We start from the raw sequence: 283,148 nt of genomic DNA on the forward strand, positions 1-283,148 counted from the left end.
ACACAGTATTTGTCTTCCTCTGACTCATTTCACTTATGCCCTCCAAGTCCATCTATGTTGCTGAAAATGGCAAATTTTCATTCTTTTTTTTATAGCTGAGTAGTATTCCATTCTGTCTATGTGTGTGTGTGTGTGTGTGTGTGTGTGTGTGTGTGTATATCACATCTTCTTTATCCAGTCATCTGTTGTTGGACACTTAGGTTGCTTCCATATCTTGGCAATTGTAAATAATGCTGTTGTGAACATTGGGGTGCACGTATCTTTTCAAATTAATGTTTTCATTTGCTTCAGGTATACATCCAGGAGTGGAATTGCTGGGTCATATGGTAATTCTATTTTCAGTTTTTCGAGGAACCTCCATACTGTTTTCCACAGTCGCTGTACCAATTCACATTCCCACCAACAGTGTAGGAGGATTCCCTTTTCTCCACAGCCTTGCCAACATTTGTTTGTGGTCTTCTTGATGATGGCCATCCTGACAGGTGTGAGGTGATACCTCACTGTGGTTTTGATTTGCATTTCCCTGATGATTAGTGATGTTGAGCATCTTTTCATGTGCCTGTTGGCCCTCTGTATATCTTCTTTGGAAAAATGTCTATTCAGTTCTTCTGCGCATTTTTTAATAGGCTTGTTTGTCTTTATGATGTTGAGTTGTATGAGCTGTTTATATATTTTGGATATTAACCCCTTACCCATCATATCATTTACAAATATTTTCTCCCATTCAGTAGGTCGTCTTTTCATTTTGTTGATGGTTTTCTTTGCTGTGCAAAAGTTTTAGATGTAATTAGGTCCCATTAGGGTTTTTTTGCCTCATTACATTCTTATCCTAAAAGATCCAAATAATCCAGATGAAGCCAAAACACCCCCTCCTCGTGTTCCCGACGCCACTTCCCTCCCCAGAGGGGAGCAGAGGTGTTAGGTGTGGAGCCTCCCCAAACTTTTTCTCTGCATTCACACACGCGTGTGCACACACAGAAACATGTCATTTTGTGAGTATTAGGTAATGCTGTTGAGATGGTACTATACTGTATCGTTGAGCATCTTGCTCTTTGTCAGGTAACAGTATGTCTTGGAGATGTCCCCCGTTATAAACACAGACCTCGGACTTCCCTGGTGGCACAGTGGTTGAGAGTCCGCCTGCCGATGCAGAGGACGCGGGTTCATGCCCTGGTCCGGGAAGATCCCACATGCCGCGGAGCGGCTGGGCCCGTGAGCCATGGCCGCTGAGCCTGCGCGTCCGGAGCCTGTGCTCCGCAACGGGAGAGGCCACAACACTGAGAGGCCCGCGTACCGCAAAAGAAACAGAAAACAAAAAACTACAGACCTCTTTCTAATGATGGTCGGCTGCTCAGATGTACTTACTCCCTACTGATGAATATTCAGGCTATTACCTATTTTCGCTATAATCAATCATTCTTGAACTGCTAGCTATTCAGAGTGGGCGAGAGAGGGGTGTGGTGGATGGTGGGTGGACCCAGCTGGCTCCTTGGGAACTGAATGCACACACACCCCTGTGTGTGGGGGGGAGTGGCAGAGGAAGTGTGTTCTACCTGTGGATGTCACTGTCCTGTCAGTCAAGGTGTTAACCCCAAGGATAAAATCCCAGGGCTTTCCGGGATGAATCCAGACGTCAGGTGGAGCCCAGGACAGAGTAGACAAAGGAGTGAAACAAAAACACAGAACAAAAACTGGTTTGGGGAGCTCTTACTCTTCATTTTGGTTGGGAGTTGTCACTTTTGTTTCACCCTCTCAGCAGACTGTGGGCCAGATTCTGGGTATCACACATGGCGTGGACCTGGGCCAGACCTTCCCTGGAACCCGCTCGATCCAGGCCAGGGGCAGGCCATGGAGATTTGTACTCGTGTCCAGAGCAGTGAGGGGAATGGACCCTGGCCGGGGTGGGTGGACAAACAGAGGCGCTGCTGGGCACAGGGAAAACTGAGGCCGGCAAGAATGGGAAGCAGTCGGGCTCTTGGGAGAAGTTTCACAAGTCGGGGTGCATGCTGGTGGCGGGGGTTCTGGTGTCATCAGGACTCCTGGAAGATTGTTTTCAAAATAATCTGCAGCAGGAGGGAAAAATACAAAAGCTCCAGAGTTGGAGAGGCTCTTGTGAGGATCTCTTGGGAGGAATTTGATTAAAGAAACAGGCTACATTTTCGATCACAGAAACGTAATTTAAATGAGTCCTTTCCCACCTCTCATTTGAAATGTCGCCCACTCATTGCCCGTTTTTGTATGACCCATGAGCTAAGAATGGCTTTACATTTTTAAACAGTTGGAAAAAAAATCAAAAAAAGAATACTTTTGTGACATGTAAAAATTCCATAAAATTCAAATTTCTGCATCCATAAGTACAGTTTTATTGGAGCAAAGCCACATTTAGTCACCTGTGAATTGTTTCTGGCGGCTTCTGAGCAACAGTGGCAGAGTTGGGTAGTTCTGTCACAGACCATATGGCCCTCCAAATCTAAAATATTTATTAGGTTTCTTTAAGAGATGTCATTTATTGGGGGCTTGTTTTTCCCCAGTTAAAGAAAAAGTCATACATGTTCATGGTAGAAAATGTGGAAATTGATTTTTTAAATCCATTGTAACACCACTGGTAAACGTTTTTTGCGGATGCATATATACGCCTCTAAGGGCCTAGCTATCTATGTATCATAAAACTAGGAAGATACTAGGCCAGTTAATTTTTGTGGTTTTGCTCTTACCTCTGAAGCAATTTGACATGTCCTAACTAATTTTCACAAACTTCACTCTGTTACCTGATTATATCATAATTTAACCTCATTAGACATTTAGGTTATTTCCAAGTTTAGAACATTAATAAAGCTACAGAGACTATCTTTCTGTGTTTCTCTGATTATCCTGAAGACAAATTCCAAGCAGCAGAATTACTGGGTCAGTGGGTTTGGGTCCATATTGCCAGGCTGTACTCCCGAAACGTCAGGCCAACGTGTGCTCCACAGGATGGGGGAGGCCCACTTCACTGTGTCTTCACCAGCATTAGGCACTATTATAACTAGAATATTTCCCGTGAGAGGTGGGAAAGGACTCATTTCCAGTTACATTTCTTTCTTTCTTTTTTTTTTAAAGATTGTTTGGATGTGGACCACTTTTAAAGTCTTTATTGAATCTGTTACAATATTGCTTCTGTTTTATGTTTTGGTTTTTTGGCTGTGAGACATGTGGGATCTTAGCTCCCCGACCAGGAATTGAACCCGCACCCCCTACACTGGAAGGCGAAGTCTTAACCACTGGACCACCAGGGAAGTCCCATTTCAGTTACATTTCTATGATCACTAATGCAGCTTACTTTTCCCCCATGTTTACTGGCCATATATATTTCTTTTTGAATTATCACTTATTTTTTGTCCATTTTTTCTATTTATTTCTGTTCTTAAAGAGAAATAAGACATGCTCTTATTAAGTGGTACAAACTATTGATACTATGTATAAAATAAACAAGCTACAAGGTTATATTGTACAGCACAGGGAATATAGCCAATATTTTATAATATCTTTAAATGGAGTATAGGCTATATAAAAATATTAAATCACTATGTTACACACCTGAAACTAATATAATATTGTAAATCAACTAAATTTCAATTTAAAAAAAGAACTATTCTTATTGATTTGAAAGTGCTCTTTGTGTGGTAAGGATATTAACTATGTGAATTAAAACTGAACGCTATAAAAGCCTAATGGAGGGACTTCCCTGGTGGCACAGTGGTGAAGAATCCACCTGCCAATGCAGGGGACACGCCTTCAAGCCCTGGTCCAGGAAGATCCCACATGCCGCGGAGCAACTAAGCCCGTACACCACAACTACTGAGCCTGCGTTCTAGAGCCTGTGAGACACAACTAATGAGCCTGCATGCCACAACTACTGAAGCCAGCAAGCTACAACTACTGACCAGCGCGCTTAGAGCCCATGCTCCACAACAAGAGAAGCTGCCGCAATTAGAAGCCCGTGCACTGCAACGAAGATCCAATGCAGCCAAAAGTAAATAAATAAATAAATAAATAATTTTTAAAAATATTTAAAAAAAAAGTCCTATTGAGGTGGCAGCTAATTGGGAGTGGGGGGAGGGGGAATTGGAGGAAGGTGGTAAAAGGTACAAACTTCCAGTTGTAAGATAAATAAGCACTAGGGATGCAATGTACAACACGATAAATTTAATTAACACTGCTCTATGTTACATATGAAAGTTAAGAGTAAATCCTAAGAGTTCTCATCACAACGGAAAAATATTTTTTTCTTTTTCTTTTCTTTTGTATCTGTGAGATGATGGATGTTCACTAAACCTATTGTGGTTCATTTCATGATGTTTGTAAGTCAAATCATTATGCTGTACACCTTAAACTTATACAGTGCTGTATGTCAATTATATCTCAATAAAACTGGAGGAAAAAGAAATATAAAAAAAAAAGTAAAGTTAATCAGGTACCCACTTTCCCAGGAAAAAAAAGAAAAAAAGTAGTAACTGTATATTTTCCGGGTCCATGGCAAATATTTTCCCCAATCTTGCCTTTGACTTTTTAAAAATAATTTTTTCAATTGAAGTATAGTCAGGACTTCCCTGGTGGTCCAGTGGTTAAGACTCCATGCTCCCAATGCAGGGGGCCCAGGTTTGATCCCTAGTCAGGAAACTAGATCCCACATGCCGCAACTAAGAGCATGCATGCCGCAAGTAAGACCTGGTGCAGCCGATAAATAAGTAAAACTTTTAAAAATAAATAAATAAATTGAAATATAGTTGATTTACAATGTTTCAGGTATACAGTAAAGTGATTAAGTTATATATATATAATATATATTTTTTTTCAAATTCTTTTCCAATATAGGTTCTTACAAGATATTGAATATAGTTCCCTGTGCTATACAGTAGGTCTTTGTTGGTCTTCTATTTCATATATAGTAGTGTGTATAGGTTAAACCCAAATTCCTAATTTATGCCCCCCGCTTCCCCTTTGGTAACCATAAGTTTGTTTTCTATGTCTGTGAGTCTATTTCTGTTTTGTAAATAAGTTCATTTGTATCATTTTTTCTTTTAATTTGTTTTTTTAATATAGTTTTTGGCTGCGTTGGGTCTTCATTGCTGTGCACAGGCTTCCTCTAGTTGCGGCAAGCGGGGGCTACTCTTCGTTGTGGTGCGCGGGCTTCTCATTGTGGTGGCTTCTCTTGTTTTGGATCATGGGCTCTAGGCGCGCGAGCTTCAGTAGCTGTGACACACGGGCTCAGTAGTGTGGGGCATGGGCTTAGCTGCTCTGCATGGGCTTAGCTGCTCCGCAACATGTGGGATCTTCCTGGACTAGGGATCAAACTCCTGTCCCCATCACTGGCAGGCAGATTCTTAACCACTGCACCACCAGGGAAGTCCCTGTATCATTTGTTAAGATTCCACATAATAAGTGATATCATGAGATATTTGTCTTTCTCTGTCTGATTTACTTCAGTTAGTATGATAATCTCTAGATCCATCCATGTTGCTGCAAATGGCATTATTTCATTCTTTTTTATGGCTGACTAGTATATATATACCACCTCTTTATCCATTCATCTGTTGATGGACATTTAGGTTGCTTCTTGGCTATTATAAATAGTGCTGTTATGAACACTGGGGTGCATATATCTTTTTGAATTATAGTTTTCTCCAGGTATATGCCCAGAAGTAGGATTGCTGGATCATATGGAAACTCTATTTTTAGTTTTTTAAGGAACCTCCATGCTGTTCTACATAGTGGCTGTATCAATTTACATTCGCACCAACAGTGTAGGAAGGTTCCTTTTCATCCTTAGACTTTTTTTTTTTGTGGTATGCGGGCCTCTCGCTGTTGTGGCCTCTCCCGTTGCGGAGCACAGGCTCCGGACACGCAGGCTCAGCAGCCATAGCTCACGGGCCCAGCCACTCCGCGGCATGTGGGATCTTCCCAGACCAGGGCATGAACCCCTGTCCCCTGCATCGGCAGGCGGACTCTCAACCACTGCGCCACCAGGGAAGCCCCATCCTTAGACTTTTAAAAGGATTCTCCACATTAAAATTGTAATAAACATTTATGTGGCCAACTCCATCCCTCCTTTCCCAATGGAGTTGGTGTTGCTTTTATGCTTACACACAAACAAGCTAATACTTTCTTGTACCTGCCTGTCCCCATCCACACCACAGCCCCATGCAGATCCCACCTGTGTGCCAGGACCAGCCTCTGCAGATCACCTGGGGCTGTTTCAGAGGGAGGTGAAGTACAGGAAGCAAGCGTGGCACTCAATCCCTATCGTCAAGTCCCCCAACCTCCTGGATGCCAAAGAGCCAGCGAGGTGACTCCCCATGCCCCCTGCCTGGCCACCTCGCCTTATGTGTAGGGGCTACAGCAGGATGCATTCTGTCCACGGTGAAGGGATGCACCCTACCTGGGTGAGCACGTAGTCCTTCTGGGTTAGGTTCCAAAGGATTTCAAAGTGATCCACATCACGGAGCTCTTCAAAGGAGGCTTTCCACCCTCCTCGGCACAGAGTCTGAGTAGGAGAAACGAGGGAAGAGGAAGCATGAGGCTGCGGGGGGTGGGGGGAGAGGGGCTCTCGCAGCTGCCTGGCACATACCAGGTGCTAAGTATTTATTGAAGAAATGACTGGTACCGTGGGGTCCGTTTGGGTGAAATAAACAGGAAGATAATAAGACTGCATGACCCTCAACCTCGAGCCAAAAGCGGGGTGCTGGGGGTACCTGATAAAGTTCCCTGGACTGTCGGTGGAATTCGGGGCTGTCGTGTTGGCCCACAGTCACCAGGATGCGGCAGGCTGGATCCACAGGCTGTGTCGGGGCTGTCTTCAGGTGCCACTGTGGGCTGTTCCTCTGAGCATCCTCCCTGGTGCAGGGAGTAAGTGTGGTCAGGACAGAGAGCAGCCTTTGCTGCACCCCTGGCCCTCCTCGCAGGCTGCAGGCCAGCTGGGGGACGAGGGGACAAGTGACTCACAGGGTTGTGAGGAGAGAGGCATTCTCAGAGGTGTGCATGACAGGCTCCAGGTCATAGATCCCACTCACCAGGAAGAAGCCTGTGAAGGTAAGGAACAGTCACAGAGCCAGGCTGCAGGTGGGGCAAGATGGGGCCAGCCCGCCTCCAGGGCCAGTGGGGCAAGGCCAGGGTAGGGGGCAGAGAAGAAGCAAAGCAGGCCCTGCTCCCCAGGCTCAAAGCCCCGAGGTCAAGCTACTCACAGCTGTTGAAATTTCAAGCAGCTGTTACAGACCCTCAGGCCCATCAGGGGAGGGTGAATGCTGCCCAGCCAGGCTCAGTCCCCGTGGAAACCTTTGAGGTTGGGCGTGACTCCATGCTTGGTCCAGTTGGCCAGGAGCATCATGGCGGCGAGGTGAGCCCCAGCTGAGTGTCCGCACAGGTAAATTCCCCTTGGGTGGGTCAGAGCAGAGAGCTGGGTTTGCATCCAGTATAACCAAAGCAACAGGCCAGTATCAAGGAGTCCCAATTTGCCTTTTGCTCCAAAGCCAGAGGGGGCAGTTGGGCTGCATCCAAGAAGCTTAGTCCACTGTCCTCCCGCTCAGTCTGACAAAAGGAAAATCTACAGCGATACCCACTGGTTGCCTGGATACTGTTTCTGGACAAACACGATGCTCTGGGTCACCTGGTCTACCATCTGGTCCAGGGTGCCTGTGCAGAGGGTAGGAGCTATGTCAGGCTCTGCCGGGGGCCCTCTCCCCTCCAAAGCCCACCAGCCCTTGCACCTGCAAGACTACCCTCATTACCTTTGGGGGCAATGTCATAGGCCACTATCACCACAGCCACTCCCTGTGCTGTCAGTGGGCTGACCATGAAGGCTGACGAGTCTTTACTGCAGAAGGAGACAAAGACATGACAACTGGAGGCCACTTGGCCACTAGGCTGCTTCTGTGTCCTGTCCACCCAGGGCACTATCGCTCTCTGACCTGGTGCAGTAAGGGAAGAAGGGAGGCTTTGTCCTTATGACATCACATGCTAGCTATGGGACCCTAGAGACTATATTTAACCTCTGAGCCTAATTTCCTTCTCTGTAAAATAGGAACAATTATGTTTTTTCTCTTAGGGTGCTGTTTTTGAGAATTGAAGGAGGTGAGACATGTAGAGAGCTTCACAAAGCAAAGGGTAAAAATGCAGTAAATGTAACATTAAGATGATATGCTTGAAGAGCAGTAGATCCTATAACAGACAACTCCTTAGTAAGATCCTAGGGAACAACAGTGTCCCTGAAGATCCCAAATTCCCCTCTGCTTATCTTAGGACGCCCCGTGGTCCCAGTTTGCCTGGGACTCTCTCTTTTTTTACCACTGAAAACCCCAGGTCCTGGGAAACCACTCACTTCTGAGCAAACAGGGATGGTTAGTCACTGTGGTTTTCCATTTGATTAGAGTAGACTGAACAGGCTTTTCATTGGGTATAGTGGATCCAATGGTGTCTCCCCAAAAAACATGTCCAAATCCTAAACCCCCATACCTGCAAATGTGACCTTATTTGGAATAGGGGCTATGCAGATATAATTCAGAATCTTGAGATGGCATCATCCCAGATTTAGGATGGGCCTTAAATCAAATGGCTGGTGACATTGTAAAAGAAAGGAGAGGAAGGATTGAAATACAGACACACAAAGACCCTGTGAAGATGAAAGTTGAGGTTGAAGTGATGCGGTCACAAGGCGAGAAAGACCTGGACACCCCAGAAGCTGCAAGAGGTAAGAACGGGTCCTCCCCAGAGCCTTCAGGGGGAGCGTGGCCCTGCCCACACCTTGATGAATTTCAGATTTCTGGCCTCCAGAACTGTGAGGTAAGACATTTCTGTTGTCGGAGCCCCCAAGTTTGTGGTAAGTTGTTGCAGCAGCCCTAGGAAATGAAGAGTCCAGGCAAAGATGAATCTCCCTTTTTCTCCATTCATCCAAATCCCCCGACTCACCTTCCGCTCTGCCAGTATCCTCCATGAAAAAACATGAGGAACGGCAAGGCTGTAGGACAAAACAAAGGGCGTGTGGGCCGAGGCAGGGCTCCCAGCTGAGATCCATGGGGGACCACTAGCCCCCGCTTACCTTCAGACACTGCCTCAGGAAAGTAGATGTCCAGTTTCTCCCCTTCGCCGTCTCCATAGGGGACATCAAGCAGGTTCCTCCCGGTGGCCTGGGCCCTCTTGGTAGCTGTCTCCAGAAATGGACAAGTCGCTGTCAGCACAACCTCAGGCAGAACCTTTTTGCCGAAAGCCCCTTTGGGTTGACCAGTTAGCTCCAGCTATCAGTGCTTCCCCAAGTCCTCATGGTAATCGGGGCTGGGGTCTGAAGCATCCCACAGGTGCATAGTTACAAAGAAATCAGACTGGCCCATCCGAGTGGGGGCCAGAACTATCTGTGACATCTGTCTCTGGTGAGCTGGCAGTTCTGATGGGCACCATCTCGACCACTACTTTATTACATGCTTATTATGTGTGTTGCACTTGGCTATGTGCTCTGGGAAGTATAAACTTTTCCAAGTATTTGGAAAAATAACCTTCTAGGAACTAAGATATAAAATCATTTGAAACAAATAGATAATAAAGCAATATGAATATATAATTGAGCACCATGATGGGAGAGGTCAGAGGGATGTGAAAATTGGCTAGGACTGGGGTCAGGAGAAAGGAGGAAGTACATTTACGTAATTTACCGTAAGTAAATTAAATACCAAAGGCAAAGGCCTAGAGGTGGGATGGGACTCTGTATGTTCATGTTGCAGTAAACAATGTCCCCTCAAGGCCCCATTTCGATCACTGAAACCCAGGAAGCTCAGCTTCCTCTATCACTGGGTGCCAGAGAGTGTAAACTGGTAATTTCTTCCAGGGGGGCAACTTGGAAATATGTATCAAAGCCCAAGAAGATCATATTCCTTGATGCATAAGTCCTTATCTATACATTTATTATAAGGAAATAATCAGAAATATTCTTAAGGACTTGTTTTAAAGATGCCCACACTAATGCTATTTATGACAGCAAAACATTGGACACAGCCCAAGTGATCTACAATAGAAAACAGGTAAAATACATTATGGTATATCCCCTTTCTCTCCTTTATTTATTTAAAATTTTTTATTTTATTTTTTTAGATTTATTTATTTATTTTTGGCTGCATTGGGTCATCATTACTGCGTGCGGGCTTTCTTTAGTTGTGGTGAGTGGGGGCTACTCTTTGTTGCCATGCACGGGCTTCTCATTACAGTGGCTTCTCTTGTTGCGGAGCACGGGCTCCAGGCGCGCAGGCTTCAGTAGTTGTGGCTTGCGGGCTCAGTGGTTGTGGCTCACGGGCTCTAGAGCACAGGCTCAGGAGTTGTGGTGCATGGGCTTAGTTGCTCCGAGGGATGTGGGATCCTCCTGGAGCAGGGCTCGAACCCATGTCCCCTGCATTAGCAGGCGGATTCTCAACCACTGCGCCACCAGGGAAGCCCCTCTCCTTTATTTTTTATCCCAGCATTCATTAATCCTTCATATATTTTTTACTTGTTTACTGTCTGTCTGTCACCCTAACTAGAACATGAGCTCTGAGAAGACAAGGGCTTTGCTTTGCACACCTCTGTACACCCAGGACCTGGTACATCATAACCACTTAAAAGAAAATTGTGTAGGGAATTCCCTGGTGGTCCAGTGGTTAGAACTCGCACTTTCACTGCCGAGGGCCTGCGTTCAATCCCTGGTCAGGGAACTAAGATCCCACAAGCCGTGTGGTGCAGCCAAAAAAGAAAAAGAAAACTGTGATGCTCTGTGGTGACCTAAATGGGAAGGAAATCCAAAAAAGAGGGGATACATGTATATGTATAGCTGATTCATTTTGCTGTACAGCAGAAACTAACACAACATTGTAAAGCAACTATACTCCAATAAAAATTAATTTTTAAAAAGAAAAGTGTGTAAAAAAAATGAAAGAAAAAGAAAATTATGTAAAGAATAAATATTTCAGTGAGTAGTGTTGGGTCAATTGAATATCTGAAGGAAGAAAAAAATAGTTTCTTGATCCCTACCTCACACCACACCAGACCAATTCCAGATGGACCACAGCTTTAAATGTGAAAGCGAAGACAATAAAGCTTTTAGAAAAGGAAATAGGAAATCCTAATGACCTTGGACTAGGCAAAGATTACACAAACAGGACCCAAAATGCATTAACCAAAAAGGAAATACTGGAGGGAGAGTATTTTGCCACGTAAAGAGCGAAAGCAGGTTACACAAATACCATACAGCACGAACACTGCAATCTTTCTGATACTGAAGATTGGTGGCAAGAGACCTTCAACTTGGGATCCCTGTCCCTGGAAGCCTCCAGATCCCCAACCTCGGTGGCCACGGTCCCCCCGCCCACCGGCCCCTTCCCAAATATACTCACCAGGGCTCCCTTGGGTTGGGTGATTCTGCAATTCCAGGAAGGGCAAACTAGGTAGACGAAGATAGTTTGCATAGATTGTGTTTATGCAAGTGTGAATAAACTGTTTAAATGGGCCGCCTCCATTTCTGCTGGACTGCTCAAGGTCAAGAGAAATAAAAATGATGGCAGATGCCAAGTTTCCCACGTGCCTAAAGCAGGGACCAGGCTGCCTCTGCAGGACAGGTGAGGTGGCTGAAAAACCGATTTTGCCATCACCAACACCCCACCCTTGAGTGAGGGAACAAGGCCGGGGGAGGCTTCTTAGGAAAGGGATGAGGCTGGCTGTGTTCTGTGGGTTCCCACTCCCTCTCCCATGGAGGGGTGGAAAGGGGCTTCCCATCTCCTAAAGCTTCAAGCGACCAACTGCTCAGAGCCTGATGTGTGACTTCTACAAGGATCAGACCCAAACAGGCTTCACCTGCCCCCAGGTGCCACGCTGGGTACAGACCACTCCACAGGACACACTTAACTGAATCAATCCATTATTAAATAGGTACGTTTTACTTGATTAGAACCATGAGATTCTGTTAAGCAAATCAAATGCATTGCATCTGCGATTATAATTTGAAGTGCTTTTTTCAGAATTCCATCACATCTTGTAAGTTGCGTTGAAAAGTTGACGGGAATTTAATCTGAGCTATCTGAGCATTAACTTAAAAAATAAATGAAATGCCATTCATTTTTCTTTTGAAGAAATAATATGTTTATATGGTTAAAAAAATATACAACAGGAATTTGCATGCAATATCCCTGCCAAGGTGACTGTTATTATTAATATGGATATGGACTCTCTCTCCGTTTAATCCAAAGGGCAGCATATGAAATACATTTCTGCCCTGCCTGTTTCACTTCATATTTCTTGGAGAGCTTTCCCAATCAGTACATAGACAGCTTCCTCGTTCTTTTCTTTTTTTTCAGAAACAGTTAACTTTCTCTTCCATCCTATGGCTGCACCTTAATTTGTTTAACCAGTAGTGACACTTTTTTTTTTTTTTTTTTTTTTTTTTGCGGTACGCGGGCCTCTCACTGTTGTGGCCTCTCCCGTTGTGGAGCACAGGCTCCGGACGCACAGGCTCAGCGGCCATGGCTCACGGGTGCAGCCGCTCCGCGGCATGTGGGATCTTCCCGGACCGGGGCACGAACCCGTGTCCCCTGCATCGGCAGGCGGACTCTCAACCACTGCGCCACCAGGGAAGCCCTGGGTTAGAAAGAATTTTTAAAATTGAAGTGTAGTTGACTTACAATATTATATTAGTTTCAGGTGTAAAACTCAGTGATTCAACGTTTTATCGATTACACTCCATTTAAAGTTATTACAAAACAATGGCTATATTTCCCTGTGCTATACAATATATCCTGTTGTTTCTCCATTTTATACATAGTATCTCTTCTAGAAATAATTTTTAAGGCTGTTTATGCTATTAAAAACAAGATTGCACATTATAAGTACAGAACACTTTCTCCTAGGAGAAAAAAAGACTATAAGAAATGATATCACAGTGTTAACAATGGGTGACAATTATTGACGGTTTTATTTTCTAAAATCCTTTTCAATCGGCAAATGCTCCTTTTGTAATCAGAAAACAATTGTTGCCTAAAAATAGCCAACCTCAGAGAGTGCAGAGCAGGGCTATTATAATGTGGTCTGTGGACAATGGGTGTCCCACACGGCTTGCTACTGGTCCATGATGAACTAAGTAAAAAGGTGGAGGTAAACATTTGGAATACATGCAGTTTGGTAGAATGGCTGTGTCTATTGAACTTAACAAGAAATTAGGGCTTTCAAACAAAAACTTGTGCATGAACGTTCACAACAGCACTTTTCACAATCACCAAAAGGTGGAAACAGCCCAAATGTCCATCAATGGATGAATGGATAAACAAAACGTGGTCCATCCATACAATGGAAAATTATTCATCCATAAAAAGGAATGAAGCACTGACTTGCTACAACATGGTTGGACCTTGGAAACATTATGCTAAGGGGAAGCCACCAGACACAAAAGACCACATCTTGTAGGATTCCATTTATACGAAACGTCCAGAATAGGAAAATCCATAGAGACAGAAAGCAGTCAGTGGTTGCCAGGGGGCTGCTTAACGGGTAGGGGCTTTCCGTCTGGGGTGATGAAAATGTGCTGGAACCAGGTAGCGGAGACGGCTGTACAACATCGTTAAGGTACTAAACGCTGCAGAATTGTACACTTTACAATGGTCAAAGTGGTACATTTTATGTTATGTGTATTTTATCACAGTAAAACAAAATTGGGGCCTGTATTTTGCGTACCTTTGTTTTCTTCCTTTGGTTTTTCTGATGGAGAGGAAAAAGCACAATCTCAGCCTTGAAAGGCAGGAGGGGACCTCAGAGAGGCTCTCAGTCGCAGGGGCTGTCAATCACGAAGCCCCACCCACCTCGCTGGTGATTGGTGCTCCTTGGGCGAGGCGTGGTTTGGGGGAATGGGAGTTTGGAACTGTGCCCCAAGCCGGGTTATACATATACCTCCTTTAGTTTCTTGTACAATGTGTTTTTACTGAGTCTTGTTACTCAAATTTAATAGCTACTGGTAGAGGAAACAGTTCTTCAAACCTCCCTCTGCCCGTGCTCACCCAGCTGTCCCCAGTTGCCCAGTCTGAGAGAGGCCAGGCCTTGGTGGAGGATAAAAGTGACCTACTCGGGCTTCCCTGGTGGCGCAGTGGTTGAGAGTCCGCCTGCCGATGCAGGGGACACGGGTTCGTGCCCCGGTCCGGGAGGATCCCACATGCCGCGGAGCGGCTGGGCCCGTGAGCCATGGCCGCTGAGCCTGCGCGTCCGGAGCCTGTTGCTCCGCAACGGGAGAGGCCACAACAGTGAGAGGCCCACTTACCGCAAAAAGAGTGACCTACTCATTGGAAGAGGGCAGTCCCCACTGCAAGTTACAGGTCGACGCTGTTAGAATGAATATAGATCAAAAGAAAAACAATTTCATTCTCCGTAGTGCAAAAAAGGAAAAGAGAGTTACCTTCCTCCCTTTTCTTAGAGCATTTATTTTTAGGAGACCTCATCAAATATCCTTTCTCTACCCCTTTGGGAATGTGTGTAAATATTTTATCTCTCTATCTCTCTATCTCTCTATCTATCTATCTATCTATCGCTGCGCGGCTTGTGGGATCTTAGTTCGCATACCAGGGACTGAACCCTGGCTCTCTGCGTGGAGTCCTAACCACTGGACTGCCAGGGAATTCCCCATATGTAAATATTTTTTAAAGCTAAAAGAGTCTCTTGCCAGTTTTACAACCTAGGAACGTTCTTCTCAACGACCTGGGAGCTCTCCCTTTGAAATATAATTATCAAGCAAGATACCCCATGGGAGAGAAGGACCCTAACTTCTGCAGGCACCTGGCTCCAAGTTGCAAAACCACCTCTTGCCTTAAGGATATGGGAATTTCTCGTCTTCCTCTGGATAAAGGCAATTTGCAAGCACAGATGGCCACCCTTATGGAATTAGGATGGACTAGGGCAGTAGATAGTGCCCTCAGGTCCTCTTGCTTGAACACAGGTATGCTGATTTTGAGAACAGGTATGCCCTAGGGATATAAGCCTGGCTGTATAAAAGGGTGAGGTTTCTTTCTGGTTTTGCAATCTCCTTACTCAATTAAAAATCATGTTTTCTTTCTCTTCTACCTCTGCGGAGAGGTTTTCTGGGTTGGCGGGGGATTCCACTGTTCATTTTTTCTGCTTTACATTCCTTCGCCATCTTCTGGGAGTTTGACTCCAAGGAGGCAATCTGCAGATCCAGAGGTCTGGGGAACTCCACCAAGAGAGGCAGCTGGTGGCACCCACCAACGCCACCTGACTGTCATCACTCCTTGTCAGCCTGCTCCCCTCTTACCTGGAAGCTCAGCTCTGGGAAGTGGTGGCTGTCCCTAGCCACATGCGCTTGGGTGAGTTGTTTAACCTCATCATGCAGGACTAGGACGGGGTGAGTGAGACACCTCAGGCACAGCATGGGGCAGGGCACCAAAGACTCAGTAATGAGGATCGCTATGGGCTGAAGGCTTGTGCCTCCCAAAAATTCATACCCTAATGCGATGGTGACTTTGGGAGGTAATTAGGTTTAGTTGAGGTCATGAGGGTGGAGCCCTTGTGATGAGATTAGTGGCCTTATAAGAAGAGGAAGAGCAAGCGTTTCTTTCTCTCTCTTTCTGCCATGTGAGGATGCAGGGGAAAGGGGTCTATCTGCAAGCCAGGAAGAGTACCCTCACCAAGGAACCAAATCACTTGGCACCTTTTTTTTTTTTTTTTTTCAATTGGCACGTTGATCTTGGACTTCTCAGCCTCCAGAACTGGGAGAAAGAGATTCCTATTGTTTAAACCACCCAGTCTATGGCATTTTGATATGGCAGCCTGAGCTGACCAATACAAAGATAACATTTAAGTGCAATATTTTTAAAAATCAAAATTAATGCCAAAAAGTCCACGATGAAAGAAATATCAACATTTCCAATAGAGACAGCCTCCAACCCTGCGCATGCATGGCTCCACCCACTCACCTGGCCCTAATGCCCCCCTGTTGTCGCACTCACCTTCTTCACCAATGAAATAGGGCAGATGCACCTGCGGCACCTCTGGGCCAGCTGGAGCATCGAAAATAGGAAGGGAGGTAGGATGTGAATGTAAAACTGTCCATAGGGCTTCTCAGGAGGGATTGCTGAAGACAGTCTCTGAGGGCAACAGCCTCAGAGTCTCTTCTAAGCCCTTGCTTCTTATGAGAGACTCCCTTTCTCTACAGGGTCAGCTCTTTTCTCCCTCAAGACAATTACAATAGACAAACAGGTTTTCTACCAGCTCATGTAGGTTTCTCTGCACACTCAAATATATATTGAGTATACAGAGACATATTTGGTGCAGAGCTAGGCACAGTAGGGGACTCTGAAGAGCCCAGGACACAGCTCCACCCCCTATCAGGACAGGGAGGGCGCTGAAATGTACTGGAATAAACCCCCACTAGCCTGTCCCTCCAGCTGGGTTATCTCAGTGTAGAGAACCACCAACCCTGGGAGCTCCAGTCAGCCTGCTGACACAAAGCTCATTTGCCAACATCCAGTTTTCCGACTTGGAGGAGAGGCTGGCTGCTCCCTCACCCACACGTCCCCCATGGAGCCCGCCTGCCCAACCCAGCTCAAAAGGTTCTAGAGACCCAGGGCTGGGATGGGAATTAACCTTGAGACTTCACTAGCTTACAGATTCCCAAGCCCTGATTTCTCTAAAGAAAAAAAAAAAGACTTCTTTGCTTTTTGTAGATAGCAACAACATCCCACATTCAGCAGCCACATTCCTTTTTTCACTCCACTTCCCTGGGCCACTGTGGCCTTAGGGCCTGGGCATAGTTGGCAGGTTGGCTGAGCAGGAGGGGAGGTGGAGCATGGTCACTGCCCCTGCCCTGCCTCCGGCAGTCCTGCAGGGAGGGCTCCGGGGCACCTGGCCCCGAGCAGATGAGGTGTCTGGACTTTGGGAACTGTCCCGAGAGGCTGGGGCTGGGAGGCCCCTCCTCCCCGCCCCGGCATCCTGAAACACTGCCACATGCTAAAGTCCACCTGAAGCAGCCACAGAGAGAGCCCCCGGTACCTTCGTTTCCTATCTGTGAGTAGGTCCTCAAGGCCTCCTCTGCTCCCAGTCGGACGACCCATCTGCTCGGGGAGTACTGATTCTCCAGCTCCTACGGAACAAAGACATGAAGTTCCATAAGACCTTTGACCTCCATGCAGACTGTGCTCCTGCCCCTCCGTGTGCCTGTATGCTCCTCTCGGCCTGGAGAAGCCCGTTCCCTGATATCTCAGGCTCTCATAGATGCCCTTAGCTTCCTTCAAGCCCCCCAGTCTCCAGCCTGGCAATCCACTCCCCACTCTCCCCCCACTAACTAATTAGGCGTTTCAGATACAACATGGCAGATGCTGCCAGATCCATGGTCTAGAGCAACGGCCATGCCTTTCACCAGCAGGACAGCTTTACAGGGAAATGAGGTCCCATAGATCTGTCCCAGTTAATGCCATCACGGGTACCACTTCCACAGTGGCTAAGACCACAGGAAGCCAGGGAGCTGGGGTGGCCACTGCAGAGAAAGTGATGTAGAGCTGATACTCCCTGAAAAGGTATGATTCTGACTGCAGGTGGGCGCAGCACAATCAGTGAAACAGAGGTGAAGAGGAAGGAATCAAAGGTCAGTTTGGAAATGCTGGCCAGCCAGATTGTTGAAACACAGAGGTGAGGCTGGGAGGCGGGGGCCGGGGGGTGAAGGGTCTTGAATGTCAAGCTAAGATGTTCAGACTTAACGCAGAAAGTAATAAGGAACCAGGTTTTGGAGAAAGGGCTCAGAGGCAAAACAACAACAACAACAAAACAGGTGAAGGCTGGACTGGGAAATTTGAAGACAGGTGGCCTCATGGAAAGGTCTTGGGCTCTGGAATCAGATGGGCTGAGTGCCATCCAAGCTCCATCACTTGCAGGCTCTTTTACCCTGGGCAACTTACTGACAGTCAGTTCCCTCATCTGTATAATGGGCAAAACAATAGTACGTTACTTCATTCACATGACTTATAGCTTTCAGCCTTGTGAGGCTGTATACCTCGTGAGGCTGAAAGCTATAAGGCATGTAAATGAAGTCAAGCTAGCCACTCAAATGTGGGTTTCCCCCTCTTCCCATTGAACAGGGTTCTTGGCCAGGGGTCTTTGGATCTGTACAATCTATGCCCGTCAGATGTCTGCAGTCATACCTCGCACACTCTGTGACTGCTATTCGTCATCTTTTATTATTGCTATGATTTATAATAATGATAATGCAATGGGTTTCTGAAAGTGCTCTGATATTATAGGGGTGTGTGTGTGTGTGTGTGTGTGTGTGTGTGTGTCTATGTGTGAGACAGAGAGACAGACAGACAGACAGACAGACAGAGAGAGACCGAAAAAGAGAGGTTAGGATTTCTTGGGGGCAGTATCTGTAACTGTCACCACATTCTTAGAGGCGTCCATGACCAGAGAAAGAACCACTACCTGAAATGTAGGAAAACTAGTTAGGAAATTATAACAGAATAAGCATAACAAATGCTTTGCATATGTGGTTTCTAACCCCCATAACCTTCCCTCAGTAAATACCAGCCCTCCGGTATTTACTCCTTCAGGTCTGACACATCCTCCAAACATTGCACAACCTCAGATTAAGGTCCGGAACTTCGGCCCCAACCTCATCCCGGTTTATGGGTATTGACATAGCCAGGGCTGGACTTCCCTGGCGGTCCAGTGGTTAGGAATCCGCGCTTCCACTGCAGGGGCAGGGGTTCAATCCATGATCAGGGGACTAAGATCCTGCATGCCACGCAGTGAGGCCAAAAAAAAAAAACATAGCCAGGGCTTCCATTTCCTCTACCCTTAAAATCAGGCTAGCAAAAGCCTACCTGTGGCGAGAAGTAAAATATCAATAAATCACAGTGCTAAAGCTTTCGGGAGCTGGCACACAGTAGGCTATCAACGGCGCCCACAGGAGTGGTTCTAAACTTTTTTCTCAATCCCCATCTCATCTCTGAACCACACTCCTCAGCCCCAGCCTCTCCCAGTGATCCGCCTACCTCTTTAGACATCCTCTTCCAGGGAGCCCCGCGCTTAGCACCTCCCTCCAAGTCATCCATCCCGCTGTGTACGAGCCGACAGGCGCCCGGGCCGCCTTTTTATGCCAGGAGGGCGGGGCTCTGGGGCGCCAGAGCTGAGCTGAGCTGAGCCTGGGGCGCGCGTTCCCGGTCCCTCCCACGAGGGGGCGGGCTTAGGTCAAATCTCCCGCCGGTCCCACAGCCGCACGCTGATTGGCTCCGGGCCGGCGGCGCCGGCTCTCGATTGGCCCGCGCGCCGGGGATAAAGAAGCACGGCGCGGGAACTGACGAGAGCCTGCAGGGCGGCGGCGGCGGCGGCGGCGGCGGCGGCGGCGGCGGCGGCGGCGGCGGCGGCGGCGGCGGCGGCGGCGGCGGCGGCGGCGGCGGCGGCGGCGGCGGCGGCGGCGGCGGCGGCGGCGGCGGCGGCGGGTCCTCTGAAGGCACCATGAGCTGCATCAACCTGCCCACCGTGCTGCCCGGCTCCCCCAGCAAGACCCGGGGGCAGATCCAGGTGCGAGCCGCGGGGCGGGGTCGGAGTCGTGATCGGAGCCCGGGTGTCCGTGCGCACCGGGGCCCAGTGACCTCTCCTTCTCTCCTAGGTGATTCTCGGACCCATGTTCTCAGGAAAAAGGTAATGGCCTCGCGGGACGGGGGTAGGCCGGGACCTCTTCCTCTACTTCCCTGCTTCTCCTCCAACCCCCAGGACCCCGTCCTCCTCCCATGACGCCCCACGACCCCGAGCCTGCCGCCGCTCTCAGAGCCCCGCTTCTAGAGCAGCCCCCACTGCCCGACCCCGTGCTCGCGCCCAGGATGCCTCTCCTCCGTGGGATCCTACCGGAGGAGAAGCTCCTCCCCTTCCCGTCCGGGTCGGAACCTCTTCCCCTTGGGGTCATTCAACCACCGCTCCTTCCGGGAGCTGGTCACAGCTGCTCACCGTTTAGCCCCTCACTAAAGCCCTCTCTGAAGGGTGCATCTACGGTGGCCAGGCTCTGTGCGCCCTGCAGTATCTGTGGCTTCCTTGCAGTGTATGATTGTTTCCTCAGATGGCCCAGGGGCGTAGTTACTCTTCACACTGAAGAGTCAAGCGCTGGTGCCTTTGCTTCCCTGAAGCGATAGAACCAATCCCAGTGAGCCCCCAGTAACTCCCCTGGCCCCCCTTCCTATATGGCGCTGGGGAATCACTCCAGCTCAAATCCCTTGCCCACGATGGTGAGGCTCAGGGTGGGCTCTTGGACTCAGAGACAAAGCGCTTCCCTTGTTGCACCAAAAGGTTCTGTGAAGTTAGTTCAGGCTATGTGAAGAACTGTGGGGTGAGATTACTTTGGAATGGAATCTGAACCCCTCTCCTGTGCATGTGGTCTTTGCTTTGCCCCCAACAAAATCACTCCTCCAGCCCTTCCCTGAATCACCTGAGGGCCCTTCTTTGCCTCCCTCCCCATAGAGAATGACTATCAGCCCAGGCATGCTCCTCCCTCCTGGGTCTAGACTGAACTCTCTGTGTGGGCCCTTTCTGTCCTCACTGGTCCACGCTCTGCCCTGCAGCCTTCCCATCCATTGGTGGGGCTCAGGCTGTATACCCCTAGAAGGCGGTAGGGAGCCCGACTTGTGCTGATGGGGTCTTCCTCGCCCACACTTATGCATGGGCCTTACCTTGCAGTACTGAGCTGATGAGACGGGTCCGTCGCTTCCAGATTGCCCAGTACAAGTGCCTGGTGATCAAATATGCCAAGGACACGCGTTACAGCAGCAACTTCTCCACGCATGACCGGTCAGTCCCTGCCCCTTCTGTCCTGTCCCCACACCTTTTGTGAGAAGCCCAGTGGCTGTCAGAACTCTTTAGAGAGGATGGTTAATAATGCTGATGCCGGGCAACGAACCGTTCAAATCTGCAAACTTTCCAGGTTGCTTGGCAAGGTACCCTAGAACTTGGCCTTTCTTGGGGCTCTAGCCCAGTGGTTCCTAGCAGGACGTGATTCTGCCCACTAGCGTCTATTTGCAATGTCTGGAGACGTTTTTTAGTTTTCACAACAGGAGGAGGTAAGGGCATGATGGCAACTAGTGGGTAAAGGGCAGGGATGCCGCTACATCCTACAATGCACAGACAGCCCCATAACAAAGAATGATCCAGCCCCAAATGTCAGTAATGTCTGGCCAAGGTTGAGAAACCCTGCTCTTGACCTATGTGGATGTTGCAGACTGGTTTTGCTGGCCTGCAGGCTGAATTTTATTTAAGTTTTTAGTTGGCTTGTCCTTGCTGACTCCCTGTCTCGTGGCCTTTGTGCATCCCCCTTTTATGTTTATCTGCCTGTGTCCTGTGGACATTTCAGCCTGCAGCCTGAGGTTGGGAGGTTAAATTTAGTACCACGCCTGCCATTCCGTACATTTAGGGCCTGATGGTTTGGAGGCTAAGACACTTTTCTCGTCTTCCAGATTCATCCACCTGAGCCCCCAGCATCAAGGCTGTGCTGTGTGTGGCTTCAGGGTGGGAGTGCGGCGGGCTCTGAAGCTGGGCAGGTGGGTGAGGCGGAGAGGGCCCAGGACTTGGAGTTAAGTTAAACGTTGAGTGACGTTTCCTGGACATGTTGCCTGATGCAGGTCATTTACGTCTCCAAGTTTGCTTTCTCATCCCTAAAACATAGGTGTCCGCTGCTCAGGACGCAAGAAGTGTCGGGGAAGACAGTGAAAGCAGTGGAGAAGATTAGAAGTGCAGCTTCTGGGTCTGTCAGATGGGGGTGGAATCCAGGCTCTGCCCCAGTGTCACAAATCCTCTCTAATCTGGGCTGTAGAGGCCCAGACGAGCTGCAGCAGAGGCCTAGCGCTTGGCAGTGTGACAATGCTCCAGAGACGCTGCTCTTGCTGAAGCTGGAACTGGCTTACTGCGTTGCCTGCAGGATCAAAGCAAGATAATCACTAAGTAGTTGTAAAGTTTTACATAAATATATAGCTGCAAAACTGCAGAGCCGTCAGGAAACTCCTAGCTCCTTGGAAGGGTAGTTCAGAGGAGCAGGCAAAAATGGAAACAGAAGAAAATAACATTGCAGAAAAACAGAAACTAGAAGACAAAGAACAGCATTCCTCTTCCAAAAGGCCTGGCTGTGGGGCAGGGTGGGGTCCACCGCGTCGTCATTTATTTAATGCACTGGAACACTCCCACACGCGGCCTTTCACTTTCAGACTCTGCTGGGTAGGAACCTCCCCTCAGGACACACGAGGCAGCAGTATGAATGCAGATCTGAATCCTGACTCTGCCAGTTAATAGCTCTATGATCTCTGAGAAATCCTTTAATCAGCCAGAGGAGTCAAAAGGAGGGAATTCTAGGTCACTGCACTGCTGGTTGGTGTTCGTGGCTTATCTCTGCTGGGGCACGGGGCGCCTAGTCTTAGATTCTGGTGCTAATGGTCTGCCCGGGGCCATGGTAGGACTTCCATGGGCCCTGGGGACTTTCTGCCTTCATGGGCCCCTTCCTCTATAAAGAAAAAAATAAAAAATATAATTTATGACTGCATTGATATAAAGACAAAGATAATCCAGACTGAGTTACATTTATTCTGATTTTTAGAAGAAATTAAAATGTTTCATTCGTCCCCAAAGCATCATGGGCCCCAGGCACTGTACCTGATGAAGTAACCCTGTCTGCACCCCACCCCACTACACACACACACACACACACACACACACACACACAGCAGAGCAGAGAAGAGCTTTGCATCTGGGTTGAGCTTTACATTGGGCATTGCTAATTTCCAGTCCAAAGCGTGAAGTGAAATAGCTCTTGCTGAATAACTGGTTTTCCAAACAAAGGCCTTTACTGTTCTCCCCAGATGCCTTCCCACAGGTGCTAATTTCTCAAAGCTCTGGGCAGACATCTCAGCCTGCTCTGCAGGTAGGGGTTGCTCATGAGACCATTTCCCTGGCCCCTCATTCTGGTTCCTGGTCTCCTCTAGCTCCCTTCTCTTGCTCACACTCTGGCTTTCTGTCCCCAGGAACACCATGGAGGCCCTGCCAGCCTGCGTGCTCCGGGATGTGGCCCAGGAGGCCCTGGGCGTGGCTGTTATAGGCATCGACGAAGGGCAGTTTGTAAGTTGACTTGTCCTGATAGCACTCTTTCTGTGAACTCAACTGTCCCCCTTTTTCCTCTGCTAATTTGGAGGTTATTGGTTCAATTTCTGATATTTTTATAAGGTAAACATTGTTAACTTGCTTTAACTAGTGTCTGAATACCCTTTGAATTCCCTTCACTGCTTTCTGTGTTACTGTTATATAGAATTTATTGTACCTTAAAAAAAAAAAAATTTACAGGACTTCCCTGGTAGCACAGTGGTTAAGAATCCTCCTGCCAATTCAGGGGGCACGGGTTCAAGCCCTGGTCCAGGAAGATCCCACATGCCATGGAGCAACTAAGCCCACGAGCCACAACTACTGAAGCCCGTGCGCCTAGAGCCCGTGCTCCTCAACAAGAGAAGCCACCGCAATGAGAAGCCCACGCACCGCAACGAAGAGTAGCCCCTGCTCGCCGCAACTTGAGAAAGCCTGCGCGCAGCAACGAAGACCCAACGCAGCCAAACATAAATAAATAAATTTTTTTTAAAAAAGAGGCAACATTGAGCTAAACAGAACCAAACCCTCCCTATACACCAGTGTTGAGAAATCAAATTTTTTGTTTACTGTAAAAATAATTTTTTATATATATAGTTTATTTATTTACTTATTTATGTTTGGCTGCATTGGGTCTTCGTTGCTGCGCGCGGGCTTTCTCTAGTTGCGGCGAGCAGGGGCTACTCTTCGTTGCGGTGCGTGGGCTTCTCATTGCGGTGGCTTCTCTTGTTGCGGAGCACGGGCTCTAGGCGCACGGGCTTCAGTAGTTGTGGATTGTGGGCTCAGTAGTTGTGGCTCCCGGGCTCTAGAGTGCAGGCTCAGTAGTTGTGGCACACGGGCTTTGTGGAATCTTCCCGGACCAGGGCTTGAACCCGTGTCCCCTGCACTGGCAGGTGGATTCTTAATCACTGCACCACCAGGGAAGTCCGCTTCTTTTTTTTGATTTATTTTTTGGCTGTGTTAGGTCTTTGTTGTTGCGCGGGCTTTCTCTGGTTGCAGAGAGCAGGGGCTACCCTTCATTGTGGTGTGCGGGCTTCTCAATGCAGTGTCTTCTTTTGTTGTGGAGCATGGGCTCTAGAGCGCAGGCTCAGTAGTTGTGGAGCATGGGCTTAGCTGCTCTGCAGCATGAGGGATCTTCCCGGACCAGGGATCGGACCCGTGTCCCCTGCATTGGCAGGCGGATTCTTAACCACTGTGCCACCAGGGAAGTCCCTGCCCCACAGTTCTGTTCCCTGTTTCTATGGCTACTTCCTCCCTGGCCAGCAAGTCAAACTCGAGTTCCCATAACTAGTGTTTATTAAACCTACTGCAGAAACATCACCAATCTTCTGTTCTGCCCTCGCCCCTGTGGGTCTTGCTCTGCAAGAAGTTCTGGGGCCCAGAGGTGGCTGCCTCGGTTGCCTCTCAACATGGGACCTGACAAAAGGACTGCCTCTTCCTCCCTTCATCCTTCCCTTGGAGAGGGGTACCTCTGAAGACCCCACGCTATAAGCTAAGGGTGCCGTGGTAGGTGGGCAGCTGGATCCTGGGCATGCCAGCCTCACAGTGTCACTCCGAGTGTTGGTCTTACCTCTGTTTCTTTTTAATTTTTTTTTGTCTGTGCTGGGTCTTCGTTGCAGCGTGCGGGATCTTTAGTTGCAGCGTGTGGGATCCAGTTCCCTGACCAGGGATTGAACCCGGGCCCTCAGCAGTGAGAGCGTGGAGACCACTGGGACCACCAGGGAAGTCCCTAGGAGAGGTCTGGTTTTGTCTTGACCATCACAGTCACAGAATGGCCTTGCCGGAAGTTCGTATTTATAGATCGGGCTCATATCACTGTTGTGACCATTTTTTCTTCATCAGCAAATACCTATCCTTATGAACGTACCATGTCTTGCATGAGCTGGCCCCTTGGGTGTGGCACTTACAGGCTGTGACAGGCGTGTGTGCGGACATCCTGGCTATCGTCCGGTGTATTGGGGTTTATCTACTAAGTAGAATCACTGGTCAAGGGACCGATCTCATTCATTCAGTAAGTGTTTTCTGAGCTTGTGCCGTGTGGCAGCGATGTTCTAGGTGTTGGGGATACAGCCAGGGTCTCGCCCTTGCACTTACATTCTAGTTGGGGGAGAGAAATATGTAAAAGGTGGCGGCAACCGGGGGAGAAAGGCACTGTGAGGGGGTAGAGCTAAGGTGGGGATGATGCTTTATGAGGACGGTCAGAAAGGGGCCGAAAGGAAAGTGGGGTGAAGGTTCCCAGTCAGGAGTATGCTTTTGGGCATATCTCAGGAGCAGCCAGGAGGCCAGGGGCTTTGGCCAGGTCAGTGGGAAAGACTTTGGCGTTAACCCTGGGAGAGCCTGGAAGCCACCCAGGGCGTCTCCTCTGCTGGAGGAGCATGGACAGCGGGGGGGGGTGGGGGGGGGTGGGGGGGGGGGGAGAGGCATCTGGGTCTTTGCAGAAATCCCCGGCGGTGGAGGGCAGGGTGGTGGCGGCTGCATACACACATCCTGTTCCAACTGCGTTTCTCTTTTGTTACTCCGGTGGCTGACATCATTTTCCCTGTGTTTCTACTTTTGTAAATTGCCTCCTTCTCTTGGTTGATCTTTCCTCTACAGGACATGATGTAATCGGTGCCAGTTTGTCACATGCTGTAAATATTTCTTCCCTGTTTATTTGCCTCTGGATTTGGTCTGTGCATCTCATTTAGTCTCTACCATTCATGGTGGAACGGTTGAATGTTTCAGTGTCACATCCTTCGTTCCTGTCCTCTGTGGCCTTTGCGCCTTCAACACCAGCCTGGCTGCCGGGAAGCCGGGCCTCCACCGGGGCAGGGCCGGGGTGCTTCCCTCGTGCATCATGAGGGCGCCACCTCTCGGCAAGATAAGGACGAGGGTGAAACTACTTCTTGGCTTCCTGATCTCCCCTTTCGGTCCTCTCCCCTCATCAAACCTTGTTCAGGAAGTGGCTCACGGCAGGTCAGCCCAGGTGCTGGATCGGCAGGTGAACCAAATGGGTAGACTTGTCACCATCAAGAAACCCCCTGTTACTTTTCTTCCTGGATCCCGTGTGGCAATCATTTTTGTCTACCAAGAAAACCCTACGTTTACTAGGTCCTCTGAAGTTCCGCTTTGAATGTAACCTGTATTAGAGTCTATGGCTGCTGTGACATGTACCACAGACTGGGCGGTTTAAACCACAGACATTTACTTCCCACAGCTCTGGAGGCTGGGAGCCCAAGGCCAAGGTGTGGGCAGGGTGGGTTCCCCCTGAGGCCGTGAGGGAGAATCTGTTCCAGTCCTGTCCCCTTGGCGTGCAGGTGGCCATCTGCTCCCTGTGTCTGTCCCTCTCTGTGTCCAAATTTCCCCTTTTTACAAGGACACCAGTCATACTGGAGTGTGACCCTACTGACCTACTTTATAATTGGATACCTCTGCAAAGATCCTCTCTCCAAATAAGGTTCTGAGCTATTGGGGGTGAGGGTTTCTACGTATGGATTTGGGGGGTGGGAAGGGACACAATTCAACCCATAACATAACCTAAAAAATTTAATGGCAATAAAAACAAACGTCAGTAATGTGGTTGGTTACCAGTGGGCATTCTGGGATGTTGCAGACAGCTCTGACCTTACCTTTGATCATTCAGGAACCCCAGCTGGGGGCCCAGGGTTCAGTGTTTGGGTGGGGGCGGGGTGGCATGTGAACAGGGGACAAAGTTTAAGTGGAAGAATTGAAGTCTCTGATGGTGGGCATCGCTGCAGCGGGCAAGGCGGAGGACCCTGAGAGGTCCCCAAACCCTGGTGTGGAAGGACCCACATCTGATGAGGCCTTGACAGGGAGAGTGAGACGCAGGGGGTGCTCATCCCAGGGCGGTTTTGCCCCCAGCCCCTACCCGGGGGATATCTGGCAATGTCTGGAAACCATTTTGTTTGTGACAATGGGGGTAGGGTGGAGGGCACTGGCTGACAGCTCCTTGCAGGCTGGGGGCTGCATTTCTGTGACCTGTGATGAGTCCTTTAGAGAAGAAGAGGGGCCTCACCTGGAGCCAGGCTGGAGCCTCTGGGTGGGAGGTGCTGTTTCCGTAGCTCAGGCTCGGCAGCCCTGCAGAGGCCGTCAGATCTGGCTTCGGTGAATCCCGCTGGAACTGATCCAGGTTTTCTAACCCCTCTCCTGGACCTCGTCTTGCTGAGCCCTCAGGTCTTGGTAACTTTGCACCTACATGAGCGGCTTGGAGAGAGACCCTTTGACCAAACACAGGAACTCCCCACTTCACCCAACCCAAAGACCAATCTAGACAGCTGATTGACCAGTGAAAGTTCACCAAAGAATTTAAGTAGCAGCCTTGCCCTGGGCCACTTGAAATTTGATTTACCAAGTAAGTGACCTTTCTGCAGGCCCTGTATTTAGAAGGGTGTGCCGTGCCATCCTGCTCTAAGTGGCCAGTGGAACCCTCACCCCTTCTCAAGGCCTCACACGGGCACATTATGTTTTTCAAAAAAGGCAAACACACAGAGCCTGCCTCTCAGGCAAATAGCATATGTCATAAATTATTCGAGGGTCCTTAATCCCTAAACACCACCAAGGGCCTTCCTTGCCTTTTCTTGGGCTCAGAAACGTGAAGTCATTGCCAAGGTCACAGCTAATGGGTCCAACCAAGACCACGGTTCAAGCCCAAGGCAGCCTCTGGTCTGGGCTTTTGACCACTGCAGTAGCAGACTGCCTCTCCTGGTGACTGTTCCGGGTGCTTGGCCTGGAGTGGGGCCCGGTTCTGCCATGGAAAGCGGGCAGGATGGTGGAGTGACCTGGGGCCCGGTTCTGCCATGGAAAGCGGGCAGGATGGTGGAGTGACTGGGGCCCAGTTTTGCCATGGAAAGCGGGCAGGATGGTGGAGTGACGTGGGGCCCGGTTCTGCCATGGAAAGCGGGCAGGATGGTGGAGTGACGTGGGGCCCGGTTCTGCCATGGAAAGCGGGCAGGATGGTGGAGTGACCTGGGGCCCGGTTCTGCCATGGAAAGCGGGCAGGATGGTAGAGTGACCTGGGGCCCGGTTCTGCCATGGAAAGCGGGCAGGATGGTGGAGTGACTGGGGCTGCTGCAGATGTGCAGGCAGCGTGCCGGGTGTGGGGAGCTGAGGCCACCCTATTCTCGCACTCCACGCCGATCCAGGTGGCCAGAGCTGTTGGGTCCAGCCACGTGTTCGTGGCTCCTGGAAGCTGCTGCCCAGGGCGGAAGCTCACTCCTCCTCTCACCCTTTCCAGTTCCCTGACATCGTGGAGTTCAGCGAGACCATGGCCAATGCCGGGAAGACCGTCATTGTGGCTGCACTGGATGGGACCTTCCAGAGGAAGGTAAGGCGTCTGGTCCAGGTCTTGGGATGGGACCCAGGAGGGAGGAAGGGGCCGGGGCTGTGCACAGATGGACAGCTCACCACGCCCTGGATGACCAGACTGTGCCAGAGCCCAGGCGCTCAGGCAAGCCAGACCCAGCTCCCTGGTTTGCCCCAGACTAGGCCGCCTGCTGCAGGGGCTGGTGCTCTGGGGGAAAGCAAGGTCAGGGCCTAGTTTCCTGGCTTCAGGGCTGTGAATCAGAGGGTTTCAAGGAAAAGCCCACCCGGTGAGGTAAGTGCACACCAGTCTTTCCATGGGAATACAGGCTTTCGGGACCATCCTGAACCTGGTGCCCCTGGCCGAGAGTGTGGTGAAGCTGACGGCGGTGTGCATGGAGTGCTTCCGAGAGGCCGCCTACACCAAGAGGCTGGGCGTGGAGAAAGAGGTGGCCCCTCCTGCCTTCTCCAAGGGGTGGAGGGGAGGGGGTGGTGCTGTGTCCCCGCTCAGTCCCGGCGCTTCCTGTCCCATGGCCAGGTCGAGGTGATAGGAGGAGCAGACAAGTACCACTCTGTGTGCCGCCTCTGCTACTTCAAGAAGGCCTCGGGTCAGCCTGCCGGGCTGGACAGCAAAGAGAATAAAGAGAACTGCCCAGTGCTGGGAAAGCCCGGGGAGGCCACAGGAGCCAGGAAGCTATTCGCTCCTCATCAGATCCTGCAGTGCAGCCCGGCCAACTGAGGCACAGGCCCCACACCCAGGACGGGCGCTGACCGGCCACCTGCTCCTGTGCCTGCTGCTGCCCCCTGGCGGACGCCTGCCCCCTGCGTGCTGCCCGGCCTTCTCAGAGGAGGAAGTGGGGGTGGGTGGGGGGGGGGGGTGAAGTTTCACCAGCGCCCCTTCCCCGGCCAAGGGCCACGGGCTGGTGGTCTGCACATCACACTTCCCTCCTTGCCTGCCCGCCGGCTTCCCTCAGTTCCCTTCCCAGACTACTCACAATCCACCCCAGGCCGGTGCGGGGCCACTGCTGGGGTGAGTCCCTCCCTCTCCAAGCGGTGAGGCCGGAGGGGCAAGTTCCTGTGGCATCGGCGCTCCTGGCTTCTTCCCCTTTTGTGGCTTTTGCTGTTGAGTTTCTGTTCTCACTGGGAAGGCGGAGCACCAGCACCTCTGGCTCAGCACCGAGCCTCCTCTCGTGAAAAGACTTTAGTCCCCCTGCCTGGGACGGGCTCCTGGCCCTTCTGAGGATGGCTGGACTTGTTCTCTCTTACTTCCCTTGGGGCCAAAAGCCCTTCCTGCTCTGGCGATCATTTTCTCCAGAATTACAGCTTCTTCCACGTGGGTGACACCCTGCTGGGGCTCAGATCCCAGGGGCTTGTCTTTTAAAGCAGGGGCTGTGATTTTTCTGTTGTAGTGTGTGAAATTAATAACTAATAGTAAAATTTACTGGTTGATGAAAGCGTATTTCTCTTTAACTGTCTGGGATTCCCCGGGTCTCACTGGAGACGGCTCTGACCTGATTTAGGTGTGGGGATTTCTTTTCAAATCATTTTCTAGTACTACTGATCTCTTAGCCACAACGCTTTTTAACTGAGAATGATCGTGAAGTGTGTCCTGAGAGGAATGTTTGCCTGCTCTTCTGTCTGGGCAGGTTTCAGGTCAAGATGGGTGGATGAAGGAGCCTGAGGCCCAGGTTGGAAAGATGAAGCTTTGGTCTGTGCTGCCAGGTGGGGCTGTGAGGTCAGGTTTTGTTTGTGAAACAGACACTTGACAGTTCAGGAGCCAAGAAGACCAGCTCTGCTGTGCCTCAGAAAATACGCTGTGGGCAGCTTACACGGAGGCAAGAGTGCGCCAGGTCGGGTGTGGGTGGGGTGAGCCTGGGCTGTAGGTGTGCCCCATGCAGATGGGGGTCCGGGTTCCCCACCGTCGCCCCAGCTTCTCCCTCCCCTTTGCTCGCGGTTGGTCCCAGGTTACAAAGGCGCAGTACAATGATGAGACCGTAATTCCCAAACCCTATTAGTTTTTACTCAGGATTTTGAAACTGTTGGGGCCCACTTTTGACAGCTCCCTGTCTGGGCTCAAAAGGGGAAGCCCCGAGTTGCCCTGGGAGCCCTGGCCTCCTGCCTGAGCCGGGCTTGTTCCCTGGGGCGGGCTGGGCGGTCAGGCCGGCCCCCTGTGTGTCCGGAACAGGCTGCAGAGGTGCTGAGCCCTGTCTACGGGAAGCAGAGGGCCCCTGCCCCTCCAGGGGCACGCCAGGACCCTGGCAGAGCGGCCCAGAAAAGCCATGTTGTTTACAGGCTGAGCACAGTTACTATTTTAAGATGCTGATGGGAGGGCAGCGTGAGCAATGAGACCCTGGGTCGGTGGGGGGGTGGGGGTGGCGGGGAGCTGCTAGGCACGCTGGAGGGCCAGACTGCCACAACTCTGGCCAAAATACAGGTTCCGTAAGACCTCGGCCAGAGGGTGAACCTCAGGGTGGAATTTCTCTTTCTCCTACCCCTAGACAGACGCCCCGCCCATCACAATGGAGATTATGAATGAGAAAAACATTTATTCCACCTCCAAAATTAGTCAACAGAATCCAAGGGTGCTGTGCATCTTCCCCCAAGGCTCTGCAATACATTCAGAGCAGCCTGGGGGCTGTGGGTGTGCTCCACGCCTCCCAACTAACGGTGGTGGGGTATTTACATAAAGCTGGGTGCTGTCGTCAGGCAAAGCCCCTTCCTGCGGCCAAGGGGTGGGAGCAGAGACAGTGCTGCCCGCCCGAGCCCGCTGGTGGGGGACGGCACCAGCCCTGCGCCTAGGCTGTCAGGAAGGTGACCCAGAGGCACTGGCATAGAGCCCAGATCCAAGCGAGCAGACACTTCAGCAGTGAGCACGGGCTGCCGCTCGCAGAGCAGGCAGGGGGCAGGGGGCTGGGGGCAGAACGAACCTGAGTGAGGAGGAAAGGAGCCCCAGCCCAGTACCAGCAGCAGAGCAGGGGGAAGGCCCCACAGCCTCATCTTTGGCAGAGACCCCCAGATGGCGGTGGCCACCGAGGCCTGCATGTGGCCCGGCTCCTTCAGGCTGGGGAGAAGCTAAGGCACTTGTCAAACCAGCACATCGGGCCCTTGGAGCTACTTCAGGTGGGGTTGGGGATCATTAAAAGCAATGACAAAACCCATCCAACCAAAAACCCTTCCCTAAAAAATGCCCTCGAGGAGTGGTGGGTGAAGCCCCCTGGGGCACAGGCCGAGGCTCTGAGGCCAGCAGCCAGGACGAGGAGGCAGGGGCTCTCTCTCCAGGCCGTGCGTCAGCTCCGACAGGCGCCAGGTGGATCGAGTGGGGCCGGCAGCTCTGGGCGACCAGCCTCGGGGGAGGAGTCCGGGAAGAGGGGAGGCCCCCCAGGCGCCCTCCCTCCTCCCCTTACCATCCCCGGCCACAGCTCAGTACACGGGGGGCGGCTGGTAGCCCTCTGTGGTCTCGGCGTTCTGGGTGAAGGGCGGCTGTTGGTAGCTGTCCACAGGCGCGCCTGGATAGGAGGCGTAGGCCGTGCTGGGGTCCAGAGTGGGGTCCACGTAGTTCTGGATGAAGTCGTCCACTCCGGCCTTGTAGCGCTGGTAGGCCAAGGAGGCCAGCATGCCCTGCAGAGAGCCCCGAGGTTTGGGTTCCTCAGCCCTCCACCACCCTTCACCAAAGACACCAGGACCCTGGCCCGTCCTGGTCCACTTACCCAGGAGAAGACAGAAAAGAAGCTGAAGGCGATGGCTGCCCGGGCCGAGTCGGCTCCCACCAGCACATATTCCGGCTTGGTGGCTGCCCACTGATTGGCAAGGAAGCAGAAGCTAACAAACCACATGAAGGTCCAGAGAGCTGGGGAGAAGGCCAGGAGGGCAGGGTTAGCTCCACGGAGCAGGCAGGAGGGCAGGCACCTCCTGGAGGGAGAAGCCTCCGGGGGTGTAAAGGGCACTGATGCAGAAGCCAGGGTGGGGACAAGATGCTATCCTGGGAGTCCTTGCTCCAAGTCCCACTCAGCTGTGGAGGGTTTCAGCAGATGGTGAGAAATCCTTCCGTGCCAGCCTGTCTGCTGGGAGGTCTGGGGACCTGGGGCTACTCCCACCCCTCCCAAGCCCTGCAGTCACAGCACCCTAGAGCTCTTGGGACCACTGCCGCTCCTGTTCACCCCAAGATCAAATGGAGGTGCAGCCGGCAGATACCTGAGAAGAGCAGGTCGCTGATGACCAGGTACTTGCGGTCAGTGGCGTTGCTGATCTGGGGGAAATAGACGTCGACCACCAAGAAGAAGGCCGAGGCCAGGAAGGCCAGCACCCCGATGGCGCTGCCGAAGCGGCACGCGTCCTCGTTGTGGTTGAACACGCAGTACTGCTGTCTGGACTTGTGGGTGTTGCTGTAGCCCTCACCGAAGATGCATGAGAACACGATCAAGGCGAAGACCTGAGGGGGAGGCAGGGGAAGGGCTGAGTGACTGCTACCCTCGTGGGACAAACCCCCCAGGTGGCACACAGAGTGGGGCCTCCTCTGCTCCTGCTGTCCCCTGTGCTCCAGGTCGGTGTCCCAGCCCCTCCTGAACTTGGGGAGCGAGCCCCTCCCTCTCCCTTCTCCTGGGCTATCTCCAGACACCAGTCACAAGTCACGAGGGGCATGGCCGGGGATTCCTGGACTGGGGATGGTGGGGAGTGAAGGGGATCTCCTGGGAGGGGACTGCCCGCCCAGCTGTCTGCCTGGAGGATGGGTACTGGTGGTTAGGTACTTGAAGGTTAAGGGCAATCGCCCAAACTAAAGCACTCCCACTTTCAGTGAGTTTTAAACAGGATGCGTCACAAAGTCATAAAAACCCAAGCTTGGAGTCTCACCCCCATCACCTGTCTGAGTCACCTCTACAGCACCCAGCCTCTGCCTAAACACCCAGTGATGGAGGGCTCCTCCCACCTCAGGAAAGCCATGTCTCCGAGCGGAAATAGCGTCCCCAGACCCCCACCTCCTGGAGCCCCCTCCACCTCTTCCCTGCTGGGCTCCCCAGTTTGGCCAGCTTCTTTCCTACAAGGAATTCTGGGCTCTTTGGCATCCTGGCCCCTGCCCTCCCAGGGAACCCCAGCTGGCCTCCCGCTCACAGTGGGTCCCACCCACACAGAGCACCTCAAGCTGGTCTGCCCAGCAGGCCTGTAGACACAGCTCCGCACGCAGACCCCTGGATGTACTGGGGTGGGGGTCGAGGGGGTGTACCAGCCAGAACGCTGGGAGGGGCTCCAGGCCCTTGCGAAAAGCCTCACGTCACCCGTCTCCGCCCCAAACTGAAAGGCCACCGCTCACCCCTGCCTTATGTCAGCAGACCCGGGACAGTCTGGATGCCTGGCTCCCTCTGGGACCGGCCCAGGCCTCTCCCCAGCCTGCCCTGCCTGCCTGCACAAGGCCCTCTCAATAGGCTCTGGAGCTGGCAGTCACAGGCCCCACCCCCAGCTGGAGATGAAGCTGGAACTCTGGATGCTGGGAGCACTGTGCCAGCCTGACTCCTGGCACTGCCATCCCGAAACGTGGGCATCTGCTCCTGGAGTCAGACCCCACAGTCAGGCAGAGCGGGGGTGAGAGTGTCACCAGGGCAACGCGTAGGGCTCCAGTCCCAGGCAGGGGCAGGTGTGGTGTGGGCGCCGCATGCCCAGCCCTCTGCCTGCGGGCTGGCTAACAGCTTGTTCAGCTTTGGTCTCTGGTTGTCCGAGAGCATGGGACCTCCCACCAACGCCCCACCCCCGGTAACCTGGTACTGGAGCGCTCATCCAGCTCACATGGAGGGGAACATCCCGGGGTCACCTGATCTTGGATGGGGAAGCAGACCCATGGGCTGCTCTTGAGAGACTCTATTTCAGGGCGCCAGGCTGCCCCCCAACCCCACGCACCCCACGTGGCTTCGGAAAGCCCCTTCCTGATGAATTCCCCCACGGTGGGAGTCGCGGCGTGCCGGCCACCTGTCCTGGAGCCGCCTCAAACTCCTCCCACTGCCAGCAGGGCCACGGGCCTGCTCCCCGCGGTGCCGCCCGGCCATTCCGCGCCCGGGCTGGGAGGTGGGGGGTGGCGGGACCCGGGTTCGGGGGGCGGCGGGGCCCGGGGGGTGAGGGGCTGGAGGGTCCCGGGCCCCGCTCGCCCGCCCTACGCGCGCCGCTCCCACCCCCGGGCCTCGGCCGCTACCACCTGTCGCGCTCTCAGGCTCGCAGCGGCCCCACTCCCCCGGCCTGGCGACGAAGTCGGTTCCCCGAGGCCCCGCACCCCGGCTCACCAAGCACACGGCGCGCACCACCACCTGCGGCTGCGTCAGGAAGCGCCTCAGGTCGAAGGAGCCGCCCGCCTTGGCCGCGCCGTAGGCCCCGCTCTCCATGTCGCCGTCGCAGCCGTCTCAGCCGCCGCCGACGCCGCCGCTGCCGCCGCAGCCGCGGACTGCTGAGGAGCCAGCCCGCCGCCCCGCCCCCGGCCCGGCTCCTCCCCAGGGGCGTGGCCAGCACCGCCCCAGGGACCGAGGGCAAAGTCCGCCCAAGACGAGCGGCCGCGCAGGAGCGGCAGGGTTACCCCGACATCCCGGCCTGCGCTTCCAGCGGCCGACATCCGTCCAGCGGCCGCGGACTCGTTGTCCAGTCCACCTCTCGGCCGGAGTCTCGTCCCTCTGCTCTGCTGGTCCGCAGGGCGACTGGAAAGGGCCAGAGAGTCCCCAGGAAGAGAGGGTCGCAAGGAGGGCCCGCCCCCCTGGCTCCATCCACTCTTTGCCCCTGCACTCCCGCCTCCGCCTCCAGGAAGCCCCGCCAGACGCCGTCTGGGCCCCATCTGCCCAAGACGCAGGCTCCTACGCACCTCCTCTCTTCTCCCCCATTCTACTCAAACCCCAGGCCACAGCCTGGACCCCTCCCTGCATGGCCTGTCACTCTTTCCTCCTCTCTGGAGCTAAGCCTGGGATGTGGTCGAGACCACCGCCCCTCCCAGTTTTTCCCGAGCCGGGCCCGGCCCCAGGGCCATGTAGGGCCGTGCGTAGGGCCGACTTCCAGGCTCCAAGATGGTGTGCAGACAGAAACGAAGTTCCCAGGGTGGCCGGCAGGGGGCAGAGTTTAATACCATTCTTTCCGGAAATGGTTCAGAGCGTCCAAACTGGGATGGCTCTAGGTGTGTGTGGGTGGGGAGGGGGGGCTGGTTCTCCAGGGGCCTCAGGCTGACTCGGCAGGGAGGAATTCCAGACATCATAGTTGCAGGTAAGGATTAATGAGGGGGTGCTGGCCAGGTGGGGCCCAGAGTCCTCCAGGTGAATGGGACGGTGACAGGTCAGCAGTGGAGCCAGAGGACTGGGCCACCAGGAGATGGGGTGCCACTCCAGGGAAGAGGGGAGCAGGGGTGGGGGAGGAAGCAGTGGCCCTGGGTGGGCTGGTGCCTCTGGGCCTTCACATCTACCCCACCATCTCCCCAGACCTGGATGGATGGTGACGAGCTGCTGAGCGGTGAGGAGAGGGGCCCTCACAGAGCCCCGTCCTCCTATGGACCTCTCCTTCCCCCTACAGCTCCCCCCATCCTAAATCCCTCAAACTAGCACCATGAGTATTTGATGAAGAACACCAGCGCTCCAAGAATCCAGGCTGGTGGGGCTTTTCTTCATTCTTTTCTTCATTTCATTTCTTCAAATGGTGGGTCCTTCTATAGGGGACAAGGACCAGGGCTCTCCTGGGGACTCTGCCCAGCCTGCATCTTCTGGTCACGACCTTGATGACAAAGGAGTTGAGACTTCAGGTTAAGCCAGCACACCTCCCAGCCACCCCCTCCCAAGGCCTCCAGGAATTTTATTGGTGGCAAGTGCATCAGTGCCCTGGGCAGGAGGAGGGGCGTGAGGCTTAGTCACACCACGAAATAAGGTGGGGGCACTGAATCACCTGGAGGCCAAGTACTGGCCCCTGGTCTGTATACCCCCTGTTATAGAAGGGGAAACTGAGGCTCAGAGAGCTGACATGGCTCGCCCATGAGCCTAGCCTCTGGGACAGACTTGGGAGGGAGGGGCACAGAGGTAAGACAAGGAGAGTGCCAAGGACTCCTGGACAAAGCCCACCAAAGAGGCTGGCCAGGTGTTAGTGAATTGGTCGACCAAACCCACACTGGGGTCCTAGCTCGGACTGAGACCCCCTGTCTCACCCAGGGAGGTTTGATTTGCTCAGTCAGTAACAAAATGGATGCTGAGACTGGAAGAGCACCAGCTTTCTTCAATGGCCAAAGAATGGAGAAGCGGGAACCTAGTTTGCAAATCAACTCAGACACCAAATACATAGGAGGGTTGGAGTAAAAGGGAGGGGTTTGGAATGAGTGGGAAGAATATTCATGAGTTATCCAAAAACAGGGGTGTGGTTTGGACCTGGAACTGATGCAACTCTCCTTTTCAGTTCTCATAGGGGCTTTTCTGGTTGTCATCATGGTGATCGCCAGCTGTCCTGGTGCTGGTGGGTGTGTCATTTAGCTAACGTATAGAGCGTGTAGTAAGGCTCTAGATCTATTGGAAGTCGAATCCTCCGCCATCTTGAGCCTAGTTGGTTCTAATTGGTTCTTGTTTTTTTTCTGTTTGCTGCTTCCTCCTGAAACTTAGATAAGAGTAATTGGTTTCTCTTCGAGGGAGGGACAGGGGTGTGATTCTGGGGAGACAGCTTTGGTACCAGAGGGGCGGGGAGGATGACCAGGAGACAGAAGTGTCTTAGGAACGAGGGGAGGTGAGAAGTTCGGAGGCAGAGGTGACCGCTGCCGAAGGCCAGGCAGGTGGGGCACACAGAGGCCTGCGGTGCCCAGGGTTGGACAGCACAAAGGCCGTGGTCACTTTACAAGTCAGTGAAGTAATAGCCTTAGAGAGGGGACCCCAGGAGGTCCGGCCCCTGCGTCCGGTCACCAGCTGGAAAGACTGATGGGGTTTCCATGGAGGGCAGAAGCCCCTGGCCCACCCTGGTGCCCCGGAGGCTCCATCCTCCTCAGACCAATAGGGAGTATTGGAGAGAGCCCCACCCAGAGGCAGTGGACTCCACGACAAGGCGGCTAGAGCATGGTCAGGGTCAGATAAAGCTGCCAACGTGCTCCATGGGCACCTGGCACACGGTAGGCCCTAAGTAAACTTTTGCAAGTCATGCATAAGCCATATGGCCCTTTCTTTGCCCTGGTGGTGTTACCGAACGCAAGTTCATGTGCCCAACACACTGTGAAGCCAAACAAAACAAAATGTTGGAGTTTGGAGCACAGAAAGTTTTACTGCGGGGCCATGCAAGGGGGACGGGGCAGGGGCGCTCGTGACACCCCAAATTCCGAACTCCTCGCGGGCTTTCAGCAAAACACTTTTATTGGCCAGGTGAGGGAGGGGAGCCGCAGGGTATGTGATCAATTCTCTGATTGGTTGGTGTCACAGAGGTTAACATTATCAATCCTTAGGCACCAGAAGGCCCCTGGGCTACGAACCCATGATCATCAAGTAGTTAATTTCTTCCATTGGGTCGTGGGTTTTAGCATCTGAAAAATTCAGGAAATATGCCTGAGATACTGTTATCTGGGTACTTCAGAGAGGAGCTACAGCAGAAGATATGGAGGAGGGGTCTGTCCTGGGAAAGCCCCATAGGGTCCTGCTTGGTTCCAACGGCAGCCCTGCCCTACCAAACCACCACCGGCTCTGCCAAGCCAGGGCCCCCGTTGGTCCACATAGGCCATCTGCAGTTCACTCCTCCCCCACATCCAGCACCCGTTTCCTACCTGATCTGCTTGGTCCAGCTCAGTTTCCAAGAAAAGACGGCTATGATGGAGATGAGGCAGCCAGCCAGCACGAAGGTGGGTCCCTGGGGCAGCTCTCCTGTGAAGGAGGCGGGGGACAGCTGGGCTGGACTTCCGTTAGGCCAGGCCAGGGTAGGCAGGGCTGCATCAGGGCACCCGTCCCTGCTCTTGGCACCTCCCGCTGACCTACTCAGAAGCGCCAGCTGCCCCTCTGGAAACCAAGGGGCCCTCTCACCTGGGGGCACCAGTGTAAAGGGAGTGTGCTGGACGCTGATGTTGTTTTCAGCCTGGCACCGGAACCAGTCCGATGTCTGGTTCAGTGGGAAGGAGAAGTTGGCTGGCTGCCCAGTGTTCCGAGTCTGCTGCATGTGGATATGCCCGTTCCTCCTGACCAGTCTGTAGGTGATGGGTGGGCTGCCCGAGGATGCCTGGCAGAACACCTCTACCCTGAGGCCTGACCCCCTGTCCAACAGGGTGAAGTCAGCTTGCAGCTGGGACACCGGCTCTGGCAGGGTGGGAGAGGGCGGGAGCACAGGTGTGGCTGGGAGACTTTAATGCCCTCCCCCTAGCCAGTTCCCTCAGTACACATGCCTAATGAGCCTAGTGGCCTAACTGACTGATTGCTCCTCCAGGCAGCCTTCTGGATTGCTCCCTCCGCCTCGCGTCTGAGCGTCTACCCTACTTGCAGTGTATACCATACAATTTCATACATGTATTTGGTTTTATTTTCATGTGGTATAATCTGGGTTGCCAGACTTAGCAGCTAAAAATACAGGACACCCAGTTAATTTTGAATTCAGATTAACAATGAATAAAATTTAGGCAGTCTCTTAAAGATGAGACAGTCCAAAGAGGAAGAAGGAGACCAACATTTAACAAGCACCTTAAGAAAATGCAATTCCTCAAAAAGTTAAAGAATTACCACATGACCCAGCAATTCCACTCCTAGCTATATACCAAAAGAATTGAAAACAGGGACGCTAACAGATACTTGTACACACATGTTCACAGCAGCACTATTCACAACAGCCAAAAGGTGGAAACAGCCCAGATGTCCATCAATGGATGATGGATAAACAAAATGTGGTCCATCCACATGACGGAAGAGTATTCATCCATAAAAAGGAATGAAGCACTGACACCTGCTACAACATGGATGAACCTTAAAAACATTATGCTGCGGCTTCCCTGGTGGCGCAGTGGTTGAGAATCTGCCTGCTAATGCAGGGGACACGGGTTCAAGCCCTGGTCTGGGAAGATCCCACATGCCGCAGAGCAACTAGGCCCGTGAGCCACAACTACTGAGCCTGCGCGTCTGGAGCCTGTGCTCCGCAACAAGAGAGGCCGCGATAGTGAGAGGCCCGTGCACCGCGATGAAGAGTGGCCCCCACTTGCCACAACTAGAGAAAGCCCTAACGCAGAAACAAAGACCCAACATAGCCAAATAAATAAATAAATAAAATTTAAAAACCAGAAAAACACATTATGCTGAATGAAATACATCAGACACGAAAGGCCACATATTGTATGATTCTATTCATGTGAAATACCCAGAATTTTTTTTTTTTTTTTTTGCGGTACGCGGACCTCTCACTGCTGCGGCCTCTCCCGTTGTGGAGCACAGGACCCGGACGCGCAGGCTCAGCGGCCATGGCCCACGGGCTCAGCCACTCCGCAGCATGTGGGATCCTCCCAGACCGGGGAATGAACCCGCGTCCCCAGCATCGGCAGGCGGACTCTCTGCGCCACCAGGGAAGCCCTCATACTATTTTTTTTTTTCAAACACTCCTTCATGCAAAATCTTTGAAGTTAAGTAAAGCTCTATCTAGAGTTTAATCTACTCTCCGGGGCGCCAGTTTGCAAACTGCTACCAACAATTTCGTCAACGTGACTCTGGGGCCCAACAGTCAACGGCTCTTGGGGCCAGAATCTTCCTCCCCCGCCCCCCCCCCGGGGAAATGTGGGTCCAGGCTTCAGGGTGATGACACTTTTGCTCCCTTCACTGTGGGGAAATGACCTTGACTTAACAAAAATGGAAAGAAAAAGCTGGCCCACCTTCATTTCCATTTCGATGGCCATTAATAGAAGCCTGATTTACATAAGTTCACAGACAGGAGCCACTTTCTTTTTTAGTGCCCTACAGGGTAGAGCACTCAGTTTTTATTCTAACAAGACTTGTGTGGGTCTTTCCTTTTGATTATTTAGTTTATGCATCTAGCCCACCCATAACGAGGGGTCTATCATTTAATTACAAATTCGTCATCTGTGTCTGAACATTTGAAGATAGGATGGCACACTCAGAATTTGATGAAGCGACAAGGACACCCTGGGGACCGGAAGCTGAGCCAGGCCAGGGCTGGGGTGATTGAATGGCTGTGCAGAGCCTCCCACTGTCACTAAAGAAAGAGCGAGCGGCTTAGGGCTGTGCCCAGGCTGGGCAGTGGATTGCCGTCCAGCTGGGCTTGGAGGCCCTTCAGGATCGCCCCTACCTCTCCCTAGCTTGTTTCTGTGATAACCCAGAAGCTTGGAGATTGGAGTCCCAACCCTGGAGGCCCAATTCATTAGACCTGAGCTCGGGCCCAGGGATCTGATGAGGGTTGAACAAGCAGCCCATCTGTTGAGAGTTGAATTGTGTCCTCCAAAAAGGAAGATGTATTCAAGCCTTAACCCCAGGTACTTGTGAATGGGACCTTATTTGGAAATGGGGTCCTTACAGATGGACTTCAGTAACCCATGCTGGATTAGGGTGGGCCCTAAAGAGAAGAGACAAAGACACACACACACACAGGCCATGTAAAGACAGAGGCAGTTTGGAGTGATGCTGTCACAAGCCAGGGAACGCCAAGGACTACCACAGCCCGCAGGTGAGGCTTCAGATGAAGCCTCCAGAACCAGGAGAGAATCAATTTCTGTGTGGTACTTCATTAGAGCAGCCCCAGGAAACTAGCACAGCCCCCTTACAAGTGAAGCGGGTTTCAGGAGTGAGGGGGAGGGGACAGTTATCAAGATTCCTTTGTACGCACTCGCACTCTGAATCTGTCCTTCGACCGGCCGCTCCCCAGCCCCCACCCCGAACATTGTCTTCTTTCATGGCAGCCCCACGGGAGACCCCAGGCTCCCAGGTCACCCTCATCTTCCTGCCCCACCTTTTCTAGGGCTCTGAAAGTCTCCCTTTACGTCCCACCTCCCCCTGCGCCCTCTGGAAGGCTGGTAGGCTCAGTTGGCACCAAATCCCGGAACCCTCAAGCTTTCCTCTCACATCTCACCTTCTACACCTAATGGAAACCAGCCTCCCCTCCCCCGCGCAGTGCCTGCACCAGTGGTATTTCAGGTGGCGGGGGGGTCCTCACAGCCTTCCCAACACTGGCGTGGGATGGCGAGGGCGGGCATCCTCTTGCTATTCCTGGACCACTCTCCCTCCTCCCTCCCTAAACAGCAGACTTGAACCTCATGTCTTCAGACACTGCACCCTGCCCCTCTGGGTTACAGTTACCTAGAAATGCCCACCATCCCTTGAAGATTCTTGTGCCTGGTTCCTGCTACACTCAATACTGCACTTGCCATGATTCTTGGGGATTTCAAAATACACAGAGAGAAACGTTCCAAAATCTTGGCTCTTAACACCCAATATCTCAGGCCCAACCTCTCGTTCCCATTAGTAGTAATCAGTTGTAAGGCTGCCCTTGACTTCGCCAGTTCCCAGCTGCTCAGACCAAAACCCCCCGAGTCATCTTCCACAGCTCTGTCTTTCCCATCCCATCCCATCTATCAGCAAAGGCCTTCAGAATATACCTTGACCACCTTGCCAGGCCTCCTGGCTATCACCCAATCTCTCCTCTGGATCCCGGGAACAGTCTAAAGGCTCTCTGGGATTCTACCCTTCATCCCCACCCCATCTCTTCTCAACACAGCAGCCAAAATGACCCCAGGAAGAGTAAATCAGGTCAACCCTTCTGCTGTAAACCCTCCCATTGTTATGCCCACAGGGTCCCCCCCTACTCAACACTGCCCCCCCCACCTCATCCAACACTCCCCTGCCCCTGCTTCCTGTGCTCTGGCCACGCAGGCCCTTGTCCAGGCACATCCTGCTCTACCACCTCCTTCGTGTCCTTGCTGGCGTGTCCCCTTCTCAGTGATGACTTCCCAGTAGATGGTGCCCTCCCTCCCCACCCCCAACCCATGTTCCCTTCCCCTCTTCCCTGCTTGCTGTTCTCTGGGACCTATCACGTTCTAGCACGCTGTAGAATGTGCTTATTTTTATTATCATCTGTCCCTCCGGCCCCACTAGAATGTAAGGTACGTGAGGGCAGGGATCTCTGTTTTGTTTCTGCACCCACCATCCTGGGGCCTCAAGCAGCACCTGGCACCAAAGAGATGCTCAACCAGTAATTACTGAATGATTGGATAAATGAATGAATGAATGATTTGTCAGTCGGCTCCTTAGGAGTTTAGTTAGCAGGACTTGCTGGGCAAGAGTCTGAGCAGAAGTCAGGGGCCGGAAGGGGGTGGACCGGCCCTGCCCAGGTACTTCCCGGAGACCCAGAGGCCAGGGCCCTGCGCTGTTCTCCTTTTAGCGGAAACACCATGCTGTGTTTGTTTTTAAAGCAAATAAGGAAATGATAGTTCAGCCCGTGCGGCACTCAAGTGAGGTCCACCCTTAAGTGGAATAGAGGCGGCTGCACCTGCAGCCCTGAGACCAGGGAAGTTACAGGTCCAGACGAGACCAGAGGAAGGGCAGCCGCCCTTGCAGAGATGTGGAGAGGAGGAGGTGACTGACCACCTTGACTTTAAGGGTCACAGGGTCGGAAATGGGGGCAGGGGAGAGGGCAGGAGAAGGAAGGGGAGTGGAAAGACGGAGGCGGCCAAAGCTGAGGGTAGGAGGTACAGCCACCGGGAGCCTCCCCTCTCACCGGCTCTTACACCAGGCGGCTGGTGGAGAGAGGGGCCCTGACACCTTCCTGTTGCCTCTGAGAGTCAGGCAGTTTCCCCTTTGCTGGACCTCAGGGAGCGGGGAGTCGGGGGAGCCCAGACTTCCTCATTCTCTCACTCGCCCTCCTCCTGGGCCAAGGCACCCCACCAGAATGCCCCCAGCCTGCCCTGGGGTCACACCCACCCCGAGGGGCTTCTGCTACAGATCAGGCACTCAGAGTGATTGGGGTACACCTGCCCGGGACACGCCCTCTGCCCGCCTCCGCTGGTAATACCCGCCCCCCCACCACACACAGCCCAAGGGGAAGCCAAGCACTTTCCTTGCCCCCACGTCACTGTCCCCACCGGCTGCCTGTTGTCCCGTCCACTCCCACCTCCTGCAGAGCTTTCTCTTCTCCAACCCTCTAGGGCCCTGCAGGGGTTGAGGCTGGGGTCCAGAACCTTCCAGTGGTCTAGCAGCAGATGCCACTCTCCCGCAACACCCTTCCCCCGGCCGGCCAAGGCCTCTACCCTGGGTGGGGCCTCTGACTCCAGGGTCCCCATCTGGGGGTACTCCGCCCTCCAGCATGCTGGGAAACTCACCTTTCTCCTGCTTCGCGGAGCTGCTGGTGGCTGTAAGAGAGGGGAGGGCGGTTAGGAGAGCCCAGGGTGGAGGGGAGGCCAGAGCCCACCCAGAGAGCCTCGTCCTGAGCCCAGAAGGAGGCCCAGGACTCCACAAGCAACTTCACTCACAGAAGCTCTTTGGCGCCCGGAGCATTTCGTACCATCAGCCCATTCCGCAGATGGGTAGAGTGGGCCCAGAGTGGTGACGCAATAACTAGTTGCTCTGAGACTCAAGCCTAAACCTTCCCCTCTCTGTCCTGTGCTTCCAGAGGTGTCTCCTGTGCTCCCTAGACCCCTGGACCCTGAGTCTGCCACCTCAAGGCCCTGGCAGCGGCCCCCTCCCACCATGTCCCTGGGCAGCTCACCTAGCGCAGCCAAGCAGAGCAGCCGCAGGACTCTCATGCCTCTGCCGCGTGGGACCCTCAGCCAGGAGAGCAAGAGCTCCCTCGAGCGAGGCCACCTCCACTCCAGAGCCTCTGGGTGCCCCCTGGGTGGGTGCGTGCCTGCAGCGGGGAGATAACCGGGATGCCACAGCGCCCCAGGGCTGGGCCCGGGACAGCGCCTCTCCCCACACCCCCAGGGAGTTAGGAGGGGCCAGGGGCAAAACCAGGGCTCACAGTCGCCGCCACTGCCGAGCTGTAGGACCCCAGGGTAGAAGATGTCCGTGTCCTCACCCTGGAGTCCTCACCGGGACCCCCCCACCCCAAGGTGGAGGCACTGGTAGCCAGCAAGGGGGAATTAAGCTTGCTAACCCACTGATTTTGAGATGAGAGGATTATCCCAGAGGTGGGCCTGAGGTAATCATGAGGGTCCTTCTGAAGAACTGGTGGGTTGGACCCCTCAGGGCTGGGGGCTCAGGGCAGAGAGAAGAGAGGGAGCAGGTAAGGTGGGACTAGGACCCATCCAATCCCACAGAGGCTTTTTTTTTTTTTAATGAATGAAGTGACTTTATTGAAACACTCCCTGTTTCTACACTGACACAGCTGCATATGTGTTTTTCTCCTGCTATCACAGAACGTGGAGCTTTGATTTGTACACAGGTGCCTTCCTCAGGGAGGATGTCCCACCCCCAGGGAACAATTTGCTTCCTGTGCGGGCTCTTCTCTCCTACAGAGCCTCACAGGTCAGTGGCACTCACATCCCCAGCACAGCCCGGGAACCGGCACCTGACCCAAGGCAGGCCAGTTACAGCCCTGCCCTGGGGCCCCTAGGCCCGGCTCAGGGGCACCCACTGAGGCCTGGGCGTGTTGGGAATCTGGTCTGGTGGGATGACCCTGCCCAAGCCTGGGCACAGTGTCCTGGAGCTCCCCTGAGGACTAGCTTTGTCACCTCGGTGGTCCCTTCTCCTCAGTGGGCAAGAATCAGCATCTGTCCCTTGCCACCCAGAGTCCTGACTCGTACCCCTGGGGATGTGCTCTGGGGACCCACCTACCTCTCTGCATTTGGGCAAAAGCTAATCTTCTCTTAGTTTTCCTAGCGAAATTCTCTTCCAGAAAGTCTGTTCTCACTCTGCCGGGAGGGGTGTGTGGAAGGAACTGACGACTGAAGGCAATCAGAAGGGTCCCCTCAGCTGTGGGCAATCTGTTGCCTGAAGTCACAGAAGCTCGAGGTTTTTCTTCTACGTTGTGCTCAGGGCTTCTGATTCGAGCTGAGGCAGCTCGTGAGAAGCCTCCCCCTTGTATCGGCGTGTCTGGGGAGCCAGAGTCAGAGCAGAGAATGGTGGGTGGACTCGAGGGACAATTCCCCCAGGCCTTGGTGGGACCGGGGGCATCTCTACTGCCTCACCCCGACTACCCCTCTCCAGCCATCACCTGTGTGCCCCATCAAATGAGGGCTGCTTCTCTGAGCTGTTCTGCCCTTCTTCTCCACAGGCTGCAGGTGTGACAGCACTGAGTAGGTTGCCCCAGGTGAGCCCAGGTCACCTAGATGGAGCGGAGTCAGGGTGTCCTCAAAGCTCTCCTGTCACCCACTAGACTGACATTTCGTGATTCCTGCCCACCGAGGGCCAGTCTCCTCTATGATAAATGGCCTTACCAGCACCTCCTTGCGTCACTTTCCTGGGAGGGTCCCCTGGGTGGGAATCTGTGCTGGGCTGCCTTGGCCAGAGTAGCTGGGAGCCCTCTCAGGACTGGGTGGGGAGAGTCCGGGACCCCCCCCCCAAGGTGGAGGCACTGGGGCTCCTGCGCCTGGAGAGACCCTGGCTTCACTTACTGCAATAACCCCACGGGCCTCTCCCTGCCCACGTGTGTCTTCTTTGCTGCTGGTAGACACTCAACGTTACCGGACCCCCGGGCTCTCCAAGCCCAGCCATAGGTGTGCTGGTTCCGCCTTCACTCTGGTTGTCCTCGTGGGCCCCAGAGCCCAGTCTAGAGGCCTCAGAGTCCCAGTTTCCACAGCTCAGGCCCGCCCGGCCCGTCTCTACACCATGGCTCAGGCCATTCCTCTGCCTTCACCTCCTGTCGAGTCCTCCGTCCCCCAAGGCCCCGCTAGTCGCCCACTCCACGAATCCCTCCTGCTGACTGCGATGGCTCCCCCCTGAGCCCCAGGTTGCCTCGCTGGGCCGGCACGGTCACAGGGCCATCTGGGCCCCTTCCCATCTCTCCCACTTTGCTCCTTTAGGCCAATGACCATGTTGTAATAGGGCCTCAACTGCTCTCCTAGGAAGGACACTATATAAGTAACTGCTCATTCAATCCTCACAACCACGCAGAGGAGGGCGGTGTCATCCCCAGGCTTTGGTCAAGCAAACCTAGGCCCCGAGTTTGAGTTCCTCAAGGTCCCGAAGCTCGTCCCCCTCACATCCGGTGATGCACTTGGCGGGTTCTCTGAAGGCACGTGAAGGTGATGAGAAGGACCTGGATGCCTCAGTGCTGCAGGTTCTCCCGCTTCGCACCCAACAGCCTCACCCCCGGGGGCTCATTAAACCACGTCGCTGGGCTCCACCCTTAGAGGAGGTGCGGTGGGGCCTGAGAACTGGCTTTTCTAACAAGTTCCCAGGTGATGTTGGTGCTGCTGGTCCGGGACCACACGTTGACCCTAAGCTGCTAATTAACAACATGTGTCGCCTTCTTTGGGGCCAGACTGGTTGCCCTCCCCAAGCTGAGCACGTAGCTCCCCGTGTCTCCCGCAGTCTCATCACCAGCCCCAGAACAGGGCCCGGCACTTGTTGACAGGCGGATGGGTCATGTGATGCTGGGTGAGTGAGAGAGAGGGACAGCGACAGGAGGTAGCTGAACCAGCCAAGACTGCAATGACCACGTGAAGCCCCTGGACTGAGGGCGCCGGGCCAGAGCCGCCCAGATGCCGTGTCCAGGCTGGGAATCCAGCCAGGCGCTGGCCTCCTGCTGCTGGAAGTGGAGCCTCATCAAGCACGTCCTGGGGCTTCTCCTGACCTTCCCTCCTGACGGCTCTTTAGGCCAGCAATCCTCAACCCTGGCTGCCGGTGAGGGTCACCTGGGAGCTTTAGAAAGTCCAGATGTCTGGCTGCTGGCTGCACCTGGACCAATTGCGTCAGAATCGCTGGCACAGGGCCAGCATCTGACGGGGCTTCTCAGGAGTTCTCCAAGGCTGAGAACCACAGATTGAGAACCTCTGCAGCCTCGGCACCGGAGGCTTGGGAATCTTGGATGCAGCCCTGCCTTCCTGGGCAGCGGGCTCCGCTACCTCCCGGGGCCCACACTCGGAGTGTCTCCTGATGCAGGTCAGATCTGAGCTCTGCCCCTTGCTGACTCATAACGTCTGTGGGTCTCAGTGGTCTCACACGTGAAGGAGGAATCACAGGAGGTTGTGTAGGGTGCCTGCAGTCAGAGCACAGTAAGCCCCCACTGTTTGCTCTCACTGCGGCCAGGCCTTCCCCTTCCCGCAGGTGGAGGTCTCTGGACTTTTATAATGGTACTGCCCAGGATAAACAATTCCTGAGTACTGCCAATGGATGTGTATTTATAAACTGCATTCATGGGTTACTATACTAACATATTATGCATATTATAAAACATTCAACAAAAATAGAAACTTTTAAGGATTGACATAAAAATATAAATACAAGTTCCTATGTTTTCTTCTTGATGCCCCTAGGTATATGCACCCCACCTTGGGGCACCCTGCTGGAGGGCCCACTGAGAGAGGCGGTGGTCACCTGGGGTCACGAGCGTGGGGCGAGGGGTCAGAAAGTGGGGAGCTGCACACGGGGCCCTGGGGAAGCTCCGGGCGGTGGTGGGGGTCGGTGCTACAGCTCCGAACCGCTGGGGAAGCGGCAGCTACGGGCGGGGACCCGGACACCGCGCAACCCGGCAGGATCCTCAAGGGAGGGTTCCGGCCTGGGGGCCCTGGGTCCCGGGGAGCCCGGGCACGGGAATCCGGGGCAGAAGGATCTCGGGCGCGAACCTCGGGAGTGAGGGGACTCAGGCCCCAGAGAGTCGCCGGAGCCCGGCTCCGACATCAGCCGCGACAGGTCATCCACCAGGTGCCACTTCTCCTGCACTTGCTGGGGCGGAAGAGGGGAGCGAGCAGCCGGTTTACGAGCGGCGCCTCCTCTCACCAGCTGCCGCGGGAGAAGCGGCCACCTCGCTGTAGCAGCCCCGAGGCCCCGCCCCACCAGAGTTTCCCCTCCCCGCCCCCGCTGCGGCCCCGCCCCACCAATCTCCCGCCCTATCCCTAGACCCGCCCCGCCGGGCCAGAGACCACGCCCCTCCCAATCCCGCCCCAGCCCAAGGCCACGCCCCATCAGGTCCCGCCCCAGCCTAGCCAGAGACCACGCCCCCGCCAGTTTCACCTCCTACTTCAGCCCAAGCCCACACTCCCATTAAACCGGGTCCCCAAGCCTAAAGCCACATTCCTGTTGACTGGTTCCCGGCCGGAGGCACCGGTTCCCTCCCTCCACCTTCCCCGCTTCTATCCGCGGCCTGAGGCCACACTCCCGACAGGGTCTTGCCCGGAGTCCGTGACCCCTCCCCAGTCCGGCGGACACTCACCCACACCAGTTGCTTCCGGAGCCCCCGGATGGCCCTCGCGCTGGCCTGGGACTGGGAGACGCACACGGTCAGGACAAGGCTTTGGATAGACGGGGATGCTAGGTCAGTCAGCCCCCTACTTCCTCCTTCCCCACCCCAGTCTCTTAAAAACCACCTCCCGGGGTCTTCTCTCTTCCAGGTTCCTAGACACCGCTTTCTCTCTCCTCTCCTTCCTCCCACTGGTCGCTCAGTCCCTCTCCTCTAAATGGTAGTAAGAATAACAAGCGCGGCAGGCTCATAGCGTGTCTGCACCGGGCAACGTGCTTCGCCAGTGGTCACTTAAAGTGCCCGCTTTACAGGTGAGGGCCTTCAGGGGCTGCCCAGGGGCACAGGGCAACCCCCAGGACACCTGCCCTTGGGCCCCTGGCTCCCTGCGACCTTGGGCTCTCCTTGTCTGGCCCCCAGATCCCATGAGACTGGCTGGGGGTGCCCCCTCCCTCGGCCCCTGCTGCCCTGAAAGGCACCTGAGCAGGATGAGGAGGGGGAAGCTGAAGGCGTGGGAGCCCAGGTAGTGGAGGATGCGCTGGCTAGGGGGTGGGAGCCGGAGGGCCACCAGCTCTGGGACCACCTGCCAGGGGGCTGAGTAGTTGGTGAAGAGGCCACAGTCCCAGGAGGAGCGGATGCTGGGGAGAGACCGCCAGAGGAGGGCCGGTGTCAGTGCTCGGGTGACGAGCTGCCGGCCCGGCAGCCTCAGCCCGTCTGCTCCCCTCACCTGCTGACCACATAGCCCAGGGGCACAGCGGCCAGGAGCAGGCCCAGGATGAGCACCAGCTGGAAGAAGAAGATGGAGCTGGAGGCGCAGAATGGCCGAGGGGACGCCCTGGAGTTCCTCAGCAGGGTGTACTAGGGAGCGAGCAAGGACACAGGGGCCTCAGTGCAGTGTGCAGATGGGAGGTGCCCGGCGGGGCAGCAGCAGGAGGTGAGGGCTGCTCTGCTGATGGCGCTCGAGGTGCCCACACAGGTGCGGCCCTGCTCCCTCCCAGCCCCTGAGCCCTCACCTTCTTGATGTAGAAGGTGAGGAAGACGAAGATGCTGTTAAGCAGGGGCAGCAGGGGGCAGTAGAAGAGGCCCATCCAGGTGACTGTCTGTCCCTCCACGATGTCCAGCACGTTCTTGGGCAGCAGGAACTCCTCCCGGTCCAGCCAGGCCCAGAACCGGCCCGAGAACCGCTCCACCAGCAGCCTGGGGGAGGGGAGTGCCCAGGTACCCACCACCCAGAAGTGTGTGGACCTCGTTGGTCCTGGCTGTGGACCATAACACACTCACACGGTAACAGGCATGTAGAAGTGCTCACCCCTGGCTGTGGCCACTGGCCACTCCGAGACACGCCCACTCCACCCCCGTAGTGTCCCCACGTGGCTCACCTCCTAGGCAGGCTGACAAGGAAGGTGAAGGCCACCGTGAGGAGGAAGTTGAAGATGCTGAGTTTGTACAGCTCCTCCCCCACCGAGTTCTCCCAGCACTGGTCAGAGGGGGCATCTGTCACTACCCTCGGTCCCCAACCGCCCCTCACCCACCCGTTGGGGGACTCTGTGGTCTAGGAGCCTTGCCTGGAGTCTGATATGATTGCTAAGTTAAAACCCGGGCCTGGGATAAGATTTCAGCAGACAAAGCCCACAGTCTGGGCTGCCTCTCTGCACAGCGCAGAATGTAATGTGAATGGCGCCCCCTGGAGGTGACTGCTGGGTGGGCAACTCTGCCCACAGCCTCTCACAAAGGTGAGACCCTGAGAAGGACGAGGAGATCAAAGAGGTGGGGCTTTGCAGAGGACAGGAGGGACAGGCCCTGATGGAGTCACCGGCCACCTGGTAGTCACATGCGTTGTAGCCGTAGGACTCACAGCTGGTCTTGTTTCTGCCAAAGCACAGCAAAGTCTGCCCCAGCGAGAAGGAGAACATTCCCAGGCTGGCCAGCTTCAGCACCACACACCTGGGGGTTAGGGGAGGGGGCGGGGACTGTGTCAGGGGAGGAGCCCAGGTACATGGCACATCTACTCGGGACACAGGTGTGGCTGACATCTGCATGAGCTCAAGTCTCTCCCGGGCCCAGCCCCCTCGAAACCCAGAGCCCAGCCTCCTTCCAAACTGCTCCATGCGTGGCAATATTTCCCAACGTGCGTTCCCTAGAATCTTGGTCTCCAGATGATTCACAGGAGAAAGGTTCTGTTTACATCAGTTTGGGAAACACGGCAGTCCAGCCATCCTCCCCCCACACCCAGCTTGGAGATTCACAGGCACATACGTGCTTTTATATCATAAATGCAGGTGAGCTCTCTCTTCTAAGGCCTATTAATGCCCTAGTCCGTTTACACTGTCCATATATCACAAACACGTGCATGCATACTCCTGAATAATATGTAACTGGATCACACAGGTAGGGTGGCCTAACCCCAAACGATTGCCTGCACGTTATATCAAAGTGTGGACTTTCTTTTTTTTTTTTTTTTTACTTTTTGTCCATACTTCACAGCACGTGGGATCTTAGTGCCCCGACCAGGGATCGAACCCGCGCCCTCTGCATTGGAAGCACGGAGTCTTAACCACTGGACCGCCAGGGAAATCCCATAAAGTGTGGACTTTCAAGGCTGATACACGGCCGGAGCCTGGCTGGGAACAGTGGTTCTTGTGTTGAGGAAGGCAGGGGTGGTGGGGGCTTATTTTTATCTTCCATCCTTTTGAGCATTTTGAATTTTTTTTTTTACCATGTGCACGTGCTATTACCCATTCCAAAAATAAAATTTCAAAGCAAACACAATCTACCTCGGAATGGGTAGATACGCAGAATGGGCTCCGGACAGCTTCTGTGCCAGGGAAGCCCAAGGAAAAGCAGACCCTGCCAAGTGAGGGGTGGGTGGCAGACGGAAAGAGAACCTGGGCTGGAGCTGTTGTGTGTGTGGGGTCCTGTGGGTGGGTGGGTCCAAGGCAGGACCTGAGTCCTGGGAGAGGAGACAGAGCAGAGCCTGGGGGCAGAGGACAGCTTGAGTTTGAACCTGCACCCAGAAGGCATGGGGAGCCTCCCTTGGCCAAGGCGCTTGACCCTTTCAAACCTCAGTGTCCTCATCTATCCAGTGGCAGTGAGGATGGTCCTAACTTCACAGGTCACGTGAGGGTGTCAAGGTGAGGGGTGTAAACCCTCAGGGCACATGGGAGGGAGCTGTGTTCCTAGGTAGGTAACTGTGGTACCCAACGTGCCCTGGCAAAAACAGTCACTGGCTTGCTTTGGATGGTGGGGACTGGAGAACCTTAGACCGGGGCCCGCCAGACTGTGTGTGGGAGCAGCTGCCTGCTTTCCCTTGCACGGGACTCCTGATGCCAGGTGATAACCAAGACAGGCGGCAGGACACAGCCCTTCCATGCCCTCCACACTCCGTCCCACCTGTCACCCCCCCAGGTGTCACTCACCAGATAAGGGTGAGGTTGACCTCAGTGTTGGGAGGGTAGTTTTCCAGCTGGACCAGGAAAACAAACAGCAGGGGACCCAGAAAGTTGACCAGGGCGATGACCCCAGGGGGCAGGTACTGGAGCAGCAGAAACAGGGACTCCTGTGGGGAGAAGTGGATAAGGGGGTGCCGCGGGCTGGAGGGCCCCCAGCGGCTCCCCCATCCCCTATGACCCCCTTCAGGTGTAACTCTGGTGCAGGCCCGGAATCTGGAAGCCCACGGATTATTCCCAGTGGCAGCAGGGGGTATCCACAGGTAGAGCCTGTCTGACTTGGTTATGACTTTGGGCAAATTGCTTTAACCTCTGTGAGCCTCGGTTTCCTCTTCTGCAAAGTGGAACCATCCCGTCTCCTCCCCCAGGTCTGGCCAGGATTAAATAAATGCGTGTCAGTCGCCTGGCACCTCCTTGTTGTCCTGCGAGTACTTGGTGGCCCAGAAGATAGCACTGATGGCCCCAACCACCAGGAGCCCGATGAGGATGTTGACCCGCAGGTAGGTGAGCAGGTGGCAGGCCCTCTGAGCCCGGGTCTGATGCTGCACCATCAGCAAGTGACGCCCCTCCTCCAGCTCCACCTGTCATGGGGGCAGGGGCAGGGGCACAGGTGGGTTACGGCTGGCCCAGGTGGAAGGGGAGGGGGCTGGCAAACAGCCCCAGGTCGGTGTGCGTGGGGAGAAAGGCTGCCAGGCTCTAGGCAAGGTTGGGGTGACGCTGAGGCGGGGACAGACGGGCTGGTTTTGTCCAGGGCACCCCCAGAGTACCGTGCAGGTGAGCGCTCACACCCAGACACGGCACAGCCCCCGCCTCCAGCTGGAAAACCGTGTGCGCACACACACACACACAGACACACTCCCACACTCAAGCCACACACTCATTCACTCTCAGAACTCACACTCATGCACATCCTCACACACACCTTGAACTCATTGCTGATCTCATGCTTCTTGATGGTGGCTGCCTCCTGCCCCTGGATGCAGAAGTCCCAGGAAGAGAAGACCTTGGCGCTGAGAGGTGACCTGTAGTCCTGGCCCAGGAACATCTTCTGTGGCAGCCCCTTCACCATCCTGGAGGGGGCAGAGGCCAGGGCTCAGCCTCGGCTCGGCTCTGATCTGGGATGGGAAGTCCCAGGCAGCCCTAAGTGCAGCCTTTGGCCTCGGCCTGGGTGGGGGGGGTGGGGACACAGGAGCGGTGGCCCCGCTCCTGAGGTCTGCAGCTGGGGATGCAGAGTTCCGGCCCTGGAACCTCCATTGGCAGGGACTCCCTGCCAGCTTGGGGGTACCACGCCAAGCAGGGGTGATCAGGGAAGACCCCCTGGAAAGGGGTGGAGGCAGGGGCTCTGCTCTCACCGCCGTAGAATCCCACAGAAGCAGAGGAGCAGGCAGGCCAGTGGGCTCAGTAAGTAGGCCAGGCGGATGCTGTATATTGAGCTGCTCTCAGGCCCCGCTCGGTACGCGCCGTAAAAGAGATAGGTGTTGTTGAAGGCCTGGGGATGTCAGACGATGACAAGTGAGCCAGGCTGTGTGCTAAGTGTTTTCTTGCTGTTAACACATTAGCCCTCACAGTGACCCCATCAGGTAGAGAATAAGAGTATCCCCATTTCACAGAGGCTCAGAAGGGTTGGGCAACTTGCCTAAGGACACACAGCTTGGAAGAAGAGCCAGGACTGGAACACGGGAGCCCGCACGGTAACCACCCAGTGGCTTCCAGGGATGAGGGTAGGGTGGTGCTTATCCCAGAATCCTGGACACTTTTTCCCTTCTTGTCCTTCAAACCCCGACCCCAGCTGGGCTCTGAGGGCCGTGGGCACATGTCCATGGGCCTGGGCTGTGCACAGTGGCCTCAGCCTCTCTCTGACCCCACTGCTGACCCAGCCAGCCTGTCTGTGGAGGACCGTCTCCCTAGAAGCCAACGTGCCCTTGGAGGGGTGAGGGTCCTCTTAGACTGGGGTTCCCTGAGGCTAGATCACCAGGTTCCCCAGCCTCCCTGGTCCACAGCCAGTACAGACTCACTCACCCTGCCGGTTAAAACATTCCAAAGTAGATTGTTGAACTTGGGAACACCAGTCTGGGGTTGGTGGCCACCAGGACACTGGAGGGCTGTCGAGGAGGGAGAGGGGTCCAATAGGGAAGGGTCCCCAAGGCATAGGTGAGACTCTGCCCCTCTCACTCCAAAACCTCCAATATCAGGAGGCCTGAGCAGGGTCATGAGGGCATGTCAGGAGGCCTGTTATGCAAAAGGCGAGATCGAGTAGAGCCTCATGGCTGGACCCAAGCAGGACGATGCCCAGGGTTTGGACACAGAGGGTTGGGGCTGTCCCAGTGGACCAGGCCCCACAGGGTTCAGGTGGGCTCGGGGGGCACTGTTCCCTCCGTGGGCCAGGCACTCACTGAAGTTCAGAGCAGGTCCTCTGTCAGGGGGGCGGAGCCAGGTCAGGGGCAGCAGGACGAAGCTGGTGGTCAGAAGAAGGGTCAGGAGGTTAAGCAGCAGCAGGAAGCGAAGGAAGGTGAAGTAGGACTGGATTCCGGTGCCAAAGAGGCCTGCGGGGAACAGCAGGTGGGTCCGGAGGCGCCGAGCCGTGGGCCCAGCTGATAATCTGAGGGTTGTGGGGTGTGGGTGAGCAGCCTCACAGGGACCTCAGTGTAACGGCCAGTTCTGGAGGCTGGCCTAGCAGTACCTCTAACAGCCACCAGGGGTGCCATCACCCACCAAGGTTTGAAGGGTGGCTCTGGGGGCAGAGAGGGATGTGTGAGGAAGGCGGGGTGGGTTGGTGGGGGTGGAGGGGTACAATGGCCAGGGGGATAATGCCCTCCTCTGGTTTCCAAACTAGACATTGAGACTCCAGAGAGGGGAGGCAGGAAGTGGGGATTGGGGTTCGGGTCCTACCCCCGATCTCGTAGAGAGCCCCCTCCCAGAGACCACAGCCCCGGGCCAGCCGCCGTGCTGCCTCCCCCAGGCGCCGTCCTGCAGTCTGCTGCCTGCGACGCCACTGCTGCCAGCACGAGGTCTTCACCCCCTCAGGCTCCCGCAGCTGCCTGGGACGGGGTGGTGATGGGAGGGGTCCCTGAGTCACCCAGCATGCCCACCTGGCCAGGCAGAGCAGCACCCTGGGCCAGGGAGTCTTCCCACTGCTGGTGATTTCCACCCCCCCCAACCAACAGTTGCATCCTCTCCCCACCCCCACTGCTCCTCCTCCGCTGTGTTCGGCAGGGTGTTCGGGCACCCACCGGATGAAGCGCTTGTCCACCATGGCGTAGGGCAGCACCCGCACAGGTTCCTGGGAGGAGCACAGCCGCTCCATCTCCTGCTCCCACAGCTCCTCGCCGGCCGGCTCAGGTTCTGGCTCCCCTGAGGCCTGCACCGACCACTGCCTCAGCATCTCTGTGATGGGGTTGAAGTTGGGGTTGTAACGCTTCCCCCTCCTGGGAGGGGATGCTGTTGGAGGAGATCTGGCTCAGTCTCCGGCCACATCTCAAAGCAACGTATGGCCTCAGTTTCCCCATCTGTCAGACGGGGAGAAAGGTCCAAAGGGCTCGGAAAGATGGGACGTCACAAACAAAGCCAAGGCCAGGTGTGGGCACAGTTAAGTGCGGTGGAGCCCAAGGCCCGCTCTGCCCCACCGCAACCGGTTACCAGCGGCCGCAGCCCTTCCCCATCGCCCCCTGGCAAGGGACAATTCCACGTGCCGATTCTCCCATTGGGAAGACCTCTCTGCCGCAAACCCCAGCAGTTCCCTGGATTCAGCATACTGCAACACCTCGAACCTGGACGTGTTGGGACCTCCTCTTGTCTTCTACCTGGTGGTCCAGATCCCGGGACTGGGTCCACCCCGGCCCCCCATGGAACCCAAATGGGGAAGCGTGGCTACAGCCCCGGCCGTGGGAAAGGAAGGAAGGGACCCCTCTGCCCCTCAGCAGCGGTTCTCACCCCTTCCGCGCCAGCTGCCAGCAGCTCCTCGGCCTCAGTTCTCTCTTCCACCCCCTCACGATCCCCCCTCCCCTCACTCTGCACCCAGCTCACCTGGGGACAAGGGACCTAGAGACCGTCCTCCGACTGGCTCCCGCCACTCCCGGCGGGGCTGCGAGAGAGCCGAGGGGAGGGGTCATATGACAGGAACCCCAGCACCCCTAGCCGTCGCCTCCCCGCACTCCTCTCTCCCCCGCCTCCGGCACTTCCTCCGCGCTCCACTGAGGCCCGCACTTCCTGAGGGGGCGCGGAGCGCCAGCAGGCAGGTGAGGCGCTGCGCGTGCGCGCTGGGCGGGGGTCGGGCCCTTCCTCTCCCCACGGGGGACCCGCGGCTTCTGGGCCGAAGGTCTGACCCTGCGGGGCTGCGGTCGGCTGGGCGCAGGCCCCGCCCCTTATCCGCCGGTAGCCCCGGCTCCGCTCGGCTCAGAGGGCACGACAGTGCAATAACTTAGGGGGTGGGTCCGACCGCTCAGGGCTGCTCGATTTTCAGAGGCCCTAGGCGTTATTTCTCAACTTCCCGCCTCGATCTTTGGCACTTATAGCCGAAGCGGCCCAGCGCCTGGCCTATAGGAAGCGCTCAGGAACCCGCTGCACTCATGCCCCGCCCCGGCGAGTTGTCTCGGCCCTTTCTCTCTCTTGGGACCCCCTGGGAGGCCCCGCGGTCCTGTCCTTCCAACTCCCTCTCCGCCTCCTTGAGGGCCCCCCCTCATCCCTAAAGAGCTCCAGTGTTTTTTCTGCCTCCCTGCCTGCTTCCCCTCCTGATTTTCCAGACACCCCCGCCCCCCCGCCCCGCGCCCCATGCCAGGCCCCAGGCTGGGTGCTGGTGCTGGGCACACCGTGAGCATAGAGATAGAGACGGAGCGGGAGAGGGGGGACGGACTAGTAAATGTACATGTCACTAGGAAGTGGCACATGCTCCAACAGGGTTCAGTCCCGGAAGGCTCCCCAGAGGAGGTGACTTTCAAGTTGTGCCTGGGATCATGCAAGTAAAACGCGACTGGAGCATGGGTGTGCAGGGCAGGGAGTAGTGTTGGGGGAGAGGAGGGGGCTGGGCAGAGCTAGTTCTCTAGGCTGAGGTGCCTGTACCAAGATCCATCCTGAGGCAATGACTATTTGGGCATCCTGGCTTGGCCCACCTGTCCTCCCTCCCAGGAGGGCCCTCCCCTTCCTTTCTGCCTTCCAGCTCACTTTTACCCTGCCCGCCTCTCAAGTCTTCTCCCAACCAGAAATGGCTCCCACCACTGTCCAAATCCCACCCTTTTCTCAAACCCAAGGGTGACTCTTCTCTGGCCTGCCGGGCTTTTTCGAGGTCAGGTTTCTAGGTAGAGCTCCCAGGTGGACAAGACTTACACCCTGGCCGATGACACCCTGGAGGCTGACTGACCTCTCGGCCCGTTTCCTCATCTGTGAGCTAGGGTCATCAGTGCCCCCCTCCCTGGCTTGTGGGGAATAACGGAGCAAACAGCAATGGGGACAGCCCCCAAGTGTGCCTCCCCTCTTCCCCACCTAGCACACAGGAAGTGTGCCGGAACTCTGCTGGAGAAACCACGCCCACATCGGGAGGGCGGAGATAACCCCGGGTTCTACCAGACAGTTTGGGGCTAGTTGTCGCGGGAGGCTGTGCTGGGGGAAGGGGTTACCCAATGTAGTCCTGCAACGCCCGCCGTATCCGTGTGGCTTTGCCGCATGGTGTTATTTTGATAATCGCCCTGGGAAGTGGGAGGGTCTGGAATCATTGTCTCCATTTGAAACTTGGGGAAACTGAGTCCCACAGAAATTGGCTTCATCCGGAGATTGGAACACTTCCAGACACTCGCCGCCTTCATCTTGGTCAGACCTCAGGGTGGGGTGAGAGGAGGGGTCGGAAGCTGGTGGGGAGAGGGCACGGTCGCCGAGGGCTCGACGGGGAGGGGAAGCAGGAGGAGCGGGGCGCGCCCCCTCAGCCGGGTCACGTGACTTGTCCGAGCCCAGTCGCCACGTGGGCCGGGCTGGGCGGAGCAGCACTCTGGCCCCGCCAGGCCTGATACGCTCACAGGTCGCCCCAGGGCCCTTGGCCACTCCCTCCCTCTGACCTCACGACCCCTCCCGCAGCTGGTGGAGCCCAGACACAGTTTCCGGCGGCCCTCGCGGGGGTCAGGTGAGCCGCGCGCCGGGCCCGTCCTCCCCAGCGCCTCCCAGGCCAGTGCCGGGATGCGGATGCCGGGTCGTGGGTGGGGGTCGCAGCTCCGGGGCTTGGGGACCTCGCCCTCGTCCTCCTAGCCCCATCCAATTCCCCTGCGGCCACCAGCTCCACCCCCTCCGAATTCCTTTGGGCCTCTGGGGCCACTGGGCACTGAGTTGACTCCTCGGGTTCTCTTGGATCTCCCTGAGTTCACTACCGGAGTTGACTCTCTCAGGGGTGTCCGGGCGGGGGACGTGAAGATCTCAGCTCACCCCAACAGTCAGGTGGCGGGCGTCAGGGGAGAGGGCGGTGGTGTGTGTCTCTCGGGATGGGAAAGGGTGGGGAGGCAGTGTTTGCAGGTGGGTACCACTGGTGGAAAGTGGGCGTGTGGGAGACTGGCAGATGAGGGGTCCAGGGTCTCTCGGAGTTCCTGCCTTCCCTCGGCTCAGAGGCTGGGCCGCGGCTCTGACTGGGCAGTAGCTGCTCCCAGAGGACTGGCTTCCGGCTGGGGTGGGGTTTCTGGAAACGGGCCCCACCCTGCCCCTCCCTACCTGGCTCACGGCTCAGGAATGGTGCACCCTGGGAGCTCCTGCCCGACTTGTCCCTGCCTGGGCAAGGGTGCCAGGGTGCTGGGTACCAGCTGGACAGAAGTCTTGGGCAGTGCCCAGATGCCAGTGCCCAGGTGAGCCCCCATCCTCCAGGCAGCCTCTGAGCACCTTCCATCTCCCTGCTTCTCCCTCCTGGAGAAGGGGTGTGTGTGAGAGGCCTGTAGATCTGAACCTGGGAAGGTCTGTCTTTCTAGGAAGGAATTCCAGCTCTAGGGACTGGATTGGGGGGCACACCCTCAGCCCCAGCTACTTACCATTTCAAGCGGAGTTAAGAGTCCACCTCTGACCCCTCTCTGCTGGTTTCTCCACACTGTACTCCTTGTGAGAGAGAAGGGGAGGGGGCTTGGACTCTGTGCGGCCTGGGCTCAGAGACTGGACACCCCTAAGTGAGGGCACTGTCTGGGTACAGCCCTAGCGGGACCTGCTCTGTCTGGACACCCTGGCCTCGCCTGAGGAAGCCCCTTGAGCTGAGCCAGCTTTCCTCTGTGCTGAGTTCCCTGGGGGTGAGGGTAGTGAGGAGGGGTGGACAGGGCAGACCGAGGGCTGGGCCCCATCTTGCTGGGGCAGAGCCTGCAGGACTCAGTGGGTGGTTGGGAGCCTGCTGCCCTTGCCCCACTCCCACGGGCTGAAGAGCCTGGACAAGGCCGCCCTGGTTCAGTTGTCTTGGGTGATGGCAGAGCCCGGACAAAGGCTGCCTGTTCAATGCCCAGCACCCCTCCCCCAGCCAGCTGCCCCGGCCTGCGGGAGGTGATGGAATATAGGGGAGTCTCCCAGGAGGGCTGTCAACATTGACGCGCCCAGGTTGGCGTGGAGTGACTCCTGTGGGGGGGATGCAGGGTGGGGCGCAGCCGAGGAGGCCATCCTGTCTGCTGTTCTGTCAGGCGCTGGTGAGGGTGAGGGCCCAGGCTGCTAGCTGTCTGTGGGATTTCCGGCCGGGAGGAAGTGCTGTGTGGTCACGGGCGGGCGCAGGGAAGGTCTCAACTGCTCTGACCTTTCCCACCCAGAGGGCGGCATCTCTGGGTCAGAACCCTGGGAATGGAGAACCTATCTACAGGCACCCCACCCGCTCCCCATCTCTCAGGGATGGCGTCACTGAGGAAGCCGGTGGGGAGCTGCCCAGACTCCCCTCACTTCCTTCCTCCTTCCCTCCGGAAGGAGCTCCCCCTCAATCCGTTCTGGCCTGAGGATTATTCGGGGCCACTCACTGGGCCACGCGTTTGGTGTTTGTGTGTGGATGGGGGCAGGATGGGGGCTCAGGCAGCCTGGGCTGGGAGTGGCACCCCCCATGGTCCCCAGGGAGTGGGCAGTGGAGCTGGGTGCCAGGCTAACTTTGCTGTAACGCTTTCTGTCTCATCACATGGGCAGCGGGAGGCTCCTGAGGCTGTGTCCAGGCTCTGAACTGCCCTAGGTCGGCAGACTGGCTGCGGGTGGGCCGCAGATATGTCCCGGTCGCTGGCTTTTGTCCTCAATGTCCCTGAGACCCCACAGGACCCAGAGGAGTAAGTGCTCTGAGGTGGGGCTGGGGGGCTGGGATGTATCACCCCCCGGGAGAGGTGGTCTGGACCTCAGCCCTTCGGAGGGGGTAGGCTGCTGGGGCGAGGACTGGGTCAGCCGCAGCCTGAACTCCTGCCCCTTCCCCCATTCTCACCACAGCAGCCAGGAGCCCAGCCCCTATGATGAGAGCGAAGTGCACGACTCTTTCCACCAGCTCATCCAGGAGCAGAGCCGCTGGGTGGCCGAGGAGGGGCTGGAGCTGCAGCACAGGGCGCTGGGGGCTGGAGCCCTGGGGGCCTCAGGTGAGCCCGCCTGCCCTGGCCCAGGCCGGGTGCTGGGCTGTGTGGGCCGGACACGGAGCCTCTCAACCTCTCAGGAAGCCCCTCCTAGCAGCCTGGAGCAGCGGGTGGGCAGGGGATATCTCCGGCCAGTGGTGTCTGTAGAACCTCTGGACGAGTCTTTCTTGCTGGGCAGGCAGTGACCGCCAGGCCTTGCTGGGGCCCGAGGGCGCCCCTGTCTACAGCACGGCCACACTCCGCATCTTGGCCAGCATGCCCAGTCGCACCATTGGTGAGTGGGACCCTCTGCCTTTGGACCCTGGGCTGGGCTGCGGTTTCCGGCAGGGATCTGTGTACCTCAGAGCCAGGCCTCTTCGGCTCTTACCCCACCCTGTCTGCTGCTTGGAGGCCCAGCCCAGTCCCATGCAGCCTCGCCGCGGTCTAAAAACGACTCCGGAGTCGTCACGGGGATAAAAATATGCTCTTGGGAACCCGGTGGTGCTTGAGGTCTCTTGTGAAAGAACTTTCATGGGTCCTGGGAAGGAGCGGGGGGGCAGCCCCTGCCTCTACATAAGAGGGGCACGTCCCCCCCTGACCAGCGGCCTCCACAGGCCGGAGCCGCGGCGCCATCATCTCCCAGTACTACAGCCGTACGGTGAGGCTGCGCCGCAGGGCCGGCCGGCCTCAGCTCAGAGATGTGGGCCGCTCAGCCCGGCCCAGCCTCCGCCTGTACGACCTGGAGCTGGACCCCGCGGTCCTGGAGGAGGATGGTGAGTGAGGGGGGCCCGGAGCCTCGGTGGGGAGGAGGTCAGCAGGCTGGGTCGGGGGACTGGGGTGCAGTGGGCTGTCTGAAGGCCCCCAGCGGTGAGGTCTCTTTGCAGGGGTATGGGAGTGTCTCGGTGTTCTGGCCACTGGCGTGGAGAAGTGCATGCCTTTCCAGCTGCACAGTGTTTGGCTCATGCAGGCACGCGCTCCACAGCGTCTGTTGAGCATTTGTAGTGTCGCAGACGCTGGTGTTGGCTTTGGGATGTGATGGTGGTAAGCAGACCCAGTCAGCTCTCATGCAGCTTATTGTCTGCCTTGTGAAACAGACAGGAACCAAATAAATGGATAAGTGGATGGTTGAAGCTCAGATAAGGGCAGCTGAGGAAAGGCACGCCGCAGGAGAGTGTCACGGAACCTGTCTAGCCTGGAGCGACCCAGGAAGGCTTCCTGGAGGAAGTGACACTAGAGTCAATGGGGCATGGGCAAAGGCCCTGAGGTGGGAGCCTGCCGGCTTGCCTGAGTATCTGGGAGGCCTGTGTGGCGGGGCTGGAGAACAAGGAAGAGTGGTCGTAGGAGGGGGCAGGGCCCAGCTCACAGGTTGGTCTTCAGCCAGGTGATCTCTGGCATCAGTGCCCAGGGGCTTGGGTACTTCCTGGGGCCCTGCCTGTGTTTCCTCTCCCTGTTTACCCAAGGCCTGCAGCTGGTGGGTGACGGAGCAGTGCAGGGTGGTGTGGGCTCTGAGGTCAGGATGGACATTCCAGTTTCATTGTGTAAACCACGCCAGGTGTCTGCTTTCTGGTCATTTTTTATCTGTAAAGTGGGGTTAAAACAGCACCCCCTTTCCAGGGTGGTTGTGAAGATGAAAGGAACGAGGACATAGGGGAGGGGCAGATCTCCAGGTCCCGCCCTCCCCTACTCACCCCACCAGGCCTTGGCATAGTGGGATGTGGTGGGGGGACAGTGGGGACTGCTGAGTGGGGGGTGGACGGGGCTCAGGGGCATTGGGGGGTCAGAGCAAGATGCGAGTGGGGACCCAAGAGGAGAGTTTGGTTCAAGGCAGAGGGGCCACTGGGCTGGGCCTCAGAAGATGCTGGGAGCTTGATCGTGTCCTGGGCTCCAGGGGGCAGAGGTGACAGAGCGACGGCCAGTGAGGGTGTGGGACAGGTGAGCAGCACAGGGTCCTAGCAGAGAGGAGCCTTTGGGCCCGGCAGGGCGGCAGAGGCCTGTGTTGCCGGGGAACGGCCACAGTTGTGGGAGGGAGGGAAGGATGCTGCGGGGAACCTGCAGGGCTCCCTCCTGCTCCTACAGAGAAGCAGGGTCTCCTGGTGAAGGAGCTTCAGGGCCTGACGGTGGCCCAGCGGGACCACATGCTCCGGGGGATGCCGCTGAGCCTGGCCGAGAAACGCTGCCTGCGGTCAGTGCCCCTTGGCCTCGTGCGGACCCCAGCCCCACTTCCTCGGCTGGGCGTGGTGGTTGGTGAGAAGGGCCCCGAGCCTGCGGTGGGCGGGTGGTCCCTGGGAGGGAGTGGACCAAGCCCTGATGCTGCCTCTGCCCCCAGAGAGGAGAGCCGGCCCCCGAGGGGCAAGCGGAGGGCCCGGGGGCGCCATGGGCTCCTCTCCTGCTGCAGCCGGCTGCGCGACAGCTGTATCCTGGTAGGCGCCTCTGGGCAGCTGGGGACGGGGGCACTGAGGGGGGCCACGTGTTCTCCCTCCGCGTGCCGCTCGTGGGGTCCTCTAGCCTTCAGCCTGGCTCTGGGTGTGATCGACCCCCCCTCCCCTAGCGGCTGCCCCTCCACTGCCCCTGCGCTCTAGGCCTGGCCCGGGGTCTGGTTGGGGGCCGGCTCCCCTCTCCAGCCTCGCCTGAGGGCTGTCCTGCTGCTGGCCCCACAGGCGTCGCACAACCTGGGGCTCGTGCTGCTCTCGGGGCTGCAGGCCCTGATGCCCTGGCACTATGCCCTGAAGCGGATCGGGGGCCAGTTCGGCTCCAGCGTTCTCTCCTACTTCCTCTTCCTCAAGACCCTGCTGGCCTTCAACACGCTGCTGCTGCTGCCACTGCTGGCCTTTATCGTGGCCGTGCAGGCAGCCTTTCCGCCTGCGCCCTCGGGCTCCGCGCCCGCCTTCAGGGGCCTGGAGCTTCTCACGGGCGGGGTGAGGCTTGGTGGGGGCGGGCAGGCGCCCCCTTGTCATGGCTTCCTCCAGGGATCCCCACCCCACCCCTTGCTGCGACTCCGGGAGGGGGGTGCCCTGGCAGCTCCAGGGTGGCCGCGGCCCTTTGCCCACCTCCGTGTTCTCTTCACTGCCCCTGCCCTTCCCCTTCTGCCTTTCCCCTCGCCCCGCCCCCTGGGCGCCCTCCATCTGCCTTCCAAGCCTGAGGGTGGGTCAGGTGCAGGGAGGGGGAGAGTCCCTGATGTGGCCGGGCGTCCTCTCTACAGGGCTGCTTCACCCACACCGTCATGTACTACGGCTACTATAGTAACGCGACGCTGAACCAGCCGTGTGCCTCCCCACTGGATGGCGGCCAGTGCACGCCTGAGGCGGGCGGCCTGCCCTACAACATGCCCCTGGCCTACCTCTTCACCGTGGGGGTAGCTTTCTTTATCACCTGCATCACTCTGGTGTACAGGTAATAGCCCTCCACTCTATGACCCTGGCTCTGAGCGCCATTGATCCACCCATGCATCCATCTGTCCATCCATCCGTCCATCCAGCTACCCATCCATTCATCCGTCCAGCTACCTATCCATCCACCATCACTTCATCATCCATTCATCCATCCATCATCACTCCATCCGTCCATCCATCCATCCATCAACCGTGCATCCATGGATCCTGCCTTCCTTCCATTCATCCATCCACACTTTCATCCATGCACCCATCCATTCCACAAACATTTGCTGTGCTCTGCTCAGGACGGGAAGGTAAGTGAGTTTGGTGCATGTCCTTGAGAAGCTTGCTGTCTACAGGAGAAGACAGGCCAATGAAGAGGCTGGGAAACTCCTGGTGTTATGTTGCTCCGGTGTTTTGGAGCATAGGAGAGGAAGTCAGACCAGCTCCCCAGGGCGGTGGCACTCATCCCAGAGACGGAGGTTAAATAAGGGTGGGCTGGAGAAAGGCCGGGAAAGGTGTTTTGGTTATCGGGAGAGGCAGTGCAAAGGCCCTGAGGTGAGCCTGACCCCTCTGCAGCCACGTCTGGGTGGGAGGCAGCCGGCCGTGTTGGTGGGGAGGGGAGCCTGACCCCTCTTCTAGCCACTTGTGGCTTGTGGGCACCCTGTTGGTCAGGGCTGATCTAAGAGTGGCCGGCAGTCCACACCAGGAGGCTGAGAGCTCTGGGCTAGAGGTGGGGCAGGGAGAGTGGCCGGAGGCCCATCCAGCGCTGGGAGGGCTCCCCTGAATGGGTGGTAGGTTTTGGCTGCAGGGAACATCCCATCTGTCTTCTCCCAGCCTCTGCGCCTTCCGCCCCATCTCACCCTCTGCCTGCCTCTGCTTCTCCCAGCATGTCCCGCTCTTTTGGGGAGAGCTACCGGGTAGGCAGCACTTCGGGGGTCCATGCCATCACTGTTTTCTGTTCCTGGGACTACAAAGTGACTCAGAAATGGGCCAGCCGCCTCCAGCACGACAACATCCGAACCCAGCTGAAGGTGGGCTGCCCAGGGGCCCTGGGGCCGCTGTCCCCCACCCAGTGTCCAGGGAACACCAGTCAGGGCCTGCTCCGGTGGGAGAGGGTTAGGGCTGCTCTCGGGCCCTCTCCCCGGAGTCCCCGTGTCCTCCGGCCCCCGCGGGCAGAGGCCTGCGGGGCGCCAGCTGGCACGTGTCCCAGTCCCCGGAATAGCCCTGGGGTACACGAGAGGACACTGCCCAAGGCCTCAGGGCTTGAGGGTGGCTGGCCTGGGCCTTGCGGAAGGTTCTCTGCCTGTCTGGGGTTTCCCGCTGTGGGATTCGGGTCAGGGCAGCTCACGGCTTTGACCCGGCTGATGGGCCCCCAGGGAGTGCCCTGGGGCTCCGGGTCAGCGAGGGTACGGCTGTCCACAGGCAGGACAGCTCAGGAGGCAGGGCTGGGGAGGGTGCGTGGGAGCGGCTGGGGCAGGCCTCAGCCTGCGGCCCCGTCCTGCGGTCTCCTGGTGCCTGGAGGGGCCCCAGAGCAGGGGGAGCGACGGGCCGTGGCCCCAGGGGTGGGCGGGAGGCGACCCCCGGTGCTCCCCGAGCCTCCCTGTGTGTCTGCGTGTCTCCGGGGGTCTGTGCCGCGGGTGACAGGCCCGCTGCCGCCCCCAGGAGCTGCTGGCCGAGGGGCAGCTGAGGCAGCGCCCCCGGAGGGCGTGCGGACGGCTGCAACAGGGGGCCGTGCTGGGGCTCGTTTGGCTGCTGTGTTTGGGGACCACGCTGGTGTGCGCCCTGGCCGTCTACACCTTCTCAGAGCTCGTGATCCAGGTGCGGGGAGGGCGTGGGGGTCCCCCGGAGGCTCCGGCCGTGGGGTTAGATGCCTGCTTCGTTAGACTGGGCCCCCTGGGGCCCCGCCGCCTCCGCCCGGGCCCTCCCTGGAGGCCACTTCCCTCACGAGCCTTGTTCTCATTCTTGTTCTGTCTCAACACTCTCCCTATTTTTCTGTCCTTTTGTTTTCTCGTCTTCTTTTGGTTTCTCTTTTCTTCCCCCACACCTGTGTTCCATCCCCCGTTCTCCCCCTCCCACGCCCCTTCCTGTGCGGTTTGAACACTGGGCCTGGGGCGGAGGGTGGCGTGCCTGCCACTTCCACCCCCTCCTTCCGCCCCGGGAACCCCTCCTCCGTCTCGGGCCCATCAGTGGACCTGCCTCTGTCCTTGGGGCGCTGACCTCTGGCCCTCCCCCTGCCGTAGCAGAGCCGCGTGTCTGCTGAGCGGGACGGGGCGCTGCTGGCCTTGCCCCTGGTGGTCTGCCTTCTCAACTTGGGGGCCCCCTACCTGTTCCGCGTCCTGGCCGTCCTGGAGCGGCACGACTCCCCGGTGCTAGAGGTGTACGTGGCCATCTGCAGGTGCGTGGTCGGATGGGACCGCCAGGTGGGGCTTTCTGGGGCGGGACCTCTGTCTCCCAGGCACCCCTCCCTCAGCCTGTGCACGCCCTCCCCCCTCTTTCCGCAGGAACCTCATCCTCAAGGTGGTCATCCTGGGGATTCTCTGCTACCACTGGCTGGGCCGCAGGGTGGGCACCCTGAAGGACCAGGTGAGGGCGGGCCGGGCGGTGCTGGCAGAGGCGTGGGGCTCCCTGGGCCCCTCAAGAGGGTCTGCCCTGGTCCCAGGTTGGGGGTGGACGTGGTGGCCCCTCACAGCAGCCAGCCCTCACCTCATCTTACCTGGCCCGGTCTACAAGCGTATTGGAGGCCCCCAGGTGGGCATGGGGAGCAGGGGTGGGGGGCACCAGGGCACTGGGGGCTGAGGCCGCGTCCGTTTCAGTGTTGGGAGGACTTTGTGGGCCAGGAGCTGTACCGGCTCATGGTGATGGACTTCATCTTCACGCTGCTGGACACGCTTCTGGGGGAGCTGGTGTGGAGGTGAGGCCCCAGGGGCGGGTCCCTGCGCTCACCTCCTGGGCACCTGGGCTCCCCCTGTGGAAGGGCTCCTGGCATCCTCACCTGTGTGGTGGAGGTGAGGGTCACTCAGGCGGTTCTCAGGCCTCTGAAAATCAGGACCTGACCCCAGATTGGGGCCATAAATCTCTACCCGTGACGGCTCTTCTGTAAAATATCGATAAACTGAGAAAAACATTTAGGAGACAGGATGTGACCTATTTTGAGATTGGAAAGGAAAACAGGTTTCAAAATGATGCATATGGTATAATCTGTCTCACACAAAGGAAAAAGGGGTGGGGAGGAAGAACAGAAAGTAGAGGAACGTTTTCAGATGTCCTGGCTACGAGTGCTAGCATTGTAGGTGTCGTTTCCTTCTTTTTGTGTTTTCTTTGAGAACATATGACTTTAATAAGATTTTTAAAAAGCCGTAAAACAGGGACTTCCCTGGTGGCGCAGTGGTTAAGAATCCGCCTGCCAATGCAGGGGACATGGGATTGAGCCCTGGTCCAGGAAGATCCCACATGCCGTGGAGCAACTAAGCCCGTGCATCACAACTACTGAGCCCGTGCTCTAAAGCCCACGAGCCACAACTACTGAGCCTGTGCTCTAGAGCCCACGAGCCACAACTACTGAGTCCATGTGCCAGAACTACTGAGCCTGCGCTCTAGAGCCCGTGCTTTGCAACAAGAGAAGCCACCGCAATGAGAAGCCTGTGCACTGCAATGAAGAGTAGCCCCTGCTCGCCACAACTAGAGAAAAGTCCGCGTGCAGCAACAAAGACACAACGCAGCCAAAAAAAAAAAAAAAAAAAAAAAAAGGCAGTAAAACATTTGATGCTGACGTGCACATTTATACCCGGGTGTATCCGTACATGCTTAGAAAAAGGACGGAGATGAAGCTGGCTGCAGTGTGGACCCTTCAGGGTGGGACCCCAGGCCGCCGTCTCCCCTCTGCATCACTGGGCACCCTGGTGGGGCGGGCAGGGTCTTCAGCTTGGCGTGCGGGTCGGGGTGGGGACGAGGGTCTGTCTTGGGGATTGGCCCTCCTGCGTGACCCCAGTGGTTCTTCTGCCCAGGCTCATCTCTGAGAAGAGGTCTCAGAGGAAGGGGAAGCCTGAGTTCGACATTGCGGGGAATGTTCTGGAGCTGATTTATGGGCAGACCCTGACCTGGTGAGCATCTCCCACTTGTGTCCCAGTGCCTGGCCCTTGGGGAGGCTGACCGCTTCCCCCTGGGCCACAGCAAGACCCAGCCCTGGGAATCTGGAGTGACCTGACCCTCACTTCCCCGGGGACCCAGTCGCAGCTCCCCGGGATCCCGACCCCGAGCCAGGCCCGGGTGGCCTTTCTAGGCCTGGGGAGCCACACAGGGGTCAGGACCCAGCCTCTGGGATGCAGCCCTCTCCTCTCTTCGCTCTCCTCAGGCTGGGGGTCCTCTTCTCCCCGCTGCTCCCCGCCATGCAGATCATCAAGCTGCTGTTCCTCTTCTACGTCAAGAAGGTAGAGGTGCCGCCGGGTCCCCGGGAGGGCGGCGGGGCCTGGGGAGATTGTGCAGCCAGGGTGGCCGCTGGGCCGGCAGATGCGGAGCCCTGACCCAAGTGGTGTGGGGCTGGCAGCCCAGGGCCACCCTCTGGGGTCAGTCCCACGGGCCACAGCTGACCCCCGTCCCGCCCCTGCATCGCTGCCTTTGTCAGGGTCCGTGGTCACTGCCAGGTGCCCGTGTGCACGGGCCAGGGCTTAGGGCCGGGGGGCTGGGAGTGCTCAGGACCAGGTCCTTCTCCCCGGTCCTGTGCTTCCTCCTCTGTACAACGTGGATGCTGCTCTGGGGGTGCTGCCGGAGATGATGTTTACAAAGTGTCGGGCACGGTGGAGACCTTCAGTCAGTGGAGGTGGCTTTTAGTATCAACCCTTTCACGTGCGGGTGACCTGGCCAGCCTGCCCCCCGTGAGCCTCAGTCTCCCCTCCGTAGACCAGGAGGTAGCCCCGCTGGCCCTTTCCAGCCTGTGGGCTGAGATTCTGAGTGTCTGCTTCTCTGCGGGGCTGTCCTGGGGGATCGGCTCGGGCTCCCCCTGCAAGCAGAACACCCCCAGCCCACTGCCGGCCTTGCCCCCTTCCCTCTTGGAGGCCCCACCAGGCCTGGGGGAGGGTGGGTGGCAGGGTGGTGGCAGAGCGCAACCTTTGTCCCCAGACCAGCCTGATGGCCAACTGCCAGGCGCCCCGCAGGCCCTGGAAGGCCTCCCACATGAGCACCGTCTTCATCTCGCTGCTCTGCTTCCCCTCCTTTCTGGGCGCTGCCGTCTTCCTCTGCTACGCCATCTGGCAGTGAGTGGGCCCTCGGCCTCGGGGGGGGGGGGCGGGATGGGGAGCTGCCCCCTGGGGCCGCTGTGGCCGCGGTTTGGGTGGTGTGGAGATGGCCTTTGTCCGGGCTGAGGGGTCAAGCCGCCCGCCCTCTTCCCCCAGGGTGAAGCCCTCGAGCATCTGCGGCCCCTTCCGGACCCTGGACACTATGTATGAGGCAGGCAAGGTGTGGGTGCGCCACCTGGAGAAGGCGGGCCCTGGGGTCTCCTGGCTGCCCTGGATCCACCGGTACCTGGTGGAAAGTGCCTTCCCCATCTACTTGGCATCGGCTCTGCTGCTGTGAGTGGGGGACAGGCCCGTGTGGGGGCCCTGGTCTCCCTCCCCCGGGGCTCCTGCGCGGGGGGCCCAGCCTGAGCGGCCATCTCCCGCAGGGCCGTGATCTACCTCAACATCCAGGTGGTGAAGGGCCAGCGGAAAGTCATCTGCCTCCTCAAGGAGCAGCTAAGCAACGTGAGTGCCCCTTGGGCTCCCACCTCGGGGGTGCCTGCTGGCTCACACCCGCGGTCCCTCCACACCTCCCCCCCCGCCCCCCCACCCGCCCCCCCGCCCCCGCATCCCCACTAGAGGCTGCCCAGCCTTGCCCGCAGGCTGTCCCTCCCTTCCTGCGCAGTTACTGGGCCTCCCACCACCTTGAAAAGAAGTCACTGCCCCGTAGGTCAGAGTCACTTGGGCTGGCATTTCCCCAGACAGGAATGGCCTTTCACCTGGTCCTGTCCTCCCGGGGTCTGGGCTGGCTGCTCAGGGGCACCTGTCAGTGACAGCGGGTCTCCCCTGAACACTTGGTGGGCCCTGACCTCATCCCCAGGGCCCCAACCTTGCACCCAGGGCCCTGACATCACTCTCCCCACTGCTGTTTCTTCTTTTTTCCTTTTCCTTCCCAGTGTACTTAATGCTTGAGCCCACCTTGGGGCCAGCTGGTGCCTGTGTCCCCTAGGCGGTCACATCAGGGCTGGTGGCCACCAGCCACTCTTCGTTAGAAATGACTTGGGGGTCAGCTGCTGGGTGTCAGCCGAGGCAGGACAGGGCTGGGGTGCAGCTCGCCTGTGACTCTGCTGCTGGCTAATTGGTGCAGGGACTCTGGGTCAGGTCTTCTTGGGTGGAAGGATGCCCTGGGGACAGCTCCCACTTTTTATACGGTTATAAGTAAGGCAGTACAAGGTAACCCCTCTCCTCCCCTTTCACAAACCGAGGGCAGGGCTCAGGCTGGGCATTTTGGCTGAGGTACAGCTATTGGAAGTGGGCTTTTCCCAACCGGCTCCTGCCCTACCTTGTAGAGTTTTGGGGCCTGCGGTGTCCCGTGGTGGTGGGACGCACAGCAGCGTCGGGAGGGGAATCCCAGCTCCGCCCGCCGTTCCTCTAGGAGCTGAAGGACGGTTCCCCAGGCGGCCCTTGCTGCAGGCTGTGTCCTCCCAAGGCCGAGGCTGGCCCTGGTTCTGAGTCCTTGGGGCCACACTTCTGATCTCAGCCTGCGCTCGGAACATCTTTTCCCTGGCCTGGGCAGGTGGCTTACTCAGGTGCACAGCCCTCTGTACCCACCAACTCGATGGAGAGAAAACGGGGAGGTCTCTTAAGGAGGTCCCACCTCGTAGTGTCTCAGCGCCTTCGTGGGTGAGCCAGGGTCCCCAGCGCCCAGAACGCATCCTGACCAAATTGCTGTTTTCCCTTTGTGAAGACTCCCCGTGAGGAATCCAGTCTGACCCCGGGGTTCGATGGGCCCTGAAATCCGCCTGATGTTTACTGGGTCCTAGACTTAAAGCTTTATGTGCGTTTTCACAGTCACTTGTCGAAAGAGCCCTGGGTTGGCCAATACCTGCCCCAAAGACATGTTTGTCCTAATCCCAGAAGCTGTGAATATGCCATGGTTACGTGGCATTGGGGTTGTGGGATTAGGTTCACAGATGGAATTACAGTTGCTAATCAGCTGACCTGGAGGTGGGAGATTATCCTGGATTATTCGGGTGGGCATGATGTAATCGTAAGGTCCTTAAGAAAGGAAGTGGGTGAGTCACTGTCAGAGAAAGAGGTGTGAGAAAGACTGGACTGGCCATTGCTGGCTCTGAAGGAGGCCATGAGCCCAGGGATGTGGGCAGACTCAGAAGCTGGAACAGGCAAGGATAGATTCTCCCCAGAGGCTCCAGAAGGAACCAGCCCTGCTGACTCCTTGATTTTAGCCCACTGAGACCCATTTTGGACTTCTGACCTCCAGAACTGATGTTACATTTGTGTTGTTTTAAACCACTAAGTTTCCGTAATTGATTAGGTCAACAATAGAAAACTAATAAAAGCCCCATGACACAGACATTTGTATCCCTCTTTTACAGATGGTGACCGAGGTCAGAGGGGAGGTAATTTGCCCAAGACAGACTAAGTGTCAGGGCCGGTTGTACATTGAGTCAGGCTGGGTAGGCAGCCCTCACTGTGCAACTGATCACATTTCCCTTTTCACCTTGGCCACTAGGAAGCTTAGATGCATATATGTGTGTGTGTGTGTGTGTGTGTGTGTGTGTGTGTATATGTGTGCCCACTACTTGGCTCTTGGTATTTCCTTGTCCTTGTTTGGTGCCTCTGTCCCCCTTCTTTAAACTTTTTGTGCTTGTGATGTCAGACACTCTTTGTGAGCTACCCCAAGTGCAGTCTGGAACAGGGCACTTCTGGACGGACACGTGATGGCTGTTTTCTCAGCCTTTGTGTTCTGGCATTTCTAGGAGGGGGAAGACAAAATCTTCTTAATCAACAAGCTTCAGCGTATCTATGAGAGGAAGGAGAGGAGCAGGTGAGGGGCCCTGGAGGGGAGTGTGTGGGGGAGAAGGAACGGGTGCTGCACCAGGAGGCCTCTTCCCGCCGGCGGTGGGGAGGGAAGTGGCTGCCGGCGTCCCTGGGTGGCCTGCAGCCTCTTGGGACTCCCCTACCCTCTTTCCCCACCTTTCCTCCTCAGGTGTGTGGGGCATTTGGGGGAGGAAGTAAAGTTTGCTGAGAAAGGAAAAAAAAGAAATGAAGGAACTGTGTGCAGGGGGCAAGGTGGAGCTGGGGGTCTCTCACGCCCTTTCCCTCCTCTCTGCCACCCCCGTCTTTCTTTTTTTAAATATTTATTTATTTTATTTATTTTTTGGCTGTGTCGGGTCTTAGTTGCGGCACGCGGGATCTTCGTTGAGGCATGTGGGCTCTTTTGTTGTGGAGCGTGGGTTCCAGAGTGCGTGGGCTCTGTAGTTGTGGCACGCGGGCTCTAGTTGAGGCACGCGAGCTCAGTAGTTGTGGCGCGTGGGCTTAGTTGCCCCACGGCACGTGGGATCTTAGTTCCCCATCCAGGGATCGAACCCACATCCCCTGCACTGGAAGGCGGATTCTTTACCACTGGACCACCAGGGAAGTCCCTCTGCCACCCGCGTCCTGATGGGTCGGGGGTCAGCCTGGCTGGCCTTCTCAGACCCCTGCCCCCCTTCTCCCCGTGAGGTGAACACCCCCCCCGGGCACCCCCCCCCCCCCCCCCCCACCGAATGCTGCTGCCTCAGCCCCGGCTGCCCTGGCGCAGGGCTGGGGCTGCTCCTGTGGCCGCACATCTCACCCTTCAACTGTTACCTGCGGCTGAGCCCAGGGAAGGGGAGATGAACTCAGACATCGTCCTGCTGCCTGGACAGACAGGCCACCCACGGGAATGCACACACACCCCTCCTCAACCCCTGCCCGGCCAGGTGGGCCAGCTGAGGTCTGCAGGTCGAGGCCCCTGGGGCTCCCCCGCCCCGACCCCAGGCAGCAGGAGCCCCCAGAACGAGCCATCTAACAAGATCTCCTGCCCACGCCACTCCCTCCCTTGCCAAGGCCTACCGGTGGTGAGTCCCGGCCTCGTCGGCTCCTTCCACTTCTCTCCAGAGCCTTTCAGCCCTGGGAGGCCTGGAAACAGCTCCTGAGGAAGGCTGCTGGGGATCCTCTGGCCTCGGCTGGCCAGAGGGATGACCGTGGGGCTTCTCAGCCTCCCAAGCGAGGCCTGCGCTGCCCAAGGCAACGGGGCCCCTTGCCAACTCCCCTTTCTGGCAGGGTTGGTAGAACCGAGGAGGCCGTGATGCCCCCGGCCGTATTCACAGACGACTGGGATGCCCAGTAGGACAGCGTTGGGCCTGGCAGCCCGGGAACCCTGTCACCCTCGGTTCCCATGGACCTGCAGGCACAGATGCCGCCTGGAGATGGCCCTGCTGGGACACGGGGAAGGTGACGGGAGTCTGCAGCCCGTCTGAGGCTGAAGCACCCCCGGTGGGCCCTGCCCAGGACTCTTTTTATCCTGATTAAACACATTTTGCGAAATGGGCTTGTCTTGTGGGAGTCCATGCTTATGTTCAGGCCTGCCCAGGTGCCCAGGGCTGTAGGTACAGCCCGTGGATGACCTCCAGGCCGAAGTCACGGGAACTTCGGCCTCGTGCATGTGCCGCCCCTTCAGTTTCTCCCTCTGGTTCTTCAAGGCTGCTCTCCTTGTCAGGCCAGGGCCCTGTGGCCTACCAGATGCCCGAGGGGCCTCCCCTGGTGCCGGGCTCCCCATGAAGCAGACTCTGTGTGGCTTCAGTGTTGAGCGCAGGGCGCCCTCTTCTGGCCCCGCCCCCAATGGCAGGGATGGACCGCGCTGCAGCTTCAGGCGCTGCCCTGCCAGCCTGTGCCTTGCGGGACAAGAACGGGGGTGCGTGGAGGGTGATGAAGTGATGTTCTAGTGGTTACTGGGGTGGGGGTGGAGGGAAAATATAGGGCGGGACCGGGGTGGGTCATTTGCTAGTAAGCCGTGGGGAGAGGAGCCTGCAGGCCAAAGAGCAGCCAGCGCCCCAGCCTGTGGCAGGAGCGGGGATCTGGCTGCTGTGACTGGTGGGGGGTGACCCCGGGTCCTGCCAGGCTGTGCTTGAGGAGCCTGTGGGATGCCGTGGACCAGAGGGTGCGGGGAGGAGGGGACGGAGCTGTCACAGCCCCAGTGCCCGCTGTCCACAGGAGCTGGGGCAGCGGCTGCCGTGGGAAAGAATGGGAGAGCGGCGATGGGCCCACGTTCCTCATCCCAGCGGGGAACCTGGGAGAGCAAACCTGGCCTGGGGGGGCCAGGCCAGCCCCGCAGTGAAGATGCCACTGCCATTAGCAGTGCTCCCAGCTGGGCCCACGCTAACCTCGAATGGTCCCTCTTCTGAGGACGGTCCCATGCAGGGTGCTCCTGCATTTGGCAGACGTCCAGGGGCAGACTGTCGCCTGACTTTCTCGGGCGCCCGACAGATCAGGCAGGATTCCTGGGCCCGTTGTGGCTGGTCCCAGCCAGGAGGTGCTTAAGGACCTCTACGAGTAGCTGGCCTGGGCTGTGTCTCCGGGCATGAGTGCCGCTGGGTGAGGTCGGGTGAGGACACTCACCTGGGCTCTAGGGGCCAGCACCCCCGCAGATGTCTGCCTCTGTGTGGAGAGGATGCACTTTTGGATGGATGGACATAAACTGACCACATCCAGTCTGAGCTGGCACTGCCACCAGCTATGACTGGGCCCACTTCGCCTGCCTTGCAACAACTATGAGGTCAGTCAGGACGAGCTACTGACGACAAATAGGCGAAAGGCCCGCGGGTATTTCTTGCAGAAGCCACGTGTGATGGTCATTTGGTGGCCCTGGCTATCGACTCAAGCGCCAACTGAGGTGTTGCTGTGAAGGCATCTTGTAGGTGCTCGGCACCCAGTCAGCTGGCTTTAAGGGTTTTATCCCCAGTGACATGTGTGGGCCTCATCCAATCAGTCGAAAGTCCTCAAGAGCAAGGCTGAGGTTTTCCGGAGAAGAAATTCTGCCCAGGGCTGCGGCACCACCCTACCTGGCCGTGTACAAACTCCAGGCTCGCCAGCCCTGCTACCGCTGGAGCCAGGTCTCTTTACAGGCACACCTATCGCCCATCGGAGCTGTTTCTGATACACACGTGGCCTCAAGGTCCTCCAGCTGGAATATTCCGTGGTGGATCCTGTGTGGGGCTGACCCAGCGAGCGATGGCCGTGGAGTCAGATGGGCCTGGATTTGACCCTCATCAGCTCATGGCCTCGGGCACATTCTGTAACCTCTCCCAGTCTCAGTCCTCACCTCATGGGGCTGTTGAAACAACAGACACAGTCCTACACAGTGCTTAGCACCCTGCCTGGCACATAGGAGTTTTGCTAAAAAAAAAAAAAGCAAAGAGCTAGCTGTGACTGCCAAATGAGACGCACTGAACTCTTGGAAATGGCTATTCCAATGGGTAGGCGGCCGACAGTCTCAGCCTGACAGGCTTCCTCTGACACTGCCTCTGCCCTGGCTGCTCAGTGGAACCAACTGGGGAGATGTAAAAACTCTGGGGCCTGGGCCACAATCAGAGATTCCGGTTGAATGTGTGAGATGTGCCCTGGCACTGGGATTTTAAAAACTTTCTGGATAATTCTAACACGCAGCCAGGGTGGAGAACCAGTGAAATGTCACTTAAGCCTGAGGCTTCTGCGCACTTAGGGAGCACTTGGAAATGTGCTTCTGGTTTTCAGGATGACTGGGGATCCAGGCTCCGGGGCCAGGCCTGCCACACGGTCTGCCATTCAGGGGACGGTCCCACACAAGCTAAGCTGTGAAAACTGATGTGTATAGCTAGTAAGTTAACTACATGTTTCCACCACGACTCTTACGTGGTTTCTCCTTGATCCACCCCATACGTTCTATTCCTGCAAAGCATCTTCTCGAAATGCCTTCCTGAGTGAACGCGTGCTCAGCAACTCAGCTCCTCGGATCTTGTCGTTTATGCGGTTAGAATCAGTGCTGGCCAGGACGGCTCCCTCCTGGCCTCTCCTCTCCATTCAACAGTCCCTTCTTCGCACATCAAGCTTCTACCCACTGAGCACCCTGCCTTCTTTCTTTGCCTTCTCCCACGGTATCGCCACAATGATTTTTTTAAAAAGTGCAGCTCTGAGCCTTGATTTTTCTCTTGATCCCAGACACCGAGCCTCCTTTTCACCTGCGGGTACCAGGAGCCGCCTCCACTCCAGGCCATGAGGCTGTCAGTTGGCTTACCCTGTGTTCCCCACCTGTCCCCTACTTTCCCCGGGCCTGGGAGGAAAGTGCCACCTCCTCCATGAGGCCTGCCTCAACCTGGAGGCACTGGGCTTGTTCTCCTAGGAGCAGGCACGGGGCCGGCTCCCTCCCTGTAGCGATGCTGGACTCACGGGCACTGAACGAACACTTGCAGAAGGGCTGCTCACAGCTCCGGCAGGGTCGGTGCCTCCAGGTGCGTACAAGGGTAGGGTGTCAAGTACATTCCACTGTCCACATTCTGAGTTCCATGAGTTTCGTTCTAGCCTTTTGCTTCTCCTCCGGATGGTGGCTCTTCTGCGCTTTCCTCCTCCGCTTTCTAAAGAGGCCAGTTAGAGCCGGGAGCTCGCCGTCTCGCCTGCGGGGGCCAACCCGGGTCCTATCTTCTCAATAAAACGTGGCCGAGGCGCCTAAGAGTGGAGAGAAAAAGACACTCACTCTGCTGGTCTCTGAGCGGGGGTCACAAAGGACATTTTGGCTGGTTTTCAAGAGGCTGTCTTTACAGTCCTGATGTGACAGGAGCACTGGTGCTGAACTTACTTAAGGTCATGGCAGGCGACCCAGGGGTGGACCTGAGAGCCAGACCCGAGTGTTCTGACTGCTGCCTGAACCCCGTGGGGAAGAAGGCTGCTGCTGCTTTGCCCAGTGCCGTCACTTCAACTGTGCTTGTACAAGACGCTCTGTAAAGTTAGCTAAGGCTACTTTACCGAAACGAATGTCTAGGAAAAACAAAAGACCTTTTTTTTAAAAAAAAAAAATTTATTTATTTTTGTCTGCGTTGGGTCTTTTTTGCTGCACGCAGGCTTTCTCTAGTTGCAGTGAGCGGGGGCTACTCTTTGTTGCAGTGAGCGGGCTTCTCATTGTTGTGGCTTCTCTTGTACGGGCTCTAGGTGCGCGGGCTTCAGTAGTTGTGGCGCACGGGCTTAGTTGCTCCGTGGCATGTGGGACCTTCCCGGACCAGGGCTCGAACCCGTGTCCCCTGCACTGGCGGGAGGATTCTTAACCACCGTGCCACCATGGAAGCCCCAAAAGACCTTCACTACTCTCTTCTCTCCGAATATTTCTTATGCCCAAACTGGGTCATGGGTGAGAGCGAGCAATGGTCCTCGGCTGGGGCCACGTCCCACGGCTGCCCCAGATGACACCGGTTCCCACACGGAGCGGGTGGGTCCAGGCTCTACTGCACCTCTCGAAGACTAGTAATAAGATTTCAGTGTGGACTGCAAAACCACAAAATAAATGATAAGATCACAAGTCAAGCAACCACAACTTGGAGGGTATCTGATTATATACGTGAACTCTGAGGACGGCATAAGACGACACAGGGAATTTCTTACACACAGTAGGACAACTCTCTCTCCCAACACATACAAAGTGAATTTGGATGACATCCGCCTCTGAAAAATAAAAAACACATTTATTTGAACAGCCAAGAAAAAAAATTGCAATTTATTAAGATTCAACAAAGCGTTGTACTTTTGAAAGCAACTTTCGGTGCATTTTCTTCAACAATCACATTCTATGAGGAAAAACATTAAAAGCCACAAACTTGTCTTTTAATCTCAGAGTTACAGACATCTTTAATTCAAAATAAAAGGTCCAAAGAAAAAAACCAAACCCACCCCAACAAAAAACAAAAACAGAGAGAATCTTTACTTCCATCCTCAATTTAAAAATATCAGTTTTCTACAACTCGATGCTAAATGCAGCATGGGAAGCTGTATGTCTGGGTGCACACGGGCACGCACGCACGTATATTTGGTGTACATAACGCAGGGACGTGTACATCAAATATACAGAACGCATGTAATGGCAATGAGATGCACTTACTCTGAGGAAGGTCTGTTTAGCTAAATACACTACTGAACTTGAGAAAAAAGTCTTGAACCAGTTTGTGCATAGTTCATGATCCTCTATAAAACCAGCTTTTGTTGATCTGCAATTTTGCAGGAACTGTTTTTTCTTTTCTTTTTTTTTTTGTTTTTTTTTTTGTTTTGTTTTGATAAAACCATTAAAAAGCTAATTAAAAAAAATGTAATGCACAAGTTTCCTGATCAAGCAGGCAGGGAGCACATGTTCATATATTTTTTTAAACATACTCAAGGGTATGTTACTCCATTGTCTTTCTTTCTTGCAAAACAATCAAAACATTGATCATTTTTAAAACATAAAGCAATTTTTAATATATAAAGCACTCTTCGAACATCTATTTCCTTTGAGTCCATTATTTGGTACATACGTAACTGCTACACGTTAGAGATTAGGTATCTTTCTTCTTTGTGTTTTTTTTTCCTCTTTTTTCTTTTTTTTCTTTATTTTTTGTTTGTTTTTTAATAACATCTTCAGTGCTAGGAGTTGGGTTACAAAATACATGAAATGGTGTGGAGCTGCCCCTCGGGAACCCTGGCTTTCCTGAGAGCGCATCCGCGTGTGCAAGACAGTGACCACAACTCGTCACCTGGACGAAGGGGACAGTCGACAGAGTCCACGACGGTGGCCGGAGGGGAAAACAACACTGTTCAATCCCAGAGCTCTGAAGTAGCGGATCTGCATTCTGAAAATAGGTTTCTTTACGACGGAAGTCTTTTTTTTTTTTCTTTTCTTTTTTTAAATTCCTTTTTAAAATTTTTTTATTTTAAAGTCTGAAGGAGAAAAAAAGGTCTGTAAACAGGTGGGAGCCCTCACCTCGGGCTCCTCCGAAAGCAGAGTCACAACCCACGTCCAAGTGCTTGTTTCCGTTCCTCCCGCGGAACCATCCACCCTCTACAAGTATCTATGGCCACAGTTCAACGAGAGTTGTTTTCTCTTTAACTTTATATTCCAAATGGAAAAATGGTGCAATACTCTGGTAATAATTTTCTTGCATTAGTCCACAATAAAAAGCTGCTAAAGGTAGGTATACATATTATTTCTCCAGAGATATACACTGTAATTTTTAAACGCAATAACAGAGTCCTTGAGTAAACATTTACACATGAATTGTCACCGGCCCTGTCCTATGAATTCTCTTTAATGTATAGGATTAGCTAAAGGAAGGGCAGGGACACTCAGTGCAAAGTTAGAAGCTAATAATAACAAACGTTTGACCAATGCGCCAAAAAAAAAAAGCACATACTGAATAAAAGGGAAAACCCACAGTTAAATCCCTCACACACTTAACACACACAGAAAGTGCGCACGCACACGCACGCACACACACACGTGCTTCTGTTTCAACACACACACACACATAGGCTGTGAACTTAGAAATTTTTCCTAGAGCCTGTTTCTGCGTACTGATGCCAACCTGGAAGTGTAGAATTAGACTTAGAAAGTGTTCACATTTCATTATTGGCCTGCTGGATTCAAGTATTTGCATGTTTGATATGTCTATTTTTTTTAACTTTTAAAAAATATTTTTTGGGATTAAAAAAAATGACATGAAAAAGTAATGAAACAAGGGTAATGTGCATAGGCGGCTCCGTGGGAACAGAGAACAGATCGCAGACCGCTCCTTCCGCTCGGCTCGCTGGTCTGGGCCGCCAGGACCGCGTCCCAGTGATGGACGCCAGCTCCCCCTGATTACGGGGTCCGCCTCTGGTAATGTGCATAATCGTCACAGGCTCGTTTTAAATAGGCTTTCTCGTCTCCCTCCCTCCCTCCCCACCCCCTTGATAAAATAACCCTTTCCAGCCCACAATCTGAAAAGTGCCCTTCATGATAGAACTATTCTAAGCAGCTTTTATACTTAAAAAATCAAAATGACAACACACCATACAAACATAGGACGACACAAAATAAAAAGCTGTGAGAAGCATCCTGTCATCACACATGACACTGACCCAGCGCAGCCCGCACTGTCTTGGGAACAGTTCGCAAGGACTGCGGCCAAGGTTCGTCTTCAGTACTGGACAGAGGTACTCGAAAGGGCTGCCGGGCTGCTCGGGTCAAGCGGGGTCCTCAGCGACGCCCGGACTGGAAAGGGTCAGCGTTTCTTCCTAGTGCTGATGACTGCGGTGCCCACGCGGCCTCTCCGGGCTAGATGGACTCCCCACTGAGAAGGTCGCCGGGAAGCAGAGTGTTCAGCGGGGTTGGGCTTCCGATGACCCTGCCATCGTCGCTACTGGGGGGGCCCCACAGGCTGCTGGAGTACTGGGGGACCCCACCCCACAGCAGGTCGCTGCTCCCTTTGCCTGCCAGGCACGGGGCGTTCCAGTGGCCAGTGTCGCTGCGAACCAGGCCGTGGGAGCTGCCCGAGGCGCCCAGCCGTGTCTGGCTGGTCCCAGCGCTGGGCTGCCAGCTGGAGGTGGGCGGCAGTGCTTGGCCTTGGGCTAAGAAACGGTTCACTTCTTCTTCGCCAGCGAACTCGGCCAAGATGGTAGTGTTTCCCAGAACACACCTAAAAGAGCAGGACAGCACGAAAATAAGAGCTGGTTTTTTGAAAAGATACACAGAATTGACAAACCTTTAGCTAGACTAACCAAGAAAAAAAGAAGACACAAGTAAACAAAATCAGAAATGAAAGGGGGACATGACAACTGATAACACAGAAATACACAGGATGTGCCAACAAACTGGATAATCTAGAAGAAATGTTCAAATTTCTAGAAACATACGATTTACCAAAATTGAATCATCAATAGAAAATCTGAATGGACCAGTAATGAGTAAGGAGGTTGAATCAGTAAATCAGCTCATTACCCCCAATACAGAAAAGCCCAGGACCACACAGATGGTTTCAGTGATGAATTCTACCAAACACTTAAAGGGGAATTAACATCAAATCTTCTCAAACTTTTCCAAAAAAACTCAAGAGGAGGGAACACTCCCAAACTCATTTTATAAGGCCAATATTATCCTGATACTAAAGCCAGATAAGGACACTACAAACAAACAAACAAACAAAACAAAAAACAAGAAACAAAACCCCCAAAAACACACACAAAAAAACCCACAGACCAATATAAATGAATATAGATGCAAAAATTCTCAAAAAAGTAAAGATTCTCAACAAAGTACACGCCGGTTAAGCGGGACTTATCTCTGGGATTCAGGCAGGGGTGGTGGTTCAACATATGTACGTCAATAGATGGGATACACCACATTAACAGAATGGAAGGTCAAAATCATGTGATCATCTCAACGGGCGTAGAAATAACATCTGACAAAATACCACGTCCTTTCATGAGGAAGACTCCTCAACAAATAGGGTACAGAAAGAACAGGCCTCAACATAATAAAAACCATACATATACACAAAGCTAACATCATTTTCAATGGTAAGAGGTTGAAAGCTCTTCTTCTAAGGTCAGGAGCGAGACAAGGGTGCTCACTCTCACCTCTTCTGTTTGATACAGTATTGGAAGTCTTAGCCAGAGCAATCAGGCAAGATAAAGAAACAAAAAGTATCCAAGCTGGAAGGGAAGAAATAAAATTTATTTGCAGATGACATCATCTTACATAGAGATAACCCTAAAGACTCCATCAAACATCTGTTGGAAGTAATCAAAGAATTCAGTAAAATTGCAGAATATAAAATCAACACCCAGAGAGCAGTTGCATTTCTTTCTATACACTAACAATGAAATATCTGAAAAAGAAATAAAGAAGAAATCCAATTCACAATAGCATCAAAAACAATAAAATACTTAGGAATAAATTTAACCAAGGAAGTGAAAGATCTATACCATGGAAACTACAAGACTTTGATGAAAGAAATTGAAGAAGATACAAAAGGAAAGCCATCCTGTACTCATGGATTGAAAGAATTAAAAATACTTTTAAAATACCCATACAACCTAAAGCCATCTATAGATTCAGCGCAATCCCTATCATATTCCAATGGCATTCTTCATAGAAATGTATAAACAATCCTAAAATGTGTATGGAACCACAAAAGACCCCAAATAGCCAAAGCAATCCTGAGAAAGAACAAAGCTGGACGCATCAAACTTCCTGATTTCAAACAACACTACACAGCTACAGTAATCAAAACAGTATGGTACTGGCATAAAAACAGATACATAGACCAATGGAACAGAATAGAGAGTCCAGAAATAGATCCCCACATATACAGTCAACGAATATTTGACAAGGGCACCAAGGATACTCAATGGGGAAAGGACAGTCCCTTCGATAAATGGTGTTGGGAAAACTGGACGACCACATGCAAAAAAATGAAACTGGACCCCTACCTTACACCACTCACAAAAATTAACTTGAAATGGACTAAAGACTTAAACATAAGACCTGAAACCATAAAACTCCTAGAAGCAAACATAGGGAAAAAACTCCTTGACACTGGTCTTTGCAACAAAATTTTGGATGACAGCAAAAGCACAAGCAACAAAAGAAAAAAATCAACAAGTGGGACTACATCAGACTAAAAAGCTTCTGCACAGCAAAGGAAACCATCAACAAAATGAAAACACAACCTATAAAATGGGAAAAGTATTTGCAAACTATCTATCTGATATAGAGAATATCCTGTAACTCAAATATATAGAGAACTCATATAACTCAATAACAAAAAAACCCCAAACAATCTGACTAAAAAATGGGCAAAGGAACGGAATAGACATCTTCCCGAAGAAGACATAGAAATGGCCAACAGACACATGAAAAGATGCTCAGCATCACTAATTATCAGGGAAGTGCAAGTCAAAATCACAATGAGGTATCACCTCACACTAGTTAGACCAGCTATCATTAAGAAGACAAGAAATAACAAGTGTTGGTGAGGATGTGGAGAAAAGGAAACCCTCCTACACTGCTGGTGGGAACGTAAATTGGTGTAGCCACTGTGGAAAAACTATACACGTTCCTCAAAAAATTCAGACTAGAACAACCATACAATCCAGCAAGCCCACGTCTGTGTATATATCCAAAGGAAATGAAAATAGGCTATTGAAGAGATAGATATCTGAACTCCCATGTTTACTGCAGCATTACTTAAATAGTCAAGATATGGAAACAACCTAATTGTCAACAAATCAGTGGATAAAGAAGATGTTTATACACACACACACACACACACACAGATACAAACAGACACACTGGAATATTATTCAGCCATGAGAAAGAAGGAAATCCTGCAACAACATGGATTAATCCTGAGGGTCTTATGCTAAGTGAGATAAGTCAAAGATAAATACTGCATGATATCAATCATATACGGAATCTAAAAAAGCCAAACTTGTTGAAACATTCGGGAGTAGAATGGTGGTTACCGGGGACTGTGGGTGGGAAATGGGGAGAGGTTGGTCTCAGGGTACAAATTTCCAGTTAGAAGATGAGTGAGTTCTGGGGAGCTCGTGTACGGCGCGGTGACTACAGTTAGCAATTCTGTATCCTTTACTTCAAAGTTGCTGAGACAGTAGATCTTAAATGTTCTCACCACAAAAAGGAAATAATAATCATGTACCCTGATGTGGGTGTTAGCTCACACGGTGGTAACCATATTGCAATATATAAATGTGTCAAATCAACACTACACTCTAAACTGACACGCTGTTGTATGTCAGTTACATCTCAAAACAAAAACTCAAAACAAAAAAAGCAGAACAGGGGTCATGTGAGCAGAGCAGCTGTGTGTCTTCCTGTGTTCGCCTCGTTGGCGTTCCCCCCCTTTTTTTTTTTTCAATGGGAAAAGGGCAGCTGGAGGCTTCATGTCACAGGCCACCCAGAAATGGTCCTGCAGTTTACGTTTTAGTATAGCTATTTCCAAGGCCAGATTATGACCTTTTTTCTCACTTTAGACTTCTAGCAGCTATGTTGTGTCGGTGTAGAGAGCACATTCTTAAGGAAGTGCATGAATGGACCATTAAACTTGGGCATCATTTAGGGTCAGTGCAATTTTATACCCTGGGCTAAAAATAGGAAGGATTAACTTCTAGGGCCCACACCCCAAGTGATGTCGCTGAGTAGGTCTATTCACACATCTTATCAAAAGCATCCTTTAATCAGGGGAGAGGAGTTGGCTGCCGGGACCACTACGAGGCCCAGCAGTGGGTCTGACTGTGTCGTATGCCTGGAGACATCTTCTATGGACAGAGCATCTTCTATCACCGGGCTCTACATGTGCTCTCTTGGGGGACCCTTTCCCTACTGGGTTGGGGGGAGGCCGAGCCACGGCACTTCAGCAGCAGAAGAAACCGACACGTCACAAGACACCTATTACGGGGTGAATTGTGTCCCCCCAAATTCATATGTTGAAGCCCTAAGCCCCAAGACCGCACTGTGCCTGTATTTGGAAAGAGGTCTTTAAAGAGGGAATTAAGGTAATATGAGGTCAGGGGGGTGGCCCTAATTCACTTAGACTGGTGTCCTTAGAAGGAGAGGAAGTCAGGACACAGACACACTCAGGCTGAGAGACTTGAGGACACAGGACTGGGCAGCTGAGTGCAAGCCGAGGAGAGAGGCCCCGGGGGCAGCCGACCCTGTCCACACCACATCGGACTTCCTGCCCGCCCGCGGTGCTCTGTGGCTGCGGCCCCAGGACCCACCCACAATGCCCAGCCCCCGCACCACTGGGCTGCAGCCAGGGCTGCGCAGGGCAGGGGAGGGACATACATGTGCAGGGACTTCTGGGCCTTGGCGGCTTCCTCCTTGGAGCTGTACCGGACCACGGCGTTGCCTTGGGTTAGGTTCAGGTGGAATGTGATGAGAGGCCCGTGCTGCAAGCACAGCGTCCGCAGGGTGGAGCCATCGATCTGATTAAGGAAGCAGAGGGGTGGTAACACGCGTCCTGGGGATTCTTCACTATACACGTTTATGAAATCCAGGTGCACTGTACCTTGGGAAGATGTCTGTCCTTGAAAGGGCTTACTATATGGTTATCATATTAACCTTTTGCACCTTGTAACTTACTGTGTAATTTAAAATCTTGGACATTTCAGTTATAGTTTCTGAGTTGGGCTAACAGAAGAAGGAGAAAACCCTGCTTTGGTTCCAACCCCCTCTCTCCAGAGCACATCACACAGAGCCTCGCGGCCCCCGACCCTGGGAAAAGTGAGCATAGGCCAAATCGTTCTGGAGCGGGTACAGGTGAGCAATTCTGTTTATAAGGGGACACTCTTTCAGCCTCGGAAGAGTGAAAGGTAAACAATTCACCAGCAACATGGTTAAATGACCCATGCTGCCGGCGCTGCCTTTGGGCCACGAGTGAGGCCTCAGGTCACCGACAAGGCCCTCAGGCCTGGCGATGCCCCCACCGGGTGCCTGTACCTGGGGCGTGAGGTTGCGGAGAACGAGCCAGCTGCTTGTCCTTCCTGAGGTGTCAGTACTCCAGGCAGAACCTGTGCCCAGGGAAGAACCCGGTCAACAAGGCTGCGGTGAGTCAGACAGCTCTTCCCAATGCCCTCCCGTCTCACCACACGGACGCAGCATGGGCCGAACCTGTGCTCCAAGCCTTTCCCAACCCCCGGAAACCAACCCAGAGTCACAGTCCCTGCAGACCCCCGGGACGCGGATGTGGCGGCAGAGGCTTGAGAACTGCCTGGAAGTTCTGGTCTCCTCCTCTGCCCCCCTCCCCCACAGCTTTATAACCAATGCTCTAAAATCCCACTTGCTAACAAAAATGAAGCAGACTGGCAGGGCTGGCTTCACTCTTGGCTTCTTAAATGCCCTGTGCCCCCGGCTCGTCCCCGCAGCTCAGCAGGGGCCGGAAGAAGCCTCCAGAGCTGCAACTTCGGATGGGGTGGTGCGCTCACGCTGGGAATCGAGACCCTCAGGCTCGTTGATCGGGGGCCTCTCCAAGGGCCCAGTGCGGCCCCTCAGCGGGTGCCGAGACCGCCCGCCGGGACCTCCTGGCTCCGAACAAAGCTGTGTGTGCGAGCACCCAGGGCTGATGCTGAAACACAGGCAGCGGAGCCTGGGCCCAGATAATCCCCGAGGGTCTAGGGCAACTTGGCCCCTCCTAAGCCCTCCCAGGGTCCAGGAGTCCTTACAAAGGAGCCGCAGGACAAAATGATAGGCATCTTCCCTAAAGGACAAGCGGAGCAGGCACGGACACCCCCGTCCCAGCCACCCCGTTTGGACACGAGAACGGACGCGTACCCGAGGAGTAGGAGCTGGTCCAGCCGAGGGGACTGGCTCCCCAGGTGGAGGAAGGCTTGGGATTGGTTAACCCTGGAGGTGGCCTTGTGGGTGCAGTAGTGTTTCTGGGCACCTTCCACAGTTCATGAGACAGAGAGGCTTGTGTGTGAGAGGCAGGGCCAGAGGACCACGTCGATTTAATGTCTGACAGTTTACCTGGAAAGGCAGAGAAGTGGAGCATAGGCATTCCTGAGACAGAGAAGGAAAGTCACGGCAGCGCCTAGGGAATCACACCAGGCGCTCTGGCTCCAGAGGACTGCGTGACCGGAATGAAGCACCAAGTCAAGCTCCCACACGAGGACCACAGGCATCCTCTCTCTTGAATTTCTGCCCAGAGACACAGTCTGCTGGTGTCCGGTATAGACCTTGCCAGTACTTCTGATACTTGATTTGCTAAATGTGCCAGACACGCGCTTGCCACCCAGAAAAACTGCATTTTTGTAGTTCAGTGTTAAAGCCAAACTTAACAAATTCTGCTGGGACACATCTTATCTCATAACAAACTACTCAAGGTCAAGAGCTTTTTACGCCATTTCTTTAGGTGTCAGTCCCCTGTCAAAGCAACGCCCCCTCTGACATAACCTGCCTGAGCTCACGCTGACCAGCGTCATCTTTGCGGCTTTGAGACTCGCTCCCCATGCCTATAGAAACGGGTGTGGCCCAGGGCTGAGCGGTCTGGCATCTTGGCACCTTGGCCGGGGGAAGCCTGCTTTAAGGCTCTTGGGGAGAAAAACCAAAACCAGTAATGACCACCAGCTCCAGCCCCTCCTGTGCCCGGGGCACCTGCCACGCCCGCTTCAGCGGCCCAGCGCTGCGAGGACAGCAGGCAGAGTGGTCGCTGTCACCATGCTCCTTGGGCAGCAGGGCAGCGCCCAGGCCGGCACAAGCCCCGTGTGGAGCGCCTCTGCCACCCTGGCGGCCAGGGTCGACTGCAGCTTCACAACAACAAATGCTAATCTGAGCAAAGGCGTCACTGATCAGAAAAACCAAAACGCCATAAAAAACTGCCTGAGATATGGGAAGACGGTTTTGTTTGCCCATCTCTTTAGCCAAATGATTGGGAAGCATTAAAGGCCTAATGCATCCCCTTTGTAAACATCAGAGGGAATAAACATTAGAAGGAATAGACATAATCCAGAAGCTCTTTTTCTCTCTCTTTTTAAATAAGACGCTAAAGTACATCAAAACTGCTTTCTCCCCTAGGCACTGGTATAAAAGGAATTCCTACAGCATTCTTACACGGATTTAAACAAAGGCTGGTGGAATGCAGAAACATATTTGAAGAAATTTATAGACAATAAACCCTCTTTACTTAAGTTCCACCTCTTTTTATAAACCTGTACTGTACACATTCTGTTTGTGTGTGTGTCCATTATCTCTATCCTTGTCTTAAAATTTCCAGATAACAATTCCTTTGAAGTTACTATGACAAACAATTCTCAATTCTCCTCTCAGCCTAAAAGAAATTTCTAACTTGAAAGACTCGTAAGGTCTATACTGAGAGAGGAACAACCCAGGCCCTGCACTGATCCCAGAGACGGCCGTGAAGCACGGGGCTGCTGTGGCCTCCTAGCCCCTGGTGGCCAATGCAAGTTAACAGCAGGTCCCCAGAGGTGGCCGCCTTTGCGTCTTTAAGGCTCCTCTGCCCCTGGTCTCATGGCTACGGAGGGAAGGGAGGGGAGGGGAAGGCAGCTGATGTGCCACATCCTGCCCTGGGGAGTTTACAGAATCCCCGGAGGAGCTGTCACCATTCCCACTCCACCGGGGTGGGTGGTGGGTGGGAGCAGTGGTGCCCGAGGCCCCACGGCTGCTCAGCAAAGCTCAGGCCCGCTCTCCATCACACCACATGGCCTCCCAGCTCAGGGAGGAGCAGACAGACCACCAGGAAAAGCCAGGCCATCCGTTTTGTTTGCGGAAAGAGAGAAAAGGCTACCTGCAAGTCGAGAGGCCAGGTGCGTACCTGCAATACTAGGAGCGGGCACAAGGCTGCTGAGAGAGCGACTGTAGCCGGAGGCAGCGAGCGGCCAGGCACTCGAGGAAGGCAGTGTGGCACTCTGAGATGACGGTGGGGAGGACCCTGCAGAACCAAACGCGGCACTAAGAAAGGTGAGCACGGGCCTGCGGGGTGAGCCGCTCAACTTGGGCGTGAGAGTCCTAACAGCCAAGAACCAATGTCCTCCTAGGCTGCCGTTTGAGCAAATGGTGGAAAATGAGAGCGTGATGCGGCCAAGACCATGGGGAGGAGAGGAAGACGCGGGCACACCGCCGCCTCTGGGGGCCCGGGGCCCTGGGAGAGGCCGGGGCGGGGTGCGGGAAACCAGGCAGCAGGAGGGAAGAGAACGACCACCAAGTGTTTACAACAACATGTCCAAGTTCGGAAGGATCCCATGGGTTTCCCCTTCCAAGTAAGATAAAAATAAAAACACAGGGCCAACTCCACCTTTTCACACCTCCAACAAGATCCACAGAGCTGGAAACAAAACTCCAAGCTTTCTGTTACAGATTTTGCCACAAAAAGACCAGCGCTTTTCCTGACTCAAAAGGTCTCACGTATCCCATCTCCCCCATTCGTATTTCTCTTTTGAATACGGGAATAATGAGGAGAAATGTGTGCTAGTAACTGTGTCACTGTGAGCTAGCGTGTCCCCAGAACTGCGGTTCCCTCTGTTAAGGACCCTGTTCCTGCTCCTGGGAGGGGGGCTGACGGGGTGTGGCCCCCGGAGCACCCCTGCCGGTGCTGTTTCCATGTCACCCCATCCGTTTTCTGAGGAAAGCAGGAAGCCAGGGAAGAGGGAGGATGAAGCAGTGGTGACTTGTGGTTTATAAAGCAGGATGGATCAGAGCTCTTCTGACTTGGCAAGTTACTCGGCCAGAGTGTGGAAGCTGGCCGGGGGAGGGGACAGGCGCACACAACAGTCTGGCTGTCAGGTTTACTACCGTGAACGGAATCTCACAAGGCACGGGCCCCTGACGCAGGGCCCCAGCTGGGATGGCACTGAACAACATCGGGAGTACCCTTCACTGGGACTACCAGGCGTGTGGCACCTCCCAGACTTGTGCGGTCTACAACCTGCACAGCTGTTTACAGCTGCTCTGCTGTAACTGACCTCCTTAGAATATGGCATGAGAGCACATGAACATTAAAATTTATTTGTAATCTGCAGGTCTTCAATTTTAAAAGATGTCAGCTTTACTGACAACCTAATCGTAGTTCCTGAACCCTCTGCTTCCATTTACCAACAAAATGCAATCAACCCAAGATCCCAAATTATAGACTATTTAACCCTACGTGGCATTTCTTTTATAATTAACAGTAGGATACTTAGATTTTAACAGTGTTCTAGTTTTGACATTTTTAGTTTCATAGTGGAAACTGTCCCATAAAATTCTGGTTAATTTTCCTTTTCGTATCAATTTGTCAGGAGATGGCACAGCTGCATTTTACCATTCTGGTTGATATTCACCTCATAAAGGTTAAAACTATAAATAACATCCAAACAAATACTGGGCTAATTTAAATTTTTAATATCAAATCAGAACTTAACACCAATGACAATAAATAAAAACAAAAATGCAAATAAAAACCCAACACCTAGTATACTCAGTAAAAAAAAAATTCCATTATGAAAGTACGTAAAATAAATAAGCCAACAACAAGAGGCCAGTGGCATTTCTCACTCTTTTCCTTCTAGGGCACATTTCCTCCATTTTCTTCTCTGTATTTTATTTATTTGTTTATTTTATTTTTGGCTGCGTTGGGTCTTCGTTGCTGCACGCAGGCTTTCTCTAGCTGTGGTGAGCAGGGGCTACTCTTTGTTGCGGTGCGTGGGCTTCTCATTGCGGTGGTTTCTCTCGTTGCGGAGCACGGGCTCCAGGCGCGCGGGCTTCAGTAGTTGCGGCGCGTGGGCTCAGTAGCTGTGGCTCGCGGGCTCTAGAGCGCAGGCTCAGCAGTTGTGGTGCACGGGCTTAGCTGCTCCGCGGCATGTGGGATCTTCCCGGACCAGGGCTCGAACCCGTGTCCCCTGCATTGGCAGGCGGATTCCTAACCACTGTGCCACCAGGGAAGTCCCTTCTCTGTATTTCAGATCAAGCTGGTCACTCAAAAATACGACAGGCTTTTGTGGCTGGGCCCTGAGTGAGGTCAGCCCCTGGGGCGCCTGAAGGCCCTCGAGTGTTGGGTGCGGCATGTGGGCCCTGGAGAGGGGCGGTCAGCGAGGTCTGGCCTTTGCAGTTTACTTCTGGCCCTGCGGCTGTGGTGCCTTTTGTAAATAAGTTCTACATAAAGATCCGTTCATCCCCCCCCTTCTCTCAGATAAACAAACCAGGAGGTGGGGGAGCCAGGGCTTTCCGGGGCGAGGCCTGGTCACGGGGTGGAGGAGGCGCTGTCCCAGGGCTCCAGCCCCAGGAGGTCACACAGCGCCATGTGAGGCTGCAAGGAGCTCTCTCTGTTCTACAGCTGAGGTCCCGTTTCAGCCAACATCTCTGAGGCTGAGCTTCCCTCTGCCCTGACGTTCGTCTCATCTGCTCAGCTCTGCCCTCGGAACTCCCCTGCCCCTCCAGGACGCCTGTGTCGCGTCACGGCACACGCGTGCGAAGGCGGAGGTGGCCCACAACGCCCCAGGTGCCAGGGACCACGGGCTGACCATCAGGCACCAGTTGGGAAGCTCTGCTCTGTGCCAAGCAGCCTCGACTCTTTCCAAGGTCTTCTACTGCCCTGATCGGCATGGCTCACCCACCCTCCACAACCTCGAACACGCTGACCCACCCGGCTGCCCGGCTCAACCCTGCGGCCACACGCAGGGTGCCGAGGGGCGACGGCCATGTCTCACCTCTGGCTGTGCCACCCCCCGGTCCCCACCACCTCAAACAGGCTCCACGTCCCATAGCCTCTCGTCCCCCGTGCCACTCATCTGTCCCTGACCTTGGGGTGGCCTGCAATGTCCCTGCTCTGAGATGCAGCCGCCTCGCGACACGAGGAATGCACGGCACTAAATGGGAAGGTGATCTGTGTTTATGGCGCCTTTCTACCCGAACCACAGGCACGCAGAATCCTGTCACTTGGAAGAACCATTGATAAGAACGGCCTCTCCCCCACAGGCCATATTTAGGTAGGAAAGGCCTCTCCCCCACAGGCCATATTTAGGTAGGAAACGTAAATTAATGTTTTGGGAAATATGCGAGTGGCCTTATTAGTGCTGAGCATCTCTGGTAAGCTGGCTCTTCTTTCCCATTATTAGAATTATGAGGACAAAACTCCATCAGCAACGGCACTTACAGAGCGTCTTTATTTGCAGGCCTTAAGGAAAGGCAAGTTACTGCCCTTCTCGACACTGCATTTGAGATCTCTGTTTATGTTCTGTAACCTTGCAGCTCAGCTCATCACTTGCTCTGACTGGATCCTGAAGTCTGAAGAGGGTGTGCCAGACCTTACAGCATCAGGAGCTTGTGCCAGGAAGCAAGTCCTGGGGAAAGATCTCAGGCTTTTTACCAGACTCTTTGAGGAAAGGAAAAATTGGCTGACATGGATGAGTAAAGGGTCAGTTCACTTCTAGCTCAAAGAGATTTCAAGTGGAAACCTTTTTCTTAAAAAGCTTGATGGTTAATATTGTTATAACACAATGTTTATAAAAAACGATGTGTTAATAAATCCAGCAGAGACACTGAACCCAAATCAATTTCCATTTCCCCGTAAGCACTATGTTGCATCACCCGGCAAGAGAAGGTCCCCATCGGACGTGCCTTGCACGCCCCGGCCTCACCACCCACACCCTCCCGCTGCCCTGGAGCGCCTGCACGGAGACCACTGCATGGACACGGGCGGGGCGCCCCCTCACCTCCACTCTTGAGGAGGTAGCGGTTGACATCCTGTATGGTGGTATTGATGGTAGGCCCGGTGGGGACACTTCCAGGAGTGACGTCAGGGTCATTCTCGGGATCTATATTCTGAAGTCCTTTCCAGGGAACTCCAGGATGGAACTCTGGAAAATTCCAAACAAATGAAAATCAACACGTGAGTATTAGAGCACCTTCATGTTGCTTCATGATAGCTTATGGAAATGTTTATAATCTGCTAATTAAGTTAAGAGGCACACTTTAGACTTTCTTTAGTAAATCACCAATCCTTCGGAACAAACTAGGTATTACAGCTACCACGCTGAACACTAAGATGGTGTCCAGACGGGAGGATAAAGCCCAGACATACTCTGACCGGAAGGGACACAGCGCCCCTTCGCCACTCTCCTTCCCCTCTCTCCTTCCACTGAACTGAGGGCTGCAGAAAACCCTGTGATGCCAACCACACCCACAATTTATCTGATGAATGGATTTCCAATGAAAAAGCCAAAGCTATGGGGTTAAGGCTTCCAGGATTCTGAGCTTGGATCCTGGCTTCTACTGGGCCTAATCGTTCCCACAGGCTTGGCGTGTTCTGATCGGCTGCCACAGGGAAGTGTGCACACTCTTTCTTACCTGGGGGCCAGTTGATGCTGGAGCCATTTGAGATTTTATCACTGTCAGATTTGGCACGTGACCAGCTATGGGGAACAGCTACAGGAGGACTGGCTGCTGACTCACTGCTCTGGATTAAATCGTACCGGCCATAGGAGTCGTCGATGGAGGACTTAGCTGGAGGCCCAATACTCAGACCTCCAGGGATAGCACCTGGGGGGACGACAGGGAACAAAGAGCCGAGTGAACAGGGGACCCCGAGTCCCTGTGCTGGGCGCCGGGCCTTGCCCTTCGCACAGGTGCACGAACTGTCAGACTCGGTTTGGCCAGCACCTTCTGGGGGAAGTGCCTATTTCCGTTAGCCCAAACTTGGCCTTGAAAGACAAACTCTTTAAGGACTGTTTCAGTTGTTCAAGTTGGAATTCTTGATAAATGCACACCCACACCACGGTGAAGCCCTCTGGGGACAGCCTGTGAGTCCCTGTGGCCAGCTCCTGTCCTTGTTGCTGCCTGTGTCCCTTCCCCAGTCTGCTGCCCTCACTATGGAAGGACAAACAGGCATGTGGACTCGGAGGCCTTAACCCCATCCACCCTGGGCGACTGAGCTCTCTCCTGCCAAGGGAAGTGCCCAAATAGCACGTGATGATTTTCTTGTAGAATTAACCATTAGGAAAAATTTTCTTTTTAGAATGCCTTATATCGAGAGAGAATTATACACCCTATTAAATTTCCTTTGCTGTTTATGCTACGAGGAATTTAAGAGCTAAATTTAATGCAAGTGAGATCACCTCCTATGGTTACTAGCTTCCCCCACCCCCCCCCCCGGCCGTGCCTCGCAGCTAGCGGGATCTTAGTTCCTCGACCAGGGATTGAACCCTGGCCCCAGCAGTGAAAGCGCCAAATCCTAACCACTGGACCGCCAGGGAATTTCCTGGTTGTTAGCATCTGCTGTTTCTCTTTTCTAGGCATTAGATTTTCTATTGTGTTTTATCATTTTATTGAAAAAATTTTCTTTTAGACAAAGTTTTGGTTGAAGATACAGATACATGAGTGTGCGGCCGTGACCTGTATTCTTTGTTGCTCTGGGGCATTTTCAATTACTTCTTCGTTTGTAGCTAAGGTGTGAAAGTTGAGGCTTGGAGAGGTTTGATCATTGACTACTTGGGATCTGACATACTCTGTAATGAAGTGGAATATATATGTTTAACTTACTGAGGTAACACTGGTTTCTGACATCTAAGTTTCACGGGTATGACACTGCATTTCGACTTTTGTCTACACCACAGGGTGCTCACCACCAAGAGCTTAGTTTATACCCGTTTCCACACAGTTGACCCCCTTTCCCCATTTCGCTCTCCATCCACCCCTTCCCCTCTGGTTACCACTACTCTAGTTCCCTGTATCCCTGTTTGTTGTGGTTTGGTTTGGTCTCTTGGAATATTTTCTATTCAGCTTTCAGCACTGAATTCTTAGAAGGGAAGTGCAGTACGAGTAATGAAACAAGCATAACCAGCGAGTAGGAAAGAAGTGACCAGACTCCAGGCACCTTGGCTCGGACGTACCATGCTTGCTGGGGTTCTGGTCGAGTGGAGAAGCAGCACCGGGTAAGTTATCCATTGGGTTGGGATGTGTCCACTGAGGGAGGCGTGACTGGGACTGCGACGGGTCCTTCACTGATAAACCACCAGTCATGTCCATGCTGCTGACATTCATGTTTGGGTTCAGTCCAGCTAAAAACAAAAACGCTATCAGGATACGTCTGCTCTTCCTCTAAACGTTTACTTTCTAAAGCTCTCCTAGAGAATCAAACTAAGTCTTAATTCACAGCCAAATATTTTAAATGTAACTTTTAATGCTGGAGGGAAAAAAACCCCTTTTTGCCTTTTTAGTAACACACATCTGTAGGAATTTTATTCCTAAATTAGGGGGACGATGGTAACAAATAGTCTTTGATTAAGTAAGACCAATGATTCTCTTCATTTTACTCGCTTTGGTGCCAAACGTGGTCCTGAAGCTTCTCAGTCAGAGCCCACAGAAAAACAGAACAAGTCCAAACAACTAGGAAAGTCTTTTCTGATCTCAGGGCACCTTGTGCAAACTCACCAGATCCAAACCAGTCTCTCAGAGATGTAAACGGTACCCTAAGGTCCCACCGACAGAACAAGCTGGTGGGGAGACCCCAAATCTGCCTTTAGTGAACTCACTTTACAAAAGGCTGCTCTTAAGGAGTTTATGAATTAAACATAAAACTCCCTTAAAGGACTTGAACTATTTCAAAGTGTGGGTGCTGCCGTCCGCCCTGGCTGGAATGTGAGCTGATCCTGGGTTTATTTCTTACAGCTAAAAGCAGGCATGCACTGGGGCACGTGACAAGTGCCCTCACTGTGCTGGGTTAGTGGAGAGAGATGAGGGGGACGATAGCAAAAAGGCTGAAGTAAAGAGTCCCTGATGGGACACCCTTCATGAGCTGGGCAGGCTGCTTGGCCGGACAGAATGACCAGTGCAGGTGTGACCCAGTGTTTCCAGGCCGTTTCTAACCTGCGGTTCCACACCACATGTCCTGGTACAGAGCAAAGGTACTGAACATGTTTGTTCTTAACTTTAAATCAAGAGCTTCAAACTCAAATGCCCGTATGGGCCAAGTAGGCAACACAAATGAAGGTGACGTGGGCCCGGTGGGGACAGCACCCGCCCTGCTACAGGTGCTACCCGTGCAACCAGTGAATGGAACACAGGCCCAAGGCGGCCATTTTCAAGAGAAGCCAGAAGCCACTTTTGGTTGAAAATTTCCAATTTTTAAATGTTGGCAATCTCACACACACACACACACACACACTGTGCAGACCTAACCAAACGCCCATGGGAGTCCGACACCACTGGGGGCTACCTTCACCTCCACCCACACAGACCCAATCAGGTGAGGGCACAACCGTTAGGACGGGCTTCAGACTGGCCTCCAGAGCACCCCAAGTCCCATGGCCGGGCCCCACCCTCCCCGTCTCGTTTCTTTCTGTTCCTCCCTCCACTGGCAGCCAGCCTGGCCGGCACTCGCCGACACCGACGGCCTCTTCTTCCATGCGAGGCTGGCTCTGCTCCACTGAACTCTACTCGTTTGAGGTCCATGCTTAAACCCTGCTCTGATTTTTTTTTCACTGCGCAAGGTGACCATGCACTCTCCCTTCCCTAAGCTCTGCAATAACCACATTGCACTGCCTATGAAGGCTGGTTTTCGTTTTTGTACGCCTGGTCTTCCTGGGAAGACGACAAGCTCGGGAGTCAAGACAGCATCCGGAGAAGAGGCTGCACAGGAAGGAAGGCGGACAGGACTTAGAGCTGCTGAGGAAAAGGGGTGAAAAGGGGTGAGAACCAGCCAGAGAGGCAATTTTACAAACTTTCTTAAACTTTCTTAGCTATCTATTTTTAACACATTTATTTTTAAACTTTAATGTGATTATAAAATATTATCAGAAGTATTTTTCATCAATTTTGAAGATTCAAGGCACTAATTTTTTCACTTGTAAGAAAAAACGTTTAAGGGTAAAGATTTGTGTACTACATTCTCTAAATATAGGTTAAGAGGACAGATGGATACTAGGATACTAGGAAGCTGAAGCTAAACATTTCAGGACAATAGATGGAACTGAATTTTCTTCTAAAACAACTATTGTTAAAAAAGAAGTATTTACATAAGTAGCCAACATTCTACCAAGTGCTTGCTATTACAAAGTACTTTGCCTGTTAGTTCACCAAATCTTTAGAAGAACCCTATGAGGTAAGTATTCCCACTTTACAGATGGGGAGATTGAGGCAAAGAGCTGCCAGGCAGCTTAGTCGTGGGGGCAGTGTGGTGGCCTGATTCCTAAGGCAGGTCTTAACTACTTGACTATTCTGCTTCTTCAACACAGAGGAAAGTAACGGGTGGGACAATCATGAAGGGACAGAAGAACCGTAGTTTAGCATTTGTCAGTTCTGTATTAAAGACACACCACACTGGTTACATGTCAAGGAGAGAGTGCTCATGTGATCAGAACATAGCTCTCTTCTCAGAGATGTTGGCAGTATTCCACAGAAAGGGACATCATTAGCCGAGATTCGCTGTCACTCACCTGGCCTTTGACCCTTTGGATATGTATTTCTCAGGTAACTAATTCCCTTTGCCCTGTAGCTTCAGACTCTAACAGCCAACCTGACAAGCCTGAGGCGCTTTCACCCGCTTCTGGATTCTTAGAGCAAATTACAGCTGACCCTCGAACAACGCAGGGGTCACAAATCCGGGTATAACTTTACAGCCGGTCCTCTGTACCTGCAAACTCAACCAACCGCAGGTCACGTAGCACCGTTATTTATGGGAAAAAACCCATGTGTAAGTGGACCACGCTGTTTCAGCCCGTGTTGTTCATGGGTCAACAGTATTCCCCGTACGATCACTTTCCTGACACAGCCCTTCTGACGGTCTTCAATGTCGTAACCTGTGTCCCTCCTGGCTGGCCTGTGTGACCTCGAGGGCGGCACCACATCTGCCACTGGCCTGCGGGTTTCAAGGGCTGGGCGGGCGCCCTACCGGTTGGGGGTGAGGGTGTGCGTGTTGATCTGGATGAGTACACAGTCGTGCTCTGCACTACAGGACTTGTGCGGGCAACCATGGCTTTTTAAGACGTGCCTGGTTCACGGAAATCTGCACACCCTTCCTGTTCCCAGCAGTTCAGGCTGGAGAGAGCCAGGGATGGAACAAAGTGCCGATTCAACAGTGGAGAGGAGATCATTCTGGTACTACTTTCAAAGATTTTATACTGAAAGCACTTATGGGCGCAGCAAAATTCTTGCTCTGCAAAGACAGCTGGGGTCCCTCCCTTACGAAGGAGACCTGAGACAGCCTCGCTCCGGTTTTGCCTGGAACTGCATTTCTGCCCGGCTGTTTCAGCCCCGCCAGGCGCACATGGTCGGCGTCGACCTGGACTCACCGAGAGGGTAGGGAGCGAAGGTGCTGGGTGAAGACTGCTGCTCTTTGGTCTGCAGGTCGGGGAGGCCGGGGGCCTGGGGGTGGGGGGGGAAGCTGTCCAGGGCCGATTTGCCTGCAGAGGGGTGCAGAGACAGGGGCGGCGGGGGCGGCGGCGGCTTCACGAGCAGGGCCTGGGCCAGCTGGCGCTGGTGCTGCTGGATCTGCTGCTGCAGGTTAGTGATTGTGCGCGCAACCTGCGGGCGGGGACGCGCGGTCAGCGGGTCGGGAGGGCCGCCCGGGCCGCCCTCCTCCCCAGCCCAGGTGACGCCGAGGCCTTCAAAACGGGAGGCTGAGCGAGAGAGAAGCCAGTGACAAGTAACAGGCCAGGGGAGGTGACAGCTAGCGACCCGGCTGAGCCACCCGGGGGGCGCCTACTTGCTGCTCCTGTTGTCTCATGGGTCCGGAAACGTTCCGCTGGGCCTGTAGCATCTGCTGCTGGATCTGTAAACGTTGGTACGCCTGTGGACACAGACACAAAGAGAAGCGTCCAGCAGATTGTAAGAAAGCCCCAACAAAGGGTTCCACTTCTGTACATCAGTGTAAAAAAACAAAAAAGGCAGAGATTCTCGGTCCCCTTACCATCCTATGGTTTAAGCACAGCGTGAGGTATGAAGCTATTTCAAAAGGAGACATGTCTTTCCAAAACCTTCCTAGTGCACAGACTTTACAAAGTAACTCAGTCAGTACCCCTGTTTAGTGCTGGTAATGAGGTTTGTCAGCAAATATTTTTCAGTTAATGAAGAGATCAAAATTCTTCTGCTCGATTCATACAAACTAAAAATAAAAAAGAAATGAGGGGAAAATAAAATTTTTTTTCCCCTTATAAAGATGCAAGTTGTCCAGAATGGCTCAGACCATGTGGCAGGACAGCAGTGATCGGCGGCCACAGAACAATACACGTTAAAGGGCTTGTAGCTACCAGGAGCCACGTGTGGCCTTGGTCCACAGGGAGCCTGAGGTCCAGACGTGGCCACTTCTGCCACACAGGCCCCGTCCACGAAGCCAGCGAGAACCATCGTCAGATTCTTCCCACAACGAGGCAGAAGGCCGGATCATTTGGTTCGAAAGTTGGCTGAATACTGTAAATTTTTTCTTTACAACATGGATTTTTTGGGACATTTTGGGCAAGAAGATTTATTGAAATAGAATCCAAGTAGAAGTAGAGATTATACTACTAGAAATGCCTCATTAATCTGTAAATTAGAGAGGAATAAAATACTTCACTTAAGTGAATCCTTATAGGCTCCAAAACTTAACCTTAGGATGTACTGAAATATCATTTTACCAAGTTTTCCAGAAAAAAATGTTAAAACAGTGTACATTGTTTTTAAAACAGAGCAGATTAAACATAATCCAACATTTTCTTGGTATCTTTTACACTACAGAGGTCAATAAAAATTATGTATAAATAAAGGATTCCAGAACATCAGTACGACTGATAACGAGCTCTGTCTCACGTCAGAATCCAGCCGTCCTCTGTGTTATCAAGGAGTGGAAAGCTGTTTTCCTCTGCAGTGAGGGCTCTAAACAGCATGCTTCTCAGCTGCTCCCCGCTGAGGTCGGTGGTCCCTTCCTGGCGCTGGCGGTAGCACACCGCCCAGGGGCCTTACAGCATGACTGTGAGGCAGCTTGGCTCCCTCTTCCGAGTGAAGTCCAGTCCCGGCCCGGATCCCGTGCCCAGGGCCCTGGGTACTTCACTGCACTGCGGCTTGTCCTAGGTCACCCCCACCCCACCTGGCCACTACCTGGAACCAGACACCCAGACGGTCAGACGTGTGTCTAACCAACGCTGAAGGGTCAGGACTGAGAGCCCAGGGCTCCCCCGTAAGGAAAGGCTGACAGCATGGTTTTGTCTATTGGAGGCTTTTCTCCCTTCATGACTCCTGATCATTTTCTAGGAGATGAAGCTGTTGGGCAAGACTTCTAAATAAATCAGGTGTCAACGTATTAAAGAAGGAAATAATATACCGGGCCCTTCAGGGAATATAAATTCAGGATGCACCTAGGGATACAATGCCATGGCATTTCATGGTAAAAGCAGTAAGACTGTTGAAAATTAAAAATTCAACATATGTTAAACTATAACACTTGCAAGAATTATTAGGCTACATCAGCCTTCCTCAAGAGGGATTCTGAGAAAATCAAGTCCTAATCTCTAAGGCATCTCATCTCCTGTATGTAACGAAGTAACTTCTGTCTTTTGCTTCTAGAATGGTATCTGTGTAGACCATCCTTGGAAGAATTTAGAGAACAATCATGAAATGATTTGTTGGGTTCTGTGGTTCAGATGAGAAAGGCTGGCTGAGAGCTAACAGACACCCTAACTGTCAGATCTGGAAGACTGATCACGAAAGGGCCAAAGAATCCACAAAGCTTAGTGGACACACCCTTAAGTGAAGAACTTCCTAATTCTTTTAACAGTTTACAAACTTCATGAAAGTCTCAATGACATTCCCCGATGTGAAGAAAAGCGTTCCAGCGACTGCTTTTCTTCAGTCGGCGCGTGTGTTGCTGGCACACCCCCGAGCTCACGGGGAGAAGGCTCTTCCTCTGTCCCAGAGCCCGCGCAGGTCCACCCACTCACCAGCTGCAGCTGATAGAGCTGGTTCAACATCGTCATGTGCTGAGGATTAACTGGCGAGGTTAATAGTGCAGGGTTGAGACCAATGTTTTTTGCTGCAAACTGCAAAAGCTGTGCTTGAACCTGTTAACAAAAAATGCACCATTAGACATGGATTCTCTATTCAAACATCTACTTGTCTGTGCAGTTTTTTGAGATTCAAAACTGAGTAAATAACAGTTATATTTGTCTCAGTGAACTTCAAAAGCCATTTAAAAATTTACAGACATTTTAACATTAGTAGTTTACATGCTTTTGTGGATAATATGAGAGGAAGAAAGGAAGGAAGGGAGGGAGGGAGGTAAAGGCAGATGGCAAGAAGGAGATTTCTTCCTCCAAATATTTTAGTTACGAATTAACTTTCTAGGGCTCTGGGTTACTCCCATCGGTAACTGGTTTCACGTTCTGTAGAAATGAAGCTAAGTGGGCATCGTTTAAGGGTGGGAGACAGCGAAGGCGTGGTCTCTGGGAGGAAGTTCGAGCCTCCTCAAAGGAGGCCAGGGTCTGCGTCTCACACAGGTGCCTTGGACTAGTCCCCGCAGGAGCTCAGCCGATGGCACCGCGGCCATCTGACCGGGGGGCCTTGTTCCAGGGCAGGCAGGGACCCCTTCTCAAGTTGACCGGGGGGCCTTGTTCCAGGGCAGGCAGGGACCCCTTCTCAAGTTGACACGTTCGGGAAGTGGTCTCCCCCTGCTCGTGGGACCAGCCATTCCTCTCGGGGGGCCCGGCTGCCCAGCCTCCCATGTGACACGTGCCCTGGTGTGGCCGGCCAGCCCGCCCTGACCGCAATGGTCAGCCTGCCTCCCTGCCCAACTGGCATTCACTGCTCTGAACCCTTCAGGGGCTTGGCACTGGCCAGCTCAGTGTTTTCCACGGCGTGCGCCGTACGCTTATCACAGCATTTACGCAAGATGGTTTTAGGCAGAGCACAGAAGAGTATCTTTTACAGTCGTCTAACGTGTATTAGAAAAATGTTGCTTTTTCTCTTTACGACGGATATGTTCAGTGTTAAGAGTAAATTTATCTAAATTAAGAAGGCAAGTCAACTTAAAGAAAACACATTATGTAACAGTCGTGGGAGGCACACAGATGAGTGACGTTCGGGACACACTGGCTTGCTGTGTGCGGAAGGCTGCTCTCTGTCTCCAGGACCTGTCTCTGCTCCTGCGCCTTAGCTGGGGTGGCCATGTCACTAGGCTTGGGCAGTGGGACATGAGTGGAAGTGGTATGTCTCTCGCTTTCCCTCCTGTCATTGGGCAACGGCCGAGGCAGAGCTGCTACTTTCTGCTCCGTTGCTTGGGGGCAAATTACTTGTCTGTCTCACCCGAGCATCTGTATTTCAGGGTGTCTCTGCTGTAGCAGCTTACAGTGTACCCTGTTTAATGCATTTCACTATTATTTTACCCAGATTTCAGCCATCTCAACTCAGTGCACAGATCTCTGGTCAAACAACTGTGGAGGAATAATTACTTCCAGCAAATTCTATGATTTACCATTTTAATCTATTACTGAATATTCTTTTAAGCGGTAAGGACTGTAACACTGTAATTAAAAACTCAGTCCAAAGTCAAAAATTATGGAAATGTTCTAAAAGTAAACAATATTAATATGAGAAAAAGCTGACATTATGCTTTAGAGCTATGCAAAACAATATCCTTTTCCTTGATTCTATTTGCTCTTTTGTTTTAAAACGATCTAATACTAAAGAATAAACTTAACTCAAAAGTCTGTGATACGGACACTATTTTATATTGTCACATTTAGTTTGTCACTAAAGCATTACTCAGTCCTTCACTGCTTCTAAGAATTTTCTTTTATGTCCCAAGCAATTTCACTTGCCACTTTCCTCTCCCACCAATCTAGAAGAATTCAATGGGTTCATCCGAGTAATCTTCTCAAGACCAGGACAGAAGTCCCATCCCTGGCATGTGTCACCCGGCAACAGCACTCTGCTGGGAGGAGGCCCAGCCCTGGCCTGTGGGGCGGGGGCCCTGGGGAAGCAGCTCCGGAAATGCCTCCCAGGGCAGGAGGGTGGGACGGACAGGTTAACAGGGCAGGCTGACTGGCTCTCAGTGTAGCGCAGACGCGGGTCTGACCTGAGGGGATAGAAACTGAGGCACTTGAGCACGGAGACTGGGCTGGGAGGAGCTCAGGGGCTGCACGGGCGGCTGTGGCGGCTGCTGCATGGTCCTCGCTGGGGCTGCTCCGCTGCTGCCAAACATGCCCAGGTTGCCACTCGGTGTCTGCAGGGAGGCGGAGGGCGCGTTACACAGTCTCCCGGGAGCAAGCGGGGGGCAAGGCTGCACCTGCTTCCTGCCGCTCTCAACGTGTACCAAAGGGGATGTTTAAGAAGTGCTGTCTAAACTGGGTACAGATGACAGGAGATCTGCCCGCAAAGCCTGCCTATGTCTTTAAATCACAGAAGCCGCCCACAGAGCCAGTTTTAGGTGCCCCCCAACAAGGCCGTCATCTTCCAGGAAGCTATAATTACACAGAGCCAGGCACAGGAGCAGCAGGCAAGGCTGTGTGGGCACCGTCTGTGCTGGGGTAAAGGGCATCATGTGTGGGGACCACTAACCTGGGAGAACAGGACATTTTCCAAAAGGAAATATAATTATGATTTCAACAAACCTGAAATTGAATACGTGAACAAGTCCAGGCAGTTAACTTTGTGTTAAATATAATAACTATATATTTGAGTGCTTCTTTCTACTCTCCTGACTGGGTATCTGATCCCCGGGGCCCGCCGGCCAGGCTGCTGACTTCCCGACCGCAGAAGAGCTGAAACTGGCACCGCAGCCCGGTGGGCAACAAGAGATGGCCAGGATCACGCAGATGGGGCGCCGCTGAGAACTGCTGCCGGCCACCCCAAATCTCACAGCATCGCTGGAAGAGAAGGCTCAGAGCTGTGTGATGTGAGCCTCCCCCGGGAGAAAATCAAGAAGAGCAGTTCTGTGGACGGGAAGAGCGTGACGCGCTTCCGTATCATTTCATTCCAGGGGAGAGAAGCGACACGAAGCGGCCGTCGATCAAAACCCCAGGTCCCTCCGTTCAGGGACGTCTGAGGGTGACTTTCACCTCCCCCAAGAGTGTCAAAGGCAGGGAACAGTGCCAACATCACTCTCTGAAAACCACTGAGAACCTGCAAGAGATGTCACCTCTGTTCTGGGAAAAAGGGGAGAGTATGGTGTTTTCCTGCAGATCAATGCATTTAAGGTTTCGACTGTCAGGAGAGACAGGACGGCACTGCCTGGACCTGTGAACGCATCGGGCAGGTGAAGACGGCTCTGCGGTCCATGTCATTTCACTAGCAGTACTTTAGTACCAAGGGAGTTTTAGTTACATGTAAAAATAAATATAATTTTGAAGCATTTCCTATAACATGGTTAAATTTCAAGAACTGGATTCAATTCTTGACAGCAGTACATCACTTGGAAGGAAATCCTTATAATATTTCAGCTTCCTTTACATATTCAGTTATATTTTCAAATGCAGGCATTAATTAAAAATAAGAAGGTTTGTGTGTCAAACACACTTTCTTAAAGGCAAGTGAGAGAGACCATGGTGGCCCTCTACCAACAGCCTTACCTGTCTAGAAGAATTCAAGTTTTGCATGCCCAGCCCTGAGGCAATCCCGCCCAGGGCCTGATTAGGGAGTGCACTGTTGGAAAGGGGGAGCTTCAGGCTTGGTGAAGGCAAAAATGGTGAAGTCGTGGGCTCTTCCACGAGGCCGCCATCCTGATTGGGGAAAGAAAGCGTGAGCTGTGTGCAGTGCCCGTCCGCACACAAAGCACAAGTTTCCCGGGACACAGAAAGGGATGCGGATGAACAAAGAATTAAAAGATCAAAAATGTGTGGACAGGAAAATGGAGAAATGGTCAAAAGGAAGAGAGGAAAAAGAAAAAAGAGAAACAGGATTAAGATGCTGTTTTCATTTTAACAATTATTTTACAAACACATATCAGCTTAAAATATTCTCATCACTACTGACCCTGCCTACGGGTAGGAATCAGAAGAGAGACAAACACTGTAAAAAGTCTTACTTGGAAAACACTTTACAACCATTTTCAAATAAACAGGCTCCTTTTGAGAAGTTATTAGCAAGGCTCTAGGTATACATTAGGTTGAAATCTGCTGACATTCAAATGTTTTTGACCTACAAACAGCGATTTCATATGGTTTAACCTAATAATAAGGTAAATTATAAAACAGACAAAAATCTTGTTACTATTATTTTTTTACATTTATTGGGTGCCAGGTCCTTTGTAAATTTATCTCATCTAACTTCACAACAAACCTGCAGTATTTATTGATAGACTGATTGATTGCCATGCCATGTGGCATACAGGATCTTAGTTCCCTGACCAGGGAGCAAACTTGTGCCCCCTGCAGTGGAAGTGCAGAGTTTTAACCACTGGACCACTAGGGAAGTCCCCAAACCTGCAGTATTATTTCACATTTTAAAGATACGGAAATAAGTCGGGTTCCCACAGTTAGCAAATAAAAATACAGGGTGTGGAGTTCAACTGGAATTTCAGATAAACTACTACTAATATCTGAGAATAAACATGGTCCAAAAATGATTCATTGTTGTCTGAAATTCCGATTCCTCTGGGCACAGTGGCGCCGGGCAAGGCGAGGACTCCACTGTGTGGAGTGCTGGCAGAGGACACAGCTAATCTGAGAACAGACGAACTCTCAGCTCTTCTCCTATGAGCTTGCTTTTAGTCTGTTTGTTTGCTTTAAACTTGTCCTTTCTTGCTTCCATTTTTTTTTCAAGGATGAACATTTTGATTGAGTTTAACGGGATGCTGTTTCCCCCCTCTGAGGTCACACCAATCTGGAGAGGGAGCATGACGATACTAAGGGGAATGAACTGGCGACTACACTTGTTGAAACATCTAAGGGGATTTTCCCACAGACCCCTGCATGTTCTCTGAAGTAGACCATCCAAGCAAGGGCCATGAGACATGGGTGCCCATGCCTAACCACTTCTAGGCCCTTTTTCCTGAGATTAGACATGTAATACATAATTTCCAGTGGGAAGAACTGTGCATATAAAGTAAGACCGTAAAACAGAAATTTGATGGACCCTCGTCTATTGGACAAATTGAAGCAGCCAAGCTCACCCGCTAACATGAAAATCAGTTTTCAATTTCAGTATTTTTATTCCTAGTCCCATCATATGAAATATAACACAACCTCTTTTGAGTTAAACATTCATATATATTAGAAAAATGGGTAAAAGTCACTTAAATATTACAGCCCAATAACTTTTTAATCCAACACAGTGAAAACGAAAAACACCTCTTGTTAAAAAACAAACAAAAAGCCACCTAAACTCATACCTTGTCCAGGAAGGTGGGGCGGTCCGCGGAAGACTCTTTGGAGATCGGTGGGCGGCAGCCAAGGGGCTTGGTGACCATCCCATTGTAGTCGGTCACTCCCAGTCCACGCTTGTCCACGTCCACCTTCTTTTCCAGCAGAGCGCCTGGGGCAAAGCAGACAGAAACAGCGCTTGAAACGAGATGCCTCGGGGGTCGGCTGTGAGTTCTGAGCACGGACGGGCACCAGCCTACCCCTCAGGGAAGGAGTTAAGACGCTCACCCCCAGAAAACAGGGGCCTCGGGTTAGCTCTGGCCCCTGCTCCTCGTCCCTCGCAGCCACGCCGGCCACCTCTGCCACTGTGGGGCTAGGCCCTTCCTCTCCCCTGGGACTTGTCGCCTCTTTTTCCAAAGAGGGCCCTTCCCTGGCTGCCCCGCCTCATGGCCATCGATTTCCACCTGCTGAGTCCCTACTGGCTGTAAGGACCTGTCCGAATGTCGGGGATACAGTACAATGCAAACCAGACAGTCTGTCCTTGTGCTCTTCCGATTCAGAGACTGGTGTTTGTTCCACTCCCTCTGACTCTGCGCCGCCTCGCGGCTCTAAGGAGACGGGGCTAACTCCCTCCAGCTCACACCGATTCCCTCTGTCCTGGCAGCTTATACCACCCATTTGGCATTTGCATGTGATTATAAAGTTGATCCTCATTATTTGTGAATTCCGAGCTTGTGAATTCACCTACTTGCCAAAATATACTTGTAGCCCCCAAATCAATATTATGGCGCTTTTTGGTCATTTGTGGACACGTGGGGCGGTGAAGAATTTGAGCCCCCGACACACATTCCCAGATCAGGCTCTCACAAAGCGACAGGTGTCCTTTTGTGGTGTACTTAGGGCTATCTCTGTGCTTTTTGTAGGTCATCACAGTGGTCCCCACGGTCCCCAAGCCAACGTGCTGTCTAGTGTCCTAAGCGCAAGAAGGCTGCACGGTGCCTGCTTCGTTTAGCAGCTCCTGCAGCAGCACTGCCCAGGCGGCTGAGCTCAGCTGATGAACAGGGCCGTGCAGTCGGAGCAGGGACAGAACGTCACCATCGTGTATAAGGCTGTGTGGGGGGAGCTAAAGTAATGTCTACAGTGTGAGATGAAGCTTCAGAAAAGATGGAAAGTGGCTAAATTTGTGGATTCACAAGATGATAACTTATTTAAAAAAAGCAAAGCTCACGGCATTGGTGTGAGTCAAAAAGAGAACAAAATCTATGGTCACATTATCCAGGGTCAGGAGGATGTTCAACCCTTCATAGCTAATACTTTATTATAAAGAAATATGGCACATAATTATTTGTGAGAAATACATATTAAATACGGTGTCTTTAAACAGAAACACACACAAAACAAGGTTACGTGTTGACTGGTTGACAAAAATGCTGTGGCCAGAGGCTCAGACGATCTCAACCCTGTATGTTCCCGAGGAGCAAGGGTTTAGTACTTCCTGATTCAGTGTCTGCAGGGACTTTATAGGACGTAAGTACCACGAATGATGAGAATGAGCTGTATTTTACATGTAAACATTTAACATAATTGATATTATTTTTAAAGCAATTCCACAACTAGGGTTGCTTGTTCCTTGACAGTAACTCTCGTCTCTCAGCCAGCAGGCGATGCTCCCGTGGGGCCCTGAGCAAGCCCTGCCGGGCGCGGCACGAGAACAGCTCATTCAGCACCCAATGAGGTGGGCACGTGGTCCCAGTGCCTTTCTCCAAGAGGGTCACTATCTCCCCACTCAAAATAGATGGAGATAGAAAAAATTCATCTATTTGTTGCAAAAAAAAAAAAAAAAAAAAACAAACCCAAAAACAGAAAAAGCAAACGTCATTCAATGTGGTGTTTGGCCATTTGTTCCCAGTGCCCACCAGCCCTGAGGGACCGGCCCCGTGGCAGGTGCACATCCTGCGGGTGGTCTTATCTCCCCAGTGCGTATTCAACCATTAACCCACGACTCTGAACATCAAAACTCACAAATTGGTACCTTTAAAAAAAAGTGTACTTTAGGTATGTCATCTTACTTACTCATGGCCTGGTCAAGATTCATATTATTACTCTTCAAGGCCTCTTCAGCTGGCTCTCTCTGTGGAGGGAAACAGAGTTTCCACTAGGACTGCGTGTTAACAAAAGGAAAAGCTTGTAAAGAGCTCTATCACTATTAACTCAGGGAAGTGATTGATATTAACCTAATATTGTTAGATTTTGGAACTAGAAATACTTTTCTTCCGTGTGGTTAGAGAGAAATGTCTTCTAAATAAAAAATACTTGTAATAAGAAAATGTACTGAATTGATTTTTAGAGGGAAGAACTTGTATTTAACACTTTAAACCCCAAATGTCCAGTGCCAGGAGAGTCTTATTTCTGACTCTGTGGTTTAGCAGGGTGAAACCTCTCCCAGGGCAGCTGCAGGAAGTCACGGTAAGAGTCAGATTCTAGGCTCTGCTGTAAACTACTTTTCACCAAAAAATGTAAAGACAACATAACACAAAACACGTAGGTTCATTTTGACAATTATCTCTCTGATTGAAACAGACTAGTCTCGGTGGAGGCCAAAACCAGGCTGGGCATGGTGTTGAAGCACTGCAGGGCCAGTGTGGGCCTATCACCTCACCCGTGGGGAGGCTGGGCCCCCGGCCGCGCCCGCACAGGGTCAGGGGCCTGCACCCCACGTGAAGTATGTGGTCCCCTGCTCCAGTCTGGGGCCACTCTAGACCCATCCTTTAGGGACATCTGCAGCAATCAACAGGTAAACACTCATTTGAAATAAAGATTTGGAAAGAAGACATTTGAAGGGGCTACGTGGCAGATACTGAAGGGGCTACATGGCAGATACAGGAGGCACTGCTCATGGTCTGAACTCCTGCTACTGGCTCTTAGGGACTGAAGAGACCGGGAGGCATTTTCAGAAGAAGACCCTAAGATTTCCAACTCTCCCTACACACGATATGAAACTCAGGAAGCAAATAGGTCTGGTTAGGATTCTTTATCTGGACACGAGGGTTTAGTACTTTATACCAAGTTTTCTGTTGAGATCTTGGTCAACGTACTGCATAAACGAATGAAAACTCACTTTTAATTATAAATGAAAAGAAAATATAAAACTGTATAAACCAATGAAAATTAAAAATCACACATCATTTTTTATTCTAAGAAAAGGTTCTCACACCTTTCTTGATAGAAATGATGTGGATCTTTGCTGTAGTTCAAAGCAATGATCCCTAAGTAGAAGCGCCCAGGTGAAAGGGGAATTTACGAGTTAGGTTTTGCCAACAATCTCATCCCCCAAATCTTCCTTCCGTGTTACACATGACAAAGGTGGGCAGGACACAACAGGGCCATGCAGGGCAGGACACATGGCGGGAGGAGTAAAGTAAGACGCCAGTCACCGGGAAGCCCATGTCTGTGAGTTGTTTGATCAGCCGGGTCATGATCCAGGCCTCGTCCTGCTTGCCAGATGTTTTCATGCCCTAGAACCAAGTGTAGGAAGGAGAAAGTCCATGAGCCACGCTTTAATGCATTTCTTCCAGAAATGGGAGATGCCTAAAATTCATGTTGATTTACATGTCACAGTGTCTCTCTGTTACCGCTGAGCAATGCTGTGCTCCACATCGCCCTGACAGTATTCGGCGGCTCGTGCTATGAAATGCTTCAGGGTGCTTCTGAGGTTTGGCATATGTGTGCAATTTATGGACTTAAAAAAGCAAGATAATTATTTCTTTTCTCCAGAGAATGAATTTAGTTCATCACAAATATGTACCGCTTCCATTATCAAATAATCATAATAAGTGCTCCCCTGAACATGACCCTATAATAACCATATAAAGTTTACTAAAAATTACATGGCTTTTGCCCTTTTATAAGCTTTATTCTAAAAGATGACAAAATACAGGGTGTTCATTCCAACAGAAAAGACAAGATGAAAGGGATCAAAAAAACCTATTAATTTTGTTAATTATTCATCGTTTATGGCCTGTAGGGTGGAGAAAAAAAATAAGTGGGGAAATGGCGGTGAGGGAGAGGATGAAGACAAAAGGAGGGAGTCCAGTGGAAAGGAAAGGGCAACGAGATGGAGAGGGGGCAGCAGGGCACCGTGGAAGGGCTGAGCGTCAAGATGTGACCCCTCAAGAATCTCCTGCTCTTCTGCAACGAGGGGGATCTAACAATGCGTTACTACCATACACAAAGTATTCTTCACAGTGCTTTCAAAACTGAGCCTGCCACAATCACAGGACGGAGCATGTGGGGTGACTGTAAACTAACAGGCTCACTTTCCTCAAGGAAGTGGCTTCTCTAGAGGTGATTTTAATCATTACTCTGTGGCCAGAGCCAGGTTTGCCAAGAATATACAACATTTTAACTTATCAATTTGGTGTTTCTGGTCCCATCATTAACAGGATTATTTGCCAGCCTGATTGTGAAAAGATTTAATTTGAAGTCTGCAATCATTTCTACTCTTTATGAGCAAAAAGCCGTGGTTTTAGTTTCTGGGTTCTGCTTACTGCTAATTGAATGGTTTTCAAATTGAAAAATTTCTGAACAGATAATACATTCACATGATTCAAAAGCAGAAAAAAGGGGCAAATGGAAGCATCTTCTTCCCGCCCCATGACCCGTCCGCTGAGTTCTTCTCTCCTTACTCATCCTTCCAGAGAATTTTAAATTCAACAGAGGCCATTACAAGTACGTGTGTGCCTCACACTCACACACCCATTTTCTCTTCTCTTCCCCTTGCCCCCCAAAAGCGGGGTTGTGCTATACAGATTCTCTGTATCTTGCCTTTCACTTAGCAATATATTTCATTGATCTTTTCATATCAATGTTTAGTTTCTTTAAAAAAAAACTTTAGTTTTTCATAATACGGATGTAGCATAATTTAACCAGCTACCCCATCAATGTGCACTTAAGTTACTATTTTTTTGCTGTCCCTCGACAAGTAGAAGGTCTGTGTCAAAGTGCTGACGCATCTGTAATTTTGACAGATGACGCCACACTGCCCTCCATTTGGGTTACACTAGTTTACGCTTCCACCAGCAATGTACGAGAGTGCTGGTTTTCCTACAGCTTTGCGAAGACAGCGTGTTTTGGATTTCTGCTGGGCTGAGAGATGAAAAATGGCATTTCTTCATGTTGTTTTAAAAGGTTGAATATCCTTTCACACGTTTAACAGTGACTTGTGTTCCTTTTCCATGGATCACCTGCTTACATTCTTCGCTATTTGTCTACTGGATTACCGGTGGGTTTAAAAAAAAAAAAACAAAAAACAGTTTCTAGGATCTTTCTCTATTTATCAGGAAGGTCAGTCTTCTCTATGACTTACAAATATTTTTTTCCAGTTTGTTATTTGTCTTTTGACTTGGATGATGAAATTTTCTATCAGGTATAGTTTTTATGTTTACTGAAGTTATAAGCCTTTCATTCCATGGCTTTTAGATTTTGGTCATAGTTAGAAAGGCCTCTTCCTCGCCAAGATAGTTTTTAAGATTCTCTTACATTTTTCTCTTTCATATTTGAATTTGTGATCTACTTGGAAGCTGTCTTGGTGCGCATCTGTGCTGTGGACCTCACTTGATTTCTTCTGGAGGCTGTGCATCTGGGTGCAGAGAACTGAGTCCCTGGGGAGTGCTCACACTTCCTGCTCCCAGGACCCCATTACCTCTCTTAAAAACCGAGGATCCTGGGCTTCCCTGGTGGCGCAGTGGTTGAGAGTCTGCCTGCCGAGGCAGGGGACACGGGTTCGTGCCCCGGTCCGGGAAGATCCCACATGCCGCGAAGCGGCTGGGCCTGTGAGCCATGGCCGCTGAGCCTGCGCATCCGGAGCCTGTGCTCCGCAACAGGAGAGGCCACAGCAGTGAGAGGCCCGCGTACCACAAAAAAAAAAACAAAAATAACCCGAGGATCCTAAAGAAGTTTTGTTTATATGGGTTGTATTTATTGATATTTACTGTATTAGAAATTAAAACAACTGTATTAATTTGTTTAAAGATAACCATAACAAAGCCATTATATGTTAATATAACAATGTTTTTTAATGGAAAATAATTATATTTTCTAAAACAAAAATTTTTAGTGAGAAGAGTGGCATTGTCGTACCTGACTGAACATCTCTCTACTGTCCAGCTTCACAGAAGCAGCTGGATTCACCCATCTGTCCTTGCCTTCGCTCTGCTGTGACAGCAATGGCATGTAGTCTCTGGAAAACCCCATTCTACGCTCGGCAGAGACCCGCCGAGAGGGCCTCAGGACCACCAGGGTCCTGAGAGCACTCTGAGAACCTCAGATCTCTCTGTCACTGTTACCTGGAGATACCACCTTGAAACTGAATGTTTTTAAGTACCACCACTGATTTTTAGAGTTTATTTCCTTTAGTGTCGCACACACCTTTTGGAGTCCTTTTTTGGGGGCGTTCCCCCAGGAACTGCAGGAGGAGGTGCTTTCTTGGGAAGCGGCGTTGTTCCACATGCCCCCGTCCTCGTCTTCCCACTGACCGGCACCGAGGTTCGCATCGTCCCCGCCGCTGCCCCAGCCTTCTTGCATAGATTTTGAAGCTAGAAAGAGAGGGAACACGAACGTATCAGATTCACCATTCCCAAAGCAGACAATGGTGCCCTATAACATCATTTAGGGGGAGGCAGGACAAAAGGGGTGTACATAACCTACCTTTTACTACTTTGCTTCCCTTAGACCTAAGAATTTAATTTTCCCTACTAGAAATGTAATATACATGTATATATGTACCTATTGTTTTCTTCAAACTTCAGCGATTTGTAGCCTGTGCTGTTCCAAACTCCTTTAACCAACTAGAAGTCATTTCGAAGCATGGACATTCTAACAGTAAATCCTGGAGGCTACTGAAGGTGGCAATCTCTGCATGATATGGAATGGCTGGTAAAATGCAGAGTCCTGAAAAACGTCACTATCCTCCCTGTCACGTGGTATGTCACGTGGACCAGTGCTCCCCCAACGCGACCATACCCGAGTTGCCAGGGGATCAGGAGAAATGCGGCAGGTCTGTGGTTGGGCCCAACAGTCTGCGCTTTTGACAAGCTCCCAGGAGATGCTCCCAGAATGACAGGATGGGGACAGCTGAGGCTATAGGCAGAAGGAGCTACAGGTTGAATACTGAGTTTCGATTTCAGGATATTATCTTTCTCCTTTCTTAAAATACAAAGCAATTCTTGGTATAAAAGTTACCCCAGGGCTTCCCTGGTGGCGCAATGGTTGAGAGTCCGCCTGCCGATGCAGGGGACACGGGTTTGTGCCCCGGTCCGGGAAAATCCCACATGCCGCGGAGCGGCCGTACCGCAAAAAAAAGTTACCCCAAATTTTCACTTCCTGGGGAATCTGAAGAAGGACAAAGGTCAGGTGACAGTACTGTTACTAGAGTCTGTAAGACAATGAAGACATGAGGCTTACAAGGTGGACAGGCATATAATTAGGCCTCCAAGGACAAATTATTAAAAACAAATATACTACCTCAGTGCCTGAATCTAAATACCCAGGAGCTCCCCATCCTTTAGATGTATAACAAGAAGTAATATAAATGAAATAAATAATCCAGCAGAATGGTTGGTATACAGAGCATGCTATCCAGTGTTAACAAAGTAACAAAATACTAAAACAATAAAGTTTCATTTTAAGATCTGAGACATTTAATGATGTCCAAAAAAAAAAAAAAATCAAAAAAAAAACCCCCCCGAGCTTCTGCAGCCACGTGAACAATTAATTTTAATATCAGACTTAAATCAGCAAACATATTCATGCTCTTGTCGTAAGTATCACATTGCAAAACAGCCACACGTTACAGGATTCCACTTGGTAAACATGATCTGGTCATTTGTAAGGATGTACATTTTATATGTATACTTATCATACTTTCAGATAATGGGAGGAAAACACAGCATGGTTTTTCTCTTTAAGAAAAGAAAAAAAGAGAGAAGAAGCATAAATCTGGAGAATCTAAAGCAGAATTTTGTTTACTTGAAAGCAAAGCAAGTGTCAGACTGCTGTTAAGTAATGTATGTTTCAAAACCTAATCTCAAAAAGAAAAATGGCCTGCCTTATCCACCTTGCTCAGTGAAATAGCAAGTTTAAAGAGTTTGAATGGCAGGTAGGAGAACACTGCTGAAGAAGCGTGGAGGCTACTAACCATCAAGCAGCTATGCTTTATTGCTCTGATCCTTGTATTTATTTTTTTGTAAAAAGGAGAACATGGACTTCTGTTAAAAGCTCCCTTGTGTCCTTGTATCAGACAGGGCAAATATTTCTTTACAGTTTTAGTTTAACGTTAGACTTAAAAATGAGGAAAGCGTCCTAAAACACTAATTCTTAAAATTCAATGAGAAGCATCCCTCTAAACAGACTACCCGGGTCCATCTCGAACCGGCCAACCCAGGGCAGGAAGCACGGCTCACCTGGTTTGCACAGGGCTGGGGCGGCAGCGGGGGCGCCGGCTCTTCCAAACGTCACCGCCGGCTCCGTGGGCTGGTCCCCCCATCCGCTGCCGCTGCTGGGCGGCTTGCCCCATGCTGCTGTGCCGTTATCAACCAGGGTAGAAGGGGAGGATGGCTCTCCCCAAGAGTTTTCAGCCTTTGAATGAACATTAGGCATTTCTCCCCAGCCTGACGAAACTGAAAAGGGCACCAGGGGAGAGAGAAAACAATAAAAATGGAACACAGAAAGTAAAAATGGTAATTTCAAGTTCAAAATAATTTTGAGATAATCTATCTTTAAGATGGCTTTTAGTAGAAAGCGAAAAGGAGACAATATTGAATCTAATCAGATTTGTTCAGTTTTTTTTAAAGTTGCATTTTTCTCACTCCTGACCCCTACCCAGTTAAAAGTCCATTATATTAAAAACTATTCAATTCACAGTATTTGCAACATGATAGAGTTTAAAAGAATAGTTTAAAAACTACGGTTTAAGAAGTAGCTCTTTTACTTCTGGTATTATACACAACAACCTAAAAGAAATTTCATGTTACATTAATCTCTTATAAAAAAATTTACAAGTGGCAAACATACACTGAAAATTATTTTTGCTTATCTTTTGACCAACCATCAAAGACATATATCTGGGCAAAGAAGTGAGAAGATGGCAGATCAGACATGTACAAATAAAGCAATAATAGAGAACCCAGACAATTCTCAGGTACCAGCAGTGGGCTGAGAAAGAGCTGAGGCATTCATCTTTAAAGATGGGAACAGAGTGGACGAATTATGGATAAGCGTGGTTCCAAACAAACACACTGATTTCAAGTATTTTTTGCAAGAATTTTTCAGAATTCTTCTTTCATTCCTCCACCCAGTCCTGTTGCCATAGCATCCTGATCTGGGACTGGGATGCAATGAAACTAGATAAGGGTCCCTAATGAATCCAGAAGGTTATGGCATCACTATCTACAGGCACAGAAGAGGTCACGAGACCAGGCAACAGTAAGGATCTCCCCACCTTCTTTATACTTCAGTAAGAAAAACATTTTACGTTATATATGCAAACTTCACTTTTTCCGAATCAACCCAAATTCTGATCTTTTTGCTTTTGCCCATAAGCTCACTTGACACTACTGACAGTCACAATGACAGGTCATATCACTTGTAGTCTTCATACAGATACGGTTTCTCGGAGACAGAGCTGTGAATGTTTTAAATACTAACTGAAGAATAGAAAGCATAAAATACAAGTAGCCAACCACAAATTTTAAGTTATTTGGTTAAAATATGGATAGTACCATCTCCATTATGAAATTTATTAATTTTCTGACTAGAAACAGCATGCGATCAGCTCCCATGATGCTTTACCCTAATAAAATGCAATAATATTGATTCACAATAAAAGTACATGCAACCTATGAATCATTTAAAACTACAAGCTCTATGCTGAGCAATATATTATGTAAACTATTACCAATATCAGGGAAGTTAGCCCTAACTGCTGTTGTCGGCAATTGCTAACTGTAATATTACCTATAATTACACATAAAACAATAATGCATTTTGGGAGAAGGAGTTTTACAAATCGAAGGGACAAAATTAAATTAGGAAAATTAACACAGATGACAAAAATTATGGAAGTTTGGGGAAGATAAAATAATACAGGTGTTGCTAAAGGCCAATCAGCTATAAAAATACTGATTTACTGTTAGTAATTAAATCACCTAAAATCTGTCTGTCACCCTTATACTGCCATCTCTTTGAAATACAGTACTACAAATTATTTAATTAAGTCAAAACTAAGAATAAGTGTTAAAACCCTGGTAATTATAGTTAAAGAGGTTTTAATTCCTGAGAAAGCAGCAGGAATGTCTACAGAGTATTTTTATATGGAAGGCAAACGGTCTGCAAGCGGCAGGTTCTAAAACCTTAGAAATAAATGGAAGAAGAATTGCTCACTCAGAAAAGCAAGAAAACAACATTTCCAGTTTAAGTTGATCTCTGGCAAGAAAATAATTTACGTACAAGGCCAAACTAACATACACATCAGAATGAGCGCACCGCCTGACAACCGAGAGCCTCTGGGAGAGATGCTAAAAACCCAGGCACACCAGAACGTTCTGATGCAAAGCAAATATTTTCGGTAGCTAGGAGATAATTTTAAATACATACTACTAAAATAAATACGATCTCCACTTTTAATGTTTATTGCTCAAGTGAATTTGGTATCCCTGTTGTTAATAATTTTATAGAAGTTCTTTTAAAGTTGGGCTTAATGAGGCTGAGCAAATTTCTATCCTGCATTAAAACATTGATATTAAAGTTTTAAAAGATGGTCCATGGGATACAGGAGTCATTACCCCCGCAACCTCCCCTTTTTTTTTTTTTGGCCACACAGCATGTGGGATCTTAGTTCCCTGACCAGGGATCGAACCCATGCCCCCTGCAGTGGAAGCACAGTCTTTAACCAGAGAAGTCCCAATTATCTCCCTTCTTCAACTGAACAAACACAGTGCTGGGAATAAAATAACAAGAGCAATGAGATGCTACCAGACTATGTAGCTTTCAGTCCGTTTTAAATATACAGCAAGTCCCCTACATACGAACGAGTTACGTCCCGAGAGTGCGTTCGTAAGTTCAACAAAGTTAGCCTAGGTACCCAATTAACACAATCAGCTATATAGTACTGTACTGTAATAGGTTTATAATACTTTTCACACAAATAATACATAAAAAACACAGAAAAAGAGAACATTTTTAATCTCACAGCACAGTACCTTGAAAAGTACAGTGGTACCAGTACAGCAGCTGGCATACAGTACAAGGGGCTGGCATCGAGGGAACAGGCAAGAAGCCTTACTGACTGGAGGAGGGAGAGGAGGTGGGAGGTGGTAGAGCTGAAGGGTCGTCAGCAACAGGAGGCGGAGGGCCAGCTGCACCTTCACTCACTCATCCTGGGCTCGAAGTAACGACGCTGCACGGCTGCGCTCTCTACAGCAGTGCACAGTACACAAAGCACAGCCGCTCGCAGAGGACGCACGCACGTGACAACGTACGCCACACACGTCGTTACCGAACCCAGGTCCGGCTGCTCGCCACTCAAAAGCCAATAAAGAGGCCAGGTTGGTGCAAATGAAAGTTTGCTTTATTTTGGATGCTGGCAACAAGCGGGGAGGGTGGGGAGGGTGGACGCCTGTCCAAAGGCCGACTCCCCCCTCCCCCGACAATCAGGGGGCAACAGCTTTTAGAGACAGAGGGAGGGGGCTACATGTAGAAACAATACAGTCAGCTCTGACAGGCATCTTGAAATTGGTCACCAGTGGTCTGACCAGAGTCATCTGGATTGCTTTAGGTACCGTTAATCTTCAGTTCCAGGGTCTGTTTGTTCCCATTTCCTTGAGGCCAATTCTTGGAATTGCGGCAGCTTATGTCACGGCTACAGCCTGCTCATCATGTAGATAACTTCTGCCACCTGGTGTGGGTTTCAGTATCTATAGGACAGCTCACAGGATACGGCTCAGAATACTATCTACAGCCACTGAGGAGGAAATAAAGGTCCTTGACTATGTCTACTGACTAAACTATTATTATTTGGTCTCCTCTGTTTTCCTTTGTTTCTGCATTTTCTCACTTCTCTGATTAAACTAATTCTTTGGCCGAAGTTTTTGCACAGACAAAAGGCAGGCTGAGGACATGGTGGGAGGGGGCAAGGACCCTAGGGTCCTGTTCCGTTTCAATGTGAACTAATGTAATTGGACACGTGAACGCACATTCACATCTTTGAAAGTTCGCAACTTGAAGGTTGGTATGTAGGGGACTTACTGTACATTCTTTATCTTTCTATCAGAACGGAGAAAACCAGGGTGCCCAAGTGCTGCAGGCCCAGAAGACTGGCGTGAAAATGAGCACAGAGCAGATAAGAGGCCGGGAAACAGAACCTAGAGAAAGAGAATCTTCACCCGACTCAAAGATTCTCATCCTAAGCACTACAGACAGTTAAGTTGGGAGGTGGCATTCATTCGTTATTCTGTGAAATAAGAAATCAATGCTAGCTTGTTCCATGGATGCTACTTAGAGAGTTCTACAAGTGTGACAGGCACTCCTTTTGGGGAAGAAAGGTTCAGTTAAAAAGTGACCAATTACAATTAAGTGAAGGAAAAATAAAGGACTGAAAATTTAATTGATTAGGCATTTGAGCGCTTGCTATGTGCTTGGTATTTTTAGGTACTAACTTAAGTATTAACGAGATGGGAGTTTGTTCATAATGATGGCACGTAAGCCTAATGTAAATTTATTACAATGCTTGGACGGCTACTGGCTTATGGAGGGGCAGAGCAGCAACAATTTTTCATATTTACTGCAGCAACGATTAATTTTTCACATTTGAAATCAAGATAGGTACTTAGAGTGAAACTTTACGTGGAAGAGTTTGCTCAGTCAGATGCAGAGCATCCCATAATTTTTAGAACGCCCTGTTTCTCGGGCATTTATTTGACACTTCTGTTCCAAAAACAGGGGAGTCTATCTGAGGGTTACAGATAAGGGTCCTTTTTAAAGCTGACCACGTGGTCTCAAGTTGCACAACAGCCTCTTAGGAAGAGCTGCCTTTGCCCGTCTTACTGGGTCATCACAGAGGGTAGGTATCAGAAACAGAAAAATAGGTTTTTATTTTAGTGCATGAATACCGATTTTAAATGGGCTAACTCTTTCTTATTGATATGCTGTATAGAGGGGCAAATGGCATCTTTGTCTCATTTTTCTATTCATTTTGAACTGAAGGTACCTAAAGTGAAAACCTTCATGTGTATCCGCAGGACCTGCACTGACAGGCATCTCCTCCTACTTCTTGAGCAGGACTTCTGATTCCCTGGTCCTCCTTCACGTCCAGCCCGACTTACCAAGTCCCTCAACACACAGGAAGGTATAAACAGCCTAACCAAACTGAAACCCAAGAAAAATCTCATACCCACACAAAGCACTGATTGCTCACAGCCCATTCCTCTTTCAGTAACTACTGCGTGGTGCTTAAAATAGAATTCCTCTGGCTGGAGGGGTCGGTGAGATCGATTTCTGAAGTTATGGTGTGAAAATAGTCATGCTCTAACAGCATCTTGCTGATTCACTCCATCTGCAGGTGACTCTACTTTTGAGTATCATTTTTATACCAAAGGATGATAAAAGAGCAATTGAGCTTCTAGGACAGGGCGGCTTGCAGGCAGGACAATGTCCTCCAGCTTCTGCTCTAAGGAGACTTAGAGAAACAGCACATGTGTTTTATCTACCTAGGGAGAGGATTCCCAAATCCAATTTCTTCCAAGTTTTAGTTCATCGAATGAGTGATATGCTTCTCCCATGATTAACTCACACAATCTCTGCCTTTGGTTATGTTTGTGCCAGAAAACTAAACGATAAAGCAAATATAATATCATTAGAATAAGAATACAATGCAAAGTCAAGTCCGCTTCTGGCTGGGGCCTCCTCCAACCTCATGAGACAGCTACAGGGATTACCACCGGCACAGCTGAATGCCTGGCCAAGGGTAATGAGACCCATTTCCGAGGAGCTGAGGAGAATAGGTAGATAGGTATGTAGAATACGGATTACAAAATGTTCTGGAATAGGAGCGACACTAGCAGTACTCTTCTGGTTTTCTGATTGACACGTGGCACTATGTTTCACTTCCATCCACCGTGGGAGGACACAGCCCTGGGCAAGATATCATGACCCCACCATGTCACTGGTTTCACTCAGATCAAGCCTATAATGGCCTTCATATTTGACTCTAAATTAACTGGGTAGTTATCTCTCTAACCCCTCACCCCACCACCTCCCAATCCCTCTCAAATTATCTGTACGTCTTAATGAAACCTGACAAAGTTCAGGGGTGAAAGAAGCCGTCTCTGGAGATTCTCCCTTAATCTCACTGCTAGATTCAGAGTTTACTGTGCAGATAAGTTATTCATCAAATGTTTTATTAATTAATATTCAATGTTCTCCTGTGTCTGCAAATAGATTTTTAAGTGTCCCAGGATATTTATTTCTAAGTGCACGAGATAATCGGGCTGTACTTCAGGATCTGCTTTCGCTTCCTTAGAAACGTAAGTAAGGGCTACGCTTGCAGGTCTGGCTCAGACTTACCCCAGGCCTCTGGGCAGAGCTGAGGCGGCGGCTCTGCTCCAAGCCAGCTGACACCACTTCACACCCTCCACCGCCAGTGAGACCCCGAGTCTGAGAAGGACTGGGAAGGGCAGCTTACCATCTCTGATCAAAAGGCAGGCATGGGGTATTTCTCTAGATTATTACTGTACTGTGTCCCAGCTCCAGAATGGGTTTGAACCTCCAGACCAATGACACTAGCATTCTCTCAGATTGGTATCCCCCAGTCCCCAAGCTCCTGGGTAATTCTAACAAAAGCCCTCTGGTGTTGAGAACCAGTGGTTTATCTCATAAGGAAGTGAAGACTTGGGACTTCCCTGGCAGTCCAATGGTTAACACTCTGAGCTTCCACTGCAGGGGGCACGGGTTCGATCCCTGGTCGGGGAACTAAGATCCCATATGCCGTGCCGTGCAGTGAGGCCCAAAAAAAAAACCAAAAAACAAAAGAAGACTTTGTAATAAGTAAACACAAACTAACATAATGGTCCTCAATCTTTCCTAAGAGGACGTATTTCTTCTTGCCTCTCCTTTCTTTTGAAGGTGCTTAATGTTTTTTTTCTTGAATCAAAAGCTATCAGAGAATCCTACTTAACTTTCTTCTCTTTGGGTGACATTCAATACGATATTGTAAGGTGAAGGGCACTAAAATCAGTTTAACGTTACTTGCTACAAAAACACTAGTCGAGTATGTGTGCAAATGTAACGAGAATAAACATTTTTTCTTTGCCTCTAAAGGAACACACAGCCCCCCACGTACCTGGACCGAGCAGTGGCGATCGGTTCAGCTGGGCGCTGGCCTGGTGTGTCGGGGGCGCCTCGGCCACGTTTGCGTTGGTGCTCGCGGTGGTGGTGCTGGTGCTGGTGGTGGTGCTGACCGAGGCACTGCTCTGGATGCCCGGGTTGTTTCTGTCCCACATGTTTACAGTTTTATTGTTGTAGTTGCTCGGGTCGCCCCAAGCTGAGGTACCATCATCAATTTCCATTTTGCGTCGAATAGATGGCGGGGAAGGTTCCTCCCAGCCCGTGGCCTCACTGCTGTCCTTCTGTTTGACAGGGACCGGCCCCCCAATCCACCCTGTTCCTGTCTGTTTAACGGAAGTGGCTCCTCCCCAGTTACTTGCGCTGCTGTCTTGGGGTTTGCTCGCCCAGTTCTGTTGCGGGCCAGGCTTTAAAGACTCTCCCCAGCTTGTCCCTGGATTCACCTTTGCATTTGTGCCATTGCCCCAGCCACTGGTCCCAGACCTTGGAGCCTCATTCCAACCAGACCCTGATCGATTACTGTCAGCATCCCATCCAGAGCCATTTTTTTTCCCATCCCCCAAGTGTCCAAGGACAGAAGACGAGTCTGCCCAATCTCCCCCTCCTGCACTCCAGGCTGGATTCGATTTGTGTCCATCTCCCCAGTTCTGAGCTCTGGGTTTTTGAGGCTCACCCCAGGTGGGTGACTTGTCCTCCTGATTTACGGTCCCACTCCAAGCGTGGCCACTCTTGGCCGCAGCAGCATTATTAACAGCAGTAGAGCTTATCGTGTCCCCCCAAACCCCGGGGCCATTTGGCGCTTTGCTGCTGCTATCTCCCCAACCTGTGTTTGCTGGCGCAGCAGCAGGTGGTGAGCTGACCCACCCCGATACTGAAGAGGTATTTGTACTGTTCATGATGGACCCATCGTTCTTCCCCCCTGAGTTTGAAGGCTGAGTAGCTGCACAACCCCAGGCCTCTGTCCCATTGTCATTCTTTCTCTCAGACCTTGGGGATTCTTCAAATTCCCAGGCAGTGTTTTGCTTTACTGGAGTCTGTCCCCAACCAGTATTAGACAGAACTCTTGGGTCAAGATCGTTCCTTGGCAATTGGATGTGCCCTTGGTCTAGAATCCCTTTGTCTCGCCTTCGGCCTTCTGTTCCTTCCCTCCCAGCGCTTCCTTCGTTGTGGCTGCCAGAACCGTCGCTGCTTCCTTCACTTGCTGTCGTCCCAGAAGATGCAGCTTTGGCCCAAGAGTTCGTGTGTTCGCTGCCAGGCTGCGTGGCAGGATTCTGGCTGCCGACACTAGGACTCTCCCACCCTGTTGATCCTTTCCCATTGATGTCGCTACTGGAATGCTGGTTTGGGGGCTTTCCCCAGTCCCCGTTCACCCCGTTAGAGGGGCTTCGGCTGGGGTGGCCCCAAGCTCCCGAATGGAGGTTACCGACGCCATGGTTGCCACTGCCCCGCCCCCAGGCGAGGATGCCAGGACCAGCAGGAGGTCCCGAATCCCACGCGTTCCCTCCGTTTCCCTCCTTGTGCACAGCACTGCTGGAGCCATTCTGCTTAGCACTTGACGCCGAGTTCACAGTGTCGCCATTCCCCTGATTGAACCCAGAATTGCTATTTCCTGTGGCAGGGTTACCTGGGGACAGTCCCCACACAGAACTGCTGATTCCTTCACTGCCACCCCCACTGACTTGAGAAACTGATGATCCGTTAGCACCAGGAAGGCCTTGCAGGTGGGGCGGGATGATGGCCCCCATACCAACAGCCATGCCCCAGTTTGGCAGTCCGTTTGTCTGCACTGCATTGATAGGGTTTGGTGAAGAGTTCAGGGGGTTAGTGTTATTTGGTCCATCAGTGTTAAGGTTCTGAGGTTGTACGCTGAAAGACACATTCTGAGAAGTGGACGTTTGTGGTTCTGTGCTCTCTTGCGGCAGCAAGTTTCCCCAAGCACCTAAAGTGCCCGCTGGGTTCCCATTCTGGTTGCCCATGTTTTGACCTATGGCACTGACTGGACTGCAAATACTGGAAGGGTTGCCTGTCGCCACAGTTCCTTCATGTCCAAGTACAGGCCAGGCAGCTGGGTTGGCATTGGGATTAAGGTTAAGATTAATGCCAGCATTGGAGTTGGAAGCACCCCAGCAATTCTGACTTCTCCCATCTCCGATCATGTTGTCCATCTTTCCATCCCCACCACTGAGGGAGCAGTGAGCCAGGCCGGAGCTGGAGCCCGCGGCTACGCCCCACACTCTGGCTGCATTTCCATTACCGTTTGCTCCCCCTGCCCCAAGGGCACTCTGATTACAAGGGCTTTGGACGAGTGCGCCGTTGGTGCCATTATTGCCGTTCGTCTTCTTGGTATGTCCAGTGAAGCTGCCCTGGGCACTCCCTGTAGCCATGCTACTGTTCTCTGAGCCACAGCTGGAGGTACAGTCAGTGTCTGTCGTACATTCTGAGGCAGATTCAGCCTCTGTTCCCGTGATGGAAGGCCACGCCTCCTTATCAGTCCTGTCTATTATCACCTTATCCCAGCTGCCGTTGGCTTCGCTCCTGTAAGTGGGCTGCTGTCCCCAGTGGGAACTTTCATAGTGCTCTGCCAGCCCACTGTGGCCGATTTCTGAAAAAGATGAAACAAGTTCAAAGTCAGATTCTCCTCCCACTTATCGGTGAATCAACTGTTATAACTAGTCTTTGGGGGAAGCTCTTTATTTCGAGTTTTCAATTCTGAATGACAAATACTAAAAAGTGACTTCAAGAAAAAAGTTATTTGTCTTCTAAGTAGCTCCCATTCAAAAAAGAGTTAACGCTTCTAAAATTACTTTAATTCTTACCACTACACCATGCTACTGAGAAGATTCACAATGCACATTAGCACAGGAGCAGCTCTGAAAGCATCTGTAGTAAAGAAAGTGGCTTAACTGGAAGCAGTTTGGAATCGATGCGACTACGCCACACCTGCGAATGCTCAGCTCCTGGGAGACGCTGGCGACACTGAAACGCCCATGGATGCTGAGTGCAGTCTGCAGGTCTTTTCAAGACTTCTAATGAGTCATAGTATTAGAAGTTACACAGCTCCTCTGGTAGAAAAGAACTGTAAATGTCCCGCAGAGTCATATAACAGAACCAGTATTTTGGGGGTGGGGGATGGAGGGAGAGAGGGAGAAGTGGTTTTAGAAAATGATCTCTCATGTTATCAAGGGTACAAGAGTTAGAACGACTTGATTACATTTATACTACTTTATCTGTTATTACCAGTGATTATGGTTTATCCTGGTTTCCTGTGCATTAATAAAAAATATTCTCAGCCCTATATCTGGTATCTTCTCGGATCTCTATGGATTCCTTCTACACTTGCTTTCCACTTCCTTAATTTAGTCTTTTCTTTGGAGATCCCCAGAATAACTTTATACGATATCTTCTATAGTATTTATATCTTTTCACTCTTATGATCCTTTTAAAGAAGCTACTATTTGGTATCTGTTATTTACCTCCTTTAATTTCCTAATTTTTTGAGAATTTCTAACATTGCAATCAAACTTATATTCCAACGAATTTTCCAATAGACTTCATTCGAAGTATGCATCACTCAAGACCTCACACAGTTTAGAAATCGTTGACAGAGTTTCTTTAAATAGTATGATATACAGATAATTGCAATTAAATATTTCTCTCTTTTAGAACATTTTCATTATTATGTTCTCTGCAAATTAACTTCAACAAGAAATATCTTACTCATGGACAGTAAAACTGGGTTCCCCCCGCAATCTCTTTTATAGTTTGATGGAGCTAAAAGAGGAAGTATTCAAAGAATTATCACCATCACTAGAAAGAACATACCAAAACTAACTTCAACCTTAAAAAAAAACCCCAAAACAAATGACTTTTGTTGCCTGATTTAAAACGAATGTAATGAATTTATCAGCTCCACGCTCTAACCAACTGAGCTAACTGGCCGCGACTAAAAGGAATGTAATGAATTTAGAATGATGGTCTAGGTGACTCTAAAGTAGGCAGGTAGGGACTTCCCTGGCAGTCCAGTGGTTAAGGTTCCGTGTTCCCAGTGCCGGGGGCACGGGTTCAATCCCTGGTAGGGGAACTAAGATCACATATGCTGCATAGCGTAGTCAAAAAAAAAAAAAAAAAAAAAAAATCAACTGTGTCGCTTGTAAGAGGTTTTTATTCTTCTTTTAAAAAAATGTTTGGCAGCATTGGGTCTTCGTTGCTGCGCACAGGCTTTCTCTAGTTGCGGCGAGTGTGGGCTTCTCACTGCGGTGGCTTCTCTTGCTGCAGAGCACGGGCTCTAGGCGCGTGGGCTTCAGTAGTTGTGGCGCACGGGCTTAGTTACTCCGAGGCATGTGGGATCTTCCCAGACCAGGGCTCGAACCTGTGTCCCCTGCATTGGTAGGCAGATTCTTAACCACTGCACAACCTGGGAAACCCGAGGCTTTTAGTTCTTAAGAAAATAAAGAAGTAAATATTTTTTAAAAAGTAGGCAGGTAATTCCAGGTGAAAACTACAAAGGGAAAATGAAGATAGGCAACAGAAAACTTTAAGTATCTAAATTACCATAAAACAACGAAGTTCTTTATTGCCAAATATTGATATCAGGGGTTGGCTCTGCTACCCTGGTTTATGACAATTTCCTCTGTTAGTTTTGCCTATACTATAAAAACTAGCTTATGTAATAACCAATTTAAAGAGATCAACGAGGGCTTCCCTGGTGGCCTTCAAAATAAAGAGATCAATGAGCCACTCATCATTTAACACTGAAAATAAGACCAAGTTAAAAAACAGAGATTATCCCTAAATGCTCATCGACAGATGAATGGATAAAGGTGTGGTACATATGTACAATGGAATATTACTCGGCCATAAAAAGGAACGAAATTGGGTCACTTGTAGAGACATGGATGGACCTAGAGACTGTCATATAGAGTGAAGTAAATCAGAAAGAGAAAAACAAATATCATGTATTAATGCATATATGTGGAATCTAGAAAAATGGTACAGATGAACCAGTTTCCAAGGCAGAAATACAGACACAGACGTAGAGAACAAACGTATGGACATCAAGTGGGGAAAGGTGGGATGGGATGCATTGGGAGAGTGGGACTGACATATATACACTAATATGTATAAAACAGATAACTAATGAGAACCTGCTGTATAGCACAGGGAACTCCACTTCGCTGTACAGTAGAAACTAACACAACATTGTAAAACAACTATACCCCAATTAAAAACAAACAAACAAACAAAAACCAAAGATTATCACTTTCTGTCAGCAAACCTACCACAGTTCACTCTCCCTCGGTCTTGCCTCTGCAGGGACAAGGTTTACCCAAAGGCAGGCCACCTACCTCTTGACTAGGAGAGCACTACTGCAACCTACACCCAGGAGTAGCAGGTTACCAGCCTGGCCTAGCAAGGTTTTAAATCCATAATGCTTGCCACATATTAGGCAACCAATAAATGTTTGTTGGACAAACAAAAGAATCAATGTATAGAACCAAATATGAGTTTAGCTAAAGCCACCAATTAGCTGAACAATCTGAAGCCATTTCTCACTCTACAAAGATGGCGACGGACTAACCGCCTAAGCCCTAAGGTTCTCAGCTCTAAAATCTATAGCCTAGAGTTTATATATACTACATTAAGAATCACACACAAAAATACCTAGCAACATAGTTGACACTGTCAATCTCAACTACAATATTGGAGAGAAGTTTTTTTTCTGGTAAAATATACAAAATATAATTTTCCATTTTAACCATTTTTGAGTATATAATTCAGCAGTGTTAAGTACATGCATTTTGTGAAACCATCACCACTATCCCTCATCCCAAGATGAAACACTATACCAGCAATACACCAGGGTTCCAATTTCTCCACATCCTTGCCAACACTTGTTATATTCTGATTTTTGAATAACAGCCAGCCTAATGGGTGTGAAGTGGTATCTCATTGTGGTTTTGGTCTGCTTCTCCTTAATGATTAGTAATGTTGAATATCTTTTCACATGTAAAGCATTTTTATAATCAAACTGATTTATTTCATTTAAAATGAACAATCCAAGAACTACATTGTTTGCATATAAAAAAACCATAAAACCCAATGAGTTTTCAATAAATAATGTAAAACCATTCCAAAATACGCCATCCTCCTACTCAGATGGTTTTGTTTTGGAATTTTCTACAAATATTTATAATCAAAACATAAAACTGTAAATAGTAAATATTATTTAATTTCTGACATTATGAGATGATAAAATGTAGGAGCAATGTTGTTGCTTGTGAGAAAAGTAAATGTAGATCATTACATTTTGAGCTATATAACATCCTACATAACATTTTACAAGATAAAATAATTTATAAACTTCTCGAGAGAGGGTAAGGCAAGTAATGAATTTAATACAGTAACTAGGGAATTCCCCGGCGGTCCAGCGGTCAGGACTCCACACTCTCAATGCCGAGGGCCCGGGTTCAATCCCTGTTTGGGAAACTAGGATCCCACAAGCTGTGCAGTGCAGCCAAAAAAGAAAAAAAAAAAAAATACAGTAACTAAACCTGAAAAGGGGAGATGGAAAACAAGGAGGAGAAAAATTACATGAAAAACACTGAATCAACATGCTGATAAATACCTGAATTCTCTACTTTCACGGATAGTCCTCTGCCCTTAGAGCTTTACAAGAGCAACAAAGGGCCAAGGACCAAAGGCTAACGTTGCAATTAAGGAGATAATCCTGTGAGAAAAAGGATTTTTTTCATTCACATAAATTTTAAAAATATTAGTCATTAGGTTAAAAAAAACACACACATCCATAAAGGTGTATCAAGGGTATGTAGCGTCGCCGTGCAGCCTGGGCTCTTTCTAACAAGTGTGTCTGTCTGCTGAAGGGATGGCCCCCACAGTGATCAAGTTCCACCGCTCAGTCCTTCCCTGGGGTGAAGAGGAAGAGCTCAAGGGCAGCAGAGCCAGCTCAGCACCAACGAGGCAGTGCTGGCAGGAGCCCCAGCACCCGAGCCGACAGAGGGCAGGATGAAGTCTCGCCTGTGCGTTTACACACTGGAGTCTCTAGGACACTTTCACTTACTACGACTGGATTCTCCTATGAGAATCTAGGAGAATTTCTGTCTCCCCCAGACCCATTCCTGCTTCTCTCCAGTCTCTTCTCAGTAATGCACCAAATAGTCTTTCCAAATGCACCTCCAGCAGATCATGAATGCCTACTCACACACTTCAAAAGGTTCTTAACATCAAACCTACAAGGTATCACCTCACACTGGTCAGAATGGCCATCACTGAAAAGTCTACAAATAATAAATGCTGGAGAGAAGAAAACCCTCACACACTGTTGGTGGGAATGTAAATTGGCGCAGCCACTATGGAGAACAGTACGGATGTTCCCTAAAAACAGAGTTACCATGTGATCCAGCAATACCACTCCTGGTACACCCAGACAAAACTATAATTGGAAAAGATACATGCACCCCTATGTTCATGGCAGCACTATTAGAATAGCCAAGACATGGAAGCAACCTAAGTGTCCACTGACAGAGAAAGAAGATATCATATGATATCACTTGTATGTGGAATCTAAAAAAGTTATACAAATGAACTTATTTACAAAACAGAAACAGACTCACAGACATAGAAAACAAACTTAAAGTGACCAAAGGGGACGGGGGGAGGGATAAATTAGGAGTTTGGGATTAACAGATACACACTACTATATATAAAATAGATAAACAACAGGGACCTACTGTAGAGCACAGGGAACTATATTAAACTATAATAGGGAACACTGGAGTAAGGGCAGTTCTGGGAAGGAGAGAAGAAAGGGAGATGACGGACTGAGATCCAGACATATTGAGTCTGGGGCGGTTGCAAGACCTCTGAGCGGATCCGCCCTCAGTCCTGGGAGAAGCAAGTCAGAAGCTCAGACGTTAATGTGCAGTTCATCAGCAGTCTCTCCGTGTGGACTCACGCATCCTTGCAGGTGCTTCATCCAGCTCCTCAAAAGGCCATTAGCACCACTCTTCTCCCCTCTTCACTCCCCTCCATCACCTGCTTCAGTAGCTGGATCAAGTGGGGGCTACATCCAACAAGCACTGGGGAATCTATGTGTTGTCATCCACTCAACAGGACACTTTTCTCAAAGGCGAGAATGTGTCTGCAAGTGGTGCATGCCAGGAGACCAGTGATCCTAACTCAAAGGTGAGCTAAGTGTTCTGGAACTCGGTACACATGGTGGGAAAGGAGACGAGAGAGAGAAGGCTAGAGGAGAGGAGATAAAAGAGGGAAGGAGGTGAAAGCATGAGATGAAATGCCCCCCTGGGAATTCCCTGGCAATCCAGTGGTTAGGACTCGGTGCTTTCACTGCTGTGGCCCTGTGTTTAATCCCTGGTCAGGGAGCTAAGATCACTCAAGCTGTGTGGTGTGGCAAAAAAAAAAAAAGGAAGGAAGAAAAAAAGAAATGTCCCCCAAACACCAAGGGAGTTTTACTGAACGGGTACTTACACCTGTGTTTTGGCACAGAAGGTATAAAGGACAGGGGGTCACTGCTACTAAAGGAACCTAAAGGAGAAGCTCAATTCTCACCAGTGCACGCAACAGCTCAAGTCCATTTTCAGGTGAGGACGTCTGTCCTAAGCTTGCAAAGACGGCCACCCTTATATAAGGAACTATTTGGAGGGGCTTAAAGTGAGGCTAACAAGTTAGTCTGCTATATACACTTATATGTGTTATTACCATGTAAGCCACTAAAAATATTTTTCTACTTAAAATGTTTTTAGTTGTAATGGAAACAGTGGATAAGGAAACAAAATGAAAGAGACAAATATTACGATGCCTTTCATTGTAATTAAACTTCAAGAACACCAAAATGATATACGGATTTTTCCAAGATAATACCACATTTGGGGGTGTTTATAGGGTCAAAATAAACATTAAATACATTAAAAACCGAAAAGTTAAGGCTAAATGGTAAAAATTACTCTATGCCGTGGTTCTACAATTTGATTTCCGGCCTTTGCTCCTTAGTGTTCCCAGTTCTGGTACATTAAAGAAAGCTCTAGCCCCAGGATCTTTCTTTACAGGGTCCTCTCTTCCTACAGTTTGGGGCCCCGTACAGAGCCTGTTCCTGTGTGACTCCAGCCACAGTGTCCTCCGATGACAGTTCCCTGAGACACTCACATTCTGCTGAACAAGCATGTTCAACAGCCCTACCGATGAGCTCACAAATATTGCACAGATGAACAAGACCTAGTCTCCCCTCAAAGAACTTTCTGTGCCGAGACAAGCATGATGCACAAAGGTGCCACTCTTTGCTCTAGTTTTTTATTTTCCTTCTTTCACTTTATCTTGTTTTCTCATTTTTTTCCTTCTCAAAAAGTTTTAAAATGGGAATCAACTGTGTCCTATGTACTTTAATATATATAAAAAAAAAAAATAGTTTGGGGACTTCCCTGGCAGTCCAGTGGTTAAGACTTGGAACTCTCAATGCAGAGGGTGCTGGTTTGATCCCTGCTTGGGGAACTACGATACCACATCCTGCGCATCCTGCGCAGCCAAAAAAAAAAAAAAGTCTGAACACAGAAATGCGTTTCAAAGCTGGAAAGGACGTGAAAACTAGAAAGCAGGAAGTTATGATTTTAACGCAATATTTTTGATTTTCAAATACAGACTTAAGTTGATTTGAAAATACCACTCACCGTCTTCTTAGCGCAGTGGTAAAAACCAGACAACAGAAAACGAAGAGCAGAACCTACTTCCCCAAAACACAAAGGAGTTAAACCTAAAGCCACTTCGGAAAAATTAGGCTTTCCCCACTCCCACCAGCCTTTCCCCACTCAGACTCCTTTAAAGTCTTCTGTGGGTATCTGAGGAGCACAGTTTGACTAGTTCTGTTCTGGGGAGCCCCTAAAGTCTCTCCTCTCTTGCCGCTCATCGTCATCATCACCAACACCACCGTCACATCAACAGCATTAGCACTCCCACCATCACCACCACCACCACATATTCTGACACTAGAATTTATCCCCAAAATGAAAACGTGTTACATTTTTAAGGCTATTACTCTCTTTATGTTTAAAGCACACCATTCTTCTTGGGAGAATTTATGACTTCAAAAATATTTGAATAACATGCCTTTCAGAAACCAAAGTCTCTTGACTGTGCTATCGATTCAAAAACCCATCTTTTAGTTATAGTCTAAAAGACTCTATGAAAGAAATTTGTGAAATGACTGACTTCTGGGAACAGGCATTTCGAAATGAATGAAAGCTCTAAAATAAACCAAGACTGAATTCTCTTGTAGGTTATTCTCAACTCTCCAGGATAAGCCCACAGGAACTGTTAAAGGCTAAAATCCATGCATCTGTTATGCAGCAAGTTCGAGAGAGTTTATACATAAGTCTTCCTATCCCTAAGACATCACATATTTCATAGCACTTTCAAGTTCTACGTATTTCCACACACATTAAATTAACTGAAACTTACAAATTACATCTGTTTTACAGATGGGGAAAGAGAGGCTCAGAGGCCAGATTTGGAAAAGGTGTTATATAACCAATAACCAGTAAGGACTGAAAAGAAATGCCTATCTTCAGGATAAAATTCCAGTGCTCCTTCCATTACAACATTCTATCACCAAATGTTAAATTCACTTTTTTCCTGCTGTTTGAATGGTTTACACGTTCTAAAAATAGGTGTCTCTATAAAAATGTAAGTACCACAAACAGTCTTAGGTGATTAAAAAGGATCACACGATAGCATGGTTTAAAGAAAAAAGCTTTCTTTTTTTAAATTCCGAAATGTTACCATGTAAAGATAAAATTTTCAAGAAAAAGTGTTTAACAAAGAGCTTCCTAAAGCTACAGTAAGCGAGCTTTTAATTAGGTATCAAATTAATCAGATAGGGAAGTGTGGACGAGATTTACTCAGAAGTGCGCGGGATGCTTAATTATTGCTAACACTGACAAACAGTACGTAGTCCATTCTTTCTCACCGCAGTCCTTTTAACCGAAATGACAGAATAATAAATTATAAAGTCATTCCAAATGCCTTCCATAGTTGAAAACACATGAGTGCTTCGCTTACTGATAACACACAGTCCTCGGTTTCAAGGGGCGGGATCAACGAAACCACCGTTTTCAGCTTTGGAGAACCGAAGCCACCTCCCTCTCCACTGCCTTGAGTGTGCGTAAAAATCTTGTGGAGAAAGCGCTCTGAGTCCAGAATTCCGTCACTGGACAGACTCCGAGACATCTCCTCCGTCAACTTCTATCAATGGAAGGCATTACGAAATGCAGAACCAAGTGAAAGGTTTACTGCAAACAATAATGAAAGTGTCCAAAGGAAAACGCTTATTGCCTTGTTTTTCTTCAAAACGGCAGGAAACGAGGCTGCTTCCTCCGCGGTCAGACCCTGTGAGAGGCACTGCCGAGCGGGGCGGCCGCGGGGGCGGCGGCGCGGGGCCCGGAGCAGCTCCGCGCGCAGCGGCGGGGGCGCCATCTTACGCGTCGTCTGCGCGCCCCTCGCGCCCCGCCCGAGGCCCGGGAGAAGCAGCTGCTGTCTGCTCCGTGTCGGCTCTGTTCCTGCGGCTCTGCGGGCACTGGGGGCGAAAGTACCTGCGGAGAGGGGCCGCCCACCCCCTGGAGACGCTACCTTGCGCGCCGAACGCCCGGGCGCCCGCATCTAGGGCAGCGCGGGTTCCCAGCTCCACCCTGTCGCCGCGCGCCCCGGGCCGCCGGCTGTCGTCACCGGGCGGCTCCGTGCTGGCTGCGCCCGGCGACCTGCAGGCGCCCGCGGGGCAGGAGCTGGCGTTGCCCTTCCCTTCCCGGGAGGGAGCCGATCACCCCCTCCAGCGGGAGGGGCGGGGGGAGGCATCCGCGGAGAGGACTTGAAAGCTCTGATTATCTAATTGCAGCTGACACTAAACCGATCTTCCTGCCTCTTAAAATTCGTTCAATTGTCACAACCATTTTCACTACAGGACCCAGTTACAGCAGCACCAGAGCCACTTTTCCTCTGTTTTTTGAAAGTCTGCCAAAAGAGCAAGGGCGCGTTGCCCATTGGCTGCATGCAAATAAACCGCTGCTCCTTCCTACTCCTTTGTGTTCCGTTCCTTCCTCTTTCCCGCTTTTCCTGAACACACACTAAACGTTCGGCATACCAACACTAGCTATAATTTTCTAAATGAGCCCCATATGTAAATTGGCACGTGTCCAACTTCTTTCCTGCTTCTATCTACAAAAGATCTAAGTAGCAAACACTACCGCGTATTAATCAAAGCCTCAGTTTATGAATGCACAAAGTAGCCACCAAAACAATACATTGTTCTGCCTTAAGCGCAGCGAGAAAGAGTTTTTTCTCTTTTAAAAAAGATAAAAGCTCTCAAGTGTTTCAAGCTGGAGTTATACTGCAGGTTGGCAAAAACATAGTCTGAATAGAAAATAACATTTTTCTGGAAGCTTAATAGGGTGAATCACTACACATATACGACTATATACACTTATCAGTTAACATTTTTGCCAGTTGGCTAAGTGACAAGGTCACACAGGGGTCGTGGGTCTGGAAAACGAATCGGACCTGTCTCTTGACCACACTGCCACACTGCCTCCATGCCCGGGGACGCCCACCTAGGTCCCTGTGCTGATTCCACTAGGACATGGGATGGCGTCCCAGCAATGCTTTGCATTGACAAAATCAAGCGAGCTCTTTGGAAGCGGGTTTGAGTTGGAGATTCCAGGGAAAGGACCTTAGAAGTCTCATTTTAGGTGAGAAATGGAAGTACTGGCTGTGGCATAACCAGTGCCAGCTGCCAGGACTTCCCCTTCAGTTCAGTTCCTTTCACTTTGCTCAACTAGTCACACAGAGGAGGTTTGGACACTGTCCTTTTAGGATACAATACAGGTTACACAGTATACAGTGCGTGTGAGGCTGCATGTTGCGGACGAATGGAGTATCCTACAGCTTCAAGAGGAGCTTGAGGACAGAAATACGCAAGGGGCTTCACGGAGGGTGGGTGACTGTGATTTGCAGACAGAAAGGGGCAGGGCGATCAGGTGTGTGCATGTGCTGGGAAAGGCAACACTGAGTGTGGCCTATTTGTGAAGCCATACGGAAACACTCCCAATCAGAACGGAAAGCAGGACCCGGGGACAGAAGGAAACATGCTGGCTGGACAAGGCTGGGAAGGGCACTGAGCCAGGCAGAGAGACGGAGACTGCATTAGGAACTAGGAAACCAGGACAGGTTTCCGAAGGGACCTCTGAAGCTGTGATACCAGAGACTGCTGGTGAAGAGATGAAATTGGTGTAAAACAAAGACTTTTGCTTGGGAGCCAAAAAAATCAATCATTTCTTATTTTATTAATATAAATTGATTCCATTTCTCAAGATGTTTTTATGTATAAAATGATGATTTAGTCTTCAATGTATATATTTTAAAAAGTACAAACAACTAGGAATAACTTTCTGGAGAAGGATATTATAATTACAGAGCCAGATACTTTCTTAAAGAATATTACTTTCATATAAAATTTTACTGAATCAATTTCTTGATTACTTTCTCCTTATCTAAGAAGATACCAGTAACATCTTGCACCTCTCGCATTTGGTGAGAACACTGATGCAAGACTGCCAACTAATCTTATAACAATGAGATAAGCCCAGAAAAAAGCAGGGCTGTTACACTTCTTTTTCAGTTTTTCTATATAAGCGTCTTAAATCAACACCCCAAGCTATACAGGTCTGACTATACAATCTTTGTCTCTGTTAAGATTGGTCGGAGAACCATATTTCAGTGTGGAAAGTAACCATATGTTTGACTATAAACTGGTTGCAGTCAAGCAGATGGGATTATATTCAGTGAATATATTTGATCATTTCTTTTCTTCCTAGCTTTTTGCTGAAAATCACTGACCTACATCGCCTCTACCAGGAATTTAGCAGATGAAAGTAAAGACTATTTGAAGAGACATGGCAAAGCTGTCTAAAAATATTTGTTCCAAATAAAACCACAAAGTCATGGTTTTGAGAAATTCTGCTATAAATACTTCTATGTCATGCTGGAATTATTCCCCATATAAAAAGGCAGCACATGAAGGAAAACAAATATTAATATGAATTGTGACATGTTTCTTTTAAATTCTGATGTAACACAAGAAGCCTCCTTGACTCTCTAATTACAGACCTGAATTTCACTACCATCAGCAAATACGCTTTCGATGCCAGAACCATTGCCAATTGTTAGTTAAATTACTTGAAACGTAAAGATTTAAGAAAATCAGAGATTCACGGCAGTCAAACACATGTACTTTGCTCTTCCAAAAATTTCCCTAAAACTCCAGTAAAGAAATTTTTAAAAGTGTAAATCCATGAGGTCAAGAAGATGGGAATAGGAGAGAGAGGAGATGAGAGATGCTGACATTCTGGAAGCTGGAAAGCAAATGAGCAAGTGGCGAGCTCTCCTGGGAGCCCAGAGAAAGTTATCGTTGACCTGCAGGCAAGGACACAACAAGCAGCAGGCGGCGTAGAGCCCCAGACACCGCAGGGGCCGAGCACGGGGAGACAGCAGGCAGGGTTGCCTCAGGATGCTTGAATAAGTTACTTAGAAACACCGCTCCCCATAAAATGCTATTACCTCCCTGCGCAGAAAGTGTGTGTGCAGTCATGAGATATCCTAGTAACCTGAGGGAAAAGGCTTTTATTTTGAAGTGTTCACTGCAGGGTTCTAAAGCATCTGCCTTGACAGATTTCTATGTACTGACACAGACCTTTAGTTTCTGGTGAGCAACAAACTTAGCTGAAGTAGCTAATGCCATCTGAAAGTGTATGAGGAACAATATAAATAAGTAGGGGGAACTAGAAGTAAACCTTAAAATCTAATTGAAATGAATTAAGCTATCATCTAGCTAGCTAACTTTACTAAGTGTATAGTAAACATGGATCAAAATATGTCCATTTCTATTTCTGGGCAGCAAGTTGAAAGTAGCAAACCAGTTCTCAGATAGAAAGAACGCCGGGTTCTGTGCGGTTTACCTGGCTGGGGCTTGCTGGGGTGCGGCTGTGCTCCGGCTCCAGGCAGCGGGGGAGGGCTCAGCCCTGCAGGCCCAGCACCCTGGGTGGGGCTCACGCTGGTCAGAGACCCCGTGGGCAGTGGCTGACCTCTCTTTAACAGCTGCTTCTGTTCTTGCTGGCGGAAGCGTGGAGGCACCTCGCGAGGCAGGTAACGGGATGCAGCTGGCTGCTGGCCGCCGGCAGACGCACGTTTGCCATTGCTGCTGCTGGAGGGAGTGCTGGTGGAAGTACTGGTACTGGTCCCGGCAGGTTGGAGCTGGCTTGAACAGGTCTTAGTAGGTTCTGGCACTAGAAGGAACAAAAGGAAAAGACCCCAACACTTTAGTTGTCACCTCCTTCAACCCAAACCAAAGAAAACAAAACCAAAAACTGAGAAAGAAATGACAATGGAGAGCTTTGGAATCGAACTGCACGAAAGCCCAGAGTTCCAGGCTTGAGACCCAGTTGTCCTATAAATGAACCTCGATCCTGAGCTGTAGCTCTTGGCCAGTTTCCTCATCTATAAGACAGGTGATCACGCTGGGTTAGAGCAGCAGCTCTTCAGCTTGAGCTGCAGTCACGTTAAAAGCCTGATTCCTAGGACCCGCCCGGGGAATTCACTTGGTTGGAAGGGAGGGGAGACTGCAAACCTGCATTTCTAATAAGTTCCCAGGTGAGGGTGATGCCCCGGGTCCTGGGCCCACACTTTGAGAGCCACTGCTCTAAGTCTGTACTTCTCGAATTTAAGGGATCATTAGATGTCCACGAATTTATATATATATTTGTTTTAATTCTGAAGACAATCTAAAAAAAAGTGTATATATATATATATATATATATATATATGTGTGTGTGTGTGCATTCTGGGTTATCTGAATAATTAAGGCATTTGTGGTGATGGTATCTATAGCACCACTACACTCCTCCCAGATTTATTGGAAAAGAATGCCGGTAGGCTAATTTGCAAATGATGCATTAAGTGAAAGCCAAAGCGCTACCAGAGTGTGCTGCATCAACAAAGGTAAACAGGAAGGAGGAGCAGGAGAGTCAGTGACAGCCCTGCTAGTGAGCACGCCAAATGCAAAAGGTGATCTGAGTGGTGGCCCTGAGTGAGGAATGGAGCACAGGCCTGTCAAGTGCCAAAGAATCTGAGCCTCAAGTTCATTTCCATCTTGAATTTGAAACATTAATATCCAGAATATTATGTTACCCTGTTATTTGAAAAAAAATTTTTTCGACTTAATTTATAAATGTCTTTGATTTCAGAATTGAGTAAAAGCTATGTGCAAAACGAGTTATACCTAGTTCTCTGTATATCTTGTTTGTATAAGCAGCGTTATAAAAACCTTTCCAGTCGACACTGTTTGCCTTTTATTATCCCTTGCGATCAGCCCGCATTTCTCACCTCCCGCAATGGGTTCTGCTGTCCACCCCGCAACCCCATTGTACACAGTCAGTATCCGCGAAGCCTCTGCCCACTGTTTTTCTGTCACCCTGCCTGGCAAACCCTCAATTCTGGATGAAGCCACTGTCACTGTCCACTCTCTCCACCCTGGACTCGGACTGCTAAGTCTCTCAAGAAAACAGAGCCGTGCAGTTTGGCATCACTATGAACTCCTGGGCCCTAACCTCAGGACACGCTCAGTGCTTCCTGACCAGCCTATGATTTCCTGGGTCTGCCTGGTTCCACTGCTGTCAATGACTCATACAAAGACCTTCCACTCTCCAGTGATAATGCCTTTATCTCCCATCCCCAGAAGATAAACTGGACCTTATTCTTCAAAGAAATAAAGACCAGCAGGCAAAAACCAGGTTTCTGCTCCTACAATACACATCACACTGTTCTCTGTCCCACACTTCTGTTATTCCTATCCAAGGCCAGTATTATATTTACCAATTCCAAGACTCACGTTTCTTCACATGTGAAAATCACTTGCATCGGCATGTGTCTTACCATCGACGGCACATCCCTTCCCCAGTGGCACATGAAATACTGGGGCATCTCACTGTCTATGCTGTCAGAGAGGCACCACAAGACGGCTCCCTCCACGGCTCTGGATCCCGTCTCAGGGACTTTGTGTGTCCTGGATCTTCAACTCATGACATTCTCCAGAGCAGATATAAAGGCTCAAAGTTGAAGACTGGGTCTTCGATTAATTCTTTGTTTTACAAATATTTATATTTTTTCTTCCAGGGCTTAGTAGATGGACATCGCTGAGTGTACAAGAGAAGAGAAATCCGGCCACCGAGTTCGCGTGTGGAGTGGAGGAGAGCACATTTCCAACCGGTAACCAGGCCAGGATGTGGCCACCCTGCAACCAGGCCCTCCTGGTCAGCACTTAGACATGCGCACACCTCTGCTCTCTCCAGACAGCGGCGCTCCGGCTCTTCTCGACCCACACCCCCCTCCCGACTGGCCTCCTTCTCCTCTCCTCCATCACACTTCTGGTCCAGCTTCCTCACCTGCTGTGTGCCTCTCAGCCAGGTCCTCTCACCCTCCTCTTCCTCCTTGTGGCTGAAACCCTATGCCCCCCTGAGCTTCCTCTGCTTGCCCTCTCAGTCGTCTGTATTGGCGGTGACTGCTGTGGCTGTCCTGAGCCTCTCTTCCTGGGCCTCCACGACACTGGAAGTCCTTTCTTGGATTTCCTCTGACCTCTCCAGCCGCTCTTTTCTGCTCCCCAATGACAGGCTGCTTCTTCTCCCTCTTTAAGGTTCTGCTGCAGACACTAATCCTGGGTCATCTAATCTATGCACAACGCTTCATTTATCAACCCTGTGGTCCTGGTCTGAGACCTGGATGGCTATTAGATACCTACATCGAAGTCTTACGGGCACCTCAAAGTCAACGTGTCCCAAACACTCATCGGCTTTCTCGACTCATTCTTCTTCTGAGTCTTCCCGTTGTTCCTCCGGCAAATGGCTCCAAGTCAGACACCCAGGTTCCATCCTTGATTACTCCCCCTATCTCCCCAAACCTATATCCAACCAACCACCAAACGTTGACATTTCTAGCTCCCAAATGTCTCCCCTAAGTAGCCCTCAAACTACTCCATCAATTTCCATTCCTTTTGCCATGACCAGAGCCTGTTTCTAATCCATCATCCACTGCGGCCAGCATGATCCTTCTGAGATGCAGATCGCCTCCCTGGTTTAGAAGGCTTCGGGGATTCCTAGGGCCCTTAGGATAAAGTCCAAGGTCCTAGCAGTTAGCCGTCCTAATGCCCAATTTTCCAGCCCCCTCTAACTTCACGATGCTGAACTTCCTGCTTCTGGGCCATTGTGCCCCCTCTTCTGTCTAACCACCATGTATCATCAGTCCTAAAACAACATATTTCCGCATTTCAACATCTCTCAAACTAAGATGCATCTTATAATTGATGTTGTATGTATCAGTTTAAAAGGCAATGTTTTTTTTCTAAGTGGTGCATAAAATAATGCATAAAACAATTGATCATATCTCAGATTCAATAAAACATGGTAATTCCTAGTCATTCTTTAAATATCAAATTAAATGTCACTTCCCCTCAGAACCTTCCCTGACTCTCCTAGGCCAGTTTGGGTGTTTCCCAATGCATTCAGCATTGGATATTGCTTAGATGAACATCCATTACATCTTTTGTTTTTTTTTTTTAAAGAAAGTGGTAAAACCTATTATAGGTTGATTTTTAACACTTCCTTTTTTTTTTTAATTTTTGGCCGCGTTGTGCAGCATGTGGGATCCTAGTTCCCTGACCAGGGATCTAACCCACACTCCCTGCAGTGGAAGCACAGTGTCTTAACCACTGGACTGCCAGGGAAGTCCCTATAGGTTGATTTTTAAATGTACAGGGGCCTTCAAATATATTTTTTCCTGATATTGGTCTTTAGCTAATTAAAGTAGCAGAAGTTTCCAAGTATTTACCTAAATGAGTGGAAAACTTATGTCCACACACAAAAACCTCTACAGGAATGTTTACAGCAGTTTTATTCATAATTGCCAAAAACTGGAAGCAACCAAGATGTCCTTCTATACGTGAGTGGATAAACAGACCGTGGTACATCCATACAATGGAATATTAGTGTTAAAAAGAAATGAGTTATCAATCCATAAAAAGAAATGGAGGAACATTAAATGCATTTTATTAGGTAAAAGAAGCCAGTTTGGAAAGGCTACATGCTCTATGATTCCTATAATATAACGTTCTGGAAGAGGCAGAACTACGGAGACCATAAGGCACTCAGTGGTTGAGAGGGGCTCGGGGGAGAGGGAGGGAGGGAGGGAGGGATAAGCAGGCAGAGTGCAGGAGCCTTTCAGGGCGGTGACACTGTGATACTGTGAGACTGGATACACAACATGAGGCATTTGCCAAAACCCATCAACTGTACAACACAAAGAGTGAAGGCACAGGTAAACTTTGGACTTCAGTTAATAATAATGTATCAATACTGGTTCATCCATTGTAACAAATGCACCACACCAAGGCAAGATATTAATAATAGGAGACACTGAGGGTGGGTTGGGGGTGGAGAGATGGAATATATTGGAACTCTTTATTTTCTGCCCAGTCTTTCTGTAAACCTAAAACTGCTCTAAAAAAATAAAGTCTATTAACTAAAAAGACAAAAAACGAAAAGCAGAGAAGCAAATTTGATGTCTCTTTCACTTTCCATTAGGACTTTGCGAACGAAATTGAGAGCAGAGTAGAGGTACACTTGTCTGGGAAACTTAGAACCACTAAATTTATTTAAAAACATGTAATCAGCATATCAATTCACTTAACTGCACATTTTAATGTATCTGGCCCAAAGGTTTTATTCTAGACCTTGCAGTTGCTTCTTAGGAAGCTCAGAGTCTGAATGCAATTGGTTCTTTCCTTTTACTACAAAATTCAAAAGCAGCAGCAGAAGAAAAGGAGGAAGAGGAGTAGAGGGAGGAAGGAAGCAAGAGAACCACTAGAGAGCCCTACCTGCCCTTGTTACAAAACCCTGTTTCCTTTTGTAGTAACCACCATCGGCTGGCCAGCTACTACCAGGCAAGGCGCTTCCACCCGTCCTCCTGCCTGTTCAAAGGCTGGAAACGAAGAAAACCTACCTGAACTCAAAACCTGGAGGAAACAACTGGCAAGGACTCAGAAGCAAAGAACCCACACTGAGCCTAAGAAATCACCCCGTCTTACCCTCATCCACACAGACTCCCTCGGCCCAAGTCTGCTAACCAAGATGACAGTTGCTGTCAGGACTGGTCTTCCGTGACACTGCTGTTATCTTTTCAAAAGTATCAAAGGACAAATTCAGGGCTATTTTTCTTCAAAACCTTTAGAGGAAAAGGAATTCATGATACAGAAATGAAGAAATATATGAATGTTATCAGTTACTAGTTTATTTATTTATTTATTTTTTGCGATACGCGGGCCTCTCACTGTTGTGGCCTCTCCCGTCGCGGAGCACAGGCTCCGGACGCGCAGGCTCAGCGGCCATGGCTCACGGGCCCAGCCGCTCCGCGGCATGTGGGATCTTCCCGGACCGGGGCACGAACCCGTGTCCCCTGCATCGGCAGGCGGACTCTCAACCACTGCGCCACCTGGGAAGCCCCAGTTACTAGTTTTGAAACTAAACAACCAGTTCTAAGTTATTTGATATGAAATACTCAATTTTCCTTGTGTTATCTGCCTGATGCATTATGTGTAGTCCTTTTTATATCTAAGATAGCCCGTTTTTTTTAATTTTATTTTTTTAATGCAGCAGGTTCTTATTAGTTATCTATTTTATACATATTAGTGTATATATGTTAATCCCAATCTCCCAATTCATCCCACCACCACCAGCCCCCCATCCCGCTTTCCCCCCTTGGTTTCCATACGTTTGTTTTCTGCATCTGTGTCTCTATAGGACAGCCTCATTCTGAGAGCGAAAGTACTCTAGGCCAGTCTTCCCTTTCCGCGTGAATAACTGCTGATTAAGGCAGGAGCCAGCAGGTGAACTAAGTGTTTCTTACATTTTTAAAAGGCAGGGAAAAAAACAACGAACAGTATGTCACAGAGACCATATATATATGGCCTACAAAGTCTAAAATACTTACTATCTGGCCCTTCACAGGAAAAGTATGACCAGCTCCTGGTGTAGGGACTAGAAACTTCTTGTGCTATTATATTAAGCATCAGATGTACAAATTTCTTAGGGGAAAAATCCAAGTAATGTATATGCCAAAGTCTTGTGTGAGCGTTGCTTTGTTTTAATAAATAAATAAGTATAACTAACTGTTTCCTGTCTCCTCTCCAATTGTGAGGCTCACCCTCTTTATGATTACTGAATGAAGGGTAATATGATGCTATTACTCAAGAAAACAAAGGGAACACTTTAAGTTGAAGAGATTTGATCGCTCTCTTAGAAACCCAGGTGCTCTTAATACAGCCTAGCACTGAGCTGCGAGAACCGAATGCACTCTCTGTTACCCTGTCAACACAGACTGGATGAGCTGCTCACCTCTTCTTCCCATTTGCTCTGCTGGCCCTCTGACCAGAAGCAAGAAGCAGACTTCGAATCTTTGGCCTCATTCCTCTGCCCTGGACTCTGCGGAGAGGCCATCCAGGTTCACGATTAGGACCATCAACTCTAGGCTGACACCCGAATACTGTCTGTTCTATATTGCCCCCAGCTCTAGTTCAGCCTTGACCTTCAGTTGTGTACTGGACGGTGATGCTTGGAAGCTGTCACCCTTCAAACTGAAAGTACCCAAAGGCCAAACAGGATTTCCTGGGCTGAGCCCAGGATGGTGCTGACTGTTGTAGGAAGGCACTGAAGCATAAGGTGTTTCTCACCTAAGTGAACCAACAATCAACAGGGGAAATAAAAGTTACAAGACACAGAAGCATGTGGTATAGACTGGAAGTTGGTCACTTAGCGGAAAGATAACCATGTACTGCCCAACACGGTAGCCACTAACCACATATGGCTACCGAGCACTTGATGTCTGAACTGAGATGTGCTCTAAGTACATACACACTGCATTTCAAGAGTCAGTACACAAAAATCTCATTAATTTCTATATTGATGTATTGAAGTGATAAAATTTTGAATATACTGAACTAAAAATATTAAAAGTAATCTCACCTGTTTCTTTTTAGTTTGAAAATGTTGCTACTGGAATATTTAAAGTTCCTTATGTGGCTCACATTGGTGGCCTGAATTCTATTTCTACTGAATAGCACTGGTCTAGAAACAGCACTGTCTTCCTGGAGGAGTTAGTTTGAGCTGGCTTCTCAGAAATGCGTCAAACTTAAGTAACTATCTGTTTTCGTAAAGGACCGTCAGTCGTGGCAGATCACAAGGCTTTTCGGGTGAGAGATCCCCCTACAATTCTGCACCAACTGAAGTACTAGCGCCTTATCTCACGAACAGAAAAATGTCACTAGATATTTGCAAAGTACCAAGCGAGACCAAGGGCCCAGAGTACAGAGCAAGCACAGTATTCCCAATTTACCCACACACTCACCCTCATGGTTGTATTTCTAGCTGCCTGAGATACTAGCGTCATGGCTGGTGGTCTGGGGGGGGGGGGTCACCCTGGATGCCGAGGAAAAGGAAGAGAAGCGTCACTCAGCAGAGGGACGAGGGAGAGGGAACCAAGAATTCCGACCCTGCCAAACTGCACCTCTGGCCTCTTTTACATGAGACAGTGATAAACCTTCTTTAAGCTAGTATTTTGCAGATCTTTGAAACTAGCAGGCAACTAACAATCTCAACTGAGAAATAGAGACTCTTAAAATCTGGATCTATTCTTAAAATACAGATAAATCAAATGGTCAGTTTTGACTATCCATACTCTCTTCAGATCCACATTTCTCAATCTATCGCTGCCCAAAGAACTAGGCTAGGGTATCAAAGCAATTCTGACATTCCTCTTCTCAAACAGACCCGGATCTAAGGTGATGCCTCAATGACAAAGTCTCAGAAACCAGTCGACCTGACACATCACTATTTTCACACAGTAGAACACAGTAAGGCAATGGGAATTTTAGCTTGATTCATATGGATCGTCAACAAATGATCTGTTTTATTTAGAAGAAATTAGAATAGCAGCCAGTGAATAACTACACAGCTAATAAAGAACTTCCAGCAAGCTGGACACTTTGGTTCTTTAATAAACCTTTACTTTTTAAATTTTAAATGAGAGCGACACCTGCCGGCGAAAAGGTAAGATGGTAAATCCTTATATAAGAAAGCAAGTCCTTTCAACAATTTTCTTTCCAAGAAACAATTTTCTGCTTTCAGTTAAAAATTTCAGGGGACATTGTCACACCAGGGTCCAAATAGTTTATAAATTCCTACCATTGCTTTTCCAAAACAACAGGCCACAGTATAGGCAGGAAGTTTAGACTGTCCCTTCAGGTGTCTGGGTGACTTCAGGAAGGATCTCCTTTCAAACTTTTGTATGACACCTTGCCATCTCTAGGAGACCAAGACAGAAGGCTCTGCCCTTGCTGACCCAGCCTCCTTAACTTTTATTCTACTCTGGACGACCCCGTTCTCTCTTCTGCTTCTCTAGCCATTTTACATGGCCCAAGCCCCAAAACTGCCATCTGGACGCCCCCCACCCCCCAGACCCCCTGGCCTTCCTTCCACTATGCTATTCACACCTCTGTACCATCCCAGCCTTCAGTCTGCTTTCCAGACTGCCTGAAACTGCAGGCTCAGGAAGCGACGAGTTCTGTACCCACTTCTGCTATTCCAAGCCCCTACTGCTAACGCTCCTCTTATAATCTAACGTGGTCGGCCCAAAGTCCCTTATAGCAACTGTTTCAAACTTTCCCTACCTCTTCCAAATCCTGATACCCACCCCCTTCTCTCAATCTCTGGCTGGGACTCTAGGTTCCTGAGATCGATGCTACTCACTCACTCACACACATGAAGCCTTTCTACAGCCCAGCTCCAGGTGCTGGGACCTTCCAGTGAACAAAAAAGGCAGACTCCCACCTCCTCACCCCCTCCGCTCACATCTCAGCAGGGGAAAACGACAATGAACGCGATGCATTTAAGATAAGTAGTCATCAGAAGGTGCTAAGTGCTGTGAAAAACGAGGAAAGCTGGGCAGGGTAACTAAGGGCTCAAGCTGACTTTTCTCATGTTATCTGCCTATCATTTTCACACCGCACATGTGTCAGTATCCTCATTTATCCTCTCTTTATTTACTTATTTAGGAAATACATAATCAGTGCCTATTTTGTGCCAGGCACTGGGTGTGTTGAGGAAAATAAATAGATACGGCTCCCGTTCTTGTAGTTTATAGTCTAGTAAGAGATACTATCTTAAAAATGATTCCACAAATATACAATTACAAGTTGCCACAAGCACGATAAAAGCAATAGGATAAAAGAACCCAGCTTAGGTTAGGGACTCAGAGAAAGCTCCTTTGAGGAAGTGACAGCTAAGCTGGGCCTGGAAAACTGTTGGCTGGGTGGAGCGCGTCTGCGAACTCACGCCCACCAGCTGGGACAGGGCATGGGAGGGTCTTGAAATGGGAAAGGGCTTCCGTGCTTTCAAGGTCTGAAACAAGGCTGGTGTGGCTGGAGCTTAGTGCCCAAGGGAAGAGCTGCTGGACACAAGGCTGGAGAGGCAGGCGGGGACTTTGTAAAGATTCTGGGTCCCATCACTTGGCCGACAGCTGGAAGAGCACTCGGGGCAGCCTGTGGAGGGCGGCCCCGTGGTGTTCCTGTCCCGGCTGCAGCACACTGGCGAGTCTGGAGCCTCCAGTTTCGGGCAGCAGTTCTCTGGGGATGGGCTCCTCTGATTACAAACAAACAGAGAGTCCGGGATGTTGTGACCACTGGCTCTTTAAACTCAACAAGCAGGTGACCTTGATCAAGAGCCAGGGGGTCCTGCCCGACAGCACCTTCCCGGCAGCCATGGCCCAGAGCACCAGCACCCTCCTTGTCTTGCTCTATAAACTCGGGAGGTTTGGTTCCTGCTACGAGGTACCTTGTGCTGCTTATCAGAAACTGAACAGAGCAGGGGAGGGTGGGGTGCCCAGTGTGTTGAGGTGTTTCCATCTTATTACCCAAGTCATACTACAAGACATTCTTCGTTAAAAAAAAAACTTTATTTGGAAATATTTAAGATGTACAAAAAGGCATAAAGACCAAATAGTCAACAAACTCCATGGACCCAATCTCCAGCTTAAGAAAGAAAATGTCCCCAATTCCACCAAAGGCTCTTCTCTCCCCCTCCCTGGCTTCATACTCCACCTCCCCCCAGGAGACTGTGGCCATGCGCACTTTGGGGTTTATCATTCCCATGTGCTTCTTCTCTTCAGATGCGGTGTAGTGGCTATGGGCATAGACTCATCTATTTAAATTCAGCTCTGCCACTTACTGGCTGGTGACCCTGGGTAAGTCACTTAACTCTGTCCCTCAGTGGTGCCACTTGTAAAAATGTAGGTAAGTGGAGGATGAAGTGAGGGTAACAATACCTCACTGAGAGGGTTCTTTGAGGAGCGAACATTAATATATGTAAAGAGTCGTTTAGAATAGTGTCGATCACATAGTGAGTGCATGGTAAGTGTTTATATTATGTTACGGAAAAAATGCAGTGACACTTGTTGAAGATGGTAAAGCAGAGTTGATACAGGACCATCACAACGGGACCACTGTAATGGGATTTTACAGTGTGGGAGAGAGACTGGGCTCAGCTCGGAATATAGCACGGGCACGTGGGAACTGAGAGTTAAGGAGCAGGGGGTGAGGGTGTCAGTGGGTGGAAAATACTAAGAGGAAACATCAGGGGTGAGGGGGTGTTCTGGCTAAACCAACCTAACAGGATTCTTGCTGCAGGCAGGCGGGGTGGGGGTGGTCGTCAGACATCACCTGGGCGATGGTGGAGGAGGAGGAAGGAACCTGGTTAAAGCGACCCAGTGGGGCTCTTGCTAAAACTAGATTTTTACAGGGAGGTGCAGAGATGGGCCTAAGAGAAGGTCCAGGAGCCTGAGAAAGGTTTGGTCAAACAAAGAATCTTTGTCAGTCTTAATAATCCTCTTCCTCTCAGGAGCAATGGGAGGTATTTTAGGCTGATTAAAAACAAAAACCATGGGCTTCCCTGGTGGCGCAGTGGTTGAGAGTCCGCCTGTCGATGCAGGGGACACGGGTTCGTGCCCCGGTCCGGGAAGATCCCACATGCCGCGGAGCGGCTGGGCCCGTGAGCCATGGCCGCTGGGCCTGCGCGTCCGGAGCCTGTGCTCCACAACGGGAGAGGCCACAGCAGTGAGAGGCCCGCGTATCGCAAACAAATAACAACAACAACAACAACAACAAAACCCAACTTACATCAAACGAACGGCAGATGATGAAGTGAGCAAGGGGAGAAGAGAGGCGGCGACACTCAAAGAGGCCAGGCCAGGCGACAACTTGGGACAGACAATGACCGTTGTACTCAGGGTCATCGGAGCACTAGATCTCCAGTCTGGCCCTAGACCTCTCCCGTTAATTTGGGTCTCTCATTTCCACTGTTTGAAAAGTGTGAAGCACTATACAAATGTTATTAATGAACAGCCATCCCGGCTTTTTAAAAGCCTTACAGAGCAGCAATCAAAGGTGCCTGCTCAGCGACAGGCACACCAGCGGCAGGCCCCGCAGGGGTCGGTTCACAGCTGCGAGGAGGCATGTGCGCGAGGGATCCGGCAGTGACTGGGCGCTCTGTCCGCTGCGCCAGCTCCAAGTGTAAGCACGGCCCTGGAGATGGTGGAAGTCTCTGCATGGGGTCCCGGTTCCTATCACTGTCTTGGTGGTGGGGAGAGGCAACACTGGTGGCAGCTTCCTGACGGCTGGGCTGCGGCAGTGACACTGTGCTCCTGAAGCCAGCAGTACCGGCGGGGCCTCCTGACTCTTCCCCAGGGAGCAGTTCTTCTGGAGGACCCTTTGGGGAGTCATATCTGCCTCCCAGCCTAGGGCACGCCCCCCCCCCCACTGATTTTATAAGCACCCAATTCCCTGTACTTAAACTCATTTCTGCTTAAAATAGCTAGAGTAGTTTCTATACTTTTCAATTCAGCTCTGGTTAAGAGCACAGATTTTTTTTTTTTTTTTTTTTAGCAAGTAGGACATTTAAATCTTTCATTCACCTAGACGGTATCACAGTATATGGTATGAGCTAGATATTCAACTAATGACATTTACTGTAACGGGACTTACCTACGTACACCTGGATTAGACTCTCAGAGGCTACCTCCATTAGCCTAAAGTATGCTGACAAGCAGGCATGCAATGGGTTATAGAAGTATATTTTAAAAGTAAGTTTTTATAGGTAAATGTTAACCTAAACGGACGTTTTAACCTACACATTTCAACACGTCTTATTTCTGAAATTCGGATGCTTCTACAATTGGTGTATAAATTTAACATACTTTCCTCATTCACCCTCCAACTCCATCAATAAGACATTATTAAATCAATGGTATGCCCTATAATTGGTGCTATCTTAGAACTTAAGAAACAAATGTTTTTATATGATAAAGCACAGAATTTCTCTTACGCATAAGACACCACACAATGACAAAAAAGGAAAAATATTTTAAAATCATGCATTAATTCTAGCCATTTCAGAATATATACTCCAAGATTCAGAGTTTCTTAAAAATTTAAATTTACTGAAATGTATATGTTAACTGTTTGCAAAATGTGACTATGAAAGAGAACTATTCTCCTGTGCTGAAATAATCAGTGATTCCGAGGAATATTTTCATTATTACAATTACTTCTGCAACCTCTACAGCAACAAACATTTTAGCGAGATGTTCCCTTAGAACAACAGAGATTCAAGGAGAAGACAGCTATGAGCATTGGTCCATCTGCTGTGTTTATCGCAGTCCCGGTGGGATACAAAGCGGTGGCCTTCTGTTTGTTCTGTTGATGGCTTCTGGCTGATCTGTCACCATAGCAACTTTTAGAGTCCAACTCAAATGAGCACAAATTCATTAGCTACTAACTACATTAACTTCGTGTCTGCGGCTAATGAGAAATGCTGTTCAGAGTTATTTTCTATTCTAATGGATTATAGTTACCTCTCTGAAAGGTATTAAATTAAATTAAACGCTACTCTTAATGTATCAGACTGGATAATACGTTACAGTAAAATTATTTTAATAAAGGCTACTAACAATAAGAATCATTTCATTAAAAGGTTACCTTAGGGACTTCCCTGGTGGCGCAGTGGTTAAGAATCTGCCTACCAATGCAGGGGACACAGGTTTGAGCCCTGGTCCGGGAGATCCCACATGCCACGGAGCAACTAAGCCCACGTGCCACAACTACTGAGCCTGTGCTCTAGAGACCGAGAGCCACAGCTACTGAAGCCCATGTGTTTAGAGACCGTGTTCCGCAACAAGAGAAGCCACTGCAATGAGAAGCCCGCGCACCGCAACGAAGAGTAGCCCCCACTCACCGCAACCAGAGAAAGCCTGCGCGCAGCAACGAAGACCCAACGCAGCCAAAAAATAAATAAATAAATTGGGGGGGGGGAAAAAAGGTTACCTTGTGTTGGTCCTTGGATTCTTCTACTCTAAGAAAATGTATTACTTGTCACACCGGCAAATGTTTCTAGGTTCTTTTAAACGTCGGCTAGCTGATTTAGAAAATAAAAATTGAAAATTTTGATAACAGCATATGTTAAAGCCAAGTAGCCAATACAGCATTAACGTATATTGGCTTTTCTATAACCTTGTCAATATGGACCATCAACTGAAATACTCCCCCAAAGAGGTGACACACCGGACAGACGTGAAGGGTAAAGAAAGTCCAGTGAGTGTACAGCTTCTATGTCTGACCTCTTCTCTCTACACCAGAATCATCCGGAGCTGAATAAGCTCTGGAAGCAAAGAGCAAATCCGAAATCTCATGAAACAGAGGTTTTAAGTGGGATTATGTCTCACCAGTGTTCCAGTGTTCTCCCAGGACATGTATATTGCCTTGTGCAGGAGGGCTGTGTGCGTGTGTCTTAATAAATTAATAAATTGTGGAAATGAACTTATTTACAAAACAAAAACAGACACACATAGACAACAAACTTACGGTTACCAAAGGGGAAAGGGGGTGGGGGAGGGATAAATTAGGAGTTTGGGATTAGCAGATACAAACCACTATATACTGGGCTGGCCAAAAAGTTTGTTTGGGTTTTTCTGTACCGTCTTATGGAAAAACCCAAATGTAAAATAGGTAAACAACAAGGTCCTACTGTATAGCATAGGGAACTATATTCAATATCTTGTAATAACCTACAATGCAAAATAATCTGAAAAAGAAAAAAAAATATGTATAACTGAATCATTCTGCTGTACACCTGAAACACTGTAAATCAACTACACTTCAATAAAATAAATAAATCACGGAATAGCAATAATCCTGAGATGTTTTTCCTCCCACAAAGTGCAGAATCCTACATCCTGCCAGAAGAGGGAGCCCAAGTTTCTCCAACATTTAGTCAGAGAAGGCAGCGGATCGGGGAGGGAAACTGCCCATATTGCTAATTTATTTTGAAAAGCCTCCTTACTGTTCTTAGGAAAAGGAATGTTCCACCTCTATCACACCCTGGTCTCCATCTACCACTTTCTCCTCATCTCACACCACTCTCTCCCCCTTGCTGATGGCTCCTAGGCCCTGACGGCTTTTTGTTTGTTTAGGGTCCAGCCAGCCAGCCAGCCTTTGCAAGCGCTGCTCCCTCCGTACGCGGGAGCCCTTCGCCCTCTCTCTACTCTCCTGGGCCTAGGTTCTCCTCATCCTACAGGTCTCAATTGAAGCAGCACTCAGTTGCTTTCCCTATTCCCAGCCTAGTCCAGGCTCCTGCGTTCTGTGCTCTCATTAATCAATGCTCCTCTCCTTCACGGCAGTTGGTAACGATACCTATAGCATTGTGACTGATGTTTATGTCTGTTCCCCATAAGACTCTAAGTTCCAGGAGAGTGGGAAATATATCTATTTGTTTTTTTAATAAATTTACTTATTTTTTATTTTATTTTATTTATTTTTGGCTGTGTTGGGTCTTCGTTGCTGCATGCGGGCTTTCTCTAGCTGCGGCAAGCAGGGGCTACTACTCTTCGTTGAGGTGTGCGGGTTTCTCATTGCGCGGCTTCTCCTCTTCGTTGAGGTGCGCGGGTTTCTCATTGCGGCGGCTTCTCGCGGGCTTCAGTAGTTGTGGCTCACGGGCTCCAGAGCGCAGGCTCAGTAGTTGTGGTGCACAGGCTTAGCTGCTCCGCGGCACAGTGGGATCTTCCTGGACCAGGGCTCGAACCCGTGTCCCCTGCATCGGCAGGAGGATTCTTAACCACTGCGCCACCAGCGAAGCCCCTATATTTATTTGTTAAATCTTTTTCTCCCCACAGTGAACAGCAAGCGCAAGGCCAATAGTAGGTGTTTAATAAATACCTGCTGGATCAGATGGTTAGCGCCCGGTTGGCCTCTGGGCTCTGCCCACTCTGTCAACATGAGCCACCCTCCCTACCCCCACCCATCAGCTTAGCATCTGCAGGCTGAACTGGGCAGCGGTCTCACTGCACCCGCTGCCTCCAGCTCTCTCTCCAACTGTTCAATCCACCTTCAATCTGGTGCTTTCGGTGATCTTTCTAAAACATAAATCTCATGATGTCACTCCCCCACTCAGAACTCTCCAATGACTCTCCTTTATCAGAGGGTAGACTCACACCTGATGGATGGGTTTGGGATGACTGGCGTAAGGCATCCCTCCTTGTCCTTGTCTCCACAGCTAAGCTAGGGGCCAATGGGAAGAGCGGCCCAGCTCCAGCATGCATTTATCTCACTCTCAATCAGTACTGTCCTTTCCCCCAGTTTTCTCACTTATTTTTAAAAACAGGTTGTCTTTTCTCATAGAAATATAAATATAGGATGAAAAGATGATCAAATGAATGTAACTTCAATCCTTTCAGGTAGAAGATGTGGGATAAATAAATCACAACACCCAGAACATTTTATTGCATTCACTTGCTTATATATCCATTTGCTAATACAGCCAACTCTTCCCATTACTATATCTCTTTGAGAACAGAGAACTTATCTCTGCTGTCTGATAGGTATTTATCACCTATTTACTAAATTAATTAGTGAACTAACTTGACAACTCTAGGTGATAAAATGTGACTAGTATTTAGCTAATTTATTAATGCAATCTTTAGTATGTTAAAGCTAGATGAAGTGTGATCACAATGGAAAGCGCATACTTTCTGATATAACTATCATACAAATAACTGCAGGCACAGAAAGAAAGGGAATGACTGAGGCATGCAGAAAACTACGCTGCAGTGACGAGACTCTCCGGCCGAGTCTAGGGGCCAGTTTAACATTAGAAACCAATCTGGAGTCAGAACGCAAATAACTCAGGAAGCAGTGGCAAAATATTTGAATACACATCCACAGATGGCAAAAAAGCACATAAAAGTAATGTTCAGCATCACTAGCCGTTAGGGAAATGCAAATCAAAACCACAAGGAGATTCCACATCTATTAGAAAGGCTAAAATTATGAAGACTGACTTTCCAAGTGCTGATGAGGATGCAACGCACTGTGAAATGGGACAGTCACTGTGGAAAAGTTCTGCAGTTTCTTGAAAAGTTTAACATCCATCTATCATAAGATCTGGCCATTCTACTCGCACAGATTCACCAAAGAACAATGAAAGTGTATATATATATCCATGTAGAGATTTGTACATGAATGCTCACAGGCACTTCATTCATCATTGCTAAAAGCTCAAAACAACTCAAATGTCCATGAACAGACGAATGGATAAACATGTTGTGAAAAATCCAAACAATGGAATACTACTCAGAATGGAATAAAAAGGAATGATCTCCTGATACACGCAACAACAGGGATGACTCTCACGAGTGTTATTAGGCTGAGTGAAAGCAGCCACGGGTGCACACTGTATGATTCCGTTTATGTAGTAGTCTAGAAAACCTTCTGTAGTGGCAGAAAGGAGATCAGTGTCTGCCCAGAGACTGGCGAGGGGACGGAGGGGTAGGAGAGTTGGGTTGGGAAGGGGCACAGGGTACTTTCAGGGGTGATGGATGCTGTCTCGATTTCAGGGATGGCTTCACAGGTGTGCCCATGCCAACATTTATTAAACTGTTCTCTTTAAATACATGCAGTTTATTGTATGTCAACTATAACCCAGTAAAGCGCTTACAAAAAAAAAAACAAAAAGAAGAAAGCAATCTGGGCAAACAAATGACTTCTCAGAAAGCAGACTGCCAGCTTCCTTTAGAGCTATAAACTATAATTTTATGCCTGGAGATCATGATTATGTTTAACACTTCAGTGAAGTTATGCTAAATAGAGATGTGGACTTCACCTGAGACCTATCCAGAAGATGCAGTTAAAGGGGCTTATAACAGACAACAGATAAATTATCACTGGGTTTACTTCCTTTCCTCTAAAATTTGATCAAGAAAGAATATATATATATATATATGTATTTCCTTAGGTTTTTTTTCCAATAAATTTTTATCCTTTTAAATTGTCTACATATTTAGGGGAAAAATACCACATCTTAATATACTTTCTTTCGTTCCCATGGAAAAAATATTCATGCATTTATTATATCTTCCTTCCCTAGGGATTTAATAGTAAAATTAAATAATTCCTTTAAACAGAGAGCAATGTGGTTAAAGAATGACATAGATAATACTTAAAATCCTATAAGATACCATCCCATAAAGTTCCCTCATATAACAAATCTCTTAGGAATTTCTTCCAGTCTTATTTGAAAATATCCTAAGTTACTTCTTAAAAGGAACTCACACAGTACTGGTGATACATAAGCAATATCTACGTCTCCAGTCCCTTCACATGATAGCGGAAAAAATATATAACTGACAACCAGAAGATGAGGGTTCTAGTTCTAGTTCTGCTATTAACTAGCTGTCAAAACTTGTACAGATCATTTAACCTCTTTGAATCTCATTTCCCATCTAACAGGAATTGGATAATCCCTAAGGATCCTTCAAGCTCTAAGATTTTATTAATCTTGTAGACAGGTAAATAAAATGCCATATTTTATAGAAAATATTGTGCTAAGCACGCTGACTAGATTTAGATGCTGCTTTTAAGAGTAACTCATATACTCAAAATAACATGTGCTTTGGTTATGTGGATGTGAACGTGAATACATGTAAATTCAAGGAAGCTGGCCAATTCTATGACCCAGTGTAACTCAGGAAAACACAGATCTGCTGCTTTATAAATACGAACTGCTGATTACTGTGTTGAGGCCCCTGAAGGACTGAGCAACAAAAATCAACTGCCTCAGCTAAAGAAAAGTGCCACCCAATTGGTGAAGTGCAGAAATCTGGGTTCATTTCTGTTTGTTTTTATCTATATCTGACTATGAAATTGGGAAGGCATGCTTTAAACATCAATTCTCGCTTTTTTCACTCATGTTGAGGGGAAGCTTTATAAATATATGTTTAGGGAATTCCCTGGTGGTCCAGTGGTTAAGACTCCACGCTTTCACTGCCAAGGGTGCAGGTTCAATCTCTGGTCAGAGAACTAAGATCCCACAAGCTGCACAGCATGGCCAAAAAAAAAAAAAATGTATATATATATATATATATATATATATATATATATATATATATATATAAATAAAATGAGCCTTAATAGCAGTACAGCACAGTGACCCTCTCCAAGCCTTTATCACTCAACATAAGGCTACTGAAAGAATATGCTTTCAATTGACTTACATTAACAAAAGCATATAAAAGTCTGCTTAAAATTAACAATTAGAAACTGAATGCATGCCAGGCAGAATGGCCATCATCAAAAAATCTAGAAACAATAAATGCTGGAGAGGGTGTGGAGAAAAGGGAACACTCTTGCACTGCTGGTGGGAATGTGAATTGGTACAGCCACTATGGAGAACAGTATGGAGGTTCCTTAAAAAACTACAAAGAGAACTACCATATGACCCAGCAATCCCACTACTGGGCATATACCCTGAGAAAACCATAATTCAAAAAGAGTCATGTACCAAAATGTTCATTGCAGCTCTATTTACAATAGCCAGGAGATGGAAACAACCTAAGTGTCCATCATCGGATGAATGGATAAAGAAGATGTGGCACATATATACAATGGAATATTACTCAGCCATAAAAAGAAACGAAATTGAGCTATTTGTAATGAGGTGGATGGACCCAGAGTCTGTCATACAGAGTGAAGTAAGTCAGAAAGAGAAAGACAAATACCGTACGCTAATACATATATATGGAATTTAAGAAAAAAAAATGTCATTTAGAACCTAGGGGTAAGACAGGAATAAAGACACAGACCTACTAGAGAATGGACTTGAGGATATGGGAAGAGGGAAGGGTAAGCTGTGACAAAGTGAGAGAGTGGCATGGACATATATACACTACCAAACGTAAAACAGATAGCTAGTGGGAAGCAGCCGCATAGCACAGGGAGATCAGCTTGGTGCTTTGTGACCACGTAGAGGGGTGGGATAGGGAGGGTGGGAGGGAGGGAGACGCAAGAGGGAAGAAATATGGGAACATATGTGTATGTATAACTGATTCACTTTGTTATAAAGCAGAAACTAACACACCATTGTAAAGCAATTATACTCCAATAAAGATGTAAAACAAAACAAAAAAACTGAATGCATGGAGAAGCTGAATACCTGATTGCAAAACTTATAGTCCTTTCAAGCAAGATTAGGAAACTAACTAAAATGCACAAATTTTTAAAAGTATATGACTCAAAACCATGAATCATTAATCATATGAGGTTTGAGCCATGTTGGGTCATCAAAATATTCACTTTTATACATGATATAATTAACTTTGAGCTTTTGGTATGAAAAATTATCTTTCTATTTTATGAACTTGAGAAAATCTGGCTAAAACCACTAAATTAAATTCACTTCACCTTTAGGAATATTATAGTTAATCCTAAAAAACCCCTTTAAATCCATGAAAAATCCCAGAAGACAATACGGAAAATTTAGGCTCATAAGGTCATCACATCACATGTAAAGCTATTATTTTCTCTGCCCAAATTAAGGGCAATGCCTCAAATGATGAACAGAGATTACTGATTACTGAAGCAAAACCCATTATAAAGTGTCCAACACTTAGACACTGGCTACTCCACAGCAGGGATACAATACACAAGTTAATGGTGTTTCGAAACAGGATTATATCTGATTCCTCTTCCCCCTAACTAGGAGAACATCTAGGGTGTCACTAAGGCATTGTGTTCAGCTGGCTCTTTCATTGGTCATCAATGCAAAGACAATGTTTAGAAGAATTTACTAAGGACTGTTTTGTTTCTGAATAGGCTTATACAGAGGTTTTCAAGTTGCTTAGTGCAGCTCCTTGAGAGGCAAGGGATGGGCAAGTGTTTAATTAGGGGAAGCAGCAGAGAGTCCATATAAAATGCATATTTATGTATTCAAAAAGAGATGCTTTCAAGGATGGTCAACAAAATGTTAACTGCTAAATATCTCAAGATGGAGGGATTTCACTGAACTTTAACTTCTTTTTAGACAATGAGAATATTATTACTTACATTTTTCATCACAGGAGGAAAAATAAGGAAAGGATGATTGAAACAACCCCACCGAAGACTAGAAAGCACTGAAGGAAAAGAGTTCCAGTCACAGAAACATGCTCAGATTCCTACAGTGCAGGATACTCAGGGGTACAGAAGGAGGAGGAAACTGGTGAAAGGTGAGGGTGAATCCACTATTTGCATAAAAGTCTCCAGGGCTTAACTAAGCAGAGAAAATGCAGCTCCCCCCCCCCCGACTCCCCCCACTCCCCAACATCAGGGCACAAATGCTGGCAGCACAGTGTTTCAAACAAACCGACTCGCTTGCCCGAATCTTAAAACAAAAAGAAAATGACCTTAACAAAGAAATCGCCAAGGCAGGATTTGAAAAAAGAGGTACTAAATTTAATTTTACTTGTAATTCTGTAAAGCAGAATTTCTAGCACCTGGTTTTCAGATTGCAGTAGGGGAGGAGAAGCATGCTATATATTAGATTAAGCTAATGAAAAAATTTCCAGTGAGATTCAGTTCTTCATTTGTCTCTTAAATGAAGATTCATAGTTCAAGTTCAATGGTTATAGCCAGATATAAAAAACTTTTTAAGCATAATTAATGCTATATGAAGACTCGTCTATCAAGAATGGATTAGGCTAGTTATTCTCTAGGAGAAAGCAGAAAGGTATAATATATGTATGTGTATAACATAAAGAGTTCCCTGAAAATGTTTAAAATAAATCAAAATTTAAAGAAGTTAAGTTTCAGTTATTGAGAAAATTAAGTCAAATATAATGCTAAATAGTGGAGGCACTGCTTTACTAATACCACTATTTATGCCATGTGTAATACTGCAGAGCAAGGAAGTTACTAATTGATATGGTCTAGTTACCTAATTATCAAAATAAAATCAATTCAAACTTCTACTATGTTAATTGATTCAGTGTATTATATAACCTTAGTTGTAACTGCAGCCTCTCTCTTAAGAGTATTCAACTCCTGGACTCACTCAAATTGCTATAAACTCCTTCCTCCATTCTAACAACTCAGGGCCCTGAGACTTCTGGGTGCTGCCTTGTGGTGAGAGCAGGGTTCTCCGGCTTCTTGTGGTTCTGAAGTGGGTCATCACAACTGGCCAGGAAGTCAGAGACCTGGCTCGGGAATCAGAGGCAGGACTGACCCAGCTCTGCTACTCACTAGCTCTGTGACCTTATCTAAGTTACCATACCTCTCTGAGCATCCCTTTCCCGATACAGGATTGTTTTGAGGCATGGTAGGTACTGAGATACAGTAAATGCTTGATGAATGTCTGTCGTGTGCCCTTCCCGGATGCCGTAAGTTCAGGAAGATTCTGGGCACATCAGCCCTGCTGTTCACTACCTATACAGTCTTGGGGGCATTGGGCAAACTCTCAGAGCTTCAGTTTGCTCGTGTGGACACTGCGGACAGTGCCAACAACAACTGGAGCTGACACACGTACAGGGTCTGCCTGAAAGCAGCCGCTGCTGCGGGCGCCGGTCTCAGGCCTCCTGACCGCACACACAGAGCAAGGAGCTGGGCGCGTGAGCGCAAGGCAGACTTGGCCCTGCCCTTCTGGCTGCACACAACAGAGTAGGGGAAAGACTCGAAAATGACAGAAGGTTAGAAAAGCGGACCTATTGCTCCGTGTGAGCACTCATACTATTCCTACAATGTATCTCAACGTTCAGTCAGGCCCAGCTTGTGTTATTTAACACCCACGTCCAGTTGGAAATTCAGAACCACCGCCTTGCAGGCAGCTAATTTTGACTGGAACCAGTAATAATGGACAGTCTGAGAAAAATTTAGACCTTGGTGCTGCTAATATTTATTAATGAATTACCTAGCAGCACTGTTAGATTATTTATAATTCAAAAAGCATTTTTTATTGTTCAGAAGGACGTTAATAACCATCATTATGTTCTGAGGCTAGTTATAGCTAGTACAGTCACTGACAAATTGTATACAAAGGAGCAGTATTTTAGAGAAGATAAAAGGAAAAGATGAACACCCAGTAGGGTCTGGAGTCAGCAATGAAAATACTCATCAGAACAGTAATAGAAAATAGTAACTCTGTGTAAGGTGGCAGGCAATGTAATTCATGATCACTATACAACCATAAGCAATTTGTTACTATTTCAAGAGAAAATAATTATTATGACAGTGACAACAGAACACTGCTGGTACTGAATCAGGTTGTAAAAACCTCTCAAAATGTTAAAAAAAAAAAAAGGAAATAGATGATTCAGAGCAATAATTCTGTATTTTTAAATGACAATTTTAAGAAACCATTATTTCTCATTCAAGATCATAATTTCAAAACAACCATGTACCAGGGCCCTTCTGACAAGTGTTTTGTAAATTCACACTACCACTGAGAGTGTAAGAGAGAAAAACGTCCTTTTTGAAAACTATGCTGTCTTTAAATATTCTTTTACATGAAATCCATCTCTTACCGTGGCTCTGCTGCGGAAGCTCTGCGGCCGCCTGCGCTGGGGTAAGATGCCCGGGCTCCCTCGAGGCCTGTCCTTACACTAACTCGAGGCCAAGAGCAAGCCACGTAAGTCACACTGTCGGCCTCAGTTTCTTCACTGTCAGTTAACACCTGCCCTGCTCAATCATGAAGTTCAAATGAGATAACATAAACTCCACTTTGAAAACTATAAATGTCAAACAAAAGTGGAGCCCTTCGCTGTGTCGCTGCCTGAGACACAAGCCTCTGCAGAGCATGTGTCTGTGTCTACATTTATATGTGACAGTCCAAAAGAAATAAAACTTACAATTAATCACAGGCAACCTCTAGTGAGCACCAGCTCTGTGCCAGGCACCAAGCCTTGTCCATGTGGATCTCATATAGTCGTAAGATAGCTCTATGAGGTGGGAACCATTCACCCCTTACACTCCTCATTGTAAATATGAGATACCCAAGGCTTAAAGATGTGAAGTGCCTTGCCCCAAATTAAACAGAGCTGGTCTATGCGAGTCCTGAGTGTGTGCTTCCCAGCACTGGACAGTCCCTGAACAAATCAAGTATGAAGTGCGGAAGCTCCGAGTGTGGCTTCCCTTCTGCTTGTCCTCCGGCACATCACACAGAGATGCCCAAGTTCCTGTGAGAACCACATATGTTCCCATCCACACCCATTAAGACAACCATACGCCAATTCTGGACTTGGAAAACCAAAAAGAAACCTTTCACACATTATTAAGCAAAAAGGGAAGAATATAGAAAGAATATACCTCTTTTTATTATAAACAGTCGGCAAAGAGAAATTGGAAGCTTTAAAAAAATTCAATATCCTTTGGTTGTTCTTACTCAAATTGGACCAACTTTATCAGCTTAATCCTTGATTGGTGGAAATCAAACCAAAGGAAAATTATAAAGCATTGTTTAGAAAGGTACTGTAACGTTCTTTAGGCATTTTAGATTAAGCATATGCCAATTAAATGCAGATGTAAAACCAGTTATAAATGAGGAATTTCACAGGGAATAGTAAAAAGCAGATTCAAAGGCAGGGTGAGATTCTTTGTTTTTAACCACCAATTTAAAAAAAAAAGTCATCATCATAAACTTTGGTACTGTCATAAAATGTATCCCCCCAAAATAAAGTAAACTTACCTTTGGTTTTTTGATCAGCAGCCTGAAAAAAAAAATCAGAAACTCTTTAGGAATAATGTGTAGGATGTACACATCCATATGAAAGTTTATAAGCAGACTTTAATATTGGAAACTTTAAAAACAAGTTTTTGCCCAGTTACCTTATTAAAATTTACTACTGGGAAAAATGTATAATTGTCTACATTCTATTAATTATGTGCCAATATTGATCTAAAGGCAAAAAAAAATCTATGTGGAAGCTCACTTAAGCTCTGTATTTTAATACAAACTAAAACGGATATAGTTTTAACTATAAGATGCATACCAGGCAAGAACAATACAAATGGCGTAACTTGGTACCTTAAATGCCCTAAAATTCAAGCATGGCCGTAAGATATACAGTAGGACTTTAGATTTTAATATTTACTAGTACAAGCTGTAAAAGAACACTTGCCAAAGCTGCAAAAATTATTTCTAGCTTTTCAAACAAAATCAGTTAAATGGCCCTTAGACATGGCTGCCCCGGACAGTTCAGTTTAAGTAAAATAGCACGGACATTCTTTACTACCAATGACTAAAATCAAAGTCCTTCAAAACACAGCTCTAGTATTTCTGAGTCCTTAAAAAAGACATTCTGTGGCTGTCACCCTTTATCCATATCACTAGCACTCTAGATTGAGCATAGTGAATTTTAAAAGTAATAACCGAACCTCTGTAATGCAATGGCTATAATGCGGTGAGACACGAGTGATGACAGAAACAATGAACTAGGAACTCTAGCCAAACCTTTTTCTGAGCACCTTCCTTCTTTTTCTTTTCTTCCTGCTTTTTCTTTTTCTTTTCTTCCATCAAACGTTCCTCTTTTTGTGTTTCTTGTTCTTTCTCCCTATTAAAAATAAAGTGGTATTAGTATAATGTCCATTTTAAAATTAAAAAATGAAAAAACATTAGCTGCAGAAAGTTTTAAGTCACACAGTGTTTCACACATGGTATAAAGAAGGACATTTTTGAGAAGCAGTGTTAGAAATGGACCTTCATCCGTCCCCCCATCAGCTCCACTTCTCTGTTAAGTACTAGAGCACGTGGCCCTGACTTCTTTAGCGGTGTTCATTCACTGGCCCACATCTGTTGAACACCACCAACCTTTTATCAGGCAGTGTACCAGGAATTAAGGGTACAAGATGGAGAAAGACATAGTCCCTAGAATCCAGCCCCAGACCAGCATTTCTAGAAGTGCTGTCTCAGGGACCACCATCATCAGAATCTACCTATTAAAAGTGTAGATTCCTGGATCCCACACTAGCCCAACCAAATCAGAGCCTTTGGAGGTGATTCTTATGCACACCTTTTATGTTGGCTGGACAAAACAATTGTTTTTTAAACAAAGATCCCTACACAGCATGGTGAGCTACTATAAGGGTACACTGGAACATGGCATAGAGCAACACTTGGAAGAGTGAGGTAGCCTATGAGCTACGGCTTAAATGTGGCAAAAGTGTTTGGCTGGCATGGGGTGCTGTGTCAGTTATCAATTTACTGCCTGTCAGCTCCAGATTCACCCTCCAGCACTCGCTTTGCCAATAATGGACCCGTCCCCTCAAGTACTTCTCCTTCCCTGTGAGCGCAATGCAGAGGTTTCCCAGTGAAGGGCGCTGCAGGGGCTTGCAGCAGCAAGGGGCCGTCCCACTGTCTCTGGAACCTGCAGGGTGGGGTCAGCATGTGGCTATGAGGACACCTGGTGAGGACCCCAGCCACAGACCAAGAAAGGGCAGTCTCTTAGCAACCTTGCAGCTCTGGCGTGATCTAGTGTCACCTTCCAGTGACCCTGTCAAAACAGACATTGTGCACTGCGGGCCTCCTGCTACTCGCCCCACTCCCACACCAGTCTCTGTGGCCTTCTCCCAATGATGTGGCCGCGGCCCTCCTGACGGGGATGCCACGTGCTCCGTGCCCATGGCACTGCCACTGCCACGTTTCCTTCACACCTGCACGCCTGGCCATCAACTGCAGCTCGCCACCAGGAGGGCTGCCACCAGGGCTCCCACCTCCTGTGTGCCCTCCTGTGCTCCCACCTCCTGTAGCCGGCGGCTACCGGCTTTCCCGGGCTGGAGGAGTGCTTCCTTCCTGCTGCCAGCAACTGCCCACTGGCTGACCTGGGCGAAACTGGGAGCCACTCTGCCATCCAGTGGGCTGCACCTACAGCTTCTTCAGTGAGTGGGAGCTCCAGCCTTGGGGAGGGGCCCCCTCCAATTGGCCCTTCCTCAGGTTCTCTCCCTCAGCCCTAGCTAGCTCTACAGCTGTTCTCTTACCACAGTTTAATTACTCTTTACAATAAACGTTCCCTGTTTATATCACCATGTAGTTTCTGCATCCTCACTGGGCCAGAATGACACAAGTGGGAAGGAGGGTTTAATAGACTAAAGCAGAAGGAGCAACATGCACAAAGGCCTCAGCAAACATCACTGTCCACACACCACTGCTGTTTAACTTATTAATTTTGGAGTTTGTTTTTAACCTGTAAATGTGTTTACAACTACTACATGCATAGGGAGTCTCAACCTAGTGTCAGTTTGTACGTTATTTGAATACCATCGTAATAAAAATAACTTAAATCAACAAGGTGCTGGTGATGGGGGGCACTCAGAGCTTATTCTTCCTTTAAAACAGTGGTTCTTGGCTGCTCATCAGAATCACCTGGGAAGTTTTAAAAACTCGCAATGCCAAGGCTGTATCCCTTTTCAGTGAAATCAGGGAATTGAACTCAGACATCAGCAGTTTTAAAAGCTTCCAGATGACTCCAATGTCCGACCAAGGCTGAGAAAAACAACTTTTAAAAGGAAGTCAGTACATTTCCCAAGCTTGGGAACCAGCTATTATTCATTACCTTAGATGATACCTTCCAGGAATATTTTCATGTTAAAGGATGCAGAGACACTAAGAAATCTGTGTTTAAATATTCTTACAAGGTATAGGCAAGCCCTGTGAGTGATGGGTTGTTGCTGTAATCACCATGCTACTGCCACACATCTACGGAAAAAGTGAACAAATGTTCACTAGGAATGTAGTGTCTGTCCACCGCTACTGTTATACTTTCTTAATCTACAGCATGATGAAAGCCTTAAGTTATCTTCAGATATTAAACTTAATAAAGAAGGCAAGTAGAGCTACTAAATTTAAAAAAAGGCATTCTATAGGAGATGGAATAAAAAGGATTTTTGCTTGATTGGATTACTCTGAAAGTTAAATTAATTAGAACCAGCTATTCCCCCAGGAGTACAGTTAAGGTTTTACTGTACTGGTAAAATAAAGTGCTGTAAATAAACAGCTCACGTAGCCCTGAGGTATCTTACACTTCTCCTGCCTGAGCTCATGTTCCTATGACAAAGCACGATTCAAATGTATGAACTTTAATAAAGTTTTTATCTAATATCCCCCTAACTAGCACTAATTTCTTCTACCTCTACAATTCCTGCAATTTTTCATTAATAACTTAAAAAAATCAACACTGAATCTCATTTTTTTTTTTTTTTTCTGGTATGCGGGCCTCTCACTGTTGTGGCCTCTCCCGTTCTGGAGCACAGGCTCCGGACGCGCAGGCTCAGCGGCCATGGCTCACAGGTCCAGCCGCTCCGCGGCATGTGGGATCTTCCCGGACCGGGGCACGAACCCTTGTCCCCTGCATCGGCAGGCGGACTCTCAACCACTGCGCCACCAGGGAAGCCCTGAATCTCATTTTTATTTGTAAAGTAATACATGCTCATGAGAAAATATAAACGGTACAAAAGATACGTTAACAAAAAGATTCTTCCTTCTCCAGTGTCCGCAGGCTCTCTCCTTGGAGGTAAGGAGTTTTTTAAAGAACATTCTCTATGTGAATATACGGTTGTGTATCTTTAAAAATGCTTGGATTCCTATTTCTTATCAATTTGAGACAGTAACAATTTAATTTCTATAATGATGGATACGGATTTGGTTCTTCAGACCCCTATCTTCCACCCCATCACTGCTTTGAGTTCAAACGATGAACGGCATTTGCTTTAAAAACAGTATGTTAATGTTCGCTGCAGAGCTAGGTAGGGTACGGTGAGGACATTTAACTTCTTGTGTAGCTGCTTTTTTTCTAGACTTCTTAACTGTTCTTCTTTTCCTCTTGCAATATCCTCCTTACAAAAATTGTTTTTGTTTTTTACACATCCACCCTCCTCCAGTTTAAAAACATGAGGCCTCTCCTCAACTGCATTTCCCAAACTCTGGTCCAGAGCCTCAGTCCAGCTCACTCAGTCAGGAGCACTCTGCCAGAGTTTTCTAATATCCTCTAGTTATTTTAACAAAAAGAAAATTTTGGGGCTTCCCTGGTGGCGCAGTGGTTGAGAGTCCGCCTGCCGATGCAGGGGACACGGGTTCGTGCCCCGGTCCGGGAAGATCCCACATGCCGCGGAGCGGCTGGGCCCGTGAGCCATGGCCGCTGAGCCTGCGCGTCCGGAGCCTGTGCTCCGCTGCAACGGGAGAGGCCACAACAGGGAGAGGCCCGCGTACAGCAAAAAAAAAAAAAAAAAAAAAATTTTAATTGTGGTAAAATATACATAAAATTTGCCATCTTAACCATTTTTATGCGTACAGTTCAGTAATGTTAGTCACATGGTTGTACTACCAATCTCCAGAACTCTTTTCATCTTGCAAATGTGAAACTCTGTGCCCAAGAAACAACTCCCCACTACACGCCCCCTCTCCCCAGGCCGTGGCAACCACCATTCTATTTTCTGTTTCTATTAATCTGACTAACCCTAAGTACCACATTGTGGTTTTGATTTGCAGTTCCCTAATGGTAGTGATATCAAGCATCTTTTCATATGCTTCTTGGACATTTGTGTATTTTTGGGGGCCTACTCTTTCATCGTAGTTTACATATTCCTTATTTTTAACTCTGTATCACTGTGTCATTTCTATCAATCCAGATTGATACAGTGGGAAAGGAGGAACTAACAGACTAAGCAGAAGGAACAGTGTGTGCAAACTCCTCATCACTGCCCATCCATGAATGCTGACCTAAACTTACTAATTCGGTCATCTTGTGACTTCCCTTGTTTTCCTCCTTGAATGATGCCCTCAGTTATGCTGGAATTGGCTACCTTTTTGTTTCACTGATGGTTTGGCTGAGCATAAATTCTAGGTTGAAAATCAAGTTTGAAGGCACAGTGCCCCTGTATTCTAGCATCCATACCTACTCAAGAGAAGTCTGATGTCATTTTGCTCTTTTAGTCCTTTCTAGGTGCTTTCCCCCCCCTCCAAAGCTTCTTTTCACCCCTGGGATTCTGAAATTTCATGATGATGTGCACCTTGGTATCTTTCTCCCCCATTATTTGTGCTTAGTATTTGGCTGATGCTTTCAATATAGAGACATTTCTTTCAGTTCTCTATTTTATTGAAAACATCTTCTGTTTTCTAAACAACACATATTAAGTTTCTTGGAGGGATCATCATAATTTATCTTTATGTTTTCTACTCTTTTTTGTTATTGTTCTCAGTTTTCTGAGTGCTTAACTGAACTTGATGTTCCAGTCCTTCTACTGAGCTTCTTATTCCATGATATTAAAATTTTATATAACTTTCTTATTCTCCAGTTGCTCTTTTCCCACAATACTAGGTTCTTGTTTTATGGACGCAAATCATTTTTATGCTAGCAGAGGATATTAATTAGGGTTTTTCTGAAGTTCTGCTAAATTTTCTGCATTGTTTCCTTTCTGAACAGTTCTTCCCTTAGACTCCCTTTGATGTGAGAGACTTTTCTCAATTGTCTGGTCACCTTTGGTTTGACCGTTCAGGCTTAAAAAAAACAAAACAAAAAACCAATTAGTTTTGTGTGCATGGGCTGGACTTGTTTCCTCATTGGCTTTGCTTTAGGGAGACAGGTTGGGGAGCTGGCTATTTTGCTAAAGTAGCCTCAAAGGCGAAAACATGCAGCCTTTCCCCTGATTAGCAGGGTGCTTTATTCAAAGTATTAGCTACTAGACCGTAACCACCTAGAACTGCTGAAATTTTCGATGTCATTATTCTGAATTCTGACCATAACCTCCTCTCCTTACTATTTCCACTGTACCCATTCATTATCTTTACCAAAAACTCCTATTCCTTGTCTTCCATTTTCTTCTAAGCTATTTTCATCAGTTCCTTTACTAGAGAGCCTAAACCTTAAGATCATCTCATATGTTCACTAATTCAGTCACTCAGGAACTATACAACTAGCATATGTTATTTACTGTGGTAGGCACCAGGGACAAAAAGAGGGATTGATTCATTTAACAAATATTATAGCAGAGATTACAGCAGTAACAAGGCAGAGTTCATACGCTTTTAAGGATATTCATATAAATAATGCATCAAATAAATGATCACTATTACAGCAGTGATATGTACAAAATGCAACGAGAACATAAAAGTCTGCTGGGTGATGCCCTCCTGCTTATGTTATCTTTCTATTATAGTTAAGGGGACCTTATGTCCTGCTTTTAATGAACATTGTGTGCTTCCTTCTGTACTCTGGGCTGTAAGTACCTTGGTGGCAGGACTGTCTTCTGTCTCTGTGGCACCAAGAAAAGCCTGTCATCATTCAGGACATTTCTAGTACCAACTTCTGGTCCATAATCTCAGGTGAAATTTATACTGGAAAAAAATCTTCTATATTTTCTTTTCAAGGGAAACTTTATTTTCTGAAATGACCGAGTAATATTTAATAAATTTCTATCTACCTTTTGAGGCTAGTAAGAAGATTATAAACTGTATTTTTTTTCCTATGTGGAGAAGTTGTGAGATTTACAAGTCAAGCTGTAAGGGAAATAAAGAAGAGGGATGGCCAGGTTGGGAGAATTTCACTTTTAAATTTTAATTTCAACTTAAAAAATTAAATTTAAATACATATGACTTTATATACATGTGTACATATAATCTTATATATTTTTTCCCAATATAACCTTTGCTTTTGTTTCTCATTTGCTTGGCATCCCTTACTCATTCATTCTTCTCCCTCCACAACCATCTCAAAGGTTCACTTCTCCACCTCTCTTCCAGATGACCCATGTAGCCACCTAGTTCATATCCTTCTGTGCCTCTCTCCATGCTCATGTAATTAGATGGAAACATACATACCTATATACGTTTACAAAGGATTTTATTTGATCATCGTTCTGTAACACAGGGATCATGTTATGTAAACTTCTTTGCATCTTGCTTTTCTCATTCAATATATGTCTCTCTCTCCTCATCCCCTCTCCCAACTGACAGATCTAATCCATATCCATTATTTCTAATGGCTACATAATATACCATGGTGTGAATGTTACCATATTCTATTCAGTTATTCCTCTATTCATACACATCACTTCATTTCCAGTTTATCACCATTACAAGTAACTCCAGCTTTAGTCTATCTAGCTTCTGCTAAAGAGAACAACATTGCTTTGATTAGTGATATAGCTAATGCTTCAGTAATAGTGAAAACTAGGTAAGGAGAAATCTCATTTGGGGCTCAACTTCAGGACCCAGAGCAAGTCTGAAGGGGCAAAGTGGACATAAATTACCTATACTCTGTGTGGCAAGGCATACTGTCATGGGTCCCTAGTATACTGAATTCTACTGGAAAGAAAATATTTTTAATAATCTGGATTTTCCAGATGCCTACTTCCTTTACTCTCAAATAGTTTAGCAATCACTGGATTAGGAGGCTTTGGGTGGAGAAAGAGCCACACTCGTATTTTGGAGGCAGCTAGAAGAAGGAAGGGTCGGGAGGTAGGAGACTGCCCTTAAGTGGAGCCTCTATGGGTATCAATCATCTCAGTATTCCTAGCTAACTACACCTTTTCCCAGGGAAACATGATTTGACAGCTGTAGCCACCCTAGGCCAAAGTATTCTAGGTGGAAAGTCTTCCAAATTTCCAGTCTTTTATTAGTTGATTACTCCCTTTTTGCAAATGAACGGGATTCAAAAAAGAGGGTGGGCTTGTTTTTGCCTGTGAGGTTTAGTCACCAGAAACCTAGTTTCACCTACAGGACACATCACAGCTTATGCTCTGAAGTTAGACTCCAATGTCATGTCATTAAAATATTCACTAATTCAGTGTGTATGTGTGTGTGTGTGTGCGCGCGCGCGCGCGCGTGTGTGTGTTATATGCCGTTATATACAGTTTGGCTAATTCAATTAGAATTTCCTGGCAGGGTTTATGTTAGGAAGAGCTGGTTAAGTGTTATCAGACAAAATTAAAAAGGGAAGGGGAAGGAAGAGGTATCCTGTCCAGTCGTCAAATAAATATTTAAGATTCTTAATTTTTCAACATGTGTTTGAATACCCGATACAGCCTTGTGGACAGTACAGAAAGGATAAGACATAAAATAGTCTTAGACCTTGAGGGGCATAGAATCTAATAGGAGAGTGACAGTAAAGCTTGAATTATCCTTAATACTTGATAGACTATGGAAATAAACAGAATAATGTAGTAGACAGCTTATGCTTGAGATTCAGAGTCACAGAACTAGGTTCGAAAGTAAAGGTCACTAGCATAGGAGGTCAAGAACCTGTAGGCTCAAGTATGGGCTGGACTGGGTAGAAGAACTGGACTGTCATGCAGTCATTCAGCGTGACACCAGGACGTGGGGTGGAAAAGGGCACCACAGCTCTGACAAACAGGAGCAGAGGGTGGAAGGGAGAGTTTTTATTTGAGGATTAAAGGAAAACACAGTTAGAGAGAATCTAAGGTCTCCTGATGTTCACAGCTTTGTGTAATGCCCTCCCCGTGAGTGTGGGAGGGACCTGGGACTTGCTTCTCACCGCTAGAATATGGCAAAGGTGATGGAATGCTGCTGCCTTAACTACATTTATAAGACTCCATCTGTTTAGCAGACTTGCTTTAGTCTCCCTTTCAGGTGTTGGCTTTGAAGAAACAGCTGCCATGAGTCCTACTGCTGCAAGGAAATGAATTCTCCCAACAGCCTGAGTGAGCTTGGAAGCCCACCTTTCCCCAGTCAACTCCCCCCGCACACGCCCCGCCCATGAAAACCCAGACCTGGCCTTGACTGCAGTCTGCAGTGGGTCCAGCTAACTAACCCATGCCTAGCCTCCTGACCCACAGAAACCGTGAAATAATGAATACGTATTGCTTTAAGTTTGTGGTAATTTGTCATGAAGCATAGGAAACTAATACAGGTTGTGATTTAAGACTTCCGGGGCAAGCCAAGATGGAGTAAGCCCACCACAGCCTCTCTGCCACTGATTACCACAGAAGACTGGATGAGGTACAATATAAATTCAAAAATACAAACTATGAAAAGTAAACAAAAGCAGGTGGACTAGGCAGAGGAGTCAAAACTTGGGGAGGTGACTGTATGGGGGCGAGTTTCTCACCTCCCCTCCTCTTGAAGCTGGTTTGTTGTAATTTTGACAGAAGGTTGGCCCCAGTCACAGAGCTGTGCTGTGCTGTGCTGTGCTGTGGTGGCCCAGGCAGCTGAAACTGAGAGAAGCCCATCTTCCTGAACAGAGAATTAGGAAACTGAGCTCTTGTGAGCTAGACAGTGTGGGGGACCCAGAGAGCAACTGGCTGGAGGAGACCCCCAAAGTCTGTGCATAAACTTTCACAGTTCTGGGTTCACCTTCGAGTCATGCATGTGTGGGACAGACGCAAAACAGCGAAGCAACTGCTTTGAAAACTGAACTACAACTTCAACTACTCTCCCCTCTTCTCCCCAGTCTTGGACTAACCCCGGAGTGACACACGGGTGGACCGGGCCCAAAGCAGCATAGCGTGGTGAAAGCTACGGGAACTGAACGACATTTGAACCACTGCCCACAGAAGGCGAGACAGACTTTGTGGTCTGAACCTAACTGGGTTGATTGCCTGCTAAAACAAAAACAAAACAAAATAACAGCAACAGAATCAAATGCTCTAGAGGAGTTTAATAGGACTCAAAGTCTATACAACACATTCAGAACGTCCAGGATAAAATCCAAAATTACTCTTCATATGAAGAACCAGGAATATGTGGGCAAACTGTCAGGACAAAGTACAAGGGATACCAACTCTCAGATGACCCAGGTGTTGGAATTATCAGACAAAGACTTTAAAGCAGTTATTGTAACTATGCTCCAGGAGGCAAATAAAGGTAAATGCCCTTGAAACAAATGGGAATATAGGTGTTCACAGCAGATAAACAGAAACTGTAAAAACAGAAGTGGAAATTTTATTCATTCATTCACTTATTTTTTACTTTTTGTCTGTGCTACGCAGCTTGCAGGATCCTAGTTCCTTGACCAGGGATCAAACCCCCATCCTTGGCAGTGAAAGCACAGAGTCCTAACCACTGGCCCGCCAGGGAATTCCCTCAAGTGGAAATTTTAGAACTGAAAAATAAAATATCTGAATTAAAAACTTCACTAGATGAGTGCAATGAAAGAATGAATGAGGGAAAAGTTTGTGAACTTAATTCAAGCAAAAGAAATGATCTGATCTGAAGAACAGACAGAAAAAAGACTGAGAAACATGAAGAGTCTCAGGGACCATGGGACAATACCAAAAGGTCCAACATTCATGTCATTAGGGTTCCAGGAGTAGAGGAGAAAGAGACTGGTGAAGAAAAATAAATCTGAAAAAATAATGGTGGAAAACTCCCCAAAGTTGGTGATATAAATAAATTTACAGATTCAAAAAGCTCTGTGAACTCCTAATAGGATAAACTCGAAGAAAACCCCACTCAGACATATCATATATTAAGCACAAGCAGCCAGATTGAAAAGGATACGTGCTATAGAGCTCCATTTATATGACAATCGGGAAAAAGAGAGCAATTATAGGAACGTAAAACAGACCTGTGATTGCCTGGGCCTGGGGAGGGAGGAAGATATTACTACAAAGGGGCAGAGCAAGGGAACTTTTTTGGAGGATGACAGAACTATCCTGAATCTTGATTATGATGGTGCTTATATACACCTATAAACATTACATATATATACTGTATGCATTTGTTGAAACTTAGATAAGTGTACGCTAGAGAGTGAATTGTACTGTACGTAAACTTTTTTTAAAAAGTGAATAAAAACAACAAAAATCAAAAACAAAAGCAAAAAATGATTTGTAAATGGTCACCGGGCGGGGCGGGGTGGGGGGGAAGGTGGTGGTTCTGGAGAATGTTGAATCCCTCCCTCATGCATCTTCTTCCCCCTCCATTCCTGGCCTAATGAGAGATGGGGTTTCAATTAAATGGAGGGGGGGACATGGAGTGAGTTGTGAGGGTACAGAGTTAAAGATAAAGATCTTCATTTACCACAGGACCAGTGTACCATAAGACACAGAGGGAAGATGTGGAGAAAAGGACGAGACACTGATTGGAAATACTGACTGCAGGAACCTTTATTTTAGAAGGATGGAGAAGCATCACAGAGATCTGAAGAGAGGCATGGCAACAGCAGCTGGCCTCGAGGTATTCCAAAAGAACTCTGACATTATTTTCATTTTAGCACTAATACAGACTTACTACTGTGGCTAAAACACCAAACCAGAACAAAAGCCAGCAGCACCCTTAGCAGGGAGCAGTCTGACTGACCAGACTTCTTAGCAGTCCCTCTCATCGGATAAACACACATTATGGTGCTTGCTGTCTAACCACTGACAGATATATCCACTTCCCTGTCCCACTAACGCTTCTCTACATCTTATTATCTTCTTCCATTGGCTTTTTGTCACAGAACAAATGATGTCCCTCATTTGGTAGGCTTTTCTCTGAACAATAAAGTTGATTACCTCCGTCTGTTATTTTTGCCGCTCAGCTTCCTTTACTCCTCCCTTTGGAAATTGTGCCCCAATTTCCCCCAGAGTACCAGTCCTTCTCTCACGCTAATGTTAAGGACAGTGGCTCCAGAGATGTGTCTGGCCAATCAAAAAGCACTGCATTTCCTGGGCCACGGTGATTAGATTCCGGATGACTCTGCATGTGAACATCACAGGAAGGACGCTGAACGGAAACTCAAGGCCTTAATCACAGAGGGCCTGGAAATGAAGCTGATGCCAAGGAAAAGAAGCAAAGAAATGGCGTGAGAATTAAGTCTTGGTAACGTATGTCCTTTGAGCCCAGGAACAAGTTGTTCCTGTGGCCTGGTACCTCAGTGCCTTGCCCTTGCCTGGTCCTACTAGGCCAGTCAAGATCCTCCTTGGAATGTGAATCCTGAACTGAGTGGCAAACAGCTGGAACAGATCCATCTCAGCGACAGCAGCCTCCAGATCTGTCCATTAGCACTTGCTACCTAGATTTTGCAGGCTGAGGAGCCCGGCTTCTCAGTTTTTCCTTCAATGATGTCAGCCACCTCATATCATTCCAAAGTCCCTCTTCCCCTCCCCCCTTAATTTGTACAGAGTCACTTTCTGTTGCTTGTAACCAAAGAATCCTGATAAATACAGTTTCTCAACAATCTATTTATTTAATTTAGACTTACTCAGTAAAAGTATGTGCTGACTGGATCTAGCACTATTTAATTATGATGTCTCAAAACTAATCATGTTCAGTAAACATTTTTAACCACTATAAAAACTGCTTTAGAATTACTATATCACATGTCAGTTACAAGTATAGAAGTTATAAGTACTGTTTTTCTTTTTTTTTGGCCGAGCCACACAGCCTACAGGATCTTAGTTCCCCGACCAGGGATTGAACCCGTGCCTTCCACAGTAGAAGCATGGAGTCTTAACTGCTGGACCATCAGGGAAGTCCCTAAGTACCATTTTGTGAAAACCTTTTATTTCATTTCTGAGTTTAAAGTAGCCTCAAATTAGGTCAGAAAATGACACTATACTTTTTATTGTTGCTCCATTTCCATCGTCAATTTACATAATGATACTTGAATATGTGTACTTTAAATATGCTTAAAATAACAGAAGCAAATCTCCAACCAATCTCTCAGATACAGTAGTCCTGGCTGGCACATCCTGATATGTAAGCCACAGAGTGGTTATTAATAATGATCAGGATTTCACTGTTTGCTAGAAATTTTTAAAACAGGTACGGTACTGGGTAACCAATGACAAGCATGCTTTACCCAAAAGTGTCTACTTCCAAATACTAAGGAATGTGGAGGTGGGGAACTGTGCTGGCTGTTGACTTACTGCCGCTCAGCTCCACGCTCAGCTTTTTGCCCACTCTGTGAAAACTGGGACCTTTAAACATTCTCCTTTGCCAGCTGGCACGATGTTAAGCTTTTTCAACAGAGGGTGCTAGAGAGACACAGCAGGAAAAGAGTTTTGCTCTTGGCTGACTCCTAAAGGCCCCTCCCTCCCCCACCCTGAGAACTTCCCAGCAGTCCCCCCACCCTCCCACGCTCAGTGACTTTTCTGCCATCCCTTGTGCCCTATCCAGAGGTCTGGACCTAAGCCAGGGGGGCTCTCACTGGGCACCCCATCTCAGCCCTGCGGGCAGAGGCTACTCCTTATACCGCTATGCCTGCAAAATTTAAAGCTTTCTCTACTGACGAGCAAATCCCTCATTACTCCAATCCCGTTAGAGTCGGCAATTCTTTATATTAAGCTTTTCCCTGTTCACGTGACCGTTTGGTTTCTCTCTCCTGACAGAAGAATCCTTAAATTAGAGCCTATTTCAATCCTGTCAACAAACCGGAGACTTTTTAATATTGCCACACTAATGAATAAGTAAAATTCACAGATGTGCCTAAATAACAAATAAATGACATCAAATATAAAACAAGTTAAATTTAATTAATAGCACATAGACCTGAAGTATGAAACCTGATAGGTGTGGAAAAAGACTCTATTTGCCTGGATTTGCCTAATATCACTTGCCCAGTATTTTTTGTTTGACTCAATAGTATTTCTATGCTCTAAAACTTGTGATCCATCTGGGCAAATTTAGAGAAGGTTCTCCTTCATGATTATGAAGAAGAAAGAACAAAGTCCTGGCACCATATAACCGCAGGCCAGTCACTAAAATGATGAAACAGACACCTGGGGCAGTTATCAGTGAGAGAGCTGGACTGCAGATCATTTCCAGGGTAACTTTCTGTTTAAAAATGTTGCAATTCTGGGACTTCCCTGGTGGCGCAATGGTTAAGAATCGGCCTGCCAATGCAGAGAACACGGGTTTGAGCCCTGGTCTGGGAAGATCTCACATGCCGCGGGGCAACTAAGCCCGTGTGCCACAACTACTGAGCCTGCGCTCTACAGCCTGCGAGCCACAACTACTGAGCCTGCTTGTCACAACTACTGAAGCCCGCACGCCTAGAGCCCGTGCTCTGCAACGAGAAGCCACCACAATGAGAAGCCCAAGCACCGCACGGAAGAGCAGCTCCAGCTCGCCGCAACTAGAGAAAGCCCGCGCACAGCAGCAAGACCCAGTGCAGCCAAAAATAAATAAATAAAATTTAAAAACAAAAACAAACTCTTTAAAAAAAGAAAAGAAAAAAAAAGTTAAAATTCTGTGAACTAAAAGGACTGTTAACTGTGGACTCAATTTCCGGAGCCATTAAACTAACCTGTGCTCAAAGCTGGATTCTAATTTGGGAGAGCAGGCAAGTGCACAAGACCTGGGCAGAAATAGCTTTATGACAATCTGCACAATGGAAAAGTCAAACATAAAAGGAGATGATACCACCACCATCCACCCAGTCCCCTGATCCAGAAACATCTGTGAAGCCAGGGTTTATATGAAAGGATAGTAGGAAAGAAGGTTTCAAGGGTCTGTGCTGGAGTCATGAGGTGATAAAGGCATCAGATGCCTGTCTAAACAGTTTCTACAAAGAAACCTAAGGCAGGAGATAAATTATATGACCAATTTTATTTGTGCAGAAAAAACACAGGTACTGAAAGGGACTGTTAATATTTCACATTAAAAATGTGAAATACAAAGACTCATTTCAGAAATGATTAGGAAGAAAACCTACCTGAAAAATATCAGTTATTAAAAGAATTAAATTTTCTGTTTTTTTTTTAAACATACACCAGGTTCATATGACCAAAAACAAAGAAACAAAACAACAAAGTCTAGACAGAGATCCTACGGGAACCTAATTAAGAAAAAAAGTGTTCTATAATTTGCCATGGTGCTCTTATATAATCAGGTCTAGTCCTTAGTCATTCATTCAACAAACACAAAGCAGTGAACTGTCCACTGGACCCTGACTTGTTCAGTTCTATACTTTGAATAGTAAGAAGTATTTACTAGTCACAGATTGTTGTGTCAGTACCTTAATTACTGTTTTAAATCAACAACTCTAATACTCAGAGTATGTAACTTGTATGACCTGGATGTCCAATACTATGTTCACATACTAATTTAAAAGAGCAAATGTTTCCTATTACTCTCACAAAGTCAACTCTCTGCTAGTTGCCACCATTTTGGCTTTCTGATTTCTTTAAAAAAAAAAAAAAAAAATTCAGAGTTCACCTCCTTAAAGGACTCCAATGGAACCACATCTGGTAATGGATTAGTATAAGTGCTCAGAGCTAACCCACAATCTGCCTTATAGTGAAACAATGAGCAACTTACTAAATTATGCTACTATTAGTGATTCAATTCCTCACTCTGTCCTTTATGGCTTCTTATTAAAACCATGAGAACATACACCAGTTCTACAAAGGAAGAAAAAGTTTCCCTAGCACTCAGGTCCAGAAATAAGTTTTCCAGGGGATACCTCTCCCAGGTGACATAGAGTCAGGCTCTGGACAGCTTCTTTCAGGCCCTAGAGCATGCACATAGCCAAAAGCATGATGGGAAAACTCAGGGAACTGTCAAAAACTCAGCAATTCTCTGGGGAGCCAAGGTACATGGTCCAGGTATGAAGGTTTCCGATGGTTTTGCTGAATCCAAAGATAAAACCTAGAAAATCAAACAATCCTCCATAGATAACAAGTTCAACTGAAAAATACTAGGGCAGAAAAATAGTTTGAGGTTGTAGTCTTTGGAAAAACTAATGATAGCAACAGCTATCATTTAGTAAACATTGGGCTTGCAAGGCCTCTTCAACAGACGACCCCAATGACTCCTCAAAACAACTTTGTTAAAATGGACATCACCTGCATCTTAAAAGAGGTGACTGAAGCTCAGAGGATCTCGGTGAGTTGCCCACTGTGACACAGACAGTAAGTGACTGTCTCTCAAGCACATGCTCCTTCATCATGCACAATGTATCCCTAAAGAGCACATACACTTTGTTGTACGTAGTCCAAGAGCAAGAGCCATGTGCTTCAGATTTAAGACAAGCTGATAGTAAAGCTGACCCCACTTTTTGGAAATTGAAGAGTCCAATTAAGACAATCTCTTAGATGATACATTAGTTACAGTACAGGCAGAGCCACTGTAACTAAGAGACCCCAAAATGCAATGTCCTCAAGACGTTTCTCCCCCAAGTCCGGAGGCTGGCCAGGTACCTTTGCTCCAGGAAATCATCTAGGGACCCAGTTCTTTTCATTCACTAGAGGAGGGAAAAGAAGAATTGCAGAGCAAATCATTTTCTTTTTGGTTCATGCCCTGGAAGTTCATACATTATTTCTGCTCATATCCAATTAACCAGAACTTTATTCATATGCCCATATCTAGATACAAGTACGGCTGGGGAAATCTAGGTGTGCTCATCTAAAACCTCTTCCAAAAGGAAGGAGAAAATGCATTCCTGGGGGAAAATAAACAGTTTCCAGAACTGATGGAGCGCTTCCCCATCTCTATGTGGAGATAAAAAGTAGGTAATTTCCCCAAAACAAAACAGATATACATACACAGATACAGATTTGAGTTTGTGTGTTACTTGAACAAATGATACATAAATCAAGTCCCCAACATTCAACTCTATAGAATATGAGCAAAATGATTTTGGGCAGAAACTTCTTCAAGGGATCAAGATGTCACCAGTTACTTGCTGTGGCAACAGAAAAATCCTAGTAATGCTTCTACAGAATGATTGAGCATCACAAGGTTGCCAGTAAATCTTCCAGAATGAATTTGTTATAAAAATACCAAATTTTATCTAATCTAAGATGCTTTCAAATATAAGACGCACCATTATTTCTTATGCACTAAGAAAGAAAAATGCTCCCAATTACACCATGACATACCATTACTGTCTATAAGATGCATGCCAATTTCAGAGATGTTAAAAGTGGGAAAAATGTGTTTCTTAGAACAAATGAAATACAGTATGTCCCTGAAATAACAAATCAAAGTGATTTACCTTATGAAATTCCTGGACAAAAACCAATTAAATTTTAGAAAATAAATTGTTGCTACTAGGCCATTCTTTATGATGATAATATAAATAAATATATGGAGGTCAAACATACACTTCATGAATTTAAAAAAAAAGCAACTCAATTCTATGGGAAAGTCAGACAGCTACTTTCATAACACATGAATTACAATTTGCTAAGAAGCACAGGGCAGGGGCTTCCCTGGTGGCGCAGTGGTTAAGAATCTGCCTGCCAATGCAGGGGACACGGGTTCGAGCCCTGGTCTGGGAAGATCCCACATGCCGCGGAGCAACTAAGCCCGTGCGCCACAACTACTGAGCCTGTGCTCTAGAACCCGCACACCTAGAGCCAGTGCTCCGCAACAAAAGAAGCCACCACAATGAAGCCTGTGCACTGCAACGAAGAGCAGCCCCCGCTTGCCGCAACTAGAGAAAGCCCGCACACAGCAATGAAGACCCAACACAGCCAAAAATAAATAAATTAATTTAAAAATATATATATATATAAAATAAGCACAGGGCATTGTGAGAGCACATGAGGGAGGAGGTAGTCAGGAGAGCATGGGAGGTTTCCTGTGGAGGTGAGCTAAGCTCTGAAGGATAACTAGCTGAACTGGCAGGGGAACAGCATGGATAAAAGCTCTATGGTGGAAAAGAAATATGGCACGTTTTGAGAACAGCAAGATGACTAGTGGGCCTAAAGCATGGGGACAATGAAGAAATGGCTAAAACAAGTCTGGTGGGATAAACGTGAGTTAAAGTTTTTGGTCTTATCCTCAGAGCAGTGAGAAGTTACTGAAGAATATTCAGCAAGAGAATAACAATCATATTTGTCTTTTTACGAGGTCATTCTAGCTACTACATGGAGAATGGAATATATGTGGATAAGAGTGGACAAGTGGGAACCAATGAGTAGGCTCTGCTGTCAGTCTAAGAGTTTAGAATTGGTAGTTTAGATTTGGGGAGCAGCAGAGGATTTGGGGGTGGAAAGCAGGGTTTGAAAATTATTTAGGAGATAAAATGAATAGAACGTGGTGATTAACTGCATATGGGTATAAGGGAGAGGGGGGCATCGAGAACAGCCCCTGGGTTTCTCACCAGTGTGACTAAGTGTACGGCATCGTTCAAGATAAACACTGGAGAAGAACACCCTGAATTTGAGATGCTTGAGCATTAAACTGGGAAGGGAGCTGGCAGCTCGATATATAATTCTGGATTCAGAGGAAAGATTTGGGCTGGAGAGAAATCTAGGGAGCTGTCAATGCAGAGACAAATCAAAGCCATGGCCACAGCTGAAATCAGGTAGGGATGGGGTTAGAATGAACAGAAAAGAGGGCCTGGGACAAAGACTTAAGGAACATCAGCATTCAGAGGTCAGACTCAGGAGGATGTGACTGTCATTCAAACACCCACCCATTATTTATGCATCAATTCTTTATTAGTAACTGGCTACAATATGCCAGACTCTGTTTTAGGTATAAGGATATCCAGTGAACAAGATACATTAGCTTCCTATTATTAAGGAGCTTACAGTTTAGTGAGTAACCAAATAAAAAACACAGGAAAATAAGATAATTTCAGTTTGTGATAGTGCTGTGAAGAAAATAAAATTGGCATCGCAACTCAAATTCCATGATGGCATGACATCACTGATGAGATTTCCAAAATGATGAGTAATTACTGAGAATGTTCCAGACAAAGTATAACCTTCCCTCAACTTACATGAGAGCTGCTTTCCTGGGAAATTCAGTATATATCACAACAGCACACACACACAGACTGTATATACATGTAAAATAGGTTCTGTGTGAGAATAAACAAAATGTTCACCCACCTAAATATCCAGAGGGCTATCCAAAAGCCATCAAGGATGTGGTACCAGGCTTCACTGTATGGGGCTGGTCCAGGTACTACAGAACATCTAGGATCCTCGACTCCTAACCCACTAAATGCCACTGTGCCTGAACCCAATCGTGCCATAGCTCTAAACACATCTCCATATTTCCAAATGCCCCCCAAAGGAGTTGGTACCTCCCCTGCTGAGAACTGCTGCTTTATGGCAACGAAGTACACCCTGCTTAAATGACACAAATTCCAAGAAATGGAGAGGCACTGAGGTATCCATACTAATGAATTCTAGTTGTAGACATTTCCATGAAGTGGCAATCAATCACTCTTTTTCATTCGATATATACAGTTGACCCCTGAACAACATGGGTCTGAATTGCTCAGGTCCACTTATATGTGGACTTTTTTCAACAAATACATACTACAGTACTACACGACCTGAGGCTGGTTGAATCCAAGGTTGTGGAACCACCTATATAGAGGGCCGAATGTAAAGTTACATGCAGATTTTCGGTTGTGCAGCGGACTGGCACCCCTAACCCCCACATTGTTCAGGGGTCAACTGTACTTACTATGTGCCAGACAATGTTCTGGTCCCTGCCTTCACAGAGCTTACATTTTAGAGTTTCTTATCTTTTCTGGATATATGCCCAGGAGTGTGACTGCTGGATCATATGGTAACTTATTTATTTATTTATTTTTGGCTGCATTGGGTCTTCGTTGCTGCACACAGCCTTTTCTCTAGTTGCGGCGAGCAGGGGCTACTCTTTGTTGCGGTGTGCGGGCTTCTCGTTGTGGTGGTTTCTCTTGTTGCGGAGCATGGACTCTAGGTGTGCAGGCTTCAGTAGGTGCAGCATGTGGGCTCAGTAGTTGCGGCACGTGGGCTCTAGACCACGTGGGCTTTAGTGGTTGTGGCATGTGGGCTCAGTAGTTGCAGCTTGTGGGCTCTACAGTGCAGGCTCAGTAGTTGTGGTGCACAGGCTTACTTGCTCCGTGGCACATGGGCTCTTACCGGACCAAGGATCGAACCCGTGTCCCCTGTATCTGTTGGCAGATTCTTAACCACCGTGCCACCAGGGAAGTCCGAGCTTACATTTTAGAAAACTGGAATAAACACACAACTACTTGAAATAAAGACGATCCAGAATGTGGTTCTTATACTTAAAATCTATACACCCTGGCATCTCTCAGGTAAAAGTACAAAGAGTTTCCTTGAAAATTAATGTTATTTTCTCCATTAACTGTTTGTAGTCATTTGTAGGCACATGTACCATAATAGAGATTTAAACATTCAGCACCCAACAAATGACATCCAACACTGAAAAAGCAACTGTGTACTTTCAAATCGCACTGAAAAAGTTTTTACAGTCTGAAAGACAGTAGCACCTACTGGAAAAGATGCTAATTATAACCAAACCCTTTTGGACTCTAAATATGCTCAGACATAAAAGAAAAGAGGGGGGGAGCTGTGCATTTTTAACCAGGGAATCATTAAAGTACAGAAGTGATCTCCATGGAGAACAGATTCACAGATGGGCAGATGCAGAGAAGAAATTCTGATGTTGGGAAGGAGATGCGATAAAGAGTAAAGAGCTGGTAAATATTGCTAATTAGCACAGTACCACTGGTACACGGTTGACCACAGTGTTAATTGACACTCTCAATAACGCTCAGTTCAGTTCATGGAATTTTCTAAACTTGAAAAAGGAAGATTATGATTGAAATAATTCTATATATAAAATTTTATACTTTTTAAAAATTTATAACAAGGTATTCTCGCACTAAGCAAGCTTCACAAATACAATTTTTAATGACAGATAACATAATATCTTCATTGTGTAGACAGACCATAATTTTCTTAACAATTCTCCTGTTATTTACTTAGGTGTTTCCTTTTTATGCTGCTTTCATCACTAACCCTCATTTGTGTAGTTTGTTCTGTATTTGTGATTATTCGATTTTGTTCTGTATTTGTGATTGTTGTCTTAAGAGAGGTTTCCAGAAGCAGACTTACTAAAACAAAAGGGTATAATTAAGAGTTTCAATACTTATAGTCAAACTGTTATCCAAAAGCATTTTAATAATCTGTACTTTTTTATTAGCTGAGTATAAGAGTGCTTAATTCAAAATATCCTCACAAGCACTGAGTATTATAATTTTTAATCTCTGCTAATCAGATAGAAAAAGTATCTCACTGGCATTAATTTACAATTCTTTGATTTTTTTTTTTTTTTTTTTTTTTTGCGGTACGCAGGCCTCTCACTGTTGTGGCCTCTCCCGTTGCGGAGCACAGGCTCTAGACACGCAGGCTCCGCGGCATGTGGGATCTTCCTGGACCAGGGCACGAACCCGTGTCCCCTGCATCGGCAGGCGGACTCTCAACCACTGCGCCACCAGGGAAGCCCTCTTTGACTATTAATTCCCCATATATTGTTAACGCGCATGAATTTTGTTTTCTGTGAATCAACCATTTATATTTTCTGGTCTATCCCTTGGGTTCTTAATTGGTTTTTTCTTTATCAATTTGTAAGAATTTATATGTTAAATGGATTAAACTTTTATCCTGTTGCTGTAAACATTTTCCCCATTTTTAGTTTGTCTTTTAATTATTTTTAATTTTTAGTTATTATTTTTTTATTGTGTACAGTTGTTTTACTGTGTTGTTAGTTTCTGCTGTACAGCAAAGTGAATCAGTTATACACATATGCACTCTTTTATATATCTACTCTTTATATCCAATCAGTTATATGTATACATATGTCTTCCCATTTAGGTCACCACAGATCACTGAATAGAGTTCACTGTGCTATACAGTAGGTTCTCATTAGTTATCTATTTTATACATAGTAATGTATATATGTCAATCCCAATCTCCCAATTTGTCCCATCTCCCCTCCCCCCTTGGTAACCATAAGTTTGTTCTCTAGAAGTGACTCTATAGAGTCACATATGTGACTCTATTTCTGCTTTGCAAATAAGTTCATCTGTACCATTTTTCTAGATTCCACATATAAGTGATATTATGCAATGTTTGCTTTTCTCTTTCTGACTTACTTCATTCCGTATGACAGTCTCTAGGTCTATCCACGTTTCTGAAAATGGCAGTATTTCATTCCTTTTTATGGCTGAGTAATATTCCATTGTATATATGTACCACACCTTCTTTATCCATTCCTCTGTTGATGGACATTTAGGTTGCTTCCATGTCCTGACTATTGTAAATAGTGCTGTAATGAACATCAGGGTGCATGCACCCTTTCGAATTATGGTTTTCTCCGGATATATACCTAGCAGTGAGATTGCTGGATCATATGGTAGCTCTATTTTCAGTTTTTTAAGGAATCTCCATAGTGTTCTCCTTAGTGGCTGTACCAATTTACATTCCCAGCAACATTGCAGGAGGGTTCCCTTTTCTCCATACCCTCTCCAGCATTTATTGTTTGTAGATTTTTTGATGATGGCCCTTCTGACGGGTGTGAGGTGAAACCTCATTGTAGTTTTGATTTGCATTTCTCTAATAAGTAGTGATGTTGAGCATCTTTTCATGTGTCTGTTGGCCATATGTATGTCTTCTTCAGTGAAATGTCTATTTAGGTCTTTCTGCCCATTTTTTTATTGGTTTGTATGGGTTTCCTTTGATATTGAGCTGCATGTCATCTCTTAATTATCTTTGACATTTAGAAGTTTTAAATTCCCATAAAATCCCACAAAAAACTTTCACGAGATTTTTAGTGCAGAAACATTCCTCAAATTGTTTTTATTTTCTAGATTTCTTAATTGCTTTATACAGATGATGCTTTATTTAATGTTTCTTTAGGTGTAGGGTAGACACTAGGATTTATCTTGCCTCCTTTTACATCAACTGAGTGCCTAGATGTCGTTTAGTGCCCAGGACTGAATGATCCTTCCTCTCCCAACTTATCTGTGACTCTGACTCTTCATATATCAAAACCACATATAACAGATGGGCCTGAAGACCGTTCTGCTCCATTAATCACTGTGTGCTTCTGCCAGGACCACACTATTTTAATTATTCTGGTTTCATAAAATTTTGGTTATCTGCTACCACTAGTTTCCCTCAGTATTCTTTTTTAAAAATTTACTTAACTATGCTTTTATCCTTCCAGATGAAATTTACAACCATTTTGTCATGTTCGAAAAGAAAAACATGTATTTTTTTAAAAAATAGAATTGCTTTAAACCTACAAATTAATTGAACCAAAAGCTCTGTAGGATTTAATTTTCCTAATTGAGGAAATCTCTCAATGTATTTCTTTCTTCTTTCAGTGAAACTGTCATTTTCTTTATATCTATTTCCTATACATGTTAAGCTCATTTCTAGGTATTTTATGATACTTTATTGTTATTATGTTAGGATCAAATAGTCTATGTATTGCCTAAATCGTTACTGATGGTAGGTATCTAGTCAGACTATTGATTTATCTATACTGCATCAAATAACTTTACAGCAGACCACCTTGGGTTTTCTGGATATACAATCTGTAAACAACCATCTTCTTTTCATCTTTTTATTTCTCATTTCTATTTCACATTGTGGTAGGCAGAATTCTAAGACACTCTCCCCATACTTAGCTGCTGGTTTATACATACTTTCTCCCAGTTATTCAATCAAACACTAATCTAGGCACTGTTGTAAAGGAACTTTGCAGATGTAATTAAAGTCCCAAATCAACTGACCTTAAGATAGGAAGATTATCTAAGGGGGCCCAACCTAATCACATGAACCCTCTGAATCCAGGTTTAGAGGTCAGAGACAGAAGCCAGAAGTTCAAAGTATGAGAAGGATTCAACACACAGTTGCTGGTTTGAAGATGGAGGATACATGGCTAGGAACATGGTGGCCTTGAGAGCAACCCCCACTGACAGCCAGCAAGGAAACAAGGACCTTAGTCCTACAACCACAAGGAACTGAATTCTGCCAACAACGAGCCTGGAAGCAGATTTTCCCCCAGAGCCTCCAGAGGAGAGCTCAGCTTGGCCGACACCTTGAGTTCAGCCCTGTGAGACCCTAAGCAGAGACCTCAGTCATGCCATGCCAGACTTTTGGCCCACAGAACTCTAAACTAACATTGGTTGTTCTTTTAAACAGCTAGGTTTGTGGTAATTTGCTATGCAGCAATAGAAAACTAACACACCTTATTAACCGGCAGGGACTTAGAAAGCAATGTTAGAGAAGATTAAATACTAATGTCAGTAAGTCTTAGCAGTCAGAGAACAGCTGGCATCAGAAACCACACCAATAATTTGAACAGGGTAGATTTAATAGATCTGTTAACTAGTAAAAGTTGGCTAACTTTTAAGAGGGGCAAAAAAGGTCTCTAAGTGGTCCAGAAGCAGCAAATGCAGAGAGCAGAAATTTACTACCTCTAGGCTGAGGGTGTATAAATAAGGGGCTAAGAATTTAGAAGAGGATCCCTCCCTGTGGACTGGAGGCAGTGTGGCTGCCATAGGACACACAGCTGGTGAGTAGCAAAAAGACCTAACAGAGGGCCCAAGTCAGAGATGGTCTATACAAGGGCCCTCCTAGGTGGCAAATAATCTTCCCCAAGGGTATTATGGGTGGACCAAAGCTGCTCCTTAAGTGCCACTGAGGTGAGAACCACCAGGACTCCCAGATGCTAATCTGCTGACTGCTGCACCAAAAAAGTACATTAGAACCAGGAAGGGAAGCCCCCTTTGTCCCTCTCTTCCTCCTTCCATTGTCTCTCCAGTGCCCCAAATGGGTGGCAGCCTCATAGTCCAACTCAATGAAACTATTCTGTGAACTCTTGTAGAAGCATTCCCCACTTGGAAAGTAAGAACTTCAAACCCCAGCAGAGCTCAAAAGTTTCTAGAATGAAAAGCAGAAATTCTGCAAGTGGGTTATTTGGTATAATAATTAGTGAGAGAGAGCTTTTAGGCTTTTAGCATTGAGTACAATAGGGAAAGCTGGTCTGAGAGTTTATACCACATTAAACAAATACCCAGCTCTTCCTAATTTGTGTCTAACAGAAGAAATAGTGATAATGAATTTATCTATTTCTCCTTTTGATTCTGTTGATTTGTGCTTTATGTATTTTGAAGCTATCTTATTATGTGCATACAAATTTCCTAGTGGATTAACTCATTTTGCATTACAAAATTTCAAATTTCCTTTTTTTATTTCTAGGGATGTGTATTGCCTTGAAGTCTATTTTGTCTGATATCACTTAAATTGACCATTTTACTACTTGTTTTACACTTTATTTCTCTCCTTTCTTGTCTTCTTTTGGACCAGTATTTTTTTATTATTCCATTTCCCCTCTCTTTCTCTATTAGCTTTTTTTTTTTTTTTTTTTTTTGGTAAGTGGTCCTCTCACTGTTGTGGCCTCTCCCGTTGCGGAGCACAGGCTCTGGATGCACAGGCTCAGCTGCCATGGCTCACGGGCCCAGCCGTTCCGCGGCATGTGGGATCTTCCCGGACCGGGGCACAAACCCGCGTCCCCTGCATTGGCAGGCGGACTCTCAACCACTGCGCCACCAGTGAAGCCCCATAGTGATTCTTAAATCTACGGCTTGATAGCATTCATCAGTTTTGGAAGATTCTCAGCCATTTCTAAAATTTCTTTCTTTTTTGACCGCGTCAGGTCTTAGTTGCAGCGTGCGGGATCCTCATTGAGGCATACAGGATCTTTTGTTACAGCGTGAGGGCTCTTCGTTGTGGTGCGTGGGCTTCTCTCTAGCTGTGGCACGTGGACTCCAGGGCACGTGGGCTCTGTAGTTGTGGCATGCGGGCTCTCTCATTGAGGTGCATGAGCTCAGTAGTTGTGGCACACGGGCTTAGATGCCCCATGGCACGTGGGATCTTAATTCCCCGACAAGAGATCAAACCCGCGTCCCCTGCATTGGAAGGCGGATTCTTTACCACTGGACCACCAGGGAAGTCCTGATTCTCAGCCATTTAAATATTACTTTTGACCTTCTTTCTCCTCTCCTCTGAGACTCCAAATATAAGTATTTTAGACAGCAAAGTGTCCCATTTGTCTATGTATTTTTTCTTTTCCTTTTTTATCCTTTTGTCTCTGTGCTTTAGCATGGATATTTTCTTCTAATCTGTCTTCCAGTTCATGAATGCTCTTTTCAGCTGTGATTAATCTGTTATGGAACCCTTCTGTTATTGTACTTTTCAATTCTAGAATTTCCATTTAATATTTTCCAGTTTTTTCCAGTTTCCAGTTTTCTGCTGAAACTCTTATGTCATTAAATTTTCTGAGCATATTAATTGATGTTATCTTAAAGTCCAAGTCTGATAACCCTAATACCTGGATCTTCTGTGGGTGTCCTTATTGTCTGTCTTTTCTCTTGATATTCAGTCTTTTTTTTTTTTTTGAAAGTTTAATGATTTATTTTCAATCCATGACCAACAAGGACCTACTGTATAGCACAAGGAACTGTGCTCAATATTCTTTTTTTTTCATCTTTATTGGAGTACAATTGCTTTGCAATGGTGTGTTAGTTTCCGCTTTATAACAAAGTGAATCAGTTATACATAAACATATGTTCCCATATTTCTTCCCTCTTGCGTCTCCCTCCCTCCCACCCTCCCTATCCCACCCCTCTAGTTGGTCACAAAGCACCAAGCTGATCTCCCTGTGCTATGCGGCTGCTTCCCACCAGCAAGCTATTTTACGTTTGATAGCGTATATATGTCCATGCCACTCTCTCACTTTGTCACAGCTTACCCTTCCCTCTTCCCATATCCTCAAGTCCATTCTCTAGTAGGTCTGTGTCTTTATTCCTGTCTTACCCCTAGGTTCTTCATGACATTTCTTTTTCTTAAATTCCATATATATGTGTTAGCATACGGTATTTGTCTTTCTCTTTCTGACTTACTTCACTCTGTATGACAGACTCTAGGTCCATCCACCTCATTACAAATAGCTCAATTTTGTTTCTTTTTATGGCTGAGTAATATTCCATTGTATATATGTGCCACATCTTCTTTATCCATTCATCTGATGATGGACACTTAGGTTGTTTCCATCTCCTGGCTATTGTAAAGAGTGCTGCAGCGAACACTGTGGAACATGACTCTTTTTGAGTTATGGTTTTCTCAGGGTATATGCCCAGTAGTGGGATTGCTGGGTCATATGGTAGTTCTATTTGTAGTTTTTTAAGGAACCTCCATACTGTTCTCCATAGTGGCTGTATCAATTCACATTCCCACCAGCAGTGCATGAGTGTTCCCTTTTTTCCACACCCTCTCCAGCATTTATTGTTTCTAGATTTTTTGATGATGGCCATTCTGACTGGTGTGAGATGATATCTCATTGTAGTTTTGATTTGCATTTCTCTAATGATTAATGATGCTGAGCATTCTTTCATGTGTTTGTTGGCAGTCTGTATATCTTCTTTGGAGAAATGTCTATTTAGGTCTTCTGCCCATTTTTGGATTGGGTTGTTTGTTTTTTTGTTATTGAGCTGCATGAGCTGCTTGTAAATTTTAGAGATTAATCCTTTGTCAGTTGCTTCATTTGCAAATATTTTCTCCCATTCTGAGGGTTGTCTTTTGGTCTTGTTTATGGTTTCCTTTGCTGTGCAAAAGCTTTGAAGTTTCATTAGGTCCCATTTGTTTATTTTTGTTTTTATTTCCATTTCTCCAGGAGGTGGGTCAGAAAGGATCTTGCTGTGATTTATGATATTCAGTATTTTTACATGCCTAGTTTCAGACTGAATGTTAGTCACTGCATGGAAAAACTGTGGCGATATCTGAGACTGGATGATATTATCTTCCTCTAGCAAACATTTATTTACTTTTGCTTCTGACGGGCACTTCAGAGTAGAGGTGAAATCACTTTAATCTATTTTAACCAATTCAAAAGTAAGTTTCAGTTTCTGCAAGGGTTGGATTTCAGGATGATCTTTATGTTCATCATTACTCCTAGAATAAAACTTTTGTTTGGGGGTGGGGGAAAGCAATTAGGGAGGCCCAGCCAAGAGCCTGGGATGTTTACCAGGGTCCTTTCCCCACTGTCATCCCTGACATCTCTCTTGTGGCCCCCCCCACTCCGCCAAGTCTGAACACTCTACTTAGCTTCTCAGCCTCAGTTTTCAGTTCAGCTCTTCAGTTACAGCTTTTGAGTTGGCAAATGTCTCTGAGGGGTCATGTGGCAGCAAATGTTTATTCTGCCTCTTACCTCCCTTCTTTTGGGAGATCTTGGCCCCTCAAAATCCTCAATGCTGGGACTTCTCTGGTGGGGCAGTGGTTAAGAATCCGCCTGCCAATGCAGGGGGCATCGGTTCGAGACCTGGTCTGGGAAGATCCCACATGCCGCGGAGCAACTAAGCCCGTGCATCACAACTACTGAGCCTGCGCTCTAGAGCCCACGGGCCACAACTGCTGAGCCCGTGGGCCACAACTACTGAAGCCTGCGCACCTAGAGCCCGTGCTCCGCAACAAGAGAAGCCACTGCAATGAGAAGCCCGCACACTGCAACGAAGAGTAGCCCCCAATCGCCACAACCAGAGAAAGCCCGCGTGCAGCAACGAAGACTCAACGCAGCCATAAATAAATAAATAAATAAATAAATAAGTCCTCAATACCCTGGTAGCTTCCAATGCCTTCAAAGAGTTGCTTTTTATATTCCACCTAACTTTTTTAGTTCTTGGCATCAGGGGTGGTCTGATACAGCTAGTCTGCCTTAGCCAGAAGCAGGAGTCTAAGGGATATTGAATTTTACTCAGTGACTTTCCAGGTAGCAGTTAAGATAATCTTATGCTACTGCATGTCTCTAATGCTCTTTAGAAAGAGATTTTAAAGAAATAATGCTAACACTGATGAATTATACTTTCTGTAAATTACTTAAGATTCTCAGATTATATTTATGTTAATAGAAATCTAAAGATAGCTTTGTTGATGTTGTTTTCATGCTTTTGATATAATTATGCTAGCTTCACAAAGGAAAGTCAATAGCTTTCCCTCTTTTTAAAATTCTGAGACAATTTAAATAGTAAATATTAAAAAGTATAAAAGAATTTATGTTATTTTTATTTTTTATTTTTTGGCTGCACTGCGTGGCTTGCAGGATCTTAGTTCCCCAACCAGGGATTGAACCTGGGCCCTGGCAAGCACCGAGTCCTAATCACTGGACCACCAGGGAATTCCCATGAAAGAATTTTATTAACATTATCGAAAAGAAGAAACTTTCTGGAGAGAAATTTTTATAATTAAAATTTCTTCTTCATTCCATTTAGGTTTTCTGGAGTCTCAAAGGGTTCTGTGACTACTTAAAAGGTTAAGATCCTGTCCTACTACAAGGTTAAGGCTCAATAAATGTTTCCTTTTGACCTAAGAAGCTGTCTTTTTGTTTCGCACCAGGGCATAAATAACTACTATTCTTGAATCAGGAAGTTGCTTTTCATTACCCAAAGCTTTAAAAGTACTGGAGATTACAGATCTAAGAAAGATATTAGTGGAACTGAAAAGGGGATATTATTGCTCACTCTACTCTCCTCCTCTCCTTTCTCTCTTTAACATGTGTGACTGAGTGACTGTATATTTCTTAGGTATCTGATCGTACTGAACAAAGTTTTACCACATTACGATAATTAAATGCCACAGACAATCGATTTAATAAGCACTTCTGGAACCCTGAATGGGGTTTCTCTGTGTGAAATACAGTAAATTAAACAGACAATATAATCATCACAAGAACAAATCCCAACAGTCTACAAAGAGTACAAATTCAATCTCTATTCCATGCCTTTTGTTCAAGCAATAATTTTATAGGCCATCTGTGGATCTTTTCTGGATAAAACAACCCCCTCCCACACCTGACAAATCATACTAAAGTGATTACTATGGTCATGTCTATGATAGGGTTAAAACAATACCACTCTCTAGACTTGAATCACTCCTTTGAAATTACAGTAATATACACACAAATAGATGATAGCACAAATGTGTGGTAGGGAGGAACAGACTTGGCAGGGCTGAATACAGGGAAGATAACGTGTACCTACAATGTATCAAATTTATGCACTATCTCATTTAATCTGTATAGTAACCCTGTAGTGGGCGTTATTATCCACTTCTTCCAGATGAGCAAAGGCTCAGAGAAATTAAGTCACTGAGCTGATAAGTGGCATTCCCAGAAATCTATCCCAGAATTTATACTCCCAAGACCATGCTTATACCAGTGGTCCTCAAATGCTGGTTGTCAGTTAATGAGAATGAACTGCACATATTTAAAGTATACCATTCAGTAAATTTTGATATATGTACACAGCTGTGAAACCAACCCCACTATCAAGTAACTCCAGATAACGCCACAAAATTAGAAAAATAAGGATGAGGAACATTTTTCACAAAGTTACATTCACTTAATTTATATAACTCTCCTCTAAGATGGTGTCCTTTCTACTTCTTTGCATGGGAACGTCTTTTGTTTTATAAAATAATGATAAGAGCAGATGATGGTGGTTTTCACTCAAATGTCGGGACCCCCGGGACTTCCCTGGTGGTCCAGTGGTTAAGAATCTACCTTCCAATGCAGCAGACGTGGGTTTGATCCCTGGTCGGGGAACTAAGATCCCACATGCCGCAGGGTAACTAAGCCCACATGCCGCAACTACTGAGCCCACGTGCTGCAACTACAGAGCCCATGTGCTCTGGAGCCCACCCGCCACAACTAGAGAGAAGCCCACGCGCTGCAACAAAAGATCCCACGTGCCGCAACTAAGACCCAATGCAGCCATAAATAAACAAATAAATATTAAATGAAACAATTAAAAAAAAAAAAAGACGGCAACCATATGTCAGCTCCCACTTCTGCTGTTAAAACTTTACTTGTGTGTGAAGTCCCCAAATCTCTTAACCACAATGCTTTTCTATATTTTCAAAAGAATAGATTTTAGCCCCAAAAGGAAAGGTTTGATTAAATAATATTTAAGAGATAATTGCCTTCCTACAAGAATGACAAATATTTCAAAAACTGCTATGTGTAGCTTACCTTTATGGGCAAAATTATAAGGAAGGCATCCCCATTCCCTCTACCATCGTTTTCCAGTGGTCATGTGGTTTTAAAATTTTGCTTCTCATCCCCCTCCAGTGCACTGTCCCACTACTCCTACCAACATACTTCAAAACTTAACCTCAACAGATACGCTCATTGCCTTGATTGTGGGGATGGTTTCAAAGGTATATAAAAATTTATTGAATGGTATACTTTAAATATGTGCAGTTTAGTATATGTGGGGAAAAATACCTTAATAAAGATGCCCCCAAAATAATCTCACTAGGGGTATTAAGGTATTTGAATCTTTTGATATGTACTACCATTTTCACTGCCTACAGGTGTTTGTACCCATTTTCACTGCCACATTTTCACTAGCACCATATGAGTGGAAGATTCTTTTCTCATTCTCCCTAGGATTATATTTGAGCTTTGCCAACTGAATATGTCAAAAAATTTTTCTGGTTTCTCTAATTTGCTTTTCTTTGACTACTGGCAAGATAAATTTTTTAAATGTTTGATTACTAGTCTCTTTTATAAATTATCTTTTTCTTTGCTCATTTACCTATGTCAAAAGACATAAAGCTAGTGGGGTTTTTTTGGCAAGACCTGGGTTTGAACCCAGGATTGTCTGATCTTACGCAAGTCACACCACCTCTTTGGATCGCAGTTTTCTCCTCTATAAACCCCAGTTTTCTCCTCTTTAAACCCCAAAGATCTGCAAATTTTAAATAGCTTAAATTAGTTAAGACTCATTCTTGGAAATGCAGCAGATATACAAGATATAATGCTGGTCGCTAATCCATTAACACCTTGACTATAAAGAACATTAAATAGCAATGGTAATATACCCCCAAAATAAAACCAAAAAAACCCACAAAACACACAAAGAACAATTCTCATATTTTTAATAAAAAATAAGATGAAAATGCCTGATAATTAGTATATATATTTTAACATGCATCAAAGCCTTAAGATAGCATTTTTCCTTCTTAAAAAAAAAAGATGCAGAGTAAATTTAGAGCTATACAGCCATAACCATAATCCAGTTTTCAAACGATTTCATTATCCACCAAAGATCCTTCATGCCAATCCCCACTCTCACCTTTAGCCCCACACGACCACTAACACACTTTTGGATCCCACAGATTTGCCCTTTTTGGAAATATCACGTAAATGAAATCTGGTTGCTTTCAACTGGTACAATGTTTTTGAGATTCATCCACACTGTAACATGTATCCCAACTTCATTCTTCGTATTGCTGACTAATATTCCATTGTATGGATATCCATATGGATATCCACATTTCATTTACCCATTTACCAGTTGATGGTAGTTTGGATTACTTCCACTTATTGGCTATTATGAATAACTTCCATGTTCATGCTTTCGTGTGAAGATATGTTTTTATCTGTATTGGGTAGATATGTAGGAAAGGAACTACTGGGTCATAGGCTAAATTTATGTTTAACTTTTTAAGAAATTGCCAAACTGTTTTCCAAAGCTGCTGCACCAAGCAATTCCCACCAGCAATGGATGAGGTTCCCCGTTTCTTCAAGTCCTTGTTATTGCCTGCCCTTTTGATTGTAGCCATTCTAGTAGATATGAAGTGGATATGGTTTTAATTTTCATTTCCTGAAATCTAATGATGTTGAGCATCTTATGTGCTCATTAGCTATTTGTATACCTTTTTTGGTGAATGTCTACTGAAATCCTTTGTCCATTTTTAACTGGGTATTTTGTCTTATTATTGGGTTACAAGAGTTGTTCTTTATATAATCTGAAACAAGTCCTTTATCAGCTGTATGATTTGCAAATATTTTCTTCCAGTCTGTGGATTGTCTTTTCATGTTCTTAATGGTATCTTTTGAAGCACAATATTTTAAATTTTGATGAAGTCCACTTTATAAACTTTTTTCTTTTTGGATCATGCTTTTGGTGTTTTATCTATGAACTCTTTGTCTAACCAAAAGTCTTGAAGATTTTCTCCTGCACTAACGATTTTATAGTTTCAGTTTTTACATTTAAGTCTATGATCCACTCTGAGTTCATTTTTGCATATGGTGTGAGGTCTAAATCACCTTTTTTTTGTTTTTTGCATATGGACAGCCAACTGTCCTAGAACATTTATTCAAACGACTATCCTTTCTCCACTGAACTGCCTTGGCACCTTTGTCAAAAATCAATTCACCATAAAGATAAAGGTTTATTTCTGAACACTCAATTCTGCTCCATTTGTCTATATGTCTGTCCATGTGCCAGTACCACACTGTCTTAATTGCTTTAGCTTTATAGTATATTCTTTTTGTTTGCTTATTTGTTTTGGCCACACCACACCGCATGTGGTATCTTAGTTTCCAGACCAGGGATTGAACCCGCGCCCCCTGCAGTGGAAGCGGCAAGTCTTAACCACTGGACCACCAGGGAAGTCCCCCTATAGTATATTCTTAAATTGGAAATTTTAAGACCTTCCTTTGTTTTTTGCCAAAATGATTTTGGCCATTCTAAGTCTTTTGCATTCTCATGTAAACTTTAGAAGCAGCTTGTCAATTTCTGCAAAAAAGAAGCCTTCTGTGATTTTGATGGGAACTGCATTCAATTTATAGATCAATTTAGGGACAACTGCTATATTAACATCACTGTGTCTTCCCATCCATGAACACAGACTGTTTCTCCAGTTATTTGGATCTTCTTTAATTTCTCTCAGCCATGTTTTGCAGTTTTCAGTGTCCAAGTCTTTCACTTCTTTTGTTAAATTTATTCTCAAGTATTTAATTCTTTTTGATGCCATAGTGAAATTGTTCTCTTAATTTCATTTTCAAATTGCTTGCTAGTATACAGAAGTACAAATGATTTTCATATACTGATCTTGTATTCTGTGACCTTGCTGAACTTGTTTACTAGTTCTAGTAGCTGTGTGTGTGTGTGTGTGTGTGTGTGTGTGTGTAAGAACTCCTTAGGGTTTTCTACATACAGAATCATGCCAAAGTTTTACTTCTTCCTTTCCAATAAATGCCTTTTTTTTTTTTTTTAACCTGACTGCTCAGGCTAGAATCTCCAGTACAATGTTGAATAGAGGTGAGGAGAATGGACATTCTTGTCTTGTTCCCAACTTTAGGGAGAAGGCATTTAGTTGCTCACCCTCAAATATGAGTTAACTCCTTGTGTTTTGTATGTTTTTCCTATATACCCTTTATCAAGTTGAAGAAGTTCTCTTTACCTAATTTGCTGAGAGGTTTTTTTGTTTTTTTAAATCATACATGGGAGCTGAATTTTGTCAAATGCTCTTTCAGCGTCTATTGCGATGACCATGTGGTTTTGTCTTTGATTTTATCAATATGATGTACGACATTAAGTGATTTTAGGATGTTAACCCAAACTTGCAGTCCTAGGATAAATCCCATTTGGTCATAATCCTTTTTATATGTTTCTGGACTTGGCTTCCTAATATTAGACTGAAGATTTTTGTGTTTACATTGATGAGAGATATTGGGCTGTAGTTTAATTTTTTTATGATGTCTTTGGCTTTGTTATCATGGCAGTACTGGCCTCAGAATCAGCTGGGAAGTGTTTCTTTCTCCTGTATTTTCTGGAAATGTTTGTGAAGGCTTTGTATTAGTTCTTTTTATGCCTGACAGAATCTATCCGTGAAGCCCAGATGACCTGGGCTCTTCTTTGTGCCAAATTGTTAATCGCTAATTCAGTTTCTTTACTTGTTGGATGTCCATTCAGACTTTTCATTCTTCTTGAGTCAGTTTTGGTAATTTGTCTGTTTCTAGAATTTTGTCCATTTCATCTATGGTGTCTAACTTGTCTGCACAAAGTTATTCAGAGTATCTACTTAATTTCTGCAAGATCAGTTCTCAAGTCCCCTCTTCATTCTTGATTTTGCTACTTTGTATCTTCTCTCTTTTTCTTGGTCAATCTAGCTACAGGTTTCTCAATTTAGTTGATATTTTCAATTAACCAGGTTTTGGTTTTGCTGATCTTTTCTACTGTTTTCTGTTTCATTGACTTCACTCTAATCTTTATTTCCTTCTTTTTGCTCGCTATGGGTTTAGTTTGTTCTTCAGTTGCTGGAATCATAAGGTAGAAACTTTAATTATTGCTTTGAGATCTTTCTCTTTTTCTAATATAGACATTTAAAGCTATAAATTTCCCTCTTAGTACAGCTTAGCTGCATCACATGAATTTTGATATGTTGTGTTTTCTTTTTTAAATTCAGTTCACAGTATTTTCTGACTTTCCCTTGTGATCTCTTCTTTGACCCATGGACTACTTGAAAATCACCTGTTTAATGTCCTATGTACTGTACATGGAAAGAAAGAGGGGCCCAAGGAGGACTCCAAAGTTTGAGCCTGGAGCAACTAGAAGGATGTAAGTGCTCTCGAGTAAGACAGGGAGGAGTACAGGCAGAGTGGATGCGGAGGCAAGAGCAGGAGTCAGGTCCTGACCCTGTGGGGTGGAAATGCTCACTAAACAGTCATGTGGAGATGTGGAGAAGGCAACTAGCTATGCAAATACTGAGTCTTGGGAGCAGCCCAGGCTGGCAAAACAAAACATAGGAGTCTTCAGGGTATGTATGGTATTTAAAGTCACAGGACTGAATAAGGTCACCAAAGGCGTAAGTGTAGACAGAAAAGAGAAAGTTTACACAGTGAACTTAGAGACGGTTTCAGGAAAGAGACTGGTGTTCTGTTAGGTATGTTAGGACATTTAGAATTTGATCTGGCAAGGACAGAAGCCAATTCAAGCACTCTATAAAGCCATGGGTGCGAAACAAATGTCATCACATGATAACGTCAAACCTGTGACTAATGGTGGCATTAATGATAACAAGATAATGATATCAAGAGACCCAGGTCTCCAGATAAATAGACATTTTACAATATAGATTTATTAATGCCAGGCTTACTGCATATATATTTACTAAAATTATAATATCCTTAAATTATCCACGTTACTAAAACAAGATCCTTACCCCCACACACCTGTGTTTTTCTTTACCCATATGCCTCTCTACCATTCTCAGTCATTCAATATGTATCTCTTCTGAAAACTGTGACATGAAAGTAAACAAGCAAAACCATTATCCCTCCAACCAGAGAGCCAAAGGAAGAAATAAAAGAGAATATGCTTATTCCAAAGCAGGTATCTTAATCTCTTCACCTTGTTAGGGTTTACAACACTCCATTCCTTCAAACTCTGTGTTGAAGAACTGGAAGAAAGACACAATACAGAAGAAAAATGGGTCAAGTGAGGAAATTGCTTTCCAACTGAAATGTGAGATTGAACAGGAAGTAGTAGGAAGTAGTTGAATTAGACAGAAGACAGACAGTTATCATACACTGCTCATATATATCAAAGGCACCTTACTTCTAGCTTATCCCATTAATAACTAAAGCATCCTAGTGTCAAGGTGACACAGATTTTCATTAAAATGCCTTACTTTTTATAATTTGAATCAAAACTAGAATCCCTTTAAGCAGGCTTAAAATTTTCAGTAATGTTAAATTTCAAACAATGTTTTAAGAAAAACCTGCTGCTGTGGCAGAAAAAAAAGTAATCCATAAGATTTCAGGAGATCTATGTTTGTCTCACAGACATGCTCCTGCCTCAGCTGCATTCTGGATGCCAGACTTAGAAATCAGGGAGAAAAAAGAATTCACTATCAGGTTTTTCCAAGAGAAATAACATTTCTTATAAACACATCAAAGTTATTTTTCTTTCAATGTACTTTTAGAGCCCAAAATGATACTACTGATATTGGGGCTATCTATGAACCCATTAGACACAGGTAATTTATGTTAACATTTGGTAAATTTTTAAAATTAAAAGAAGCCAAATGCCACACATCAAATTTGGGGCCCCAAGCCATGCTGCGCAGCATGCGGGATCTTAGTTCCCCGACCAGGGATGGAACCCGTGGCCCCTGCAGTGGAAGTGAGGAATCCTAACCACTGGACTGCCAGGGAAGTCCTGATCTCTTAGATCTTTAATGGTAATAAAAATCACTCTGTCCATCTGAATGAGGGGGGACAACTGAACAGCCAGGAGCACAGTCCCAGCAATCAGGGAGCCCTGACCTCTCTGAGGTGCCCTGGTTTCCACATCTATTGATGAGAATAAAGTAGGTAATGTATTAAGTGCCCTGTACTTGGCACACAACAAGCACTCAAAAAAATATAGCTATTATGAAGTTTGGAATCCTTTCTCCAGTTGTGGTTTTATATCCTCAGAGCAAACAGGCTTAGCAAAACAACAATACATGGAAATGAAAGAAAGCACACTGTTCATCCTATTGCCTCAAGATAAGCCTTTACTCCCATCTCTGAAGTGCAAAGTTTCAGGAGAGAAAAAAAAAAATGAAAAGAGCAAATGAAAAAAGCGGAGGGGGAGGGTTACAGGAAAGACAAATAAAAGGCAAGAAAAACTTCTGAGTAATCCTAAAGGCTGAATTCTGAAATCAATGTCCACTAATTTGAGATTTAGTTGGAAGACCACAAGCTAAAGAGAAAAGCCCATTTTCTTAGGCCATGGGATCTACATAATCAAAATTCTGCCATCAAAGGCTAAATAGGGGGCTTCCCTGGTGGTTGAGAGTCCGCCTGCCGATGCAGGGGACACGGGTTTGTGCCCAGGTCCGGGAAGATCCCACATGCCGCCGAGCGGCTGGGCCCGTGAGCCATGGCCGCTGAGCCTGCGCGTCCGGAGCCTGTTCTAGGCAACGGGAGAGGCCACAACAGTGAGAGGCCCGCGTACCGCAAAAAAAAAAAAAAAAAAAAAAAAAAAGGCTAAATAGGCATATGTGTAAACTAATTAACCACATTTAATAACTGTGCTAAAAGAGTACTTAAATTATAGTTAACATAAATTGATTTTAAGAAAAAGAATTTTGACAACATCCTTTAAAAATTCGATCTGATTTCCAGAGTCCCCCTAGAGGAGTATAGAAAAATACATTTAATATATGCTAACCAGACATTGTGGATTGGCCAGAATGATCCTATTAGTTATAACACTCATTTTTCCAATGGCTAGTATCTAATGATAGTCACCTGATCTGTGAAAGGCAAACCAGGAATTATACCTAAAGTTCAAATGTCGTTAAGAAATGTCACATATTACTTCTTTACAATTTTGTTGGTGGCACTTACTGGCAATGCCCAGAGACCTGGAAAGAGAACTGCCCATTCCTACAGGTACCCACAGAAAACACAGTGCAAAGCATTCCACCGAGGACTGTTAAGATGGACTTATCGCATAACTCTACTCACACCTGCAGGTGCATCCCGTGCTCCCATGCTGGGCTGACTAGCTGAAAATATGGTGGGGCACTATCCTAAAAAGACTAAAAAAAAAAAAAAAAAAAAAAAGGCAGAGGAAAAGTAGTCATTATCAATCTCTTCCCTTCCCCCTATGATAATCTGTGGAAGCAACATCTCTGAAGAAACAAACGACTCAAAATTGAAATTTTTTAACCTTAGTATCCACAAAATACTGTAGATATTACAAAGACAAAAACATTATTATCCCTGCTATCAAGGAACTCAAAACCTAATAGAGAAATGATGATGATAATTAAGGCTTTTTTGCAAAGCACTAATCTATAAGTGGCTATGCTGGGGTTTAGAGTCCAAAATGAACAGGGAGAATAAATAGTGCTCATCAATTAAATGCAAAACCATAATACATACAAAGGTACAACAGTGGCTAAAGTTCTTATTCATCACCTGAATGTGGCAAATAAATAATATTTTTGTCTGTTTTAAAGCTTCCCCACCCCATTCTAGAGGAGTAAAAAAAGAAAAAAGTCTATTTTGTTGCTTTAATTTTTTTCTTTGTTAATAAAGAACATATTATCACTTCTAATAAATTCACCTAACTTAAAAAGTTCTAGTAACTTCAACACAGCCACCATGAACACTGGTATACTACTTACATTATAATCTGATCTCATATTTTCTGGAAATACTTAAGATTTGTTTTCTCCCTTTCTTTTGTCAATATTCCATATCCATAAAGTTTACAATATTATCTGGGACCGTTATATAAAGTCTGAGTTAAGATTTTTTTTTTTTTTACAGGGATGGTACTAAGAAAATTCAATTTCGTTGAGAGTACTCACCATAATTAACAGCAGAACCCTATTATTACATGGCTCATTACATACTGGGATTTATGCTTGTGAGTCAAATCCCCACCCCAGAACCTCAAACAATAAACTCTCCTAAAACTGCTATATTATGTGCCATCTTTCCCCGATCAGCGTTTTAAAAGGACTCATTTATGTATTTAATCAAACAGTTTAACAATAGCTTCTTTATTTACTTAATTTAAAGCCTCTCTGGAACATCCCCGAAAGAGCAGCGAGCACAGTGTGTCTGACCTCTTAGAATTCTTTCTTTCCAACAGCCCACACCAATCATTTGGTATTATTTTGTCCTGCTGATTTTTCCTAACACCGTTTCAGTGTGCCCCTACCATTATGCTTGTCCAAGCTCGCATCGCCTGACAGACAACCACAACAGCCATGGTTTTCATGCTTCCAATCTCCCCTCCAACCATCCACTGTGTATCAGCTCCATGCAAGTTTCTAATCTACCACTTGGTTCAATATCATGCCCATCAACAACCATCAAAAGTTCCTAACCAGCCAAAGAATGGAGATTCTACCCATATAACCCCTTCTAAACCTCACTGCCAACATGAAAACTCCACGTACAGCTAGGTCTCGGTGTTCACTTATTCAATAAAAATACTGAGCTCCAGCTGCTATGGTTAGGTACTTGCCAAAATGTTCCCCAAACATGGCTTGCCCATTCGTCTCCTTGTAGAATATTCTTTCCATCCAGCCAAATGCTATCTATCAATCTTCCAGGGCCCATTTCAAGTGAAGTTCTGCCTGACCACTGTGACCCATGGGTCCCCTCCCTCTTTCGAATGACTGGGCACTCTCTTTTCACATTCCCAAGTCTGTTCCACTGAACTACACTACAAGGCAGTACCAAAGGGAAAACAGTGTTTGGTGGTCACATAAGTCTGGGAAAGGCTGACTGGGCTAACGAAGGTAAACGTTTCTTCTGCTGCTGGACTTCTCTAAGCGTCCCACGTGCTAACATGCAGCTTCAAGAGGGGAGATGCGGAACACGGCTGTATAATTATATACCAACGTGGATTGCTGTGAACTTAAGGAAGCTTCACGACATTTAATTGGTATCTCAGTTTTTTGCTTTGTTTGTTTTTACTTGTTTGGTGCCTGCCTCCCTCACTAAGGACACCTCATGGAGGGCAGGGAGAGGTCAATCTTCACTGTGGCCACTGAACACAGAAGGTATTAAATTTCTGTAAAGGAAGGAACGACATGACCAGGCTTGGGCTTTAGAAAGTGGCTCAGACTCTGGCATCAGAGGACCTAGACATGTTATTAAGGCTCTAACTTCGGGCAAACTATTCAACTTCCATCAGCCTCAGCTTCCCAATCTAGAAAATGAACACAATATACTACCTACCTTACAAGCTGCTGCTGAGGAATGGAAAACATACGTAAAGTGCATCAGTGGGACACAGACCAGAGGAAAAGAGACTATAATCCAAGCTATTAATCCATGTGTGAGGGCTCTGAAGTAGACTGAGTGTAAATTCTGGCTTCACTTCCTACAAGCTGTAGGATCTTTTATTTCCTTCTCTGTCCTCCCTTTCCTCCTTTGTAAAATAGAATTAAAGCACCCATTTTCTGGGAGTGCTGTGAGGATTAAGTAAGATAAACACTCACATCCTTGGCACACTATCACACAGTAGATGCTCAAATGTTAGCTGTACCTATTTGAAGATTATTTTTAATCTGGGATCTGGCGACCTGAGAGGATGCTTCCTAACCCCCCAACATGCACACACAATTCTCCACTGTCCTCAGTGACTCAAATGTACTCGCTTCCACACAGCCAACATCTGCTTCCCTCACCTACCCCCAAAACCTCATTTAAAACATCAGCCTCCTGAAGAATAAAGCCTATTGCTGTAAATTCCCTTCCTACACTTCCCCCCCCCCCGTGCATTTCACATAGAGTGTGAGAAAACATGCAATCAAAGGAGTAATTCTACCCCACCCCCCCAATTCATGACGTTAACATCTTTTCACAGTCCCAATGGTTGGGAAGGTGATAAGTTTTGCCTCTGCTGCCATTTCCCAGCTTCAGACCTTAACTTTAATTCCTGGTTGCTATCTTAAGTTATTCGTTTATTAAAAGAAAAATTAAAAACAAATCTTTGGTAATAAAAAATAAACAATGCCTTTGACAGACTCAACCCAAGCAACTGATTTTAGCTGTGAGAAATCTTATCCTTAATAAGCCAGACTATACACATAAAATGAATCTGGCAAAACACATACGCCCAATAACCACCTCGGCACTAACCACGTTTGGCACTAGCCAGCCTGTGTGTTAGTAAAAGACTCAGTCACAGACGGGTTATCCCACCGCTAAGAATAATTTGACTTGATATTGTAGGTTTGCACTTCAGGCCTTCAGAGGAAGGGCATTATGAAATAGAACACTGTAATGATTTCTAAAACATTCTAAAGAAGGAAAACAGAGTAGGACTTTAGATTGAAGAAAAAAAGCTGTTCAGGTGTTTGTATTCTAGAGGATCATAGGGGATCACCTGGATTTATACAAGTAGATGGGTGTTCACAGAAAATGCTGTAACCTTATAACAAAGATGAGCTGACATGTCTGCACACTCTTCCATTTTCATATTTTTGTATAAAATTTTTTTTTAATTTTGTGTCAAAAACGGTTTATGAAAAAAAAGGTTTATGAGGAAGTAGAGTGGGATCTAAGCCACATGGTACCTATCTAGCCCATAGGCTCTCTTCTCTGGAGGACAGACTCCACAGGACTCTCTCCTTTGGGCCCTGTACACAAGGCCCAGTGGCCAGGTGATGTGTCTTCAGGCAGGTCATTACCCAACAGGATAGAAGTATTGCAACAAAGAGGCAAACGAGAGGGAGACCCTGAGACAGACAACCCGCTGCTCCTCATTTCCCACAGCAAATGTTGAAATCCATTGGCCTAGAAGAGACATATTTCAGAAGCTGTATTCTTGCCTACCCTTAACCATCACTACATCTTAGAAAACCAAAGTCCCAATGCGGAGCTGGAACTCAGAGAGCCACACAGAATATTAAGAGTTCAAAATAGCAGTGAACGCTGCTTTCCCAAGCCCATTCCTTCTGTTGTGGTTTGCAGCCACGGAGGGCTCAGGAGGGTGCGAACAACTATCCGTGCTACAGCAGGGATGTTTCATGGCTGGATGCCCAGATTGTCCAGCTCTGCACACAGCTCTATAGTCTCTGAGGGCTACAGAGGAAGAATGCATTCTTAACAAACAGCTCTCCATCCCTGCAATAGCTTCTTCATTCTCTGAAAGCATGTGTGGCCAAGAAAAGAATTCATTTTTAGTAAAACTCCAAAAATAGCACAAAGGGTATGAATTTTCACCATGTTTTTAACACGCAAATCCTTGTCACATTCCAGTTGGAGAACTGAAAAATAACTATTTTACTTTTCATTAAATAAGTTACAGTTCAAATACATAATCTGCACAAGAGAAAAGTTACAGGATTATTTTAATCAAGTTATTCAAACAAGTTCACTGGGCAAGGAGTACACATTTTTTGGTTTCAATGTCAAACATACATTCTCTATGTAAGCTTTTATAGTTATTTCTGACAACAAGGAATCTTTATATTTTTAAGTAATTATATTCCTGAAGAGTTGTGTATAAGCTGAATGTTTATGATTGAAAACATCTTAAAGCTTATGTATATTATTTTGCAAAGTAAAGAATGTTCTCCTCATGAATGCACAATTATTTAAAAGCTAATTTGATCTACTCAATACTCTGTAATGACCTATATGGGAAAAGAATCTAAGAGTGGAGATACACAGATAGATAGATAGATAGATAGATAGATATACACACACACATACACACACATATATATACCTATATATAACTGATTCACTTTGCTGTGCAGCAGAAACTAACACAACATTGTACATCAAGTATACTCCAATAAAAAATTTAAAAATAATAAAAGCTAATTTGTAAAAATGTAGATAGTCATGATCAGACTGGCTTAAAGAAAGAAAATCTGTAAAATGTCCTAAAAAAAAAAAAAAGGCCGCTTCATACTCTGCTCCCTCTACTTACATCTATGGCATCTTCAAACAAAATTAAGATGTTAACTGTCTTAATTAAGCAAATAAAATCCAGTCACCTTCACCGTGAAGCAAGTTATCATACAAAATAGACCACGACACTAATACTCTTTGAAAAGATTTCCTTACAGCTCACCTAATAAATAAATAAATAAATAAATAAATTTAAAAAACATCAGAAGAGCCTCTGAAATTAAGCTGGAATAAAAGGTAAAAACCCACCTGATTGTCTCAAAATCAGGAGTAAGAAGCCAAAACAGTTTTAATCACAGAAAAAGAAAAGCAAAACAAACAGACAAAAACAGAGTTACCTGGTTCTTGCCCACTTACAGCTCTGCCTCCTCAGGGCTCCACCTCCTGCTCCCTCAGCCTACCCAGGTTCCAAGGCTTTCTATAAATCTGTCCCTTGTCATATTCCCTTGCTACCTCTCCATTTCTCATGCTTTCCACACAGGCTTCAGTTGCTCTGGCTAAGTAATCTTTGCTTGCTCCATCCCCAAATCTTAACTAACTCATATGCTATTCAGATATGTGGAATAGCCTCAGACTTCACATCCAATCCATTTTCTTTCTTACAAAATCTTCTCAGATATCACCTTTACACAATAAACCCTGACTGAGAGGTCCATATCATGGAAAACATAAGCATGCAATCTCATGGATCTAATTCCTACTGGGGAAGGCCAAAAATACCCCCCATAAAATAGTCTTTAAAATGGCTCTCAGCCTTAAAATGTTAAGTTGTTAAAGAAGTTATATGATGTCAAAGACATTCTATATGCTCAAATCAAATAACAGAGAAACAGACTTTCACTAGTACTCTCTCTTTTTTTAAGTTTAAAATTAGCATCACTTTCTTGAGTCAAGCAATAGTAAGTTTACATTCAGGACCTTATCACCCCCACTTGGAGTTTGGGAAGTAATGCAAACAACCCATTCTCAGCCAGTGCTGTAGGAATTTTATCTTCCATTTCTTTCCAACTGAAAGCTCTCTTCAGTAAGGAAAAAGGCTGCCGCCTTTCCAGCCCTGACCTCCTCCTCCTCCAGCTTGGTTTTGGAAGTGAGCCAGATGACAGCATTTGCAAAAGCACAAATTTATCTCCGTAAAGCCGGCTGTTTAACAGAAAGGTGGTGGTGGTGAGAAATACTGTAATTTAAAGTTTCCTATATTCCCTCCATGGTTTAGTTATAGTTAATCATTGAGAGTCAAATGAAACAATTTGCTCCACTTTCTCTCAGAATCAGCACTCTAAGGCAACTATTTGTTCCAAAATTCCTGAGCCAACTAAGTATAAACATAAACCTGTTACAAAATAATCTTTGTCAAAGTGTTAAAACATATGCCACTTGAAAAAGAACAACAATAAACACTGTGAGGAGGAAAACCTAAAATCAACTTTGACGTGTACCCCAGGTTACTACTAAAATATTTAAATGCCAGAATCCAAAACGAAGTGGTTAGGATTAAGTCTCATGACAGCCTCAGTGTCAACTTTATTTCATTTCATACCTTAATAGTAAATCAGAGGTACCAAACAGTAAGGTCTCTGATTTGGACAAGAATATGAAAGACTCAGAACAAAGTAACAACTATTCAGACGTTTATCATCTGTGAACACCAATAATAAAATTAATTCGGATAATACAACTGGGTTAGTCATTTTGAAAACCTCATTTTGCATCATTTCCCCCAACAAAGCATCCTAGGAGTGCCACAAAGAAAGGTGTTCAAAGACCTTCACCACCTTCCATGGTTCTGGAATAATGTAAATTTTTTCAAGGTGCCCTCTGCCAACCAAGTTCATCTGGCCTGGGGCTACGTTTTATCCTCTATTCCTTCATGTAGTATTGAAGGAAGTCTGGAATCTATGCGTAGAATTGTCGCACCCCCTACACATTTCAAACTGGCCACCACTGTCTTCGAAGATCACTCAAGCCACATTTCCAGTGCCTCAACTCATCCCCATAGTTACTCAATTCTAAATGTAGGAAATAATTTGCATAAAATAAGCCTCCTGCGGGGTCAAATTACGTTCAGAGACGTAGCAGCCTCTACACAGTGATCATCAAACTGGCCACCTACACCGCAGCACATCCACGTGAACACCGGATACAGGAGAAAACCCGAACCTCAGCAACACAATGGATTAAACCAGCCAGACGCCTCCAACTTGCAACTCCTTAAAGACGCTGAAGTTGGACATCTACAGAGCACCATTTTGAGTTCAGAATCTGCAGTTCATGCCTAGACATAACCGCGCAGACCACTCAAATGGAGGTTCAATCTGACAGAGGCAAAGGTTCGAGACAGTCGCACTCATTTTGCACAGAATCCCTGAGGCTGTCGAGCGTCTTACACCGAAAGAGGTGCAGCCAGGATCTGCGGCTCCTCCTCCCCCGCCCCGCGACGTGGAGGCAGCAATCCTGCATCTTCCGTGAGATTCCCAAAGCTGCGTGTAACCTGCAAGCGAAAGGTTCTCCACCGAGTTAACGCGCAGGGAACCCCTGTATCTGCATCTGCACATTTAACAGGCACGAATCTATTAATGAATCTCATCCACCAGGCAAAGGTGCAGACGAGGCGTCGCTCGAGCGGGGGTGGCCCCGAGGCGCTCGGGTTCCGCGCTCCGAGAGCGGGGCAACTGCGGGTCGGCTCCCGTCCCCCGTGCGCATCGCCCTGCAGCCTGCAGCGCGGCGAGCAGCCCACCTGATTCCAGACCCGTGGGAGGTCGAGGGGCTCCTCCACGCTCGCCTAGGCACGCCCGCGCCTGCTCTCCCCCAAACAACGGCGCGGGAGGCCCCACACCGAAAACGTTTGGGTTCATGCATGCCATCAGAAATGCAAAGCCCGCGGGTGACTGCTCAGGGGAGCCAATTCCACCAACCGCATCGTTTCCAGACACCACACACGCAACCGCCGTGTGGCCGCGCCGACCGTGCCGATCGCGCAGGGCACCGCGAGCCTCTCTCCCCGCGCGCGCCCGCACCCGGCCCCGCGCAGCCGGCAGCTCCTCCCGCCGCCCTGCGTCGCTCACCCTTCCCGCCGGGACCCGCGACCCCTCGCGCTCCGGGTCCGGCCGAACAAAGGCGACGCCAACGGCTCCGCCGACTGCGGCGGCTCGGAGGCCCGGCCCGCGCTCACCTGGGATCCGTCCCCGGCGGCGGCGGCGGCTCCTCGGCGGGGCTCCGGCGGCGCGGGCCTGGCGGCGGCGGCGGCAAAAACGACTCGAGCAGCCGCCCCGGGGCCTGCGGGGCGCTCGGGCGGCGGGGGCCCGCTCAGCGCCGGCGCCGCGGGCTCAGGTCCCGGCGCGAGCGGCGGCGGCGGCGCGGGCGGGTGGGCGGCGACGCGTCCCAGCGGGTCCAGGTCCGGCCCCGGCGACGCCGCGACGCGCCCTCCTCCTCGCACCAGCAGGCGGGACAGCAGCTCCGGCGCGGCCCGGGATCCGAGGCGGCGGCGGCTGCGCTCGGCGCTCTGCTTTCGGCCGGCTCCGCTCCCTCCGCCTCCGGCTCGGGCGGGCCCGCGGCGGCGGCGGCGGCAGGAGCGCGGCAGGCGCAGGGACTGCCCTGTCAGGCGCGGTGGGGGCGGCCGGGGCGGCGCTCAGGGCTGCGGGGCGGCAGGGCCGACGGCGGCGGCTGCGGCTCCCGGGGCCGTCGCGCTGAGGTGCGGAGCTGCCACCGCGGCCATCTTGTTGCTCTAACTGACAAGAACCCCCCCTCCCCCCGCTCCAGCCAGACGGGGCGCTCGCGCCCCCTTCCCCGCCCCGCCTTGGCCTCCAACAGGAAGTCGTCCTGGCCCCTGGCACGTGACTCCACCGTATCTGCATACCGGAGGGCCAACTGGCCAATCGGCACTCTAAACCCGAGCTCCGCCCCCGCGCGCCCCTCCCCGGCCCATTGGCTACTTCCAGATAAGCCACGCCCCCTTCTCCCCCCTTAATACCCGCCAGCACTGTAGTTCCCCAGACCGCGCGGGGAGCGCGCCAGGGTGCTGGCGGGTACGCGCGAGTCACGAGGGATCGCGCTCTGCTTGGGGTGCGTGGAAACTCGCGCGGCGTCATTCCTTGTCTTAGGTTGCTGCGAGTCTGCATTAGCGCGGCTCAACCGCGGGGCGAAGACCCGGCTCTGTGCGCCCGCTCGGTTTCCCCAGCCGGCCGGCCCCCTGCGGCTCCCGAGCCAGGGTTTTGCGCTGTATTTTCACCCGTTGGCGCTGGCCTTCTATGCGGCGGAACCCGGAGACGGCCCGGGCGCGCGTCCCGCCCGTGCCGTGCACACGCCCTGCACCTCCCCACCGTGCACACACACGTACACGCGCCGGCCGGGGCCAGGGAGCATCCTGCTCGCCGCCCGCCTCCCAACCTGCCTCTGCGCGCCCTCTGCGAACCAAACAAGCCTCGCTGCGAAACAGCCCCCGGGAGACGTCCCTGTCCCCGGAGCGCGAGCATCCCGCCCCCACCGCGCAAACAGCTGTTGGGCCGAACCCGGGCGCTCCGGCTCCCACCGTCCACGGTTCCTTCCCGGTGCTCTGCACCCGGTAGTGGTCCTCCATCCCGCCGCTCCTCTTCCATGTACACTAGTCATTAATCGTGGATAAGGTCAGGAGCGATGTGCAATTTAAAAGTCCCTTTTTAACTTTCGGTTCAAGTCACGAGAACATATTGAAACCAAGATTTCTCTCCATTTTCGTGAAGCGTGGTGGAAGCAGGCCAGCTTTCCCCTTTGTGCGGTGGAGGCTCAGCGGTGCTACTTGAAAGTTGCTCGTGTTGGAGACCATTCCCTATCTACGTGTCCCCGTCTTGAAGAGCAGATGACACGTTACTTTCGCAGTGCAATTTTGTTACCGCGAGTGTCTTGCTTTGAAACGTCTGTGGATGAAAGAGACACAACAAATTCCCCTTTCTCGATTCCCTTCGGGGTCCCATGAGCTCGGCGCCCTCCTTTCTTCTTACTGCCATATTTTAAGCTCTCCGGTAGTCAGAGTCACAAAGCACGCTCTAAAATCATCTTCAAATGTCTGTCTGTGCTGGGTATTTCGCCTCCCGAAAACCCTCATCACTTAGAAAGATTTGAAGTCAGCCGGAGCTGACATAGAGGCTTCTGCCTTTTCCACTCAACGTTTTATTTACATTAATTTGGTTCTTGACTTCGGAGAAACCTGCATCCTTTGTATTTCTCAAAGATAAAGGTATCATCACATGCTCCAGGAGGGAGCTCAAAATAATAACATCTTCAAAATATTCAGCGTCCACTAAGTAGACTGCTAAATCAATGAGAAATCCAGATACCTGGGTGGACCCATCATTGCAATAAGCAGAACTTCGCTTTTTGGAAAACTGAACCAAAATTACACGATTTAATATTGGTCCTTGATGTTGAATTTGTGACTGTAACCTCTCAACTTTTCTCCATCTTGTTCTTTTTACTGTCCCCCTCCCTCAGCTTAAACCAGGCAAAATAATTGTCCTCTCCTATTATCTTACACTGTAAACACCTGGAGAAAAGGCAGCACTTATATTGACCATAGTTTCTGAACCAAAAATTAGACTCATGGTTTGGCATGTGGGCCTGTAGCAACAGAAAGAATACTTGAAATTAGGGCTGATCCGGAAACATTGAGGTATGTGATGGCCATGAGTGTGGAGACTGCAGTGTCACTTATCAGTGGCTATTTGGGCTGAATAAAGTATGAGCAGCCCCCAGGCAAAGTTGTAAAATGGGTCAGTGCATATTTGGGGTCTGTTATCCCTTTATCAGCCCTGCCACTACCACCTCATAACTAAGGTATGGGTTATAATCTATAAAAATGGGCAAACCCCACAGAATTACATGTAAGAGGATTAAATATTAAGTGTAGCTCTTAAGTTAAAAGGTCAAGGGACTTTCCTGGTGGTCCAGTGGCTAAGGCTCTGCACTCCCAATGCAGGGAGCCTGGGTTCAATCCCTGGTCAGGGAACTAGATCCCACATGCTGCAGACAAGAGTTCGCATGCTGCAACAAAGACCCGGTGCAGACAAACAAATATGTTTTATAAATTTCTAAAAAAAAAAAAAAAATGTCAAGTAGTTAAGGACAGATGGAGAAGACCTGGCTGGACGCATCTGGGAGAATGTAGGAGGCAAGCCTGGGATAAGTGTGTGGAAGGTTTGGAGGTGAATTTTTGTTCCATTCAAGGAAGAATCATGAGAGTTATCCATAGAAACTCTAGCTTGAAATGTAACAAGATGCCACATCTCTTTTAAGCAGAAAGACAGGCTGATCACATCCTCATCTCCATAGATATTGCAGAATAAATGACTGCATTGGGCACAAAGGTTGAATTAGCTCAGTGGTTCCCAAAGTGTGCTTTTTGGACCAGCAGCAGTATCAGCATCACCTGGGAGCTTGTTAGAAATGCAACTTCTTGGACCCCACTGCCAGATCTGCTGAATCAGAAACTCGGGGGTGGGGGTAGATATCTGCAGCTTAATAAGCCCTCCAGGCGATTCTTTTTTCTTTTTTTTTAGTCTTTTTTGAATTTGTTGCAATATTGCTTCTGTTTTATGTTTTGGATTTTTGGCCACAAAGCATGTGGGATCTTAGCTCTCTAACCAGGGATTGAACCCGCACCCCCTGCACTGGAAGGCAAAGTCTTAACCACTGGATCGCCAGGAAAGTCCCCCTCCAGGTGATTCTGATGCACGCTAAAATTGGAGAATAAAAAATAATAAAGGGCACGTTTCCTTAGGGTCCTATTTGTGTGCGATACTTGCCTGCCCTCCACTCCCAGCTACTTCCAACCACACAGGGCTGCTTTGCTTCCTCCTGAAGCCCCTGCTTACATCCTCCTACCTATGTTGACTTTGCAAGTAGAATTTGCATCCTAACAGTGGACTCTAAAAGGAAAAAGCTTCAAGACTCAACAAATGATTGCTTTTCAATGAAAATGTAATGGAGAAGGGCTGCTAATCACCAAGCAGATAGCTACCGACTTGGCCTTAAAAAAAAATGTGATGAATGGTGGTCCGGTGGTTAAGACTCTGTGCTTCCAATGCAGGGGGAGCGGATTCAATCCCTGGTAAGGGAACTAAGATGCCACGCGGTGTGGCCAGAAAAAGAAAAAAATATGATGAACTTAAAAAGCCTCTTAGGCAGGCAGCGACGCATGGCGTGTTGATTCTCGAACTCTGTTCATAAGAATCACCACGGTAGCTTGTTTAAAATACAGATTCATGTGGGTCTAAGGTGAGGCCTGTGAAGCTGCATATTTAACCACCCCCCCCCCAAGTGGTTCTGGTGCAATCGTCCTCCCACTGCACTGAGGAAGATACTGGAGTAGAGACCAGAATCTTAAGATATGAGCAAGGCTGAATCTCAGCACCACTGCTCACTGGCTGTTTGACCTTAGGCAGTTTTCTGGGCCTGACCCTTCTCCTTTGTACTCCTCACTGAGTTAGAGATTCTCACTGAACAATTATTGAACCTGTGTTATGTGCCAGGCAATGGACTAGGTGCTGGGGATTTAAAGTTGAAAGGCATGGTTGGCTTAGCATTACAATACATCCATGGTGCTGAAGGGGGCAGGAGGGGAGACCCAGGTCATTCTGGAGTGCTCAGAAAGACCTCCCAGAGGGCCCTCTGATCTCAGTCTTGAAGGATGCAAGGGGAGCCATGGTTAGAATGCTGCAATGACCAGGAGCTGATGGAAGGGTATTGAAGACAGAGGGAACAGCCAGTGGAACAGAAATAGAAGAGAGCAGCATAGCACTTTCAGGGGGCTGCAGAGGGTCAGTAGGGTTGGAACACCGAATGTGTAAGGAGAAGTGGGAGTGGTGAGCGGGGGCCAGGTTATAAGGAGCATATCATGTCACATTAAGGACGTTTGGACTTTATATCCTGAAGGCCATGGAGGGCCCTTAAATGATTCTAAACCTTATACTTGGCTGTCCTAGAGATCTCTCTGGGAACATTGTGGATGACAGGGAGAAGAAGGATAAGACAGGGAAGGTAAGGCAGGGGGTGATGGCACAGGGTAGGACGCCCACAAAGTCATGCAGCCAGGAAATGAGAAACCGTGGAAGGAACTAGAGTGACACTAGAAGTCAAACAGAAAGGATCCCTTTGAAAGATAATTTTAACTCCAGTGGACTCTGGGGGCGGGGGTTGGGGTCTGGTATATACATATAGTGAGTAAGGAAAATGGTAAAGGGCGATGCCCAGTTTTCTTGCTCAGTGAGAGTTCGGAGGATGGTGAGAGAGGGGCTATAGGAAGAGGAGGAGGTTGAGCTAGAGGCCTTAGGTGGGACTTTGGGAAACAAGGGGTGGGTCTGCTTGGGTCCGTTTGCAGTTGGAGGCACCGGGGGACAGCTAGTGGCATGGTCAGATCTGCAAGTGAGGAGAGATGTCTGGGCTGGAGAGATCTTTCTGGGGTGGTCTGCATAGGGGTGGATGTTGAAGGCAGGGCATAGATGATTAGCTGGGGGTGTTGGTTAGGAGGGAAGATGTGAAGGCTGAGTACTGAGACTGAGGGACACCAAGGAGGAGGAGAAAGCCCTAAAGGAGTCTGAGAAGGGATCGTCCGAGATTCGGAATCCTCGGTGGTGACCCCACGGAACTGGAGAGGCTGGAAGGGGAAGGAGTTTGAGGAAGGACTCGGTGGTCGATGGTGTGACTGCAAGGCCCACATGGTAAGGACAGGAAGGTGTCCACCAAACTGGGCAACGGTGAGGCCATTTAGTCCTCAGCAGGGGCGGTGGGGGAGCCGGGGGCAGCAGGCTGCAGAGCGAGCTGGAAGGGTGAGCACATAGTTGAAGTGTGATCCCCCAAAAGGATTTGCTGGAGTCCTAAACCCCAGTGCCTCAGCATGTGAGGAACAGGGTCTTTGCAGATAGAGTCAAGTTAAGGTGAGGTCTTTGGGGTGAGCCCTAATGCAATATGGCTGGTGTCCCTGTAGAAAGGGGAAATTTGGACACAGACATGCACACAGGGAGAACACCATGTGAAGATGAAGCCAGAGATAGGGGTGATGTGCCTACAAGCCAAGGAAAGCCAAAGATGCCAGGAGAGAGGCGTGGAACAGATTCTCCCCACAGCCTCAGAAGGAACTGGCCCCGCCAACACCTTATTCTTGGGCTTCTGGCCTCCAGGGCTGTGAGACAGTAAATTTCCCTTTAAGCCGCCTGGTACGTGGTGCTTTGTTACACAGAGGAGTTTGGCAGCCAAGGGAAAGGGGGGAATATGACTAGAGAGGAATTTGAGGCTAAGAAATAGTTTTTTTGATTGGTTTGTTTGGTTTTACTCCTTCAAAGAGGGAGACGTGAGCAGGTTAATATGCTGAGAGGAAATGGTCAGTAAAGGGGACACAGCAAAGAGGAAGATGTTTGTCTGTTTGTTTGAAAGGGGTTGAGTAAGGAGTAGATGCAGGGGTGAGGGGGTGGGGATAGGGGGTGGGGAGGGGGTCACTTGTCTTACTGAGACCAGAGGGAGACAGGGGAGATAGCTGCAGAGGTGTGTGTGTGTGTGCGCACACATGCATGTGTGAAATGGGGAGCATGGTTTGCAAAAAACGGAGGGCATTACCACCTTTTTCTTTTTTTTTAAGAAGTTGAAGTGGCCTAAGAGTCCTCCTGGGTCTGAAATTCTGTTTCTAAATCTTTTGGAACTCAATAGGTATTTGAATACAAATTATTGTTTTATTCTATATTAATAGTATGACATTTTAATTTGTTGTCTGTGGTGTATTAAACCTAATGGGGGACTTTGCTGGCCGTCCAGTGGTTAGGGCTCTGAGCTTCTCCTGCAAGGGGCACGGGTTCAATCCCTGGTCAGGGAGCTAAGATCCCAGAAGCCACAGAGTGCAGCCAAAAATAAATAAATAAATAAACAAATAAACCTAATAGGAAAATATACTCCTGTATCTTTGTTATGGAAACAAATTTCAAACCCCAGACTCTTCAGGCTCACATATTGAAACCACGTATGAGATGTAGCCCTTGAGACTTCAGGGTTTGTTAGTTCCAGCAGCTACCGCTACCCTAACCCATATTAGAAAATCTTTGTAAAGTCTTTCAATAGGGATTTCAGGAGAAAAGTACTCTTGGGAAGATGAATATGCCATTGATCAGTAAGGTGATGAAGTAAGAGGGAGAGAATCACTGAAGGACAAGAAATTAGCTCAGAAACTGTTGCAGGGATTGTCACATGACATAATGTGAAGAGTCATGTCCTCCTCATTCCTGCCTCTGCTTCATGGTAAGATTCATAGAAAAGACAAAAATACATAGTGATAACCCTTTCTTCTTTGCTTATTGCATGCCAGGCATTACGATATGCACTTTATACACATTACCTCACTTAATGTTTAAAAATTTTTATCTTGCTACATTGTAAGCATTAAAAACAATTTAAAAATTCTAATCCATGCATACAGTTTTAAAAGGCAATTATAGGGACTTCCCTGGTGGTCCAGTGGTTAAGACTCTGTGCTTCCAATGCAGAGGGCACGGGTTCGATCCCTGGTCAGGGAACTAAGAGCCCACATGCTGCAGGGCACGGCCAAAAGAAGAAAAAAAAAGGAAAAAAGGCAGTCACATACTCCTGGTCTTAAAACAAACTCCCAATCTCATGGCCATCCTTCTTCCCTCTCAATTTCTACCCCCAGAAGCAAACATTTGCAAGTCCTTTAGCTGTTTCTTCTGCTGTTAACCTTCATTGTTCTTAAAAAGTTTGCTTATACACTTCCTTCTTGATTTTTCTACTTTAACATTGTGACTTCCTACTTTAGAAGATGAGGATTTGGTTCTTCTACACCAATTCCAGCATCCTACACATTTCCCCTCCTTCAGATGGATAAGATTTCAACAGCAGAATTGGAGGTGAGTTTTCTAGACAGGCAAAACAAACAGCAATAGTTTGAGTAGTACACAGGTTATCTTAGAGGGTTAGAAGGAAACAAAGCTAGAAAGGTAGGTTGAAAACAGACCGTGGAGAGCCGCCAGGCTAGGGAATTTGAACTTGACATGTGTGTGTTCAGGAGCCATTGAAAGTTTGAGGCAGGGAACGTGAGCAAAGCTATACAAGGGGCTGGTTATCCAGGCAGGACCGTTGTAGGATGGCTCAGAGTGGGAACCATGACAGTCCAAGCAATCGGTCATTTATTCATTCATTCATCCACTCATGTGCTCTACGGGCCCCGGTTAATGCTCGTCTCCCCCGCTAGACGGCACTTGCCACGATAGCAGATACTGCTTGCTCTTTTTTTTTTTTATTTGCGGTACGCGGGCCTCTCACCGCTGTGGCCCCTCCCGTTGCGGAGCACAGGCTCCGGACGCGCAGGCTCAGCGGCCATGGCTCACGGGCCCAGCCGCTCCGCGGTATGTGGGATCCTCCCGGACCGGGGCACGATTCCGCGTCCCCTGCATCGGCAGGCGGACTCTCAACCACTGTGCCACCAGGGAAGCCCAGTGCTTGCTCTTTTGCTCACTGCTCTGTCCCAGCACTAACACAGTGCGTGGTTCACTGCAGGTGTTTAATGAGTGTTTGTGGAAGGAAGGAAAGACAACCGTTGATAATGGAGAGATAAGTAGGGTGGTGGCCATGATGAAAGAGTTGGAGGCAATTCGGAGAGAGCCATGAACTTGGCCACTAATTGGGAAGCAGGAGACTGGGGTTGGGGGCGGGGGGGAGTCAAAGTGACTCATGATGAGCTGGGCGATGGGTAGAATGGTGCTGCCAGGAGCAGGAATAGTGGGGTCCCAGGAGGGTGGGTTAACGTTCAGATGGTAATTCATCTTTAATAATATTTGAGTAAACAAATCACCAACCACATTCAGTCTGTTATAAAGTCAACCCAAGGGAGTCTCAACCCCATTTCAAGCAAGCTGTTGCCTGACTTCGTCTCAGTGGTGTGGTGGTAAGCTTGGACGTCTGCTCTGCTCTGACAGTGGAGCTGGCTTCCCACTGGCTTCCTCTTGGCCATTTATTAAGTATCCACCCATTTCTACAACCCATGTCAACTGGTTCCCGGCTGTATCCCCAGTGTGTGACAGGTGAATAGCGCTCAATAAATACCTGTCGTATGAACGAGTGGTTTTCTGTACCAGGTGTTACTTGTTCCCCCTTGCCTGCGGGTGGCAGGGAATGCGTCATCCAGAGATGACACTATGGACAGAGTCGGTGAGTATCAGGAAAACAAGGGGGGGAGCGGCATTCTAGGCTCAGAGTTCCATGTGTGTAAAGGTGGGGAAGCCAGTTTGGGGTACAGAATCAGATTCCCCTTGGCGTCCAGGTGATGGAAACCATTCTGACCTCAGACACTCAGCTGCAGTTCTTGTTAAAATAAACAGGATAAATAATTAGAGGAGTGAGGCCAGGGAGAAAGTCTCAAGCTGTTGCAGCGGCCCAAACCACAGGTTTCAATCAGTTGATGCAGTGGGAATGAGGGCAGGTTTACCTGGAGCCTGTCACCGTGTGTGCCCATCTCCTGGGCCGTGAGCGTGCTCCCCGCTTCCTGGGGACGGGTCCTGCTCTTAGACCAGGGCAGGAAGCTCGGGGAGGTGCCCTGTGTTGACTCTCAAAGTCACCTCTGGAACGCAGCCTTTGTGTTGGAAACCATGACTCTGGGAATTATCACTGAAATCTGTCTCAGCTACAGCTAGGCTTCAAGGGTCAGGGACCCTTGCAGATGAACAGAATTGGGACTCCAGCGTCTGCAGAGTCTACTTTCTTGCAGAAAGCCTGTGTCAGGTACTGCCAACCGGCTTCTTGCAGGGGTGCCACCCATGGTGAACCCCACAAACCAAAAGGTGTAGATTCTGGGGTGTGTGTGTGTGTAGAGCCAGAAGTGGGGGGAAAACCCCAACCTGGTGAAATTCAGAGGTTGCCAAACCTCTAAATTCGGCGTCTGATGTGATCTGGAGTCAGCCAAGAGGTCCTGGGTATTCATCTTATGTAGCCTGGGCAGGGTTCCCAGCTGCCAGTTTTCAGACCACGGGTTTAATGTGATCCTGGAACAACGGAGAAGCTAGATAATGAAGTTCCCACCCTATTTTCTCATCATAGCAACTGCCTGTTTGTTTATTTTATTCTTCCCAACTATAAAATAATAAGGCTCTTTATGAAAAAATGTAGAAAAGATGGAAAGAAGAAAAATACCACATTGTCTCAATCCTCAAAGAAGCCTATGTGAACATTTGAAAGTGTTTCCTTCCAGACTCATATCTTAGCATAATTTAAAAAGCCAGAGACATGTTCATGCTCTACGAATTGTTTTGGAATTACTCTCTGGGGAAAAGAGAAACATGTTTAGTCTAGGAGTAAAAAACTTTTTCACATTATAATTTTTTCATGTTATTACAGTAAAATCTATAAAAACCATCTTAATGGCATTCATACTGTTTTATCAAATGAATTTGCTATAATTTACATAACGAATCTCCTGCTAGATACAAAAGGGTCTTAGATCTAAGTCCTCATCTCTAATTGGACCCGGGGGCTCTTAATACCATTTAGTGGTACTGCCACCAATGATGATGTAAAGATGCATTTGTAGGGGTCAGCACTGTTTTGCTACAAATGTTTTAGAAAAAGCACCTCCATTGCTTTCTTCCACCTGTTTAAAGATGGAAATTTACCCCTGAAGAACAGATTTTAGTAGCTGCTGCATTTATTTGGGAAAATCTTATTTCCGTGAGTCTTCATTGTTAAAGCAGGTGAAGCCTTCGGCAGCCTCAGTTTACCTGCTGCCTCTTCACAATCCAACTTCCTTCCCCAGCTCTGCATGGAGGAGCTGCTGCTTGACCTCAGGGACAGCGGCTGCCCCAGGGGAAGAGGGGCCTTGGAAAGCCCACTGGATGCTGTGGTTGTCAGTGGAGTGATGCCCCAGGGACCTGTATGGAGCCCTGCACCCCGGCGCTCCCGCTGCACTGCCAGCTTGGCCGAACAGGAGGAAACGACTCCTCAGAACCCCATCAATGACTAGCCCAGGCTCCTCCATCCAGAGACCCGTGTCAAAAGATTCAACACACTTCCCTCAGCTGCCCGGGCACAGCCGGGCCTTTGTGTGTTGGGGTCACTCATGGCTCCTAATTGGCAGTGTAAACAATGGGCCTCTGTGTTTGTTCCCAGAAGACAGCAGCGTTCTGGGGCAATGACACGCGTTTCAATGTGCAAAAAGGGAAAAAAAAAAAAAAAAGGGAGCAGAGCCTGACATTCCAGCAAAAATTTCTTTGGAGGATCCTGTACTTTTCACTAAAAAACCTTGTTCTACATCGTCCAGATGGCTGCAGCGGCAAGCTCTTTGGGGCCTGCTGGGTGCGGGAAGCCAAACATGCAGTGATGGGCAGCTGGCAAGGTTATACTGGACATGATGGAAGAGCCTTACCTGCCACAGTGCCTGCCACAGAGTTCCTCCATCCTGGGTCCAACTCAAGCCAAATACGGTAGCCGTCAGAGAGAGAGTGAGCCTCTTCCCCACAATCGGCCCAGAGGACTTGTGAGATGTGGTAGGTGTGTTTTTCATCCCACGGAGTTCTTGAAAGAGGAAATAGAAGGCACTTGTGGCCAGGCCATTGGCACAGGTAGTGGCAGCTCCTACAGCTCTTCGTAGTAGAAACTTTGAGGCGGGAGTCTTCAGATGCAACCCTGGGCTCAGCAGCCTCCACCTCGCCCCGCCTGCCCCGCCCCCACTTTGCATCCTGACTCTGGCAGCTGGCGAGGTTGGGAGCAGGGAGGATGGTAGAGCCCGCAGCTGTGCCTCGTGTGCTGCCGTATTAGTTAGGGTTCTGCAGAGAAAGAGAACCGGGGGGAGAAAGGGAGAGAGAGAGAGAGAGAGAGAGAGAGAGAGGGAGGGAGGGAGGGAGGGAGGGAGAGAGAGGGCTCGCGCGCTTTATTTTAAGGAATTTGTAACCGAGCAGGACCCCATGGGGCCTTCGAAAACAGAACTCCCCCCCCCCCAGGTCCTCTACCTGCCTTTTGTCTGGAGTAAACTTCAGTCAAAGAATAAATTTAATCAGAGAAGTGAGAAAATGCAGAGAGAAAGGAAAACAGTCAAGTAAGACAAAATAATAATAGTTTAGCCGTTAAACAAAGTCAAGGCCCTTTAGTTCCTCCTCAAGGGCTATAGATAGTACTGGTAGCCATGTCCTTTGAGCTGTTTTGCAGTTAATGAAACCTCTCCCAGGTGGAAGAAGTTAACTGTGTGCTGCCCACAAGCATGGAGGCCCCAGGCCTGTCAGAACCAGAAAGTTGATGATGTTGACTCCCGATTACCTCACCACCAGCCAATCGGAAGAATGTCCACGAGCTATCACGCACCCCACAACCCCTCTCCCTCACCCTCACCCTGTCTTTAAAAAGCTTTACCTGGGGGCTTCCCTGGTGGTGCAGTTGTTAAGAATCTGCCTGCCAACACAGGGGACACGGGTTTGAGCCCTGGTCCAGGAAGACCCCACATGCCGCGGAGCAGCTAAGCCCGTGTGCCACAACTACTGATCCTGCGTGCCTAGATCCCGTGCTCCGCAACGAGAGAAGCCACCACAATGAGAAGCCCGTGCCTCACAACAAAGAGCAGCCCCCACTCGCCTCGACTAGAGAAAGCCCGCGCGCAGCAACAAAGACCCAATGCAGCCAAAAATAAATAAATAAATAAATTTATTTTAAAAAAACCCAAAACCTTTCCCTGGAGGCCTTTGGGGGAGTTTGGGTCTTTTAAGCCCTAGCTGCCCTGGACTCCTTGCTCGGCACCTACACTAAACGCTGCATTTTCCTTCACTACAACCTGGTGTCGGTAGATTGGCTTTACTGTGCACGGGCAAGCAGACCCAAGTTTGGCGTGGTAACAAACTGGCTCAGGTGACTGGAGCGGGGGGACACTGGCAAGTTTGAAATTTGCAGCAGGCCAGCAGGCTGGAGAGCCAGGGGAGGGACGATGTTGCCATCTCCAGTCTGAGAGCAGTCTGGAGGCAGAATTTCTTCTCCCTCATGGGAGCCTAAGTCTTTTTTCTCTTAAGTCCTTCAACTGATTGGATGAGGGTAATCTGCTTTACTCAAAGTCTACTGGTGTAAATGTTAATCACATCTAAAAAATCTGAAAAATACCTTCACAGCATCTAGACTGGCGTTTGACCAAACCATGGGGTATCTTAGTCTAACCAAGCCAAGTTGCCATGTAAAATTAACCATCCCAACAACCCTGGTGCCCGAGGTGGTAGGTGGGCACCCAGTATTTGCGTGGACCACCGACTAGGATTGCCCTCACCTTGGCCTCACCCTTGCTCTCCTCCCTGGCACCTACCCCCAACTGGCATCCTGTATGTTTTACATAGTTATTTGCTGTGGCCTGTCCTGGATTTGTGTCTGTTTTGTCCTCAGTGCCCAGAGGAGTGTCTGACACAGAGTAGGCCCTCAATAAATCTTTGCAGAATGAATGAATTTGAAGGGTAGTCGATGCCCAGCAGCAGAGCGTTAAGCCAAGGGTGAGGTCCTTGCGTGTGCAGGGCCCCGCTGGCTTATGTCACTCTAACAGTACTTTGCTCAAGATGTTCATCGTTGGATTGTAGATTTTTCCGCCCTCATGGAGGCTGTGAGATCCTGGAGGGCTGGGGCTCTTCCAGTTAATCTTGAGTTCCCAGTGCTTGGCACAGACAAGTGGGCTCAATAAAATGCTAAATGATTGAATGGATCCATCGACAACTTCATTATTAATTCTTCACAACCCTTTGTATCCTGACAGTCTCCAACTTGCCATTTCAACTTTTGCTTCTCATCCCTTCCCACAAGGAATAAATGTAATTTGACTCTCGGAGCTATTCTGGTGATGCTGTGGGCACCCGGTTGCTTTATAGTTGGGCCTATGGCCCATTTCTTCCAGTTGTGCTCACCCTCCTGCATCCCAGGGTTGGATAGACGTCACGGAGTCTCTCCGTAGCCTCCTTAATCAAGTGGAGGGACCTCTTGTGATTCTGAGGGATTTACAGGCACCTACCCACCATTCATGGACTTTCATAGCAATACAGATCCATTAGACAATCATTCAGAGAGAAATTAAAATAATGAAGGTGAGAAAAAAGTGAAGATCCTGTCCTGTTGGAACTCCATTAATCATAATTTGTGGCTTAAATAAGAAAGAGTTATCATCCCAGCCCATTAAAGAAAGTTGTCAATTAGGCGCCATGTTAGACCTTGGAAAATTGTTCCCTGAAGAGAATTTTAGGAGGGCAGCCATGTCCCTGTGATGAATTTATCACCAGAGAGCCCAGTATGGTTCCCCGGATGAGGCTGGGGTTATTTGAAATACCAAGCAAAACATACTCTCCTCAACACAGTTCTAAGGAGAATCTGGAGAAGGTAGACTGAGGGAGAGTCTTACAAAATCTAGGATCCCCAGCATGGTTTCCTGAGGTCAGATGATCACCCACTTTTTTTTTTTTTTTTTTTTTACGGTACGCGGGCCTCTCACCGCTGTGGCCTCTCCCGCTGCGGAGCACAGGCTCCGGACACACAGGCTCAGCGGCCATGGCCCACGGTTCCAGCCGCTCCGCGGCATGTGGGATCCTCCCGGACCGGGGCACGAACCCGTGTCCCCTGCATCGGCAGGCGGACTCCCAACCACTGCGCCACCAGGGAAGCCCGATCACCCACTTTTAAAAGAATGCCCTCTTATGCCCAATTTGAATTTCAAAATGCTTCAGGTTGTATTTTTATAATAGCATATATTTTTAAAACAACCCATTATAAAATGATTAAATAGATCAATGTACCTCATCTCAGTTATCATTTATGCAAAAGCTGTAGGTTGAGTGAGAAAAGTGAAGTGTTAAGTGAAAAAAAGTAAGACATCAAATATATAGATAATATGATCACAGCTACATAAAAATGTCTACATACAGGAAAAAAACTGAAAGGAAAAGCACTCCGAAATGCTAATAATTGTTGTCTTTGGATGATGAGATTATTATTATTTTAAATTAGTTTATTTAATTTATTTTATTTTTGGCCGCATTGGGTCTTCATTGCTGTGCGCAGGCTTTCTCTAGTTGCGGCGAGCGGGGGCTACTCTTCATTGCGGTGTGTGGGCTTCTCATTGCGATGGCTTCTCTTGTTGTGGAGCATGGGCTCTAGGCGCAAGGGCTTCAGTAGTTGTGGCTTGTGGGCTCAGTAGTTGTGGCTTGCGGGCTCTAGAGCGCAGGCTCAGTAGTTGTGGTGCAAGGGCTTAGTTGCTCCACGGCATGTGGGATCTTCCCGGACCAGGGCTCGAACCTGTGTCCCCTGCATTGGCAGGTGGATTCTTAACCACTGCGCCACCAGGGAAGCCCCCGGATGATGAGATTATTGATGACTTGTTTTTTTTGATAATTTCTTATATTCTCAAAATGTTCTATTTTGGGCAAGTATGGATCAGTGCGGTCCCTGCTAGCAGCAGTAGGCATTGCTGGTTTTGTGGTTAAGCTCCGCTTTCCCTGTAGTGATAATAGTCACCCCAGTTTTAATTTAAGGACCTATCCCTTACTTTTAATGACTCACAATGAGTAGTTGTTATTATTATATGGTTCCAGTGAACTCACGGATTCTAATCACACATCTCATCCTCCCAGTCATTGGACTGGTAGCGAGATGGATCTCTGATCAAGTAAAGCCCAACAAGCCCAACAAGGCTATTCCATTCTTTTTATTTGAACTACTGGGAAACCAGAGTCTTCCCCGCTGGATGTGAACATGAGAGCATATGAGGGGAGAGTCTGTCTGGGAATCAAGCCAAGGGAGTTAAGTGCAGAGATGCGCAGTGACAAGTCCTGGTAACATTGTCCGAGCTCTAGGATGAAGCACGTCTAAAGCCAGGCCTGCCTTCAGCCTTGGGGGCCAAAACATTTTCTTGTGCTGAATCCCATTGGGTTGGTTTTCTGAAATTTGCAGCCAGAGGACCGCTTTCCTATACATTCTCTTTGAAGAGCCTTCTGTCCTGCTGGGGACACAGGTAGATGACTTCAGATGAGCCTGGGCTCTTGGAGATTCCCTGGAGGAACAGATACCTGAGCTAAGTTTTCATGAATCACCCGACTTAAAGCTGGGGAGCTGTTAGCATCTCGGAGTCCCTAGAGCACACGGTGTGAAGCAAGGAGTATCACAGGCATGGGGGCTTGACTCCACAGGGCAGGGCTTGAATCCCTGATGTGCTCCTTGGTTCCCAGACCCAGCGACTCAGAGCCCTGGATGAGAAACGCAGGCGAGCGCACAAGCCAGCAAGCTCTGAAGCCCCAAGCTCTGCATGGGAGCCTCCAGGAGCATCACATCTCCGGGGTCCTAGAGTGGAAAAATTTATGCTCCGACAGAAGGGAATTCTGCCTGAAGGAAGGTTGTGTTTTACTGTTGTCTGGTCCTGGACTGCCAGATCAATCTTCAAGGAGGGAACATTGGGGATAGAAAACCCACCTGGCACTAAAGCGCCTGGGGAAGAAATTTTGCAGTAAATAGAGGTGGTTTTGGGTTCACGAGACTATATATGCTGCATATCCGAGTGGGGTAGGGGAGGGGAGTTTGGGGGTGAGGAACTGGAGTATATTTTTCTTTCTGTGGCTGGCAAAAATGTATTTGCAATAGAAATGCTATTCAATGAATAAATAAGTAAATAATGAATAAACCATTAAATCCTGCTTTGGGTTTCCACCGACAGTCGGAAGGAGAAGCAAGTTCAAGTAGATCATCAAAAATGTTGGTAAGAAGCAAGGTGCCAACCAGAGAAGGAAGAAACCGCTGCTGCCCTTGACTGATGTTGCCGTAGGGCATGGGGGCCGGTCTGGAAACATCCCTGGGTAAATACTGAGCGGAAAGGGACGGCTGGTTTGATGAAGACAGATCAGAAAGGAGGACTTGAGACCGAATAACCCCCAGGAAAGTCTAGGGATTACAGGCTGCGAGGCGATTTCCTAGGGGACAGTACTGAAGTGCCTCATTTTATTGAAAATTGGACCCTGTGAAACAGGGTCAAATTAAGGGACCTTTCTAAGCGGTTACCTGAGGGGCCTCTTCTCTCTAATTACCAGGATTGCACCGTTAAAACCAGCCCATTGTTCAGCCGGGCTTCTGAAGGTGCTTGAATGCAAAGCACCATGTTTATCTGAGATTCTCTGAAGTAGTTAATCTACCGGAGTAATGAAAATGTGGTTTATTAGGTTAATTGCTACCGCAAACAAAACAAAAACCAAAAGAAAAAAAAAAGCCTCCCAAACTGCTGAGAACATACATTTTGAAAATGGATACATAAGATTGTGCAAATAAAAATATAATTGTGGCACCCCAATTTTCTTCCCCATAAATTAGTGTGGTGGCCACATTACATAGCGCCTGGCAGATAACAAACCAGAAAGGTCCCTGTGTATCTTTGAGCTGCTCTAGGAAGTTTAGGCTGCCCCGGGTGTTGTTCACCTTGTGACCTCAGTAACAAACTGGAACCATATTTCCACACCCCCCCTCACCCCATTCCAATTCACCATGATTATAAAATGCACTGTTAGCCAACAAGTCTCTCTTGACATTGATCATAAGATGTACCTCCATTTCCAGAACGCTAGAAAGTGAAAAACATGTTTATTTTCAAATGGAGAAAATGTGGTCTTAAGAGGTGTGATTAGTTTTCATTGTCTCTATTTTTGTCTGTTTCTGCCTCACTCTTTTTCTCACCATTTCTTTCCTCTCCCTCCTCCCTCCTTTCTCCAAGGTTTCAGCTTGGAAATTTACACAGGGGGAGGGGTGTGTAGAAAAGACTGGTCCATATTCATGCAGTGAAACGATTCTTGTTTGCCTGTTCTGCATTGCTCACCTCCTCTTGGGAAAGCAACCTCCCCGGCAGAAAAGAACAGAGCTTTGCTATCCTCTGGCCTATCTGCACCTATGGGGTGTGATTCTTGCCACTCCCACCCCACCCCAAATCCCTCCACACCCTGGCCTTGGGTAACTGACTTCCCTTCTCTGAGTCTCCTGCTGGAATGGTGGTAATAAGATCCTGTTTCAAAGATTCTTGAGAGCAGTGAATGGGATGATGCCTTTAGAACTCCACAGAGAGCTTCGGAGAGCTTTGAACACATAGCAGCTGCTCAATAAACATTCAGCTCCTCTCCTTCCTGTGAAACTCTACATAATTTGGGAGATTTCCTTGCTGGCCAGACATGCAAATGGACTCTTTAAATTGAAATAAGCTGGGTTTCTTGGCCATTGTCTCTCCAGATCATGGAGACCCAAGTAGTGTTCTCGGAATATTGAAGAAGCTTTCCAAGTTTGGAAAACTGGGAGGAAATCATGAGAAAGGGAATGGACAGAGGGAACTTAGTGATGCAAAAAAAAAAAAAAAAAAAGGCAACCAGGAGGGAAGGACAAAAGAAAGGATGATGTGACATATCAAATCTCCCAAGCTCAGGTAAGAACACTCTTCTGGTTGTTTGTTCTGGGTTATGAGAAAGGAAGAGAAAAACCTGGGAGATTTCTGCACGCAGCGACACTGCCTGTTGCCAGAGAGCTTGCGGAAGCTTGGTTCACTGAGAATGTGAAGGTGGCCTAGAGCAGTGGTCTTCAAGTGGAGACCCACTCAGGGGTGAAATCCAGGTTGTGGGCTGTGAAAAATACAAATAGAAAAGATAATATTAAAAATAGGAAAACTGAATAGAAGAGAACGTCTTAGTGTGTGTGCCCCCTATGAGGGCGAGACCTTTGTGATGCATTTGTCTTGGTTATTTATACACTTGTCTGCATGTGCGTTTCTGGATTGGGTCACATGGTGTCATCTGTCTCTTATTGTGGGTCTTGGCCAAGAAGGTTGGAAAGCCACTGGCCCGGAGAGCCCAGGCAGAAAGGTGTTGCCCAAGAAGGAGTTTTGGAAGTGGCGGAGGGAGCGGAGAGGGTGGCTCCGCTGACCACACTAAAAGGACAAGCCTGCCCTGGAGGATGAGACTCCCTGTGGACGTTGGTCCTGGAGGTGCCTCTGGGCCTGGTTCTTGGGGGCTTGGGGTCCCAGCTGGACTCAGGGTGTAGCTCTTTACCTTGCAACCTTAAACGTCACACTGGCCATCCCAGTGCCCTGACACGTGTTCCATGGGAAGTGTTTCTGGTTCCAACAGCACATTCTGGGAACATCTCCACCATCAGCCTCCCCCACAACTGGGGAACCTCACCCATTCCCCTCCTGGCCCCTTCCTGCTTTACGGGCTCTGCTCAGGTGAGGGGGCTGGAGATGGAGGACGGGCAGAGCAAAGGGAAAACTTAGCTGTGCTAGTGGGACGTGGGTAGGCAGGGTGGGCATGCAGGGGGTGAGGGCTCTGGCAGCCTGCTTGGAGGTGGGCACCCAGCTGTCGGGGCCCAGAGCCCCAGCTTCATTCAGCCTCAGAGCTGTTGGCTGTGTGGCGTAGAAGGGGTGGGTTCTCCTGAAAAGGGATGCAGTGGACGGTGGTTCAGCCCCGTGGGGGCAGTTCTGGGAGGGCAGTTCATGTTGGCCCAGAGATACTGGGAGACCCCTCACCCCTGCTGCTGCAGACGCGTCTGCCTGTCCTATTTGCTTACTCCCAGGAGCCATGCAAGCTGCAGGCCCTGCTTCCTCCAGTGTTTTGGGTGCAGACCCAGGGAGTGGCAGGAAGAGGTGTTTGGCCGGGGGGACTTTTCGAAGGCTCTCGAGGCACCTCTGCCAGCCTAGTCACAGCCTGACCCTCCCTCCTTCCCAAGCCCGGAAACGGGGAAGGCGTTTGTCCAGGTGGAAAAGAGGCCCAGCATCCCAGGAAGAAAGGGGGAGTCTGACCCCAAAGGGGGAATATCTGTCTCCCGACTTTTTCCTGGGACAGGAAGGATTTGGAGCGGCAAGTCTCCATGGATACGCCCCTGGGCTGTGGTGATCAGAGGCCAACAGCTCGGCCAGGGCCGCTGTGCATGTCCACCAGCCGTGAGGCATCCGGTGCAGGAAGTGCCATGGCCTCTGAGGAAGCTTCCATGGCTGCATTAATGGAGCCTCATTCCCCCTCCAGTCAAGACCCGTTCGGGCCGGGCCCATCGAGTGTGTGTGTATGTGTGCGTGTGTGTGTGTGTGTGTGTGTGACCACACACGTGCCCAGAGGAAGCCTTTGCCAGGCAAAAGCAAACAGGAAGAACATCTCTGTGTGTTATATTCTCCAATGACCTTTTAAATATATGACAAACAGTTAAAACAAAATCCCATTTAGCTTTTATGCCTGTGATTCGTGGTATCCGTTCCAGTTAATTACAGTGATTTAAAAACATCTGCATTTAATAAAGAACCTTCCTCTCCCCCTCTTCTCTGTTCACCCCCCACCCCAATCTTTCTTCAGGCCACTGGGCTAACACAGTAATTATCATCTCCACTAAGTCGGGCCACAGCATCAGATGTGCAAGAAGAGACTTCAGGAGGCCCAGAAAACAGAGTGAGGCATGGGGCCCAGAAGGAGGGAGCCGGGGATGGTTCGGCCCCGGCAGCAGGGAGGCAGGCGGGGGAGGAGGGACATAGGAGAGGGCGGGGCTTGAGCAGGTTACCTACCCGCTCTGAGCCCTGCACAAGCCCAGATGGGAGCATGGTGCGGGCAGCATCTTACTGGAGAGGCACCTATATTCAGGCCCTGCCTGGCTCTCCTCCAGCCATACTCAGCCTCCTTGTAGGTCAGGATGCTTGAGAGAGAATGGTCCTGTCTCTGTACCTCTTTAAACTTGGAGCCGAGAATGAGCTTTGCTTGGGGAGGTGCTTTTTCCCAGGGCTAAGGGAGGCAGGATCAGAGAATGAGTTCTCAGTGGGATTCAGCTTGCCCTGCTGGGCCTCGCTGCCACCTGCTGGGACCAGGCTCAGATAAAACTCCAGGGGTCAGACCGCTCGGCTGGGGGGTGGGGGAGAGAGGAGGCAACCCCACCAGACTTCCTTTAGCGGCAGCCCACCAGCCTCAGCACATTCAAAACCTGCTAGAGGAGGGGGTGTGTCTGCCAGCCTGCGCCCCCTGGAGAGGTGGATGGAGACTCCAGAAAGCAGACTCCTTGGAGGAGAAAGAAGACCTTTCTGCAGTTCCTTGAATGCAAATTTCTATCCCACCCCACTCCCTACCCGCCGCTGCTTTCCCCACACCCTGCTTAGTTTTCTTCATTGCTGCTACCAAAGCATCATGTTTATTTCCTGCAAGAGGGCAGTGACTGTGGCTGTCTGCTCACTGTCGTAGCGGCGACTAGGCTGGTGCTGGCAGAGAGCGGGGGCATGTGGCCACTGCACGATGGGGACACGCAGCAGTTGCACACCTGGCCGGCACACCAGCTCCCTCTGGGGCCTCCGGCTGCACTGCGGGTTCTGCACAGGCAGGGCGTGATGCTGGGGACAGATGCGGTTGTCTTGTTTTGAACTCCCTTTGCCCCCTTTCACCTTGGTCCTCTTCCACCTCCCCATCCCAGCCTCCTACCAGCCCCTTCTGAGCCCCTTTCCTTCTGAGCTGAGGGCTTCCTGCCACATCCTTGAGCTTTTCCTGGAAGGTGCCATCGAACCTCTCTCCCTTGAATTCACAGAAACCTGGATCTCCCTGCCTCTCTCCAGGACTGCCCGCACTTCTGTCCCACCGCATACCCACCTCCCGCTGGGAAGAGATACCCGGACGGCGCCCTCCCATGGATGCTTGCAGGCTAACAACCGCCCCAGGTCCTAGCCCTTCTTCCGCTGAAGAAGTCATCCCGCCATCACCACCATCTGCTGACCCTGCTTCCCTTCTCTTTCCGTCGTGGTGGTGCCGTGACCGTCTCTGCGAGCTCACCGCCCTTGTTTGACGACTATGCCAACTCGCTGACCTCCCACTGCTTTCCTCCCTGCTCCCCCCCATTCTCCACTTTGGCCACAGCACAGCGGGAACCCTGTCCCTAAGAACTGCTCCCCTCCTCCTTTGTCCTCCCTCCCTGATTCCTCAACTGTCCCCGAGATGGCCGGCCACTCCTGGGGCTGCCCAGCTTTCGGGATAGGCTGGACCTCACTCCTGAGGCTTGAATCTCACCAGCACACACCCTTTCCTTGCCCAGCAGACAATGGCTCACCTGCCCCAAACTGTGTCCCAAACTTGGGTCAGTGGAGCCATCAAATTTCCCAGGCAGCCAAGTTCAGTTAAGGTCAACGGGCCTCACCAGCTTTAAGACCTTAGGCCTGTGGCTTGGCCTCTTGAGCCTCAACGTCCTCACCTGTAAAGTAGAGGCAGCGAGTGCTGCCTTGTGGCGCTGGTACAGGTAAGCGCAGACCTGCCTGCTGCCTGCAGAATGATTAGTGCAGGGGCCAGGGCGGAGGATGTGCTCAGTGAACGACTATACCTAGACTCCTTTTACGGCACCAACTCACAGCCTTGTGTCACAGGTACTGGCGCTAGGGTTGCCTTCGCCTCCAGATCAGCAGGCCCCCGAAGAAAAGGGACCAGGTCTTTTGTCATCCTTGTAGCGTCAGGAACTTTTCATGGAGTACCTTGTGTGTAGTAGGTATATAATGTGTTATTGAATTGAAGTGGATCAAATCTGGAGTTTTCCCAAATTTTGGTGGTAAGGGATCTGTGGGTCGAGTTGACCTCAGAGTGTTCTGATGGGGACCTCAAATGACAGCTGACAAACCCACCCAGCTTCTTACCACCAGGAGTAGAAGGGCTCCACTGGAGAGGTGGCCAGGGTCATGCTGGTTACTGGCGAAGACTCGTATCCTGGACGGGCAATGTGAAACCTCAAATCTTTCTTTTGGCGTGTGAGCTCACAGCTAATTGACAAGGGCGTGTCCTGTGTGTGAGCTGCTAAGATTTTCCATGAGGTCAGCAGGACCCAACAACATCCTGGGCTGTCACAGAGCTTCAGGGCATTGGCTCATGAGGACTCCTAGCAATGACTAGCCATTGACAGTGGAGAGCCCACGGATCACTGTTAAGGCTCCTGCTCTTGGCAACTTATGACCTAATGAGAATCAGCATTGTCCAGTGCTGAGCGCAGTGGGCACTTAATAAATAGTTCTTAATGAATGTATGAGTGAGTGAACAAGTGAATAAAAGGCCAAAGTGTGGCCATATGCTTTATTTATTTGTTTTTAAAATTTATTTATTTACTTTTGGCTGCGTTGGGTCTATGTCGCTGCGCGGGCTTTCTCTAGTTGTGGCGAGCGGGGGCTACTCTCCATTGCGGTGCGAGGGCTTTTCATTGCGGCGGCTTCTCTTGTTGCGGAGCACGGGCTCACGGGCTCTAGCGCACAGGCTCAGTAGTTGTGGCGCGCGGGCTTAGCTGCTCCGCGGCATGTGGGATCTTCCCGGACCAGGGCTCGAACTCGTGTGCCCTGAATTGGCAGCTGGATTCTTAACCGCTGCGCCACCAGGAAAGTCCCTCGGGCCATGTGCTTTAACCACAAAGGTTTTGGGTTCAATCCCTAACTGTGACAAGGAGCTTTAGCCCTTTCTAGCCCTTTTTAGTCTGTGTTATGTGGTCCTCTGAGGGGCTTTCTCTGTTTGCTTATTAATTCATTCAGCAAATATTTATTGACCCCCCCACCATGAGCCAGGCTCTGAGTTCTGGGAAAGGGTGGGATGCAGCAGCCCGGCTCATCACCGGGCTGCGGGAGATCGTCTCCAGCACCGGAAGCCTGTCGGCCTGGGTGGAGCAGAATCCCTGGTAGTGACAACCCGTTTGCTTTCTTGTTTCCTATATCACTACGCCTGACATTCGCTCCCAGATAGCATTCTGAGTCCAACGTGATGTTCTCATGCCTTTGCTCTTAAGACGAGGAGCCCCAAATAGGAAAGGGTGGGGTGACTTGGACTGGGTTTCTGGCAATTTCAAAATCTCCAGGATCGATTGATCCGTCTGCCCCTTCGTCAGCCGTTCATGAACGAGCCTGGGGGGTCCGAGCTTTGCACCAGTTGTTGCTGGAACACGACCTGCTCCCACGCTTCCTCCACTTGGTGCCAGGCCTGCCAGGTGAACCCCAGATAATGCCGGGCTCTGCTGACGTCATGGAAAATCTTAGCAGCTCATGCACAGGACACACACTTGTCAATTAGGTGGAGAGCAGACTGCCAAAAGAAAGAGGTTTGCGGTTTCACATTGTCCTTCCAAGAGACAAAGCGCTCTCTGCCCTGGCGTCCGAGGAGCGTTTTTCCACGCACGGTGCTGGACTGCCCAAGTCCAAGGCTGTGCGAGGAGCCCCCAGCCCCTGTTGGGATGTGGGGAGGCGGAGGTGAGGGAGATGCCTCTCTTTGTTCTGGACACCTGTGACGGTGCAGCTACCTGGGTGGGAGGGAGGGATGGGGGACGCTCTTGTGGGTTTGCTCGTTCGGGAATAGAAATGACAAATGGCTCCCGCTGGGAGCCCCGCCGGCCTTCCTGCCGGATCGTTTATCTCAGCGGCGAGTGATTTGCATACTGGCGGGGTGGGAACCGCCTCTCTCAGCGCTCGTTTCCCCTGCGCACTCTTCCCCTCTCCTCCCCCGTTCCCACTCCAGCCCGACTCTGGACGGGGCTGCGTGCCCCACGGCCACCTTGAGTGGGGCCCTAAAGCCCTTGAACCCCACGGGAACAGCTGAAAATGATCATCGTGTCACCAAAAGGCTCCTGTTTCTAAGGGGTGGGGGGCTCGGGACACTGTGCCCCGCCCTTTGGATGTTCTGATAGAATGGGCCAGGAGGAGGAAAGGGGGAGGGGATGACCGATTGCCCGCCCTGGTGCCAGATGCCCTCTCCCCCCACCCCCGGGGGCCCAGCACGTCCCCTGAGGGCAAACAGCTGAGAGAGGCGGGATCTGAACGCACATCTGCAGACGCCAGAGCTTACAGGTCACAAGGAGGCCAGCTGCACCCTGAGGGCGTCAGGGGAGAAGAGGGTGGGTGGTGGTGACCGGTGACTAGCCACCACCTGGCCTCGGAGGCTGTGAGCAGGTGGGTGGTGGCCAGAGGTGCTATAGGCGGGGTGGCTCGGTTGTTCTGAAAACCAGACCCTCTTTCCCCTTCCTGCTCCTTCTCTGCTTCCTGATGACCTCATCCCTCCACCCTACATGCTCAGAGACTTCCAGATCCCCCCACTTCGCAGGGCCAGTCGCTCCGGGGTGGCACCTGTCTGTGGAGACAGTCACTCACCAGTTGCCAGCTTCGTGGGTGAGTTCCTGGTTGAGGGTGCCCCTCGTGGCTAAGAGCAGGGTAAGGGGAGTTCCGAGGGCAGCGAGGCCTCACTGGGAGGCCAGGCTCAGTGGGACTGGGGTGTCCCCGGGGAGAAGGTTCCCACCGGGGACCCACTTGGACTCTGTGCAGTTGTGTCTAGGCCCTTACTGCAAATCCCTTCCTAGCTGCCGGCCTCAGGCCCGCGGGAAGCGTCCTACCTGATACTCAGTGAGGTCTGGGGGGGTTTTGTGGAAGTCCCTTCTCCCCCAGGCCTCTGCCCACCCCGCCCCGGGGATCTCAGTACTGCACTGTGTGGCGGGGCGCTGCCTGGGAATACCCCTCAGCCCCCTGGCCCTGGGTGCGGGTCGGGGGAAACCTGGCTTTCCTTTTTCCTGGTCTGTGAGGAATCGTGCAGGGTGAGTGGGAGGCCCACAGTTCCAAGAGCGGCAACGAGGACACACATTATCTGTAAGAAATCCGAAAACAACAATCAACCCGGCAGAAGTTGCTCTGTTTTTTGTTAATATCATGAACCCCTGATTCCCAAAAAATGTCCCTGAAAAAAATTTTTGTTGATCTAAGTTCTAAACAATGGCTGTTACTGTTGGGTTTTAATAATATATATGTAAGCTTTGAATTAACACGTTTTTTTTTATTACTTAGCCTTTGATAAACATCCCATTCTTTGTGGGAGTCAGTTTGGAAAAGCCCAGTTGTGCTGTTGGCTCCCCGCGCGGAGGGCCGCTCCTGTTCATTTGGGGAATAAGTTTATGGGGGTTTGGGGTCGCTGGAGATCCCTTCGGGTACAGTTTGTGGGTCCCACCCCCGTGGAATTGCGCTTCCCTGCTTTTAAACAGCAGATTAGAAATAAACAATGACAGCACAGCGACCGCAGGGATGAACAGAACTTGACTTACTTCAACTCAGTCATTCTGTGTGACTCCACATCAGTGTTTAAAATTTGAAACAGGGAAGCAGTATGAACCGTGACAAGAAGTATTTACGTTTGGTGAGTACCGATTTTAGTTCATACGTGAAATATTTTACTGAATGTGAACAGTCTTTTTAAGATGAGCATTTATTCTTCTTTCAAAATGATTTTTTAAAATCACACATCAAGAAAAGAATAGCTGTTTACACATCTTATTACAGTGTTCGTTTCCTAGGGCTGAAGTAACACATGACCGCAAACTTAGGGGCTTACTGCCACACAAATCTATTATTTCACAGCTCTGGAGGCCAGAAGTCTGAAATGGGGTGTCCCCTGGCCAAAATCAAGGTGTTGGCAGGGCTGCGCTTCCTCCAGAGGCTCTCGGGGAGAATCCTGTACCTTTTCCAGCTTCTGGAGGCTGCCTGCTTTCCTTGGCTTGTAGCTCCTGTCTCACCTTCAGAGCACTTCACTCTAACCTCTGCTTTTGTCCTTACGTAGTTTCCTTCTCCACTCCCAAGTCTCCCTCTGCCTCACTCCTATAAGGGCCCATGTGATGAATGTTAGGGCCCAGCTGGATAATCCAGGCAAATTGCCCCACCCCAAAATCTTTAGTCTAGCTATGTTTTGAAAAGTCCCTTTTGCTATACAAGGTAACATTCATAGTTTCTAGGGATTAGGATATTTTGGAGGGGCTATTATTCAGCCTACCGTAATTACCCCAAATAAATTCATTGTATGGGATGTGGGGTAAAAAATCACCCACTCTGGATGTGAAATGAGGCCTGGGGGCTGAGGCCTGGCACGGCCCAGAAAGCTTGTGGAGAACATGTTCTGTCTGAGGGGAGGGGAGATTGCATTTGGATGCAAGTCAGGGATGTGTATGTGTGTGTGCCCCTTTATGTGTGTGGTTCACTTGCCTGATTGAGTGGTGTGTGAAGGGCGGATGTGGGGCTGTTTGTAGGGCTATAAAAGCTGGCCCGGCTCCAGGGTCAGAGCTGTTGAAGCTCGGCCCTGGTAGGACCTTCATGCACGCATTATTACCACCTGACATGCATATACAGTATAGACCCACTCTGGTTCATAAGTTATTGAGGGCCTACTATGTGCAGGCACTCTTCTGACACTCAAGATTCAACAGTGAACACACAGACAAGCCCTGCACTCATGGAGTTTATATCACACCCATATGTGTTTGTTTATTATCTGTCTCACCCATAGAATGTATGCTCCTTGAGGGCAGGAACTTCTCCTGTGAATTAGCCACTCCCCGAGTGGCAGCCCACAGTGAGCATTTATTGAATGAGTTAATGTCCCATTGGGACCATCTCTGAGAGGTAAAAATTTGGAATTACGGCTCTCCAAGTAGACATGCCCCAACAGATGACAAAAATGGATTTTCTTTTTTGCACATTATTTATCGTGGCAATGCTGTTGCTTTTCCTTTAATATTTCCTCAAAAGTCTTGGAATTCAGTGTATATCGTGGGTCCAAGTTGAATTTCTGAACAACTAAATATGGAAGGTTTAACGCTGAGCCTTCAATGGTCATTCATCGTTTTGCTGACACATATTATGTACCATGAAATCCAGCCAGACTGAAAACATGGTCTTAGAAGCAGTAATTTCCCCCAAATCACTGGATCTGAAAAACCTCCACTTGGCCTTCAGACTTTGTACTGCTTTCTAATGCTCCCCTTTCCCTAAACAAGGCATGTTGCCCCAATACCCTTTGGTCCCCACTCAGCCCTGCTTTCCACTGGGACGGAGAGACAAAGGAGCAGACGGACAGACACACTCAGCGTGGAAGTGAACGGGCTTCTCGGTTTTCAGGCAGATGTCAGTCTCCAAGCAAGTTCAGCCTGCTGCTTTGGATTAATTTGGGGGATCTTTCTGATTCTCTTTTGGCCCTGCAGAAAGGGATAAGGGCTTTATACTTTGCCCCAGCTTTTCCTGTTTCAATTCAGAATCTCAGAGCTGAAGCATCACGCTCCTTTAGGAATGTACATAATCTAGGCACTCAGAGTAGGGTGCCAGCCGCCCTGGGGTGGGGTGTGAAGAAAGCGAGACCCAGATGGAACGCCCGACTTACCAAAAGGCAAGCCCAAGACAAGAGACGGATGAAAGGGAATAATGTTAAATAACATACACCCCTGAAATGGACATAAATTCAGGCTGAGATTCCATCCCCGGGTTCTGATGACGTGAACCACAAGAACAAAGCTAAGGGAGATTTTTAAATGTCATCACCAGGCTCCTTTCTGGAATTACAGCTTTGTTATTTATTATGTACCATGAGGAACATATAATTCCTTATGTTCGGCGTTGCTGGAGTACTTTCAGCTCGGCCATCCTGCTGGATTCCACACCACGTCACCATGTCAGTTTGAGTCCTTCTTGGTAGAGTTGCCAGAAGTGGAAAGAGGATTTTTAAAAAAATAGATGCTATCTAGGATCATCCCAGACCAGGAAAAAAGTGGCAAGAAGGCTGAAGTCCAGGGAGCAGAGTGATGGCAACCCTAGCCTGCTAAGGACCAGGATTTGGGGAGATACGCGTTGTCTACAAGTGGCATGGTGGGAATTTGCTTGCATAACTGTGATCTAAAAAAAAAAAAAAGCCCAAATATGTGTGGCCAGTTGGCTGAGGCTCCAGGCTGAAGCTGTCTCCTGAGCTCCGCATCCCTGAGACTCCAGCAGTGTCCCTGGGGGAGAGGGACGAGTGTGCGGCACATTGGCAAATCTGGGCAGCCCTAGCCCGGCTGTATTTCACCTTTATGCCCACCGAGCTTCCTTCTGCTTTCGGAATGGGGAAATTCAGACATCAATCTGGGCTTTCCAAGAAGTTTCAGTTCCACGTTTTTAGCCCGAGAGGGAGGCACGCTGACAGATTCTGTCCACGTGATGACCAATGGGCTGACCGTGGCTTTCTAGCAACGCTGTAGTGTCAAGTCAGGGTCGCAGGGCTGAACGGGGTGCTTTCTGCTTTTCCCAGACCACCCTCTCTTCTTTCAAATTCGACCTTCTAAACAAGGCATTGCCACTTGGTCATGATAAGGCAGCCCTTAGAAGGAGACCACATTAAAATTGTTATATAGCATGCCCAAGACAACGACCATGCAAACTCAATTCTGCAAAAAAATATTGTTTAATTGATTTTCTTAAAAAAAAATCTATTATGTTTCTGTGGGCCTGTCTATTGATTTGCAGCCCCACAGCAGTAAAGAAGCAGCTTTGTGATCAATAAAGCCAAAGTGTATCTTACCCCGAATCAGTTCTGCGGGCCCTAAGGGGATGCGACCAGCCGGCCTCCCCAGACAGTGACTGGAGTATGAACAACCTTCTCCACGACGGCCGAGATTTATTTCTATTGGCATAAACATAACAAATGAAACCCTGATGACTTTTCTTGCTCTGCAAGCCAAGAATACATCGCATTAGTCATCAGGAAACATACAAGTACACAATTTGCAAAAGGAAAAAAGAAAAGGAAAACAGTGCATTTTTAAAACATCTTAGTGCATTAACTCCTCCCCCATACTTAATTAGGATAATAATTTACACCTGGCTCTTTGCTGGTTTTCTTTTCTATTCTCTGCCCCCTCCTTCCCCAATGCTGCTTCAGATTGGTTTCACAAGTGTTGGAAGGTTTTTCTGCGTCTGCGGTGAATACCAAGTACAGGTGCCTGCAACCGCAGGCTGACAATCCTGTGTAGAACCAACATTGCTATCTTACCCTCTAAAAAATAATAATGTTGACCTAGATAAGGCACCTGCAATAACACACGGACGGCAGCTGGGGAAGCACTGCAGACACCATCAGGAAGCATTGGCTACGGAAAGAAGAGCTCCCTGAACCTGATAAGTAATCTTGGCTGCTGTTAATTTCAGAATTTGTCATTTGCATTTTGCCCTTAAACTGGAGGACACTGCCTGAGGCAGATTCTGAACAGATGCTGTGCAAACTCATCCTGCTGCTTTGAACGGATTTAGGAACAAGCCTTCTTCAGGCCTAGCCCTGTGCTGGCCGATTGCCACCCCCTCCAATGAAGTTGATTGGTATGGCTGGATGGGTGAGGGTGCGTGGTGCAAAAGGAGGTTGTCAAGGTCAGCGGGGACCAGATTTTGAAAGACTTTGCCTGAGGGCACCGGGGAGCCAGAGAGAGATTATTTAGAGGGGAGAGAAAGTGATCAGATATGTACTTCACAGCCATCTCTGGCTACAGTGCGGGGCTCCAGTTTTCAGGTCCGCTTTTTGTACACACATGAAGATGTTGATGGTGATGGTGATGGTAGCTAACGTGATGGACCAGGCTTGGCTCCAAGTTTCATTTAATCCTCACACCAACCCCAGCAGGGAGATACTGTTATTCCCCCATTTTACAGACAAGGAAACTGAGGCACACACAGAAATATCCCACATGACAGTGACCATCGCATGAGCCGCACTCCCTTGGTCAGGCAGGTGTGGAGTTCTTCCCTATTTTAATGCCCCCCAGGAATGCATGCTGGATGAGAAGCACCCAAGTGAGGAGCTCTTTAATAGAGGAATAATAACCTTGACTCAGTTCAAATTTGTATTCTAAAAAGAAAATCACTGGGGGAAAATGCAATTATTAGTAAATGATCTCATGTGCACATCTTCCGGCAGGTTAATATGAACCAGTGTGGAGCCCCGGGCAGCTGCGGGGAAATGGGTGGAGGATGGTATACGTGGCAGGGGAGGGACGGTGCCCGCCTAGGGACCCCCAGGACCACCCTGCCCTCCTCTGCTCTGCGCCACTGAGAGCCCAGAACTCATTTCTCGGAGGCTTGGGAGGTAATTCCTTAGCACAGTAGCCCCAGGCGGCCTTTAGTGCCAGAGGGTCTCTGAGCTGCACGGTGGAACCCTGGGCCCCACCCCAGGCTGTGAAGTCGGAGTCTCTAGGGGAGGCCTGGGCTCCAGCAGTTTTACTGCCTCATCTGATTCTAACATCAGCCAGAGCTGAGAGGCCCTGGGCTGACCCTTTATGCGCTTACGCATCTCCCTTAGGTGTAGTGGCCGCTCTCTGAGAACCAGCTCAGAGGAGGCAGAGCCGGAGGGGCAAGGAGAGAGGCCAGGGGTAAGGGGAGGCAGGGAGCAGCCTCGAAGCAAATTCCTCTTTCCTGCCACCTCGTCGGGTTGACAAAAAGGGCCACAGGCTGGGGACCTTTGGTGGCTGTGTGTGTCTGGCACAGAGAAGGCACGAACAGCTGTATACAGGGTAAAAATGGGTGGCTAGTGATAGGGGTGGGGGTGTGGGATGCGCTGGCCACCCAGGCTCCTCTAGTTGATGCTTTCACTGGGTGTGGTCGTGGGGGCAGAGATGGGGAGGTGGCCGAAGATGTGAGGTCTTCTGTTCGCTTTGGCCCTGGCTTCACAGGACACGCTCTTGGAAAATGAAAACCATGTCGGTGTAAAATCAGAGCTTTGACTGAAAGCCAGCCTTGAACACAATTTGTCTTCCGTTCTTTAACTGAGAAGCTGAAAGAGTCTCAGTGTCCGGAGGGGATCTATAAGACTTCTGGTTTCTTGTTCAGCTTTCCAGGTGAAATCCCATCCAAGCGTGGCTGGCTCCCAGCTCTTGAGTTCAGCTTTCTCTTCGGTGGGCTTCCTGGTCAGGACCCCCAGCATCTCCTTCCCAAGGTCTCTTCTGCGTCAGAACCCAGCGTCTCCTGCTGACTGTGACCCCCCACTTCCCCCCTGCCTTCCTGGCCTGGCCCCCATCCCCCACTAAGCCAGCGCTATCCTCCTAAACATTGGACAGGCTCTGACTCTGGATGTGACCGGATGCGAAATGAAGAGGACTGGACAGAGTGGTGAGTTGTTCGTAGCGCTAGATTTCATAGTCACTTAAAAGACCTGCCCTCTATTCTGAGATTATATCCTTTCTACCTTTTGGTGTTAGAAGGTTCTTGGTTTTATAAAATGATGGGGATGTTGGATGGCAAATGCTTTAAAAATTGTACTTACTCAGGGAATAAGGTGGCCATCCATGCTCATTCCCTACTTTTGTTTGGAAGTTTTGCCGCATGGAGTAATCCAGGTGAGGATGCCACAGGGCGGGGCTTCCCCGCATAGGGATGGAATTCGGGTGGAGGCACGGGAAAGAGCACTGCTGTTCCAGAACCCCAGTGACCCTTTTGAACACCTCGCTTTCCACCAGCCTAGGCATTGGGAGGACATTCATCTGACGAACATTGATTGAGCACCTGCTGTGTGAGAGACACTGGGTCCTGGGGATACCAAGACGTATGACACCATTCCTGCTCTCAGGTGGGAGGGATAAGACTAAACGGCAAAAAGTGTCACTTGATGAGAAACAAAGTGCCTTCAGAGGGCGGAACCATTGCTGGCATCACATGTCCCCCCAGCAAAGCCACAGTGTTACCTGGGTTAGTAACTGGGCCTGGAGTTCCCTTCTGTTAAATGGGACAGAAATCTACACCTCAAAGACAATACCTGGCGCTTTTCACATCAATGTATGTGTATATGTCGGCACCTGCCTTTTACGCGTAAACCCGTATCACGGCATTTTATGGTCATTTGTTAGTGTGTAAGCTTCACGTTGGTGGTGAAGATCGGGGAGAGTGATGTTCACAGGTGTGGGATAGGTGTGTCATTTTGAATCTTTAGGGTTAGCTGCAATCTGTGCTTTCTTGTTATGGCTGGTCCTTGTCCGCATATGTGCGTGCTAGAGAGAAGGGGAGAGAGAATGGGTGGCCTGGGATAGAAAATGGTTCCTGCTGACTCACATGATCCGTTTTCTCATTGCCTGAGTTTCTAGCGAGATCAGCCAGAAGAAAAATCAGAATGAGAAAGGGTTTCCTGGTAGAAGAGGAGACCATTTTCGGGGTGTGGTATGTGATTTAAGATTTGGTGCCCTGGTCCTGAGATGGGATGAGGTGTGCTGTTTGGGTACATGTGTGGCTTCTCTGTGGTCCAGCTGTTCCAGGGGTCAGCATGCATGCTTGCCGGCTGGAAGGCCACCCTGGGACAGGGGACACGGTGGTCCTGGGAGGCCCCCTGGGTGGGAAGGGGAGCAGTCGTTGCTGGGCACTTTTGCCTCAGGGGGACACAGCACGGTATGAATGGAGCCCCCGCACCTGGAGCATGCGTCCTGTGCCGGCATCGCTGACCACACCGCGACCAGCTCTTTGTGACTCGGGGCCCGCACACGCCCTCCTGCCGGGCTCCTCTCCGCACTCCTTTGCCTGGTTGGCTTCTCATCCTTTGGCTTCAGGACCCCCAAACCAGGAAGCCTGTCTTCCTTATTCTGCATCACGGTTTCCTCTCTTTCCCCTTCATGGCACTTGTCACAGTTTATTCTGTCGTGCTTGTTGGTTTACCTGTTTCTTTGCTGTCTGCCAGCTGGACTGTGTGCCTATGTCTGGGACAGGAGAGGGGCTCCGAAACTATTTGCTGAAAGATTGGTCTTATTTAACCCTTTCAGCAATCCTAGGGGTAGTGATGATTTTAGCTGCGTTTTGCAGGTAAGGAAACAGGTGTCTGGAGGGTGAGTCACCTGCCCGTGGCCACCCATGTGGGCTGTGGCAGAGCTGGCCCTTGGGTCCCTGCCTGGCCCCCCAACCATGCCTCCTCGCTGCCACCCTGGATCCTGTGCGGGCAACGTCCTGACCCCATGCACAGGCCCCTCTCCTTCTATAAGACGTGAGGACACAGAACGAACAGAGAGCCCACTATTCCTCAGTGCTCTGATCCATCAGAGCAGCGTGCCCAGACAGACTCCCAGAGTGTCAAACACACTGCAGCCAACAGCCCTTCAGCTGACCTGCCCAGCTGGAAGAGGGGCAGTGGCCAGCTTACTGGGGGGACACGACTCCCACTGTCTGCAACTTCCGGGAGTCAGCCACAGGCAGGAGGGAGCCAGCCGGGTTTTCCGGAGACTCCCCCGGCCACCTGCTGTCCCCTTCCTCTTATAGCAGAGGAGCCTGACCAGCTGGCCTCGCCTTGCAGCCTGGGGTCCAGTCAAGGAGTCTCCTTGGGCTTCCCTGGTGGCACAGTGGTTGAGAATCTGCCTGTCAATGCAGGGGACACGGGTTCGAGCCTGGTCTGGGAAGATCCCACGTGCCGTGGAGCAACTAAGCACGTGCACCATGGCTACTGAGCCTGCGCGTCTGGAGCCTGTGCTCCGCAACGGGAGAGGCCACGACAGTGAGAGGCCTGTGCACCGCGATGAAGAGTGGCCCCCGCTCGCCGCAACTAGAGAAAGCCCTTGCACAGAAACGAAGACCCAACACAGCCAAAAATAAATAAATTAATTAATTAATTTTAAAAAAAAAAAAAAAAAGAAGAAGTCTCCTTATTTTGTCCTTAACAGAGACTCAGATGGCCCTCTGGCAATGCTGGCCTGGGGGCCCGTATCCCCATGCAGGGAGGGGACTGTCCACCTCCAGAGGTCCTTGCGTTAACACAGAGCCTCTATCACCAGGGAGCAGTGCTCCTCCCTGGGCCCTGTTGGGCTGGTTGCTGCCAGCACCCCCCAGGTGGCCATCAGGGAACCCGAGACCCCGGCCTGAGCGCAGCTTCCCAGTCACCCCTCTCCACCGCCTCTAAGCCCAGCACCATTATTCCTACGCTTGCACGGTGACCCGAGGCTGGAGAGCGTGGGCTTCGATGGGGAAGAGGTGGAGGGAAGGCATGCAAGGGGGCTCTTAAGGAGAAGTGGCTCCTGGGTTCCTGGCACTCGTGTTAAAAAGAAAAAAAAGACCATGGGAAACCAGCGATGGAGCACCGAGGGGGAACGTTTCACTGCCCAGCCAGGACCCTGATGCAGTACAGTATCTATTTCAACAACTTTAGGGATGAGGTTCGGGCGGGGGGTGGGGGAACTGGGTAGATCTTTTCAAGCCAAAAGATAGGAACTGTCTCCGTCCCAAGTCTCCGAGTGGCGCTGGCTGGCGAGACCCCAGTTTGGGTGTTGGCCGGGGTCTGCTGAGGATGTGGGGTCTCTGACTCGCATCACAGGGTCCGAATGTCCATTCAGGGCTGCACCGGTGTGAGTGGCTAGTGGCCAGGCCGGGGTTTATGGCTGTACCTATTTGATTTCATTTTATCTTTTTAACTCTGCAGGGTGGACATTATCATTCCATTTTATAGATTGGGGTTGGGGGGTGGCTGCTCAGAGGGGTTAAGACACTTGTTTGGGGATGCAGAGCCAGGGTTTGGACCCTGGGCTGTTCGCCTCCTGGGCTCCTGACTCTTGTGCAGGACGTTCAACCACCAAGCACATCAGCCTCCAAGTCTGCCGGGCTCGCTTCAAATTCTGACTCTTCCACCTAAGAGACCTGGGACTTAGGATCTCTCAGAATTCATTTCCCGCTCCGTAAAATGAGGGAATACCAGTCAACTCTCCTCCAGGTTGAAGTGAGGATTAGATGAAAAAATGTATGTAAAACCCTTGGTGGAGTGCCTGCCTTTACCCGCTCATCTTCCTGGGTTTGGGAATGAGCTTTCCATTGAAATTTTCTTTATTTTTTAAAAATAAATTTATTTATTTTTGGCTGCGTTGGGTCTTCGTTGCTGCGCGCGGGCTTTCTCTAGTTGCGGCGAGTGGGGGCTACTCTTTGTTGTGGTGCAGTGGCTTCTCTTGTTGCGGAGCACGGGCTCTAGGCGTGCAGGCTTCAGTAGTTGTGGCGCACTGGCTTAGCTGCTCCGCGGCATGTGGGATCTTCCCGGACCAGGGATCGAACCTGTGTCCCCTGCATTGGTAGGTGGATTCTTAACCACTGCAACACCAGGGAAATCCCGAAATTTTCTTTAAATAGAGGGGAAATATCCAGACAAATGGAATCTTGGCTCACTACACATGCACACACATTCATTTCTATCTATTCACACAATGTACATATATTCATATATACACACATATTTATATCTATATATATTATATATACACACATATATTCATATATACATATATATTTATGCACACATATACATATATTCATTTATATGCATGTATATTTATAACTGCATACATATACATATATTCATATCTATACATGTGTTTATTATGTATACATATACATCACAAGTTCATATCTATTTATATACTCATATATTCATGTATACGCATATGTGTATCTATGTGTATACACATACATATGCACATTCATATCTATTTATATACACATATACATATATACATATATTCATATCTATGCACACATATACATATATTCATTTATATGCACATATATTTACACCTCTTTATACACACATATATACACATGTGTTCATATCTATCTATATACACACATATGCACATACTCCTTTTGCTTTTCTTTTCTTGGCTGGAAAGTTGGAGGTTTTTACTCCTCCCTAGGAATAATGACATCACAATGACTTTAGAAGCTAAAAGTTCTGCTAAAGGAGAAAGGTTGGTCACTTGCTGGTGTGAGGGGCGGCCTCTCTCCTCTGGTCATGGGCTGGCAGCTGAGAGGAGCCTGCATCAGCCCTCGGCTTATCTTCCCTTTCTCCAGGACTCTGACCTGTCAAATCAGCAAATTAACAGGAGAATGTGGAGAAAGATGAAATTGACCCGCACCTATGAGGCTTAAAAATATGGTAATGCAATTAGCAGCCTTCGCAGCCTAATGAAGCCTCTCTAAAATGCTGATAAAATACGACTAAAGAAAAATACTTAAGAGCCTCTTCAAACTTTCCAAAATGTGAAGTGCGTCCTTCTGGAGAAAATGGCAATCTAGCCTCCTTTCTCCAAGGTTCAAGATTAATTAGGGGCTTATTTAGTGCATGAATGAGGAAACAAATGAACTCTTGGATCACAAAGCATTGAAACCAATTTTGTAATCTTTTTTTTTTTTTTTTTACAATTACATTCCTATCATAAAAGTCTTCATTAGACGTTGTCACGAGCGTGTGTTGTGTTCGGGAAGTGTTACCACCCTGGGTTTTTGACAAGACCGCAGTCCCTTCCCTTTAAAGAGGGCTCTTATAACAAAAGCCTTTTCTTTCTTTTGAACAGCAAATGGCTGTGGCTTGGAAGGCTAGTCTAGGCTGCAGCGGGGGTGGGGGACATGCAACTCCCTACTAGCCCTCCTCAACCTGGGTGCACCTGCCTTTTCTGTAGGCGTGGCCCCTTCCCAAACGGGACAGACTGATGAGGTGCTGGGTGAATGTATCTGGCTCCCTGGATGGTTTGTTCATTTTTTCGGTCATTTGTGATGACAAGACAGGCCTGGGGAGAGACGTGAGTCCTGCATACCTCTTTCTCCCCCACTGGGTGAAAGAGCCATCGGGTGGGTGGCAGCCAGGGCTTGGGGTGAGACAGAGGCCGCCATTTGTTGAGAGCCTTTGTGTACCTGATGCTGTTCCAGGTGTTCAACAGCAAGGATGGTACCAGGAGTTAGTGATTCAGAGTCCGGGTCTGGGGTCAAAATGCCTTGGGCTGAATGCAGCTGACCACTTCTTAGCTGCATGATGCTGGATGAATGCTCTCAGCTCAATATATGAGTTTCTTCATATATAAAATAGAGGTAGAGATAGTATCTTCCCTTTTCTCATAGAATGAATAAATGAAATGTTGTGTATAAGAGGATTTAACTGAACGCTCAGTCCATAGAGAGTTCACAATAAAGCACAGCTTTAGTTACATCAAAAAATAATGTAATCTACATGACAAAGCCGCAAGGTATGATTTTTCTTATTTTCCAGATGAGGAAACAGAACTCCAGAGATGTTAAGGAACAAGTCCAAGGTCACACAGGGTGTCTCCTGTCCTGGGGTCCTGGGCAGATCAGACTCTTTTTTCTTTTTCTTGGCCGCGCGGCTTATGGGATCTTAGTTTCCCAACCAGGGGTTGAACCTGCGCGCTCAGCAGTGAAAGCGCGGAGCCCTAACCACTGGACCGCCAGGGAACTCCCCCCCAGACTCTCATTTATATGTTCGGTTTCTATAGAGATATTTGTGGCCTCTGGATCAACCCTCATTCCTGTGTCTGTGTTAATTAGCTCTAAGAAGTACTCTTAGGTCTGCTGCAGCCAACATTATCCAGAAGGGCTGGCTAATGATCCCTGGAGATGCCAGCGCTTTCTTCGTGTAGGAGGGCACCTTTGGTGTCAGGATCTGGCTTACCTGGCCGTTTTGGTGAATTATCCTGTCTTTGCCCAGGGCTATGTTATGTCCTGGCTCCTGTTCACTGTGGACGATGACCCTCACCCTGGAGGAGCTCTACGTTTTCGAAAGTTAATGCAGCAGGCACAGGACCAACGCGGGCATTGGTGGGAAAGCAGGGGTCCTGTCTGAGAAGCACTGAGCGTGGTTTCGAGGTGCAGTCTGGGAGGTGCAGAGGTGCTTCTCCACTCGGCTCTTCTCTGGCACAGGAAACAGCCCCAAGGCTGCTCCGAACTTGGAATCTCGGTGGAGAATTCGCCCTCACTACTGTACACCCTCAGCCGCCACTCCGAGCGCCTGGAGGGCTGCAGCGACTCAGCTACCAGATGAAAACGGGAGATTCAGAGAGAGCAGGCTTGGATTTGCATCCACTTTGCATTCATTTGCATAGGACCAGGTTCTGCGGAGACCACACCTCTCACTCATCCTTCTGTGGGGGTGGGGAGGGGGGGGCTCCTCCGGGTCTTCTCCTTTGGAGAAGAGGAGGGGGGCCAGCCAGAGGAGGACAGGGCCCCTGCCCAGGGCTGCAGGGGCCGGGTGCAGGATTGGCTTTCCTGAGGTCCAGCGTTCCCTGGGAAAACTGCCGGTGGGCAGGGGAGCTCTCCTTCCTTTTCTTGGGGATCATTTTCTCTCTTAAGCCAAGAGCTTGCTGTGCTAACGAATTGGCCCTTGTGGTTTAATCTCAGTTTGGGTCACTTGGTTTTCTGTGGCTGCCAGTAGCACAGCGGTCCCGAGGGCTTAGAAAGGGAAAAATGCATTGTTCTGGGTTTGAATGAAGTACAGAAATTCTGCCATTGTGATCACTTCAGGTGACCGCAGGCTCAGCCGGCCCCTCCCTGGCACTTGCCGGCCTGCAGACCCCCTTCGCCATGGCAGGCCAGGCTAAGCTCGGAGTCTGGGGTCTTCAGTGAGTCCCCTAGGACTTACCCGGGGCCTTCTGATGAAGGGGATTCATCCTAGAGGGTCTGAAGCCTTTACCCTTTCCCGGTTAGAAAGCGGAGGGATTGAGACTGAGCTTTGCGTAGGCTTTGGTGTGACTGTGCCCTCGCTGGACCCCTCACACCCTGACACCGAATTCCAGAAAGTGGAAAACAGTGATGGCAACCACAGCTACATTTGACCTCTCCTTTGAAAATGGGCAGTAGCTGACCGGCTCATTGCAGAGGGCTTCTATGCCCAGCAGACAGGAATCCCTTCGGGGAGCTTCGCTGGTGGTCCTGTGTCAATTGTCTGACAAAAGCAAATCCCAGCGCTGCCTCTTGCTGTGTGATCCTGGGTGGGTCTCAAATCTGAGATCCAGGGGTCAGTGGCATCTGTCCTCCGTGAAGGGTATTCTCAGGGCTGACACCTCCCTTTTCCCCTTCACCACACCCCCACCTCAGTTTAATCAGTTCAGCATTTAGGGCAAAACTCAACCCTCAGCCCTGAGGATCTAGCAGAGGTGGGTCCTGGGATCTGACCTCAGCCAGTGCCTGTCAGTTATCCTTGCTCTGCCAACGGGAGCCCAGCCTGGGGCCTCAGCCACGCCAGGAACACGGTCCTCCCTTGGAAGAATCAGGCGAGTGGCATTTGCCACCGAGTACCACTGGTGGCTTCAAAGGAATCCACAGCTCCCATCCCCCTCCCCACACTGAGAAAAAGAGAAGGGGGGTGCGGTGGGGAGAGGCTGAGATCTGAGAAACGCTAAGCAATAAAGGACTTTAAAATAGATTTACTTTAATTATATACTTCTGTAATTTGCTGTAGTTTCCCATCCCATTATTAAATTACAACAGTAACTCATCTAATGGATTTTCACCGAGAAAACATTCATTTTATTTTATTATGTTTTTGTGCGATAGTCTATAATGAAGGCAACAGAGTCTGCCCTTGTACCCAGAATAGGCCGGGGTGGAGGTGTGTAGTGGGGATGAAGGTCAGAGGATCAAGTGGAAGGTCACGACGCTAATTCCTAGGGCAGCCAGGGGCTGTCAGCCACAGGAGCTGAAGGTGGGGGGCTGGCAGGGAGGGGTGATTTGGAAAGAGAGGGCCTGGGGTGGGGTCTCAGGGGTGGAAGCGGGAGGAGTGGAGGATGCTGGGGGCAGGTGAGCCACCCCTTCCCGCTGAGTGAACAAGACGGATTAAACAGGGTACCACCTCCTTCCCTCTGGGTCTGAGCAGGCCAGGGGTGGGGGGGGCGGATGTGGGAGGAACTGGGAGTAGGCGTGGAATGTTTCTCTTTATCCTCTGCTTGGCCGAACTGCAGAGGTGAGGAGGGAAGGACGAAGATGTGAGAGGGGGTGGCAGGAGTGGCCAAGGACGTCCAGGAACAATTTTCATTTTCTTTGGTGCGGAAGGAGCATCTCCAGAGAAATCCAACGCCACCTGGTCTCGCTCCATGACCCTCAAGTCCAATCCCAGTCTGTGCTCTGATGCGGCTGGACGGGCTGAGTTTGGCATTAATGCCTCTCCTGCTGGGGTGGCTGAGTTTGGAAGGTTCCAGGCTTGGTGGAACCATCCTTGCTTCTCTGTCTCTCTCTTTCCCACATCCTCTGAGCTGATGTCCTTGGCCACCCCTGAACCTCAGCCGTCACTCTGCCTGGGTATCAGACAAACACAGAGATTGAAATAACGTAGGTTTGTGGTCCCCACACCTTGTTGTGGCAGGGATTGGAGATAAGCCACTGGTAGTAATAATAGAACAATAATGACAAAAACATGTTTTAAGCATTTACCATTTGCTTGGCCTTTTCAAAGCACTTTATGCGTTGCGAGGCAGCTGTTGGTAATCATTGCTCCTCCTTTCCATACAAGGAAACGGAGGCTTAGGTCAGTCAATAAGACAGGTAAGTTCTAAGTGCCTGATGGAGACCTTAACCTGGTCATGACCCCAAAGCTCTTGCTGGTCACCTCTGGTCCTCAAAGGTTAATGTGCCAAAGAGTCACTGCGACAGGCCACAGGCCTGGCTGGAAAGAGACCTTTACAGGGAGCATCTCAGGCGGTCGTGCTACCGGTGAGACGAGACGTGTTGCAGCCGTGGTGATGGCTCCAGGGTTACCCGCGAGGCCTCTCATGGCCCCAGCTGCTCCTTTTTCTTCGTCGTCTCCTGGTCTGCCTCAGTGCACGGAAGGCGCCCTGGATCCATCTTGCTCTTCAGGTCTGGCCTCTGGTGGCCTGCCTGGCCCCGCACCCTTGGGGATGGGGACGTGGCCCAGACTTGGGTCTGCCAGGTGGATCCAGTTGCTCGGCACCTGGTGAGGGTCCGGCTTGCAGGCCCTGCCTGCCTGCCCCTCATTGTACCCAACCTACCCAGGCCCGCGGGATGTCACACCCGCACCTGCAGCTCACCCCACCTGTCACACGAAGGGCTTTGTCCTGTCCCGCTCTGTGCTCCCCTGGACCCCTGGTCCTCTGTGGCCCCTCTGCCTTGTCCCCAGTTATTTCCCAGGCTTCTACTTGGCCTTGCTCTCAGGCTCCAAGCCACCCCTTCAGGTTCTACTAGGCTCCCCCAAACCCTTGGACTCAGGGTTGCTCCTGGAGGGACTCACGCCTGCCTCACCCCAGCCATGAGGGCAGCCTCTGAGCTGCAGTCCCAAAGCCCACCCTGTGTCCAGGTCACTTGCCATGATCTCGCCTTACAGGGTGAGTCTCTACCTGGTCCCAGCTCAGGCCTCCCCCGCTCCCCACCAGAGACGCACCAAGCCCCTAGGCTGTGGGCCTGCCGTGGTCTGATGGGAGGAGGTGAGCAGGGAAAATGCATGCTCACCTGCACACTGTCACGGGAACAATGCATCCCGCAGGGACTGGTAGCTCTAATCCATTGTCACCTGTGCTTGGCATATTAGAAAACCAGAGGACCAAATGCCTCCCTGTCTATATGCACAAAGACAGCCAGGCAGGTCAAAATAAGTGAACGACATACCGTGTGTCTTATTTAATGAATCCCTGGCAACCAAGCTTCTTCATAATAAACAAATGAACAAGTGCAATTCACCAGCCACTCCAAGCAGGGTAGTACTGGTTTAGCACCGCACCAGAGGCACTGAGATGTTTATGGAAAATTGCTTGGGAGGGCGAGTGTAATTAATGGATAAACTCAAGCACCTTAAGGCAAATTAATTTGTCTCCAACCTTGAGCTTCTCAGCCAGGGATCTAGGGAGGAGAGGAAGGGGAGGAGGTGAGTTCTGCTTCTCCTGATTTCCCACCCTGAGGACTCAGGTACCTTCACCTGCTGCCCCAGGTAACTCAGTGGGCCCGTCTACGAGTTGGAACCGTATGTGTATGCATGTTTGTGGATTCCAAAAGTCTGTTATTTCAGGAGCGGCTTTGAGATATTCTGAGCACCAGCATCTTGGTTCCCTTCCTGAAGATCTGGGACATGTCCTTGTGCATCTTCTGTGTCATCATAGCCGTGCATGTTACTTCCACCCCTGGCAATCCCACTCTTGACATTGCAGTGCTTCTTTAGGATGTACTCTCTCCACCATACGGTAACGTCTTTCTCAGGCAGTGTCCTGGTTTAGGAACTGGGGGAACATGGAGGGCACAGCACCTCGAGCTGCTCCCCAAGAAGCCTCTGATCCCCGCTGTTCTCCATGGAGGGTGTTTTAGCAGCAGAGTGAGTCTTGATTGTGAAATTGGAATGAGTTCATGTCTCCAGTTGGTGGGGAGCTTTTATTTCTGATCTGGTTTATTGACCATTTATTTCTAAATTACAGTCCTCCCTTCACCCTCTGCTTGTATTGCACGTTTGGTTTCCCGGGAGGTGTCCTGAGCCTGCGGGATGTTCAGTAGAGAATGAAAGGAGTGAAGAAGCGGGTGCGGGCAGAGGGAGAGTCTGGATGAGGCTGGCCTTCAGAGCTGTGCTGGGCTGGGCTGAGCCAGCCAGTCCTTTATACTTCATCCATAGGTCCTGGGACGTGGCCCCCAAGGGAGGTTGAGGCCCTGGGCGGGGCGCGTCTCTGCAGCTGAGGCCACCCCGAGCGTGCTGCCAGCTGGGGGCAACGTCTCCAGCATTAAAGGGGCATCTGGGTGGCATAGCTCAGTGGCCACCCCTTTGTGGCAGTGGACGGGGGGTTGCTTGGGGCTGGCCTCACTGGCCCTCCAGTGTGGCCTAGGAATCCCAACTTGGCCTCTGTCTTATTGCTCCTCATGTTCTAGCCACTCCATTCAAGTTCTCTTTGTCTGTGTAGAAAACTCCTACACATGCAGTGAGACCCAGATCAAATTCCCCTCTCCAGCCATCTGTGCTTCTGTCCCCTCTCAGGGCTCCACAGTGCCTCCTCCCTACCTTATCCTAGGATTCACTTTCATCCCGTGGAAATGATTTCTTGCAAGCCTGCCTCCCCACCCGCACCGACCCTGAGTGCCCTGGGGTCAGAGACCATCTTTGATTTCTCCTTGCGTCTTTGGCACCTAGTGCCGTGCCCGGAACTGGGAAGATGCTCATTGGCCTTGTTGGATGAATGATGGAGTGAGAGCAAGTGAGGTGTGGTGGGGTACCTTTTTCCAGCCTCGCAGGCCCCCCAGCTGTCAGACCCCAGGCAGAGCCCCGCCCCAGCCCAGGGGCCTCATGTCTGCTGGCCTCTTTGGCAGGAAAGGCCCCGTCATCAGGGGCTTAGCTGCCCCCTGGGGAAGTGAGACAGATAGGCCCTGTTGCTCACACTGACATCATTCCTTGGCCTTTGTTCTCTTTGGCAAACCTCCCTGGATTCTTGGCGGCCAGAGCGTCGTCAGTTTGATGGATGGGCTAGGTTTACAAGGAGCTCTTCCTCTTTGTTTTAAACTCTCTCGCCTTTTATGACTGAGAGAGTCTGGGAGTAGAGGAGGGGGTGATGGCTCATCCTTGCAGGGCTGCCACCCGGCCCTTTAAAGGTTAAGTGTATTTATGTGGCACGTACAGGAGGCTGCGGGGCCTGACAGAACAGGAGAAGGATGATTAATGGCTGGGGTCCTGCAGTCTTGGGATGGGCCGCTGCTGTGGCAGCGGGGAGGGTGGCCACGGCTGCCTCCAAGGTACCACCCAGGCAGCACCCGGCTCTGGCCTTCAACTGGCTTGGGGAACAAGCTCTCCTGGACCAAGAGGAGGACTAGGGCATCTGGAGGGGAGCCTGGAGGGAGGCTGGGGAGATGCTCTCTTGGAGACGATGGGAGTGCTGGGATTTGCACAGAGCTCTCTCTGACCCCTGAGTCCTGCCTTCTCTGCTGCCCTGATAACAGTGGACAAGGGTTCTGGGACCCAGTTCCAATGCGTGTGTGGTTTTCCCCCCACGCCCCAAGCAATTCTCTGACACCAACTGGATGTCCTACAACTCAACTCAATTCTGACATAACCTACCTGGAGACTTACAGGCTCAGCCCCACGAGACTGCCCTCACTTCAGAAGTCATCACAAACCCAGGTTGTCACCTGTGCTTCTGACTGACCTCACATGACTGGGCTTCCAATGACTCCTGCCTGGGGTTTGATTAGTTTGCCAGAGTGACTCACAGAACCCAGGAAACCCTTTTATTCACTGGTTTATTATAAAAGGATATAACTCAGGGGCAGGCGGATGGAAGAGGTGCACAGGGCTAGGTGTGGGAAAGAGGGTGGAGCTTCCGGGTCCTCTCTGAGTACCCTCCCCAAATCTCCATGTGCTCACCAACCTGGAAGCTGGTTCTTTTGGGTTTCATGGAGGCTTCATGACGTAGGCATGATTGATTAAATCATTGGCCATTCGTGATTGATTAAACCTCCAGTCCCTCTCCTCTCCGGGAGGTCAAGGGAGTAGGACTGAAAATTCCAACCCTCTAATCACAGGGTTGGCTCTGCTGGCAGCCAGCACCCCCCATCCTTAGGTGCAGTTCAAAAGTCACCGTAGACCCAGGGGCTACATTTTATTCTCTCGCAGTGTGGAGGCTGGAAGTCTGAAATTAAGGTTTTGGTGAAGTTGGCTCCTTCTGAGAAAATGTCTCTGGCCTCTCTCCCTGCTTCCTTGGCGGCCCCTGGCTCACAGACACATCAATCCAATCTCTGCCTCTGTCATCCCATGGCCTTCTCCCCTGTGTGTGTCTGTGTCCAAATTTCCCTTTTTGTATCCTTATAAGGATAAGAAGTCATTGAATTTAGGACCACCCTCATCAGTATGACCTCATCTTAACTGAGGATATCTTCAAAGACCCTATTCCCAAAGAAGTTTGCATTCGCAGGTACTGTGGTTTGAACTTGACCATGACCTTTTGGGGGAATGCAATTCAACCCACAATAATTCAACCCACACAGACACGGAACTCGTGAGCATCACATACTGTTCTTAGTGTCACCCTCTGGCCCTCTTCCCACATTTGACCCCCCTAGACCAACACTCCAGGATAAAGCCCAGTCGAATGGGTCCTGGTGACAGCAGTGTGGTACCAACAAGGATAGCCAGCCTTGGTGAGATGACTGATCTGGAATTTCCAACCATCCAGGGGACCATGGAACTGTCCATTTAAGCCATCCGGACTGCACAGCAACGGGACACTTCGGGGAGAGGACCCTGGACTGAATACTCAGGGCCCCTTTGTGGGAAGTGTCTGGCCACCTGCAGGCCTCTCAGTGAGGGGTGGACAAATGACCTTGGAACATGGCCCCTGGGGGACATCCCGAGTTTCTCCAGGGGATTTTGCTTGAGAAAGTAGCTCATTGGGAAAGGATGGCCTGGGGCAGCCTGGGAAAGCTGGGCTTGTCCCTGGCTCTGATATAAGGCTAGGTGGATGTTTCTGGCGGAGCGGAAGGGGGTCCTCGGCCACGGTCTCCAGACTTGTTCTCTGGAGGCCCTGACCCAGAGGCCCTGCCGTGTGAGCTTGTCTATAACCCTGGAGAGAGGGCATTTGCTGGTCTCATGAGGAGGGCAAAAGCTTCTGTGTTGATCCAGCCTGAGTTTGAATCTTAGCACCACCTTATTAGCTGAGTGCTATGGACCAAAATTCATATGTAGAAGCCCTAACTCCTTGGGGCCTTTGGGGGGTAATTAGGTTTGGATGAGGTCATGAGTATAAATCCCTGGATCCCTCCTAATGGGATTAGTGACCTTAAGAAGGGGAAGAGACACCAGAACTTGCGCGCTCTCTCTCTGGGCCTTGTGAGGACACAGCAAGTCGGCAGACGTCTGCAAACCAAGACAAGAGCTCTCACCAAGAGCTCGGTCTGCTGGTGCCTGATCTTAGACTTCCAGCCCTCAGAACTGTGAGAAATAAATGTCTTGTTTGAGCCACCCAGCCTGTGGTATTTTGTTAATGCAACCTGAGCTAAGACACTGAGTAACCTTGGGCAAACTCCTTAGTCTCCCTGAGCCTCAGTTTTCTCATCTGCAAAATGGGAATAATAAGTCCCACTTCACAGGACTCACGGAGACTGAGATGATAGCAGGGGCACACAATACCCATCTTGGCACCTGGCCCAGGATGGGGGCTTGGTGACTATCAGCCCCCAGCACTCCCTTCTCCTGAGCTGGGGAGCAGAGTTTAGTCTGACCTTAAATGCTTTCCTTGGAACTACAGGCTGATTCCTACCGCCGGGGAGTTGGGGAGGGTGAGCCAGTGATCAGAGCAGGTAGGGAGGTGGGAACTGGACAGGGGGTGGACAAATGGTAGGCGATATGGTACTGGGGGGCGGCGAGGTGGTCCTACCACTGAGGCCCAGGCCCAACCCCTAGCTCAGGCAAGGCATCCACCCAAGGAAGTGTGGATGACAGCACGTGTACCTGAACTCCCAGGCCTGTACGGGCACCTCACATGTCCAGCATCGGTATTTGGTCTCCAGGGTGACCCGTTAGCATCTCCCTATGTCACCCAGTGGTGGGTGTGGACCCAGGCTGCACATCAAAGGCCCTGGAGCTTAGAGCTTGAGCCAGATTCTAAGGGAAACCCTAAGAAGGCAACTAGCGCCAAAGGATGCCAGCCAGCTGTGTTGGGACCCCCCATCCCAGCTGTCCTGTGGAACAGTGAAACCGAAAAGCCATTTGTAGGGTAGATTTGCACAGTGGCTGGTTCTTCCCAATAGGCGGTCTGAGGCTCATTCTATTCGTTCCTTAGAAGAGGCTCCCCAGCAGGACTGTCCCCAGGTGTCCAGGCGCAGACAGCTTGCCCTCTCTATTTGCTCCCTCTTCCCTATCTCACCCCACCCTGCGACTCCATCGTCCTGGGGTGAACTCCCAAAGAGCCTGCTGCCTCTGCTTTCAGGGCAGCTTGAGCCAACACAGCAATGGGGGCATCTGTGTGTTCGCAGGAGGGGACCCTGTGTGGAGAGCAGGTTGTTTGGGGGAATGAGGCATGAACACATCTGTACACGGAAGCTGGACGGCAGCCACACAGAGGGAAAGGCGGGGGACTGAAGGAGTTGGAGATATAATTGGTGGAACCAGAGGCCCGGGGGAGGCAGCACAGCTGGGGCCATGCACGGGCTGGGGAGTGAGGCGGGAACCTCAAGTCTCAGGGTGGGAAGGAGAAGAGAGGGTGTCCTGAGGAAGGAGGAAGGAAGCATGCCTCTCCCACGAGCTGGTGGTCCCTCAGCATTGGGGAGGGTGAGAGTGGGGCGAAGGCTGCCAGGTTCTGATCCCTCCTGGTGTACCGCCCAAGCTGGCAAGCAGTCTGACCCTTTTGGACCTTGTTTTCCAATCACCCTAATTGGGGGAATAACTCCTCCCCTTTGAGACAACTGATGAGAAAGTGCTTGGAAATGAAAAGCATCGTTGGCCGTTTACGATTTTACGATGTATCTCATGCTGCATGATGACACTGTCAAACATTAGTAATTCGGCTACTTCCAGATTTGTAATCATGATCGATGCCCCCAAGACTATTAAAATGCCATTGTAAGCGTTTACATTATTCTCTTGGGTGAATGGAGCGTTGGAAAGGGAAAGAAGGAAGCTAGAAGCTGACAAACTTCTGAAAAGAAGCAGAGCTTGCAGGAACATCCTTCTCTCTCCGAGAGCAGAATTGGAATCCGAGTGTGTCCTGGTCTCAGGTCACTGTCCCAGGCATTTTCTCATCTGACACTCACAGCAGCCCAGAGACAGGCAGACCCAGTGCATTGACACCTTTGAAATGAGTCTCTTCAGGGGAGCAGCAGGGAGGGAGGGTGTGTGTGTGTGTGTGTGTGTGCGCCACTCACACATACCCGAAGTCCAGGGGTACACTGACACAGAGGCTGTTGGGTTAACTCTGCCCCCATATTTCCTCTCTCTGAAAGGCCTCTGCAGAGCCAGCCCAGCTGCCCCTGGGTGCTTTTTAGAACCAGGTTAATGAGCCATGTCCTCAGCTTCAGTCCACCTGTGAGGTGGGTCCCTCTGCCCTGCACTCCCTTCCCCTCTATCAGCGACCCTCTTCGTGGTCACTGCGCTGTCCAGCAGTGGGGACATTGGTCGTGATAACAGTTGCTCTGAGGCTTTGCACTTTACACACATCCTGCCAAGGCGACACTGCAAGGGGCGGATTCTCTTCATTGTTTCCATCTAGTAGTTTGTGGCAGACTGGGTTCTCGGTTCCACTTCCTCCTTCCCTCCCTGGATAGAATCTCACACTTGCGTCTTTGCGGGGGTCCTTGCAGTGCTCCCCACTAGAGGGGACAGAACTTGCCCCCTCCCTGTTGACCCCGGGTGTGGCCACACGGAGTGTTTGTGGACGTGATGTGGGCAGAGGATTTAAGCGTGGGTGCGGGACTGGGACATTTGCCGTGAGCAGAATGGGCCACCTGCAGCTGCCGGTCCCAAAGGGAGACACTGGACCCTGGAATTGCCCCTGCTGACCTGTGCCCATGAATAAGAAAAAAAAAGTCAATGCTTGTCACTGTAAGTCATTGAGATTTGGGGAGTTGTCTCTTACGCAGCATTATCGCAGCAATAGCTGATGAGTTCGTAGGCCATTCATTCACTCGACAAATATCGCCATGGGTTAAGAGTGCGGCTAGGTGCTGGAGATGGAAAGACAGGGTCGCTAGATTGTCCCTAGCCTCCATGGGCCTACTGTATAACAGAGCCCTGGCTTTCAAGCTGTGGGGAGACAAGAGAAAGTCTCTCCCCCATCGCCTGGGGGTTCTTCAGAGTTTGGGGTGGTGAGGATGGGGTTGGGCACCCAAACAGGCAGGACGCACCACTGATCACCCAGAGCTACCCCCCTTCTTACAATCTGGATTATGTATTGGGGTCCTGAATAATCCTTTTCCCCAGTGATTCCCCTGCTCCTGTCCCTCAGGCCCCACTGGGAAGCAGGGGCGAGCAACAAAATCTTCTTCCTCTTTCTCCCTTTTTCAAACACCAGATCTGGACGACAGCTTAGGACTCATCTAGACCTACCACCTCTTCGTGTTTTCACCTTCAAAGAGACGGGCCCAGGGTCCCACGGCCACAGGGCGCAATGGCCCTCCCCCTCGTCCTGGGGATAAAGCCACACACACACGCTCCACTGCTGTGAACCCCTCTATCTGACGTGTCAGGCGAGTCCCCCCCTGGTCTGTTGGTCCTCCCAAGCCACACACACTGATGGTAATCAGGAATTGGTGCTTTTATCACGCCAGCTTCTCTTTGCCAGTGGGCGTCTGCAAGGGTCTGCAGAAGAATTAAGATGAAAACTTCCAGGATTGTCTACTTTTCAAAGGAGCTCTAGGCAAACAGCAGACACAGCCTGTCAATCCCTCAAGAGCCATCAAGGTCGTTTATATCATTAGACTGGGCAGCGTCATGTAACAGGATGGAGATGCTGAACTCTGTAAGGATGCCTTAATCACACTTTTTCTATTTTTTGGCCACACTGTGCAGAATGCAGGATCTTAGTTCCCTGACCAGGGATCGAACCCGGGTCAGTGGCAGTGACAGTGCAGAGTCCTAACCACCGGACCGCCAGGGAACTCCCAATCACACTTCTTCTTATGTGTTGCTTCTCACACGCCCCGTGTTACTGGCAGGTCTCAACTGCCCAGGCCTCAGTGTCCTGCTCCGTGAAGTGGGGTGATCAGACACTGCTAATGCCTCACTGGGGCTCAGGTTTTCTAAGAATTTAGGGCATGATTTATTTCTATTATCTTCACCAAAAACTTATGTTTAGTCACCTTTTCTCTAAATTTTCTCCAACTTTCTGTTCGGTGTTTTTCAGGTTAACGAAGAACACGAGAGGCTCTTAAATGTTCTTTTAAGGCATTTCTTGACACCACTGAAGTTTGTTCACAGGGGGACCCATCTGGGACAATCCCTTTGCTACCTGCCTCACTTCACTGTGTCTTGATCGCCCTGGCAGTGAGATCAGGACACGGTTCTGCGTCTGTTCTAACAGGTGGTGAGTCTGTGGGTGGTGTAGTGGGCATGAGAGGGGGGCAGCTGTGATGGGCTGGCTGGGGAGGGGGGGATTCCTGCCTTCCTGCCTGGGGTTGAAGGAGATAGTCCTGCCTTTCAGAGTGTGAAGAGATCAAGGGGAAGGGGGACTGAGGAACAGAGCTGTGGGTTCCCTCTTTCTTCACCCTTACCCCCCAAAACACCCCACTGTAGAATCGTTCAGAGAACTGGGTTCTGGAATCCAGTGGCCCTGTCCTTCTGGCTCCCAGCGCCTCCCCAGCTCTCACCCAGTTTCATGGTCTCAGTGGGCCTTTGCTCCAAGAAGGGAGCCTTTATTTGCTACTTTCCTCCCTTCCTTCCATCTGTCCATTCATCCATCCACGTCTCATTTAACGAAAGGGACCACTTCTTGTCTCCTACCATTGAGAACACAGCCAAGTTTCTCCCCGGTAGTTACAAAAGCCCAGCAGCTGGGCTGAATCCACGTTTTGGGGAGGGAGGCAGGCGGGCGGCTTTTGTGTCAGGGCCCAGGCCTGCCTGGGATGCAGGTGCTCAGCTCCACGCCAGGATCCAGGCAGGCCGTGGACAGCTGGCTTCCTTGCTGCCAGGGGCCGGTTGCTGCATCTCAGCACATCCCTGCCCCCAGGTACCCAGCTGGCACAGGGACATTTAGCTGAAATAAGCACCATTTAAAGCGATAAGGAGATGGGGTGACCCTCCCCCCACTCTAGGGAGACCTGGAGGCTGTCAGGTGAGTGTGATGCCGCCTTAAGTCCTTGGTGAGCAGAGGCCATGCCCCTAGTGGGCAAATGGCCTCTGCTCACCAAGGACTTAAAGCAAAGCTCTTTAAAATTAGGGGCCAGTTTGGCATGCACGTAAGCGACCTTGTAGACTTCCTCTTCATTTTCAAATGTCCCCCGAAATCTTTTCCTGCTACGATGGACTGGAGTGTCTCCTTCCTCCAGCCCCATCTGAGTTGGGGGGAATTGGACACAAAGGTCAAAGGACAGAGATGCTGGAAACAGCTCCCAGAAAGCTAACGCAGAGCTCACCACACCAAAATGACACAGTGACAGCCCTTGCCCTGCATGGTTCATCTCATCCCTCAAAACCTGTGTGTTGGGCTTCCCTGGTGGCGCAGTGGTTGAGAGTCCGCCTGCCGATGCAGGGGACACGGGTTCGTGCCCCGGTCCGGGAAGATCCCACATGCCGCGGAGCGGCTGGGCCCGTGAGCCATGGCCGCTGAGCCTGTGCGTCCGGAGCCTGTGCTCTGCAATGGGCGAGGCCGCGACAGTGAGAGGCCCGCGTACCGCAAAAAAAAACCCCCCAAAACCAAAAACCTGTGTGTCTCGGGAGGTGACCGGAGATCACACCTGGGGGAAAGAGAGTGGGGGTGGGTAGGGCCAGCTCAGGCTGGTCCGAGTCCAGAGCCAGGCGCCTGCCCTTGCTGGGTGGCTTCTCTACGTCTACAGCTGGCCGCCACCTTTGCTCAGCCGCTCCGTGAAGCAGGAGGGCACCAGGATGATTGTTGGCTGGTCTCCATGGCAACAGCTGAGGAGTCTGCATCGGGAGATGGCAGGGCCGCCATCCTGAGCCTTGGAGTGGGAGCTGGGCGGCGATGGCAGGGGCTGGCGGGGGAGAGGAGCTGGAGGGTTGGGGGGGTGCAAGATGGGTGGCTCTCCCAGCAGCCATTCGGAAGATGCTCCGTGTCCCATCTCAGTCAGGTCACTGGTTCCGGGTGGTGTTTTGCTCTCTGTGCTGAGAAAGTTTGTTCATTCCACATATATTCCATGGACATCTACATGTGTTGGGCACTGAGCACACAACTGGCTACAGGACCCAGTTTTGCTCTTAGGAGATTCTAGGTCTGGGTGGGGGAGGGGGGACAGGTAGTCAGGTAATTCCAGGCCACCATGATTGATGCTATGATAGTAGAAGTTTGGGCACGATGTAAACCCCCAGGGGAGGCACCTAACCCAGACTTGGGGGCAGGAAAGGTAACCAGGAGAGAGGAATGTCTACTTGGCTTCCTGAAGGATGAAGGAGTCAGTCGTGAAGAATGGGGGTGAGAGAGCCATGTGGAGGGAGGAGAGGGGGGAAGGGAGGAAGGAGAGAGGGAGAGGAAGAGGGAGAGGGAGAGGGAGGGAGAGAGACAGGGATAGACTGGGATCTGCGAGCTTCTGAGCGGCTAGAGCCTGGAACCAGGCTAGGGAGGACAGCACAGAGAGGGAAGTGGGGCTTGTCCTGGTCCAGATTAGGAGGGAAGGGGGTGCGTTTGGTCCTCACAAGACCCTGAAGTGGGCATCCTCACCTCCACCTCTCACCTCATAGATGAGATTGAGGTTCAGAGAGGTGCAGCTGGTAGGGGAGGGGGCCCAGCTCTGACTCTGGGGGTGGGTTCTATGGTGGGCTCCCCCATGCCGAATCTGGGGGTCCCGGCGTAGAGTTGGGTGGGGTTTGCTGCGCACAGCAGGCTGCCTGTCCGGGAGACTCACCCAAGGAGAATTTCCTGACCTTGAGGGGGATGATGCAGAGAGTGGGCTCTCAGGACCCCGACGAGAGCCCCAGAGGGAGCAGACCCCCTCCTGGGGAGCCCTCTGGGGTGAGGTCAGCTTTCTCTTCCTCTCTGGACATGTCCGCTATTTCACAGCTCGGGATGCAGAGCCCAGAGCAGGGCCGGGGCCGGACACTCTCCGGTCAGTGCTGTGGCTGGCGCCGTGAGTTCTCACCCTCCGGAGGCTCAGTTCCGGTTGCCGCTGACACGGCTGGAAACGCCATCCACCCCTGGAGCATCTGGTCTGAGGAAGAACCTCGTCTCGCCAGTCCTTTTGCTGTGTCCTGTTTCTTATGTCCTGATGATCTAAAGGGAGCACTAGTGTCTGAACTAAGATGCTGCATGGAAATAAGCCAGCCAGATTAACTCCCCAAAACCTCCGTGTTTAGAGAAACGAAGGCCTGGAAGGTTCTGTGGCTGAACGCTAGAAAAACAGCTTACATCCCCCGCCTGAAAAAATGGTCAGGAAATCCCCTTGTTCCCGGGTGAGGAGAAGCAGCACTGTGAGCGGAGGCAGTGAGCGCGTACAAGCCTGGGCCCCTCAGCGGTCAGTGGGCAGGGCCTGCTGTCCTGGACCAGGCCGGGGAGGAGGTTAGGAGGGGCGGGGCTGGCTGGTGAAGGCAGGGGGACGAGTGGAGTTACGAGAGGGTGTGGGGACTGTATTTGGGATGAGAAGGCGTCGATGACCTGTGTGATCTGTCAGGCAAGTGCCTGTGTACCTCCTGTGCGTCAGGTTCTGAGATGGGAGCCAGTGGAGAACATGGCGAGGAAGGAGAGGATGGAGAGGATGGAGGGGACAGAGAGGAAGGAGGGGACGGAGAGGAAGGAGGAAACAGAGAGGATGGAGGGAACAGAGAGGATGGAGGGGACGGAGAGGATGGAGGGGACAGAGAGGATGGAGGGGATGGCGAGGAAGGAGGGGACGGAGAGGAAGGAGGGGACAGAGAGGAAGGAGAGGATGGAGGGGACAGAGAGGAAGGAGGGGACAGAGAGGATGGAGGGGAAAGAGAGGATTGCTGCTCCTATGTCCTTGGCTTCCTGAGGGTCGCTGGGCAGTGCTTGCTTTCATGGTGGGTGTCTTTCTGCTCTGCTCTCCCTCCTTCCCTTTCTCCCCAGGATGCTCACACATGCACACTCACATGTGGTCACGCACATGGGCATTTGCATATGCACACTCGTGCACGTTTGCACACATACCTGCACACTTGAACACAACTGCATTTGGACGCACATGTACATGAAACACGTGCACGCACACACATTTGCATGCATAGGTATTTGCATACAAATACACACCCACCCATGTGCACACACACCCATGCATACACCTACACTTGTACACACCCTTGCATCTGTCTCTGCAGTCTCCCTTCTCTCTCCGGGAGCCTTACCTGCCTCCCCTCCATTGGAAGGGTAGGGGCCTGGCCTTGTCGCCCATCTGTCTGCCTCCTGTCTGTCTGTCTCCCAGTGCAGGGGGGCCTCCTAAGGACCGGCTGCCAGCACCACCGCCCAGCGGAAGTCTCAGAGTGGCAGAGGCTGAGAGGAAACCGCACTCTCGCTCAGGGCGCCCGCAGCTCCTGTCCGCTGGGGGAGGAAGGGCAGCTGAGGCTGGGGAGTCGCCTGAGAGGCAGGGGTGAGGTGGCCCAGGGGAGGGAGGGTGTGAAGCTGTTTCTCCCAGTCCCTGTTCAGTGTCAAGGACGAAGCTAGGCCACAGTGCTGCAGGGGAAGAGAGCCCCGTGTTCCCCCAGGTTGGGGCTCCCAGGCACTCTGGCCCCCACCCCATCTCCCGCTTCCTGGTCTCATCCTCTGGGTCTTTACACAGCCTGCGGTGGGCAAAGGGCCTTGAGGGAAGTCTCGCCCTGCCTCTTCCAGGGAGTGCTCTCAGCCCAGGCACGGGCCCTCGGGTACCAGTGCCCCCCTAGAGTTGTGTGGTGCGGGGTGACCCCTGTCCCGTACCCGCTTTGGTTCTTCGGCCCAGCTCTGCCTCGGTCACGGAGGAGGAGGTCTGGGGCTCTGGGGACAGGGCCGCCTGGGAGTTTGGGCTTCCTGGGTCTGGCTGTAGGGGGAACACCCATCCTCCATCCTCCTGTCCTGCCCCTGGGGGGTGGGAGGTACCCGCCTGGCGTGGAGAAGAAGGCTCATTCAGGGCCTGGCTGGGTGATTCAGAGAGAGAATGCTACTGCTGCTCCCAGTTTATGGGCAAGAAATTGGGATCATGGTCCTGATCACACAGCTAACAAGTGGGAAGCTGGTTCGATTTGATGTGAACCCGGGCAGGCTGGTTCTTTTTTTAAAATTTATTTATTTTATTTATTTTTATTTTTGGCTGTGTCTTTGTTGCTGTGCACGGGCTTTCTCTAGTTGCGGCGAGCGGGGGCTACTCTTCATTGCATTGTGCGGGCTTCTCATTGCGGTGGCTTCTCTTGCTGCGGAGCACAGGCTCTAGGCACATGGGCTTCGGTAGTTGTGGCGCACGGGCTTAGTTGCTCCGCGGCATGTGGGATCTTCCCGGACCAGGGCTCGAACCCGTGTCCCCTGCATTGGCAGGCGGATTCTTAACCACTGTGCCACCAGGGAAGCCCCGAGGCTGGTTCTTGAGTCCATGCTCTAACCACAGGGCCATCCAGCTTCTCTTGAGCCCCGAGCCTCATGGCTTGCCTGTGACACACCGTCTATCGTTTCCAGGCAAATAAGCTCTAGCAGCCTCCTCACCGGGGTGCACTTTAGCCCCAGACCTCTGCCTAGCATGGTGGGCAGCCAGTGCCCCCCCAAGGATGGGGACCCATGGTGAGTCTTCTCCAGGCAGCTCCTTCTTAGACACGGGTCCTGGTGTTATCGTGTGGGTAAAGAAGGGTGGCAGGACGGTCATTCCAGGGAGGTGCCCAGCTGGTGTCCTGGGTGAGCCCATGGCAGGTGCCCGACTGCCTCTTCTGGAGGGCAGTGGGGCACAGGGCCAGGTGCCAGGTGGAAAGGAAGGGGCAGTGGTGGCCTGTGTCCCTGGAATTACCTGGTCCATTTGGCGCCCTGAACCTGCCCTGCTGGGACGCCATGCCTGAGTCTAGGCACCACCCCCCACCTTCCAACTGTCCCTTGATAACAGCCTCTTGCCCTGGGTGGAGAAGGATGATGCTTTATGGAGACTGACTCTCCAGGCCCAGCACGGCTGCAGCAGATGCCATGAGGGACCCAGCAGCAGACCTGACCCTCGTCCCGCATGGTCCTGACCTCACCTGTTGCCATGAGGCCGGACACCTACGATGACCCATCTCCTGCCCCTGTTCTCAGGAGGGGAGAAGGGAGGCCCGTCTCCCAGCCAGGGGGCAGCGAGGCAGGACCTCTGGCAGGTAAGCAAATCGCCGCACACCTGACACAGCCTCACTGAGCCTCATTTTCTCTCCTTTTCATGCTAACTTTACTATTAAAGAGCATTTTTAAAAAGAAGACAAGAAAGGGAGAGAGAAAAGGGTAGAAGGGAGAGGGGAATGCCTGGAAATCCTTTTCAGTTCCCACCGCCGCTCGGGGTCTGGTGTGAAGAGCAGGAAATTGAGGATATATGGAGGGGCAAGATTTCAGCCTGGGGGTGAGGCCGGGATGGGAAGGAGAGGTGGTGGGCGATGGGTCTGGCTGGAAATCTGCCCACAGCCCAGTCCCACATCCAGCCCTCGCGGGCGCCCAACAATGATTGAATGAGTGAAAGAAAAAAAATCAGTGGATGGAGGTTAGATTCTTCTCAGGGAGCCCTTCCACACCTCTTTCTCTGAGGGATTCTGAGGCTGAGAAAGGTTCAGGGTTCTAAGTTCCTAAGTGAGCATCCGTGGCGAAGAGCCCAGATCACCATCCCCTCCAGACCCTGTCGGATCTGAGTCCCCTGATTTTTCTAAATCAGTTTGGTGGGGCTCAGGCCCCAGAAACGCCTTCAGAGCCCCAGCCAGGGACTCAGGTCACTTATTCTGGAGGGAAACCCTGGCTCTGCCTCTCTCTCCTTCTCTCTCTCTGTCTCCAAGCCTCTCTCTCATGCACAGGTGCACACACACACACGTGCACTTTCTCCATATCAGCATATATGTCACACTTACTCCATCTCTCTTCTGGCTCGGTGACACAAGTTGAGCTGAATCAGAGAGCTGTAGGGTGAAGATTGTGAAGGCACGGGTGCCATGGAGACTACTTGGAAAGCCCCGCCAGCTGCCACCATCGGCCACCATTCGGACACTCTCCCTAGTGTGCCGAGTGATGTTTACTGACTTACCCCTTTGTGTGTCTCACCCCCTCTTTCCACTCTCACCCTGGCTCCTTGGACTCAGCTCGGGAAGCTGCCTGCAGGTCAGGAGAGTAAAGGTGCTAATGATTTTTAAAAACTTAACCGTGTTTTCAGCCTCATCTCCTGATGCTCACACCTCCACCCCAGGAGGCAGCTACAGATTCGGAGGCAAAAAATGGGATTATGACACACGGAGAGGATGCCAGCCCCTCTGGCAGGCGCTGTGGAAATGGCTGCTGTTGCTGGTGGCAGGAGGAATCCTCAATGTACCTGCAAATCCAGACATCCTCACAGGGGCCAAAGGCTGCGTGGGCTCTCAAGAGACAATCGGAGTCACACTGGGGACTTTCTCCGGGTTGGTGGTGAGATTCGAAGCATCTTGGGCAACTTTGATCTTCCTGAGCTTCTTTTATGTAAACGTGCTGTGCAAACTGAAGCAGGTTGTGAGGTCCTGGCCGGACCCCAACCTCTTCCTCCCTTTGAACCACCATAATCACCATCATCTCTTACACTGGCTTTTGCCCTGAAAGTTTTAAATCCTTCATTTTATTTCTTTCCAGCAATGGCTTTGAAAAGTTGGCAGGCCAAGTGTTATTAGCCCCACTTTACAAGGTGGGAAACTGAGACCCAAGGGTTTCAGTGGCGGGGCTGGGACTGGGACCCGGGCCCCCTCTCCCCTCTCAAGGCTCTTTGTGCAGGGCGGCTGGATCACATAGGTCGGCACCTCTGGCTGGGCCGTTGGCTGAGGCTGTGGGCAAGCTATCTTGGGTGCTCATGGCCTGAGGCCTGGTGAGGAAGGAGGGTTTTAAGTAGTAAGGGATAATAAGCAGGTCCCATCCTCTCCTCCTTCTATGCTCAGATTCCTCAATCAACAAGCTTCTAAGCAGCATCTCTACTCCCTGCACACATGCAGGTGCACACACACACGTGCACCTCTTCATGCTTTTATCCCTCTTGGTTGGGGGGTCCATCCCCACCATGCCATTAAGTGTGTTCTGGCAAAGTCTCTGATGATACTTTTAAAAAAACCTCCTGAATCTATGAGTTGACTGGGCTCAGCTGGGAGGTTCTTCCGCCTGGGGCTGTAGTCATGTATAAACTTGACTAGACCAGAGCCCCCAAGATGTCTCACGCACGTGACTGGCATTTGATTCTGATTTTGGGCTGCTCACTCGGCTGGGGCTGTTGATGGCAAGGCTATGCGTGTCCCAGGCTGGGCTTCTCACGGCCTGGCGACCTGGTTCTGCCAGGGAGTGCCCCAAGAGACGTCATTTTAAGAAAGAGGAAGTGGAAGCTGTCAGTCTTCTTAAAGACTAGACCCAGACCTGACACAGCAGCTATGGGAGGTCTGATGACATCTTAAGTACCAAATCCAGTGGACCACTGAGGCCTCATCTAAATGCACGTCTCTGGCCACATGACTTGGCTGCCCTCCGTTCACCCTTGACCTCCAAGGCATTCCTCTCGCTTGGTCCTTCCCCTCCTCTCCATTTCCTTCCAGGATCCTCTGATGATTTCTCTTCCCCAGGGTCCTTCTTGCTTGTTTCACCCTTGACCCTTTTCTCTCTCCACCCTCCACATTGTCCTGGAGATCTCATCCAGCCCCGTGATGCTGATGCCTCATTTGGACCTCGAATCTCCAGCCCACACCTGAGAGCTAGCCCTGGGTCTCCAACCCTCTCCCACACATTCCTGCCCACAGGCAGAATTAAGAATTCCAAAGTGCATCCGCATGATCCCAGCCAGAGAGGAAGGGGTCATCTTTTCCCCCAGATTCGTCTCTCCCCACGTGGTCTCCAATTCAGGGAGCGGCACCACTTCATCCCGCCCCCCCCAACCAGCCTTCCGACCCCAACCAGGGCTCCCACAGCATTCCTGGATGATGGAACAGGCGCTGCTTGATAATCAGGAAAGAAAAACAGCCAGAAGTCATTTTAAAAAATAAAAGGCAGGAACGTCCATGTCTCAAGGATTTTTGTTTCTTTAGAGGGAAAGCAGATAGATGGTTTTTTAAACCAGAGATCTGGGAGCAGCCCCAGCTTAATTGGAAAACCTCATTCAAACAGGCTGGAGGGACCTCAGGAATGGCAAACAGCTCCTCCCCGCTCAGAGGAATTTCCTGGAAACCTTAATGGCTGCTCTTCCCAACCACAGGCTGGTCTTTCTGGCAGAATTAGCGCAATCGTGTGGTCAGGGTGGCCAGGCTGGAGCCAGCCTGGATGCTTCTGTAGCCTGGGCTCCCTCAGGACCAACAAGTGGGGGCCGGGGGCCGGGGGAGCGTGTGGCGCCCAGGAGCTGAGGGTCACGTAGGGAACTGCTGTGCGGTCAGGACCTGCCGGCGGGCTGCTCTTGGCCTGAGCTAGGAATAGCGCCCGGACCCCTCAGCAGTTCCCTGCCTCCCCAGGAGCAGAGGGGCAGGGGGAAGTGCAGGGGGAGAGAAAGGGTTGGCGATTGCTGAGTGCTGGCTCTATGTGGAGCAGTTCCCTGTTCCTTTTCCTAAGGGACGGTTGGTTACCACCTCCATTTTTCTTAAGAGGAAACTGGCTCAGGGAGGTTAAGAACGTGCCTGTGATGTCACAGAGGAAGTGCTGGGATCCCACCAGGTCTGTCTGACTCCAGCCCAGCCCTAGGTGCTGCTTGTCTGGTGCTGAGGGTCCAGCCCTCTGATGGGGAGAGGCAGGGCGACCCGGACCTCTGAGGGTGGGCCCAGCAGCACAGGGTCCAGGATGGGGCTCAGCAATGTCAGCACAGGGATGTCCTCAACCAGCGTGGCTGGGCTGAGCTGGGTCTCCCCATAACATGGTGCCTCCCCTCCTCCCGACCTGTTCTCAGACAACGGGCCAGTACAGAACACCCTTCCGCTACTAAGGCCAGGGGCGGGTGAGTAAAGGAGGGGACAGGCTCTGGATCCATCCATAGTGATGGGGACAGGCAGAGAGGCGGTTGCCTCCTCCTTAGCAGGGCTGGGAGGGTTTTAGAGGCTGGTTGGGTCTTTCTGGGTACTCTGCTGGAGCTTTAGGGGTGGAATGACCTGTTCTGGGTATTTCATAGGAATGCAGCCTTTGGAGGGTACAACCTCATGAACCGTAGGTCAGGGGCTTCTTGGGATGTCAGAACAATCAAGTATGACTGAGTCACTTATGATTTTTCCCTATTGGTGTAGTTATTTTATTTAAGAATGTCTGCTTACAAGGTAGAAGCAAAAATCACACACAGATGGGAGCAAAATTTGCAGAAATACAACATGAGTAATTAAAAAAATTTTTGTGTGTGTGTGTGTGTGTCTCTCAAAGATAAAGTCCCTTTAAAAAACCGTGACCACAATCCGTGGTCACACCAGGCAGGCCTTTAATGCTGAAATTCCACTGTTTAGTTACAGATGGCTCTGACTTCCTGTTTGACCCACGAGGGGTGGAAGGTTGTAGAAATAGCAATTTAGAGCAACACCTCCTTGCGTACTTAGCATATGCCAGGACCTGGATGAAATACTTTCCTTGTGTTAATCCCTTTGAACCTCCCAACACAACTACTACATAGGCACTGATACTGTACCCATTTTAAGGATGGAGAAACCGAGGCACAGAGAAGTTAAGTTACGTCTCCAGAGCAGCACAGTGTGGTATTCCTGGCTGGCGCAGAGCAAGTGAGGGTGGGGCAGCAGGAGAGAAACGGGTCCAGGTTGGCCTCTCTATTCCAGGCATTCCAGGTGGATTTCCTGGGATGACCATGAAGCCCTGAGAGGCATCCAGCAAGGAGTTCACCTGTCGCCGGGTTTAATAAAGCTTATGCCAGATATTTTTATGTGCTTTTCTTAAAGAGTCCCTGCATATGTATAAGCTTCAAGTGTCCCAAATCCTGGATCTTCCCCTTCCAAACTCAGCTGTTTAAGAATAAGCAGCCTAACCCTCCTTGGGCAAGGGTCTGATAAGCAGGCCAGGGGGCCTCTTCATTTCCGCTTCACCCAGGGGGCTCCTGAGCCCACTGGCCGAAGGCGCAGGCCTGCATATCGTCCTGCCTTCTGAGCTGGTGAGAGGTGGTGCTGAGGCCTCCTCACTTGCAGGCAGGCAATGGGGTCTTGCTCTCGGTGTTCCTTATTTTATACCTCATGGTGGCCCCAGTCCTGTGAGATGCCACTGGGGCTTATTTTCTCCATGCTTCTTCTAGATGTGGAAAATCACTCATTCATTTATTCAACAAAGGTGTGCCAGTGCCCACCAAGTTCCTGGCGTGCAGCCAAGCGGGAGGGACAGTACGGTGAGCAAGGGACATACACCCACACCTTCAGGAGCTCTCACTCTATGGGGGAATTAAGCAGCGTGGGAAGTACGTGAAGAAGAAGGAGGTACAGGATCCTGGGTGTGGTGGCCCCGTGCGGTGGCTCCTGACACTGTGGGGCGTTGCCGGCCTGGTCTGTGCACCTTGCATGTGTTGGCCAGTAGCGCAGCAGCTAGGTACAGAAGTGGCGTTTATTTTTTTTTTAATGTATTTATTTTATTTTTGGCTGTGTTGGGTCTTCGTTGCTGTGCGCGGGCTTTCTCTAGTTGCGGCGAGCAGGGGATACACTTCGTTGCAGTGTGCGGGCTTCTCATTGTGGTGGCTTCTCTTGTTGCGGAGCATGGGCTCTTGGTGCACGGGCTTCAGTAGTTGTGGCACGCGGGCTCAGTAGTTGTGGCTTGTGGGCTCTAGAGCACAGGCTCAGTAGTTGTGGCACATGGGCTTCAGTAGTTGTGGCGCGTGGGCTCAGTAGTTGTGTCTTGCAGGGTGTAGAGTGCAGGCTCAGTAGTTGTGGCACACGGGCTTAGTTGTTCCGCGGCATGGGGGATCTTCCCGGACCAGGGCTCGAACCCGTGTCCCCGGCATTGGCAGGTGGACTCCTAACCACTGCGCCACCGAGGAAGCCCCAGAAGTGGCGTTTCTTTAATTCCCGGTGATCATAAATGAGGCCCAGAGTCTATTTCTGCAGTTGCATATCCATCACCACTTTCCAAAGAAAAGCTCCATCTGCCCTTTTAGGTCTCAGCACCTGTGCTGGGAAAAAGATGAGGGCCTTGGTCCCTTGGCCCCAGCACTGACCCCTTCCCACCTGGCTCTGGCCAGCACCCTTTGCCCCTTCTCCTCACCCCTAGCTCAGCCCTGGCTTATTAAAGCAACTTGCCTTTTACGATCTGGTTCCCTCAAGAATGTCTGCCCTAACCTGCTTCTTAAAGGGTCTGTGACTTTTCCCAGTCCCTCTAATCATTTAGTCATCTGCCTGGTGTTTGAATAGGGAAGAGCTAGACCCATTTCCCAGGAGGCCCTTTACCCCTTGGCGATTGCCGGCAAACAGGCCGCTAGTGGAGGAGACATCCTTCAGAGAGCCAGTTGGCAACACAGAAGCGCCAAGTGGTGTTTACATCAAGGGATGGAGGGGATGGCAGCCTGGGCGGGGACTGTGCCTATTTTCTCATCGAGGTCTTCTAGACCCACCAGGTCACATGACTAGGTGGCAGCCATATATCCCAGAGTGATGCCCTGCAGGGTGGGTGGGGCCGATGGTTACTGAGCCCAGGAGCCAAGAAACCTTCTGGGTCTCTGACGATGTGCTGTAAACCCCCACTTCTGTTAGACTGGCTTGTCTTTAAGCAGCCAAGTCTTTTAATTAATTAAGCATTTATTCAACTGTTCTTGGTGCAGGAGGGCATACAGATGAGCAAGATACTGTCTTCCTGGACCCCTTTAAGCCCTTTAAGCTCCCTGGAGGTGGAGATAGGACAGCGGGGTTCTGCAGGTGGAGAGGAGTTGGCGGGGGGAGGAAACCAGTATTGATGGTGCAGGAGTGTGTTTAAAACTCGAGGCCAAGCCAATATTTATAATAATTATAAATGGAGTATAACCTTAAAAAAAAAGACTCAAGGCCAAAGGAGCTGCCCTGCATGGAGACTGGGAGAGGGCAGGGTAGGCAGAGCCATGTGGCTGGCAGGGTGATGGACGTGAGCAGGGGCCCTGGGTTATTACATGAATGAGGGGTTTCAGACGAGTGGAGTGGTGTCTGAAGGCTTGGGGGCTGGCTGCCGGGGTCAAGGGGCACAGACACCTTGAAGGGGACCCCAGTTTCTGGTTTTAGCGGTGTGGAGGGGCCATTCCTGGAGGAAAGGGCTGCTTGAGGGGGAGGCAGCCAGCTGATTCTGAGAAAACGTGCTTCTCCAGCATCTTTTCAGGGGATGTCATTTAAAACAGCCTGGAATGAAATGGGCACAGCCTTTGGCATATCTGGCAACATATCTGGAGACAGGGCTCCCACAGGGTGGTGGGTGTGGGGAGGGGCAAGCCGGGGAGCTGGCCTCCTCTGCATTGTTTGATGCCCTTTGTTTCTGGCTCAAAGCTCCTGGGCTTCAGTTGCAGGAGCAGAACCAGCACGCATGGCACTTCCCTGGGCATCCTCTTTCCCCCTCCCCTCTGCCCCTCCACTATCACCCTCTCTTTCATCCACTTGCAAAATGATGGAGGCTTGGGGCAGTCTGAGCCAGGACTGCCAAATCAGGTACAGACTCTCAGGGACCAGATGTTTTGAAGTCTGTTTAACAAATAAATCTCTTTGAAGAAGAAAGATGCATATTAAACAAAGATTCAGCTCTGAATTCCGAGCCCTTGCCACAGTTATCAATCTCTCCAGGTACAAATGCTCGGCTCAGGGCAGGCATCCTCAGCATGGGATCTTTCCACCAGGTTTGTGGACACATAATTCAGTAGCTAATCATACACTTACTGCCCAGACGCTAGATCAGGTCCTCCGTGAAGTTCTGCCTGGTTGTTGGATGGAGAGGGATTTATAACGGCGAGGGACGTGATTGCAGAAACAAGATGCCATGTGGATGGATGACCTTGCCCCCACTGGCACCGTTCCCGGGACCCCAGCCACGTCTGCAGCCGTCCACACTGCTAGACGCAGACAGCATAGAGGAAAATATTTCGATGGGGGATCAGCCTATGTGGGTTCTTGGCCTGCTCTGCTCCCTGCCACCTCTGTGACCTGTGCTAGCTTCTCTCTGCTTCTTCTCATAAGTCACCTGGGACACTGCTGAATTGTGTGCCCCCAAACCCGTATGTTGAAGTCCTAACACCCGGCACATCAGAATGTGATAGGGCCTTTAAAGAGATGATTAAGTTAAATGAAGCCTTTCAGGTTGGCCCTAGTCCCATCTGACTGGTTTCTTTACGAGAAGAGGAAATTTGGACTCACAAAGAGACACCAGGGATTCGCAGGCACAGACCAAAGACCGTGTGAGGGCACAGGGAGAGGTGGCCGTCCCCAAGCCAAAGAGAGAGGCCTTGGGAGAGACCAAACTTGCCAGCGTCTTGACCTTGAACTTCCAACCTCCAGGACAGTGAGAAAATAAATACCTGTTGCTTAAACCCCCAGTTTGTGACACTTTAATACGGCTGCCTGAGCTGCCTGATACAGACCCCATCACTTTTCTGTCTACAGCCCAGGGTCATTGTAAGGACCCAATGAGAGACTGCCAGTGGCAGTACCGTGACGATTAGTAGGCAATATGTAATTCTCTTCCTTTCTTTTTTATTCCATTAAGGAGAAGATCTCATTTGGCAAAGACACGTCTTTACCACCTCGCTAACATTTGGAAATCTCCCTTTTAAAAAAATGGAGGTAAACCTCGCATAACCTAAAATTAACCGTGAACTGTTTTGAAGTGTGTACTTCCGTGGCATTTATTACATTCACGATGTTGTGCAATGATCACCTCTGTCTGCTTCTGAGACATTTCATCACCCCCAAAAGGAAAGTCCGCCCCCATTAAGCAATGACTCCCCATTTCCCTTCCCCGCACCGACCCCCCATCCCCACCTCCCAGCCCCGGCAACTACTCATTTGCTTTCTGTCTCTATGGAGTTATTTTTCTGGATATTTCATAGCAATGCAATATTGCTATGCATGACCTTTTGTACGGGGCTTCTTTCACCGAGCATAACATTTCAAGGTCCATCCCTGTTGTAGCCTGTGTCACAGCTTCATTCCTTTTTCCGGCTGAGAATATTCCATTGTATGGGTCAACTGTATTCTGTTTGTCCATCATCCACTGCTGGACAGAAGGCTGTTTCCACCCTTTGGCTCTTGTGAGTAGCGTTGCTGTGAACATTTGTGTACAAGTATTTATTTGGATATCTCTTTTCAAAATTATTTTGGGTATATATCTAAGGGTGGAATTCTTGGGTCATATAGTAATTCTACATTTACATTTTCTAAGAATGGAAGAATGGAAATCTCCCTTTTTCATCAAACCAGGCTTCAGGATCCAAACCTCCAGCAGGCAAGAACACTCAGCTAGACTACGGTGACATTGATTTTTAATGGTACTCATGCTTAAAGGATCAGAAAATCCAATACTGGGTTTTGATCTGTAGTAGCAACAGAAAGTTTCTTTTACAGTAAGTGTTACTTTAAAAGAAGATTAGGGCTTCCCTGGTGGTTCAGTGGTTGAGAGTCCGCCTGCCGATGCAGGGGACACGGGTTCGTGCCCCGGTCCGGGAAGATCCCACATGCCGCAGGGCGGCTGGGCCCGTGAGCCATGGCCACTGAGCCTGCGCGTCTGGAGCCTGTGCTCCGGAACGGGAGAGACCACACAGTGAGAGGCCCGCGTACCGCAAAAACAACAACAACAAAAAAAAAACCATTAAGTAAACAGAGGACCATATTAGAAGGTAGACCCCACACGGTATTTTTGTCTGTTTTGTTCCCTCTCTGCCTTCAGTCCCTACATGGTGCTTGGCACATCTTAGGTCCGCAATAAAAATTTGTTGAATGAATGAGTAAACTGTACAGAATCCACTTATGTGCACTGTCGTACATAACAGTCGGGTAGGGTATAGACCTGGCAAATGTCCTGAAGGTGGAGGGCAAATGCCTGTGACACTTGGTACAGAAGCCACCAGACAGACCCGAGGCTGAGGTCCACCCTCACCACTAGCTCATGCTGACTTTGGATAATTTCTTACCTTCTCTAAGCCTCAGTTTCCTCATCTGAAAAATGGGGCTGCTGGGAGAATAAAGCCCGCTGATGTACAGAACACAAATTAGCGGCTGCCATTACCAGGATCCGCTGCCGCGGGGAGGGCCCCAGGGGTGGGATAAACACAAGAGAAGCAGGGAAGACTCCACCATGCAGCCTCAGTGGGGAGGCTGGCAACCCTGGAGGCTGCAGAGGGTCAGGGCCGGCCCGAGGCTGGCGTGGGTGTGGCTGTGTGCTCAGTACAGCACATGGGAAGTGACGTAATAACAACAGCATCTTGTATTTGTTCAGTGCTGGATGGTTTGCAAAAGTGTTTTCACGTCCCATTTTCTCACTCGATCTGCCTGTAGCCTGACAGGCTGGCAGAGCTGAAGCCGTGATTCCCATTTTATGGAGGAGAAAACCCGAGATGGAGTGAGGTGATTGGGTGTGTCCAAGTTCACACAGCAGGTCAAAGCTAGGGCAGGATGAGTGAATTGGGAACCATCTTGGCCTCGTAGGCCCAAATCAAACACCCCGTCGCTCCTCTTGTGGTTTTCAAACCTGCTTGCCCGGTGGCCTCGCCCAGGCCCAGCCTGGGAATCTGTGCTTAAGGTGCCACGCAGCACTTCACGCTGCCTCATTCTGCAGAGCGCGTGCTCCGGGTTCTGAAGCATCTGTCCCTCATCCCTACCTTGAGCAGAGACAGAACCATCCTCCCCAAGCTGGGAACTAAGTAGGGGGAGCGTGGAGGTACGTGGTATCCCACCAGGGCCTGGAGGCTGCAGTCAGCTGCAGGTGGCTGTACGACCCCTGCGTGAAGAAGGACCCTCTTCATTCGTCATCACCTGCAGCCACCTCCCTCCCTTCTGCTTGGGACACTGGTTCCAGACAAAGCTTATTCCTCCGGTGTCACCATGTCAGCGAGCTGGTCCCCAGCTTCCCAACCTACAGACGTTGAACTCTCTGAACTCCCTGTGGTTTGGGCTGAGTTAAAGGGGTAGAGATAACAGGGTGCAGCTGGGGACCTAGGCTGCAGCCGCGGGGAGGAAAAAAGCCTCATCCCAAGCCCGGTGCCGCTGAAGTGGTCTTATGGTGGTGGCACCATGAGCCGGTGTCCCTCCCGTGTTGGCCCATCAGAGCTCTATCGACGTTCATTGGCCTAAAGCCCCTTGGAGAGCAGCAATTTTCAGAGTGACGTGAAATTTATTACTTTCCATCCCTCGGCAGTCTTTCCCCAACAATTTTCTCTCCAAAAATTGTTCCTGCCTCGTCTTGCTGTTTATTTAAATGGTTATTTATTTATTTTTCCTGCGGCTCATCTGAGTATTTCTTCTTTTTTTAATGTTTAATTTAATTTAATTTATTTATTTTACTTTTGGCTGCGTTGGGTCTTCGTTGCTGCGCGCAGGCTTTCTCTAGTTGCAGCGAGCAGCGGCTACTCTTTGTTGCGGTGCCTGGGCTTCTCATTGAGGTGGCTTCTCTTGTTGCGGAGCATGGGCTCTAGGTGCATGAGCTTCAGTAGTTGTGGCTCGCGGGCTCAGTAGTTGTGGCTCGCGGGCTCTAGAGCACAGGCTCAGTAGCTGTGGCACATGGGCTTAGTTGCTCTGTGGCACGTGGGATCTTCCTGGACCAGGGCTCGAACTCATGTCCCCTGCATTGACAGGTGGATTCTTAACCACTGTGCCACCAGGGAAGTCCCTCTGAGTATTTCTTGATAACTTCACCAGATCTGCTTAAAAACATTCTTTGTTTGTTTGTTTGTTTGTTTGTTTTTCTGGTACGCGGGCCTCTCACTGTTGTGGCCTCTCCCGTTGCGGAGCACAGGCTCTGGACGTGCAGGCTCAGCGGCCATGGCTCACGGGCCCAGTTGCTCCGCGGCATGTGGGATCTTCCCGGACCGGGGCACGAACCCGTGTCCCCTGCATTGGCAGGGGGACTCTCAACCACTGCGCCACCAGGGGAGCCCCCAAGAACACTCTTAAGGAGAGCCCCACCTCTAGACACACACACACACACACACACACACACACACACACACGCACAGACATACACACACGACCTGGGCCCCAGACCCCACTTCCACAGGCCCACTGGGGTTCAGGCCATTACCTAATACATCCCATTATCTGATGTAATTACATTACAGCCTGGTTCCCTTTTCTGTCCCCTCTGGCTGGCCTCATCTTGGCTCTGGAGGTGTCCCTGAGTTCAGTTTTAGGCTGCGCACAGCTGCCGACAGCCCCCAAGAGCCAGCCGCTTTCTCAGGCTGCTCCGCTGAGAGCACCTCTTGGCTTTGCTGCTTCCACAGGGTGAGGAAGGGGAGGCTGGCTGTGAGCACGGAGGGTCCTCCTACGTGTCAACGCTAAGACCCCACCTGCGTGCCTCAGGACCTCCCGAACTCAAGGGCTAGGGCTCTAGAAGGTGCCGAGGCCAGGTGAAGCCAGGACACTGGGGAGCGGGAAGGGGAGTGAGATGCCTGGGACCTGCCTTCTGTTCAGTGGGTGGGGCCTCCAGGAGCTTGAATGGAACCCAACAGCAGTGTTGACAGAAGGGACCGACCCTCACCCACCCAGGGGCATGGCAGCCACGGGGACACACAGCCACACTTGGCTTCTGTGGTTTCCCACACAGGCCTAGTGCAAGCTGGGCCGCCAACTAGCTTGGAGACCTTGGGCAAGTCCTCCCCGATCTGGGCCTCAGTTTACTCACCCCTGCTCCCACCTCCCAGGAGTTCCAGAGAGCGTGGGTCTTGTTATTACCCTGCAGGTTGAAACCGCTTTCTGCTTAGGGTCTATTGGTGCTGCCCTGGAAACTAAGCCAAGGTCACTTTTGAAACTGGAGTCCTGGTGGGTAAACTGTCCAGGGCCTCACAGATTGCTGGCCCTTGGGTCGGCTCTGCTTTAAGATGCAGGCTTTCTTATTAGTCAAGGATGGAGAGCCCAACAGATTAGGAGTTGACTGCCACCAAAAAGAGAGTTTGTTACTCACAGTTCCCAAGAGGAAGGGGCACTCTGCACCACACAGGGCCACACAGGGAAGCACCAAGGTTGGTCAGGAGGCAGGGGAATGGGAAAACGCGGGCAAGAGTGTGTGTTGTGCTTTCCGTGGGAAGGAGCAGGTGAGGCCTGGTGAGCAGGCCTAGGACTGGCTACTTTGAATAACTGCAGAGGGCTCTGGGCACAGATGCTGTCCCGAGGTGTCAGACACCTGGCCCTGGGGTGATTAGGGCAGGTGACGGTGGCCCTGAGTGTGAGAGCCCCGTAGAGGAGGGGGATGTCGGCTCTGGGCTGGTTGGTCTGTACACGAAAGACGGGCTCCCTGGAAATTATCTCCAGGAATTAGCCAGCCCTGGGAGGGGCAGGCCCTCCAGGGTCAGCAAGACCCCAGATGCCAGAGCACCAAGAATATAGAGAATAAGAAAATATAGTTAATACAGGAATGTAACAAAAGTGTGCTGCATGTAAATTTGTCATTATTATTTAATTAATAAACTTTTTAAAAGAGCAGCTTTAGGTTTACAGAAAAATTGAGCTGCGAGTAAAGAGACCTCTCATGGACCTCCTACTCCCAGCACACAGACAGACAGACAGACAGAGTTTCCCTTATTATTGGCATCTTCCGTTAGTGTGGTACGCTTGTTATAACTGAACCAATATTGATACATCATGATTAACTAGAGTCCAGTGCTTACATTAAGGTTCACTGGCTGTTGTACATTCTACAGGTTTTGACAAACAGATGGTATTTGTGTGACAAATGTACCCACCCTTACAGCGTCATACAGAATAGTTTCACTGCCCTAAAAATTCTCTGTGTTTTGTCTATTCATCCCTCCCTCCCTGCTAACCCCTGGTGACCACTGACCTTTTTACTGTCTCCATAGGGCTGCCTTTTCCAGAATATCATATGTTTGGAATCAGTCTGTAGCCTTTTCAGACTGGCTTCTTTCACTTAGCAACATGCATTTAAGTTTCTTCCACGTATCTTCATGACTTGAAAAGTCATTTCTTTTAATCTCTGAATAATATTCCATTGTCTGGATGGACCACAGATTAAATATGATGTTTATCCATTACTATTGCTTTTTTTTTTTTTTTTTTTTTTTTTGGCTGCGTTGCCTGGCATGCGGGGTCTTAGCTCCCTGACCAGGGATCAAACCTGTGCTCCCTGCAGTGGAAGCGCAGTCTTAACCACTGGACCGCCAGGGAAGTCCCTACTATTGCTTTTAAAAGAAAGACAATGGGCTTCATTGTAAGGGCTGGGCTCACAGAAGTTCACAGACAGCCTGGGAGGGGGCCCAACGGGCCGATGGTCTCGGTGCTCGGCCCAAGGACAGGTGATGGAGACAGAGTGGACTCGTGGGCTTGTGCAATCTGGGCGATTGTTTCCATTCTCCTCGTGCAGACAGCTGGCTGTCCCTGGCTCTTCTCAGAAATGCCTTTCAGGTGGAGGTGACACCCTCCTCCACCGAGAGGCCTGCAGGCTCTGAAGTCCAAAGCTGATGGGGCAAGAGGGTCCCCAAGTGGGCCAGGTGGCTTCAAGTCTGGACACCATCTCCTTACCTGTTAAATAGGAAACAGCTATGATAGGCTAAACATCCCTGAGGAAAGTGCTGTGGGCTGGGAGGGTCCCCCAGGCCTCCCCAGGGCCCTTCCCGGGGACCCAGCCTCCCTGGCATCCGGGGCCCGGCCTGCGGAGCTTCCTGGTCTGTACGGCGGGCTCTGTGGGCTCCTAGCCCTGTAGCTGGCTGCCTGCTCTGGCCCTCCTCGGAATCCCCTTTTTTTCCAGACTTAAATGAGGTCCACCCAGCACCTGGGACTTAGTTTGCTGCTCTTATGGGGGCTCCTGGCTGATATGACTCCCAGACATGGTGTCTGCCCTTCCGTTTTTCCTCAGCCGAGGACGGCCTCCCGCCCAGACTCGTGCGCGTATGTGCGTGTATGCAGAGGCCGGTGGTGCTTGTGGACAGCTTCTCCTCCCCTGAGCCATGGATCTGGGACCCAGAGATTATTAGGGAATCCGTGCTGCCGGCAGAGGCCATAGGGAGGGGTGCCCAGTCCTGGGAAGGCCCTGGTTTTCCCCCACGCCCAGCTGCTGCGGGCAGGAGGCAGCTCCACCCACCTGCGGCTTCGGATAGGCCCGGCTCCTGGAGTCTCAAAACTGCTCGGGACAACGAGAAGATCACAGTGGAAACGTGACAATGAGTCAGTGGAAAAGACTGCCGTTTCATCTTCTCACCCATGACACTCAGATACACCCTAGAGTCACCCCAAACACAGCCCCCAGCCCGGTTTGTGTTGGATCCCTCGGAGGTGACAGCAACTCTTGGAGGACACAGAACGGCATCCGGCAGGAGGCTGCCCTGCCAAGCAAGCGGGCGGGCGGCACTGTGCACATGCTCTAATGCCAGGAGTCAGGTTAGTCGTGGAGCCTGTCCTTCCAAACCTGGCTCGCAGTCCTCCTCTTCCAGGAAGGCAGCCCTGATTGCACACAAACCTGTGCACTCCTTTAACCAACCCCTCGGCTGGTAAGACGGGGCTCCACCTGTTTCCCTAATGCTCTTTACAAGTGCTTCCATCACCCCTGCCCAGGTGCTCAGTTGGCTGACCTTGTCCTGGAGGAAGGACAGTGAGGAGAGAATCGACGCTGCTGGCACCTGCCTCAGCCCCTGGTGCGCGCAGGACAGGGTGCCGGGGCAGCACCCACGCCATCGCTTCACTTGACAGGCGGGATGGGTACACCCGCCCTGGCCTCCCCCCAGGGGCTATTGCAGGGCTCAAATGAGAGTACATCCCTGAAACAGCTCTGGCTAACGAGGCTTCTGTTTTCTCACTGGTCCAAGGAAGAGAAGTGAGGGAGTTGGTGCCCTAGGTGCTTCTGACCTGCCTATCTCCCCAACTCAGAGCTGCGGCCATGCATCCTGAGCTTCCCCTGCAGGGCTTGGAACCACAGAAGGTCCAGGGATGTGGAGAGGGGGAGGGATCCGCGCAGTTATTTTTATTTCCTGACGGTCGTCTGTGGCTGCGCAGGCTTCCAGACTGCCGAGAGGCTGCATGCTGAGCGGAGAGGAGCTTGCTGCCCGGGATGCCCAAGGCCTCTGGGGAGTGAAGGCGACGCCAGAGCTCCCTGGGGCCCTGCTTGGGCCGGGAGAAGCAGGCCTGCCCAACACCCTAGGTGCTTGGCCCAGGACCCCAGGCTCCAGGCTGAGGGCGGAGGTGGCTGGTGGCTTTCGGGGCTGCTCAGCGAGGTTGTCAGCTCTCCCAGCGCCCTGTCCCCCCATGCCTTCCCCTGTCCCCGGCTCGGTTTAATGTCTTCTCCAGCAGAGCAGCTTCTCTTTCTGCAGGTGGAGAAGAGAGATGAGCTTTTGACCACAGAATGAAGACAGCAGGAAACGTGTGAGCAGCTCTCTGGAGGCCTCAGGAGGGAGGAGGGGGCCTTTACTATTCTCTGAGGGCTCATTTTACCCTCCGCGTCCCCAGGACATGAAGCAGTTCTGTTATAAACTAGTCTGGTGGAGAAGATCAAAGGCTGGAACTCAGAACCCTGAGAATCTTCTGCCACTGCTTTGCTGTATGTCTCGGGGCAAGTGGCTTACCCCCTCTGGGCTCAATAGGAAACGGAGAAAGAGAGACTAGAGGTCTGGCAAGCGTTTCCTTTCCTCTTCCCAGGGAGGGGCAGCCCATTCCAGGGATGTGGGCAGCCACAGAAAGACTTACCTCTTCAGCTTCAATGCATGCCCTGAGGAAGGCATGTCTGAATCTGGGAAACTGCAGGTGGAGGCCGTGCAGGGAACACCCAGCCCAGCGTGGATGTGCAACAGTGCCTGAGGATTTGGAGGAAGAAGATGAGTGGTGGGCCAGGCCAGGGCGGAGGCCCTGAGTCCTCTTAGCCCTACTTCAAGGCAGGCTGAGTGCTACTTACTGGACGGGGCTGGAAGCTGGCATTGGGCCCAGGTCATCTATTAGGTGCAGTTTGCTGTAAATAGAATGATACTGTTCACTAAATAGTAAGTTGTAAATAAAAATGACAATAATATCTTCATCATTGATAACTTACCTGTGTTGGGCAGCGTGCTGGTTGCTTTACATGTCCTCCCGTCCTGTCCACCCAGGGAGGTGATATTGACATTATCATCATTCCACAGACCGAAGACAAGGGGGCACAAAGAGGTTAAGTAACTTGCCCCAAGTCACACAGCTAATAAGTGTCAGAGCAGAATTTGAACCCAGCCCTATCAGAGTCAAAGTCCTGGCTCTTAACCTCTAGAACACACTGTCATTTAACAATAACGGAAAAAGGCCTGGAGGGACAGGCACTGGAGAGCTCTCCTTCAGGACCCTTTTGTGGAGGTTGAACTGCTAGATCTACCTGGCTGCAGCTGGCTGGTCCCCAAAGAGGCCTCTTTGAGCATCCCAGCCAGAAAAAGGAGAAATCCGCCCTCATAGCACTGGCCATTCCGTGTGCTGGGTCCGGCCTGGGCCTGGCTGTCAGGCTGACAGAGCTCTCCTCCAAGGGAGTGGGGAGGGGGCCCTGGGAGACTTGGGTAGGTGGTAGGTGGGGAGTGGTGGCTCTCTGGGCATTTCATTGTTTTAGTGGGAGATCTGGCCAGAGGGGGCCAAGCTTGGATGACTGTTTATCTCTGCAGGGAAAGAAATGATCCAAAGCACGTAGGTCACACACATGCGTGTGCACACAGAACTGTGGGTCTCAGTAAGAGAGCCTGCTTATTGTATAAATGCCTTAAATAGCACCCCCAACTCTGCCACCGCCCACCCCAATCCTCCCCTGACTGTCCAGAGCAAACTGCGTGTTCCACGTCCCCGCCTAGGATGCCTCTACCAGGGTCTCTGAGCCTCAGTGGCTCACTGGCCATATTTGAACACCCTCCCACCCTGGCATGTCCCCTACCTGGACAGCCACTACAGGGGTCCCTGGGTCAGCCACCCGCACCTGTGGATGTGGCTGTGCTTGTCCATCCACAGACGGGAAGATGCGAGGGTCTTCATGACCTGGGAGGGTCTCAGGGGCAGTCAGCTGTCTCCTCAGGGCCCAGAGCAGTGGAGGAGCTGGATGTTACCTTCACTGACCTGCTCCAAGGAATTCTCAGGGGACAGCCTGGCCTCCATGCGTCCTGCAGCTCAGACCCTCAAGACCATCCACCATCATCTTGAGACCCCCATACCGGCCCGGCCAGCGGAACTCATGGGGACCTGCCAGCGTGGACCCTACCAGCACCCAGCTAGGTGAGGAGTGGGGTGACAGGGGTCCACTTCCCGGCTGGCCTTAGGATTTGGTGTCTTTCCCCTCTGGTACCCAGGAGTCCCGCTTATCTTTGTGACGTTCTTTATGCTTCCCCTACCTGCCAGGAACTTCGAAGCCCTTCTCCCAGGTGGGCTGGGAGGCAGCTGTGGCTGAGAGCCTCAGGGGGCTGGAGGTGGGCCCGGAGGAGGCAGGTGGTCTCTGGAGGGGAGGCTGAGCGACTGCGGTGGGCGGCTCCAGGCCCCCCAGGTGCTGGTGCTGAGACAGTCCGCTGCCCCTCCTTCTGGCACAGATGGCAACTGAAGGGACCCAGCATTCGTCACCCTGAGGTTCAGAAAGCCTTGGAGCTACCCTCATCCAGCCTTCTCCCGTTCCTTTACAGATGCAGAAACCAAGGCACAGAGACTGTCACATGCTGTATAAGCCACCAGCGGCTAGTGGTGGGGGAGGCAATCTGGGTCTGCTCACCCCTGCCCAGCACTTTCACCATAGACCCTACTTCACGCGGACCTTTTGGGTTCAACCTCAGCTTCTCACCTGGTGATGTTTTCCGCACAGCCCTCCTGGTCCAGTACTAACGAAGGACATCCATGCCATTTCTAGAACAACTGCATCTTTTTATTTTGCCAACAGCCGGTCCTGGTCTGAGTCTGTCCGGTGGAGGCAAGAGGGGCTCCCAAGGTGCCCACCTCAAGTAGTACTCACTCCCACGCAGGGTCCATCGGGGAGCCAGAGGGGCCCACCTCTGCCCAACACCCCTGCTGACGGTGGCCGGGTCCCTTCTTTGCCCTTCCTTCCACAAAGGAGTGACAGCCCCAGGCGTGTGGGGACCAGGTCCTGCCCAGGCATCGCTAAAGTGTGGAGAACCGGCGCTGGGTCAGGCAAACCCGCCCGCGACCCGCTCTGAGCGGACCAGGGGACAGATAGGGGGGCTGGCTCCCAGGTGCCCCAGTGAGCCTGGATATGAACCCATAAAACTGACCCCTTTGGGCTGGCAGGAAAAACTCGAGGCCCCAAACCCATTCGCTCGCAAAATGGACTGTTTCTAAGAGGTGACGATGAAACTCTGCGTTCCCACCATGGGTTCCCAGCAGATTATGGACAGCCAGGCCTTTGCTTACAAAATGAATTTCTAACTTTACTCCAAGACCTGCTCCAGGGTTTCCTCTGCAGAAGGACCTGAAACTTCAGTCCTTAAACGCATTTGATTTTCAAAATCAGACGCCAGTGTGGACATTTCAGAGACAAATTTTTATGTAAAACAAGGTTTGCATTGGTCAGCGGAGGTGAATGAGGGGCTAGGGCTCGGAGGGATGGGGCGGGCTCCAGGGGGAGGGAGAGAGAGGAGGGAGGGGAGGACCCGGACCCGAGAGTGGTCACCTTGTGGGTATGCACACGTGAGTGTGTGAGTGTGTGGGTGGCTTTCTGTTGTCACACCAAGGTGCGGGTCCCAGGTGGAGGCGGTGTCCAAGGCCACGCAGCTGTGTTCCCTCCAGCAGAACAAAGCACACAGGATCTTGGGATGCAGGAGCCAGAAAACAAATAAATAAAACAAGCAGCCAGGGTTATAAATAGATGAAAGCAAGATGAGCTTACAGGCAGCCGCCCACTCCCTCCCCACGTGGGAGCAGCAGCCATGGGGCCAGTTCCACAGCCCCAGACGTTTGCCCTTGGCCTTGGGCTGGGGATGGGAGAGGCCTACCCTCGACCTTCCACCTTCAGCCAGGGCCAGACCCTGGAGTTTCTCTTCAGAGAAAACCCCTTCTTCCAACTGCTGTCTTGTTTCAGCCACCATTCAAGTCCCTCCTTCCTTCCCTGGCCAAGCAGGCCTGGCCTTCTCTGCACGTGCCTTCCACTGCACAGCACAGAAAGTGATTCGCTCCTGGGACGGGGATGAGGTTCCACGTGTTCTTTCTGTTTCCCACCTGGCCCCCAATCCTTATCTCCAAGG

At 49.4% G+C, this 283,148-nt stretch overlaps 7 protein-coding genes and 1 long non-coding RNA gene across 49 annotated transcripts; 3 read left to right on the forward strand and 5 right to left on the reverse strand.

Annotated features, from left to right (window-relative positions):
• Positions 1-1,677: 1,677 nt before the first annotated feature.
• Positions 1,678-19,375, reverse strand: AFMID (arylformamidase). Its single transcript, XM_022589469.2, has 11 exons — positions 19,023-19,375; positions 17,029-17,119; positions 9,071-9,175; positions 8,941-8,989; positions 7,764-7,849; positions 7,596-7,668; positions 7,312-7,409; positions 6,982-7,060; positions 6,732-6,873; positions 6,419-6,523; positions 1,678-2,063 (listed from the first exon to the last, which is right to left on the reverse strand). The coding sequence occupies exons 1-11, from the start codon at positions 19,080-19,082 to the stop codon at positions 2,031-2,033; spliced, it is 921 nt and encodes a 306-aa protein (XP_022445177.1). The 5' UTR covers positions 19,083-19,375; the 3' UTR covers positions 1,678-2,030.
• A 57-nt stretch (positions 19,376-19,432) lies between these two features.
• TK1 (thymidine kinase 1) lies at positions 19,433-29,888 on the forward strand. Its single transcript, XM_022589470.3, has 7 exons — positions 19,433-19,551; positions 19,640-19,671; positions 20,698-20,808; positions 23,025-23,118; positions 28,370-28,459; positions 28,764-28,883; positions 28,973-29,888. Exons 1-7 carry the CDS (start codon positions 19,486-19,488, stop codon positions 29,171-29,173), a joined length of 714 nt encoding a protein of 237 aa, XP_022445178.1. The 5' UTR covers positions 19,433-19,485; the 3' UTR covers positions 29,174-29,888.
• A 544-nt stretch (positions 29,889-30,432) lies between these two features.
• SYNGR2 (synaptogyrin 2) lies at positions 30,433-34,924 on the reverse strand. 2 transcript variants are annotated; one of them, XM_022589471.2, is made up of 4 exons: positions 34,698-34,876; positions 32,626-32,863; positions 32,142-32,281; positions 30,433-32,052 (listed from the first exon to the last, which is right to left on the reverse strand). In XM_022589471.2, exons 1-4 carry the CDS (start codon positions 34,794-34,796, stop codon positions 31,855-31,857), a joined length of 675 nt encoding a protein of 224 aa, XP_022445179.1. In that variant the 5' UTR covers positions 34,797-34,876; the 3' UTR covers positions 30,433-31,854. The 2 variants fall into 2 exon arrangements, with proteins under 2 accessions (XP_022445179.1, XP_089757730.1); XM_089901604.1 differs by lacking the exon at positions 32,142-32,281 and having other exon boundaries at positions 34,698-34,924.
• Positions 34,925-35,230: 306 nt separating this feature from the next.
• On the reverse strand, positions 35,231-45,255 carry IL40 (interleukin 40). Of its 2 annotated transcripts, none has more exons than XM_022589474.3 (7): positions 45,147-45,255; positions 44,080-44,217; positions 43,694-43,723; positions 38,418-38,687; positions 38,165-38,261; positions 36,798-37,020; positions 35,231-36,156 (listed from the first exon to the last, which is right to left on the reverse strand). In XM_022589474.3, the coding sequence occupies exons 1-6, from the start codon at positions 45,154-45,156 to the stop codon at positions 36,966-36,968; spliced, it is 600 nt and encodes a 199-aa protein (XP_022445182.1). In that variant the 5' UTR covers positions 45,157-45,255; the 3' UTR covers positions 35,231-36,156; positions 36,798-36,965. The 2 variants fall into 2 exon arrangements, with proteins under 2 accessions (XP_022445182.1, XP_089757731.1); XM_089901605.1 differs by lacking the exon at positions 45,147-45,255 and adding an exon at positions 44,467-44,541.
• A 55-nt stretch (positions 45,256-45,310) lies between these two features.
• Positions 45,311-56,570, reverse strand: TMC8 (transmembrane channel like 8). 14 transcript variants are annotated; one of them, XM_089901598.1, is made up of 17 exons: positions 56,178-56,564; positions 55,385-55,538; positions 55,044-55,192; positions 54,548-54,697; positions 54,174-54,256; positions 53,507-53,643; positions 53,077-53,224; positions 52,565-52,735; positions 52,125-52,264; positions 50,529-50,652; positions 50,088-50,185; positions 49,722-49,905; positions 49,436-49,566; positions 49,188-49,346; positions 48,685-48,763; positions 48,098-48,254; positions 47,382-47,511 (listed from the first exon to the last, which is right to left on the reverse strand). In XM_089901598.1, the coding sequence occupies exons 2-17, from the start codon at positions 55,534-55,536 to the stop codon at positions 47,489-47,491; spliced, it is 2,085 nt and encodes a 694-aa protein (XP_089757724.1). In that variant the 5' UTR covers positions 55,537-55,538; positions 56,178-56,564; the 3' UTR covers positions 47,382-47,488. The 14 variants fall into 14 exon arrangements, 13 of the variants coding, with proteins under 13 accessions (XP_089757729.1, XP_089757728.1, XP_022445170.2 ...); XR_002646810.3 differs by having other exon boundaries at positions 47,399-47,511; positions 48,098-48,197; positions 48,685-48,735; positions 56,178-56,561; XM_089901603.1 differs by lacking the exons at positions 47,382-47,511; positions 48,098-48,254 and adding an exon at positions 45,311-45,404 and having other exon boundaries at positions 48,685-48,735; positions 56,178-56,562.
• Positions 56,571-57,215: 645 nt separating this feature from the next.
• On the forward strand, positions 57,216-73,620 carry TMC6 (transmembrane channel like 6). 14 transcript variants are annotated; one of them, XM_089901620.1, is made up of 23 exons: positions 57,224-57,971; positions 58,215-58,260; positions 60,258-60,391; positions 60,546-60,688; positions 60,861-60,956; positions 61,264-61,434; positions 62,738-62,843; positions 62,988-63,081; positions 63,319-63,576; positions 63,861-64,051; positions 64,922-65,066; positions 65,698-65,853; positions 66,276-66,430; positions 66,537-66,618; positions 66,849-66,946; positions 68,040-68,135; positions 68,387-68,462; positions 69,151-69,284; positions 69,423-69,599; positions 69,692-69,770; positions 72,026-72,093; positions 72,850-73,147; positions 73,353-73,620. In XM_089901620.1, the coding sequence occupies exons 3-23, from the start codon at positions 60,333-60,335 to the stop codon at positions 73,359-73,361; spliced, it is 2,691 nt and encodes an 896-aa protein (XP_089757746.1). In that variant the 5' UTR covers positions 57,224-57,971; positions 58,215-58,260; positions 60,258-60,332; the 3' UTR covers positions 73,362-73,620. The 14 variants fall into 14 exon arrangements, with proteins under 14 accessions (XP_089757752.1, XP_089757748.1, XP_089757746.1 ...); XM_089901622.1 differs by having other exon boundaries at positions 57,223-57,971; positions 63,445-63,576; positions 72,850-73,620; XM_089901613.1 differs by having other exon boundaries at positions 72,850-73,620.
• A 4,167-nt stretch (positions 73,621-77,787) lies between these two features.
• TNRC6C (trinucleotide repeat containing adaptor 6C) lies at positions 77,788-207,426 on the reverse strand. Of its 12 annotated transcripts, none has more exons than XM_022589480.2 (23): positions 206,823-207,423; positions 161,177-161,276; positions 160,412-160,433; positions 136,241-136,567; positions 121,210-123,813; positions 114,278-114,493; positions 112,245-112,411; positions 109,253-109,333; positions 107,892-107,949; positions 105,848-105,990; positions 104,088-104,261; positions 102,596-102,742; positions 100,464-100,583; positions 98,255-98,338; positions 97,842-98,073; positions 94,443-94,610; positions 92,902-93,093; positions 92,268-92,411; positions 88,394-88,510; positions 86,395-86,589; positions 85,564-85,634; positions 84,910-85,049; positions 77,788-80,737 (listed from the first exon to the last, which is right to left on the reverse strand). In XM_022589480.2, exons 2-23 carry the CDS (start codon positions 161,237-161,239, stop codon positions 80,377-80,379), a joined length of 5,826 nt encoding a protein of 1,941 aa, XP_022445188.2. In that variant the 5' UTR covers positions 161,240-161,276; positions 206,823-207,423; the 3' UTR covers positions 77,788-80,376. The 12 variants fall into 12 exon arrangements, with proteins under 12 accessions (XP_022445188.2, XP_022445189.2, XP_089757735.1 ...); XM_022589481.3 differs by having other exon boundaries at positions 104,088-104,237; positions 206,823-207,421; XM_089901609.1 differs by lacking the exon at positions 92,902-93,093 and having other exon boundaries at positions 206,823-207,426.
• Positions 207,427-260,019: 52,593 nt separating this feature from the next.
• Positions 260,020-280,301, forward strand: LOC111182772 (uncharacterized). Of its 3 annotated transcripts, XR_002646816.3 has the most exons (4): positions 260,020-262,477; positions 262,791-263,034; positions 264,066-272,063; positions 279,282-280,301. It is a non-coding gene; the product is annotated as an uncharacterized LOC111182772 (long non-coding RNA). The 3 variants fall into 3 exon arrangements; XR_016389049.1 differs by having other exon boundaries at positions 260,020-263,034; XR_016389050.1 differs by lacking the exon at positions 279,282-280,301 and having other exon boundaries at positions 260,020-263,034; positions 264,066-274,244.
• The last annotated feature ends 2,847 nt before the right edge of the window (positions 280,302-283,148 follow it).

Source organism: Delphinapterus leucas, chromosome 19 (genome assembly GCF_059928025.1).
Source record: "Delphinapterus leucas isolate spDelLeu-1000000601 "Yukka" chromosome 19, BTC_Dleu_Yukka2, whole genome shotgun sequence".
In the NCBI taxonomy this organism is placed as follows: Eukaryota; Metazoa; Chordata; class Mammalia; order Artiodactyla; family Monodontidae; genus Delphinapterus; species Delphinapterus leucas.

Coding starts and splice junctions, on each gene's coding strand:
- AFMID (XM_022589469.2), bottom strand. CDS start 19,082: ATGGATGACTTGGAGGGAGGTGCTAAGCGCGGGGCTCCCTGGAAGAGG. Junction 17,120..19,022: donor GGAAGAGGATGTCTAAAGAG/GTAGGCGGATCA, acceptor TTTGTTCCGTAG/GAGCTGGAGAATCAGTACTC. Junction 6,874..6,981: donor GCCTCTCTCCTCACAACCCT/GTGAGTCACTTG, acceptor TCCCTGCACCAG/GGAGGATGCTCAGAGGAACA.
- TMC6 (XM_089901613.1), top strand. CDS start 60,333: ATGTCCCGGTCGCTGGCTTTTGTCCTCAATGTCCCTGAGACCCCACAG. Junction 68,463..69,150: donor TCCTCTTCTACGTCAAGAAG/GTAGAGGTGCCG, acceptor CTTTGTCCCCAG/ACCAGCCTGATGGCCAACTG. Junction 72,094..72,849: donor GAGAGGAAGGAGAGGAGCAG/GTGAGGGGCCCT, acceptor GCCCTGGCGCAG/GGCTGGGGCTGCTCCTGTGG.
- SYNGR2 (XM_022589471.2), bottom strand. CDS start 34,796: ATGGAGAGCGGGGCCTACGGCGCGGCCAAGGCGGGCGGCTCCTTCGAC. Junction 32,864..34,697: donor TGGTGCGCGCCGTGTGCTTG/GTGAGCCGGGGT, acceptor CCTCCCCCTCAG/GTCTTCGCCTTGATCGTGTT. Junction 32,282..32,625: donor CAGCGACCTGCTCTTCTCAG/GTATCTGCCGGC, acceptor CCTTCTCCCCAG/CTCTCTGGACCTTCATGTGG.
- TK1 (XM_022589470.3), top strand. CDS start 19,486: ATGAGCTGCATCAACCTGCCCACCGTGCTGCCCGGCTCCCCCAGCAAG. Junction 23,119..28,369: donor GCATCGACGAAGGGCAGTTT/GTAAGTTGACTT, acceptor CACCCTTTCCAG/TTCCCTGACATCGTGGAGTT. Junction 28,884..28,972: donor GGCTGGGCGTGGAGAAAGAG/GTGGCCCCTCCT, acceptor TCCCATGGCCAG/GTCGAGGTGATAGGAGGAGC.
- IL40 (XM_022589474.3), bottom strand. Junction 43,724..44,079: donor GCTCTGCTTGGCTGCGCTAG/GTGAGCTGCCCA, acceptor CCTCTCTTACAG/CCACCAGCAGCTCCGCGAAG. Junction 37,021..38,164: donor AGCTGGACCAAGCAGATCAG/GTAGGAAACGGG, acceptor CTCTTATCTAAG/TTTCAGGAGGAAGCAGCAAA.
- TMC8 (XM_089901596.1), bottom strand. CDS start 55,536: ATGCTGAGGCAGTGGTCGGTGCAGGCCTCAGGGGAGCCAGAACCTGAG. Junction 52,736..53,076: donor AGATCAGCAATGAGTTCAAG/GTGTGTGTGAGG, acceptor CCCCCATGACAG/GTGGAGCTGGAGGAGGGGCG. Junction 52,265..52,564: donor ACTCGCAGGACAACAAGGAG/GTGCCAGGCGAC, acceptor TTCTCCCCACAG/GAGTCCCTGTTTCTGCTGCT.
- TNRC6C (XM_022589480.2), bottom strand. CDS start 161,239: ATGGAAGAAAAGAAAAAGAAAAAGCAGGAAGAAAAGAAAAAGAAGGAA. Junction 107,950..109,252: donor TCACAGACATGGGCTTCCCG/GTGACTGGCGTC, acceptor TTCCCTCCACAG/AGAGAGCCAGCTGAAGAGGC. Junction 105,991..107,891: donor GAATCTTGACCAGGCCATGA/GTAAGTAAGATG, acceptor GCTTTGCCCCAG/GCGCTCTGCTGGAAAAGAAG.